Raw genomic sequence first — 275,887 nt, 5'->3', positions numbered from 1 at the left:
CGAATGTAAAATTTCACTGACTGTGTGATCGGTGACATTTGTACATGTGAGTAACATGTGACTGTCATGAATGGAGTCATTTTTAGTGCAGTGCAGTCTGAAGACCGACAAGGACAAATGTGCAAGTGGAAAAAAAAAAAATCATTAACACAAGTACTCTGACATGTTTTTTCTGGTATTTCGTGTTTTATATTCAAGTTGAGTATTTACAAATATTCCACTGTAACTATTTACAGAAGATGTTCACCACTCTGCTTATGTTACATCGGGACTGTTGCATTGACTGCTATTTAATAAAAATTACACATCCATAATTTTGTGGAATACAAATTTTTGGACTCTGTGATATATTTTTTCCCTTGTTCCCATCATTTTCAAGTGGGTCCACTGCCACAAGTTCTTGCAAGTCGTGTTGGTTTAGGGGGCAGAAGGATCACTGTGTGAGATGTTGCCACTGGATCCACTGTCCTGTCATTGGTTGCAGTTTCTAGAAAGTTTAGTGTCAGGAGGTGTCTGCCTAGTGTGAAAAGCTGAGCTGGGGTGCTGTTCCCTTCAGAGGAAATTGTATGATGGTTAAATGCAGCTTTGAACTCCTCTAATGTGCGAATTATCCTGAGGATGTAAACAAAACGAAGACAAAACAAATCAGAGTCATTGTCCACATCCAAGGTCTCCATTGACTCAAGCTCATAGAAAATAGGTGCAAAGACATCAAGACAGTTTTTGTTCAAGTCTTGATTGAATCGTTCAATTTGCTGATTATGGACCGAGCTTCCAGTCAACATAGAATTTTCACCTCTGCGAAGTCTCAAGTCTTCCCGTATCCGGACATTCTCCCTCCTTGATCGGGTCTGATGTGAAGCGGTCAACCAAATTCGTTGATGGCTGCATTGAAGAGGTCCTGAAGAGTTTCGGCTCGATTGTTGTTCGAACACTGCAGAAATGTCAACATTCTGCTGTATCCTTCCACTGCGGCATGTACAGCTAGTTTCCACCGAATGAGTTCATGGTTGCCGTCAATGTGCCATATACTGAATAATTTGGACAAGGCACAGTGTACACACGTCTTTCCACTGTTACTGTTCTTCTGGAATCAACGCCAGTGTTATCAACCCTTCTCACAGAGGCTCAAAGACGGTGTCTTTGCACCACAATGTTTCTTGCACACAAATGTCCATTTAGTATAATCTCTCCTACGTGAGGATGCTCTGCTTTTCTGTCCTTGATGGTTTCGCCCAATTCCTGATCAGAAATCTCATAAAATTTTGTATGTCTTATCCTGTATGCCCGCATCAGCTTGTGCAGAGTGGGTCTAGAGATCCTCAGGACCGACGACACTTCAGTATATGTTATTCCCAGCATCAGTAAATCTTCCATGTCCTCTTTGGAGATGAAGGTATCGTCACCCTGATTTAACATTTAGATATAGATTTATTTTTCATTTGCACACATTTTTAACAAATCTTTGTCAAATGAAAGAAAAATGAGCTAAATTTGAGAAAAGTGACCTAAATGTTCACAAAATGTCACCTATTACACTGTAAGTGAAATTTTACATTCGGCGCCCCATACATCAGTGCACCACGCCTCCCCACGTGACTCAACCCCGCCGCTTCTAATGTGAGGAAAAACACATTATGTTCCCTACATCCCTCAAATCCAAGTTATTCTAACATTCAATTGGCCAAAATCACAATTAAAGGTATAGTGGACGATTTTCTCAAAAGTCGAAGCCAAGCGTCTGCTACTCGCTTTATGAAAAATGAACCACCCTATCATGCTCTACTGCTCCTCCCGAGGAAACGCCCATCAATTGTCGCAAGCATTTCTCCAGCGTGACTGACATGTTGGAGGACCGATAGTTGAGATTCTCATCACGTAATTCATTGGCTAAAAACATCGTCCACTATACCTTTAAGACAGTTTCATCCATGCTGGTGAACTCCAGCAGGTGAGTCTAATAACCTGCAGTTCCCCCTGTGTCCTGTAGGTGTCAGTATGAAGCTGAGCGCTGTTTGCGATCCTCCAATAAATGAGAGAAGAAGCAGCTTTGACCGTTAATTGGAGTTGTGTGTTTTTGTATCTCAGAGGAAATATTTCATCTTCTGCAGCAACAATGACTTCAATTGAGGCTTTTAGAAAGTTTCTCAGTGACAGACTCTCTGCTGCCGCTGGAGAAATATTCACCGTGTTTGAACAAACCATCGTCCGGTACGAGGAGGAGATTCGTCGTCAGAACAAACTGCTGGAAATCATCTTGAAACCGGAACTCAAGTTACACAGAACAGGTATGGAGAAGTGTGAATGAACACATGAATGTGACTCGTGGATGATCTCCATCGTCTTGCCACCGTTCGACAGAAGCAGAATGTGTGTGTTGTATCAGTGTGTTTCTGTTGAAGCTGACCGTCAGGAATGTGGGAGAAGCTGCTGTGCTGTTCTTGTTCAAGGTTAACTAACATCTGATGTCAAGCCAGCAAGCAGTTTAGAAACGAAGTCAAGTGAGTCCTGATTGTTAATGACTGTCCACTGCTAACACATTTCAAAGGAAAAGCTCCGATCGTCACCATAGATCCTTAACAACTCTTTTGAAATGTGGGAAAAAAATGACTTATGAATGAGACTTATGTATCAAGCTTTATATTCCAAGATGCCACAAAGACCTCACCATTTCTAATAGAAGCACATTCTGATTTTGTTAATATAAGAATCAAAAGATAATTGAAAATCCAAGTTGTCACACAGTAAAACTATATCACAGTGACAGTGAACCATGTTATGATGCCACTCAGTATCAGAGCATTCTGATGTGGACTGCATTAATCTCATCACGCATTAACATAGATTAACCACATTAAGCTTTTTGAATTGCATGTTATCAATGTATAAACAACTGAACTGTTACTACTTTTCCTGAACATGGACTGACAAAGATGTGCGTGTTGGTGTTTTTTGAAGATTTCCTGAAAGGATTTAAAAGCAGGACGTCTTATTATCGCTCCAACACAGGTAGCATGGTCAGCAGTTACAGAATGTTGTGCAAATATTAGAGGTCAATCATCAAGTGGATATGAAGCAATACCTAACTTACATTATTTTTGAAATTGAGTGAAAGTTTCTATTTCACCACTAAAGCCCTAGTTTTTTTTCCTTTTCTTTTCTTTTGTTTATTCAAGCTGGAACTGTAGAAGTAAAGTAAGGAACCTTTTGCCTTGTTCTGTTTTGTCTCTCCAGAGCTCCCACAGCACCTTGGCTGCAGGGAGGATCAGCGCTTTGAGCAGGAAACAAACTACTGTCTAGATCTCGGAGGACGAGAGCCCTCACAGAACAAAGAGGAACAAGAAGGACCAGGTCTTCTAAAATTTAAAGAAGTGCCGGAGGAACCAGAACCTCCACAGATCAAAGTGGAAGAAGAAGAACCAGGACTCCTACCGTGTGAAGAGGAACAGGAGGAACCAGAACCTCCACAGATCGAGGAGCAGGAGGAATTTGGTAGCAGTCAGGATGGAGAGCAGCTGACCAAGAAGTTTAAAAGTGATTCCTTCAGGGAACCTTCTAATGAGGAGGATCAAAGTTACCTGAGTGAATCAGAAGAACTTCTGGACACTGAGCAGCTCTTCTCTCCTGGCTCTGAAGTCCAGGATGTGAATGAACATGTTGAATCAGAATCAGCTGCAAATGCAGAGCTGAAAACAGTCAGTATGTTTCATAGTGACCGTGTGGAAAACTTTACGGTTTCAGTGAAGCAGGCTGGACAAGAAGAGATGCTTTGTGAGGAAACGTGTGGCAAAACTGTCCGTAAAAGACGTAGATTGAGTCAGAAGTTAGGACCTGTCTCTGGTAATAAGATGAGTATTTGTGTAATCTGTGGCAAAAGTTACACTGCACAGAGTAATCTGTCGGTCCACATGAGAACTCACACAGGTGAGAAGCCCTATTCTTGTGAAACATGTGGGAAACGTTTCAGTCAGCAGGCCCATTTGCATCTCCACAAGAGAACTCACACAGGTGAGAAGCCCTATTCTTGTGAAACATGTGGAAAACGATTCTCTGTACGCATTGCTTTGACACGCCACATGAGAACTCACACAGGTGAGAAGCCCTATTCTTGTGAAACATGTGGGAAAAGGTTCTCTGTACGCACTGCTTTGACACGCCACATTAGAACTCACACAGGTGAGAAGCCCTATTCTTGTGAAACATGTGGAAAACGATTCTCTGTATGCACTGCTTTGACACGCCACATGAGAACTCACACAGGTGAGAAGCCCTATTCTTGTGAAACATGTGGGAAAAGGTTCTCTGTACGCACTGCTTTGACACGCCACATTAGAACTCACACAGGTGAGAAGCCCTATTCTTGTGAAACATGTGGGGAACGTTTCAGTCAGCAGGGCCATTTGCATCTCCACAAGAGAACTCACACAGGTGAAAAGCCACATTGTTGTATAACATGTTCCCGAAGTTTCAGTCGACAGGATAGTTTGTTGGTCCACATGAAAACTCACAAACGAGAAGCCGTATTCTCGTGAATCCTAGGGAAAGATTTAGTGCTCATATTTCATTGCTGCACCACATGAAAGCTCCCTGAGATGAAGTAGCACTAAGTTTCTGGGAGTTGTACACATGTTTTCTCTGCTTACCGTTATGGAACATGGACATTTTAATATTAGTGCAGGACTATATACGTTTTGTTCTAAAACAAACAGTATACACATTTTGGAATGTTTAAATGCAGGTGGGAGAAATGAAAAGTGTTGCTGTTCAGTTGATTTAAGAGTGTATTGGTAGTTCAAAGACTTAATTCATTCCTTTGGATTTTCACTCCTGAACATGACTGTATATGATGCTCTGAAAATAGAAATAAAAATAAAATTTTGTATGAGCAGATGTGCACTTTGAAAAAATAAAATGCAATGTTGGTTTGAATCCAAGGGGTTTTTTCATTCAGTGTTTGTTTTTATTTTTGTAACATGAGTGAGTCTGCAACACCTCCCTGCTGATATGCAAAGTCCAAACATTTTTCTGGAGTATAATATGTCTGGAGCATGTCTTGAAACATTACATTCATCAAAACATGTCATCCATTTCCAAAACAAAGGTTTATCTGAAAGAGTCAAGACATCCAAGCAGGATGTTTGTGTTCATCTGAACCCTTTGATCGGTTGTACTATTGAAACAGAAGATAGTTTCAATTAAGACACACCACAATGTCAATTAACATGGCTTCACATAACACCTTATGTTCCTTACATCCCTCAAATCCAAGTTATTCTGGTTTTTAATTGGTCAAAATCACCATCAACATAATTTCATCCATACTTGTGAACTCCAGCAGGTGAGTTGAATAACCTGCAGTTCCCCCTGTGTCCTGTAGGTGTCAGTAGAAAGCTGAGTGCTATTTGTGATCCTCCAATAAATGAGAGAAGAAGCAGTGTTGTTGGACGTAATGCAATGTAATGACGCGATTGTCGCTCAATCTCGAGCGGCGGGAGACAGACCGCGAGCGATGACGCGGCGGGCAGCCGGTGGCAAGCTTTTCAGCGAAAATCCGCGCGCCCATCGACTTGCACTGCCATTCACTCGCCACTTGTCGCTCGAGTTGAAATAATTGAACTTTTCAAACAAAGTCGCGCCAGGACAACCTATCAACGTGGAGGTCTTCACAGACATGCTGACGTAGGGCATGCAGTGCTCCAACCACGCAGAACAGTTGGCGTGGTGCCTGGGGAGGGATCGACACCATTCTGCATCCGTCCCGCTTCCCCAAGCAGCGGAGGCGGGCAAACCACTTTTGCAGCCTGCACATCTACAGAAGGCCCAACCTGGTTCAGTTGGCGGTCGGGGACCTGTGGCCGATCCCCGACGGGCCCGATGTGCTGCTGCAGGCAGGGGGCGCCCTCTGATCCCGCCCTCTCCTGGGCGGGAGACTCCTGGCTTGGAGGCTGAGAGGGTGGGATTAGTGGAACTAGATCTCTCTCCAGCGGTGGTTTCCACCATCCAGAGTGCCAGGACCCGCTCTACTGTCAAGGCCTACAGGTCTCGGTGGCATCTCTTCACAACGTGGTGCTCGGAGAGGGGTCTGGATATGGGCTCCTGCGCTATTGGTGGAGTTTTGGACTTTCTCCAGGCCCTGCTGGACACTCTAGCGGTGTTTGCATCGGCCATTACAGTGGGTCATGGCGACTTCGGCCGCTTCTCTGCATGCAGTCAGCCGCTGGTGAAGCGGTTTCTGCACGGGGCGTGTTGGCTGCGGCCGCACCCCAGGCATGTGGTTTCCCCGCGGGTCCTCCACACGGTGTTGGAGGGTCTGAAGGGACCCCCCTTCGAGCCTTTGGAGCAGGCGGAGGACCGGTTTCTCTCCTTTAAGGCTGCCCTTCTGTTGGTGCTGGCATCCGCCAAGAGAGTTGGGGATCTCTGCGCCTTGTCGGTTCATCCCTCCTGCATGGTGTTCAGTTAGAATGGGGGACTAGTGCACCTTTGGCCTACCTGGCCTTTCGTCCCAAGGTGATCACGTCGGACTTCCGGTCGCGAGTTATCCGGATCACGGTGCTTGGCTCCCTGCCTGGCTCGTCTGGGGACGACCCGCGGCTGCGGTTGCTTTGCCCGATGAGGGCTCTGCATTGCTATGTGAAGCGCACAGCTGGCTTTCGCACTACGGATCAGCTGTTTGTGAGGTTCGGGGCCAGGGGGCATGGAGCCCCGCTGTCCTCCCAGCGTCTCGCCCACTGGGTGGGGGCCGCTATTGCAGCTGCCTATGAGGCGCAGAATCTCCCGCCGCCGGTGGTGATTCGTGCTCATTCCACGCCGAGTATGGCTGCCTCTGTGGCCCTGTGCAGAGGTGTGACGGTGGGTGACATCTGCCAGGCTGCCTCCTGGGCTTCCACATCCACCTTTGTGCGTCCATATCTGATGGATATGTGCACAGACACTGTGACCGTGTCGGTTCTCAGCATGAACAGGAGTTCTGTCGCTTAACCGTGTTGGCCCTCGTCCGGCCCGGCGTCTGCCTCCCGTGTGGGGTTGCGGACCAGGGTTTTCTCCGCCTGCAGTTGTGGCTCTGCCCCGGCCGGCGCGTGTGTGTGTGTCGCTGTGGCGATGCTTGTGCATGTTGCGGGCGGCGCCTCGGTGCGAGGCTGCCTGCCCTAATGTTCTTGGAGGTTGTTGTGGCCGTGCTGGACATACAGCCTGTTTACTTCCGTTTTTTTCCACACCAATCCTGTCAGCACACCAGCTGGGAGTACATTTATCCCTACAGCAGGGGTCAGCAATTAGCGGACCGTGGGCCAAATGTGGCCCACCGAACCATCCAACCCGGCCCGCGAGAGGATTCCAACATGCGCACGCACAAACGCACGCATTACCCCGGGCCCTCAAGCGGACGCATACACCCCTGTTGGAGTGCGATATCTGTCATTGTGTTGCAATTGACAATCTTTGAAGGATGTGCTGTTTAGTTGTGGTTTCCGGTTTGTCACTAAAAAATAAAGAGGAGTGGCACCTCGTCTGGTGAACATAGAGCTCAAGTGAGTGCGCTGTACCGAGCTCACTGTGTGTATTTATTCTCCAGTAAGTTTACGGTGTGTTTCCACCGGATGCGATGCGAATTTTTCGGGCGACGAGATTACATACAAAGTCAATGTAATGACGTGACTGTCGCTAAATCTTGAGCGGTGGGAGGCGGATGGTGAGCGTTTCCAGGGAAAAATCCGCGCACCCGTCAACTTGCACTGCCACTCGCTACCGCCCGCCACCCGCCGCTCCATTGCTCATCGCTGGAGTTGAAATAATTGAACCTTTCAAGCGAATTTGCGCCAGGACAGCCTATCAGCATGGAGATCTTCACGGACGTGCTAATGTAGGGCAGCAGGGCTCCGACCACGCAGAACAGTTGGCATGATGGAAACCGGGCGTCAGCCTGAAGCAGCGCTGGAACCGGCCGTCCAGGCGCAGCTCCTGCAGAAGACGGTGGAACTCACCGAGCTCAGACCGCCTCCGTAGGGCAGCATGCAGCCAGAAGCGATGCCCCCCCCCCAATCTCCAGTCCGTGGATGGACGCGCGCGCGAGCCGGAGACCCCTTGGCCCGCAATTGAAGTGCCCTCAAAAAAAGTGGCCTGCCGCCAAATCTAATTGCCGACCCCTGCCCTACAGCCTCCACCTTGGTGAGTACCAATAGCGAAGCCCGTAGGTGGGCTAAGCATTACACAAAGTAGAATTAGTAGTTACTGAACGTCACTCCAGTTCTACGAGTGTATGCGTGCCCACCTACCTGCTGGTCCAGCTGTCTGCTTCCTTCTTGGCTGTTCAGAAGAAGGAAGAGCGACGCTCGAGCCGCTCAGGATATACCCTCGGGGAGGGGCGTGGCGATGTGCCAGCGCACGGCTAGGATTGGTTCGCAGGTTTCAATTTTTGTCTGGGTGATTGGCTGGCACCAAGAGGAGTCCCAGTAGTGAAGCCCGTCGGTGGGCACGCATACACTCGTAGAAGTGGAGTGACGTTCAGTAACTACTAAGTATCCCATATTAAATTAAACAGTTTCAGTACTATTTCAAGGGACTCATCTCCAGTGGTGGGCACAGCTAACCAAAAAGTTAGCTTTGTTAACCGTTCTTCTGCGAACTGAAAAGTTAGCTTTGATAACGCTAAACCGATAAACTGCTAAAAGATTTAGCTAAAGCTAACATTAACTGCTAACTGCCTCACCCACAGCCGCTGCAGGCTCTGCAACAGGCCTAATGGGGGGAACGCACTTGACGCGGAAGCACCGCGCACGGAGTTTCTGATTGCCTCCCATGTTAACCTATCCGACTGCCCGCACAACACGTAAGGGGAGCGCCGCGGCTCGCGCTCTGCAGCGCGCCCGCTCTGTTCTATTTTTCACGCGAGCCGCGAGTGCCGAGAGCACCATTTGTCAAGCTGGATCAAGCAGATCGGACCAGACAGGAAGTCGGAAACAGAAAAGGCAAGAAAATCCGGTCAATTTTCAAAATAAAATAAATGACGATTAATTACAGACGGTGTTGCTATAACTTGGGTCTAATCGCAAGAGAGATGGACACACACACAAACAGACATACGCACGTAGGCACCCAATCAAACAAACAAACACACACACACACACACACACACACACACACACACACACACACACACACACACACACACATACACTCAGCGACAGAGATTCACGTGATGCAGAAAAAAAGAGGACAGGAGGAGAAAACGGCGGAATCTTGAGTTCCGGGGCTTTCTAACAGTTTTTGAATCGTTTCAATTGGACAAACGGATCGGGAGTTATATGCATTACAAAATCCATGTTTTTTCGAAACAAATTTCAGCGTTTTTTTAACCTCAGAGAAGAGACTTTTTATTACTTTGCACAGTAATGGAAGCATGTACGAGAGGCGTTCAAGTACCCTCGGAAACTAGAGTCAGCCTACATTGGCTCCCAGAGCTACCACTACGCTAATGTGTAAATTTAGCGGAAGCTAATTAGTCCGCTAATGTTTTTCAAAGTTAGCTGAACAGCTAATCCCCTAATGAAAATTTTAGCATCGCTAATTAGCGGTTAGCTGATTAGCGGACTGCGCCCACCACTGCTCATTTCCCATCTTTGCCAACATTGAGTAACAAATGGCATCTTTGCCCGGTGTAGACTGCTTTGCGCCTGCAATTGCTCTTTTTAATTTGAATATGGTGAGAGGTAAATCTAGCTGGTCACCTAACAGCTTTCCTGTGGCAGATAGTCCTGCGTATTCCTCCAGTGTTCTGTCTAAACACTGTTTTGCAGTATCTGGACCTGTGTACTTTGCATATTTTCTAAACATTTAGATTTAACATTTAGATTTAGATTTAGATTTAACATTTAGATTTAACATTTATTTGTGACATTTAACATTTAGATATAGATTTATTTTTCATTTGTACACATTTTTAACAAGTCTCTGTGAAATGAAAGAAAAATTAGCTAAATGTGAGAAAAGTGACCTAAATGTGAGAAAAGTGTGACCTATTACACAGCAGTGAAATTTTACATTCGGCGCCCCATAGGGGAGATGCCTATTGTTATTTCCAACTGACTGGCTTTTCCATCTTGGGAGCCCCCGTCCTCCCGTCTGTTTTTTTCATCTCTTGCGTCAATGCCTGCAGACTGTCACTGAGTGAAAGGGTTTTCCCGCTCCGAGCCCCCCGAGAGTTGCCACCGGCCGACATTTTTACAGGCCGATGGGTTTTCAGGCGAGTGAAAGAAAGAAAAAAAAAAAAAAACTTCTGTGGAAACACTTCCTGATTTCTTTGTTAAAGGCACTGCAGTTTTCCAAGCAGGTGTTTGTCCAGAGAAATAGTAAAGTCATTTGTCATTTTTTCCACTCGGTGAAACGGCGAAGGGAACATGACGTCAACAGGATATGCGTTCACTTCCTTCAAACAAAGTGCTTCTTCCTGCCGTTTGACTCGAGGTCAGGCAATAACTCTGTGGGGCAGAAATGGGATGTAGCTCGACGGCCTGCGGGTGTGAGCCGAGGTCTGCACATCGCTGGGTGAAAAAGTGACACAGAGGAGTCAAAGAAGTGCGTTAAAATGTGGAACACTGAACGGAGAGCGCGACCGGCGGGGAGACTCACAATTACCTCAACTCTTTCAGCAGAGCCTCATGACTGCTGGGCTCAGAGAATAATATTTCCTCTTGTCTCCAACAATCAGTCCTACTGATGCCGACCCCTGGCCCCATGCTCAGCCAGCTCTTCAGTCGTGCAAACACACATGACCCAATTATACAGGCTCACAAGCTCTCCCCTCATTATGTGCACACAGACACACACACACAAGCTGTCTTTTCATGCTTTATAAGGATATTACATTGACTTAACCTCAACCACACCATAACCTTATTCTCACATCGAGACATGCCCTCACCCCAGAATTTACTGATTTGTGATGTGCTTTCCATATTTCAGGCATTCCCGTGTTGCAAATGTGTTTTACACACACACACACACACACACACACACACACACACACACACACACACACACACAAACATACTCTCTCTCTCTCTCTCTCTCTCTCTCTCTCTCTCTCTTGTATAACCGTCCTGAGAAGTGAGCTTGTAAACATCTCGCAGACTGTTGCTGGTATTGTGGAGCGGCAGCGGGGCTGACGTCAGTGCAGACTGATGACTGAATGTGTCCACCGCCGCCCGCCGCCCCGGGAGGTGATGGAGATGCAGGCAGACGGACGCAGAAAGGTGACACTGAAAAACAAACACGCTGCGTCCACATAAAGCAGAGGAAAGAGAGAGAGAGAGAGAGAGAGAGAGAGAGAGAGAGAGAGGCAGCTGCTGCACCGTAACCTGCAGGAAGCAGTTGCATTATGTGTGCATGTGCGGGTTAATGTTCATTGTTGTGTTAGAAATGCTGCAACACCAAAATACAACATTACATCACGTCTCAGCTGCAGCAGTTTACTCTCTTTAACACAACCGTATAAATATTTTGATAATAGTTTCGTCTCAACTGAGCTCCGAGTTCGTCAAAAACCAGTTTTCAAACAGACACATTGGCTTGTAGTATTTGTGACGATAGGATATCATAAGAGTTTCGAGCAAACACGTGGAAACAGTGATCAGCAGCGCTCGACCCTGCAGCCTGCAGACACACACCATCACACGGCAAACAGAACTCCCAGCAGCGTAACCCATCTGCTTTACCGTGTGCCAAAAAAAGCTCATAATCCTACTGGCTGGTAGGAAGAAGGAGCCACAAAAGCCCAGCTAAAAGCCACAAACTTAAAGGTCCCTCATGAAATACTGAGCTTTCCAATATCCACAATATTACACTTTGTTATTCAGGTAGTATACATATGACAGCAGGAAACAGTTAAAAAAAAATGTTTTTTTTTTTTTTTTGGCACACCCTAACACTTATAAAACCCACAACTGTAGCAGCAGTTATGCTATAAACACAGAAATGCGGTGCTTTGATCACTTGAACTGTCTTGGGCCCCAAATGCTTTTAAATAGAGGGTCTGGTTGTTACATTATGAGGAGAAGTAAAACTCAAATAAAATTGTTTGCTGCTGCTACAACTAGAACTATGTAAGTTCTGTTTTTTCAGTCCACATCAGTAACAGAGCTCACTCTGTTAGCAACCTAAAATGAGTGCAGAGAGGAAACAGATGCTAAGTTTTGGATAAATGAGTCATTTCAGTGATTCAACTGAGCAAAATAATATAAATAAATTAGAAATTGTGAGCCTTTTGTTAAAGAAGTAGAAGTAAATTGGTCCCTCACACCTCCTGCACGCTGTTTCCTGTGTTCCCCTGAGGCCGGAAATGGATGCAGGAGACGCCGACGTTGCGTCTCAAGGTCTCATCAATGCTGCAGCTGCAGCCGCTCCAGCCTGCACTGTCTTCACTGCAAACACAAAAGTACTAATTAAAAAAGAAAAGGAAGTCGAGGTGGTTCGGGTTTCTGATCAGGACGCCCACCGGTTGTCACCCGAAGGTGGTGAGACTCTGTTTTCATTAACTCCAGGTTTCCTGGGACGGGCAAAACAAAACAAAAAACATGCAGGACTGGAGAATTGGAACATCAAGATTTACTCCCTCTCCCGTCTGGTTTTCATCTCTTTTTTTTCTCTCAAGTCGTCTGCAGACTGAGTGACATGCGTTGACTGATCGGACCCATGAAACTAAACATGCACGAGGTGACATAGCAACAGAGCAACAGCCCTGCCTCCGCTGTTACCAGGCAGCGGTAACACGAGCCCGGAGCTCCGTGACGCACCCGCCCTCCGACTCGGAGTCAGTCCACCAAGTTTCCATGGAGGCACAACTTCTGACACTCCTGTGTCATGGTGCCGTCACGTGATGCAGCGAGGCGCCGCCACTCTGAGCGATCACTGCTCTTCTGTTCCTCCATCATTTCTCTGACGCATGCTAGCCGTCCCTGCAGAGACACATGAAAGGTTAAAGAGTGTGTTATGCAACGCAGCGAAGACATTTATGTCATTTGAAGAAAAAAAAGACACTTTTCTTCTTTTGAGTTAAAGAGTTGAAAGGAAGCTTTTTTACATGTATATTTGTTTTTTTTATATGTACAGGGCTTGACCTCTGACCTTTCACCAATGTGGATTATTTGAGTTTTGCTCCATCACTTGGAAGATACGCAGTACTAAATCTTCACAGACTCTTTACTCTCTTTATAAATCAGAAACTCCTCGTTACACGAGGAGTTTGACTCAGAAAACCCAGTTACTGCAACAAACCTTAAAGGAATACTCCGAAGATTTCGGACCCACGCCCTTTCTCTATCATTGACAAAGTTAGACAAGCTCATAAATACCTTTTTTTGTGTCTCTGCGTCCAGTGGCTGTATCCCAGCTGTTAGCATCATAGTTAGCTTAGCCCAATTGCTGGAAGTCATTAGGAATCAGTGTCGGACTGACGAAAGTGAACAAAATACTCCTTCCAGGGGTCCAGGGGATGGTGTATTTATATGTGAAGCAACTCCGAATGGTTATAAAACATTTTAAAAGTGCTTTTGCTTCAATCCGTTAAAATAACGTTTTGATAAACACAGACCTGCGCATGCGCAGTGCTCCGCGGAAGGATATACCAGCGCACAAAGTCTGTGGCGTAGAAGCCATAGACTCAGCCACTGTGCGCCAGTATATCCTCCGCGGAGCACTATGCTTGTGCAGATCTGTGTTTATCAAAACGTTATTTTAACGGATTGAAGAGAAAACACATCTTTTAAAGTGTTTTATAACCATTCGGATTTACTTCACGTGCTAATACGCCGTCCCCTGGACCCCTGGAAGGAGTATTTTGTTCACTTTTGTCAGTTCGGCTCTGATTCCTATTGACTTCCAGCAATTGAGCTAAGCTAACTACAATGCTAACAGCTGTGATCCAGCCACTGGACGCACAGACACAACAAAGGTATTTATGAGCTTGTCTAACTTTGTCAATGATAGAGAAAGGGCGTGGGTCCGAAATCTTCGGAGTATTCCTTAAGCATCAACATGTGACACTATTGTTGAGTTTTGTAAATTATGGTGGAAATAATCCGTCGTCTGTCTCTCTGGGATCACATCATGCTTTAACTTAGTTTACTCTCAAGGACGGGGGATTTTATTCCATTGTTCAGAGAGATGTCATCCTCATGCTCACAGGTGTGCAGGAAACTCTGAATGCTCGCATAAGTTAGCGGACTGGTACAATAGCTAAAACACAAAGGCCTGCCACAAGTCAGCTGGCAATCAGCCAGGGGAAAAACAGGTACGTGCACATCATTGCAGTTCTTGAATGCGCCTTAGGAGCAGATGTTGGATTTGTCCATTCGGTATTCTCTGTTTGACAGATTAGCTTGCTTGCCGTTGGATATTTCTGTGATGCTTTAACATGCCATCTCCTCACAGCCAATCGTTATTCAGAGAGCCGTTGTTGTCAGCATCCTGTGCCAGTTTTGAGCAACCTGTGTGACGGCATACCGAGCCACAGGATTACCATATATTGACAAAGAATGTCTGCACGCATTCAGTTGGCTTTTAGTTGGTAAAGTGGGTTGTCTTCCAATTCCAAAGTGCCCTTGGGCAAAACACTGCACCTGTGCTTGCATTCAATGCAATCATCCTGCATGTGACTGTACAAAGAAATATGTGGTATGAACTGACTGAGTGCGGAGCAGAGACAAGCTGGATGGATCTGCAGAAGCGTTTCACTGGATCCATACATATAAAACGGGTGTTTTGAGATTTGACCACATTATTTTTATTTACATTTATTCACTCTGAGGGAATAAATCTGAAAACACTTGCTCAGCATCTCCGTCTTGACCTGAGAAACTCTGAAACCCTGACGTCAAAGCCCCACCTCTGCCTTCACCTCCCTGCCTCATCCACCCTGTCGACCGACACAACAATGGATTTCAGGGCCGTGCTCTCGCTTTACAAGAGGAACTTGTTATGGCATTTGAAACAAAGCCACCACGAGCAGCACAAGGAAGCTGAGAGGAGAATGTGTCACGTGCTGCATGCCTCACGTCTTCCTCGCTGTTTTGAGTGGATTTCTGTGGCGGCGTGACAGAGACACTGGTGTGGACGAACATTTATTTACTTCTTTAGTTTAGGAGCTGAGTTACCGAGTGGAACGGTGGTGCAGCGGTTAGAGCTCTCACAACCCCTGTGCAGGATTAAGCAGTAAAGAAGATGGCTGGATCCATCATTTCTCAATCTGTCTCAACTACACATCCTCAAAAGAGGTCAGATTATTGTACATTTGGCCTGTTTTGAGATTTGATGTATTGTACAATTTTGATAGTCATTGTAAACCTGGTAACAGTCCTCAGAGCACAGTGGGAACGACTGCTGCTCACACAGGTCAGTAACTGGTCTACAGTTCTACGTACAGCGGTAATAACTGACGTTTACAGGGGAAAAAAAACGCTGAGCACTGTTTTTCCAAAGAAAAAGAAGAACCATGAGCAGACAATAATGTGAGAGGACAAGAGGAGCTGAGTGACACAGAATCTGAGTAAGTGTGTGTGTGTGTGTGTGTGTGTGTGTCTGTGTGTGCGTGCTGGTGAGTGTGAGAGCGACCCAGTCAGCACGCAGCTGCTGGCCGGACTCGGTACGAGACAGTAATGGAATGTAATGCCTGTAATGGAATGCTCACACAGACGCCAAAGCCTGCTGCACAATATTAAGAGAGGCCGATGTGCGTCATAGCTCTCACAGCTGACACAGCCTCCCAGTGTGTGTGTGTGTGTGTGTGTGTGTGTGTGTGTGTGTGTACGTGCTCCTGTGTTGTGCCTTTAATCTCTCTTTACTGTAGCACCACACCAGTCTTGCGGTGATGGATGATCCACCCAATCAAAGTCCTGGGAAGGCGTCGCCATAGTGACGAGAACAATGGCCGAGCGGCGCACTGGCGTTACGCGCCGCTCGGTGCACGATTAGAGCCGTGAATGGAGTGTGAGATTAAGAAGGCAATTAGTTAGATGATGTATTGGTTCCCCAGGCCTCATTTAAGACATAATAGCTTTTAGTTAATATTAAACTCGGTGATTATAGAGAGGATAACATTTAGTCATGGACGCCGAGTTAAATCTTTAGAAAGTGGTGCGCAACACACATGAGCTCATTTTGAAAACTGAAAATAACAAAAACTGTGGTCTGAGAGTAGTTTTAACATTGTAAAGTGAAACATGCTGTAAATTTACTGCTTTTGCCTTCATGGATATGGAATATTGGGCATGTGTTCCAGAGTTTATACTAATAGATGTACAACATGCAATGAGCATGCAACTCTTGTTTATGATTGCATCTGTTAGTGTGTTGAAATACATTTACTCAGCTGGGACTTTTGAATTCTAAGATATTTTCTGTGTCGTACCCTTCTGAGGTCTTGTGATCTTTTCTGAGTTTCCCCTGTCGCTCTTCTTTTCCCCACAGTTTTGACTTTGCCACAGATCTTTTATTTTAGTGGCTTTTTTTCAGCAACTGAATGAAAAGTAAGAGTAACAACTTGCACAACTCTTCTGAAGGCAAATTGAATCAGTCCAACTGGACTTTGTCTTGCAGGACATTTCACCCCTTGTCAAAGTGGTTTCATCAAACTGTGGAAATATTTACTGGACGAATGAGAATATGCAGTGACACACTTATGCAACAGTGTTTATAACGGTCCAGTGTTGTTACTGAAAACCACTTCATCATGTCAGAGGACTGGATTGAGATAAAATCTGTAGGAAAAAAAAAAGAGGAATAAATGAGAAAGCAGTTTCACACACAGACAATATACAAAATTATGGCTTAAAATTGTGGGAAGGGATAAATATCTCGGGGCGGTGCGGTTCATGTGACAGCTTCCCATGTGTTCTGCCATCCCCGTTTCTCCAGCATCGCGGTGTGATTCGCTGCAGCTGTTAGATGATTCCAAGTACGGGACGACGGAAAGGTCAGGCCCGACCTGCGCCTCCGCCGCACATCAGACTGCAGCGATTCAAGGAAACCAGAGCCGCTTCTCACTAATCTGCCATCATCGGTGAACTCAAGACATTGTTTTGCTGTGTTTCGTCACCAGAAGCTCATCGTCAAACAGCTGACAGAGTGGAAAATACAGATGGCTATCTCTGGAAAGTTCCCATAATCCAGCGGTTCACACAGTGTGCCTTTTCTCCTCACTGCGTGACGGACAGACAGTCTTTAAGTCTGCAGTTTCTGTGGTGTGTTCGACAACTTGTTCAGGCCGCTAACAAAAACAAACAGGAGGGTTCTTTCCTGGCTTTTGTTATTTGCTTCCTTACTGCAGTCCCATTAGTGGAACGAGTCATTTTTATTTGCACAGACTGAAATCACACTCTTGTCTCTGAGGGCTGCACAATGTAGAGAAAAAAAAAAAATCCAGCTATATTCCCTCTGAAATCTTATTCTAAGATGATGAAACACTTGCAGCTATTTGCAGTTGCTGTTCTTTCCAGAGAAAAGTGTAAACTATGTGCTGCAGAGTCCCAGTCTGCACGTTCGGCCCTTATTTATTTACTTTGCTCCCAGCCTCCGCGATTTCCAGGGATCCTCTGGCATTCATGTTCATCCTGCCAGAGAGCCGGAGTATTCGCAGTGACGCACGTGTACAGTTTCTCCCTCACGTACGCACAATTAGGAGGATGCTAATCTCACGGCGAGGGGAGGGGACCCAGAAGCCTCCGTGGAGGCTTCACAGGAAAATTCTGTGTGCTTTATCTGGTTTGCAACACACTGCGCTGCGCGCTCTTTGTTTACGAGTGCCTGTGCCACTGCTGGGTTTATTTTACGTAACGGTTCTCGTGGCCGGCGCCGTGTCACTGACCTGATGAATCACGGCTTCCTCTCTGTCATCAGATCTCAACTTCCTGTGTCGTCTGTAACTAATCACTTTGATCAGATTTATTCTCACATTACCACAGTTATGCTTTTGCTTCCTTCTGAAAAAAAGGAAAAAAAATTTTTTTGTCCCGATTCTTGGAAAACTTTTTCCTCGGTCGACTGGAATTCAGATAAGCGAGTTAGTGATTCAAAGCACACTGAATGTTTCATGATGAGCTGTCTGCGTGGAGGCTCGGATCTCTGTCATACTCAGGCTTGTGTTTCTGTGTACTGAGTGTCCCGAACCGAGTGATCCACACGCACACGCGCACACGCACACACACAGCTCGGTTTACATGCTCTCATACATGACAGGAGTTATAAACAGAATGTATAGTGAGCACTCCACGACGCTGACAGGATCAATTCGGAGGGCTTTAAGGGCTGAGTGGAAGCACGGAGGGGGGGGGGATTATGTTTACAGCCGTGAGTTCATACAGATTCCTTTCAGATGTGGCCAGTACGTGACGGATTAGTGTGTTTAGACGCAGCTCCAGCGCCGAACAGGCTTAATTACTGAGAAAAATGTCCCTCTGTTATTTGGTTTTTCTCTTGTTTACATTTGTTGGACAAAAAGTGTAAAACACACTCATTAAGTCCATCTCCCGGGATGAAACGGGCCCAGCGTTTAAACATTTACATTGAAGGTGTTTTAATGGATGAGAGGGAGCGTTGAGATCCTCCAGCGCTCCGCTTCAAGAATCCTAACTGTTTAAGACGTGAGTGTGATTGCGTCTGGGAGCGACGGCATGCCCCCCAGCGCAAAGAGCGCCTGTAAACACTCGGAGCTGTGTGTCATACATGAAACATGCCGCAGATGGTCACATAGTGTTCCTGGGAGCGTGATGCAAACGCAGGTCACGTCTGCAGCGGCGGACACGTTTGAGCCGTCCAGTCCGGAGCCCTTCCCGGAGCCCGGCCCCCCCCAAGAGGAAGCTGTCCCAGTGATCAGGTGTCAAACGTTGAGCCATATGTTCACACGTGTAAAATAGTGTGAGTGTGTGTGTGTGTGTGTGTAAACGTACTCGCTCCTGTCTAATGAGAGACAGTGAGAGAGCGGAGAGGCCGGTGGGGGAGGGGGGCAGAGCTCTCTTCTGGCTCGCCGACAGTTTGGCTTCGGGTTCTGCCGCCGCGTCACTCGACTACCACCACGGCCCTCCTGACAGACGTCACACACCTGTCTTCTCTTTCACTCGGCTGCTTCGGTTTATGAATAGCCCGCCAGCAGGAGCTCAGTGCATCATCACGGTCTTCACGGCGGCAGCATCGGGTGCCGATGCATCATCCGTTTGCTTCATCACCGCTCAGGGAGGAGGATAAATAAAAGCTGAATTTTATTCTGAATCATTCTTCTTAAAACTTTTTTGTTTTCTTTTGGGTTTTTTTCTTCCAGAGTTGGAACTTATACAGTACAAATGTATTCAAACGTTTAATATAGAGGTGATTTATGCTAAGTTATTATAAATAAAACAGACATACTGTATATCCATGTTCTGTGGAGCTGGTTCCCACTGACTCTGAGCAAAAGGCCGCCACATTTTGATTTTCAAAAAAAATAGACAAAAGACAACGCTAAGAATGTCTTTAAACAGCTGATCCATCGATTGAACGAGACAGCCCAGTGGGTGCAAGCGGTTTACTTATTCTGGGCTCCTACCATGTGGAACCACTTGTACTCTGTATTTGTACTCTGTACTTTCTGTTTATATAAGAAATGTAGCTGTCTGTCTTATTTCTTTCTCTTTCTGTTTATAATAATATAATAATATAATAATAATAATAGAAAGATTTTATGATTTTATCTAAAAATCTGGACATGAAAATGAGAATATATGCAGGCGAAGCAGGATGTTTGATCACCTTATTTACACTCGAGAGGGTCACCTGTTCCTTAATCACTACAGCCAATTAACGGGCCACCAGCAGACGTCACCTCGCCTCACCTCACCTCATGTAAACTTTCTAAACCTCAACGTCACCTGGCGGTGAGGACAAACGTCGACGGGGAAGATTTCACTTCAGTCCAGACAACTTTATTTATCCCCACCAGCGGCCATTCATTTGCAGCCACAGTGTTCATTCATGAACACAGTCAGTCAACAACATGCATGAATAATCTGTCACGGAAACACATTTAGGCATGATGGGACAGAGGGAGATGTCTGAATATTGTAATTCGTCTGTGTGTACAAGTCACAGAAAGAACAATATTGCTCTTGTTGAGGCAAATTCTACATGACTGACAACATGATAATGTAATAATATTAATTCCTTTAAACCATTTGGTATCATCCGCTAAAAAATAAATGTGATTAGACCATATGGTATGGCTCTGTCCTCTGAAGTGAACGTGGTGTAGTGGTTAGCACCACTCATGGTGACCCAGTTTGAGTCTGCGGCTTTAAGGTCACCGTCTCTGCATCACAAAGAAAACGCAAAGTAAAGAATCCAGAAGTGAAAGAACAAAGGCGATCCTCAGCGAAGACTCATACTTTGCGAGTTTGTTTTGACGCTCGACTCCAGTCGTCCGTCTCAACTTGGCCTATTTCCCATGTGGCTTTCAGAGAATCGTGGATAAGCACGAGCACAAGGCATGTTGTGGCCAGAAGCCCTTCAACACACAGCTTATCTTCAAATGAATCACTTTAGTTTAAATGCGTGTTTTTCCAAGAACAATGAAGACCTCAGGCTGATATCTGGGTCAGCGTTCCAGCTGACAACCTGTTTCGCTGACTGTGAAAGCTCGAGCGTTGAAATGTCTGTGACAGGTAGTCTTAGAAAATAGGTTTGTGTCACCAGCCCTCCATTTCTTTTTTTTTTTTTACAAATTCTTTCACGTGAGAAAAGTCGAAGATTGCCCAACCTTGAAAGAAACAAAAACAACTCAAGGAAATACAGCAAAATGATGAAAGTCCTCAGTTGTACGTGGCAGAACATTTTAGAACGTGGTGCAACGTTCATGTAGCTCTCATAGGAATGTAAACACGTTTCACAGCAGAGACGGACGGAGACATGAAATAAGCTTTGCACTCATACAGGCTTTGTCTTGTTTATTCTTTAAGTTTGGATAATGTCACCTCGTCTTCATGATCTGTGCCGTCTCTGCTTTAAAGGTGCTGTAGGCAGGATTTTGCTAGTCAATGCTAATTTTTCTGTGTTTTCTTTGGATTAAATGTCAGAGTATCCATTGATAATCCTTTAGGAGTGTAGCATAACTGCACTACCGCGAGGGCGCAGCGTTTCCATCTGTCTCTTTTCTGAGCTGAAAAGGAATCTCGACAGCTCCAGGTATCTTTGACCAATCAGAAGAGCCCCTGAGGCTCTAACCGTGATTGGTCGAGGGGCATTCGTCGCACGTTCTTGTGGGAGGGGCTTAACGTGCGTAAGGGCGTGATGTTAGAGAAAACAGGACAGGATTGGCTGTGCTGGGTTTCAAATCGCCATCTTAGATGGGTCAAATCGCCATCTTACTTAGGTAACCCTAAGCAAGATGGCGGGGATGTGGAATCCTGCCTACAGCACCTTTAATTGGACTCGCAGGTTTTGGTATTTGATCGTTCATTAGGTTGGAGTTACAGCTGTGCTTGGAGCTTGTAACAACGCTTCAGAATTTCTTATTCTTGCTTAATCTGACGTGTCTATATTTCTTCTTCTTTTATATTATTTGTACTCATGCTGTTTAATGCAGAACTCTCCGTCTGGTCCTCGATTTGTGGAAAGATTTATTTTAACCAAAGGGTCAAAGATTCGCAGTTAAATGGTGGAAACGTTTTGCACTACACTGACCACATCGTGTGAAGATGAAGGAGCCGCAGCACCCTCACGTGAAGCCCACAGACGACATGTTTTAATGATTTGTAGATTCGTCGTTGGCAGATATTCTGGTGAAAAGGGGGTTGAATGGATCAAACGTTTTTTTTCCAGGAAAAGAAAAGAAGAGCCCACCAGAGTGATCAAAAGTCACAGTTTCAAGGAAAAACTCCTTTTTAACAGGAAGAAACCACAAAGCGGATTCAGACCGGGGTGGGGAGAACATTTGTCTCAAAAAGACAAAAGAGCAGAGAGCAACAAACAAGTCAACAAAAGCTTACAGAATAATGAACGTGCTGCACAGGAAACACGGGTCAGGAGCATTTAGCTTCACATCCAGAGCGCTGCAGAGAGGAAAAAAGACGGCAGGAGAGAAAATTAACAGCGAGAATCTCAGTGGCTGAGAGTCACAGTGCAGCGTAACTTTGACCTCTGGTACTAAAATAAGATATTCAGGAGTTATCTTTGATCAATAAATGTCCTGTGACTCTAACATAAAGCAAGTTTTCCCTCTTTCACCTTCAGAATAAACCTACAGCAGCTTAAGAAAATGCTGCAGTGATCTGAGCAAGAACTCTGCCAGACACCTGACAGGTAGACGCTCTGTCAGAAGTTGGCTCCATAAAAGAAGCTGATAGCTTAACGCTCAGAAAGCACTGCTGCTCGACGAACCAGAACAAAATGTTCTGTTGGAATAATTAACAAGTCATTAGGACATGATGACGCATGGTTGTCACAAGCTTTGTATGTGGAGAGAGGGATTTTAATTTTTATTCTTAATGTGTACCATTCATCCACCAGTCCATGATTTATCCTGTTAAAGGCTGATCAGCAAGTGTTAACAATTACACCCAGTAAAATTCAATAAATCTCACACTGAATTCTAAAGCACTGAATACAACATCTCGCGTCACCTGAATGCTCGAATGTAATACAACGGAAAGCACAAGGACAGGAAAAACTGCCTTTTAACAGGAAGAAACGGCGATAGATCCAGAGGTGTTGGTTTCTCCATGTCGGCCTCACTGTGAGGACTATCAAACAGGAAAGTTTCAGGCCTCATTTTATGAGTAGAGACGGTGTCAGCCTCCACAGCTGAAACTGGGATCCGGCTCCACATGGCGCGTCTGATAACCAACAGCTCTGCCTTCCATTCTACTTTTAGAAACTCTGGGAAACTCCAGTAAGCAGCACTGAGAACAAAGTGTTCTGACGGGATAATGTGGGACTGACAGGCCTTGAAAGCAATATGAAGCCTTGTTATGAGATCTGTATGTTGATAATCCACATCGAGATTCACACAAAGTCACAACACTTGTTTTTAACATTGTCACACTGTGTAACTGTCCTTTTAAATATAATGAAACTGTGGTGTAATTATCCTGTCATATCAACAACAATATATTTTGGGACTACTATTCATTAATCTCAGTCAATAAATATGAAATGAATTTGAATTGTGTTCAGATGTTTCCCAGTATAGAGATCAGGAAAAACAACAGCACATACAACCACAGGTAGTTTAGGAAGTGAACTTTATTTAAATAAATAGCCACATAAATAAACAACCATTCTTGAGCTAACATTTTCTCTCCTTGCCTTTCTTCTTTTACTTCTCTCCACACACACACACACACACACACGCACACACACACACAGAAATGCTCATGCTCACAGTCAAGTAACAAATTAAAAAAACAAAACAAAACATGAAATACTTGTTGTCCAAAATTTATCAAAAGGGTCAACTGACAGGTTTGCATCAAGAGTTTTAGTGTTTCAATAGTTTTGTGACTTTTTTTTTTTTTATCATGAGAAACAAACGAACAAAACCAGTCAGCAACACAAACGGAAGTAAAGTGCAAATCTTGCCTCTGTTCTAACAGCAAGTCTCAAAGGTTGAAATAAAATATCAAAGGGGCGTCTGAGTGAACGGCCGGTAAGGGAGCCGTCCATCCACGTTTCTTCGAAGCGGCAATCAGACGAAGGAGACCTCTCTGATTGCCTGTTTGTTCAGCTCAAGGCACAAGTGTTGGTAATGAGTGCAATCAACCCAAAAAAGAAAAACAAAAAAAAGAAAAAATCCTCACCGGGCAGAAATATCAACACTGCGTGTTTCCGAAGCAGGGTTTGGAAAACCACTGCTCCCCTGCAAGACGTTTCACAGATATGAGACGACTAACAAACTGACAACAGCACACACCTCTTGCCGCTTTCTAGCGCTTCATCTTATTCGCCTGCTCACTGCAGGTCAGTCACGCATTCTAGCCAAACAAAAAACAAAGTTCCACTTCCTGCACAATATAGTATTGCTAAGTTCAGATTTTGTTTTTTTGTCTTGTTTTTTTTTTTTTCTCGTTCTTATTTTCTAGAAAAGTACAAAAATGAATACTACCATGGTCCTGATAGTAACACCTACAGATATCAACAATACGTGTAGCATTAGGGTTTGGTGGCAGCGGGAGTTTTTTTCTCATCTCGCAGCGAAAGCTAAGGAGATTGTGTGAAAATGGCAGCTAGCCACCATGCTACATCTTGAGACAGCATTCAGAGTGAGAAGTCAGTAGTGTGTCTTTGATAGATCGCCTGTCTCTTGTGCTGTTCACTCTTTGGTAAAACCCAAATGTTTACTTTCAGTAACTACAAGCATGCTGCGGGAAGACACAGCATTACCAAATGCCTTGAGTCGTTCCTCTAAAGAAAAAAAAAAAAAATCACTACAGTTTCATGTCATTGTGTTACATAACAAGTACCGTTTCTAGTCAGCTAGCTAGCACAGCAAGGTCAGAGTTAAAAAAGAAAAAAAAAAAAAAAGTAAAAACAAGCCAACTAAAAGGAAAAACCTCAGGCAAATGGATGTGTGATTTAGACCTCACGTCCACTGTGTTTGAAATATTGCACTGTTCCCACAATCTTTGTCCTGCATGAGAAAGCGTTTCGCCTCCGATATATTCTGTGGATTTTTTTGATGAGTTCTGATGACGTCTTTGAATCGTTGCCTGAGGAGGTAGTAAAAAGCATTTACAATGAAGATGCAAATCAGGTGAAATTATTCTGGATCCAGGTATCCGCGCGAGTAAGGTGCTAACCGAGCCGACTGATGAACCTGTTGTGCTTCACACAATCAGCGAGGGACGCTCATCTTCACCACCGCTGATGAGGACGCAGCGTCTCGTTGCAGCTTGAGGTAAAAGCAGCTTTTTGCGTAGCTAAAATGTTCTTCTACCGAGAGAAAGGATAAAAATAAATCACAGTTTCGATAACAAATCAACTCCTTCCGTGAATGTAGGTGAGCTTAGGGCACTATACTGCACGGTCATTGCACTGCTACAGAGAGAAGTCTCTTCAGAAAGGCGAACAAAGTGGGGTGAAAAAAAATTAAAATAAGGGAATAGAGTTTTGGTCTTCTGTCCAGGCAAGTGAAAAACACAAAGAGCAATAAGTGACTGTAAAAAGGAAGTAAAATAACAGAGTCTTTCTGTCAGAAAATCCAAACTTAAACAGCATCAGACGTGAGAGACGAGTAGGTTGATGTGAACTCTCATTTTTTGTTCTGGTGAGTCCGTCAGAGAGCCCGAGGGGAATTCTTCAGTCTATTATTGCTTCTCTGGCTGTTTGATACCGATCAACGCCTCATCCAGAGTTTGGTTATTGCTTAGTCTTTAGCTTATACGATATCAAACGCACACATAATACACACGTGTCTGGACACATTCTCACATGTGTACCTGCTGTAAATTTGCCGTTTGCATCTTCTTCTTTTTAAAATTGTTCCCCCTCATCTCTGACCTCTTTTTTTCTTCAGGGCTCAACATTTAAGTCTTTTTTTTTTTTGCTGTCAGCAGCCTCTGTGTTCTACTTCACCATGACGCAGCTGCTGAGCTGCTGCTGTCCAGCCAGACCCTGCATGTCGGGGTCGGCGCCGGAGGCCGAGCCCAGGCTCCACACGGCCGGCTTGGAGAGGACGGGGAAGGGGTGCGGCGTGGCGGCCTGCGGCTGCTGCTGGAGGCCGCCATAGGTGTGCGGGTGTGGCTGCTGGCTGATGTGCAGGCGAGCCTCCAGGAGGTAGGCAGCGGAGGCCACGGGGGACATGGAGGACGAGTAGCAGGACGAGGAGGATGAGGAGCAGCCGGAGGCGGGGGAGGAGGAGGAGGAGGAGGAGGAGGAGGAGGAGGAAGAGGGGACAGAGGTGGAGTCGAGAGTTTGTTGCCAGGGGCCCGACGCCTGCTGGGCGGGGGCGTCGAACAAGGGGGAGGAAGCAAACACGGATGAAGGCGGGGGAGAAGGCGACTGCTGCTGCGTCAGGTAGAGCAGAGGATTCTGGGTAGGTCCGGTCGGAGCGGGCTGGACCTGAGGCTGCTGCTGGTGCTGAATCTGAAGCATCCTGAAAACAGAAAAAAACCAAGATCAGACACCTGGTCTCGCGTCAGAGAAAACTCACTACAATTCCCATAATGCTTTGAGACAGTTTAAAGCTGCACCTTCAGCCTTTAAAGTTCTGCTAAATCAGGAAAATGTACAAATCTTTTTCAATTTTCCTTTACTCATTGAGTGACCAAACTTCTTGTCTGTATCTCCATATTGACTGGATCAGAACATGTGGTCCACATTCTGCCATGCGAGCTTTATCGACGGTTTGCTTCACCTCTGCTGGTGCAGCACCTCCTCCAGCATGCTGCGGTGCTCAGACAGGGCAGGACCCAGTGACCCTCGGCTGCCTCGGTTGCAGGAGGGCGGAGGAACGACCTGCCTCGTCAGACCCTTGATCTTATTTAATCCCAGAAGCCCTTTAGTGCGTGTGTTTTTCCGCAGCTGCTGGCGGAAAGCTTTGAGGCCTGCGGGAAAGCATGGGAAAGTGTTATACAATACTCTTTTGATCTTGCAATTGGACACAGTACGCTTTATAAATGTGGATGTCTGGTTAGATAAGTGACACGCTGGGAGGGATTTCGCTTTCAGGCTCCTGTACCTTGGGTGAGGGAGGTGTCAGATGCTCTTCGACCCTCCTGGAAGCTGGCAGCGGGCAGGCTACCCTGGGCCTGGGGCAGGAGGTGGGAGGAGAGAGCCAGCGGAGCTCCGGTAGGCTGCAGAGCTCCACCTTCTGCCCCCGAGGCCAGAAGTGCTGACATGTCACCCATGGCAGCTTGCAGAGAGGGGGCAGGACTGGATGAGGACTTGAGGCAGCTGTCAGATGAGGCACCATCCGAGGGGCTGACCACGATGCCTACGGAAGCAGAACAGGAATTAGATTCTGCGTCACCCGGCAGAATGAGGAACAATGGGTGTTTGTGTGTTGTCGCCCTTACAGGGAGGATTGCACTGGTGGAAGCGGGCGGAGACCTCAGCCAGAGTGTGTCTGCGGGAGGTGGTGGTCGGAGGGAGCAGGGGGCCAAGAGTTTGGGTTGCCTCTTCCTCTTCCAGGTCTCTTGGTCGCACTTCTTCGCTGATGCTCGTCTCCAGCAGGCTGTTGGGTGAAATGGAGCGGTTCCACAGCAATCTGTTGAGGCTGGCCTCAACTGGAAAGACCACACGCTGGAACAGATGGAGGCAGGCTGTTAACCGCTGACTGACAGCAGAGCACCGTCTCAGAGTTATGGTGCATTCACTGACGGCCGTAGCCATCGCATTCAGCTCAGTGGATTTACCTGGAACAGTCCGCCCTGGTCACACTCGACCTCCGAGTACACAGGAGGAGTGTTTTTGGCTGGAAGTGAAAACGTTGCAGTTCTGTAGCTGTCAGTGGACTCCATAATTACCTAAAGGCAAGCAGGGAGAACAGAGTTTTTTAGTCCTGAAACCGGCGGCTGGATTAGGACGATGTGTGTGTGTGTGTGTGTGTGTGTGTGTGTGTGTGTGTGTGTGTGTGTGTGTGTGTGTGTGTGTGTGTGTGCTCCAGGGTGGAGTGCTGACCTCTGGGCCGGTGGAGTCGGAGGTGCTCCGGGGCCTCTGGCTCCAGGTGCCACACTGGCGGCTCAGCTGCTGCGAACGATGTTCCCTGACTCTCTCCAGCAGCAGGTAGTAGATGGCAGAGAAGTGATTGTAGCTGCTGCTCTGCAACGACTGCAGAAACGGAGGCGAATTAGAGGTCTGCCTACTTAAAAACATTCTGATTCACAATGACAGTTTCTGTCTAGCTCTTCCTCTTTATAGCTTTTTTCACAGATCTTTCCTCTTAATACAAACAAATTAAACGTGGGTTTTTAAAAGACATCAGATAAGTCTCCTGATGGGATTTATTTCTTGAATCAACATGTACTTCGTGCCCTTCATGTCCTTTAAGTGTTTAATAAAACCTTCTTCCTTCCGCTCACCTCGATCGTCCTCTGGCGGTCGATGCCGAGCGTGTTCATGATTCCCAGCACAGGCTCGCTGTAGTCTCCCAGGTTGGAGTTGTACTCGGTGAGGGAGTGGCTGAGGGTCTGGTGGGCGGCCGTCGGGTCCGCCAGCATCCAGCGGTGCTGCTTGATCTGGGCCACAGTGATCCTCTTAGCTGGATCTACCACCAGCATCTTACGGATGAGGTTTTCACAGTCTGAAGCACGCAAATGAAAAGAATTAGCCTCTGACCCCGTGCGATTACGATTTCCAGGAGTCTGGGATTTATTCTGGCTGGTGGCGGGCTGACCTTGGGACATGAAGAAAGGAATTCGGAAGCGTCCCTCGGTGACTCTTTGCCGGAGTGCAGGAAGGCTGGGACCGTCGAAGGGAAGAGAGCCGCACACAAGAACATAAAGCACCACACCGAGGCTCTGTGAGGAGAGAGCATCGAGGATAATGGAACAACTGTTTTTCAGTCGGAATTCTTGATTACTGTTCAAGCCTGCTCGTTTGGAAATACTGTAAATAATCCCCTTACCCAGACGTCGAGCTGAGGCCCCTCGTACTCTTTTCCTTCAAACACCTCCGGGGCGGCGTAAGGCGGGCTGCCACACCACGTAGACAGAGGCTCCCCCGCGTTGTAGAAGTTTCCAAATCCAAAGTCTGCAAGACGGAGACAGAAAGTTGCACAACAAGTTTGTTATTGCATTTGTTTGTTTTACATTCCAGAGCCGCAGCTTCGGGCAAAGTAGATTCGTTATCATTCGAAGAGTCTTATGTAATTTGGCGCAGAGGGAGCAGAACTTATCAAAACTGATAATTTATCATTCAAAAGGCTCTGTGTTGGTTTCTGCCTTGGTCATTACACTTGAGATGTCTCCATTAAGTGGGTTTATCTGTCTGTGTTGCCGAGTCAATTTTTCAGTTCAGAAGAAGAAGGAAAAGCAGAACAATGTTTATTATTTATCTGGATGTAGAGTGAGTTCAGAAAAAAGTTTCCATGTACTAAGAGACGGTGTTAGATTTAAAGGAACTGACAGTTTCCCCACAGTGCATCATCTTCCCACCAGCAGAGCACAAACCATTCTGACAGTCGACGGAAAAAGGCAAACTCACCAGCCAGCTTGATGTTCATGTTGGCATCCAGCAGCAGGTTCTCGGTTTTTAGGTCACGGTGAACGATGTGGTGTCGGTGGCAGTAGTCCACCGCCGTCAGGATCTGCCAGAACTTCTTCCGCGCTTCATCTTCGCTCATGCGGCCGTTTGAGGTCAGGTGGTCTGGAGGGAGCGGGAGGTATTTTAGAACCGGTCCACATGAGCGACAGAAATGTTACAGAGTCTGTCGCCCTACTCACCGAACATCTCTCCGTTCTTTGCGTACTCCGTCACAATGTACAGCATATCTTTGGTCTCCATGACCTAAGAGAGAGAAAAGGGGAGAAGAATAAATTAAACAAAGGGTTCAAACCAATTGGGTCATGGGCAGCTGGAGAATGTATTCGAGGGTGAAATCCCTTCCCAGGCTTTGAGTGCAGCCTGCTTTAGGCATTTTAAAACATGAGACATTTTCTCACCACCAAAATCCCCTCATTTTACTTCTCCATTGACTTGTTCCACACATAAAACACCAACTGTCAGGCTTTCCATTATCTGACCTGTTACATAAAGCAGCCGTCACCAACTTCCTCCAGACATTTTTATCATGCCTTAAAGCCCATTAATAAGTGCCAACACAAACCCACAGAGGAACATTATCTCACAGGGTTCGTGAAACGGCTGGGAATATTCTCTGTACGGCTGACGCTCATTAGCAGCAGGAATGTCACGTTGACATGACGATTCATTTGTCTTCCTACTTCCAGGAATTTTGAAAAACTGGTTGCAAATGGGTCAGTCACATGGGCCGCATCGTGCGTCTGGAAAACCGTGAACGGAGTTTTCAGCGGCGAGCACAGAAAAATGCTAATTTCCGGTATTTTCCTGGAGCTCTCAGTAAAGCTCAGCATCTCAGGAGTGCCCTCAGGGAAAAGAGCCGGTGAGCTGAAAGGTTGCACGACAGAGCAATTCTTCTTTTTTTTTTTCTTAGCAGGTGACAAAAGCCCATGTATGGATAATATTGTTGGCCGACTCTGAATTGAATGTCACTGGACTCTGCTGAATGGCGGAGCTTAATTCTTTTCAGCCCTCGGCCCCTTTAGAAGACTGAGTGACAACGATACAATACACAGATGCCTCCGAGCGGGAAGTTGTCTTTATCGGAGAGATAGGGCAGCTCTCCGGAGCTCAGTCACCTTGAGGTGCGGCTGACGTCACCGCTGTGAAGCGCAGGCAACACAACACAGCACAGCAAGGGCCCTTCAAACCCGAGCAGGAGGAGGATTTAACCCTTTAAACGTCCAGATTTCACATTGCATTCGCCTCAAAAGGAGCTTTGAGGTTGCTGACACAAAAGGAGGGATTTAGACTTGAAATTAAAATCAATTTCCGTGTGTCTACACAAAAAAAAGAGGCTTCGCATAATGCCCAGTGAATAGAGCCAAGAGTCACACTGGCTCCTCTGTGAGGAGGTGGGAATTATGGCGATAACAAGGCGTTGGGTGATAAACACGAGGCCAAGGAGAGCTTTCAATAATCCCAGACTATGGAGAAAAAAAGGCATTTTATTCCCTTCATCCTCGACTGGATTCAGTGCCTTGATTACCAGGGGTCTCAGAGCAAATCCAGTCGAGATGCTCGAAAAGGACGTATCCCTCACATCACAAGACGGTCTGAGACCACATCCTCCCTTTGGAGGACAGGAAGGAGAGAAAGAGGCGACGCAGTGTGAAAGACGGCTGCATATTATTGTCAAGTACTCAACATATGACGAGTATGACCTTAGACAACCCAAGGGCAGAGAGAGGAAATCAAAAAAAGGAAGATGCATCACATACAGGATGCAGACAAGACAGAGGTCATCTTTTTTACACCACAGAGCAGCAGCATCATTTCTAGCTATGACGGAAATCGACTGATCACCATGTGACTCTAAGTCAACCCAGATGAAGTCAGAATTTGTAACGTCACCTTTCTTACACAGTTCTGGGGAATCAATCAAATCTGATCTTACATTTAATATTCCACTATCATTGTATGGTTTCCACATCTTGTCGATCTGGAGTTAACCTGTATTTGTTCAAAGTCACTGCTGATTAATTTGACTGCATGCTCATCACATGCAGTACGTCCTAAATTTTCCTGTTAAAAAAATGCAATTTCGGAAAATAGATTCCCAGTTGTCTGACAGAACTGCCTGCTCTTTTCTTACTTTTGTCACACTACTGTATTATATACACCAAATGTTTAAACTGAGCATCTTTTAAGAGCCTTGCACGACATGTAATAATAATTTTGTAGCTTAAATGCTCAGTAAAAATTGTACTAAGAGGTTTGTTTTGCTCAGTCGATTTGCAATTTGAATGAAGAAAAATCATAAATCAGAGCAAATGTTTGGTAGACCAGCAGCAGACAAAAGACAAAGACAAAAAAGGCTGCATCAGAGAATACTGGATTAAAAAAAAAATCAAGTGATTTACTGCTTGTCACAACAAAGGCAATGTGACTATACTGTCTCATGGTCATCTCAGATCTACTTTGTACTGATAGGCTTTTCCATAAATGATGTCATGTCCTTGTTTTTCAAGACATGCGAGCTGCTCGACATGAAGTAAAGTGAAACAGCACAAAACTGAACAAAGGACAGGATAAAAATCCATATTAAAAAAGACAAAGGGTATTGTTTGTTTGTTTGTTTGTGTGGATTTACCGCCAGACGCGTGCCGCAGAGCTTGTGAGGTCAGGTGAGAGGGAAAAAGCGGATTCTTTCGACTAAGTCTTCAATTTGATTAGGAGTAAAGCAGTGCTTTGTGTGGGGGCTTTCACGTGACGCACAGACACATTGCACTTGGTCGGAGCAGGTGTTAATTGGTCTTAACGTGCGGACCTGTGGACTGGTCCCTCTAACCAGCACTCTCCTGACGCCTCCAGCTCCCCACAAGCGTGCAATCAAATCCACCATTATATAACTGAAGACATGTAGGAAATGCATTGTTCCCAGCGCCGACTGGTACCCTTGATTATTCTCACACTACCGCTCTCTCACTTTCTCTAATACTCACTCACACAGGGAGGTCAAAAGGGATTGCACTAATGCTGCTGGGCTGTACTTATGATTCAGTGCACTCTGAGAACCAGCACCTCACCACAGGCTGGCACAGACCACTTAGATACAAACTGCCCTTTATTTTTGCATGAAACGACTGCACTGCTGCACCCACATCCCTGTAACAATGAGACACAATGCCCTCCTACTATGCAATTGCTTCCAACAACAAGCATCTGCAAAGGAATCGTTTAAAGATAATTTCCTCCCTGGAATGGTGCATGCATTTAGACAGGCTGTCTGCACATGGAGCCTTCACAATCCGGTTCAATGACAATGAGGATCTAATGCAGGCTGAATCACGAACCGCTCCACAAACAAAGCTCTGTGCACACATATTACCACACGCACATCAGCCGCCACACTGCAGAGACATCACATATAATGCACACCTGGTAAAGTTTGATGATATGGGGGTGGTTCAGCAGCTTCATTATCTGCACCTCTCTGTAGATCTTCTCCAGGTTGGAGGGATTCAGCCTGGTTTTATCAATTATTTTTATGGCCACCTGAAATAAACAGAAAAGCACAAAAATGTGTGAATAATAATAAGCACATTAGATCCCATAAGGTGTGTGTGTGTGTGTAGAAGAGCGACTAACCTGTGTTTTGGTGACTTTGTGTTTGGCCAGTTTCACCACTGCAAAGTTTCCTTTCCCCAGGGTGCGGATGATCTCGTAGAAGCCGACCTGCAGTGGCCTTCCCTGGGCTGGGCTCGGCTGAGCCCCCCGGCTGGTTTCCGTCATGACCACCATGGTGCACGAAGTGTGAGGACTTAGAACGTCTGGGTGTGTGAAGGCTGGCACCTGCGGAGCCGCGGAGAGAGCGTCCTGCTTAATTCACGGAAGATAGATAAACAATCCGCCGGGATGTCATTGTTCAGCTAATAATGAGCACTTTGTGTCATCAGGGGCGAGTCAAAAGAAATGTTGTGGGTGTGAAAACAAAGTCATGAATGGGGAGATTTTTTTAATAATTATTATTCTAGAGTTCAAGTATCGAACGTAAGAAACAGAAAGTAAATTCATCAGAAAGTGAAGAAAACTAAGCGAATTCGTTTAGGATATGGGGTGAATAAAAAAAAAATTCAATTTTTGAAATTATTTCGTATTGAGCGGCAAAAAGTGAGGGTTATTGAGAGAAATGTTACCTTAGAAAGACATGAACCACCTTCTCTCACAGCTCAGACGGATCTCAGAAGAAACGTGAACCATTCCACACGCGGAGCTCCGGGTTTAAAAAAAACCAAACAAGACAAAGTGGAAAAAAAAAAACTTTTTTTTTTTCCCTCCGGTCTTCACGTTATAGTTTATCAGTGTCTCGGCCCGGGACTGCGCTGTCTGCGGCCGGTGTGCTTGTGCCTGTGAGCTCCGGCGGAATGCAGCGCTGAAGGCTTCGGCACTCACACTGGGGGAACTCCTCCCCTCCTCCTCCTCCTGCTCCTCCCTTCCCCTCCGCCACCATAACAAATTGATACCACCTCACTAACGTCACACCGACGTCAGAGCGCCGAGCCGGGTGCACGGCAAGGCCGGACCCGAGCGCAAGGCGCAGGTTGCCGGGCAACCGCGCGGCTCGGGCGCGCGGTGACGCGAGTGCTGATGGAGGGGTTGCCTGGAGATGAGGGAGGTGACGTCAGTCGCGGAGATGTGTCACCACGTGATGTTTCTCGTTGCTCGCGGGCTGCCTCGCGACGCTCTCGCTCCACAGACCGGCTGCACGCGGCGACTTGAGCAGAAACAGAAAGCAACTGTTGAGCGTCACTGGAACGTTTGTCTATTTGTTTGCTTATGTGTTTTCCCCCCTTAAATTAAAATAAGCAAACAAATAAACTGCATAAAATTCCACTCAGATAAAAATTGTGGCATTTCATTAATTCTGAAAGTACAAAAATGATTTTTTTAAACTACAAAAAAGTTTATTTTAAGTATTTTTTTGACATAAGATTTAACAATTTTTGATATACTATATGTTAAAGTAATTTTAAATTAAATTGTGGAATCCTAAGAAGGTTTTATAAATAAGCACTATTTTTTAAATACATTGTTGGATCAAAATTGATCAGATATTTCTTTGTTTAGTTTAATATCTATGTTGTAACAGCAGAGCAGGGACAACATGAAAAAATAGAGAAAAAGGATATACACAATCTAAAATAGGAACAGTGTGTACACATTGTAAATAATATGGATTTACACATAGATACATAATCAAATGGTTTATGAGATAATATGTATCCAATTAAGCATTTTATGTGACTTTTCTCCATGTAGTTTATGTGAAGAGCCAATTACAATTAAATTCCTCACTTTTTTATTCAAAAAGAGTAAGCCAAGTTAAAATGATGATTTTGTTTAAGTGAAATTTAAAGACAGACTATGAAAAGAAACAGGGTAAAGGGTCAAAGGCAAAATCAGCTGCAGATGCGTTAAACATATATCAAAGATGTATCAAACATGCTCAGATTTTCCAATACTTTCAGGCAACTGCTGATCACACTTGTAGAAACAGATATTTTCTTATGTAACTTTCAAAATGTGCATATGGTAATGGGCTTTGTGACTCTTTCGTATCAAACATCGGACATGTAGACATATAGGTTTTTTAACAACGTCATATAGGAGGAAATGCTCTATGTGGGAATGGATTTTTCCATTTCACGGGCAATATCAGCCGACATTGATGATGTTCTTTCCTAGTTTTTCAACTCAATCATACGAGCTGAAAAACTCAACATATGCTGCATATATGTGATCCGCAGCAACACAAAGAGAACATTTACAGCTGATAGCTTACTCTGTTAACTCTCTCTAAGATATCAAGACAAGTTGAACAAATTCAAAGTTGTGAAAATTTTGTTGTGATCACTTTATAAATGCTGTTAATCCATCAAGAAATGCTATGATTTTCTCATTGCCTGTTATGAGTTCTTTATAATAGGAACCAGTCAACTTACAGGTGGGACACCATTGACAGTTATTGTTAATACAGTTTATTTAACTTTTTTGTGCATGAAATAGCCGTTACAGTTCATTTTCTTTTAAATGTGGTTTTGTTTTGTTTGTTTAATACAACTTTTCTTCATTAGACATTGTGTACTTTCAAATTAGAGGTTCTATGCTGATGATTTGATAATTAAAGGCCTTATAGTTTGATACTTACTGAGAGTTTTTTCTTTGCTATTGGACGGTCCAGCCCAGAAAAGACACTTCAGCAACACAAAAGACACAAAAGATCTAAAAAAAAGTGTTAATTAAAGCTGCTGTCTGTATTTCAAAACAAGTTACCTCGAACTGTCAAACAATTGAACTGAAAAGAAATAAATGGGAACGAGAAATTTACAAAAAGTCACAGTCAAAGATACAAGTGTGTGTTTCATCTGTGTGGATGAGGCCGCATGAGTGCAAAACTAAAGAAGACAACTTTCACATGTTGGTGGGCCTGATGTTGTACAGCAGGCCACAGAACAAAGTCAAAGTAAATACCAAACATCAAACTCAGGGGGAGAGGCGGACTCGGCCCTCTCACAGTCTGAAAGGTTAAAGGAATGCAGATCACATGCAAAATGTCTCAACTGAAAGGTCACACAATGTTTTGATGCACACTCACAACAAAAACCACACAACCCACTCTGCCTGTCTCACGGTTTTCCATAACCAAATGTCTGAACCTGCAGCCATTTGAAGAAGTGCCTCGGTGACACGCTGCAGTCGCCGTCCTTCCTGAGTGTGTTCAGCGCTGTCGCAGTTACATAAACTGTATACTGATCTGAGTCAGATTGTTAAAAGATATCAGTGACTTTTCTTTTCTTGGTGCTCTTAAACAGCAAAGTCAGGGGAGGTTTTGTGAGGCTTATGAGGCTCATTTTCAGGTTTAATTTTGCCACCAAAAAAAAAAAAAAAATAGAAGAATTAAATATTGAGTCACAATATTGAGTTAAGTATTAAGTTAGGGGGAAGCCTCCAGCTAATCAAATGTTCACAAAGCTATTAAGAACTCAGAGGAAGACATGAAATAACATAAGTGACAGCAAGTGATTGTGGTGAACATGTTTGCGTACAGGAAGAGAAAGGCTGTGTAGCTTTTCCTCGGGGTGTAGCGGTTAGCGCTTCCACCTCACAGAGAGAATATTCCCAGGCTGAGCTCAGGATGGGATGACTCTCCGCGCACAGCTTGCATGTTCTTGCAGTGTATGCAGGAGTCTCCTCCCACAAGCCAAAAACATGCATGTGAGGTTCACTGACAACGTGTAGGGTGTGTGTAGGGTGTGTGTGTGAACGTGAGTGTGTGTGTGTGTGTGTGTGTGTGTGTGTGGTTTGTTTGCTCTGTGATGGACTGCTGACGTGTCCAGGATGTATCGTGCCTTCACTCGTGCATGGCGCAGCGGTCTGCAGCCTGCAGCTCTGAAACCACGCGTGGTTCTTCAGTCTCTCTGCAGTGGCTGCCTCAAACTTTCACTAATGTAAATAAACATTTTAATCTCATTCTTTCATAATACCTGTGCTTATCAGGTGGTATTTATTCCAGAGCCGATGCTGAGCGGGGAGGTGAGTTTTCAACCTGCCACACCAGCTGTGGCTCCCTCCCCACTAAGCGAGGCAGCGTTAGAGCCGGTCTCTGCTGCAGGAGTCCACGATGCCCTGTGGGTCCTCGCTCTCTCTCACACTGCCTCAACCATACACCGCTTCCCCACGCTGAAAGCGGAGGGCCTCATGTAATTGGGCTGCGCCTGACCGGGACACCGAGGCTACCCGGTCAGCAGGCCATCGCTGGCAAACACCACCGGCGGGCTTTGCTCCAGGGACTGACCCCGGTGACCCTCATCCGGGCAGGGGAGGCGAGTTTTTGTAGGCGCTAATATTGTGCAGTTATAGTCGTATGATTACCTCTTTTTTACTCATTAAAACTAATGAACTTCCTGGTTTTCTTTTATCTTAATTCCTTCATGTTCAATTTTCTATTTTCTTCTTCAGTGATACAAAATAATCAGGCTCTGTAATTACAGTGAATAATAATTCCATACATTTGACACATTTGTCCTGGAAAACTTTTGTAATTCTAAAAGGATACATAAAATCTCTTGTGCTTCTGTCACAATGACATTGCTGAGGAAAATAAATGACATATTTTGAAAAGAGGAAACTATTTCCCAAAGATGACAGAAATAGAATTCACGTAAATATTCATGCGATCAGTCAGCAGTCGCCCCGAAATACCATTGCAACATATTACTGTAAATTGAAGCTTTCACTGTTTTTCTAACCACACATTGCAGAGTTAGATGACGAATCCACCGTTCAGATGAAGATTTTGGGAAAAGAGGAACCTCATTAAAAACAAAACAAAACAAGACAAGACCAGAGTGTGTCCAGCATCAGAGAAATGTGCTGAATATGAGCCAAACTGCTTTCAACACACATCAGTCTCACAGAGGCGACTGCTCATTGCTGGAAATGACACAAGAGCTGCTCTCTCTCGCTGTGTCAGTCTCACTTTGTGTCTTTCTCCTGCACACAAGCACACACGCACACACACACGCATACACACACACTTATGATACCGTCTATTTGTCAGCATCTCCTCACATGAACTTTAATCCGTGTGCGTTTTTCTGTCATTATCAGGATTAATGGCTGACATTGATGCAACAGAAGTCCAAGAACTCCGTGTTTTGTGTGCGGACAAAAGACTAGTATAATTCCTGCCGTCAGCTCTGCAGAACGACCGCAAGGAAACACACACATGAGCATGTGAGCCGTGACTGCTTGGTGTTCAGCGGTTATCAGTGTTTACTCAAAAAACAAGTGACTACCAGAGCCGTGAGGTTGTTTGAAAAGCGTCTCACGTGGGATTCCGATACCCCTTTTTTTTTTTTTTTTTTTTCCTCCCAAATGTGGTTGCTCAAAGGTCAAGTCATGAAGTATTTCAGCCTCTTTTAGCACCCACTTAAATCCTTCAGGGTGACAGTGAGCAGACGGTGCGTGACGGGATGTGAAGTGGACGCTCTCCCTGCTAGCTAGTTTAGTTCACATTTTCTCACTCTAGTTAAACTGTTGCCTAAAAAACCGACGGAACAGTTCGCTCCATAGAAAAGAACATCTGTGACGGTGAAGCACCCACCGCTATTCATCTTGTCTTGTGTAGTTATGTCCAGGCAGCAGATCTAATAAAACTCGAACATCCCCTGGCCGCTCTTTTCAAACAACACCTATCAGACAACATCTGGACTTCAAGGTCGGGATCACAAGACGGCAGAAAAATCCTTTGATGGTGAGATGTGCGTCTTCAAAACAAGATTAAACCAGACACTGTGAGAGAAAACAAATCCCATGCTTTCAAACGCTGAATTATTACATGAGCCAAACTTTATCTTCCCGGCTTGCCTGCTGGTGTTTTTCTAACCGCAGAGAAGGAACAGAGACACCAAACTGTGCAATGAAGCAACGAGTACGACTCCGACTGTCTGATCAGGAACAGCTGCTGCTTCAGAATCATAGATACGTATACTGGGGGTAAGGACGTACATTTATTGTACTTTTGTTCATCGCACTACATGCATTACTATTAGTTTAATCAGTAGTTTTTATTTTTATTTTCATTTGCATGAATTATTCTGGTCACAATTAGAAAGAGACATATAATCACACCTTCACATGCACCTAAGGGGATCGTGATTCATGGGGAGAATTTTTTTTTAAAAGACTTAGAAGCCCAGACTCGAATACTTTCTGAGGATAATGGTTGATAACCATATAACCAGAACTATGAGGGGATTTTGTGGCATATTGTGAGTTTTTAATACCATATTGGAGGAGTTGATGTCAGTCCAACATTTTAAATTTACTGATCTTCATTAGGTGTGGTAACTGAGAGAAAACCTGTAGGGAAGCAGAAGGAGAGCATCATGAGTTCAGAAATCGGACGTGGTGGTGCACGTTTCGTTTCTTCTGTCATTTTGATGTTCTCGTGCTGTGTCTCATTTCAGGCTGCTTGATTTCTAATACTAAACATATATCCTTTATTGTTGCTCCACTGATATTATTGGAAATGTGTTATTCTCTAGCACCTTCTTTTACGAACACACAAAACTTTTTAACAAGGTATCAGTATCGGTACTTTTGGCTTTTGTGAGTTTCCAATTAGAAAATAAGTCCATGTCAAAGCATGAATCTAATTAGACTGGCGACAGGCCCATTGTGTATCTCGTGTCATGCTTCCTGTGTTCAAAATTGTGCCAACATCTATTTAATAGCCCTAACTAAGCATGGAATACAGCTGAAACTGATGGGAGTGTAATTAGTTTTGCCAAGCGTCTGTTTAAAACCAAAGTGTCAAGGTCATGCTGGAATGAATTATCACGTCCAGCGGAAAACAAAAACATATTATTCAGATCTCACGGTCACCAGCCCAAAGGCAGTTTATCTGTTTACCTGTCTAACCTCTCTGAAGCTGATCTCATTAGACAATGGGCGACAGGCAGGGTGCAGGTACCGCACCTTCAGATTATTACAGCACTGCGAGTTTCCGGAGAGAAGAATTTGATCTAATATGTCAAAACAAAACAAAAAAAAATCTACAAAGAAATGATGAAAAGAAAGAACAACAAGTGTCCAGTGAAGAGGAATTCTGAAAGGAGGGAAATGAGGTCAGGGACGGGTGGGGCTGCGCTCCATCTATTGACCATCCCTCACACCGTGACGCACACGATCTGCTGTAATGAACTGTTATGATCCTCGCCACTCAGGATCCAGCAGCTCGGACCCCGGCGAGGAAATCTATCCTGTGCCCGCCGAGGCAGAGCAGAGCAGAGCAGATGATCCTCCTCGTCTCCGTCCTGTCAGGGGCTTCTGCGATCAACATGTGATCCTGCCATCTCCGCCTGATGAAGCACTGGTGGACAGAGTGACACTGGAATCCAATTGTCTACTCAGACAATCAGTCCAGGTCTCTAATTCACTTAAATAAAGACGGACTGATAACACTGGTGAGCAGAAAAGATGGACCTTTGCTGCTCTCTTAGGATACTGTGAGGACCACACGGTGCTGCACTGGCGGAGGAGGGCAGATGAACAACCTGACTTTTAATGCAGGTGTTGCATGACGGCGGATCTCACGTTGTTGTGGGGGATTACTGCGCGCACACTTTAAACAGCAGCATTTTACATGAGTGAAAACAAAAAATAAGCTTGAAAGTAAGTGAATTAAAGCGAATATTTATGCTACAATAAACAAAATGAAGATTTTTCTTTGAAAAAGTGAATAAAAAAAGCTGCACATTTCTGAGAAGTGTATAGCAAAACCAAACAACAGCAAAAAAAAAAAAAAAAGATTCAATTGTGAGTGTCTTATCTAAAGCAAATCTTTGTGAAATAGCTTCTTACTGAAATGAGTAACCTTCACTGCACTGCGACAGACCTGCACTTATCTATTGACATTATTAAGGACCAAACCATTTGACAAGAGTGAATTATCTTTTATCAATTAACTAAAGTTACAAAGGCATTGTTCAATCATCACAGAATTAACAGAAATTATTTCAAAATAGATAGTAATAGAAATTTGATATTAAATAGATGATTAAAGTTAATATAATCGGCCAGTTTCTGTTTTTCTCCACTGCTTTACAGCTACATAACTGTCTGGATCATCATACAAGTTACTGGAAAATGTGAGTGTAAATGTCCCCTCTGTCATTTGCAAAAACGAAACAAAACAAAATGATAATTAGTTGCATAACTGCGAATAGACCGTTCTGAATGGTAATCACACACCTCATGAATATTGTCCTAAAACCTGGAAACGGGCAGTTCCAGGGAGGTGACACCGCTCTGAATGTCGTTCTGCTGATTGTTTGCGATTTTCTCTCAGGTCAGTCCCCTTCTGTTCCCTCCAGTGGCTTTCAATAGCGGCCTCCTGCATCCGTATCACATCTCAAACGCACAATGAGCAGCGACTGTCTTTCATAACCACCACAGAAACCGAACCATGCAACGGCCAACTGTCGTCCCGAACGGAGCAGAGGCGCCACTTCGTGGTAACGACGCATTGCCCCCGTTATCTTTTAGTTCTTTTCCAGCTAGTTTCGTTAAATGTGGGAGGATTGCAGTCCACATTGGGTTTGTTCCTGCGTGTGTGAAATGTGGAGTATTTACAGTGTGACTGTACGTTTTCACACACACCACAGTCGATATTCTTTTCACTGGCCCCGACCTACTTATCCATTCTTTCCCGCCGTGTTTCAGTTTTTCACAGCCGGTGAAAAGACCCATTGTCTGGTCTTTTGATGTCTTTGTGTCTTGTGAGGCACGGCGCATTCTTCTCTGTTAATTGCCAGAGCTCCGTCTCCACTTGTTGACTTTGGCAGGGCCAGGTCGTTCTCGGGAATTTGTGCGTCGTCCATCATCATGTGTGCACATTCTCACAGGTTTGAGGGTTTCTGGGATGAATTCTCTTGTGGTCAGTGACAATAAGCCATTAACAGAAGTTTTTTATTTCAGGTTGGTACCTTTGGGATTGCAGTCAAGATACAAACGTAATCTCTATGTGTAAATAGGACCCAGTTTCTCATAACAGAAGGTGACATTTATGACAAGCTCAAGCAGGAGTGGTGAAAACTGAAAGAAGAATTAAAAAATGTGGTGCAAAAATCCAAAACTAGAAAGAGGGAGAAAGTGGGTTGATGTGGAAGATAGGACGAACAGGGACTTCGCTTTGGAGACCAGCCTCTCAGGTTTGTGTGAAACCAAAAGCAAACACGGACATTTTTGAAAGTCTGTGTTAAACAGAAAAGGTCTGTGTTCTTTCTCTTTCAAGGCACAGAGAGTCAAATGTCACACATTTTAAAAAAGAAAAGAAAAGCACTCATAAGAGTAAACCGAAAAGCTGATTTTAATTTTACACCATCATCTATTCGTGGTTTGAGTTGATGCTTTCCTGTCATATATTCTCGATTTGTGCTGGTGTATTTTCTCTGGATACTCTGGCTTACTCTCACAGTCCTGAAACTGTGTTTAAGACGTGACTCTGCAAAGGAGACCGAGTCAGATTGTGTGGTCGTCCGTCTCTCCTTGTCTTCCCTGTGAAGGACTGGTGACCTGATCAGGTTGAAGGTTCTTCTACTCTTGGCTCAAGTCAACTGTGACCTTGAACTGGTGAAGTGGCCGAGAGGATGGATGAACAGATGAATGGATGGATGGATGGATGGATGGATGGATGGATGCTGATCCAGTCATGAGTCTCCTCACATCACTACAAACTCAAGCTGAAAAAAGCAAAACACTCATGACTGAACTGACGTATCGCTGTTCCCCCATCCAAACTAAAACCATTGGGATGATATAGAGTATGTGGAAGAAAATAATTCTGTTTGAGGAAGAAATTACTCTTTTCAGTAACTTCAGTAACTCAGTCATTTCAGCTTTATTGTTGCCATGACCTTGAGTTAACTCGAGGTTTTGAGTCAGCTGTTTGTGAACCGTGTACCGGATGACCCACAGTTTAACTCTTTACGGTCGGTGCTTCACAAACTCCTCTTGTTTCACGCAGTTTCTCAGAAGTCAGTTACAAGAAGAGAAGTCATGTGGAAGTGTTGCAACATTCCGATGAGAAACCGTCTGTGCAGGATGATGCACGCTGGGACGACTTAGAAGAATTCAGGAAGAGAACTACCGACCATCAGCAAGCGTCAACGTTTGTAATAAATCCAGATAAAATGCAGAAGCAAGAATTACAGCAGTTTTTTTTTTTTTCCCACTTGCTTGAAGGTGTGAGGGTCAAACCAAGAAGTCATGGAAAACTAAACTAACATCCAAGCCTTTTCTTCACTCCTGATATCTGTACAGTTATCTGTGTCTATAATCACCTTTCATAAGGGTAACAAAAGCCCTTTCTGCTCAAGAATGCACCGTCTGTTATGCTAACTGCAGGGCTGCTGATACAGTAATCCTGTGGTGTCAGTTATCTCAAGATGTAAATACCTGACCACTGCCTGCATCCGCACAACACGCCACACTGAGCCTTTATGAATACTTGTGTGCGCAAAAGCCCCTCTGGAGACGGAGCCGTGTGCGTCATACCACAGATCAGCTTATTATCCCGAGCCGAGGGTGGCGAGGGAAGGGGATACGGGGTACCCGGAAAGGTGATAGCACACAAGACACGGAATACGGATGGAGCACAATGATGAGCGCGGTCAGCAAGTGGGTGAAATTCAACGAAAGAAAGGCGGGTAGAAAAGACGCATTCAGCAGAAGAAACGGAGGAGAGTGGGTCTGAAAACAGAGAGCTGTGGGGAAAGCGCTGGAAAGAGGTCGGCGCTCAGTGAGGCGGGACGGCGCACTCCTCGCCGTGATTCAGTGATGTAATGCCTTTTATTCGGCCGCTGCAAAAAAAAAAAAAAAAGTGGAGTGAAAGGACGAAAAATAAATAAATAATTTCTGGGTCACTCTCTCGTTCCCTCACCACTCCGCCCAGACACACATGTCACATTTAAGTGCAGCGCAGCCTCACACACACACACACACACACACTGAACTAACAGAGGATTTACTGAATTGTGCCGATCATGATTAAATGGATTTGAAATATGGGACGCTGGGAAATCAGTAGAGCGGCAGAACCTGATTACAATCATGTTCAAACCAAGTAAACCCATCAAAGCTCCACCAGACTGAAGGGCGGACGAGAGGATGAGGGAATGAAACGGCGAGTATTTGGGATTGAAATAACTTCACATGGGCAAATGAAATACATATTTAGCATGTCCTTGTGTTTTCTGCTTTATTGCACAGGTATTCACATTATGTCCTAAAGTTACTAAAGAGGAAGCTGCAGCGTCACACACTGCAGGAAGTGGTTGTTCTACAGTCATGTGGTAGATGTGGACGGTGCACACGTCAGGACAGTGCAGATCAATACTGAAACTGTTGCAAGGAGAGATATTTGAAGACATGATCGAAGACATGCGATTGCTTTCATTTGATATTGACGAAATCAGCCAGATGCTAGATGTGGCATGCCGCTTGCAGGAAAAAGCAACTGTGGTGGTCTCACAGTTAAAAAGGGGAGAGATGGATTGTTTTCTTTTCTAGGTGAAGACAGTATTTATCATCACTGATCCATCGCAGAGCTGAAACGGAGAGACATTTACGAACACACAACCACGCCCATTTCAGGAGAAGCATTGGATCCACTGAACTGGTGGTTGCAGCATCACTGCAGAGCAAATCATGTTCTAATCATGTGAACGAACACATTTCCAGTAACAATGTTCAAGAAGTGGCATGAAAAGAGACACTATGCTAATGCTAATGCTAAGAGAGTAAATTTTCTCCCAGAAGAAGAAAGAGATTGCTCACCTATTGGCAGCGTTTCGAGCTGGCATTGAGGAGCGATCATCAGGTAATAAGAGGCAGACCTTTGAGGTATTAAAGTTGGTATTAAAACCGATGGCAGACATTAAATCTGGCTCTCATTGACGAAAGTTAGGAGGCTTCTGATACAGAAAGTAGGCGGAGGCTCCTGTTCTTGAAAATGTTATTCTGTCTGTTAAACTTGAAGTTAATTGGATTGTTCCATCAGAAGTCATTTGCCGTTTGAGCAGCTCCATTACGCTGATCAGCTGCTAAATTTTACCTGAAAGCTGCACATCTAGAAACACGTGGAGAATGTTATAACGTTTTCAAAGCTATGGCGATAAAAAGATTAGACTTAAATGTATCAATTCAACACAATCCCATTAAAAAACACAGGCCTTATTAAAAGCATAAGCATAATCCAGTGTCACACTCAGCTTTTCAAGTCAGTTTACCTAAAGGGGAGAATTTACTGCGGATGACACCCTAAATGTCAGCTGCAGATGTGATTAAATAGACAATATCTTCCATGTGTTTTCTCCATTAGTTTGTGGACTGAAGAAGTAGGACTTGAAAGTGGATTCGCAGCAGTCCAGATGGGAGGAAAGTTGCAGGTTTTATCTCTCCAGGTGGTGCCGCATCTTGTGCGCCTGATCTTTTTGCTAAATGTCCATATGGCCTCTCAGCTGCTCCCTAAAGCCGGATAACGGCCCTTGATTAAGGAGAGAAAGGAGAGGAACACGCAGGCGGCGGGCTTTGAGGTAATGTCAGCACCAGATGACGCAATCGATCAGATCAATGAGAAGCAGAAAGGACGAATTGTCAGTCTCTCGCTGTGGCACAAATTCGTCAAGAATGCATCCCAACTTTATTTTCATGTCATTATCAGCCCACGCGTGCTGCATCATAATTGAGTCAACTCATTTTCTCATTTGTCTTTGCTTAATTTCCTCCACCTGACCTTCATCGTGTTCGCGTGCAGCTGCCGCCTCGCCGCCGACCGACGCAGTAAAATAAAAAAAAAAACCGTAGTGTGTTTCTGATTCAGCGGTGGGCAGTTTGAGCAAAGTCTGCCAGAGAAAAGAACAGCTAAAGGAGGATTAAGAGACGTAAGCTGGTTGAAGGAGGGTGTCTGAGAGGCAGAAATGACGCCGAGGACATCTGCGCGTTCGCCTGCTCCAGCCATGTGAGCGCCGGAGCCTTGAGCAGGGAGGGGCCATCTGCTTTTGTACCCAAGCCAAAACAGGACAGCCAGAGCCGGTGTCAAGAGGTTAGCCCTCGGAGTAGTTTGGAGGATGAGCTGGCTGCGCTGGTGATGAAAGAACAAATCCTTTTTAATGAAAGCGCTTTTTTTTTTTTTTTTGTTTTTTGTTTTTTTTTGCTCCCAAAAATCATTCTTGCATGTTAACATATGCAGAGTAGGATCAATGTTTTCATCCAGTCGGTGGATTCATTCACCTCATTCACAAGAAGCAAGCTCAACATGTGTGTCAAAGCAACGGCTTATTCTGGAAATGCAATATGTGAAAACTTCACAGAGAGAACGAAACATCTTCCTCTCCCTCTGTTTACTGCAAAGATCATCAACCCCGCCTCTTCTATATGAAAAACGAAAAGCACCTGAGAAGCATGTGCAACAAACATGCTGAGGCCGAAAACTGCAGAACGTCAAATATCCACAAGTACCAGATATTTAATTAAATTAAAAAAAAAAACTGAATTGGCTGATATGGTTATAAAGAATAGGATTTGTGCAATGTCCTCCGTTTCTCTGACCGCAACACAAATACTTTATATGATTTCAAAAATTGTTCCCAGCAATGTGAAACGTATTAAAAGAACCATGATTTAATTTAGTTTACATAGACTCCACTGACAAGTTTTAAATGGTTATTGACACGACGGGCAGCTCTGAGAAGCAGTTTCAGATTATGTCAGCTCTTGTGCTCTTTATTACAGTGGGAACATGCTGTGAGTTGTTCCTGACTACATTTAAAGTAATAATATTGTTAGTTTGTCCTTCATGAAGAGGAGTTCATGCTGAGAGAATCTACCGTTTCAGCAACATGGAAATGTTCAGGCCATCGTTACTGTATGTCATTTTTGAGTAACTTTTAGGAGCAGAAGTAATATCTAAAACAAGAACAAACTAAAAGTCATATAGGCAATAATGTCAAACCAAGAATTTTCTGGAAAAAAAAGCAAAATGAAACATTAAAAGCTTCTCTTGAGCGGTTTTTGAATTTCCTTCAAGATGTCCAGTGGTAGTGGAACCGTCTTTCTTTGTGAAACACAAAAACATGAGTCTTATTAAGAAATATTACTACAGGAATTTAAAAGATATGGAGATATTCTCATAGTGAGACGAGGGCACTTACAGCTAGATGAGTGTAGTGTTTCTAAAACATTCTGAAATGCTCCATTTACCGACTCCTTCCTCAGTCTGAGTGTGTCCTCCCCTCAGACGCCCGGCTCCCTCCTGGGAAGCATTTAGTTGAAGTCGACGTGAAGATTTGAGTTATTTACTAGAACTGCCTGAAATAACCCGAAGCAGCTACACAGGAAGTGATGCACTCGTTATCATGAACAAAGCCGTCCTCCTCACTCGAGCCTCCTTTTCATCTGCTGTCTCACACACACACACACACACACACACACACAGCAGAACATATTGTTTGTTTCTCTTCCCCCGTATGCCAGCGATCCTCATGTGCCAGAACAATAAATCCAGAAAATGTGTTCCAGCTTCCCGTGGAGTCGCAGGAATGCGGGAGCGCCGCGAATCTGACACACTTTTTGGGCTCGTTCTCCCCATAACTGTAGATGCTGTGCTCAGAGAGATTTACCTGACTTACAGTATCCAGTTACACATGGCGAGAACAAACGACTGGGAACACGGTGTACTAGAAACACGCGCCTGAGTGTATCGCTGCTTTAAGAGTTCCTCAATTATCACAGTCAGAGTGGAAAGTCCAGGCAGCGTCAAGAAGACGAATTTTTACTTTTAACGCTTCCTGTTAGGTTTGAGCCTGAGTCTGAGCTGTAAATGTTTTAGCACAGTTTGTTCGCATCCAGAAGCTTCAGTGAGGGAGCCCATAAAGATGCAAAGTGGAATGAGAAGGAGGAGAAAGTGGATAATTAGTTTTAGTAGCTCGCGAGCAGAATGAGTGAGATCAGCGCCCTGACTGTTTGGGTGAATATGTACAGACTGCTGCTCTTACTCCAATCACCACTGAAGTCACAGCAAGTCCCCAGTAAAAGTGCATGAATAGTGAGTCTGTGGAGAGACACAAATCTGTTTATACAGCAGAGACTCGCCTCCGTTTGTTCACCGTCAAGCTCGATACAAGTTCTGGATCAGCTAAGATGGATAAAACCGCTGAAAACTGCTGAAAGAAGGAAGTGGGATTAACATCGGTGTGTGGTCTCCTGACTCTGGATCAGTGTCTCGTTGTTCGTCTCTTTGTGTTTCCCCTGTGATGAACCAGCGCCCTGTCCAGTTTCCCACCGCTAGCTGCCATCGGGCGATGTACATTCATACCAAGGGCCAATTAAAGCTCGATCATGATGCTACCAATCATGTCTGTGGACGGACAGAGGAACCACGCTTCTACCTGTACTCCTACTAAAATGGAGTTTAGAGCGATGGTAACACATTTAATAATGGGTAGATTCAATTTTTTGAAACATTTCTTTCTGGTAACAACTTTTAGGACCAGGCTGATGGATAAATGAATAAATTAATCAAGAGTGTCTGAATCATCTCTTATAATATAGAGATAAATTAAAGGAATTAAGAATTAATTAATTCTATTTTTCTTTCTGTGGTCACGAGGAAGTAAGCATATGTTTTAGCTGAAGAAGTGACAATTTCCAGGAACCTAGTGAAGCGTTTTGGCTGTTTTTCTCTCTCAGCCGGTGAAGCAGGTCATCTTACAGGCCCAAAGAGGACGGTCTGCATGTCCGTGTGTCGAGGGATCGCTGGACAAAGTGTTCTTGAACGTACGTGAGCATCTTGCGCGACAGCACAGTCCCTGTCGGTGTCCGACCGGGTCAATATGAATCATCATGTGACGCACGTTGACACTGCTGGATTAGAGAGCGCTTCACGAGAAAAGTTTAACCAACCAGAGAACGGATGAATTATTTTAAGTTCATTCACCGTTGCCGTGACGATTAATGTTTGAAACATATGTTTGGGGTTAATTGGTCACTTTCAGCCGGCCTGTAGGTGTGATCATGAGTGTGTGGTTGTGTTTCTGGTGACCTGTCCAAGGTGTAGCGTAGCAGCGTAGCATCCTGATAGAGCGGTGGAGGAGACGGACTGATAGATAATGGATTGAGAGCGCAGCAGTGGCGGCTCAGAAGAAAGAGACGGATCACTGATTCCATCGAGTGAAGAAGAAAAATGCCTTCGAGGCTTTAACTTTGAAGGATTTTAAATTTCAGAGGCAGATTAACAAAAAAAAGAAAAAACTCCACGAGAACAGAAGAAGAATAACAATGTTAGTTCTGCTCAGGACATTTCAGTCTCCAGGAGACACTGCAGATCTCCCGGGAAGTCCTCATCCGCCCCTCCCACTGACGTGCCAGACGTTTTGTGGGAATTTGACAGAAACGACACGACGAAATAATCGTGAGTTCTGAAGTGATCGGCCTGTGGAAGCTGCAGGTGTGAAATGTGAGCGGTTCATATTTCTGGCAGACTTTCCGTGACACTGGTTGGGCCTGAGAGCCGTTCCCTATTTGGGTGTTTTGCATCGTGTTTGATTTTGTTGCCTCGGTTGCTGCGAGATAAAAGCAGACAGCAGATAGTTCATCGCAGTTCCCCCTCTGTTCCTTGTCCAGCTTGACCTGCTCTCTTCATCCGACACCCGACCACCCACGCCTCGCTTTCAGTGATTAACCTCAGATTAACTGCAGCACAAAGACCCCCCCCCCCCTTCTAGCTTTCGTTGCCTTTCGCCCTCCCACGGCCTCCTTCGCTTCCTCCGTTTATCTCCTTCTTCCACCGCTTGTGCAGCCAGTAAATGTCAGCCACTCGGCGCAGAAGAGCAAGGCGGCACCTGCCACGCTGCTCATCCTGCTCCAAGCAGTGCCGTCTGCAGTCGTTAAAGCGCCGTCTCCTCACTGCACTTTTATGGCAAAATAGTTCATAAAGAGGACCCTGAACTTGGGCTCCTGCTCGCCGTGCCTTCGGCGTCACCTCCAGCTCCCACGTGTGTGACGTCAGGCGGATAATATGCAGCGTCCGCAGCTTCCGTCCTTTTTTTCTTTCTTTTATTTAAATCATACCATCCCACATTATGAGTCAAATATTATTATCTCAGCGTGATAAGTCTTTGTATGTAATTAGTTCCAGGTGCAGGGTGACATTTCTGCAGCCTTATGCGCTGCAGGTATGAAGCAGGAGGCGGGGGGACGCAGTTTCTTGCTTATTGACAGTATAATTACCCCAGTTTCAGGGGTCAGGTGGGAGTCTGAATGTCACCGACTCCCCTTTTTTCATTTTCTTTTTTTAACTTGGAGCCAAATTATACCCCGTGTGGATGAACCGCCTCTGCTTCAGCATTTAATCTCCTTTTCCTTCAATTCAAGCCTTTTCTTTCATAGACTCACCATCGCCGCTCCCACCCCCCCCCTCCTGCTTTTCTTCTCCACCCCCCCTCCTCCACTCTCCACCCTCCGCCTCCATGGGAGTACGCGGTGAGCAGACTGCTTGGTCAAAAGAAGGTATAGCCACTGATGTCAGCAGCCTGCGTCAAAGTCTCAGCGGCACGTTTACAATCCCCTTAGCCGATCTGAGCCGTGCATCGAGATCGCCGCGCACCAATCAAATCTGCCCCGCAGGTGGGGCGTCTCTGCATCTGCACGTCAGATTCCCTCCTTCGATTCATGGAGATGCGCATGAGAGTCTGGCCTTTGTGCAAATCCGCAGCACCTTGAGCTGAATGGCTGCAGGTCCACACACCAGTAAACAAAGGCCAGATTCATACGCATGCACTCTCCCCGGAGGAAACATAACCCACAACCTTGAAACTGAGTTTTTTTTTTTTTTTCTTTTTCTTTTTCCACAAGATCACTGGAAGTGATTGAATCCTTTCTGACATGCACCGATCCGTCACGTTCTCCCTGTGGGCTGTGAGGTTGTTCTGGAGAATAAAACCCCCTCATATTTCTTCAGAACTGTAAAGATTCACACAAACAACGGCGTGCCAATGGGCGAGTTGGACTTCCAGTGAAATGACTCAGCCGAACCGTGGTTAGCATTAACTGTAGCCGTGTGAACGTCAACCTCAGTGCAACAGCTCAGGTTTACTTGGGGACACGGGCGAGGATAAATGTGTAAACAAAGCAGGTACACACTTCGGCTTGTTACACAGAATAGAAGGTGATGTGGCAGAGGAGCAAAGCCTGCAAATAATTTATGGGCGACACATATTTTTCACTATGCATGGGTCTGAGAGCACAGAAACGTGTGCCTTGAACTTATTCACATGCACAGTTTGATCTTTTCCTAATTATAACTGAGTGCTGACACATATGGAAGGAAAAATCAACATGCTCATATTCCCACAATAAGAATAAATAAGTGTGTTATCGTTTTCCATGATCACCAATTTAATCCCACAGATGCTTACATTTGTTTAATTCGCACAATCCAGTTAAAAAAAGCCAACATTTTTGACAAAAGAACATTGCTGATGGTTAAAAGACAAAATGTTGTGATATAACTGAGTTAGTGGTATTTTTTTTTAATGAATTTAATTTGGAACAAAATAAGAACTTCATCAGTAATTTCTGCCCGCGTTGTGACTGGTCCGGGATGATGCAGGCTGACTGTAAACATACGTCTCAGCCTCAGATGCACTTAGTCGCCTTAACTGCCACCAATTCGGACAGATGCCAGTTTGTTCCCGTTCCCTCCCCCACCCCGACCGTCAATGAGCTGCCGGCATCTGCTCGAGCCGAACGAAGCGGCTCTGCAGAAGTGAGCAGGAGCGAAGGGGAAGGGAGTGTGAGGTAACCCATTAGCCGGCTGGAGCTGTCAGAGGGGCCGTGACCACACAAACACAGCGTTTGTGCTGCATTTACGTCAGACGGCAGCTGTGGTTCGTCCCTCCCTCCTCCCTGCGACGCTCCGAGAGTCGGCCCAGACGGGGCTTTAGCGCCGGGAAAGAAAAACACCACAAGGAGCCGCGTGTTTGCTTTCGCAGACGTGGTGCGACGCTCCACAATGCGCGCGCACAACGCACAAACGCACGGGGTTAAAGTGGCGGCCCGCGGCATTTCCAAGGAGGTGACAGGGGAAAGATTCATACGAGCACGTACATAAAGCTTCCATAATCCACGACATGACATCTGCTATAATCCTCCTTGGCATTTAGTGCACACGGCTGAGCGATTACAACAGGTGTCATGTCGTGTTTAAAACAGGATTATGCTGCTTTTAGCCTGTTGTGTGCGTGCGTGCGTGTGTGTGTGTGGCCACCAGTAAATGTAATTGTGCACGAGGGTGTGAAATTATCTCGGCTGCACATTCGTTGGGCGTTTATTGTTTTAATTTTGGGAGGGCGCCCGAATGACGTCTCCAACTCTGGATCCTCGCTTCCCACTCGAAACTATGCGAGAGAAAAACATTTTCAAAAACAAAAATGTGCTGCAGCTTCACGCGGTCCGGGGTTTTTTTTTTTTTTTTTTCCTTGGGAAAGTCATCTGAATCAGCCGGGGTCAAAGTTTTTTCTCCTCGCTTCACTCTGCTGCTGAACTAGAACCACATCAGAGGGGAGAATATACGGCGAATCGTTCCATTTTATCAGAGTCATTGACGTGTGTTGGCATCTGCGTGCGTGTGTGTGTGTGTGTGTGTGTGTGTGTGTGTGTGTGTGTGTGTCCTCAACAGGCAAAGAGGTGACTGGTTACTAAACTAGGTCAAACTCTGGTGAATGCCTGGTGTCGCTGTAAAGACTGCCACGCTCAGCTGCAGAATGTTCAAAAAGCTGTTCTTCAGTTGGTTTCGTTGATAAAAGTGTCATGCATATGAACAGCCTCACTTGCACGGTTTTAACTTGCACGGTGGAAAATGCAACAGACATTACAAACTGCTTCAGCATATATGTGAATCATTCAGCCTCATAGTGTGTTTCCATCACAGCACCTGTCTGCTGTGTTTAAAGTCTCACAGTTGAGTTTATTCTAATATGGGCTGTCATTCCTCTGTCTTGATGCTCTCTGACATTTCGGACTGTTCACCCCTCCTGTCACCCACATTCACACACTTTTGCATCACTTCACCGGTCACATTTAGCAGCTTGCATTGTCTGAAATGTCCTATTATGTGATGCTTTCACAATTTAAGGCTCGGGTTTCTCTGTGCACTTTCAGTCATTTTTCTTCATCACTTGGTGTCAAAGCGGCGCTCTGAGGAGGGGACTGGAGATGTACTGTGTGCCATGCGTGATTCATTGTGCCGCTGCAGAGAGGAAGTGAAGCCGCACACACTGTTATACCATCTGCTGTTCTCAGTATTTGTCTGGCTGGAGCAAAGCCTATTACCTTACTTCTTTTGTTTGTTCTGCGGCGCTTCACCACTTCATCTCGGAGAGTCTGGGAGCACAGTGGCACCGGATTACAGTGCGTCAGCATCAGTAAGAAAGACCCGGGACGAGGAGGACACGCCCCTCAGGGGAGGCTGCTCGTCACTTCGGCGAGATGCGCTCCTCCAGAGAGGAGCGAGGCAGGTTTCAGAAGACGCTGAAGAAACCAGGGAGGGGAGGGCTGGAGAGAGGAGGCAGCTCTGGAGGCGACGTCGGCCGCCTGTGACGCCAGTTATTACACAGACTGATACGGATCAACACCCAACTGTCACACGCTTTCGTTTGAATTTTGCTGAAAAAGCAGAGATGCTGCTCCTGTAGGTGTTTTGCGTGCGGTTCAGTATGCCTCAGTATCATCAGCGATTCTCCACCGGAGGGTCGTGACCCAAGAGTGAGCCGCTGGCCCATTTTCAGCGGGCAGAAGGCCAAAAAAAACCCCAAAAAGCAAGTCAAAGTAAAAATCAATATTCAGTTCAATAGTTGCATTTCCTAATTATGGATCGACAGTAAGTTTGGTGATTAAATTTGTTCACATTTGCCAATTGATCATAGTGAAACAGGCCCAATGAGATATGGATTTTATCACATTGCGGACAGTAGACTAAATAGTGGGACTCCAAACAACACCAGTTAGTGAGGTGAAAAGTCACGTCAGCTGCTACTCAGGAGACAGTGAAGGAAAAACAGAGTCCGGATGCTGAGAAGGACAACAACTGTCAATGTGATGTTTAAAAATAACGAAGCACCCAAAGGAATGTCACTGTAATCTAAAGTTAATGACAGTAAAAATGTGCATATTACAATCTGTTGAGAGCTTTTAGCAGAGGAAACCACAGAATTTCATTTACCTCAGGGACTCCCAGGACCTCTTTGGGACGATCGATAAAATCACCAAGAAAATTCTCCTTCCTGACACACATGTAATAATAAGATAATAACAATAACACTGAAGACAGTTGAAGGTATTCTTGGAAAAATTAACAACAAATCAGTCGGTCTAGCAGCAAAAGAGTTAAAAAGCCTTTTGCTGTTAGCTCTTAATTTATAATCCCTTCTCCGTGAAAAACAACATCAAAAAAGCTGTTGGAAATGTTCCCTGGGAGTTTATTTGATGCTTTATGCATGATTTGCATTGATTTTACAACAAATTACATCAGTGGATTTAAATGTTTTTACCTTTAAGAACAGAGGAGTTTTGTGTTCGCTGTCACAGTTGTTCTTCTTTAGACAGTGATTGTAGAACCGTACGCTGTAGGGTGAAGCACATTTACAGCGCTAAAATCAGTCATTCCCCAAATCTCTGCACAGTTGTTTATACTACTGTCAATCAAGCGCAAAGAATTTATTTATTCTACGACCTGTTTCGTGTTTTTAAGTACATGGTACACACACACCTGCCCATTTCATGTCCTTTAATCGACTCTTGTGAGTTATTACTGCTCTTTATCACATTAAAGACACAAATGTCCACGTCATACTTGCGGACATAAACCACATTAACAATTACGCCCACGCAGAAATACTTTCAGTGTCGCATATTTCATCTGCGCTGTCAGAGATTGAAGATTATTGCAGTGAAAACCGGTCAGACTTGATGGAAATGTCGCTACGCTTCGTTATGTTGTGCTCATCATTTTTAACAAAAGGGAAAACACTCCTCCACCGCATGATTTTCATTTCACTAACACTGTGTATCGGGTCACACAGGGGCATTCTGGGTGGAGTTTTCATGTTCTCCATGTGTATGGATGATCATGCCTTCAAGTAGGTTTCCTCCGACATGTTTCTGAAGCTGATGAGTTACTATAGATTTAGTTACGATAGAAACTTCAGGGTAAAACCTGGACAGTCTCAGAGCGATGCAAACAGCGAACGATCTGAAACTGAACTGACGTCGACTGTTCATGGAGCCAACCTGAGTCTGAGTCATAGACTCATTTTTGTCCCATTCAGCATCACATGTCTCAACGCCCGGTTCTTCTTTCCCAGCATTCCTCATCTTCTCAGTGCAGGGTTCAGTAGAGGCACCAGACGCAAATGATCTGTCTGTATAGAGATGATGAACGCAAACGAAGCTGGTATGTTCCTTAAATTATACCATGAATAATAACACACACACACACACACACACACACACACGCGCGCGCTATGCTAGTCCAAGGACATGACAAGATTCACAGAGGGAGGAAGATCAAGTCTTTAGGGACGGATATTCACCTTTGACCTCCATAGAGAAATCCAGGAAGAGGGATTTACAGGAAGGGCGGAGGCTTTTTGCAGCACAGATTTACGTACATGTGGCTCAGTCTTATCACATGCTTTTCTTTCTTTTTTTTTTTTTGCGTTTCACGAAAATGATGGAAAAAGGCAGCTGTGAGATAAAAATGTTCCAAAACACGGCGACAAACACAGCGTACTGTAGTTTCTGACTAAGAGAGAGAGCCGTCCCTGTCAGCTCACCGTGTGGGATTTTAATCATGCTGCTACAGAGAAAGATACAGGAAACCACAAACTACCAGTTCCTATGCTGTTCACTTCAATCTACCTGTCTCAACTGAAACCCAGTCAGCCAGAAGTAAATAAAAATGAAAACAAAGGAGAGAAAATAAAGAATGTGCATGAACATAATCCAGAAGGTTATGGATAGCAGCGTTATCTTGATGACACACTTTACTCTGCAGGTTTTTTTAGCTTTGGCAAAGTTCAGCTGATGTTTCAAGGCCTGTGGCGATAGGATATCTCTGCCGTCAATGTTTGTATTGAACACCAGCTGTGCCCCACGCCGTTTCACCGTGTCAGCCCAGCGCACTGCGAACGCTGACTTTGGAAACATTCTGTTTGCCTTCGGGGAAAAGAGACGTTTCCAATTATTCTGGGCCGCATTCGCTTCGTCCGGCCTCCAGGGCGTGTTGTCCAACACACACACACACACACACACACACACACGTTCGTATTAATTTGTAATGGCCCAGTGTTGCTGGAGGCACGGCGGTAATGAAATTAGTTGAGGTTAAAAGTTAATGAAGAGCAGGAAGGTGGTGGAGTAACCGGTAACCAGAAGTAAAAACTCATTTTCTGATGTTTATGAGAAATTACAAAACAGAAAAAAATACAGTTATGATGAGAATACATTACGGCTCCGATCGGTGTTGCTCTTTTTCATTTGCAGGTTGGACATTTGTTTCACTCACCTTTTTGTCACTAACAGAGTAAAAACTCATGATGATGCCCAGTGTTTGAGGGTACAGTGCATCATGGTGAGATTAGGAAAGAGGAATAACAAGCCTCATGTATGTTTGACATCCATGATGAAGCGACCCCCCCCAGCCCCCCTGCTGTTTATCTAAGTGATACCCATCACCTTTGCGTCACTGCTCTGTCTCCAGCGTGAGGTTGACTCAGAGCTGTATCATCAGACGTCAGCGAGCGATCCTTTGTGCTCCTGCTGAAGAACGGAGAGAAGAGGAGGCCATGTCAGCCTGCATGACGGACGGGATGTTCGTTAACGGGGGGGGGAGGGCGGGGAGGAGGCGCTCGCTCGCTGCATTTCTCACAGGTTAATGTAGCTGGTGCAGAGCTGAGACTCAATGCAACAAACCTTTTTTTCCTAAAAGTCTCCAGAAGTGGTGTGAACAGAAGCATATGCTAAAGCATGGCAGGATGTCTGCACCACCCACTAAGTCAACAGGTGAGCAAAGTGATAGGACTGTGCATGAGAAGATCGAGTTTTGGGTCGCTCTGTGTGATCCGAGCAAACACAGAGCAGTCAGGTGGGGTATTGACCCAGGCTGATACGTTATCAGCAGACATTCCTGCGTGGATCTGTAGCCAAGGTCAGCGGCGGCGATCAAGACGCAGAAAAACTGACAGCAGGTCCATAAACTCACATCAGAGTGACGCATGAGGGAAGACAGATAACTCATACGAATTATTTAACTTTCAGCAAAAACTGGATGTGATTCATCCACACAGAGATTTAGAAACAACTGAATAATTCATCTCCGGCTTTAATCTGCAAACTACTTATCGCTTCTATTTTGACTTAACATCGCGTAAATGTGTCTGAATCTAACGTTACACAACTCGCACAAGTTAAAGATAAAATGATTTCTATGGAGCTTATCTAATCGAGAAGCTGCTCGGTATCAAAGCCAGCTGAATGAGCGCCAAGCAGAGCGAGATGAGGATCGCATCAGACAGGAAATACTAGAACATGTTGATACAAAGCTCACAATGAGGAGAGCAGGGTGTGAATCCATGGCTGGAAAACACAGAGGGGACAGAAAAACTTTTTTGAAGTGCCCAAAAAAAAAAAGTTTTTGAAAAGCAAATACTTTCAAATTTTACTCTCAGACCCTTTGATCACTTCAGTCATGTTCTGTTTAGCAGTGTAAGATTAACTGTGTGGGTTTTTTCAATGCATTTGTGTTTCACTGGCTGTTAATTGTAGCAGAAATAATGGTGAAACTTTTAAAAGACAGAAAAATAACAGAGGGTTATGTTTCTGACAAATAATTGTTTAAAAAAAAGAAGAAGATCTTGTTTTAATAAAAGAGCCAACAGTTTGCACTAGAAATGTAATGATGATGATTTAAATTGATGGTTTGAGAAGTACATGAGAGTCTGTTTATCCAAACTATCTCGCTTTGTTTCAGGTTTTTTAATTCCCTGCGGATACAACTGCAAAATTTCTGAGGAAGACTTTGTGTGATGGTCGGTGAAGAGCAAGAAAAAGATGGATTTTATTATTTTCACAATAAAACGTTTTCAGTTTAATGAGGATTAATTTGGCCCTGGGGATAGTAGATTTCTCCTATTGCATCCTGCAAATTGCACCCTAGAGGAAGTGATTGTAAAAGCGGTTTATTAAGCCATCTCTCAGTAAGACTCAAAGCCTGAGCCGTGTTACTCTTGAGTTTGCATGTTCTCCCCTCTGGCTCCTTCCCATAATTCACATCCATGCTTGTTGGGGTAATTAGCGATTGGGAATAGCCCGTGGAGAACAGTGAGAGCGATAACGTGCCTCTCTGCGTTAACTCTGTGATATACAGGTTTACTCTGCCTTCGGTGTGTTCTCTGCTGGAATACACTCCCGCCTTCGTGAGCCCAACACAGACAAAGCAGTAACAGAAAAAGACAGATGGCTGATAGAAATAGGCTTGTTAAAAATACAAAAAAATCTCCTGGAGTCTTTAAAGAGAGGCAATGAATTTTATGGATCATAAATCTGGAGGCAGAGCCGGGCCGAGCCCTCAAACGCACAATCATCTTTGTTCTTGATGGAGCTCAAGGGATTACAAGTAAACCTCGGTCTACTGAACTAAGCGGCCTGTCGGTGGCGCACAAACAGAGCAGCATGAGGATGTGCTGCATGTGTTTACAGCTTTACCTCTGGTAGGATCCTCCATTATGATATATATATGTTGATTTCAGTAAGCGTGTGTAATCTCTGGTCACAAGTATGATTAACGAAAGGTAAATCTGAGATCATAAAGATTAGAAATATTTCGGTGCTTATGGATCAAACTTTGTTTCATAAGACAATAGTCCTGTCAGCGGCAGCTGCAGTGAAGCATGCAGCCCAGATAAAATTAGGACTGGTTGCAATCCAGCAGCCAGCAGCTGAATCACTGTTTGAGACGTTACACAACGCTGGTTTGGTTTGGTTGTATTAAGTCATCATCCTGCCCTCCATCTATTCTCTCGGACGGAGCCACCATGGGTGGGAGAAAACCACGGCGTACAATGGGCATGAGGCACGCTGTCATTAGAGGTCTGGGCCTGGTGGAAAAGTTTCTGTGAAGAATGACGGGTCGACAGGACGCACACACACAACATTTTCTTAACACCTGCTGATACACTATCAGGGTTAAACAACATGCGGCAAGGATGTAGGTTATTAGACCCAGTTTGAGAAAAAAAAATCCCCTTGATCAAAAATATGACTGGTGTTGATCTGTTATATTGACAGTGCATCTTATACACATTGAATAGTAGTAGTAAGTCATTGCTTAATTTAAATATTCAATCGTTTATTTCCTCTTTGAAAAGCACCTGATTCTCTGTTATTCATGATTTCAGATGCTGCATCAAATAGATCAAAGCACAAGTGTTGAGCATGATTCTTCCTCTCTGACTGGATTATGACAGGAAGTCATCCCAGAGTAGCTCAGGACACCAACCTGTGGTGAAAGCTGGTATCTCAGGATAATACCAAATCAAGTCAAACTGGTTTTTTTTTTTTTTGCTTTTTTTTTTTTTTTAATGTCAGGAGCCACGGAAATCCCCTGGGCCGAACGCTTGAAATGAAAACTCGAAGTTTTCCTTAGTTTTTATGCCAACATGAACAAACATGTTCTCTCTATTTATGGTTTCTTCTCCCTTCCTTGCCTTGTCTTATCACTCCATCAATCTTCCTGTGACTGGCAGCGGTGGCCCAGACGTTAGGGAAGCCAGCCTGTGTGTGAAAGTTCAGCGGTTCATGTTACGCAGCCGTCGGAGGAGCGCTGTGGCTTCCCGAGACGTCACCGCTCCCCGCAGTCGCCCGTCGCTCCTGGTGTTGTGGAGTTAAAAGTCAACTGTGACGAGGACGGCATACGTTCACGGAGATGCTTTCCCCAAGAGGATCTATAAAGTATAGTTTTGAAGCGCTGGTTTAGCCCATCAGATCCACACGCTGTACGTTTAACACCACAAACTTTCATGGATGAATCCACACCCTGAACGTGTCCAGAACATCTTTCCTTTCTTGCATTCTGAGAGCTTTAAATAATAATGGAAAGGGTGCTTATTGTACATGTTAAAGAGAAATTCCATTAAAACACCCAGGATCAGCAGTGAGACTCCCGCTGCATGTACTTTATATGGAAACTCCTCAATGAGGCCTTCTCCGTCTCCTCGGAACGCTGCACTTGAGACAGCGTTGTCTGTGACTGCTGAAGACTCCCGGTTTGAAAATGAAACAAATCTGGAGGTGTGAGATGAGAAACAAGTGAGCGTGCAGACCTCTGCAGACCATTTCTCATCTCTGCTTGATTCGCCGTCGACAGGATTTCATCCTGGGACACGCCTCCGCTTGCTGTAGTTAACAGAGAAATTCCTTATTTTTCTAAAGCATTTACGTCTTTTGAGCATTAATAAGGCCTTACACAGACGTCAATTGGTATTTTAAAGTCTTGCAATATTAATGCTAATCGTTTGACGGAGCGTTCAGTGCAGCCCGTCTCATTAATACGAGATGGGAGGAGCGGCTCTTCGAAGTGGACATGACACACTCTGTTCTATATTTGGAAAATCAGTCAATTTTTTTCATCCATATTTATGAAGGTGTGTGTGTGTGTGTGTGTGTGTGTGTGTGTGTGTGTGTGTGTGTGTGTGTGTGTGTGTGTGTGTGTGTAATGCACATTTTCAAAGAAAATGGGAATGTGTAAAAAAAAAAAAAAAGTGTTGAACTTCCTCTGTAGCATTTCTTTTCAAACTGTGTCTGCTTGTTTTTGTGCTCCGTCCTGCTAATTAGTGTCCACGTCCATGAATGCTGACCGAGATGTCCCTCGCTCGCTGAAGGGGTTTGGAGGGGCGGGGGCGGCTCGGGAAATGTAGGTAATGAAGTGCTTCACAGAGGCTGCTGAATGGTTAAAGTACAGAATGGCATCATCACAGTGATAACAGGATGACGCACTTCGCCGAGGTTCATTAACATTCACCACATCCCAGAGCTTTATCTGGTGGCAGAGAGCCGCTCTGGAGCCGCAGCCAGCTTCAGCCCATTGATAAAGCTCATGCTGGTTAATCTTTCTGTATACAGCACCTTTCAATGCATGTCACAATGAAAAAAAAAAAAACACAATAAAAGGAAAACTGTTGCAAGCATGTATATGTGTGAGTAGAAGTCCACATGCACACACACACACATTCAAATCCCATGCAAATATCCAGAGTAATAAAATTAGGGCAGAGCATACTGACATATATTTCACACTATTGGTTAAAAGTGCAATCATTTCTACAACAGAATGCTTATATTCCCCTCTCCTTGAGTTGGAAATTCTTAACTGCAATATTTTAACAGCAGTATTTAGGCTCCTAAACCTTTAGTACATTTTAGAATACCATTAAAAGAGGTAATGCACAAACACATTTAAAGAAGATCCTCTCCTGGAGCAGTGATGCTGATGCTCCTGTGACTAAACACAAATCATAATGAACGTTAGAGAAAATATCTACCATTGCTAAATTACTTTTCACAATTTGGGAAATGAACAGCTACTCATCATGTTGCTTTATTTTTCTCTTTTTTTTTTCTAATCCTTCATCCAGATCGATGCATTTCTAGAATCGTTGAGCATTCGAGGAATTCAGAGGTTTACCTAATAAGCAGGAGAACAAACTGCGCGTGACCTGGCCTGACCCGTGATGTGGACCGGTCTCGAGACATGCGGGTCTGTACAGGGTTGAAGGGGGACATCTGCATGACGTCACCCTGTCGGAGCGTGGACAGCGGTCTGCGGCGCCCTCTGGCGTTCACAGTTAACACTGCATCTCACGAAGGTTCAGCGTGTACCCAGCAAGTACTACACATTACATATGCATAAAACACGCCGTGTGCAATAAGCTAACATCACATCTTCAACTCCACAGAGGGAAAGGAGATACCAGCCGATGAAGGGGGAGGATCAGACAGAGAAAGTGGTGTTTTATACTTGCCAGTGTCTTGAGGATGAGAACTGTGGTGGTGGTTTTCCGGCTCTTATTGCATACCTCCATCTTGTGGTAAATGGCATAAGAGGGAAGCAACAATGCATTGCTGCACTGCACTGAATATTAAATCAATTTTAAAACTAACCTTTAGCTCTTCTACATGTGGACAGATGAGACAAGGAACCCATTCACCCATTCAACATTCTTATTGAGAAAAGGAACAAAAGTACAAAGATGTAAGATGTGGCCACAGATTAATCCAATCTAAACAGAGCTGCAAAAAACCCCAAAGAATTTTTTTTAAAAAATTAAAAAATAACAAATAACACCACAAGCAGAGGCAAAATGGTCAAGAAAAGAAAGAAAACCATTGTAAAGACATGCAGAAATACTCTTTCAATTTTATTTCCACAGGCTCACAAAATGACCACAAAGAGGAAGACATGGGAAACAGATTAACACAGTGTCACAATAACCACACAAGCAAACATAAAACAGCCCCTTTGTAAAAAAAAAAACAACAGAGACACGCAACCATCAACTAGGAAGTGTAAATTGGCACAACGAAATAAAAAATGGCCACAAAAGGACAAAAAACAAAACAAAAAAAAATCTTTTGAAGAGACGTTACATGATCTCAAAAAGTGACACAAAATCCCCCCAAACAACATAAAATACTAGAAGAGAGATGGCATTAAACAGTGACTCAGACATTACCATGTCAGGTTCACTCAAAATAACACAAAAACTACAATTCAAATGGTTCCATTTAATTCGATTTTATTTAAATAGCACCAGTTACAACATCTCCATTTCACTGCAGTTTTACAGACTCACAGCCCTAGCTACTCGCCTAAAGAGAAATACAAGAGAAGCAGAAGCCAGGAGAACAAACACAACATTCTCCAACAACCCAGCAAAGGTCTACTCTCAATGGCAGGGCAGTAAGACCACAGCAGACCCACACAGGGCGGAGACTGAGGAAGACTGGAAGAAAGAGGTGCCACACAACACTAACGCAAAGTGGCTAGCAGACCTGCAAGCAGAACACTGCAACCTCCCAGAACAAGAACCAGCAGTCATCACAACAGCAGACATCCAGAAAAGAGTGGCAGACATGAAGAACTGGACAGCTCCAGGTCCTGACAGGATTCACACCTACCGCCTGAAGAAGCTAACTTCACACCTGGCAGCCCAAATGGCCCAGCTGCTAAGAGAAGGGAACCGCCCACAGTGGTTGACCCAAGGTCGAACAGTCCTCATCATGACGGACCCTCAGAAGGGACCAATATCATCCAACTACCAGCCTATAACCTGCCTCAGTGCTACATGGAAGCTCCTATCTGGCATCATTGTGGCTAAGATGAACAGGCACATGGAGCAATGCATGAGCAGAGCCCAGAAAGGAACTGGCATTAACAGCAGAGGAGCCAAGCACCAGCTACTGGTTGACAGGGCGATTGCACAAGACTGTAAGACACCAACCTGTGCACTGCCTCGATTGACTTCAAGAAAGCCCATGACTCAGTGCCGCACACATGGGTAACAAAATCCCTGAAACTGTACAACTTCAACAGGGAACTGAGAACCTTCCTGGGAAACTCAATGAGGCTATGGAAGACATCTCTGGAAGCTAACTGGAAGCCAGTGGCAGAGGTGAGCATCAAATGTGGCATATACCAAGCAGACGCTCTGTCCCCCCTGCTGTTCTGCAGAAGCCTGAACTCCCTCAACCAGATCATCACCAAGAGTGGATATGGGTACCGATTCTGCAGTGGAACAATCGTCAGTCACCTTCTCTTCATGGATGAAATCAAACTGTATGCCAAGAGTGAGGGGGACATCGACTCCCTGATTCACCTCACCAGGACATACAGCAGGGACATGGGGACGTCTCTGGGACGAGATCAGAGTGGACGGATGGTATCAAGGAGAGGGAAGATGATCACTACTGAAGGGGTTGAACTACCTGAAGGCAACATAAGAGATGTGGAAGACACCCACAAATACCTGGGGATACCACAGGCAAATGGCAACCACAACGAAGCAGCCCTGAGGTCAGCCACAGCCAAATACCTACAGAGGGTGAGACAGGTTCTGAACAGTCAGCTGAATGGCAAGAATAAAATCCAGGCCATCAACATGTGTGTCCTACCAGTAATCAGATACCCAGCTGGAAAGATACCAGCTTGGCATCCTGGAAGAGATAGAAGCTACCGATATCAAGACAAGGAAACTCCTCACAATGCACAGAGGGTTCCACCCGAAGTCCAGCATCCTGACTGTACACGCAACGCAGTGAGGGAGGCTGAGGACTGGTGAGCGTCAAAGACACCATCCAGAAGGAAACATCATCCCTCCGAAAGTACATCCAGAAAATGGCCCCTAATGACAACCTGCTCAGTGAACGCCTCAGACAAGTGAAACCCCCAGAGAAAGAGGAGCCAGAGGTGGAATCATGGAAAGACAAACCCCTATATGGCATGTACCACCGCCAAATTGAAGAAGTGGCTGACATAGAAAGAACATACCAGTGGCTGGAAAAAGCAGGACTGAAGGACAGCACAGAGGCTCTGATCATGGCTGCACAAGAACAGGCCCTTAACACAAGATCAATAGAGGCCGGGGTGGATCCCATTAGACAAGACCCCAGGTGCATACTGTGACAGGAAGCTCCTAGAACAGTACAGCAGATCACAGCAGGGTGTAAGATGCTGGCAGGAAAGGCAGACATGGAACGCCATAACCAGGTTGTGGGCATAGTGTACAGAAATATCTGTGCTGAGTACGGGCCGGAGAACCCAGAGTCTAGATGGAGAACACCCCCGAAAGTGGTGGAGAACAACCAAGCCAAGATCCTGTGGGATTTAGAGATTCAGACTGAAGGCAACCGGGTGTGAAGGCAACAGTGGTGCCAGCAGTGATGGGGGCACTAGGGGCAGGAACCGTCAAGCTGGACGCATGGCTCCAGGAAATACCGGGAGCAACATCTGAGATCTCTGTCTAGAGCGCAGTGCCAAGATCCTGCACAGAGCCCTCAAACTCCCTGGCCTCTGGTAGAGGACCCAAGCTTGAAGGACATACTGTGCAGGAAGTGCGAGAACATGGTTTGTTTATATGTATAAATAAGGATGTCAAATTGTTCAATAAAAGTGCCAGACTTTTTGTTTTGGTGAGACTTTTATGGTGAAAGTGACATTCATAAAAAGAAGCAGGATTTGGATAATTAATAATGTCATCTCCACAAGTCCATGAACTTCTTTGAACAAAAACATTTCCAAAATTGCTTCAGATGTGGTAAAAACATTTATTGAATGATTCTGATGTGATAGGGATCTTTATTTTGCAGGAAATCCATGGAAAAACCATTTCCTGTCACGTCTTCTGACTTGGGGTCAAAAGATTCATCCTGCTCTCGTGCGCTGATGGTTCAGGACACGCTGCTTTCAGAAAACACATAACCAGTGCATTCCAAAGAACATGCTGCTGTCAATCAAACACTGACATTTCATTTTCTTTGAAGTTGGTGTTACAGTTTTAAAAGTAACCCAACAAGTTCAACCATATTCAATACCTGAGGGCTTCTTGGCAGTCTTGTCTGTTCATTAACTCAACTGCACTGCTAGTCAGTAACAATGGAAGTCTTTGATAGCTTCCATCACCGGAGTGCAAAGTTCCCAAAAAGCATTTCTCTTTTTCTCTAGGTTAACAGGAAAAAAAAATCACCTTTCGTGCTTTTATGCACTTGACAATTGTAGCAAATAGTTCTACCCATGTGTGAGCAGAGCAACAATAAGACTGGAGGACTCCAGAGTGCTGTGTGTGCTGCTCACATTTTTTATTTCAACACACATGTGTTCCTTGTATCACACGAAAACAAAAGAAGTTTAATGAAAAAACACAGTTTAAATTCACTGAAATCAATATTTAGACACATTTACACATAAATGAAAGACTTAAAAAGACTGAGAAAAACTGATGAAGAATTGTGACTCAAAAGAGTTACTTTTTGTATCAAGATAAACCAAAGTCACCGAATGTCTTGGGACGGTCCTGGCTTACAGCATACTGTTCTGGGCATGCAAGCTGGCCTTTGTATTATAAATACAAACAGCACCAACTATGGCATTTCCAGTGTTCCCCTGAGAATGCTATAATTAAAGTTTTCAACATGGTGACATCCTAACCCTGCTATGAAAATCACAAAAACGTGTTTGTTTTCAGTCCGTCCATCTCCTATGCTGCAGGACCAACCTGTGGAGAGTCACACTGAGCAACACGTCGTCCAAAACACGTCTGTGAGGTGTTATCTCTGCACATCCAGAAGTCGTCCTCAGGGGAGCCAGAATGAATAACTTACAAGGAAGTTCTCGAGTGCTGTTATGGTTTACGCTAGAAAACAAAAACTCTTCTCCAGATTCTGCCTTGAAGATACCCAATCCCATCATATCTCAGAAGCTAGTGAGGTAGGGCCTGGTCACTATCTGGGTGAGAGATCACGGGGGAACACCAGGAAGCCTGGGTGATGCAGTGAGAGAGTTGGTTGGTGGTGGTCTGAGGGGCCAATGGCACAGATTACTAGCAGCCTCTAATGAATAAGGCAACTGTCAGCGGCTGGAACCGATCCCAGGAAGGGTACGCCTGTCCATTACAGAGAGATAGACAACCACATGAACAAAGATGGAAAACAATACAATGACATTTTGGTAGGGACAATCTCTCACAGCAGCTACTTAAAGGGCAACTCCGGTTTTTTGACACCTGGACCTTATTTATAGGTGTGTGCATGCTCATATACTCACTCAGACAAACATCGTGCAGCTCAGAGTCCTCCATGAGTTATTTAGATCCAACCAATTTAGCAGGGGCCACGGCAATGGAGCTTTAGCGCGGGACATAATCTCTGCAAAATCGCTCATTTCGGCTATATTTCTTCATCCATCGCCAGTGTTATCATAAAGTCAGCTCGTCTACCGTCTTCAGGTGGGTCAGCTGACAGTTTTCGCTAACTTAGCCACAATTAGCTCAGATGGGAACGTTGGAGCTCCTCTCCCCAGCAGAGAAGCACTTTGAGTCAGCCTGGCTGTCACGGCGCCCGGGCGTCTGACTCGCTGGGAGGCTGCATAAAGTCAGCTCACCTACTGTCTTCAGGTGGGTCAGCTGACCCACCTGAAGACGGTCAGACGGCCAGAGGCGGCCGGTGCGTCTGTCCGGTCGCCTGCCTGCGGAGCTGGGCCTGGAGGCTAGGCCGCTGGGTCGGGGGAACCATCCGAAACGGCGGCGGCGCTGGGCGCCGTGCCGGGCGGGGGGCCCCGTGGCGGCCCCGGGTTGCCTTTTGGTCCGGGGTTGGATGCTCAAAGCTCTGCTCTGATGGGATCTTCTCTGACACCGTGCTAACTTAGCCACAATTAGCTCGGATGCTGGAGCCTCTCCGGTCAGCCGCCCTGCGGCCCGCGCACAGCGCTCCTCGCCCAGCTTGGAGACCACCAGAGACTCTTGGTGAGGAGAGACTTCCAGGAGCGCCCCGGGGTTGGATGCTCAAAGCTCTGCTCTGCTCTGATGGTATTTGCTGCGCTTCGCTCTTCTCTGACACCGTGCTAACTTAGCCACAATTAGCTCGGATGGAAACGTCACGGAGATCCTCTCCACCTCCGTGGTTATGCGGCGGGTCCCCGCACGCTCCGCGGCCGGCACGGAGCGCGTCTCCGCCCAGGAGCAGAGATCCGGAGCTCTCCCGTCAGCCTCCGTGGAGCAGCTCCGGGCCGTTTACCCAATCAGCCCCAACTCGGCCCCTGGAAGCCGCGACCTGCTTCACGCGCCTCCGTGGAGCAAGCCGTGGTGCAGCAGCTCTGGATCTCCCGGGTCCCCACGCGCTCTGTGCCGGCCGCGGAGCGCGCGGGGACCCGCCGCATAACCACGGAGGCCCGTGAAGCAGGCCGCGGCTGCTGGAGCTCTCCTGTCGCCTCCGTGGAGCAGTCCGGGCCGTTTACCCAATCGGCCCCAACTTGGCCCCTGGAAGTCAGACACCCAGGTGCCGTGACAGCCGAGGCTGACTCAAAGTGCTTCTCTGCTGGGGAGAGGAGCTCCAACGTTCCCATCTGAGCTAATTGTGGCTAAGTTAGCGAAAACTGTCAGCTGACCCACCTGAAGACGGTAGACGAGCTGACTTTATGATAACACTGGCGATGGATAAAGAAATATAGCCGAAATAAGCGATTTTGCAGAGATTATGTCCCGCGCTAAAGCTCCATTGCCGTGGCCCCCTCTAAGTGCGGCTAAATCGGTTGGATCTAAATAACTTCTGAAGGACTCCGAACTGCACGATGTTTGTCTGAGTGAGTATATGAGCACGCACACACCTATAAATAAGGTGCAGGTGTCAAAAAACCGGAGTTGCCCTTTAAAAATCAATCAATCAATCAATAAATCAATCAATTACAGTAAAAATATATTAAGGTAAATTACTCACACTCACACTGATGGGCCATTTGCAGGTACACCTAAAAATGGAATGGCATGAAAATGTTCAATATTTTTGTCACTCTTTTCAGAAAGTAAAATATTATATTGATTCATTGTACACAGAATGAACATTTGAAGTCTTTAATTCTTGAAATTTGGATTGTGGCTCACAGATAATCAAACTCAAAAGTTAACTGTCTCAGAAAATTAGAATTCTACAGAAGATCAATTAAAAGATGATATTTTCAACAGATATGTCAGATTTCTGAAGAGTATGGTCATTCTTATGCTCTCAATACTAATTGAATTTTAGGTTTTCACCCATGTGTGCTCCAACCTGGGGCCTTTACCATGCCCAAGGCCCTGGAGTCTGATCCTGTGCCTCTGGAGGAGCCGCTCTGGAGGGAGAGATCCAGTCTGGGAGGAGAGATCCAGTCCAGTAGCTCAGATCCAGTCCAGGAGGGGAGATCCAGTCCAGTAACTGAGATCCAGTCCAGCAGCTCAGATCCAGTCCTGGCTTTGCCGCCCTCCCTGCTTCTCTCCGGTTTCCTCTCGGCGCGTGCTCCGCGCCGCCTGCTTTGTGTTGTCGGGCAGAAAGACGCACCATTCAGGGTGGCGTGTGTCCTCGAGCACGGGCACTCCGTCTGCGCGCACGAGCCAACAATAGCCCGCCATCTCGATCCGTCTCCACCGGTTGACGTTTTTCCATCATCTTTTTTTTTTTTAATTTCCCTTCCTTTATTTTTATTTCCTGTTTAACGTCGTCGCCGTCATGTCGGTGGTCGTGGAGTCTGGGTTTTCCAGCGAGGAGGTGCTGACCAGCCGCTTCCCTCTCCACCGGGCGTGCAGGGATGGAGACGTCGGCGCCCTGTGCGCGCTCCTCCAGCTCGCCTCGAACCCGGCTGACCTCGCGGTGGAGGACACCTTCTACGGCTGGACGCCCATACACTGGGCCGCTCACTTCGGAAAGGTAGACTCGGCCCCGGTCGTGAGGAGCGTGGTGGTGGTGGTGGTGGTGGTGGTGGTGGTGGTGGGCGGAAACCTCTCCTCCTCTCGGCCATTTCCTGATTTGTGATGAAGCTAAAGAGAAACAGTGAGCCGTCGTCAGCTGGAGGCAGACAATGGGCCATTAACGGCTGAATGACTGCTGTTTGCATAGCGGGGCGTCTTGTTTTATTGAAATTATTCAGCGGTACCGCTAAACAAATGTTGAGAAAGGTTTATGAAAATGATTTGGAATGTAACTTTAAACGTATCTTTGCTCTACTCTTTAACATTAACATTTAAAATCGGCTAAAAATGTGTAATATCTAATCGTTTATTTTAATCTGGAGTTTTCAAACCAACACAGTTCAGGTAGTATTCACTGTAAAAAGACAGGCCTGCCCAAAAGCCAGAAAGTGCGGGACTCCAGTCCTCCCCCGCGCTGGTCTGCGTGTACCTACTTGCCCCCTCCCCCCTGACTCTCTGTCTCCCCCCTGCAGCTGGAGTGCCTGGTGCGTCTGGTCCAGGTGGGCTGCGGGGTGAACGCGGTCACCTCCAGGTTCGCGCAGACGCCCACTCACATCGCAGCGTTCGGGGGCCACCCTGAGTGTTTGTTATGGCTGCTTCAAGCTGGTGCAGACATTAACAGACAGGTATGAACATCGGATGAGCGCTGTGCACACGCCTGCAGGCGCCACACTCACTGAATGATACAGTTGCCTGCTGGAGGATTTTTTTTTTCTCCCCTCCTGAGGAGATTGATAGTGACTACGGTTACCTGGTTCAACATTTAAGGTTAAATCACTTCAGGTCTTCAGAAATGTGAGTGAAAAAGCACAGCGAAGTAAGAGGTTGAGCTCAGATGATCCCATCAAGGCGGATCACTCTAAGTTGGGGTCATGACCCTTGCAGCATTACCTCTCAGTCCTCTCTATCTCTCATCAATTTCTTCCTGTGGAGTCACTGTCAGGCCATTCCACACCTCCCTCTCCTCCTCCATGCTTTTATTCCAAACGCACAGATTCATGCACTCGGGCTACATTTCACGCCCCACTGCACTGTTGAGGGAAATCAGATTAGTAGGTCGCAATTGCATAACACATTGTCGTCATCGTAAAAACACATTGCTTGCAATGTTCCCTGAATTTGCTCAGCATAAGCTGGAATAAACTGCTGCTCGTGGAGCCGTGTAACACACCAGCCTGGCCTGCGTTTCCATTTGCAGTCAGTTCGAGCTTCCGCAGTGTGTGTGTGTGTGTGTGCGCGCCTTTTTTTCATTAATGTATAACTGTAAATGTGTGTGGGTGGTGGTGAAGTCTGGGTGAAAAGTTCAGCCTCTTCCCTTTTTTTTTTTTTTATTATCATTCCTAAAATCTGGCCCTGAAGCAATGCAATGAGGAAGCATGTAGTAACGACACACCTTGTGGAGGAAGTCTTGTGCTTGTCCTGTGTCAGTCTGTCCCTCTCTAACTGCAGTTTTTTTTTGCTGTGGGACAGGACTATGTGGGCGAGACGCCCATCCACAAGGCTGCTCGAGCGGGCAGCCTGGAGTGCATCAACGCTCTCTTGATTCAGGGAGCGAAAGCTGAGTAAGTCCGGCGATCAGCGCCGTCTCCTCATCTCTTTTCCTCTGTACTATCCAACATCTCAGTTACACCTTTGCAAGAGATCACCACCAATCATCTCAAATCAGAGCAGCGGTGGGCGGCGCCAGTTCGCCAGGCGTGTTTGTTTCCGAATGAATTAAAGTCAAAATATACGGATGGAATGAAATAAGCTGGATTTTTTAAAAACTTCCTCCGATCCAGCCTGAAAGCAAACTGCTGTACAATGTAACTTTACACCAAATGTTTTTCCTCGCTGTGTTCCACAGTGAACAATCTGCATTTTGATAAAATGTCAACTTAAATTTAGAAACAGACCTTTTTTCTTTTACCCGCTCCTTGTTTGTTTAGTCTGATGGTAACATTTATACCAGACTCCTGTGTTAACATTTACACTTTCCACATTATATTAGGAGCTGCTGGAGGTACAGTTTGTCTGAGAACGGGTAGCAGCGTTTCTTTTTAATCTCACACCACCAAGGTGGGCGAGATCACAACAGCTGAAAGTATTTTTATTGTTTAATAAGTCCTGGATTTTAAAGTAAAGCCATCGTCGTGTAGGGTTTCCAGAATTGGTGGTGCTCTCTTGAAAACGTGACACATTTTGTTAATCCCTGAAATTGTTGTTTATCATTGCAACAATTGGCATTAAGTTGTCCTCTGTGTGTAAAATTATCGTCTGTAATACGACGGATCAACGGACGCTGGCTCTGCAGCACCGTCTTGTTTCCTATAGAGAAACACTTTGATATTGCCTTTTTGTAATTTGAGATGAAGCTTTATTGCACTGGTAAATAATTAACTCTGCACAAAGCCTTTTGAGTGAAACGCGCAGCCCTGTAAATCCAGCGCTGCTGTTAAACACACACACACACACACACACGCACACACACACACACACTGGAGGACAACTTAATGTAAAGGTTGATAAACTGTTTATTACCTAGTAGGCCATATTTGCATGATCTCTGTTAAAATTAGAGTGTGGTTTTCTTTGTTAACATTTGTTTTTGTTAGTGTCTTTCATACTTGACTGAACGACCAAATGCACATGGCCTCCTTTTCCCAAACCAGGCTCAAAAGGTTCGCTGTTGCATAGAATGAAAATGCGTAGATCACATGTGTGTTCCTGTTTAGGAGCTCTAGAGTTAGATTAATGCAGACACCTGCGATCCATCCCGTGTCGACTGTCCGGTACCGTTGCACTGAATCCTGGACTGATGGAAGTTTCATGATAAATTTAGCTCATGACAGAGGTTTAGGGTGTGTGTATGAACTGTAACATCTCTACCAGACACACCCAGTACAGTCAGCAGTCGCTTTCATTTGGATTTTTCCATTCGTACAAGTGTCGTTACTCTCGATTAACCAGTAGCTGCAACAAAGGGAATCAGACTTCCTGTTTCCTGAATGTAAATGTTGAAGTGCAAGTGATTCTAGATGCCCGACAGGATCTCAGTTCTTATTTTCCAGCGGTCACATACGCCTACTCCGTCTAATTAACCACTACCTCAACCTAAAAATATCCTTTTTAAATCAGGTCATGTATGATTTGAGTATAAATATTACAGATATTTTATTTTCTGTTTTCGCTTATCACTTTACTGGCATTTTCATTTTCTGCAACAGCCTCCATCCCTGACCTTGATCGGCCTCTCACAGACATCCAGAAGCCCAAAACAACCAGGGTGTTCACACACACACACACACACACACACACAGACAGTTTAAATGTAGCTTCTGCGCTCAGATAATGATGAGATCTCCACATACTGTCAGCAAAAGCCTTTGAATTATTAGTGACACATTGTAGGAATATTAGCCGTGATTTACGACCCGCACGAGACGGCGAGACGGTGCCAAATATATTCAGTGCCGGCTGTGTTGACTCAGAGCCTCCTCTCGTTTCAGTACGGAACGCCAGCAATGCTAACACGCTCCCTCTCTCCGAGGGTATGGAAATAAATGCGGGCTTTTCTTCCTCCTCACAAAGAGCGTCTCCAGTCGCGATCAGAAACAGTCCAGAGCGACGGCTCCAAATAACATGTGGACTCCCAACAGCCACGCTATTAATAACACGGTTATTATGTTGGGTGAAGACATCGGGACACTCTGCTGAAGCCCTGGTTGTGTTGGTCGTCTCACTACACTAAATTTATCCTGTTTTTTTTTTAACGTGTAAAAAAAAACCCAAAGCTTTGAAACAGTGTAATGTGCATTTGGTTCATCAGCTGATGAGTATTTTTTATGATTGAAATGATATGTGATGTTTTTTTCCCCTGCAGATGACAGATATTTAGTTTAGTTTATCAAGTTTGTTTTTATTTCTTTCTTTATTTTTTTAATTAAACGTAGTGGGGGCACAAGTGGGAGGGAGGCGAGAGGCTCATGACAAAATGACTCTAATTCCAGCTTTTAAACTCGAACCTAATCTGTTCCAGACTTGATTTTTTTTTAGCTTTTATAAACTGACAAAGCCAAAAATGTGAAGCTGCTCTACAACATTTAAAAAATGAGATATACTCAAGTATCTCTAAATGTTTGATTAGAAACGGTATAATTCAAACGTTAGCGTTCTGAATGGCTCTGTAGATTTATTTGTAACTAAGAGAGATCGTGATTGAGTCTAATTTAACGATAAAATATAAGATGTGAAATAAATTAACCATGTCCAACATAATCACCTTTCTTCATAAATATGTTTGTACTTCTTATAGTAATAATGTGAAGTCAGCTCTTCAGGTACCAGTTTAAACTATAAAGTGTTGTAATTCTCTTTAAAAAAAAAAAAAAAAACAACAAAAAACAAATTCACACAGTATTTTCAAAACTTCTGGAAATAATCTTCCATACTGCAGTCAGTTAAAAGCTTTAGGGTCTTTTTTATTTACTATTCCCATCATTTAATTGGGTAATATCCTAAGACTTTCATGTTTCAATTGTAGCTGTGAAAACATAGAATCCCAACTCTATAAATTCAGATTTCTTCTCTTTTAGTTTAAACCAGATTGAGGTTTTCAAAGTTTCATTTCTGAAGGTAAACTGAAGGTTTAGTCTCCACCCAGAGAGCAGTTTCATCTGACCTGCATGTGCAGCTTTCTTTCAGATCACATTTAAACTCACATAATAGTTTTTTCTTTCGTCCGTCGTCTTGCTCAGTTTATCAGTTTCCTCGTACAACTGAAAGAGCAGAATATCCTTGTCAAACCAGCCCTGACCGGACAGTTTTGATTATATTATATTAGATCTAATTATTATCCAGTTCTATATCAGAACCTGCAAAGCCATCTATCAATAATAACTTTAATAAACACTAAGTAGACCTTATTTCCTTAGGTTTTGGCTGAGATGTTAACATCTTTTCTATATTCTGCCACAATTAAAAACACTGGAAACACAGCAGATAAACTCCAAAGATAAAAATCGCTGGATTCGTCTTTAAGGAGCTGCTGGAGTTAGTTTTCTGTGAGGATTCTTGCTGGTCTTCGCCCTGCGTCGCCTCGTGGCTCCTCGTCTTGAACACACTTCACCCCCTGCGACCTGCCGCCTCGCCCGGCCTCCAGCAGGAGCTCCTGCATCTACTGCTCTTTCCAAACATTCAAGATGGAGCGTTTTATTGATGGAAGAAAAGAAGAGGAAGGGGGAAAAAGGAGCTTTAGCGGATCCTGTTAGATTGGTTAGGAGGATTTGGTGGCGGCTGCCATCACTGATTCATCTGATGAGAGCTGAGCGTAGCGTGGGACAGGCCACCAGCAGAGCAGACGATCGTAGCGGCTCAGTGGCCTCTGATAGATGTCTGCGGGTTTGGCCTGCTCAGCCCGTGGCTTCATGCATTACCGTAGTTGTGAACAAAAGCTTTTCGCACACCGCCGCTTTTATGGATTTCTATAAAGCCTTTGGATGATGGAGCCGGGAGTTTGTAACATGGACGGATACGACCCGAGATAATCCATTAGCACGCCGCACAGCTGCTATTTCCTTGATGCACACTTGCATCTTTTGCTCCCGGAACGCCGCCAATCTGAGAGAAGAGCGCCGACGCCGAGTGTCAGTAATGGCTTCTTTTTACCGATAGAGCTTCTCTGTCACGACAACGACATTTAAATGAGAGCCGTCTTAGAGCTCTTCTCTTTTCAGCTCTGAAGCCTGAATCGTGATCCGACTTCATAATAAAGACTTGATTCAACACAACAACAAAAAAAAAAGTCATTTAAGCTTAATCACAAAAATAAACGTCAATCATCGCCAACTCTCAAAACGCCTTTAAACTCCCTTTAAAATGCAGAGATGGTGAAAGCGTCCCCATTTTGTCGTGAGCCTCGGCGTGTCCAGGCGGTCCGGTAGCAGCTAGCAGCTAGCAGCAGCAGCAGGACAGAGCTGAGAGGCTGCCGGAGCACAGCACAGCACAGCAGACATGCCAGAGCAGTCAGTCAGATGGGGCAGGTGTACCTAGCATCATGTACTGAACTGTTTAATGCTAACCTCATCCTGTTGCAATGGTTATTCACTGTCATTTCACTGTACCAGATATTTTTTCCACTTTTTATTACACAGAAATGTTTTCTTTTGTATGTCACAGTATTAACCCTATACAGTCTCATAGTCTGTTCTGACATCTAATCTTTGTCACCTTTTCCTTTATGAAAGTGACAATAAGTTGACAAAAGAAAAGTTTTCTATACTGTTAACAGAACCAGAACCGTACGTCTTAATGTTTTGCAGCCATTGAATTGGAAATGACTTGGTTTTTTCAAGTAATCCTAGAAAGGGGGAGAATAGACACTGCTGAGTCTGCCCCGTTCCCTGGGATAGCCGCACTGTTGTGGCATTGAGTGTTCTCACTATCGCTTCCTATCTACACACTGGCAAACTGTTGAGGTATTTCTTGCGGTGATTGGTTTTAATGCTAGGTTTTTTTATGAATCAAAACTAAAGTTTATAGACCTGCATGCTTTGCTTATTATCCATGATTGTTCCTGTATTTTAGCCTTTTTTTGTTTATCTTTTTATTTGTATGATTTGTTTTTGATTTTTGTCAACTAACCATAGGAGTCCTTTATATGGACAGGTTTAATCACGTGAGTCCCATGTCAACATGTAGCATGATCATAGGCTGCCTCTGGAAGGTTAGACCATAGTTAGAGAAGATGCATATTGTGTGCTTAGGACCGAAAAGCAAAGCATACCAGGCATTTACAAGGAATTAACGCTTCCGTTTGAAATTCCTAATCTGCTTTGCGTAAGACGCAGTCGTGCACTTTCATGACTTTTTCTGAAGATGCCCGGTCTCACTAAAGGAATACTGCTGTAGATTTGGAGCATAGTACAAAGGAAAGGTTGATTTTTAAATCATGAACAAGTTGGTAAAAGAACAGATGGATGTTTGATTTGAAGCTGCAGAGTTAAATAAAAATATTTTCAGATGAAAGCATTTCAGGAAATGAACTAAGAGCAGGGATTTGTGTGCCACAGTGAGTTTATCTCAAAGCACAAAGTAATTTTTCTTCTTTGTAAATGGAAATGGAAATCGAATCATCAGGTTATTTCGAAAGTCTCGAACACAAATGAGCTCCTTAGCTGGGATTATCGAGCCCTTCGTGTTTTAATCCAGCATGCAAGACAAAGTTTCAAAACTTCAGTTTCGTAACAGCAGAGTACAAAACAACTTCTATCGTTGATGTCCAGTAAGACAGTCTCGTTACATTTGTGGAAACTGTTGTGAAGTTTTTCATTGGAAAAAAGGTTTTAAAGTGAAAGAGTTACTTTATAGTCTCTTTCCAGTTTCTTCTGAAATGTTAGAAAAAAGACAGAGAGCCTGATTTTGGTGATTTAATTTGACTTCAGCACACAGAAGGTACTAATTTAACAACCACGCTTTTTAAGTAACGTGCTTCTGTGCTTAAAATAAAATAAATGAATAAAATGAAACTCATGCAGTCATCAGGTGAAATTTCGAGACTTCTTCCAGTATTTTCCTTACAGAATCCTCAATACAGAAAGATTCTGCTCGAAGAAAGAGAGAGAAAATGTGAGTTTTCAGATGATGAGCTGTTGTAAAGGAGCCTCCAGTTCCCTCTAGTGAGACCAAACCATCGACCGCCTCACAACGTGGTTTTTGCTCCAAACAAAACCTTTTGGCCGAATCTTTTGGAAGCGTTAATTTTGAAGGGGACGGGTAATGTGCAACAAGTTATTGTGTGATTTATTATTCTTTTTACTCTTTTGTTGTTTTTAATCTTTAATTCTATATAAGAAAATGTTTTTCATGTGCACTAGTTCTTGAAATGTTTCTTTTTGCACAACTGTTTAGATTGAAAAGAGGAAAGAAAAAAAAAAAGCAGAGAATGAGCAAATTTCCAAACACCATGAATGAATGAACAAACAGTCACTGTGTGCTTTAAATTGAGCCTCGCTGTGTGGAAGTCAATTTCACCTGCATTTAACTAAACATCCAGTCATAAAATCCATCAAAATGAAGCCGTTTTGGATCCATAAGTTTAGAACTCATCCATCCGTTTGCTGTTTTCTTAAGCTTTTCTTAACCGATGTTTAAAATGAGGCTCTTCGTATTCTTTTCTATCGCGTTATAATAAAAGGTGCAGAGCTGGACGAGAGCCAGCAGCTCCACGTCTCTGACAAAGACTGGGCTGTTTGTCGCTCCGGCGGCTCATTTTGCTGCGTAACGACGTTCAGGCTCAGAACAGGCGCCGCATTGTTTTTGGGATTTGGCCAGCGGACCGGAGGAGAGATTCCCATCATTAAGCTCCAAGACGTGAACCCCGGCGGTCAGCGGGACGCTTTCCCGGCACTTGTTCGGAGTCCACCTGCAGTCAGGTGTCCGGCGCACTCGTCACGCTCACAGTAGAGCATTTTACCTGATATTTACAAAGTAACAGAGTTTAAATACGTAATTGTCTCTTATTGGTAGAATTGGTTTTCTGGATTTGCTTTCCAGTGAGATTGCTTCCAGCCATGAGAGCCATGTAATCTGGAAATTGAATTAAAATACGACACGGCACTGTTTGCTCATTCATTACTGCCCGAAAGACAAAAAAAAGAAGAAACACCTTGTTTCTGCTGCAACTGGATGTGATTAACACGACTTTACATAAAGCACCACGTCGCGTTGAGCTGCATGTCGGCGTGAACGCTCCCCACATGTCCGACTTGTGTCCGTCTTCCTTGAGACGTCCTGAAGACTTGACTTCCGCTTCGCCCTGTTGAAGAAAAAAAACATCTCCATCTCCTTTCCTGACGCCCGGAGCGACTTTGCTTCCTTCCCATTTGAAGTGTGCCGAGTTTCCTGTGAAGATCCGTCCCTGACGTCGTTGTCTCCTGTGGATGATGGAACGCCTTAATCTTTACTTCTTCCTGGAGATTTCCTTCTCTTCATTTGGAGTCTTGACGTCTGGAGTGCTGTTTTAAATTTTTTTTTGTTTATTTTTTGCCTTTTTCTTTACTCCTTCCTCACACAGACGACCTGGATTGTTCCTTGAAATGTGGATGACTCTTGATTCTTGGAAGAATGCTTGGAGCCAAACCATCGTTTTACGGGAGGACGCAGCTTTTCTCCGTTTGACTCTTGATGTTGTTCTTGTTCTCTTTTCTCATCGCCGTCTTAAACCCTCTCCTTTGGTCCTGGAGGGTCACTTCAAACGGACCCGGATCTTCTTTCCTCCCAGTCTCTTCCGGGCTCCTGTTAGACTGACGTGGTGTTTGTGTTCAGTCGTCTCACTCCCGTCCTCTTGCAGCAGACATGTTTCCCTCTTTACGTGGAAACTTGTCGAACGATTTCGGCCCAGTGGAAGATGAGAGTGATCCTCCAGGGATCAGTCGTCATCCCATGAAGATGACGAGGAGGATGCGAGAGTAGAGCAGCTCAGGCCTTGTCAAGACATCTGTATTTGTCTGTATGTATGTTGTATGTGTGTGTGCGTGTGTGTATGTCTGTCTGTGTCATTTGCTTAATGAGTCTGTGTGCCTGCTTGTGTGTGTGTGTGTGTGTGCGTGCTTGGGCTTGTCTGATCTTGTTGTTTTTTTGTTCTTCTCTGTGTGAGCCGCCCGTACGCCGAGCCTTTCTAACTGGGCCTCTTCCCGTTGTGCAGTATGAGGAATGCCAGCGGGCTGACGGCCGCCGACCTGGCCCACGCGCAGGGGTTCCAGGAGTGCGCTGAAATTCTCTCCAATGCCCAGAACTTCCAACAAAACATGGCTCAGTCCCATAACGGGGCGTTTCTGAACGGCACGAGCCGCAATGGGGGCCACGCTCACCCCGCCGTCCAGGGCCGCAGCTTCCTGAACGGCGTGCCCAACAGAAAGAGGTCGTTTGATGGCATGGAAGCGAATCCGGGGAAGAAAGCCAGACACAACGGTACGTCAGGTTTTTGAATATGTTAGAGAGTGAGTTTCGTACAGCCGTCTTCACACTGCTGCTCTTCCTCTGGGCCCCCAGGTGTGTGCGTGCCAGAGCTGCTGAACGGGAACGGGCCACTGGGTGGCGCCATCGAGGCACCGATGGAGAGCATGAACGTGGAGCTGGCTCCGACTGTCACCACAGGTGGGCCTGGGAACGTTGCTTTTGGGCTCAATGGGTTTGCGCCGCCACAAGGGCCGGGGCCCATGGATCAGAGGGAGGACAGGTCGGGCCCCGTGGCCAGGGAGCTGGAGGTCATCACGGTGGCGTCGATGCAGACCCCCTGTCGCTGCACCAACTCTTACGCCTACCTGTAGACGGCTCTGTTCACTCTGATGTTCTCCTTTATTATAATCCGGCTTGTTTGTTTGCAGAAATGCATTTGTTTTGATTTGATGGTGAGCTACGACTGACGTGTTCAGCAGTGTGTGTGTCTGTGTGCCGTATTTTCTACTATTACATGTTCCTGATTATACTTGGATGGACAGAAAAAAAGAATGCATCTATATATTCCATTTAAATATTCCGTTAAGCAGAATATAATCATCCGTCCATTTCTACCTGTATTTGGTACGTAATCCGCTCTGTGTAGGTTTAGATTTGAAAGGTTGGTTTTGTTTCGCACAGTGAAAGTGCAATATGGTTTTTATTGACCCGGTGGTTAAAAATAAGTCATGTTTTGAAAGCGTCTAAAATCCTCCATGTAAGTGACCTTCCTTACATGGTGGCTTGCTGCGTTGGTTCCCTCAGATTCACAGATTCTGTCAGTACGACATGGTTAAAGCTGTTACAGGAGAGTTACACAGTTCACTCTGTCTGGAAAGAAAACCTCAAACACTTTGTTCAATCCGAGATTCTTCATTTGTAAAGATGGCATTTATATAAAGCTGATGAGTAGGTGAGCACTCTTAAATTCACTGAGATGTCTTCTAATGTAACGCGCTTGCTAAAGCTGTTTTATATCCAACGATGACTTTATGCCAAAGCATATCCCAACATGAATGTAGCTTGTAAAGTATAAATGATCCCCCCTGCAGCTTCCCTGTAGTCTGTAGCTGTCCTGTTCTAAAACACGGTGGTCCATGGGATTGGGGATTCAATTATTCCTGTTATATTTTTTTATTTTATTTTTTTCTGTTTTTTTTGTTTACCTGGTCTGAAGTATGGTGAATGTTTACTGTGTGTATGTGTGCAGTAAAGTTTTTAGACTGATAGCAGGGCTTGCACATGTGTGTTAAAAACAGCGATTTTGAATCTGGTCATTGGCTCTTTTACAATCGGCAGTTCTGTGTGAAACGGACGGCTCGAGACGGTCTGCATGGATTTGTACACTTTGCAAAAAAAAAGCCTTATTTCTTGAGCTCCATTTAATATTCGAACAATAACTTTATTTACATTTTTTCAACTTTTCTAGATACTAAGGGAAACGATTCTGTGGATATTTTCTAGTGATGTACATTGTTGGTGGTGGTTCCTGTTGAAAATGGCAGAAGGTGTGTGTGTGTGTGTGTGTCGTCTGTCACTCTGGAGCGTTCGCGGGTTCGGCTTTGTACTCCACTGTGTAAAATCATTAAATGTGGTCAATTTGATAAATGTGACTGTGGTCGCCTGTTTTTCTTGATATGCTTCCATTCTTCAGTCACCCTTGATGACCCTGATCAGATTAATGCGAAGAAAGAGTTAACTCCTCCACACTTCTCCGATTTCCATCACCTCCCCTTAAGTTGGATTGTGGATTATGTCACGCCGCTTTAAAGACTTAAGATTTTCTTGACGAATGAACAGATCTAGGTCAGTGTGTCATACAGCGCCGACCGAGCGTCTGTGCGGCTGCAAATCAGGATGTGACCTATTTAAAGCAGGTTTCAGGTTTAAACTTGCGGAGTTGCACAAGGCCCGAGAATGCGTTTCACAATTTATTGATCTTGTTTCTCAGTAATCCACAGAAGGTCACAGAACTTTTACTTTCCGTGTTGAAATGTGAGCGCATGACCCTCGTAACTTCAGACTGCTTTTCATGGTTGTGCAGGGGGTAAAAAAAAAAAAAAAAAAACCGAGCCGCTGTTCGGAAGCAGGGATCTGGGTGTTCGTCCACTTTTGACCGTTTGTTTCCTCCACAGTGGCAGGTGAGAGACACTGTGAGGGTTTTCCCTCTAATGATCCCGCAGCAGAGATCCTCCTCGACCAGCGCGTCTGCAGTGGCTTGCCTGAGATCAGTAGCACGGCAGGCAGCCAGATGGAGCACCAGAGGTCGGTCAAGGCAGAGCAGTTGTATGACCATACCCTCTTCAGCACCATGCTTCTCTACCACGGGTCCTAAATCACGGAGGATCACGCTGGCAGGTCCATGTTTTTGCCTGATTCTCATTTAAGCCTAAAGCAAGCATTCATTCATTCGCCTTAAAGCCACAGAGTGGTCCATTTCTTTGTTTATTTTTGTGTAATTTTTTGATTGTTGTACGGCGGGCCCATTGTCTTGGATAAATTTGACATTTATAACCGAGGAAGCTGCGTTAAGTCAAGTTTTGTTTGTACTGTTAAAAAAATATGTTTTTTTTTTTTTTTAGCTTGATTATGCTGAGATGTGTTCTGAATTACACTACAGTTAACATTTGTGTTGAACCACTGCCAGTACTAAAGTTTTGTTTGTTGTAACTTGATGTTACTAAATCCAATGCAAACACATTCAATGTAACGCGTTAACAATTAAACATGTTTTGCACAAGCACAAGTTTTCTTAAGTTATTTTTTTATCATTTGAACTATATTTATGTGTAACTGAGCAGAAATATATTCCCAAAAATGTCTTGTTGGGTTGAAGAAGACATTCTGAATTAACCTTAAATGGGAAATGACAAAAACTACCATGAATTCATGCTAAATAACCATCAAAGCATACAACTGCTCTAGAGATAAATAATTGCACAAAGCTGCAAAATGACCACAGAATAAAACTGAAATACATAAATGAAGAATGGTTAAAGAGATGTGTTTTGAATATGGAAGAAGCATTAGGAAATGTCTTTTTTTTTCAAATGGATAATTCTTTGTGCACAAACAACATGCATATTTGGATTGAGTCGAATGATGTAGTCTCTATTCACTCCCACAACTTCTTGCTTAATCTGATAAACAATATAATTCTTTATGTCAATTTCTATATCCTACATAAATATAGTGACAGATATAACAAAAAAACATTGACATTGAGTATGAAAAACAATGACCATAAAAGGTTTTGGAGAATCCTTTTCTAGATCCTAAGCTTTTTATGCCTTCTTTCAGGGGCATGTTGCCCTAATGTGAAGCATGAAGCTGTTTGTCACATGAACAGTATCCTGACTGAGTGTTCTGAGATCAATTTCTTCTCTTTATAGTGCATTAAAACGTTGCATTAAGAACCGACAGTGTTATATGAAGGCTACATGTTCGTGAAAGTTGAATAGTTTTCCCACATGCTGTACATCAGGATCATCAGGACGTCTCTCTGCAGCCTCACGTGTATGGACACACCTGTCACCAGAGCCGACCTTCATCACAGCTGCGCTGCACAAACACGCGTCACTCTGGCCACGCCCCCATAACAGGACGGCCGACACCTTAAAAGGGGACAAGCAGCATACTTTTATATACAATGTCGCTATTATACAAACATATTCCAATATATAAACAAAATGTATAGTTTTCAATGATTAGTAATTATATTGTATGCATATGAAACGACAATTACAGAGCGTAAATCCATTTTTAAAGTGAAGCTGTAAGTCATCTACCCCTCTCCCCCCTGCAAAATGGTATCGTCCGATAAATCTAACAGCGCTAACCGGAGACTCGTCGGGTTACAGACAGAAAGTCGAGTGATCGTCGGCAGGCCACCAGCGAAGTTGTCAAATAACAGTTTAATACAGTGTTATATTTTATTAACCAAATAAGCTGAGACCAGCGTTTTATTATAGCCAGTAGGTATTTCACAAGGCACGCCATGTCAACCCCAGCTAGAAGAAGACTAATGCGGGATTTTAAACGGTGAGTTGACGGCGTTCTGATATCGGTTGTGAGCTATGATTTGTCAAAACAGCTAACGGTAGCCTAGCTCGGCTACACTGATATTTTCAGACGAGCTTATCGATTCACCCTCCGCACCGTGAAATACAGTAGTAACACGGCATGTGTAGTGTATAATGTACCACTCATAGTCTGGAATATTGATATTATGGAATGGTAAATGTGTAAAAATCACCCCGGCTGTACTGGGAAGCTAACAAACAGTGCTAGTTGATAGCATGCAATCGACTAGGGTTACAGTTTATAGCAGCGGGCTAACGACGCCGAAGTTAGCCTCCTGTTTGATAGGAAAAGAATCGCGTCACCAACGGATTAGTCGATTTTTTATCATTTATGTTGTAGAAGTCCTCTTATCAATGTCGGCATATTTTTTTGTCGCGGCCTGAAATTACAGCTCGGATTGGTGTCGTTCATGGTAGAGTATCGTAGAGACATTTCTTGTGTTTTTAAACTTGAGTCTTGTCTGGTCTTCTAACTAAATACTTTGAAGAATACTTGATTTAAATTTACGATGATCTGTACCAGTTTTACCACAGTTTTATAGCCACAGTTTTATAACACATTCGTAAACTTCACCCGGATACTCGCTGTACATGAGATTTCCTACCTGACTGTACCTTTAACTTCGTCTGTGGATTATTATAAACAGTTTCTCAGGATATGGGTTGTTCTGTTGGTTTAAAAATAACACAACTACATAAAATAAAATATTGAGCACAAGGTTTCGTTGAAATTGTTTCCCACCAGGACGTAGTTGACTGTCATCCAAGTATTCCTTTATAAACCGAACGGAAGCTTGCTTCAACATCGTTGCTGGCTAACTCTTTAAACTTAGGAGCATTTAAAAGTAGCTGTTCAGTGAAGTAATTGTGTGTTAAATAATAGTTGACACTTTTAAAATAGGCCGGCCGAAACCTTCCCATGTTCAGTCGCTGCGTTTTGATATCAGTGAGATCTTGACGCTGTTAAAAAAAACAAGTCAAATTTGAGCGATTACTACCAGACTCGATCTGAAGCTAAATCCAACGTCAAAAAAGGAACACAAGTGCTCAGAAATCTAGACAAATATTCGGTACAAAAAGGAGAAAAATAAACACTACAGCAAAGCGGAAGCACTGTACCAGCACGAGACAGACCGGTTCTCCCAGAATTCTCTGAACTACTTTCTTTTCCAGACTGAGTGGGATCACATCAAACCCGGTATGAATACTTTAAAGTCCCTCAGACGTGTTTTCATTTTGGTTTACTGGTCAGCCTTAGATCTGCTTGAAAGGGATCTTCAAGTCCTCTTTCAGGAATCCGGACAGGTCTTTCCAGGTATTGGGAGTGGCCTGGCTGTTGTTGACACTGCTGGTATGGAATTATGGAAAAAATGACACAGCAGGATGAGTATCGGCGAGCTTATGAAAGTTGAACGCAATAAAAGTTTATGTAACCTGATTATTTCATCCAGACTAGAGCAGGAATAGCAGCTATTTTTAAAGTAAATCATTCCTGATTTCATCAGGGTAGTTTTCTGGGTTTTCTGGTGAAAACAGAGTGAACATTGTCTGGTTTTGAAAGGGTCGTCTGGACACAAAAATCCTTTTAAGACGAATTAAAATTCTACAACCGTTTGATCAATCTGGCAATTACAAAGACCGATTACACAATAATAGAAACAAACCCAAGTCTGTGGTCCACATTAAATTGAGAAATTGTATGTAGCTCACTGCTCAGGTTTTAGTGAGAAAGGGATTCACAGTGTTATGTTCAGGATTTTGTATACTATTGAAACTAATAATTTTATGTTGGTGCTGTGATTTGATAAATGTCTGATTCACATGTTATGGAACTACTAACTTCAGACTTACCGTAATCGATTAGATTTAATGGCAGTGAACTCACCATCAGGTTTCCATCTAGTGTTGTTTCCTTTCACCAACTCTTCCCAAACTGTTGCATACACTGCTGGCCAGAAGAAAATAGTGTTAAGATTCTACCGTGACTTTCTTTTGCCTTTACAGGCTACAAGAGGATCCTCCAGCTGGTGTCAGCGGTGCTCCATCTGAAAATAACATCATGGTGTGGAACGCAGTCATTTTTGGGTGAGAAATGCTTCAATTGGTGTTAACTGAGTTCAGATCATATAAATTTGTGTTAATGTGAAACATATCGCCAATAATAATAATAATGAGAGGATTCCTGTCTCCACAGCCCTGAAGGCACTCCCTTTGAGGATGGTAAGCATCTCTCTGATCATTAGCTCCCGTTTATTTTCTGTCATAATTACTGTAATCCATAAAGATATTTCATATGTCAGATTTGTCTAAATGTTACTGCGATTAGCAGTGCAGTCAGCTCCTTCCATCAGCTTCTCTTGATCCCAAAGCTTTTATTTGCTTATTGATTTGTCTGGTGATGAAATCCTCTTGTTGGGACACGTCACTGCCCCAGAAGAGTTTCCTCAGACCGAATGACTCGCCCATTTCATAACCTTGCTTCTCGTATTTGTTACAGGTACATTTAAACTCATTGTAGAATTCACAGAAGAATACCCCAACAAACCCCCCACAGTCCGATTTGTGTCAAAGATGTTTCATCCAAACGGTAAGAACGCCGTCGTCGGTGATCTCCGCTGTGTGACTGATGCTCGCAGGGCCCTGTGTAACTGTGTGTGTGTGTGTGTGTCAGTCTATGCAGATGGAAGTATATGTCTAGACATCCTACAGAATCGTTGGAGTCCCACTTATGACGTGTCGTCTATTCTCACATCTATCCAGGTAAGAGGAGTCAGTGGAACCACACACATCACAGATTGTGTCACAAGCTGTTCTGTGATTTCAACTGACAACAAAAAGAATCTGTCCTCAGTAATCCAATCTGTTAAATGACAGACAGTCTTCAATGTTTCAGTGTGAAAAAATAATTCGGGTCATGTGACGTCTGCTAGAACTGGAGTTGCTGTTTCACAGTTGCCAGACAATAAACGACGCATGCATGCTTTATTTCAGTGTCCAAATATTTTTAAACCATTAAAAACTTGGTATCATTGTGGTACATTCACATTTAAAAAAATTTCCTAAAATGAAATATTCAATGAAAGGTAATGATTAATAATTACAGTGAGTAAGACTAATCTGAATGAACTCTTGATACATTTTGCCACACCAATTAGAGCTATTGTTTTTTAAAAGTGTTAATATGTGACACAGTAAGAATACAGCTACACTAACATTTGATTTTATACATCATAATACTTTTATAAATACTATTTGAAAGAAAAAAAACATTGTTCAGTATTGTCAGAAACCACAGCGATCCTGACAAAAAGAATAAGCCGGATCGTAAAACTGCAAATAATTCTGACAGAATTAGTTGTAGGTAGAGTTGGTTGAGAGGTTGAGCTCAATTTTAACTTTTTCAATAAGAACTCATTAAATTACAAACCCCAGAGTGTATTCTCAGGCTATTTCAGTACCCCCAAATCAGTGTGAGACTCTCTTGTGCTGTTTACATTCAAAACGAATATGTTAAAAATATTACCCGTAGTGTATATTTTAGTTTAAAAGTACTTTAAAGATCATTGAAAGCATTCACCATTTAATAGAAGGCATGATGTATATTTCTGGTCTGAAAACAACAAATTTAATGTTATCAATGTTCAGTCACGTTAAAGACAAAAAGTAGGAAATGGGATATAAAGTTTTTTCAAAATAAAGTGCTCTGGAAGATCACTATAAGAAGAAATAGCACAGATTTTGATCAGTTTCCTCCTGTCCTCCTCCCAACAGTCCCTGCTCGACGAGCCGAACCCCAACAGTCCTGCCAACAGCCAGGCGGCTCAGCTGTACCAGGAGAACAAGCGGGAGTACGAGAAGCGCGTGTCGGCCATCGTAGAACAAAGCTGGAGGGACAGCTGACCTGGCCGTCCCCACAGCCGCTCTCGCCATTCTTCAACTGTGTGCTGCAAAGTTTTAGTGGAGTTCCTCCTAATTTCTCCTCCATTTTCAAATTCAAGCTTTTATGCACTTTACCTTCGACTTTACCTTCATAGAAATTTTCTCTCTCTCTCTCTCTCTTCCTTTCCCACCGAGAAGAATTTATTATTTTTCTATTCTAGCCTCATTTTCCAGTTTATCAGGGGAAATCTGCTGAATCTTGCCTCCTGTGTTTCGTCACCATGGACTCGAGGGCCATTACTCAGTGATTCTGTTGTTCTCACTTGCTGTTAAGACCCCCCCCATCATGTCAAAGTGTCTCCGACGGCGCGTCTCGTGTGGCGCGCCTGGTCGCTTCTGTCGGTTTGTTTTCACGAGGCAGCGGGAGGAGGAGCCGCCGGGGGCGTGGCCCACTCAGACATCTCCACACCGAGTCTTTTACCGTGTTGTGTGAACTGTTACATGCATGACGGAGTGTTCACGATCCTCTTCAGTTCTTGTGTATATAAAGAAGCCTGCAACTGAAATTATGTACAGATTTTGCACTGGTTTGTCTCCCATGTCACTTTTTTCCAGTACTTGTAAATAAAAAGAAAAGGCAGTTCATCCTTTAATGATGGCGTTTTTGTGATTTGTTCAGTCCGTCAAACCCACTGCATCACTGTCAACATCTGAAGAGCGGATCGGGAAATGGACAATTTGTTGTTAAAGATAATGAATGTCTTCGTTTCAAAAGGTTTTATTCTGATAATCGAGCACATATATATAACCAAGTGGGGGAAGTCGCATGCATTATTTAAAAAAACAAATGTGTGTAACAGTTTTGTTACAAACGTGCACATTTCTGTTCTCTACCAACATCCTGATCAGGAGGAACAATCATCACTTTACTATACAGCAGTTACAAAAATAATTATTTACAAGACCCCTCTCAGTGAATTACAGTTTGATTTATTGGGATTATTGTAAATGGAAACCAACACGGATACATTATTTTACAGGAGTGTTCGTTTGGCGGCGTGGCGCGCAGCGAGCTACCTGTTGTAGGCTCGCTCCTTCTTGGCCCTCTCCAGAGCCTTGTCCATGGTCTTCTCGTTCTCCCCCCGGCACTTGGGGCAGTACCACTTGCCTTTGGGTTTGTGATGGAGGCCCACGCAGGAGAAGTGGAACCACTCGATGGGGCACTCGTCGTTATCGCAGCCGATCATCTCGCCGTAGGACACCTGCTCGCACAGGCAGTACGTGGGCTCGTCGGGGTCGATGGGCAGGTCGGGCGGCGACACCTCCCTCTCGGATTTGCCTTTTGACCTCTTCTTCTTCTTCGACGTTTTGGCCCTCTTCTCCCGGGACGCCCCCACTCCCACGTCCTCGGAGTGGTCCATGCCGCCGTAACTCTCGCGGTTCTCTCCGTTCTTCTGGCGCCTGGAGCGCTTCCCTCCGGCTTTGTCTGCGCCGCCCGAGCCCGGGGTGGCCTCGTCGCGCTTCTTGTCGTGGTGCCCGGGTTTCCCCGGCGTGACGGCAGCGGACGACGAGGACATCAGCGACGCCGTCGTGCTCGCCATGGACGCCGCCGTGGGGACGTGGCTCTCCGGGACGTCCTGGGAGGAGAGGAGACGCTCCGAGTGCCAGTCGATCTGTCTCGTTCGGTTCTCGACCAGCTCCACCTGGAAGGAGGAACATTCTTACATATGTGCTTTTCTTTGACATACAGGTAGAAAGTAAGGAAAAGTTTGAATGAGTCCACTTCCTGTTTGTCATTCTCTTTTTTTTCTGTACTGTCTAAAAAGAGAAATGCAGAGAAACAGTCCTCAAAGTATACAATAACAAACAAATAAAAATGATGAATTAAAAACACGTGCTGCAGAAGAAGTGCGGTCCGTTTCAACTTTGACATATTCAACATATGTCAGACTGAAGGTTAAATGTGGTGTTCTGTTTCTGGCGACTGTAGTGAGAACATACAATGAACCCGCTCACTGTTTACTCCCGGAGGTCAACCATTCAGCAAATAATTTGTTTTTCGTAACTGATGCTGTGACATGTGGCTATCAGGCGTCAAATAAAAATATAAAACGGCCCTGTAAAAGTTCGTTCACCTTTTTCATTCACCTGAAATCAGATTTGACTTAATTTTACGGAAAAAAAGCGAGGTTTTCTTCGTACTGTGTGTCGTGTTCGTACCATTTGACCAGCGATCTGGATCTTTTCATCTCCCAGCTCCTGACTGCGGATCAGAGCTCTCTGGATGGACAGCTGAAGCTTGCGCCTCTGGAGTGAGTCCGATTCACGGCGATAGCGCTCATAGGCATCGTCGAGCTCCTTCAGGACGTCTGGGGGAAGAAAAAAAAATCAAACACATAAAATAAAAGAGAAGGCAACAAATTCAACTCTGTTACTCTTAATGTGTCTTAGAGGGGTGTGTGTGTTCAAATTTTTATAGCCATTTTTAGTAGTGTTTCTAGCAATATGCGGTGTGTATGTTACACTCACTCAACAGTGCGCGCCTTTATTTAAAGCCAGCGCTGCTGCTGGCACAAAGAAGACACACGTTAAGGCTGCATGTCGACTGGAGGCACAATCAGTGAATGTATTTTTGTTTTGAAGGGATTTTAGAAATGAATACACTGGCCAAGGTAGGGCTAAAAAAAAACAATCCCCTCACCTGCTAAATACATGTTCATTCAAAGTAACTGTGAATCATTAAGTTTTAAATTACAATAAAAAACTTAGAACTCTCCCGTTTCATTACCTTGATACTTGGCATCAATCTCCTTCATGAGTGAGACGCTCCTCTGCAGGTCAAAGGGCAGGGACTCCACCAAATCCAAATACTCCTCCACATAATTCACAACTACGTGGCCCGGCTCCCCATTGGTTGGGTTCAACATGGTGGATGCGTCTTTTACCCAAGGACACTGCTACACCTCCACCTGTCCACAACAAATCACCATTAGCTGTTTTATTGCAGCTTAACTTAAAAATAAAAACATCCTAAAAGCGAACACTGCATCTCGCCACCTGATGGGATGTGAAGGCTGTATGGCTGGTGGCTTCAGGAAAAAACTTTTCAAATGAAAGGAATAGCAATTTGTTATAATCATTATAATTATGCAAAAGAAAGCCCCAGTGGTCACATCTTCTTTCTTTTATTCCATGGAAAAAAAAAATACAGAACCATGAAGTTTTGCTTAAAATTCTAAAAAATGGAAACTTACCCTCCTGTGCACATAAGAACATTGTTTACACTCACAATCTTCACCAAGATGAAAAGAAAAGACAAATCAGAAGAGTCGATCAATGTGACTGATCAGAAAACAGCTTTAACTCTGCTGTTACGAGTTTTCCAGATGAGCCTTGAATGCCCAGACCCGAGGATTCGAACACCATTTGGGTGGAGGGTTTATTGTGCTGGCGGAGGGATTGTTACACCGCCACACCGACCAAGACATGACTTTCTTTAGCTCGTACCTACCGTGGAGGTAAGGACAAAGCAAGGTGCATTTGTTTGCCACAAATCTGAGTGGAAAAAAAGAGAGACGACTCTGACAAAGAGGCAGTGAACACGGCGATCGTCCGCACAGCTAGGCGGAAATGCTGAGGGCTCGCTACGCGTACAGTGTAGCACGGAGTGAACTGTCCACTAGACAACGAGCCGTGGGTGATGGCATGTGTACAACACGGTATATTGCTGTGGAGTGTTCACGGTTACAAAACGAACATCTGTTCTCAAATCGAGTCGTTCACATTTCACTGTACAACAGCTGTACCCCCCCCCCCTCCCCCCAATGCTACCTACGGCTAATGTGCTCTGCGGGCGAGTTTACATGAAGTACCGTTCAGATGGCTTATCTTATCAAAGTGTCAAATGTGCCGTTATCCCAACACATACAAGACAGCATATTTTGATTCGTAGCGTTAACGCTTTTTACCAATAAAAGGTTCAGAACTCGACCGATTATTTAGCGCTATAAGGAAAAAAAACTTACCCATTAGCCAACGTTAAACCCACGACAAAATGTTATTTTAATTACCTACATAACGTTACTCAGACATACCGAAAAGCGATTTTTAGTGATTTTGGTACTTTAAACGGGTTTTAATGTCTGTGACGTCTGCTTCACTGTTAGCTGTATTAGCTGTTAGCTTTGAGTATTACAAAGGGAGCTGCAGCATAAACCAAAGCAAAACTGAACACAGTTTAGAAAAATGCACTTGTTTCGTAGGGAGGTGATCATCACCATAAACTCACCCGTGGGTAGTTTGTGATTTTTTTTTCCGCCACAGTCCGTGCAGGTGATGCTGCGACTCCTGATGCTAATGCTGCTAAGGCTAGTTTCTGTCCGAGTGCAGCGGCTCGGGTCCTTGGAGCTAACATACAGCTAACGTTAGCTGCCGGACGAAATGCCTGACTAAATTAGTTCTGCAATGCGCACGCGCAATACTGTAGCGCGCGTGGTTTTCAAAGACGCCTCAATAGTGTGTTTATTTTTTCAAACGAAGACTAGTTACTATTATTCAACATAACAAAGATATGTAGATATTAAACAAAGCAGCAGTCGAAAAGGGTTTTTTATTTTTATAAGTTGTTTTTCAACATTATTTGTGCTGTTGACCGTCAGGTATCAGTTTAATCTGCCCATAGACTGCAAACATTCATTTCTTGTCAATTAATCTACCACAACTTTAAATCATGATGCCTGAGAGTAAAAACCAGTGGAGTGGATTTCTGCAGGCATTTTCTCCTTCGTCACAGTTGTGTTTTTGAGCCACTGCCGAGGACTGCAGTTTCTTCTCACAGTGCAAGAATGCACGTTTGAGACTAATCTGAGCACTTAAACTTGCCTGCTGGTGTGAATTGGAGAGTGCTGCTGTCTCTCTGTATTCGCCTTGTGATGGACTGATAAAATATAAAGGGTGAAGCCAAGATGAGCACATTTGATGAAGTCCTCCGCTGTGAAATGACACGATTTTGTCTCAGTGCAGCTTCATTTCGATTCCTGCAGCAACCTCTGTACATCACCACACGACCACAGTCCACTTTCAAAAAACCTGTCACACAGAATCCTGTTTATTCTTTATTTGAAAGACAGGTTTGCTTCATTTTACACTCTGTCTCTTTGGTGAGCAGTGAAGAGTCTGGCTACCTGAATGCACCCCTAATACTACTTGAGAGGAATGCTGTGCTTGATTCAGTTATCACACTTCAATAAAAACATAAGAGTACATTTTACACCTGATTCTTAGTGCTTTTTTAGAAGGAACACCTTTGTCCACATTCAAACTTTACGTCAGAACAGCTCAATGAGAGCATTTTCTCCTAGGCAAACCAAAAAAAAAAAAAAAAAAAAAAAAAAACCCTATGTTAGGAATACAAATTTAGGCATATATAACTTTTTACAACAGTATTGATTGTTGACCGTTTTCAGCTTTCGAATAGCTTCTTGAAGGCTGAGCCGATCTCCTGGATCATGTCTGAGGTGGTGGTGGAGCGGCCGTGCTGCTGGAAAGCCTGACTGTTGCACTGTCTGGTCAGAGAGCAGGCGCCGAACGCTGCAACCACCGACGGGTTCACACTGGGAGATGAGAAAAAAACACACAGATATTACAACACAAAACACCCACACTCCTGAAGTCCTCCGGAAGAGGGCTGCTGACACACTCGATTCTTAAAATCAAGTCTTTCACAGTTGGAGGTGTTAATGCCCTCTAATCTGAATTCACAACCTCAATTTCGCACCATGGAAAAAAAAAAATCTACAAGGTTTGTTTACACCTGCTACTTCAGCATGCTGAAACACAATACAATGCCCCCTAAAGGGGCTCAGCTCAACAACGTTTTGACCAACTTGATCGCTGCATAAATGATTAAGAACCAGACCTGTGACAGTCTGCATGTTTTTTCTGGCTGTTAAGTTTCCCAGTGAGTCTAGCAAAGGCTCAGGTATCGTGGGTTTTTCTTTTCCTTCCCCTCTCAGAGCACTGTGTGTGTGTTTTGTACAGAGAGGCTCTTTTTATTGTTGTTAAAGAGCTGAATGCTGGGAATGAAATGTTACAAATGCAAAAATTGAAACCTCACTGTTTATTAAACTGTATTAATGAGAATATACCTAAATGACTTCAGTGTGTTAAACTGAAAGTCTGCATCACGATGCAAACACAGTCAGCGGTGTCCTCACCTCCTGACCGTCCCTGCTGTGGAGGCCGTGTGGGCCCAGTGAGCCAGCACTCCCATAGATCCAGAGAGGAGATCCCCCTGTCCACCACACCTCCTCCCGCTGCCCTCCACACTGCATGAAAACACTGGAGACGGCAGAAAACCCGCAAGCTTACACTCATCCCAGAACTAATACATGAAGAAAAAGAAGATGAATCATCGGCAGGAAACGCCTGAAAGCTGAGTGTGACACCAACCCCTGCTGCCATCTGTAATGAGATCCTGCTCTCCCTTCAGCACCAGAGTGAGGTTTCCCATGGCAGCGCTGACCTGCAGGACGCCGCGTTGGTGATCGCTGCTGTCCATGGGCTCATGGTGCTGAAACAGCGATAAACACGTAAGAAAACAAAACTAACAGAATCAGACGCCATCAGCCGTCTACCGGTATCCGGCCGAACTCACCAGAGCTTCGTAGAGGCGGGTGAACTCCATGAAGTTCGGTGTGAGGATGCCCTTCTGGTACCCTTGAATAACAGATGGCTGCTGTGTAACCAGCCATAATCCATCCTGTTGAAAACACGCGCACACGCACGCACGCACAGAGTCTGGATGACTTTTCAATTCAGAGTCCATCTGCTCAACAGCTGGAAGTCGATTTTATGAGGACTTACTGCATCAATGACGATGGGGATATCTCTTGCTTTAGACCTCTCGATCACCTCCTGAGGAAGAAACGTCAGCGTTACTCAAACGTAACGTGGAACTACAGCTAAACACAGAGTGTAAGGTCTCCCTCAGTTGGTTGTTTTATTACTCTAATTAAAGGAACACTACTTCTCTTGAACACTGATTTCTTAATGTTGATTTTCATTTTTTTTTTTTTTAGATTTCTTATTCTAAAAACTTTAAAAGTGTTTTTAGAGGAAAACAACAACCACCAGGCACAAAGATGAAGCTTACACTGAATCAGTAGTTTCTATGTAGGAAGTAAAAAAAAAGGAAGTAAAGAATTCCTCTTGTAAAGGTCAGAGTTGTGTGTAAGTAGCAGACTGCACAGTAAAATTGAAAAAAAAAAAAAAGAAAGAAAAGGAGAAGAAGAAGTGATATATTCCTCTTGCCTTGGCTGTTTTCAACAAAAAGTCATCTCTTCCCAGACCTGGTCCCACCACAAGGCCGTGCAGTCTTGGTAGCCATTTTTCTATTTCTTCCACTGCATTGGGACTGTCCCTTAACACACATACACACACGACACACACACACACACACACGCACACACGAGACACACATTTGAATGCATTACTCCTTGTGTGAGGCATTCATACCTAAAACAATGCAGCTGTATACATCAGTTATTCAATAAACTGAAATTACGCTGAAGTTATTATAGTCAAGTCCTGCTGGTGCTGATTTTCCTCACTTATGAGATTTTTTTCAACTTCTACTTTAGAGAAGATGTCGCTCCAATTTGATTTCCCCTTTAAATTTTACGTAATCACACTTCTATATGCATAGTAGAGTTTGTATGCAAGTATGCACTATGTTTGCCCTGGGATGGACAGCGGTGTTCATTATCACTGACTTCAGGATTTTGCTACCAAATCAAGCCAAAGCTGTGACCAATAATGATCTCATACATATCTGATCCTTGTCTATGCTAAAAACCCAGAGTGCCAAAATCTAGTTTTCCTATTAGGATAAAAATGAACCCATCAGGAAACTGTTCAGTAATTCATAACCTTAGGCAGCTATGAAGGGAAAGTAGTGAACTGCTGCCTCCTGCTGGACAACAGACGGATCAACAACACCATGAAAGTGTGATGTTTTGTTCTGAAGGAACTCTTTTACAGAGTAGAAAACTAACTTGGGAAATGACATGCTTTGTAAATAGCTAATGTACTGTATATGGAAATATATAACTTTTCTGATTTATAAAATTGTGCACAGTTATTTAAAAACTGTCACACAGCTGAAAAACCTCAAACATTATACAATGTCTATTGGATAATTCACAAACATTAATTTTATATTCTCCTAAATTTCAGGGGTTTAATTGATCATATGTTACTGAACAGAAGAACAAAGCATGAAAAGTTCACTGATATCATAGCTTTCTGTCAGAAAAATGTCAATAATATCCCAGACCGCCATGGTCATATTGATTTTCCGTGTAATCACTTAGTAAATTTGACACCGGCGCCTCAATCCTAAACCTGCAGTCAATGAGAGCCAGACGGAGCAGAAGCTTCCTTTTGACCTTCGTCCTGACTCAATTAAATACACAAAGTAAAAACGAGAACCATCCAGACAGCCAAACCAACATCTCCACACTGAAACTTCTAATACCAAACATTTGGGGCACAAACTACAATGAAATGTCCAGAGAACATGTGGTCACTGCTGGACCGATTGGACTTTCAGGACGGCCGGTTTTTTTATTCCCAAATCGCAAGTTTGACACTCCTGATCCAGTGGATTATAACTTCATGATTTCTACAGTGAAGCACTGGCTGCTGGGAGTGGACGTGTACTTACAGAACGGGGTGAACGATGAGTTCAGGGCTGTAGGATTTGATCACAGTCGCGGCGTCTTTGGTACAGAACACATGGGACAAGTCGGCTCCCTGCACACGAAACACGGACATCGCCGCTGAGACAGGCCGGACTCTCACCGGGAAGCGAGCCAAGGATCACAAGCAGGGCTTACCACTTTCAGTGCAGAGATGGCAGCAAAGTATGGAGCTCCCGTGTAGCTTTAGTAGACAGACATGAAATAAAGTTTGGTAAATTGCTCAATTAGAAAGGTATTGAATTTTTCTTTGCATTAAATAATAAAGACTGGGTCTTGATGGGACATACTCTTGGCATCCTCCGATGATCCCGATTCGGCCGTCTTGTCCTTTGTGCTTTTTGGAAGTCAGCGGAGGGATTATGGTCTTCACTAGTGAAAGGATGTCATCCTCCATGCCTTTATGAGATGTGGATCCCAAAGCGTAGTATCGTTCAAGCACTGCGGAAATAACCAGAGTGAGCGTCTTACGTTGTGCTGTGATGGACTGAATCAGTGACAAATCAGAGGGCGGTAAACCAAAACAACACGGATCACCGAGCCTTCGCATTACGGCCGATCCCTTCTGCCTCACACGGAGCAGAACCAATACCTAATGTCTGAGGATCTGTGCTCAACAGCTGTGTGTGTTGGCTCAAACAGTCTGTCTGTGGCGAACGGCGTTTGAGGTGGCCGGACAGGTCTCGCGTGTGAGACAGTGAGGCGGAGGAAATGACGGGAGCGCGGGCAGCGGTGGGTGGAGGAGGAGGAGGAGGCGCCGTCTTGCAGGGAGTGGCTGCAGAGCCGGGCCTGGAAGAAGAGATGCTGGCGAACATCTGGCCGAGCATCTGCAGCATGTGCAGCTCTCGGGCGTGCTCGGCCTCGCGGCGGCGGTCCTCGGCCTGTAAGCGCTGCTCCTCCATGCGGTAGAAGCCGTCCTCGGCCTGGGCGCTCTGCTCCAGGAACTGCTCCATCAGCTTCTCCATGGGGAAGTTGGCGCGCCGCTTGCGGGGGCGTTTAGGCGCTCTGGCAGAAGAGTGACTGGCTGAATGGCTGCTGGTGTGAGGTCTGACTGAAGCACCTGAGCAAAAAGAATGGGTGGACAGCATGAGATGCAGGTTTGTGAGGGCATATATTCAGAAATCATGCATCGTAACCAGCAGACTGTTTCAGTAATCAGCTTCATTATCCCTTACTCTGTCATTATATATGTAACATTTACAGTAGGATCTGTTTGTTAGCAACATAATTCCAAAAGTTCTAGATGGATTATGTTAAAATTATCAGGAAACGTCCGAAACGGGACTAGGAGCAAGTGATTAGATTTTGGGAGTGATCCGGATTAAGGGGGGGGGGGGGGGGGGACTGAGCTGTTTGGCAGAGATCTGAGCTCTCCCAGTGCTTTTCTAGTCTGTTACTATTTTGAGTTTGGTCTGATAGATTTGCTTAACTTGCAGATCAACCCAGATTTTATATGTTTACTTAGAGAACAATTATCTAATTTTTACATAACTTATAGACTGAAATGTAAGCAGCATGGAGAACGGACATGGCTTTACTGCAGATCTGATGAGCAGAAAATGATACACAACATTCAGAAATACACATTTATAAATAAAGTGTAAAAACAGTGGAGTAAAGTGTAAATGCACTGTGGATGAACTAAAGGTATGCATTCCATGTCAGATTTTGAAAGTTGTCTGATATAAAAAGTTATGTTTGCCCTTCCTGGGGATGCATGTGATGGAGGAAGAGGAGGATGAGGATGTACTCACTGCTGTTACCCACTGTCACTTTAACGGGGATGGGGATGGGGACAGTGGGGTATTCCAGCTTGACTTCGGTCTCCGCGGGGTAAGGACACTCTCCGGTGCTCTCGGAGTAAACGTCCTGGACGTCCTCTCCATCCTCCTCCAAGCCGTCCACGGCCTCCTCCCCAGCCGCCCCGCACTCCATCAACTCCCGGGGGTCGAGTCCGGCCGGGCCGGTCAGGATCCTCTCCATGATGTCGTAGAACTTGCAGATCTTGTGGTACTGTCCGTTGTTGCGCAGGTTGCCCTCCTTGGCCAGCAGGTACTGTCTCTTCAGGCTCTTTATCCGCACCCGGCATTGTTCCGGCGTCCTCTCGAAGCCCATCGCCCCCAGCCTCCGGGAAACATCGCGGTACACGAAGCTATTTCGGAAGTTTCCATCCAGCGCCGTCTGAATGTCCTGCTCCCCCCAGATGGTCAGCAGCGTCCGCGTCTCCACGTCCGACCACAGGAAGCCGCGCGTTGGGTTCGCTTGCATTATCCGAGCGGGGCCGGTTCGCAGTCTCACCTCCGCCCGCGGAGCGGAGCGGATTAGGACGTCTGGCGGTCTGGGTCCGGGGCTCCGAGCTACAGCGAGCTAGCCGCGGGGCGTCGCTGCCCCGAACAACGAGCGGCCATTTAGGCGAACCGAGGAGCGCTCATGGCGGTGCGGGGAGCGGCGTCGAGCCCGGAGGATGGCTCCAGCACGTACGGGTCAACTCCGCAGCATGCTAGCTCCCACCTAGCCGTCTGTGTTTATCCTGTGACGGCGTTCACAAAATGCGTAGTTTAGGGTGTTGTGGTGAACTGACGCGGGATCAGCTGTTCAGGATCCCGAGCGCTGGCTCCAGATCGGTTTGGGGGTTCCAAACTGACCTGGGATCAGTTCTCTGAGGGGCACCTCGGCCGCCCCTCCGCCCCGGACGGATGGACGGTGTCCGCGGGGTCCTAAAGCCCCCCGGCCTGTAAATAACCACATATACATGAAACTAATACATATGCATTCATAAAAACATTCAAAAAATATTATCCAGAAATTTCCATACAGCTACTAATTACGAATTCTTAAATTATGAAAATACAGAATAATTTGTAAAAAAAAAACAAAAAACAAAAAAAAAAAAAAAATCTAATTATTATAAAAGACAAAATTGAAAAGGAATATATAGGTTTTACTTCTACAGAATATTTTTGAACATGTCCTTCCTTTTATTAAAAAGGCATTCATATTTTGTAAAAAAAAAAAAAAAGTAACAGCTAAATACAAAAGAAAAAGAAAAAGAAAGAAAGAAAGAAAGAAAGAAAGAAAGAAAGATAAGCTGTTATCAGAGAATGTTTACTCTTACAATACTTTTACAGATTGGGAAAATGTTTCCACACATAACAATTTGTACTACCTCTTCAGGATAATAGAAAAGGAGTAAAAGGGTTTTGAATAAAAAGTTTTACTTGTAATTCCTTTCTGAACATTTCTTTTTGGTGTTTTTTTAATATAGCACTGTTCAAACTTGGGTTGAAAAAAAATCATCCATTTGCTTTGGTTTGATTGTTTAGGGCACAAGGTTTCAATGGTCTGATAATATGGCCACTGATGAAAAATATATTTTCTTTAATCAGCACTTAAATAATAATGACAATGTGTGTGTGTGGAAAAAACTATCATATAAATAAGAACAGGACATTAAACATATTGCCCCATTTTTATCTTTAATAGCAGCAGATACTTTAAACATGTTTTTGACAGTGTTAACGGAGGTTGGAGAAGTTTATGATGAATGTGAAAACAGCTGTTGAGGAATTTGACATCCAGTTAGACCCATAACAACAGAAATGTCATTGAAATATAAAAAGCTGACTTCTAAGGGAGGCTGAGTCTCAGAGAAGTAAAGACGTGCGTGAACTTCATGCCCAACACTGCATTATGAATATAACCATTCAGAAACTATTTCCTGGCCTTGGAAACAGTTCCAGTAATTATTGTGAACACAGTTTCCTCTGTAGCTCACAAATGAAAAATAAAGCTGTGTTAAGCAAAGAAGGAACCATCTGGGACTGAAATCTGAAAACACCACATTATTTTGAGCAAACATTCACTGTTTTATAGTGAAAATTCCCATTTCCAAAGCATCTGGACCATATGGAGTCAGTTTCCACACCTACATAGACATATAGTGTTAACAAACAAATAAAGAGCATGTAAAACAACACATGAGAAAAAAATCTCACATTGCATCCAACACAGCAGACAGGCTTCACAGATACTGTCTACCTTCAGTATGTGCTTTCACCAAGCGAAAACTTCAGGGCCATCGAAATAGAAAAATCTGCCAAAGAAAACTGAACTGCTGAGCAGTTAAGATTCTATCAATGTACAAACATAGACTGGGCTGTAAATTCAGAATCATGTGACCCTGTAGGCATTTTTGAGGAAAAGTGGGCAACCAGCATTTTTTGAAAGTTCAAGGTGTCCCAAACAAGAATCCACCAGTTGCCCTTCAAATAAGGCCCCTGATTTTCTATATTTCCTCCTCCAAGTTATCCCCCTTCCATGGTAATTTAGATGTTAGACACTGTTGCCTATCCTGGCTTAGGCTCATAGTTAGGGCACTTCCCAATGTTCAATAATGTTGTGTTTGGTGTTATTTTAAAGAGGACATTTTTAGCTTTCATTTAAATCCAATTATCAACCTTTCTGGCACACATGGTGGTCACTCGAGCTCCTCAAACCACAAAGAACATATTTGTTTTCACAAATTCCGCCTAAGTTATTTTCATTGTTTTAGCCCTGTGGTACCTAGGAATACCAGAGACACAAAAAACAGATACTGAAATACTGACTTGCCTATGGAGTTTCAGAAAATGTATAACATCACCATATTATTACAATCTGGGGGATTACTGTGAGCCTGGAACCCGACTAGGGAGTTACTGCAGACAAGAGGCCAACACGCATGCTGACAGCTTTCATTACTTTGTTGGTATCCATCTTAGGTAACTAACACTTGTTTTTTATTTGATGAATGTGTTTATGTAAATCAATGAAGTTATTTGAAATCAGTGAATTCTATTGATTAAAGATAGCTAGCGAGGTGAATCCACCTCCCATGCAAATTGGGAGCGACATTGTAGAGCCTGTCAAGAACTTTGTGTACCTGGGGTCCATGGTGACAGACAGCGGGGATCTACAACCAGAGACTGACCGCAGACGAGCCCTGGCAGCACCTGCTCTGCAGTCCCTCTGGAAACCACTCTGGCAGCACCAGATCATCTCACGCACGACGAAGCTCCGGATTTACAAATTAGCCGTCCTCTCCATCCTGCTGCCATCCTTTCTGAGCCATATGGCTCAGAAACGTGGCTCCTGAATGACAGTCTGGCCTAAGAATCGATGGCTTTGATAGCAGGACTCTTAGAACCATGGAGAACATCAGGTGGCCCCAGCGAGTTTCTGCTTAGAGCCCGCACAGGCCAGCCCCGAGCATCTTCCTTGGTTGCACAACACCGAACCCGCTGGCTCGGCCATGTCCTTCGTCTACTCCCAGAACATCAGACACGAGCCATTCTCCAGTTTGACCCAGAGGCCTCAGGCTGGAGATGACCACAAGGGAAACCTCGCACCCGATGGCTCGACGTCGTTGCGGGTGACCTCCAACAACACGGAGCTGCTGTGGAGGATGCAGAGCAGCTGGCACAAGATCGCCAGCAATGGAAAAACCTGGTTCATCTGGTCGACTCAATGCACTGAGACAGGATACCCTGACCCTCGCTGGAGTACTAAGAAGAAGAAGACATTAACAAGCTGGCTAAATAAGCACTTTAATTTCTGTTTCAGCGTGATCATGGAGCTGCTGGCACTCTGGAGACTGGCCACTCTCTAGCTCTAGAAGAATGTCTCATCTGTCAGGAGACAAAAACGAAAAGTTATCAAAAGGAGGACAGCAGGGGTTTGACACAATAAAAGGTGCTGCACAGGCACGAGACAAACTTTGTGATAGAGACAACCCTCCAGCAATTGATCGTATAAAGAAACTGTCTAAAACAGATGTGGAAAAACTCCAACCCCAATGCTGAGAAGTTCAACTCCAACTGTGAGAGAGACACCAACGTCTTGATTCTGCTGATCGCCTACTTCCACAGAATGCCATGCCAACAAATCTGGATGAAAGCAGGGACAGCAAAGGACAGAAAGTACATCCCCATCCGTGCAGTTGTGGAAAAGCTGCAGATGGATGAAGAGGTTCTTGAGCCACTTCCAGGTTTCCATGCAGTCACTGGGAGTGACTCGACATCATACATTTCAGGACACACGAAGAAGACCTGCTGGAATGTATTTAGACAGCATAGCCATCTACTCAAGGGGCTTGGTGAAGGTCCTGAGCTTAGTGACTCCACCATCATGGATGCAGAAATGTTTTTCTGTAAATTATACGGTGCAAACAACACAAACAACATCAGTGAAGTCCATTTGGGCCTGTTTGTTAAAGGCATGACCACAGAGAGACCCACCCACCAGAGACGCTCTGAAATTTCACATCCATCATGTTCACCTCCAGACTTTGGCTTGGCGGCAGGCCCACCTGCAGTACCCGGTGCTGCCACCCCCTGAAAATATGGGATGGAAGATGGAGAACAACGTGCTTGTTCCTGAACTCATGTCGTTGCCTGCAGTTCCAGATGCCTGTGAGGAGCTAGTGACCTGTGGCTGCACAACTGGATGGAAGACGGCCCGGTGCGGCTGTAAGCCAAACCCATGCACTGCATCCTGTCAGTGCCGAAAGTCAAGTGACACTTGCATGAATATGTAATGCACTGAAGGAAAAAAAAATATGATCACAAAGAACCTGTAATGTCATTTTGATTTAATCATTGCTATTTATATTTGTAATTTGTTGCCATCTTCAGTGAATTTTACTGATTACAAGGATGGAAAATGTCTACCTGGCCTTTGATTGTCATTGCATTAATATTACTAATAGTATCATTACATCTAAACAATTGGTGTGGGTTTTTTTGTTTACATAATGCTGGTGCAAAGAATGAATGGAGGTGAATGGGCCTGAACTGGTTACTGCTATTTTAAGGCTCACAATAGCCTCTCACAAAGAAATATCATACATTTCCTGTATTTAGTATTGAGATTGTTGGCTTTTGGGTCCTTGATATCCCTTGATCCCACAGGGATAAAATAAACTATGTAGTTTATGCGAAAATTGTGGGAAAATGTGTGTAATTTATAGTTTAAAGAGGTCATGTGACCTCTGTGTTTGTCAAAAAAATGCAAATATGGGCTTAAATTAAAGGCTAGAAGGTCCCCTTTACAATGATACCAAGCAATCATATGTATGATATTAACAAATAGGAAATTAATAGCAATTTCTAACTTTGGGCGATTAATATATTAATTATGCTAATGAATCAATTATGACTAAACGGTAACTTTTACAGCTGGGCAACCGGCAGAAATGGATTCAGCACTAAAAAATCATATAGAAACAATGCTTAAAATGTTTTTCCTCAAAAATGCCTACCATGTTGTTTTCTAAGGGGCTTTTTCAATTTTCGGTCCTGACTAACATCTTTCAGGTCTCTTCACCTCCCAGCCTGTTGCTAGAGAACAGGAAAGACAAGACAATGGTACCAACGTTTTAGAGATATCTTATTGCGATCACAGCAATATAATGTTATAATTCCATTGAAAAATCAAAATGTGTCACTTTCAACAGCTTATGTGTTGTCTTTGTTTTATTGTTAATTAAAAATTGATATTTTTTAACATTTATGACATGGGTGCAATATACTTACTATATATGTGCAGAAATACGTTGTGTATAAATGACTATGTATGAAGCTTTTGTGCACCAGGTATATGTGTATCTGCATTAAATGTGTTATTGCATTCATGTCACCGTGCATGTCCATTTGCACTGAAGTCTGTGTTCATATCATCTCTGCTGTGTTCTCTGTTTCCCGCTGGGTCCTAAAGCCCGTCTCTTCCAACCAGCTGTCAACCGCTCGAACAACAAACACCTAACCACAAACCCAGCCCGGTATTTCAGCACCATAAGGAAACTCACGGCAGTTCCTGCACTTTACCTGTTTGGCCCACCATCGCAGTCAAAACCGACAGCGCCGCCGTGACCGAGCAAAAAGCGAGAGTGCGAATGAGTGGAGGCATGTAGTCAGAACCTCCCCTGCAGCCGCGGGCAGCGAGACCCTCTTTCACTAACCTGGTACGGAGCTGCGCTTCAACGCTGACAAGAGAGCAGCAGTGATCCGGATCATGAGGCTCCCTGACCCCGGGCTGTAGTACAGGAAGAGACCAGACCGGCGTGTGCTGCATTCACAGTCCGCTCGGAAACTATCTATCTGGAGGAGGGAGCGTTGAGCCCTCGTCCATCAGAGCTGCTATTCCCTCTGTGGCCGCCAGAGGCGCCTGGAAACATGTCAGAGTTGCAATAACCACTGTGGCCGCTAGAGGCGCCAGGAAACGATGGTTTACAGTTACTGCAGCTTCAGCCGGTCAAAATGTGTTAGAAGGGACACTTGAGAATTAAACAAAAATTTCAGTAATAAATTAACAACAACAACAACAAAAAAAACTATCCGGAAAGCCTTTTGAGAAACTGTCTGGCATATATAAAAAGGATAGAACAGGAGAAATATTAAGTTCACAACTTTTACTTTCTGAAAATAGTTTCCAGACTTGATCACTTTCAGACATTTTCTTCTGTTTGGAAGACAAACTAACCATTAACTATATTAAAGGTGTTTAGAGTAAAATAATTCAAACAAAAACATTTAAAGTTTTGTTATCTGTAAAAAACAAACAAAAAAAAAAAAAACAAAAAAAAAAAACAACAACAAAAAACTTGCAAATTGTGTTAAAGCATTGAGTTTAGAAAGAAATAAATTTCTACTAAACTGTATGTTTTAACAAAATAAATATCTAACAGAACCCAGGAGGTCACTGTTGGGAATATTTAAATTACACTGAAATCAAGCAACATATTCTCGAACTACATTTTATGTAAAGACAACAGGAGAATAAAAATACCAATATTGCATGAACAACTCACAAACAATTTATAGAAGAACTGTTAAATTTTAAAATGCAGCTTGATTCTAAAAAAAAAAAAAAAGAAGTATTTTGCAAAAAAAATAAGTTAAAACTTCAGTTTTGTCATTGTCACACTGGTTTATTGGTTGCAACATCGACATATTTTAAATTAGGTTCAACATTTTTACATTATTTTCAAAAGCAAAATATTTATTATTTTTTCAGTTCAATGCCAATTGTCTCCCTGTTACTTGCTACACATGACCTTATCTGGGAGATTTATCTGGTTTGAAATAATGGCTTTAAATGTTATCATCACACTTCTATAGAATTTGCTACATTTGACAAACCCCGACAATACAAATGTAGAACATACTTTTCATTGTTTCGACAAAACAAATGGGAAATAGGTCATGCAGAATATTTTCCCAGCACGTGTTGTTGTCTTCAACACAGTAATCTTTGTACGCCATAGTCAGAATCCAGTTTGAAAGCTACGCACCGCCCACCGGAGCGATCCAGTCTGACTAATCAGGCACACAGTCCGGCTGTAGTTGCCCAGAGTTCAGTCTTACAGGCAAGCTCAGAGAAATACCAGCAGTAACGTCAATATATTAATGTTTCTTTTTAAACAATGTTTTAGTGGCATTTTATGGTAATAAATGTGCTACGAGTTATCTCTTGCTCAAAAAGAAGAAGAAGAAGAAAAAAATACTCATTTTCTTCCACCAGTCTTTTATTATTATTTTTTTAAATGCATCTCTGGCGTGTCGTTTTATTCAACTAACACAATTTCCTTGACTAAAGTATTCTTGAAGTTCTGCGGAATCAGAAATCTTTCACCAGAGTTTGGTTTTTCAGAGTAATCAGGCTGGTCTCGCGGCTGGGCTGCCTGACAGACTCTACTCAGGGTAAAATCGGAGCCCACGCTGCTCACCTACTTCCCGTTTCACCTCGTCACTTTTAGAAGTTCAGACTCAGATTGGAGCGAAGTCACTTCGGACTGGCACAGATGAGCGTCCCTTCGTCAAACTCGCTTTGCGGGAAGAATTCACCGAAGAAACCAAATGCTCTCCGACACTTAGTCCCGCGTCGCTTCTTCTGCTGTAAAGACCTTTAAAGAACAGCTCCGGGACTCATCCTCATCATCCTCACCATGCCCGACGTGTCCAAGATGAAGAAGCCGGACGTGAAGGTGGTCCTGCTCGGGGACATGAACGTGGGGAAGACGTCTCTGCTCCACAGGTACATGGACAGGAAGTTCAAAGAGACCATCAGCACCATCGGAGGAGCGTTTTTCCTCAAACAGTGGGGACCGTACAACATCTCAATATGGGACACAGCCGGTAATTCCTCCTTTTATTTCCCCCCTTTAAGCCTCCTTCTCTCTGTTGTGTTTGCTGTGTTTACCTGATCAAGACGCGTGATCTGACCACCTGAGGCCGGGGCAGAGGCACGTGACCGCTCCAACACACTCACCTTAAACACACTCTTCTGCAGACACACCAGTCTGGTAAACAAGAGCAGTGTGATGGACAAAACACTCACACACCTTTGTTTCTGAATGATCTCCTCGTTCTTAATGCTGCTGATAAAGGCCACATGGTGTAAAGAAGAGATGACTGACCCAAACAGAGCTGTCAAAAACATTTTAGTACTAAAATAGTGTCATACTAAGCTTTAATTTTAAATTTTAAAGTTGTTTTATTGTTGTGACATAGAGTATACATGATGAAAATGCTGATTTGTTTAACAAAACCAAACAATTGCTACAAAAAAATGGGTACAGTCTCAACATGAAACCAATTTTACTGGAACCTCCTCGTTCAAACTGCAGAGTAATGATAAAGAACTTCTCCTGTAGCTGCTGCATTGTTCATGTTTTTGTGCATTCACTGATATCTCAGCTACTCATGGTGAATTTGCCAAAAGAATTAATGCATTCTTTTAAATTTTTACATTTTGCTGGGTGGCGTGGAGGGCCGATCGGCGCTTATTGTGGACCGGTTGTGGCCTACGGACCTTATGTTTGACACCCTTGGTCTAAATTTTCATGATACATCCTCATGATGACCTATGATGAGGGCATTCCACCTTAAAATTTAACAAATATATTTGATTATCTTTGAAACATTTTGCGGTGTCTGCACTGGGTTTGCTTTAAAACCATGATGCAACAGTGTGCTGATCATGTGCGATTGTAAAACCAGAATCATTGTGACAAGATTTTATCAGTTTTTTCCAAGAACCTATTGAAATGTACCACATTTTGAACTCTAAGTTGTTCAATAATGTGTTCAATAATAGTTCGATTGACTTTAAGTTGATTGTTATTCCTGAGGAAACATCTGAAGCTGTGAGAACAGAGAGACAGCTGTACGTCATGACGGGAAAACTGATTCAATCTCCTACTTCTCATATGAATATCTTCGAAACAGGCTGTTTTTCCTGGAGCTTCTACCTTACAGCATTAAGAATGTGATCGGCTAAATAAATCGGTCAGTCAGTTTTCATTTAAAAAAAAAAAAAAAGATCTCTTCCTCTTCTATGTTGCTCAATTTGGGAGTAATGTGACCGAGTTTTACACACACACACACACACACACACACACACACACACACACACACACGCTCAGTCTTGTATTTCTATCCTTGTGGGGACCGTCCATTGACTCCCATTCATGTCTAGCCCCTAACCCTGACCCTTACCCTAACCCTAACCCACACCACAACAAAGCCTAACCCTAAAGAAATGTTTTTGCACTTTTACTTTTTTCAGTAACAACAACATGGTCAAGAAAACACTGTTTCTCCTACTTAGGACCGGAAAAAGGTCCCCACAAGGCACGTCGTTCCACGTTTTGCTATCCTTGTGGGGACATCTGGCCCCGACAAGGATAGAAATACAAGAACACACACACACACACACACACACACACACACACACACACACACACACACACACACACACACACACAGGGTTTTTCAGATATGGGTATTAAAACAAAGTGAAAAAAATCTCTATTGTCTTACAGTACAGCTACAGTCTGTTCTAGATTCAAGCTTGTTAGATGTGGAGGTGTGTGTGTGTGTTTCAGTGTGTAGAGTCTGTGAGCTTCCAATCCTAAGGTTGGTGGTTTGATTCTCCAAATCAACCCCGAGTTGCTCCTCAGTTGGTCACGTTGGGACTGAGTGTCAGAAGGTGATGGATCGTGTAAAGGTCTGTTTATGTTTTACCCTTCTAAATGAACCAAAACTCTCTTCGGGAGTTGTTTGACCTTTGACCTCAGAAGGGTTGTGGGAACCGGGATCTATTCCCTTGTTACTTGAAAAAAAAAAAACTTGTCTCACCCCAAAATATCTCTTGATAAAACGCTAGTCTCTTGGGATGATATGAAATTAGGAACTTAAAGCTGCAACACACAGAAATGTCTTATTATACACCAACTTATAGTAAAACGAATAACATGAACACAACAAAATGAGGACAGTCATCTTGATGTGGATCTATAATCTTATCACTGAGCAACATGGGCATAACTGGAACAAAGTGTTGTTGCAACACAGTGGACCGATATTGTTACAGCTGCACACATTAGAGTTTCTGCCCAACTTCTGATACACTATTTATTTATTTTGTTGTTTTTTCATAAAATGGTGAAGAACAGTCAGATCTTCAGTCTGATACTTTTTTTTTTTTTTTGTAAGTGGAACATGTGATCTTTTATGGTCTTTGGTACACTGTCTTCAAAGTAAATTCATTTGTTTCGCATGTAGAGGTGAGAATCTGCAAACTTCCACCTTCCTGTGAGTTTGCATGTTCTGTCCATGTTTTCTCGGGTAACACTTTTCTCCAACATCCTAAAAACGTGCATTTGACATTATCTGGCCGCTCTCAGATGGCTGTATCTGCAGACGGGAGTGTGTCTGTTGTGTGACGGAGCGGTGGCCTGGGTTGTACTCTGCCTCCACCCACCGTCAGCTGGGACCGGCTCCAAGCCGATCCTGTGACCCTGAATTGGACAAAGTCGTGTCGAAGATAATTGGATGAATAAACTCATTCGTTTGGTTCCTGGCAGACACAAACAATCATTAATCCAGCTGTCGCTTATGAATTAGATCACGACTTCTTTACTCTCCGGTGTTGTGCAAACATGAGTAGATATTCTCACACATTCATCAAAAAAAAAAAAAAAAAGGCCTGAGCACGGCGGTGTCAGCAGCGTTCCTCTTCCCGTCTGTGCTCCATGACCTCTGTGACGGATCCCTGCAGAGTTCATTCAGTTGAGTCACTGTGATGGAGGAATGCCAGAGCATAAAACTGCAGATAAGGGTTACAAGCAGCTTTTTTTTTTTTTTTTTTGTAGTCCTTCAGGTTTTGGATCTGCCCGCAGCAAACGGTCAGGCTGCCACATGTTTCCCACTGATAATTCTTCTTTTTTCAGTTACGCTCGGTTTTTTACCGTCCCCTTCATTCGTTCACACTTCCCCTTGTTCCCTCTGATAGTCACATGCTGAGGTTATGACAGGAAGACTCCACGCTGTTACTTCAACCCATCTTTTCCAGTTCTGCACCGACTTGTGTTTTCCGACGCAGTGCCTTCAGGGCGTTTTCTAAAAATAGCCATCCATACAAACAACATTTTAATGTGAGTTATTGACCCTCTGAGACGTGTTTTTACAGAAGTGTAACTTTGAACGTCGCAGCCAAGATGCGAAGACTGCGAAGAATAAGAGCGAACCAATCAAGTTCAATTATTCAAGAAGTATATGGCTTTTCATTGTGGCTTTTAGTTTCAAAATGATAATGACCCTTGTTCCAAATGTCTGAGGGGAGCTCGTTTCACGTCACAGACATCGGCAGCATGTGAGAAGAGGCACAGAGGAGTCTGGGACTTAGCTTTTTTTTTTTTTGTCACTTATGACAGGAAACTGAGTGTTTAGTGGAAATGAACAGATGAAGTAACTAATGAATGATTCTCACCGTGATGCACGGACGCCACAGTTACCAGGTTAAAAAAAAAAAGGAAATTGAAGCTAAAAGGCAACGGTTATGGAGGCTGTAATGCTCGTGGAGGATTTATTTGGCTTTATTATCGGCTTGGAGGGGAAGTTTGAGATGATGTTGGAGTGTGTTTTTGGCGTCTGTCACCAGCTTGACTGGAGTGAACGCCTCTCCATAATGAATAGAAAAAGCTGAACCTTACAGCTCATGTGAAAACAGGATGTATCGTGGGTTATATGAGGCCGTGTTAGTGTTGGTTCTGTCTAATTAACGGAGAGTTTGACCTGCAGTGGCCATGTCCACACACACACACACACACACACACACACACACACACACACACACACACACACACACACACACACACACACAATGTTCCCTTTCAGTCCTTCTGCATATTTCAACAACAAAGCTTGCTTGTGTTTTGAAACTGCTGACTGTCTCGCACAAAAATCTCTCTGCCGTGTCTTCCCGCTGCCAGATGGCCATTTCAGGTGTGTGTGTGTGTGTGTATGTGTGTGTCCTCAGGCCGGGAGCAGTTCCACGGGTTGGGCTCCATGTACTGCCGAGGCGCCGCCGCCGTCATCCTGACGTACGACGTGACCAACTGGCAGAGCCTGGCGGAGCTGGAGGAGCGCTTCCTGTCCCTGACGGACACCGCCCTGCAGGACTGCATCTACGCCCTGGTGGGCAACAAGGCGGACCTGACGGACCAGCAGGCCCAGCTCGCGCAGGACCCGGACGGACAGCCCCAGGACCAGACCGAGAGCCGGGACAGAACGGACACGCTGCTGTCCGCCTGCCCGACGCCGCCCGACTCGCCGGCCTCCCTCTCCGGGGTCCACAAGCAGGTGACTCGCGAGGACGCGGTGGCTCTGTACGGCAGGATACTGCATTACAAAGGCCTGGATGAGAAGAGCAGCCTGCCTGCCGACAAGATGTGCTTCGAGACCAGCGCCAAAACCGGGTTCAACGTGGACGCCATGTTCGAGACGCTGTTCGATCTGGTGCTGCCGTCCATCCTGAGGAAGAGGAACGAGAACCAGAGGTCCCCCACCGTGGACCTGGAGGAGTACAGGGAAGTCGGCAGCAAGCGCTCCAGGTCTGGCTGCTGCTGAGAGAGAGAAGCAGCGGCGCCACAACAAGCAGGACGATCAACGGACAGAACGACAAGTTGGCCGGAGCGCCACGACACTGTGACGGTACTTTGTTTTGGCCTTGAGTGAAACCAGCGCTGACCGCCTCCCACATTCCGCCATGATGCTGTGACGATGGTTCGGAAACTCAAATGCATTTCATGATTTCCAGTTGAATTTTTATTGTTTTGTGTGTGTGTGTGTGTGTGTGTGCATGCATGCATGTGTGTGTGTGAGGAATGGAAATCAAGTCTTCAAATCCTTCCTCTGTTATGACTGAAACTGCACTTCTATCCCAAAGATGTCTTTGAGCAAATCACACAGACTAAAGTCAATCACTGCTCTGGATAAATGTTTTACTTTAGGAATTCCACAGATTTAACTGCACTAATTAATAAATGGGCCGCACGTTGCACCGTTTCTTTTTGTATTGCAGTTGAGTCCTAAGGTTTTCGTTAATCTCGCCACTCACTTCAGTTCCTCGTAGTTTGTGTTGATTACTGATCTTTTTCTTTTGCACTTTGGATGTTTTCGGTGAGTGTAAACCGTCTGCGCTGAACTTTTTATGCATTCTCTCATAATAAAGATTTTTTATTTTGCAGTTTGTCTGCTCTGTGAGACCACAAACTTAAGATGACACAAAAAGTAAAAGAAACACGGTTTAATCTTCACAATCATGTGGTGAAAACGGATGAAATTCTGACTTGATTGAAGCTGTGACTCAGTATTGACACGGTCTGATCGATCCTGTCGACGAAGCAGAATATCTGACCTACTTCCTGAACTGTGTAAACTTTAATCAGGATTGACTGCAGTCAGACTCTGATCCTGAGTGTTTACGTTCTGTCCTGTTGGCAGCTCTGATGCACTCAATGATTAATGGAGTTTTGAAGGCAAAAGAGTTCAAGAAAACTTTACAACTTCGTTTTAAAAATTTAAAAAAAAATCTGTAATGAAGACAAAATGAGAAGTTAGGAGCATAACAAATGTTACGCATGCACCAGTTGGAGAAAGTTATTGCTCAGATGTTAGAATCTAACTTGAAAATACTGTGTGTGTGTGTGTGTGTGTGTGTGTGTGTGTGTGTGTGTGTGTGTGTGTGTGTGTGTGTGTGTGTGTGTCTATATATCTTTAAACAAAATGTACTACTAGAGAGGTGATCCATGTGCAGTGTGAGTTCAGAGATAATTGTGCTCATTCAACGATCAGCTGCTGAAATAGCTCCGATCAAACCGTTGATCAGCTTTGATGAAAGGGTGAGTAAATATAATCTGGAATCTATTCCCACCAATCTCAGAAAATAGCACCTGGAGGCTGGCAGAAGACAAAAAGAACATTTAAAAAAAAAAAAGGCAAATAGAAGTCAAGTTCATTCAGATTGTGTAGACATAATCAGTGCATAGTGTGAACACATAGTATAATAGATTCTGCATTTGTTGATAAATTCCTAAAACAAGTTAGTGGTTTGATGGAGTTTTATATAACAAAATAGGCTTTGGGGAGCAACAGAGTTAAAGCATGATAATACTGTCAATAGCATCAACCTACACCGTTGTTTCAGACTTGTACTGACATCTTCTGCAACTTTAATAAGGTGAGAAGAAGAAAAGTTAGTGGCTTTCTGCTGGCTGGAGACCCGAAACAATTCAAAAAAACAAACAAAGGTGATTAAACTGAAGCCGTGCGTACATATGTGCATCTTTGGTTCAGCTGTAGTGTACGTTCTCTGATAGTTGACAATGTGTAGCTGAGGTAATAAGTTAAAAGTAAGCACCAAACCACATTTAATATACAATTATTGCTTCCCCCATAATGCTGCTGTTTTCAGTATAGGGATTTCTTTTTGTTTTTATCTACAATGTCGCTGGAGGCATCACGCAGTCACCGCATGTCCGAGCTCTGCGGCTCGCAGAGCAAGTTTCCCATTGACCCTGATCCGAGCGATTCGGACCCCTCTCCGTCAGGACGGCAGAGGGACGACACCGCGCCGCCGTCAAGTGGAGAAACCCCCGTCGGTCCGTGAGTCTCCTCACAAGTTCTTCATGCAGACCTGGCAGCGGCTGATGCGCGACAGGAGCTGGCCCGCCTTGAGCGTCTCTGCGGCCGGCTCGGTGTGGAACGACTGGTCGACCGAGGTCAGCCAGAAGCTGTGCTTGTTGGCGAAGTAGTGGCACGTCCCTTTGGCCCCGTTACACTCGATGAACGGCGTCGTGCGGAAGTCCTCCAGGCAGGAGCCGGGCGACGACAAGGACTGGCCGCCGCCTTCGTTTCCTGCGGCTGTATGCTGGGAAGACAAAGGCGAGAAGGTGGGAGGTCAATGCCGAGTCACTCCAGCACCAGTTTGGCCCAGGTTCAACAGTAACAAAGGTAACAGTCAAGAACTTTAGTCTTCAATCTGTATTTTCACGATAGAAATCTATTCAAATGGATTGATTGCAATTTGCAACATAGTTAATACCACCAAGACGCTATAAAATCAGGCTTTCGGTGCAGCTCTTAGCCTCCCGTTTGATAAATTCTCCAAAGTTTCTAATCAAACTGGGCTTCACCATGAGGAAGGAGTAGCCGATCCAGAGGCTGCGCCAGCCGGCGGGACACTGTGGGATCGTGATGTCCTGGCTGTGAATCGCTATGGCGACGGACGGAGCTTCGCACACCGAGCAGCGGCTGATGTACGGTTTGATCTCTGCCTCCTCCACGGGCATCATGGGAAGCGGCGCGGTGGTGGAGAGCCAGTAGGACTTATCATTTCTGCTGGCATAGTAACAAAGGTCTCCGGGATTGCAGTAGAGGAAGGGCATGGTGCTGAACCGTGGGAGGCAGGAGCCGGCCAATCCTGGAAACAACAAGCCACCGAATAATTAGATTGAGGCCATGATTCCTTTCAGCACGCCATTGTCAACCAGTGAACTCCAGACACACAGAAATGTTTGTGAAGCGAATGCAAGACCTTTAAAGTGTAGCTATGAGACACATTTTGTTGTCAGATCTTTTGTGAATAATTTCTGACGAAAACGCCCAACACTTTTTTTGTACGGTGAATAACGTCTTTATGCTCTTACAATGTCTGCAAATATGTCCTTTTTATTACAAAGTCGAGATCCTCAGGATTATGCAGTACAATTTTTAACTGGTGTCGAAGGCAAGACTCAGATTTAAAAGTCGGGAAGAGGGTGGTTTTAGTTTATTTCACATCTAAATAGATTTTATTTCCTTTCCCTTTTCCAAAGACCCGATTAAAAGACAAAATCAGATTACTTGCCGAGAAGGGAATGTTTAAAAACAGGCCTGGACTGCAATTCTTAATCGAATCAGGATGGGAAAAAAACAAGGACTGCAAAACACTACATAAAGCATCCAGGCAGGGCCGCAGAACATCCTTCATGTGAGCGAATATTCAATCAATTATTTGTTAACAGAAGCATGTGAAAATCTCCAGTAATTTCAGTGAGATCGGTTCACTTCAGTCCAGGGTTAAACTGTTGATGCATTTCTAGTGCCCTTATTTCCCCATTGCTTGGTTTCCCCAATTAATAGAGTCAAAATTTTACCATCACAGATTCTGCTTGATTATTTTCCCCCCAGTATTTTTAGTCATTTTAAAGCGACACTAAGGAACTTTCAGTTTTCGTTGATTTTGGCGGCGCCAGTGGACAAAAGCGGTAGTGTTTTGCCTGAAGGAATACTACAGTTCCCCTGAGGACTAGCGCGTGGCGTCGTAAAATGCTGCTCCCGGTGGCTGTCGGACTGAACTCGCCTACATTTGTTTCCAGTGGCTGTGTGAATGACGGATAGCGACGAGGTAATGAATCTAATGGTGGCTAAACAATGTTATATCATGATGTGACGCATGCCGTAAAGCAGTCCGCACATTTGGAGTGTTTCAGTGTGCAGGGTTCCTACCACCCTCCTCACAGCTGCTCAGTCCAAGTGAAAGCAATACTGACGCCCTCAGGCCGTGACAGAGGGGTCATTCAACTAGTTGTAAGTCGATGTATCATCACTAAAGATATTAAAATGTTTTATTAAGGTTGAAAAGTTATCAAGTGTCGCTTTAAGATGCCGTTCTGAAACCAGGAAGTTGGTTCAGTCTTGTTTTTGAGAACCAGGAAGTGAGTTATTCTGGCGGTTATTCTTTCTTTCAAATCAAGAATGTCGGTTATTCTGCATGCGAGAACAAAGAAGCTGCTTGTTTGTTTTACACAACCCGATAAGTTTATTATTCTGCTTTTCCACATCCTAAACAGCCACTCTGTATCCCTCTAATGTTTATTGGTGAATTCATTTCTCTCATACAGTGCTTTTTTGATTGAGACATGACTCTGGACTCTTACCAAGGTCCTGGTTGTGGGCCTTCTCCTGGCCCTCCAGGTACAGCAGACTGTAGCCGTCCCACAGTTTGGACATGCCCACCGGACACATGGGGGTCTGCTCCGCCTGGCTGTGTTTCACCAGCAGGTAGCCCACGCTCACACTGCGCCCGGGCATACCGGGCAAACCCGAGACGCCCGGGCTGCCGCGGCGACCTGTTGAGGGATAAAGAGTCGGTCCAGCTGTCTGGTGGATTCATTATCCTCCACATCGCTGACAAACTGAACTACCCATGAGTGACTGACCTAAAAAAATATTTCCACTTCATAAGTTTCATTAAGAAAGAAACAATTAAAAGCACTTTGTAACTGTTACCCCCTTAAATCTCCTCCTACACTAAATCTTTTAATCCAGGCTTACTTTCCTAATCCCAAACAGTGAAACAGCGTAAGACTCACCTTCCATGCCTTGCAGCCCACTGTGGCCCATTTGACCGAGTTCTCCGCGGAATCCAGGCGTTCCCGGCGTGCCACTGATCCCAGGCATGCCTTTCTGCCCAATCGGTCCCATGAACCCTGACACACACCGGGAAACAGGCTTCTTATTGACCCGGACAGCTTTATGTCATTTTTAAAGTACACTCACTGACAAGAACTAACCTGCATCTCCAGGAGGGCCGTGTGGTCCTGGTTCCCCACTGGCCCCACGTGGTCCCAAGATGCCCTGCGGTCCAGGAAGACCCCTCTCTCCTGGGATTTTGATGGGTAGTGGAATAGGGCCTGGCGTACCTGGCTGCCCACGGAATCCTGGAGCATGCATCAAACATTTGAATAAAACACTCCTCAAAGTGCTTGTTGACCAATTTTATCATCTGGTTCCAGTTTTCATATTTTCAAACAGGAAAACATTTTAAACCGAGAGCTGATTTCTCCGAGATGATTGGTTTTCCTCATGTTTTGAAATAAGATCATTCAACGCTGTTTCTCTCCAGAAAGTTGAAGTTGTGGTGTTCCTCAGGGAACAACCTTAGCACCTCTGCATTTTTGATAAACCTGCTAAAATGAGATAATGTATATAATATATAAACACAAAGCTAATTTTCACTTTTGTTTTTTTTGCAGATGATATTTTATTTTATATTTCTCTCCATTTTCAAACTTTTTTCCAACTGCATGCAAATGAATATGAAAATATATAGAGAGTACAAATCAATTTAAATGGGTCATCACTACTCTTTATATGATCTTAAATTTATATTCCAGCTTATCCATTTTAAAAATTTCCAGAAGCCCAACTGTTAAAGGATGGTACTGAAACAGTGCTTCACTGCAGTGGCTACTAACTATACAATAATATTAAAGGTGCTTTAAGGAGTTTTTCAACTTTAAAAATACTTATTTTCCACCATAAATTTGTTCCAAATATTCAATTGTGTGTACAATGTGCCCTGATATATTCATTGTGAGTACCGCTATCAGCGTTAAATTGTCACTTAATTGTCACTGTAAAATATCTATTAAGTTTGTGTTAATGCTCTCATAAACCAGATGCACTGCAGACGGACAACAACTCTTTGCTACCAAAACTGTGACAGAACATTCTGGCCTCATAAATGTTAAAACATATTTTTTATGTTTTTGGAAATTAACTTTTGTCAGTTGCTTTCAATAGTTTTGATTTTATTTGTTTTTCTTTTAATTTTGCTGTGAATTTTAACTTTTTTGAAAAACTAAACTGTATAGTAAACGTACATAATAAGATAATATAATTTTATAGTAAATGAATACAAACAGACAAAAAGACACAATATAGAAAACAGATGCATTACATGCACGACTAACCCGTCAGTCCAGGATTTCCTTTAGGACCAGCTGGTCCTCGTTCTCCCTTCACACCAGTTACTCCAGGATATCCCATCAACCCTTGTTCTCCTTTCACACCTGTGATAGAAAAAATAATGAGGAGACAGAAAATTACTTTTTCAGGTTGGAAGATTTAACAGTTCACAGCAAAATCTGAGTAAACTGGAGTGGCTGAAATAAGTCAAATTAAAACTACTCTGAATAGAAGACTTTCCAGCTGTTATATTAGGGTTAGGGTTGGGGTTAGGGTTAGGGGTTATATTCCAAGCACAAGCTGTTGTTAAACTTCAAAAAGTAATCCATACCTTTTTTCCCGAACACGCCATCCAGCCCCCTGTATCCCCCTGGACCATAATCGCCTTTGAATCCTTTTAGACCAGGTAACCCAGGAAACCCGTTTAATCCCGGCTGACCCTTTTCTCCAGACAGACCCGTCACACCAGCGTTCCCCCTGGATCCCGGGAAACCTGAGAAACAAGTTATTTAATCTACTAAATTCAGATGGCCTCAAAATATATGAAACAAATTGGAAAGGAGGTTTAGTCAAAGTTTTTCTGTCCCACCTTGTAATCCGGGCGATCCTTTAGCGCCCGGCTCTCCACTCAGTCCGGGTCGTCCTGGTTTCCCATCCGGTCCTACGGGGCCCGGAAATCCTGCCGCTCCGGGTTGACCGTAGTCGCCTTTATAATTAAAACATTGTACCGTTTCAGACTTCTTTACAGTGAAGCGACACCTGGAGGTCGACGGTCTTTCAGTACACCAGAGCGAGGACGCACCTTGAGGCCCCTGGAAGCCTTTCAAACCCACCGTCCCTCGAACCCCCGGCTGGCTGTTGGGATCACCAAAATCTCCTTTCTGTCCTTTAAGTCCCGGCACTCCAGTTGATCCGATGTTGTCTACACCTAATGTGAAAACAATCAGAAACCATGTCTGTATGTTCCAGACTCTTTCTTAGAAAGTGAAGATGGAGGAAATACATTGTAGGGATCGTTTAAGGTGTAATCTACACCAATCAGGCTTCACTAAATTTATTCAAATATTGGGCAGGTAACCACCTGGATGCTAATGAACCTTTGAAGGTACAACATTGAGCCAAGCAGCAAGAATTCTGGCAGAAGACCTTTTATTTACCCAAAAAGAATGAGAGTAGACTTTGAAAAGTAAAAGCTCATCTTCAGCTGCCATATTCTTCAGACTTAAAGGTATAGTGGATGATGTTTTAGCCAATGAATGGCGTGATGCGAATCTCAACTATTGGTCCTCCAACATGTCAATGACGCTGGAGAAATGCTTGCGACAGTTGATAGGCGTTTCCTCGGGAAGAGCAGTGGAGCATGATAGGATGGTGCCTTTTTCAAAAAGCGAGTAACAGACGTTTGGCTTCGACTTTTGAGAAAATCGTCCACGATACCTTTAATCTGAGACTTATTTTGGAAGGAAGAAAGGTTCAAACAACAAGAATAGTCAACAAAAACTCCACATTCAGATTGTGATTACCTACTATACCGCATTGGAGTGTCTGACTTCCTCACACTCACCGGGTCAACTTCAGGAACAAACTATTCTTGTGAAGTCCTCAACATGGAAAGTCCTGTACTCGAGGTTTGAGTTAAACAAGTAGACCAAAAGTTGGGTTTACCTGGTGCGCCGCTGAAGCCCTTCTGTCCTTTCAATCCGTCCAATCCATACAGACCCTTAATTCCAGGGTAACCTGCAAACAGGAACATGAGAAGCAAGAAATAGTGTGACTAGAAGAGAAAGAAGAAAAGAAAATAATAGTTTGTTCTGGTTCCAGATCATCTCGTCACCTTTGCCTCCAGGGAAACCAGGAGAACCTGGACGTCCGTCTTTTCCGGGGATTCCCGGAAAGCCTTTTTGACCCTGGTTACCAGGAACACCGCTCTGCCCGTCTGAGCCTGCAAAACACACATTTTCACGTTGATGCAGGACGATGTCTCCATCATGTCCTCTTAGAGAATATTTCTGTCTGTTTTCTTGTACCCGGGTATCCGGCTCCTCCGGGATCGCCCCGCTCTCCTTTCCTTCCGTCTATTCCACCAAAACCCGGAGTCCCTCGATCACCAGTCGTTCCCAGCAGCCCCGGGTCGCCTGTTCGAGTCGTCGAGTTGAAGGTCACGTTAAACCAGAGCCAGAAGAGAACAAACGATGCCATCTAAAACAATGTCTGTACCGATCTGCCCTGTGAATCCCAGCTCTCCTCTCAGTCCTGGGAATCCTGGGAGGTCGATGCGAAGACCTTTTTCACCTGGAATTAAAAAAAAACAAAAAAAAAAAAAACAACAGCTTGATATATTTTAACCAGCGTCCCTGGACAGAGCTGAGCTGTGTTCAGATCCACCTGCATGTGGATTAAATCGCAGGCGGTACCTTTAAAACCCTTCTGTCCTTTGTATCCCGATGCACCGTAGGCGCCGGGGCTCCCTTTACCTCCCTGAAACGAGATTAAACTGCTTTACCGCGGCGTCTCATCGCGAGACAACGTGACCTTGAAGAGAGCAAAGTGTGTGTTACTCGGATCTGTTTGGTTTGCTCACCGTGTTGCCAGGCATCCCATCAAATCCCATAATTCCTCGGTTTCCCGTCAGCCCCGGCATTCCCTTGATGCCCTGCAGCCCCTCCGCGCCCGGATCTCCATGGTAACCTTTCACACTGCTGGGGTCTCCGGGAAGACCGTGGGATCCCTCGAGGCCGGGCACTCCGGGGAAGCCCTTGAATCCTGTTAGAAACAGGAAGTCGTCAGCGAGCCGGCAGGCGGCCACAGAAACGAGAACTGAAGAGAAAATCACATTAGACAGAAGCTGCTCACCTCTGGGTCCAGGGAAACCTTGACCTCCCCCAGGTCCCGTGTCACCCTTGACTCCCTTCATGGTGTTAATAATCTGTTTATTGATTATGGGTTTGTCTCCCGGCAGCCCCGGCTGACCTCGGTCGCCTACAGCAGAGGGTGAATAGAGTCAGTCCAGTGTCTACGAGCAGGACTGACTGTTAACACTACCAAGAACCGCCTCACCTTTCTCTCCAATCTGTCCCATGAGTCCTTTCGGGCCCGCTTGGCCTGGATCCCCGACCTGTCCTTTCAGCCCTGAGACGCCCTGAAGGCCTTGGGTTCCTTTGACACCTTCAAACCCGCCCATCCCTGGAGAGCCTTTCTTCCCTAAAAGGAAAGAAATCCAGAGAAACAAGCGTCTTACCAATGAAGCCTGAAGTATGTTGAAAAACTCCATGATGGCCACAGAGTCAGGATGCTCACTTTACGCAGGAACAAATTATCCAGAGGATCTAGGTTTGGAATGAGGCCCCATCCACACGAAGACCAATCCAGGCCAAAACTCAAAAATATTTGATCAATTCACCCTGTCATCCACACGAATTCAGCATTCCGTGGATCTGAAACCGAACATTTTTGAAACCGGGTCCCAGGGTGAACAGATCCGAAAACTGTTCCATGGATCCGTAATGACTCCCGTTTTGGAGCGTTTCCTGATACGCTTGCGTCATCGCGCTACGTCGTAACAAATACGCAGAACACTGTAAACAACAATAACAATGGCGCTGTGCAGTGTGGCAGACGTCCTGCTGAAGACTGCGAGCCTTTGCACTCCTTCAGTACCACCAGATACAACAAATCGACATGGAGAACGCCATGCTTCATGTAATTTTTATTTTTTTAATTGTAAATATACACCTACATGGCAAATATTATGCTACAATAAGCTAACAGTTTCTTTCAAACACTTTAAATTTCTCACAGATACTGATAGTTTTTACAGCCTTTTTGTTTTCAGAGTCTTTTAACATTTTTATACAAGAGAGTACAACATTTTTGTGGTGGGTAAATGATGACTTCTGCCTGCTATATTTGCATTTATGAATAAAGAATTTGATTTTAGGATTAGTAAATTGATGATAAAAAATCCGTCCTTTTCCTGTTTTCTGAAGAAACAAACAAAAAAAACCCCCCACATTTTCACACCTCAAAGTAAAGTCCTTGTCTACATTATTAATTACAAAGCGACAGAATTCCTTCCAAAAGATCTTGGAGTCGTCACGTTCATTAGAGGTGTCGAGTTGTTTCAGGGTGATTTCCGCAGAAAGAACAGTTCACATCAACGTCCCTTTATATTCTGTCATGAAGTGGTCAGCAGGATGCTGCTAGGCGGAGTTGCTATGATATTGCCATGTATTTCCGGCGGTTGTCAATGAAGCGCCACCTAGCGGCCTGGCGTGTTACTGCAACGTTTCGGCCATTTTGAAAACAGTCCTGTGGACGGTCAGAAATATTGAATCAACTCCGTCTTTATGGGCAAACGGTTTTGGAACTGTGAGCGTTTTGGCTTCGTGTGGACGGGGCCTGAGACCGATCGAGGGACCAACCTTTCATTCCCGGAGGTCCCGGACGTCCACTGGCTCCGAACCATCCCGGATCTCCAGACGGTCCCAGGTCTCCAGTGGCGCCGATGCTGCCGTACTCTCCGGGAGTCCCCTTCAGTCCGACTGGACCCGGCGCTCCGGGGTCTCCTTCAGCCCCCCTGCTTCCAGTCAGACCTGGTCCCAGAGGCCCCCGGGTGTCAGCGAGAACATTTCTGTGTGTGTGTGTGTGTGTGTGTGTGTGTGGGTGTGGGTGTGTTCTCCTGACCTGGCTGTCCGACTGCACCGCGGGGTCCGGGTTGACCTGCGAAGCCCGGATCTCCGGGGAAGCCGTACCTCCCAGCCGGACCTGGTCGTCCTTCCTCTCCCTGCAGGCCGGACGGTCCGCTGGTCCCCTTGAAGCCGATCATACCGGGCATGCCGACCATTCCTGGACCGGAAGACGATAAATGAACAAACCTTTCCTTTTTTCTGTTAACGGTGAAACCATCGCCCACCCTCGTATCCGGGGTTTCCTGGTTCTCCGTTCAGCCCTCTGTCCCCCTGCAGTCCAGGCGGTCCTCGGTCCCCCGGCGGTCCAGGTGAAGCTCCCAGGACCTCTCCGTGGAAACCCTTCTCTCCTCTGTCCCCGTACCGGCCGGGCACGCCGTTCAGCCCGGGGATCCCGACGGACCCCTTGGTTCCAGGGACGCCGAAGTCTCCGCGGGGGCCGGCGAAGCCTGGCGAAGGACACGCATGTGAGAAACCAGAGCTGTGACGTCAGGGCGTGTCCATGTCCCACATCCTGACCTCGTGGTCCTGGAGCACCGCCTCTGCCTCGTTCACCCAGCAGCCCTTTATCTCCGTACGCTCCAGGAAGACCAGGGGATCCTTTTGGCCCAGAAACACCTGAAGGGACAAAATTACAACATTTGTTCCATCTGTTCGGCTCAAAACCGTCGTCCTGACAACTTGCTGGGCCTCATGTTACCTGAGACCCCTGGTAATCCACTCGGTCCTGGAGGCCCAGGCAGTCCAGGGGGTCCGGGGTAAGTATCGCAAGGGCCTGAGAAGAAATCAGAGGATTTCAGTCTCCGAGACTATGAGTAAAAAAACCCCACAAAAACACAAAAACACAACGACTACTAACTACTGTGATGCAGGTGAGAGTGACGGCTGCCCAGCGTGGAATCTGTTCAGAGCTTTATCTTTACTTTACCTGACATTCATCACCATCACACAGACCGGAGAACAACCCCACAGGCCTCATGCACACGCTCACAATAATCCACAAGCCAAGCAACGACACGGCTGCTACAGAGACACGAAAACGTTTTTATACCAGCTACCTGTCACATCCACCTGTCCTCCGTCTCCTGCGGGACTACAGCCGCCTTGCAGTTGCAGAGTGAGAGAGAATGGAAGAGAGAGGCATTCGGAACAAGAGTTATTCAAAAGCACAAGCATGATTTCAAACAAGCTTCAGCTGCAGCTGGTTTGAAGGATGCAGCCCCGTGCATCAGGGAGACATCAGGAGGCGGAGAAGGAAGAGTCAATAAAAATGGCAGATATTATCCTGTCATGCTGACTTTTGTTTTACGTCCACATTTGTTTCATGACAAGCTGATTAATCTTCATTCGCTTCTTATTCCGCTGCAGTAAATTACAAAAGAGAGCTTTTTAATAGAGGCAAAGCCAAATGAGATTCTTAGTAGAGTGAAAACGAGATGATCCCATTTGAAGGCTTGAAGGAGGAATATGAAACAAGGAAAATGCAACTGAAATCCAACGAGGACGGATTCTGTCTGCTGCCTCTCACCTGGGGCGCCAGGTGTCCCTTGAACTCCGGGGTACCCCGGGATGCCGTCGTCACCGGGTAAACCGGGCTGACCTTTGAAGCCCACAAGGTCGGCGCCGGGCTCCCCCCTCAGGCCGTCCGCGCCGGGCCGACCAGGGTTACCCGGGTAGCCTTTGTCTCCTTTTTTCCCGCTGACCCCCTCGCCCTGTCGAGTCGGCACAATTAGAACACCGAACCAGAGACGCCACTCAGAGGGCGGACACAGCAGCGATTAGTTTAGTGGCACATGTGACCACGGCGGTCTGAAAGCACTGTGCACAGTCAGCCACACACACACTCGACCGCTCCAGGTATCTTTGACCAATCAGAAGAGCCCCTGAGGCTCTAACCGTGATTGGTCGAGGGGCGTTCGTCCCACGTTCTTGTGGGAGGGGCTTAACTTGCGTAAGGGCGTGATGTCAGAGAAAACAGGACAGGATTGGCTGTGCTGGGTTTCAAATCGCGATCTTAGATGGGTCAAATCACCATCAAGATGGCGGAGATGCCGAATCCTGCCTACAGCACCTTAAATTTGAAGTTTACCTTTAGCTTTAATTTTGTTTACCTGTTTCATTGATTTATTGATTTGTTTTTAATCAATATTATGCTCTATCTATTCCTGCTCTCTATTTTTAGACTTTGGTGTGTCTATTTACTTTTAGTCAATCATTTCATCCGCCGCCCTGTCTTGTCTCCTCATGTCCTGCATGACTTTTTCCACGTTTGCCTTATTTTTAAATGCTGTGAAGCACTTTGTGAAGACTGTTCTTAAAGGTGCTGTATAAACAAAAAGGTGTTGTTCGCAGTGGTTCGCAGTAAAATCATGTTTTTTTTTTAAAATGCAGACTCGATTTTTGTATTTTTTGGTGACAAAAGTGCCTCTTAAAGGACAGAGCAGCTCGTAGTTTGTCTTCTCAAAGCTTCTTCGTGTTCCTCTATGTCGCCTGACGAGTGCTGATGAGGACAGAGAGATAACCTCAATTTAATCCAAGTGAAGAACGGCTTCAGAGGAAAGTGGAGTTTCATTCAATCTGGACTCATTTATTCAGTACTGCTAATGACGCTGGTTCACCAGTGTGTTTTAAATAAGGAGAGCAAGGAGAAAACAAAACATTTGAAAGGGCTTATCAGCTAAAACAGCAAAAATTATAGCCTAACTGGCTAAAACTGGTTATATAATTGTTGAAATATGCTAAAAAATGCCAAAAACAGGTACATTTTATAAGAGTTGGTTATTCAGTGTTACAAAAGCAACAGATTTTCAGTTAAAGGATATTTAATTAATTTTATTTGCTGTAAAATGGCTCTTTTGAGCTAAAGGTTGCAGATCTCTGAGCTGGATGCTCTCACACCGTTGAGGTAACAGTGGATCAGTGTGTCGTGGATCAAAGGGATCGAACACCATACGACCGGAGGTGATCCGGTCTCCAGCTGAGCCACGGCAGCAGCACAGTGCAGGTGAACTGAAAATCATCGCGTTGGAAATAATTAGTGATGAGCGGAGAAAGGCGGTGAACTCACCGGAAGGCCTCGGCTGCCAGGAAACCCAGGAAGGCCGTTTAGGCCGACGGCACCCGGAGTGCCCGGCTCGCCATCTGTCCCTGAATCCCCCCGGTCACCGGCGTGTCCTGCGGGGCGACAGCAACACATTCACAGACACAGACACAGCGATGGCAGCCCACTCATGTCTCTGCTGGCGGGGAGAGACGAGCTGAAACGAATCCTGCACCTTTCTGCGTGACGGCAAGAGTATCCCCTTTTTTGCCTTTCGGTCCCGGCTCTCCACTGAGTCCCGCAGGTCCCTGTGAAGGAGTTAACGACGGTTTGGAATTCAGAACGAAGGAGGAACGTCTGAGAGCGTCTTCTCTCTTACTGGGTAACCGTCCTGCCCGTCGCGGCCCTGGTCTCCCTGGTCGCCCTGACGACCAAATTCCCCCGTCATCCCGGGGTCACCCCGAGCTCCGGCGGGACCAGGTGATCCCGGGATGGCGTTGCTGCACAGACAGTCTCCGTGGTCTCCTGAACACGCACAACCGCAGCAACAGGTCAGATCGCAGCCCTACTGGTTTCTGGAGTTTTTGCCTGAAACGGATGCAAAAACAAAACTCTGTTCTGGATCTCGCTCATCGTATGCCACCTTTGAGTCCCTTGGATCCCGCGTTTCCGGGCCTCCCTCTTCCTCCCGGCGCTCCTTTGAAGAGATTCGCCACTGCAGACAGAGAGCGCAATAGAAGAACCTTCAATAGAGAGGGAGAAAGGCGGCGGCGAGGCAGCTCCGACCACTCCGTGCTTCACTCACAGCTTCCCGGAGGCCCCGGAGGGCCCTGGTCTCCGGGGCGCCCGTCCACCCCGGGACGCCCAGGGATGGTGGCAGGAAGACCTTTCTCCCCCTGCTGGCCCTTTTCTCCTCTTTCTCCTTTGAAACCGAACGGCCCAAAGTAATCCCACGCTGAAAGACAACAGAGGAAGTTCAGGCTCTGATGAAGAAATGAAATCTTTGGCTTGTTCAGTAAAGTCATCCAACTCCAGCGCCGGACGGAGCTCTGCCGCCATCCTCTGGTCACTTCTGGCTCTCAGGAGGTACAAGAACATTTTCCAGCTGAAATGAAGCAACCTCTCGTGGACAAATCAGGAATAGCAGCCTCTCAGATCAACTCATGTCAACCAAGACAGAATTTCCATCTTCACTTATGCTCCAGGTTTCCTTTATCCAGAGGTGTCAAAAGTATTTGCATTCACTACTCAAGTAGAAGTGTAGAAGAAAACGTTCAAAAAGACTTTTGTAGAAGTTGAAGTATCAACTCCAGCTTTTTACTCAAGTAAAAGTATAAAAGTAAAGGTAACGTGAGGGGAAAAAATGGCTACAGTGCAACAGTAAAATACATTTTCTAAAAGGTTATAACGACTAATATCCCAAAATTTGGAATGCACTAGAATAGGCTATCTGTTTCCACCTCATATGTCCATTGAAAAGGAATGCATTTCAGTAAATATATTACAGAACCGTGTGTGTACTACTGACAATTAACATGTGTTTCATGGAGCAGCAGATATGATGACTAGTTGTTGTGATGGTGCAAATAGTAAAACATCAGATGCATATTATCAATTCACCTTTTTTATTAGCAGGTAAAATGAACGAAACCTGTAGTCTGCTGTTGAACAGTGATCCAAGACATACGACCAATGAGACAACAAGGAGAATGTTCTGGAGTGGCTGAGTCAGAGCCCAGACCTCAATCAGGCTAATTTAAGGAGAAGATGTAACAGGCACTTCTAACATAAAGACTGACATCAGTCAAGAAAAGGACTCATCCAACCCACAATTAAATTAATTCTATTCGGAGGGCGGAATTTATCTGGTAAGCGGGAATAAAAACAAGTTGCAATGAAGTAACGAGGCAGTTTTTAAAATGTAAGGAGTAGAAAGTACAGATAATTACATGAAAATGTAAGGAGTAGAAGTAAAAAGTTGTCCAAAAAATAATTACTCCAGTAAAGTATAAATAATCAAAATATCTACTTAAGTAAGGTAAGTATTTGTACTTCGTTACTTGACAGCTCTGCCTTTATCTCTACAGTTTTGTGTCTGTTGTTATTTTAATTTTAGTTCTTGTGAGTCTCTTTGAAACACAGTTTTTGATATAAAAAAAATACTTTCACTCTAAAACCTTCAAAACGTGTATGACAACAGCCTTGAAGATTTTGCTGTAACACATCTAATGATTCTTTAAAATTTCAATGACTGAAGATTGCTGCTGAAATTCATGTTCCTGGGTTGCCATTTCATAATATCTGGCTGTATTTTCTGTTTTCTGAAATCGATTTTTACATCTTGTGAAGAATGGAGCTTTTTACCAACTTGTTTCTATACAAAATAGAAATTTTTCAATTGATGACTGTATTTACATACAGCAACAATATTTCAGTCCAGTTATGCAATAAATTTGATTCCACATGTCTGAACTGTCCTGGAATCTGTCCGTCAACTCTTCAGCTCCTCAACACTTTATTGAGATGAGACTGGAGTCCACAGACCGGGACCGGCGTCAATAACAGCGTTTCCCCGGCAACGGGCCCAGTTCATCAAGACACCTGCTGCTGATTTCCTGCATTCCTCCAACATTCATTTTTAACACAATCTAATGAAAAATGAAAGTGAAAGTTTGGATTCCTGGAGAAAACAACAACTAAACGAAAAGTTTGACCTGACATTTAGTTTAGTTTATCCTTTATTTGAAAGAGACAGTGTACAGAGACATTAAGCTAAAAAAAAAAAAAAAAACAAAAAAACAAAAAACAGACATGTTCTGCACCAGATTACAGCTGCATAGCTAGTTTCCATCTGCAGTCCCTATGTTACATAAATTAATTACAGTGAAAACTACCAACAATAAGAATAGTTCATCCAAATACACTGACCCACTCACACTTTGCATGTATGGACATATGCACACACACACACGCACACACACACTGTACACACACTGATGCTGTAAAGCACATACATAGTGATACTCTAATACATACATCCTGACCTACACAAAAAGCAAGTACAGTTGCACACATTACAACAATAATAACCATAAGTATTTACAAAATGCAACACTCATATTATGTGCCTCCCCTTATCTGTCTGTTTATTTAATTCATTAGGTCCATATGTTACTTGATTTTGAAAGAAAGGGCAGCTCTTTCACATTTATAATGATAATAACAACAACAACAACAACAATGATAATAATAATAATTATAATTATTATTATTATTACTTATTTTGTTATTTTATTACATTTTGTTATCGCTGATATATTTGTATTAGTAATAATTTTATTATATTTTTACTAACTATTGTTATGATTATAATTATTATTCACTTCATCAGTTTAATTTTCCTTGTTCATATATCAATATTTGTCTTATAACAATACAAAAATGTCTATTTTTATTAATTATTATCAATATTGTTGTTAGTATTGTTACTATTATTGTTCTTGTTGGTGTTATAATTAAAGACAACGTTAAAAACTTGTTCTAATAACAGTGGAATGTTGGGAAGATTTCAAAGCTGCACTGAATTTCAATACATTCCTAAAACATTACATGATATTTCTGATAATGTGTCCTGTAGGACATTCATTATTTATCATTGTTTTTAGGACATTAGGGCAGTTAGTTCTTTAATTTCTGATTAATCACAGAATTACAGTGATGGTTTGATTAGAAAACTGTATTTGACCTAGACATTGAATGAATTAAGTCTACATGACACTTCATGTTGATAGAAAAGTCAGCTCTTTATTAATTTGATCACTTTTTATAATCATTGTTACTTTATTTTCAATAATTTTTTTTACACATTTTTGTTAATGTTATTTACTTATTTACTTTTTGTCACTATTATCAATAGATTTTTAATAATATTTTTGTTTTTTGACAGTGTGAACACCTGACCAAAAACAATTAACTTTTTCTTATCATTGTTGCTATATTTTCAATGCTTTTTTTTTTCAAATTTATGTTAATGTAATTTACTTATTTACTTTTTGTTACTATTATCAAAAGATTTTTAATAATATTTTTGTTTTCATTACTACTATTATTTTTAATATATCCTTAATACTAATATAATGTTTACTAATGACTATTTTTGATATTTTTAAATTCTAATATTTGTGCTTTTTGACAGCGTGAACGCCTACCCAAAAATAATTAACTTTTTCTTATCATTGTTACTATATTTTAAATGCTTTTTTCTTTTTTTTTTCTTTTTTTTTTTCAAATTTTTGTCAGTGTTATCTACTTATTTACTTTTTGTCACTATTATCAATAGATTTTTATTAATATTTTTGTTTTTATTACTATTTTTATTTTTAATATATCCTTAATACTAATGTTTACTAATACTGATGTTTACGAAAGACTATTTTTGATATTTTTAAATACCAATATTTTTGTTTTTGACAGCGTGAACACCTGACCAAAAATAATTAACTTTTTCTTATCATTGTTACTATATTTTAAATGCTTTTTTCTTTTTTTTTTCTTTTTTTTTTTCAAATTTTTGTCAATGTTATCTACTTATTTACTTTTTGTCACTATTATCAATAGATTTTTATTAATATTTTTGTTTTTATTACTATTTTTATTTTAATATATCCTTAATACTAATGTTTACTAATACTGATGTTTACGAAAGACTATTTTTGATATTTTTAAATACCAATATTTTTGTTTTTGACAGCAACCAACCAACCAATCACCCAACCAACCAATTAACCCTCATTCCCCCCCCCCCCCCCCCCCCCCCCCCCCCCCCCCCCACACACACACACACACACACACACACCACCACATCCCCCCAGCCCACTCCACTGGCTCCCGGTCAAGCAGAAACCTGTACATCTTTCAGTCTACCCAGTGGCTCCATAACTCTCTGACCTCCTGCACATTCTAACTCCTGACTTCTCCCTCAGATTCGCCTCCTTCCACCTTACAGCGCCCCCTGCCCACCACACCACCATGGAACTCACTACCAGCTGATCTCTGTAACTCTGACACTCTCCCTTCTTCACATCAAGTCTCTGCTGCCTTATTACTCAATTTTCTCTATTTCTCTCAGTTTCTTTTTTTTTTTTTTACTCGATCTCAGACTCCTGGAGGTTCATATATCCTGACCTGACCACTACGGCTTCTTTCTTCTTATTCGTCAAAAAATACCAAAACTGCTTTACTCGCTTCCATATTCCCTTACATCCTTCTTTAACTTTCTCTTTTAGTCTCTGCACTGGACGTTCATCCATACAGAACAGTCCCCAAATCAGTACATATAGGCCCTTTATCATCAGAAAATACATTAAAAGACAAAACGGACCTGCTACAACAAACGGAACACTTACCAACACTATAAACGCCATTATTGCAAAAGAAAACGCCAGCATCACATTTTGTTTAAACTCTGAATGGTCCTCAGAGTCAGAGGGAATTGGGTAGACTGGAATCTCCATGTTTTCTGCTGTTCTGTCTCTCTCGGGAGAACTGAATGAACTGAACTGAACTGAGTCTGCTGTGATGACATCACATGCTCAACCTGAGAGCTCTGTGATGTCATCACCACCAGAGGCTTGTTGCCATGGCAGCAGGAGCCGTTCTGTTGTGTAGATGGACTCAGGCTAAGCCAGACTGATTCGCCTGCTCGTTCCATCTTATAAACTGAAATTCTGCTCCCCAGACATCTCTTACACACAAACCCTTGACATGACCGGCGAAAAATGTTATAAAATGGAAAAATTAACCCCATCTGCTCTCTAGCGCCACCTAGAAACACTAAAATGTTCACTACGGCCCGCGGGAATGTCATAGAGAGATGACACCAACACTCACGCATTCGTCTCATCGAGATCTAAAATTCACACACTGACATGTCTGGCCTAAATCCAACAGAAAGTCCGTGATTTCCCTTTCAAAGTAAAATTTTACTGAAAATCACTCCTCACGAAAGGATTACTTCCTCCGAGACCGTTTGTCGCACAGACATCAGAGTAACGTGACATGATAGAGGACAAGTTTCTCTACAAAACTTGTTTAAAACTTTGTCAAAAGTCTCACGGTGTGGATTTTATTAGCCCTCAAAGTTGGGTGTCTGAAATCCTGCCTTGCTCCTGCCCTCATCCGCTACAATGGGAAAACACGTAACAAAGAAAAAAGTTGCCGTTTTCCAGCACCTCAAACAAGTGACGACTGTGGCAAAACCGTGAATCCTACCAACAAACCGAGCACACGTGAAGCATCACAAGGTCCTTCCGAACAAGATAATGTAACATATGTGGGGAAGATTTCATGATATATGGCAGTTTTCACAAGAGAGAAAAGGTGTGCGCTCTACTCCTCTCTGAATTTTTTTGCTCTCAGTTATAATGGAGCCGAATGGGGGAAAATCTTGCGCTTCTCACAAACTGAGGTTTCTACGGTCTGCTCGGCTCTGAAAGCCTCACCAACTGAAAGACAACTAATTTTCCTATCAAATGAGATAATTTTTGTTCAGTTTTGCCCAAAGGGAATGGATTGGTGAGTTGTTTCCCAAAGAGAAACTGTGTTTTTCTGCTCTCTCCCACTCTAGCATGACCATATATGGTCGTTGTGGGATGCAGCATCCTCCTAAAAAATGTCCGGCATATGGTAAAACATGCAACAACTGTAACAGAAATAACCATGATGTTCGGTGCTGCAGAAATAATGCCCCAACACAAAGCGGTCCTCGGCTGGGAGGACTCCGCCACCGCCGAGGAGCGCTTTGTGTTGGAGGAAAGGAAGGATTCTCCACGACGACGACAGAGGAAAAGAGGCCGACAACAAACGGATGAGTAGCAGCAGTGTGTTAACCAACAGATAAAGTGAGAATGGCAGCATTGGTGGGAAATATAGGACCGTCGACCGTAAAACATTCAATCTGTTATGCAGTCTAGTGCAACCAGAAAAGCCAGGTGACAAAGCCTACGTCCAGGTAGTGGAAATATTGAAGAACCACTGTGCACCAAAGCCACTGATCATTGCTGAAAGGTTTAGATTCCGTAAAAGAAACCACAAAGATGGAGAATCTGTTTCACAGTTTGTGGCTGTACTGAAACAGTTATCTGAACACTGTGATTTTGGACGTCCGCTCAGTGACACATTACGTGAACGTCTTGTGTGAGGTCTACGCAGTGAGGCTATTCAAAAGCGCTTGCCGACCGAGGCCAACTTGACCCTGGACAAGGCCGTTGAAATCAGCACATCCACGGAGATGGCAGCAAAAGAAGCTCAGCGGCTGAGAGCTTCAACTCACGTGCACAAACCGACCATGTAGCCCAGGAAGGAGTCAACATCTGGTCCAATGTGATACAGATGTGGAAAAACCGGGCACCAGGCAAAAGAATGCTGGTGTAAGGACTTGGACTGTAGAAGTCGTGGTAAGAGAGGCCATGTAGCTACACCGGTCCAAAGCAATGGCGACGCTCCATACTGATGTCTTTTGCAAGTTTATTCAGCCTCTCCTCCTCCATAGACACCGTGAAAACTATTTTTTAATGTTTATTTAACCTCATAATGATTCAGTGTCTGTTGCACATTGTGTTTGTGTAATACTACAACTACCAATACTACCACTACTACTAATAATAATAATGGTAATAATGATGACAATGATAGATGTGTAGTGTTTAACAGTGTACTGCTGAATGTACCATTCAAACAGGAGGGTGACTCTCACTGTGTAGCTTCACTGAACAAACCTTGCTGCTGTGTATCGGAGGCAGGGCGTCCTGGTGGTCCGGGGATGCCCTGGTCTCCTATAGCACCTCTCTCTCCCTGTGGACCCTGTTCACCCAGAGGACCAGCTTGACCACCTGTTCAATACAAAAGAATTCATTGAGATCGATTGACGAGAACAGTCACTCTTACACTCTCACTCAGCTTCATAAATGTCACCGATTTACATACTGACTTCCACTCCAAAAACCTCGGCTCTGAAATGACTCAGTAATGTATTTTTAACTTAAAGTCATCGACATGGGTGGCTCTGGGGGTCTTTGGGGGGGTCTTTCTTCATGGAGGACCCCTCATTTCCTCCCACAGTTCGAAAACATGCAATAAACGTGACTTAGTGACTCCTAAATTGCCTCTAAGTGTGAACGTGGGTGTGTGTGACTGTTTCTATTTCCTCTGTGACCGGCCGATAGTCTGTCCTGCCTTGGCTCGCAGCAGCTGGAATGAGGTGGAGGAAAATAATCAACCTACCGACGGAGGACCACGGCCACGAAGGCCCCGATGAAATCAGCTCTCCTGCTTCACCTCTTTCTCCCTGAAACACAAGCTCACCGTCAGACATGCAGCGGTCAGCTCTTTGAGTTTCTGTTTTCTGTCTGTTCTTCTTCTTTCTGGTTTATTCAACAGGACAGTTTTCTCACTTTAAACCATACAGGGACATATAAGCAGTAATTTCCATTATTCTGGCAGCCATATTTCTGATAAATTGTTATTGCCGATGTGCTGAGTCAGAATTTGGTGCTGTGGCAGAGATGATGACGTCTCTGAGGTAGACTCTTTCATTTCAGGGAGGATTTCCCATCGATCCCTCACAGGCTGGTGAAGGACAGCTGGAAGTAAAGCTTGACCTTTACTATTTTATCAGAAAAAGACAAAATAATCACTTATGATTACGTGTTGCACTGAGAAATACTGGCTGAGATGCTTAGCAGATATAAATGTATTCGTAACTGTGGTGATCGTATAGGGTGTCATTGATAAAAAGTTGTACCTTCCGACCAATAAAGCCTTTTGGTCCCGTTTCACCAGAATCGCCCTGAAAACAGGTGAAAACATTGAAATACAAACTCTCAATGACAAACAGCATTTACATGTTATGTTTACAATTCTTTGTATCTATCTATCTATCTATCTATCTATCTATCTATCTATCTATCTATCTATCTATCTATCCATCACTCACCCTCGGTCCAGCTCTTCCCACTCCGCCCGACGGACCCTGCAGCAGAATAAGACCCAGTTACTGATATCTATTTTAGGCTGAGAAGACAGTTCAGAGGTCGATCTCTGTATTGACGAGCTGGTTCTGACCCGTAAGCCCGGGAACCCCATCACTCCAGTCTCTCCTGTGTTGTCAACCTGACATAAACGAAAAGAAACAAACATTAAGGAACACAGTTCGGACTTGTGTTTATACACAGTTCAGTGTGATGATGCACTAACCAGGTCTCCTTTTTCTCCCTTGAGACCTTTTTCTCCAGGAGGCCCCTAAAATGAACAGGAGAGCATTTAATATACTGACACGCGTTCATAAGGCAAGGCAGGTTCATTTGTTTTATTTCAGGTACCTCTACAAATAACCGACTCACTGGAGGCATCCGACACAGAAACACAGGAGTGGAATTAGTCTGCGATTAAGTTCAAGGAGCAAATCTAAAGTAATGAGGATTTCATGAAACTTAAAGCGTGAACTCGGCCACCTGTTGATGATCAGTGGGCGGGCCGATATGTGGACGGGTGGCGTTTCCCGGGGGTCCTGGGAGGCCGATCTCCCCCTGGAGCAGGAAGCAACGAGAGTCAACAGCAGTTAACAGAACCAGCCTCAAACTGGAAACAGCTCAAAATTTCAAACTCAATTAGTTGGTTGATTAGTTTGATTTTTTTTTTTTCTATGCAAATACACTTACTTTAGGAAAGACGAGCTTCAGCCATGCTGCACCACATCATACATGCACAAATAAGTAGTCATTTTTGACTGAATGCTTCCTGATGAATGGGATGTGCTACAAAATTCATTGGCTTGATGCTTTCAATTTGAAATATCTTTACCTGTTTTACACTGATGCTAACTTTAGAATCTTATTTTTGAGAAAATAATTAATACGGACCCCCATCCAGTTATTAATACATTTCATTTCCTTAATATTCACCCACCTGATCTCCTTTGACTCCTTTAAACACTTTGGTCATCGTACCCTGCACACAGAAATAAGACAAACGCATATAACTCCATTCATTTTCCCTGTAAATGGTGTAAAATATATATATATAAATGCAATATAACAGTCAATCAAATGGTGGAATTAGTTACTGTTATCGTCATACCTTTGGACCTGGGGGGCCTGGAGGCCCTGGGGGGCCCTGGCAGAAGAAAGCACAGAAAAGTTTTCAATACACGCTTTGCATGGCAGATATTGATCTAAAGCCACAGCAGTGGAGCAGAGCAGACGCTCACCTTCGGTCCCGGAAACCCTCTGTTACCTTCCCAACCTGGAAGTCCTGGAGGACCCTGAGAAGAGGAGGAAAAAAAACGAACCATCGTTGGATTAACGTGAGATCTGGTTAAATAAGCGGCCTGGATAGAGTGTCTTACATTTATCCCGTCGAATCCTGGCGCTCCCGGGTCTCCCTGAGGACAGATGTTCGGTTATAGAGTGAAACACTGCGGTCTGAAACAGTCCTCAGTCTGCCTGGTGTGAATTGATCCTCCTCACCCTGAAACGCTGCATGTACACACTCATCTCCAGAGTGTCTCCTTTTTCTCCTTTCCTCCCCGCTAGTCCCTGAAAGCAAAGAAAAGAACGATACACAGTGAAGAATCAGCTCAGAGCGTCTGGGTTCAGCAGCCTGGACGGGTTTGAGACACTCACAGGAAACCCAGGCGCACCGTCGAAGCCAGATTCCCCCGGCAGCCCCGACTCCCCGTGGGTGCCGTTGCAGCCGTCCGCTCCGGGCTTCCCTCGGGGTCCGGCTTGCCCCGGGTGGCCCTGCAGAAAGAAACACACCGTCACAGCCGACACTCCGCAGGCAAACGGCCTCCTCACCCTGCAGAATGCTGGACCAACTTACAGGAATACCGTCGTTTCCGGAGAAGCCGGGCACGCCGGTCATTCCCTGGCAGGAGATAAAAATCAATTATTAAACAAAATCCTCACCGTAATGTTCACCGCTGCTTTAATAATACAGAGAAATAAGAAAAAGATGCTTTACCACGTTTCCTTTTTGGCCTACATGACCGCCGCGGCCTTGGTCACCTTTGTGGCCCTTTGGCCCTTCGATACCTGCTTCTCCTGGTCTACCTGGAGGCCCCTGAGGCCCTTGAGGACCAAGAGGCCCTGGATCACCCTGATGTTTGTAGAAGAAGAAGAAGAAGAGACTGTTTGAATCAACTTCAGGGCGAACATCAAACTCAACCAATAAAGTGAAAATTTGCACAGATATGGAGCAGAGATATGACTGTGCTACAAACATTTAAGATACACCAGAATATATGAGTACAAGCTTCAGAAGTGTTTAGCATTAAGTACAGATTGTGTTCAAAGGAATGTGAGCAGGAGGAAGCGCTGATATTTATGTTTGAGTGAAGAGACTGAATTTTAAAAATGAATAAATACTGAAAAAAATGCACTAAGTACAGGAACAATGTACAGATACTGTATATATGAAACATTTTCTCTTTGAACCACTAGAGGGAGACATTTACTTCTATGTATTTTTCTCTGCTCTCTGCTGCCATCTGGTGGTAAAAGTTTGCACTACAAACAGCAGGACATCGAGTGTGTGTGGGAACACATGGCAGTATATTTTAAGTGATATCAAAACCTGAATTCATCTTTTAAGTAAAAGATTGAGCAAAACAGAGGGAATTTGCCAGAACGAAAATTTTTCAAGCCTGAATATCTCTTCTCACCCTGTTTAAATAGTCTCTTATGTTAGAAACCGTTTCACACAGTCTGATATTTCACAGAGAGGAGATTATCTTGAGGTAAATAAATCCAGATTCTGCTGTCGAATGTCTACTGGATGGGAAAAAATGCAGTTCAAGTGGCTGTTGAGTCTTATTCAGACTATTTAAAATCTCAGACAGGCCTCTAATCTCTAATGGAAGTTAAATATAACAACTCGATTATGATACTGAGAGTGATGAAGGAGAGAAGGCAGGCATGTAGATATGAGGGGAGAAATATGAGCCCTGCAGTGGCAGGATTTTTAACCTCCTGCCTGGGAGTTTCTGGTCTTTTCCAGAAACATGGCAGCAGAGAGACGCAGTCCAGCTCAGGACACAGAGAGCGGCCGTTACTTTGGAGGCTTTGTTTAGAGTTGGTGGGGGCAGCTTAAAGGTCAGGTGCAGTCCCTGGAGGAACGGAAAACAGGTGCTTCGCACACTCAGAAACAACGTGACCCTCAGGACGGGCTCCAAGCACAACCAGAGTTATGGAAACTGACAAATACAAGAACTTTTCACGAGAAACATGCCTGCGCCGAGACACCATGGGAATGGAGTGTGTTTGTATAGACTGGGGGTTCATAGGGCGAGCTCTCAGCGGTCTGGGGGTCTGACAGCGCTCCAGCGAGAACCAACATAAACAGCCACGTTGTTTGTCCCCAGACAGAAACGCTCCGGGGTGTTTTATGATTCCAGAGAATTACTGAAACCGCGGGGAGCAAAAAACCAAGTCAGACAAGAACGAGCTCGCAGACAAACACGATGCAGAAGAGTGTGAGAGGAGCTTTTATCTGAAATCCCAGTGTGCATGTGAACAACCAAGCACGTATGAGCTGATCTATTCTTATTGACGATTGCATGGATAATTTGTCCTGCAGTGTTTTCACACTAACCAATGAATCTTGGGTCTGCTTGAGCATGCAGTGACAGACAGGGAAACTTTATGTTTCTCTTTAATCTTGATACTTTAAGCTTAGAGAAACACAAATATCGTCCCGGCCAAACACAACCACACACTGGTGATAAGCGTCACGCATGCAGTCTCAGTCCAGACGGCAGAAATAACTCCCAGCCATGCGGTTAACGTTAAGGCCAGAAAAAAGGCATGAAAATATCTCAGACGGAAAGAAACCACGTCACTTTAATGCAGGGCCTATAAACACAACCTATTCTTTCAGCTGTTTGATTGATAAACGTGTGCTGTAGGATTTAATCTTGGAATAACAACAGCAAAGAGGCTGAACTCTCATTTGTTCAGGAACTGTGGAGAATTCAGGTTTGGAAGCCAGTCGGCGCAGGGACTGCATTCAGTATTAAATAGCACAAATGAGAGCATAATAATGTCACAATACGTTGACAACACTCAAATAACATATTTGATCCATTTTCCTAATATTTTGCGAATAGTGTCATAATTCATTTTATGAATGAATGAACATTAAAAAATCTCTTTCAAAATGTAACAACTGTAGCCAATAATCTAATAATGCTGAAAATGATCAATTTATATCATTTTTCCTCTCATTACAGCTCCCAGAGTGCCAGTCTCATTCACTCATCTATGAGCAGCTGCCTTGCAGTACCCAGTCCCTCCACTGGGAGCAGTGTGAGGGTTCAGGACACTGTCAGCTGGAGCAAACCTGCAGCCTTCTGATGGAGAAAAAACCTGCTTCAACAACTGAGCCACAGCAGACCCCAAATGATGGAAACATATATATTTTTTTGTTTTTTGTGCAATGTCCTCATGAAAAATACATACAGTGGATGGAAAAGTTGTAATACTCATTCACTGAAGTCACGTTATGCTGTTTGGCTCTGAACTGACTCCAGAATGTAAACTCTGGAACTCTCTCTCAGTGATGGCTGAAGAAGATGTTTCACAATTTAACTGCATTATTGGCATTTTGGTTTGGTTGTCATTTGGTTGTTTGAAGGATCCGTCACATTCACACCATCAGTCGCAGATCTCCACCTTCTCATGAGACCGAGTGATTCAGGCGGATGATATCTGCCTGAATTAAGCTGGTTCACAAATTGGAATCTGGGAAATGAAGGAAAACTTTGTGACTTTATGAGATTCGCTTGTGAGATGTGAACGTCTGGCAGGTCGGGTCGAGGGTCGCGCCTCCTCTCGTGGTGAATATTCCACTCCCGCTTCCCACAGTGACCGACATATTTCTTTGTCTCTAAAATATTTGTCTTGGATTCTTGACTTCTTTTAACACTCTTGGGACCAATTTGAGGTTCAATGTCTTGCTCAGGGTCACGGCTTGTGTTGACTGTGTGACGTGCTTCATCAGCGGTCCTCCTCCTCCTCCTCCTCCTCCTCCTCCTCCGGTTGATTAGCCATCCTGCGAAGCCCCTCATCCTCCATTCATACCTACTCCCCACTCTTATCTACACACACGACTTCCAACCAGCATTTCCTCCCCTCTTCTCCAAACTCTCAAGTGCTCTCACATCCGTTTATTAACCTCTTGAGTCCCTTCCTGTCTCCGCTGAGTGGAGCCAACCTGCAAATGAACCACAAACTGACCAGTTCTTTCGAAAATAATCTCTAAAAGCTTGAATCTGCTTGAAATTACCCCGAAATTATAATTTTTTTTTCTTCTGAATGACTGAAGGACACCGACCACATGTGTGCACGGGTTTGAATTCTGGTGTTTTTGCAGGCCGCTCTATGACTTTAACAGATCCTGAAGCTCAGGAGACGTGTAAAGAGGCCGTGCTGCAGCCGCCTGCGCTCCCTGATTTTTGTTTTTTTGCCACAGATGGCTCACGTCAGTCCTCTGGCTGCTCGTCTCAACACCTTCATGTTGCAATAGCATCACAACTGTTTTCCAGAATGTTTGACTTGACGCAAGAGCTGCTGACTGTAAAGTATTTTTACAAGAATTTATTGGAATCTGACGATTGTTTCTATCAATATACAGGTTTTATTAATATAACTTAGAGTCTAGGCTATTTATATCTGAGATCAGCTATTTATATAATAGAAATGTGAATCTGGAGGAGGCAGATTGAAAGGGGAAAGCAGCAATAACACCAACACGGCCTTCATTGGTGTCTGTTTCCCATCAGCACACTTCCCACCTCATTTAAGGGGCATAACACCACACACACACACACACACACACACACACACACACACACACACACACAAAGGTGTCTGATGACATGATGCTGATTGAATAAACTCTGAAATTCCCTTTTTTTTCTTCTAAAAAAATGGCAAAAACGTGGGCTGGCGAGACAGACAGCTGCAGCAGGATGTGTGAGGATGATCTTGAGCAGTCCCAATAAGAGGGCCGAGCTCGGTGCACGGTGCACGGTGCTCGGTGCACGGCACAGACTCGTGACTGATATGGAAGGAACGCCCGGACTCCGAGACGCTGAGTGATGTGGTGCTGCTGAGGAGGAGAAGATGACTGTAGTTTCCCTTTTCTTTTACTATGCCCGAGTGCAGGTGTAGGGCAGGTCTCCGACGTTCACGTCTTGCAGACTTTTTATCACAGATGTGCATGTTAGCGTTTAAAATAAGCTTTTAATATAAAGGTGAAAGCTGTATCAGTCGTGTTGAACCATATTTGGGAAGTTGAGCTTCCCTTTATGTATTTTCCTGAGAGAACAATGTTATCTGGAGGAAATATCAAAACAGAGGGAAAACAGTTGTCCTAATTACTGAAATATGAGTTATTTTTGTCGTGTTTTCGGTGTTAACGTAAACACTACAGAGAGGAAAAGTCTGGAAGCATTACTTGCATTCATAATGCTAAAACGTGCACACACCCAGCACGTCACATCCTGGAGGGTTTCTGCTGCTCGGGCCGTTCTGGGACTTCGAACTGGTTATACTCTCAGGAAGCGTCCTCACTTCGGTACTCCACTTCTCAAAACTCCTCTAAGTGTCCTCGTGATATATGAGCCGTATGAAAACAGCGCTGAGAAAATCCCTCTTTTTCACACACGCTGCATAAAACGCAGCGACTGGATTCTCTCCCCGTGCCCCGCCGCCTCCCCTCCTGTGTGCGTGGGTGTGTTTGCTTTTTCTCATTCCTGAATCAGAAGATCTATTAAAAGTTCTCCCGCCTGACACCATAAATTTCATCTGGGTCCAGACTGTCCCCCGGGGTGGGGGGTGGGGGGGCGTTTGGGGAACGAAGCGCTCAGAGACAGGATGGGAACGCACAGCCCAGTGTGCAGACCTCTGACCTCTAGTGGAATAAAAGAAATCAATAAACAACCGGCCGGAACCGCGCTGTTATTCCATCTGTCTGTTAGCATCCGACCGCAAAACCTGGAAACCGACGCAGGGGTGAGGTGGGCAGAAAAAACATCCCCGGTTTAGTCTGTGCAGTTTGCACGGTCGCCCTGTGTGTGATGGGATGAGCAGAGTTTAACCGGTGACTCTGAGTCATCCTGGAGTGTGTGTGTGTGTGTGTGGTTGATTGTTAAACAGACTGGTGACCTGCACAGGGTGTTCTCGGCCCCGGCACACTGAGACCCTTGTTTGGAAAAAGCTTTAAGGAATTCATTAAAAATAAAAGAGTCTATAAAGGTAGAAACTGCAGCAAATCAAAGGAAAAGTGTTACCAGGTTTGGCAGGCAAACAGAAGAATCACCATATTCATTATAAACACTTCAATTTAGCATTTCCATTTTGTGAACGTTTCGTCATGTTAGATCTTCAAAATGTAGTAAGGAAGCTTCTGCTATCTCCAGGATGCACATGCACACACACATCTCGTTTCTAATGTTTTGGGAGTCACACCTGCTTCCAGGCCTGGTTTTCATCTGCGCCGGCTATTTATTCAGCTCTGCCTTTTACACATATGAGAATGATGTGAGTAACTCGTGTGTGTGTGTCGGCCTGCCCTCCTGCTGGGTGTTTACACTGGGTGTCCTCAGAAATAACAATGTAATCCAAACAGAGAGCCGCACGGGCAGCGCGGGCCCTCGACGCCCGCCGTCAGCGGCGACGGACGGGAAGCCGACGGCCTCGAACCCCCTGAGACTGAATCCGCATGTCAGCTCCTCTGGGAGGCTCACGGTCGAAGCCGGTCAACGCTGAAGCACAGCTGAGGACTGATTGGGTGCTGAGGACGGACCGAGGCTCGTTTACCACTGAAATCAGTTCATTTGTACAGAAAATCACCCAAACATCCTGAAGCCAAGCATCTCCAGCTGCTTCTAGAACACTCAGTCAAGAGCTGGTTTTGCATCCATTTTACTGGTTCTTCACCACACGTTTGTATTGTGTCTGTGCTGAATGTTTTTCATCCAAATTCAACTGAATGTTTAATGTTTATCTCCATTAATCGTCTGCCGAGTTCTGTTTCCAGTCGTTTTTGTTATACTTCACATCGATAAAACTGTCCTCTGAAATCAATCAGTGTTGTGCATGTTTATGCAGGAACTGTGACAAATGACGCAGCGTTTGAGAGAACGAGCTTCACGCGGTTTTAGAAAGTCCTCACGTGCCGGCTGTCGCTCAGGTGTGAGGAGGAGCGGCTTCAGCATCGTGACGGTCAAACCTGCGGCCGCGATCTGAGCCGAGCTTCAAGACGAGGCCGAGAGGAAAGCAAACGAAGTGAAGGAACTGAAGGAAAGGAACAGAGGAAGGAAAAGGGCGAGGAAACCCGAGGTGAGGGGAAATGTTAGATTTAAGAAAAGAGGAAAACAGGAAGAAGGATCAAGAACGCATCGGTGCGACTAAGGAAAGAAGAATAAGGTAAGAGAAGAGAACAAAAATAAAGACATGAGGAAAAAGAGCGTCTCCTCTTTCTCTCTGACTCCCACCATCGCTGCAGTGGATTCGGTCCCACTGCTATGTGACCCGGCTCTTCTGTTTTTCTTGGACACATTTTTCCTAGACTCATTTCCTGAAGATTCGCATCCCTCTCTACGTGTGATGCCCAGGAGGGAGAAGGGGGCTCAGCCCCCCCCCCCCCGAGGGGGTGTCTGTGGGATGCGGGGTGAGGGGACAGGCTGGAGGGGCTCCGCTCCGCTGCAGGCCCCGAGGAGGACTCCGGCAGAGTAAATAAACATGTGTAGATGATGTTTAGATATCTATTAAAGTGTGTTTAGATCTCCTGGCTGCAGTCAGGAAGGTCAGCGCTCTGAAACCCCCGCTGGAGGAGCATGTCCTACTTCTGGAAATCCACATGTACTCGAAAAAAAAAAAAAAAAAAGAAGAAAAGACACATGGAGAGCTAAGAAAAGGAAACATGGCCAACGAGGGCCACAAGTCGAGCTCATAATAGTGTCTCATGCAGGGAGAGCTGTGAGAAAGTTTCAGCTTTTGTTGCTAAGAAGACAAATGATCTAAAACAACTTTTTTTTGTGACTCTCATGAGAAACCACAAAAAAAAAAAAAGAGATTCAAACAGAAGAAGTCCTGCGGAGCATCAGTCAGAGCTGCCGCTCGCTCCGGTCCTCACGCAGGGCTGCTGCTCTCTGTTCAGTCCTCCACGGCTGAGTTTACATTAGAATTAATATGTTTAGACTTTCGGCTAATTTCTGCGAAGTGCACGTGTCAGTTTCGCCGATCACGTGCACACGCATGTGCCAGACATCTGACAGCATCCAGAGCTTAAAGAGCAGTAATGACCACTGCTTAGATGTGTGTGTGAGAGAGTGTGGGTGTTGGGAGATCAGGACTCGGGGGGGGGGGGGGGGGCGGGGGGGGATCCCAGGCTGAGAACCGAGCCGTCTGGACCTCCATGCATCCCAGGGGTCCTCGGGATTCTGACACCTGAACTATTGCCTCACGCCGGAGGAATGACACGACTCGGGCCTGCAGTCCAAGCACATGTGAGCAGGACGCAGCTGCAGCCTGTGTGGATGCACATGTGTGCCTGTGTGTGTGTGAGTGTGTGTGTGTGAAATGGCGGGATATGAAACGAGGTGTTGCCCTCACCTCAGAGATCAGCCACCTGTGAGTCTGCGTGGACGTCTGCGTGCGGCGGGGCCCGCCGTGGGTGTGGCTCCTCCACATTCCCACGGCTGCACTTATCGCCGTGATTAAAACGCCATTAAAAGCCGCCAGACCCACGGATCACGGTGACATATTGTTGTTTTAGAAGTCCACAAAGGAAAAATTGAGACCCTCAGAGAAGCTGCTCATCACAACCAGACACACAGGAACATGATATAGAATTACACTGAGGCGAAGCAGAACTCACTGTGAAGCGTGGGAAAGCCATACATCCATCTGGACTGAGTTCCATTGAGAAAAAACGATTTTACTTTAAAAACGCCATTATAATGAAAACACCTTATCGCTCAATCAGTTCCTACATCCACCTGTGAAGGTTAAGGATCTGCCTCTTTGATACAATCCATTAATATCTGTTGGTTACAAACATCTGTTTGTACAAAAGGGAAATTTAGTTTTGTAATGTTGAGACTCGGGAAGAGAGCTAAATAAATTCTCCTCTGTTATTTGGCACTGCACTTCAAAGTTACTGGATCTTTTCCAAAAAGAAAAATCCATCCATCCTCTACACAGCTTTATCCTGCCTAGACCATCAGCCATTAATCTGTGGGAGAGAAAGCTACACACACAGGGAGAACATGCAGACTCCGCACAGAAAGGCCCGGTCGGTATTTAAACCCAAAGCCGTCCTGCTGTGAGGTGACGACACTGACCGCTGCTCCACCGTGCGGCCTCACAGCAATCAGTCCGGCAGCTGTCAGGTTTGTTTTAATTAGAAAAAAACAATGTCGACGTCTGAAATCCCCGAGGGGGCCTCGAATGTTTGGTCTGTCTTGACCACAGTTTAACAGGAAAAAAGTAAGAGTGTGTTACGATAATATCCGCCGACACCGTCCTGAAACGAAGCCAAGAGGCAACTAGAAACAACCTGACAGAGATCGTATAGGCACTGAACTGTACATGATGTAACTGGTTATATTTGGGTGTATTTTGCTGGTTTCTTCTCACCACATGATTGCAATCATATCTAAAATATGATTAATTGTGATGCTCTGAGACAGGTGCTGCTGCAGTATTTTCTCACAGCATAAATTGAAACGCTTAACTTGAAAATATGATGAACTTTGAAAACCCAGGCGTTGTCCAAAGCATTGTCCAGATGAAACTAGTTTTAAACGTGCCAAATGCTGTCAGGTCATCATATTCAGGCTTCTTAAAAAATACATTATATTGTGAATGAGCACTATGTAAAAGTAAATAACAACATAATGCACAGTTATAAAATATAAACTACTGCATCAAATATATCTAGTAATGATGACTAACAATGCAAACGATCTGGTTTCAGTGGTGTTTAATAGCATGTGGCCAATCTGTAATGCTTTTGAACATATTATATTATAACTAAATGTTAAATGAAAGGTTTTGGACTCACTTTAAAGCACTGAAATATCACCGGTTAACCCTTTGGGTTGTTGTTTTTCAACGGATTCCCCATGAAGGGTTAAACCAACAGAAAATTACTTGACAAATGGTTTGAAAAGAAAAAATGGCTCGAGTCCTGAAAAAGAGATTTATACTCATACGTCCAGCTGTGAGCTGACAGTGGGCCGGTACCATTTGTGTCGGGGATACCCGTTCAGCCCGCAGGGTCTCATTCGGCACCATGCTACCCATGAAGCTTGCCAAACCCACAATTCACTCTGGCAGCCAGGAGTTTGTCTTGTTCCCACGTAGGGATTCGGCACCCAGGGCTCCTCCAGCTGCAATGCACATTTCACAACAGAGTGCAGAGGAGCAGCTCAGGCCAGAGCCTCATACTTAATAAAAAACACACGAAGTGATCACCTTGCTCTGTTATGTAAATTGCATTAGTTGGTATCTGTAATCGGACAGAGTTCCAGCTCCAGCTTGAGGGAATCACATGTTTACAAAACCGTGGAGCACACGTTGCATCACGGCCATGTGAGAGCAAATCGCTCAGTTCTCAAGTCTACACTGGAAACATTTCTTGCTGGAGGAGTAAATATGAAAAGACTTAAAGGAGATAATTGTTTCCTCTGCAGCCGGCCCCCGTTGAAGGTTTCACAACAGGGTCTGATGGGGAACACATGCCGGTGCTGTTTTGACCCAAAGCTCTGGTCACGTTTTTTTTTTTTCCTATAGACGTGAGAACGCTCCCCGTCAACGAAACGCCATAACATTTCCAAACTGCAGAGTGCATACATCTGAGAGTTATTTACCAGGTATTTACAACAGTGCTGAACGATTGATGCAAAAAACAGGACAGTACAGGAGATGATGTTACTAGAGAGGAAGATATCACCGGTTACTTAATAATCCTCCGTAAAGCATCTCCAATAAACACAAGATTACACACAGAGATCAAAACGTTTCAACTTTGATCCCTTTTCTCCTACTGTAAGAGGAGACAAGGTCAGCATTAAGGTGGTCAAAGGATATATAAGGACAAAACCAGCACTGTAAAAGAGCATTTTTCCACCCACGTGCAGCTGTTCCAACAATCCCCAAACCTCCTCTGGCCGTTATTGTTGCTGCGACTGCCAAGCTCTCTGCACGGACGCAGCTCACAGTGAGGCTGCTCACAGATTTACGACTTAAAACTTTTGACTCTTATTAAAACAATGAATTTGGTGATTCTGACATGAATTTTAAGAAAGTACAGGATTTCTGCTGTTTTTTTTTCCTCTCACCAGCAGACTTCCAGCTGACCCACTTTATCAGTGAATTACATCCAGTGTGCTGCTACTGCCACACACAGCATATTGTGATTAAATTCTATTAAACAAAAGCTGTGCCTCGAAGCCAAAAACAACCCAGCTTGAACCTAATGAAACAAGCTGGATAAATTATATCAAACAGGATTTTTTTTTTAAAGTGTTTTGAACTCTTCAAAAATGATGGAATTACTTGTAAAGTCACATAAGGATTAAAAGCAAATAGTTACTTGAGAAAGCAACTCTTTAACATTTCCCTCTTAATTAGACCATAATCAATGAGAACATCGCTGTTTTACTGTAACATGAGCTGAGCTATGTTCTCCGTATGGGATTGAGTTTGGAGGAAGAGGCTCTGTAATCTGGATGTTGTTGCATTTTGTTTTAAAGTATTGATGCAGAAACAGGAATAAAACTATGCTACTACAGCTCTGTGTCAATCCATTACAGTAACAGAGGATAATGCTCGCACTGAAGACAAAGCTCAGCGAGAGGCAGCAGCTCTGGAGCTTTTCAACCGTTTCAACATTTTGTGTTCCTGGAAATCATGCTTCATACCAAAGAAACTCTGTTGTTGAGATTTACTGCCATCTGATTGTTGTTGTACTGCAGGCTTCATCACGCAACGTGAGTGTGGGACCGTTTTAAAGGATCTTAAAAGACAGACCGGAGCTGGCGAGGGCCAAGAGGTCAAACTGTCTTCACAGTAAGAGAAAAAAACAGATCTACAACTGAAAAATTCACAGATGTATTTCAAGAGAATCGATGTTTACTATTAAAGGGAACATGTGTTTGAAACCTGCTCAGTAACACAGACTTCCTGTTCCTGTTTTGTTTTTTTAACTTTGCAACAGGATTATTTTCATCTGGTTATCTTCTTCTTAATGCGGCTCAGACTGATCTTAACATTTCACTCTTAATCTTCAGGAAGAGAAGGAATGACGCACATTTAATTTTCATCGTGGTCACACGTTTCATTTGATTTTTGCATCGACTGTTTCAAACAACTGTCATTGAACCTGAACAGAGAGAACATGCCTGAAATGCTAATTTTCTCTCTTTCTTTCTCACAGTTGGCCAGATCACCTCACCATCAGCATCCTGACACCTCTTCAGTTTCAGTGGATTTTTAAATGATCCGTCACACATTAATGGAGACGGATGCCACATCGACAGCCGCGACTGAAATATTTCTTTATCTCTACGACCCTCAACTCAATAGCTACCGACTGTATTTCCTAAACTCCTCTTCCTGGCACACTGTGGTGTGTGTGTGTTCACACACACTCCAGCAGCTGGTTACTGTCTGTTGTTCTGAGCATCCTCCCAATTATCCCCTCACACAAGACGCCTCCTCTTCCCAGAAAAGAAAAACCTGCCCTCCGTGGGTTTCGGTGATAGCGGCAGGTTTTCTCTCCTCTCATGCACACACACACACCTTTTTTTTTTTTTTTCTATCATCACTCTGCAGTTGGTAGCTCCTCGCTCAAACGCCCAGCTGAGGTCGAGGTCATGGGGGAAAAGAAGGGCAGCGGCGGATGGTTGCTCTGATTACAGGTTTGGAAGCTGGATTTACGGCTCAAATCTGACAAAACACATCACGTCTTCTTTGCTGATATGAGAGGGTACATGAAGTTTCCACTGGAGTCTTGAAAGATCCCAGTTTTGGGGAATCAGCTGAAAAAACTGAACTCTCCTTTAATGTCAGGCAATTATCCTCCATCATCAGAAATCCATCATGTTCGGATCAAAGTTTCTGAGCACGAGCTTTAATCAAAGAGACTTGGACATGACGGAGGAGCAGGAGGTTGAGTTCAAAGCTGCACGCTTTCAGCTACTGTCAGGTGAAGAAAAGTAGCCGGGGAGTAAGAAAGGCCTCCTTGCATTTTTTTTTTTTTTTTTTTTTTGAGTTTTATGATACTGAAGGGTTGTAAAATACTTCACCGCCCAAAGGTCAAATATCAAAATCTCTTCAGGGCCTCCAGCTTCAGATGAAAATATAATCAAAGGGTTTTTTTCCTTTATCCTCTTTGAATCTGGCACATTCCTCAGTGAGTCTGTTTTAAGGGCAGACAGTAAAGTCCATGATGGCATCCATGGACTCAGACGGTAGGTATGGACTTGTTTTCATGGAACAAGGAAGTCTTTGCCGTTTTTAGCCCAAGCCAAACACACAGACGATCTTGTTCCCACAAAAACAGAGAGCGTCTATAATAAAAAAAAAAGAAAAAAAAAAAGATCAGTGGACTGTCATTGTGCTCGGCTTCCTGAGACGTGTGTCATTTCCTGTCCCACATCAGCTGTGGCAGCTTTTCCCAGGGTGGAAAGGACAACATCCCTCCCATCTGCATCGTGTCTACAATGGCTGCTCCATCATGCTTCTCTGCTTTCGGCCGGTTTTGATGTATATCTCCGCTCCCCTGTCACCATATGGGACGAGGAGGGGCAGTGAGCTCATGCAGATGAACTTCTTCAAACTCAGAGTTTTCCTTTTTTTTTTTTCCTCAGCAGAACCCGGAGCCACTCCCTGTTTCTGAAAGCCTCCCCTGCACAAAAGACATCATTGATGCAGATAAATATGCTCTCAGGAGAGGACGCGAAGGACCTCGTGTTCAGTTTCTCATCTTGTCCTGGTCTGTTTTATAGAAATATATCACTTACAGAGCTGCAGACTTCTACACATTTATCTAAGTAGACTGTGGCTGTGTTTTTAGGCTCTGGAAAAGGATGGTTTCCTCTGTCCAGGTCCAGGGTTAGAGCTTCACCTGGGGGAGGAGGGTCTTATTCAGGCGAGATCGGGACACTAGAACCACAGCCAGATGATCACTGTATCAGGGTATTATTGGGAAGAGAGAACGGACCTATAAAGCAACGCTTTTTCTTTACCGTTCCTCAAACTGTTCATGTCAGACTGAGGAGAACAAACTTTCTTCACTCTAAACATCTGTTTACTTTATTCCAAGTCTGAAGACAAATGCATTACAGAAACTGAACTTTCTAATGTTTACTTATTTAAAGAAATTTAATTTACGCTTTCGCTTTTTGCCAAATCCCTCATTTTACACCAGCGAAGAATATGAGCGCTTCTGCCAGCTCTGCTTTTAAGCACAATCCCTTCACGATGGAGATCAACAAGGATTTGGTAAAAATGCTGGAAGTTGTAAAGTGGATGTTGAATGGTGTGAACTTGAGTGTTAACGGGGTTAGAATCCATTTGGCGAAGTCTCTGTAATCCCTTTCGAATTCAAAAATGCATGAAATTAACATATTAAGTTCCCATCAGACAATCTGAGTCATTCTCTGGGTCTCGGTCTGAGTTCAGACATTTAATCCATCTTCACACTGAAGATCTCACTTTCTCTGTAATGCTGGCTGTTTCACTAAACCAGGCGTGGAAATTCTAGCTTTCATTCATGAACTGTCTCATGTGATCCCTTTTCCACGAAAACATAATCCATTTCCCGTTCCCTCCCGCATCACTCAGACTTAAAGGAATCTAACCATGTTTCTAAGTTTGATACAGTCGCTACTGCAAATCTGAATGAATTCCTGGAGATATATTCAGCCTTTGACATTCTAAATCTGCCACAATGTTCACGAACTTCAAGCAATTCAAATCAGTTTCTAATTTCTATTGAGTCACAATATAAACAAGCAATTTAAAAAAAGAAGCATTGGACGACTGGTTGAGATTCTGTTTCATTGACAGAAAACAACGGACACCCAGGGGAGTCCTGGCTGAGCCCCGGACGGCCATCACCGCGCCGCAGCTGTGTGACGTCTCGGCCAACTCAAGCAGCTGCGCAGGATCAGGTCGACCCTTCCAGAGAACAGCACCGTCCTGACTCCCCTCAGGAGGAGAGGTTTGGACGCAGACAGGCCCAAAACAAGGGTGAGGGAGGAATAAACACATCTTTAGGGATCAGTCTGTGTTTCCATGTATTCATATCAACATGAATTTTAAGAAAAGGAAGCTTGGAGATGGATTATGCGACGTAAAAAGACTCCTGAACCTGGCATGAGATCTAATAAGTCATAAGAGACAAGTGACAGATGAAAACAAAGGAAATGGATCACGTCTGCCCTTTTGGAAAGTGATATCTTATCTCTGAGAGACAAATGGCTTCAGGAACAAATCTGTCTGAGAGCAAAATGTTTGTATAATTCGTCTCACACAGAGCCAGGGAGGACGTCGGACCTGCGATTGTTTTCTTGTGTTCTTAGACGAAGCCGAACCGGTGACAAATGTTTGAGGAGTTGTCTCCCTCCTGGCACTGCCAGCAACTCTGAGCCACTGAGATATGTCTTCCTCCACGTCTGGAGCGGAGACACACGGGGAGACAAAGTGAGGAAGGTGGACCGTCGACCCCGTCGTCTGATTTTTGCATCCCTCTCGTGTGGAATGCGGAACTTCCTCGCTCCGTCTCTTTATGCCTGCTGATGGGGTTTCCTGTATCCGCAGCGTGCGAGACCGTCAAGGGTCGAACCCACTGCGAAGCCGGGCCGGAGAAACCCCAACGCACGCCAAAGTACAGTTCCTCAACATTCCTGTCCTCACCTTTGTGTTTCTAAAGCATCCCTCCCTCTGGAGCAGTTCGTTCTGGAATGGCAGCAGTTTTGTGGGAATCGGTTTCAGCCGCTGCCTTTACCCCGTTATAGAACCAAACTGAGACGTTAACAGTTCCTATGAGCTCCACTTTACGAGATAAGACAGAACTAAAGAGAGCGGCGAAGAGTATGAAAGTTACCACAACTTAACACTGTCGTAAAAGTATAGTATTCTCCGAGTGGACGAACTTACAGAACTCTCTTTTTGAAGAGTTTTTTTGAAGTTAACACACCATCTGAATTAAGCCTCTGGATTAAAAGTCACACCCTTACTATCTGTCAAAAAAAGGCATCATGAAGAAGGAAAACAAACATATATATGAGTGAGATTTAATTTTTCAAGCTGAGACGTAGTTGCTCTGCCAATAAACCTGGACCAGAAGATGTGGTTGTCTTGTTTTTGGAGTACGACTGGCCTTCTTTGTTTCCTTTGTCACAGTGACAGTTTATCAAACACTTTAAACTCTCCTGCTGTTCTATTACATCTGACTACTGTATATATTTTGAAGTTTTTGTATAATTGATGGTGTCACTTTCTTAAATACACTAAGAAGCGGCATCCTTAATACAGATTAATAAATATGTATTCAATTCCTGAACATATTTAGGCTGTGAGAAGCAGACGGCGGCCGTGTGAGAGGCCTATCTGAGGATCAGCGCGGCACGCGTCTGCAGCAGACCTCAGCCTTTAGTCATGCATAAAAGTTGTCAGTCACTCTGAGCTTGTTATCTGAATATGTTTAGTCTACGTCTGCCTCTCTGATTTCAAACCCTCTCTCCCTCTCTCGCTCCTCTGTCTCTCATTCCCCTCTAATGGGTCTCCCACACTCCGGGCACTCCGTTCAGGCTGACCTTCTCCTTCACATGGGTTAACCGTGTAAATTTCAGCACTTCAAACTGTAAAGAAAGTGTGATAAGTGTTTCAAACTAATGGCTAACAGCAATGCAGGCTGCCATACGGCCGGAGGCCGTCGTCGGACTCAGATACTGAGATCACAGTGGAGTTCAGGGCTGCAGACTCAGAGGTGACACTGCTTCAACCGCGCTTCACTCACTGTAAGACTCTTTAACTCAAACACTTCGTTTGTCATCCTATAGAGAAAAAAATCAAACCTTAAAGCCTTTTCTCATCTGTTCACAATGTCTTCATTTTGTTTTTTAAAGGTTTTCATAGCTCAAGTTTACTTTACCATGTTGATACAAGCAAAGGTCATTTATATATCAATGATCCAGTATACAGCTGAGTTCTACAGCTTCTATATGTGTACGTTTTACAACAGCACATTTAAGTGCTCCTCTGGTGGTCCCGCCCCTTTACGTTCCGTTCCATAGATTTTACTGCTCATATTGTTCCCTTAACAATGAAATCTGGAACACAGTGAGGATATTACTGCACATGTTGTGCTTACGATTTATACTGCAGGTAGGGTGAAGGCAAACGAGGCCAGAGGAACTTTACCTCCGTTACAGACGTCTTGGGAGGTTTGTGTGTCTTTGTGTGTGTGTGTGTTTTGTCTTTTATCATATGAGTCCACGCCAGTGATGTAAACCCTTTTAAGTTTTTCTAGCTCTGTTTGAAGCGATGTTTACAGCCGCTACAGCTGACTAAGTGTTTTCTCCCGGTTCCTCTCGTCTCAGCTGTCGTTTCGCAGGAACCCTTTTGTGGTTTCAGTACAGACAACAACAAAAAACATGAGAAAACGGAGCCCTGTCGTGCCAGGTGTGTAGTTCCCCTTTGGAAAAGTCCCCTCCAGAGCCCAGACAGCACCACTCATCCAGAGTTTCAAACAGGAATATTCACCCGGAGCAGCCGGAGCTTGTGTTTGTCCTCTCATGAACCACCTACACATGGGAAACGTCTGCTCTCACTCATGAGCTATGCGATGCTGCTAAAGCCTTAATGGCCGATTTGAGAACTTCCAGTTCAAGATCACAGATGCTGTGAGATGTGCCGCTGAAAGGGAGCATGGCGGCGGATCTAAATCCTGTCCTCTCGCACCCTTTTGTTCCTGCAGAGCTTAGAAAACGGCTTTACAGATACAAAGCGTTGGAAACAGTGATTCTGTGTTTAGACCCTCGACGCCGGGCTGAACTGTGTGTGTTCAGGGCCTTTTTTTTCATTTTTCCAGAGCACATCATCACAAAAGTTAAAAAAGGAAAATAAAGAGTGGTTAAGAAAGGTTTAGTGAGAGAGTTGCAGACCTACCCTGGCCCCCTTCTCTGGGAAGCACTGGCATCCTCCACTGCAGTCTCTTCCTCCACACGGGCCGCTGTGCTTCTTCCCGCCCTGTCGGACAGAAAGCAGAGTTAGAGCGGAGCTGGGTACAGACAGCACCGACACGTGCGGCTCTTCGGCATATTTTCACAGACACAGCAGCAACACAACGAGCCTCTGAGAGGAGAGAACCTCCGCGTGTCGTAGGTGTGAGCGGCTGTGTTTGTCTGCACCGTGGTTTGAGAACACAGCGGTTTACGCCGGCTCCGCTGCATTAACGGGGATGATTGTTGCAGCTCTGTCTGCACGGCTGTGTACATTGGTCTGGGGCGGCGAGGGATGCTTTGGATGGGGTTGGAGTGAGTCACCACGAGCATTCAGACATAATAGATAGCCATGTGTTGATTAGAAGACGCTGGGTCCGGCAGTTTGTCTTCAGATGTCTGCATACCAACCGAGCCACCCACCATCAGAGGCCGCTCTGTGCTCGGCTCGACACGAGCGCTCGCACACCCCGCCTGCGGGGTCAGCGTGGACACGGAGCCATCAAAAGGCAGCAGTCACACAAACGGGGGCTTCCCAACCCACGAGTCAAAGGTGTCGAGACCCTAAGCTCACTGAGATAGCTGGAGACGTTAATGAAGACGGAGCGGGGTCCTGGGGACCGCCGCTTCGCGTCATTCCCGATGCTTCCCAGCGTGCACTGCTTCAGAAGCTGAAACACAGCAACTCGAAACCTCAACAAGGCTGTAAACACAACGGCATGCTGAGAGCCGCACCTCAACAGTCGGTGCTGCAAAACAGATGCAGATCAAGGCTTCCGCTCCAATTCTACTGGAATTAATGAATCAGCGATGCCAATGCTTGTTTATTAGATTCACAGGCCCTAAACACTGTTTCCATTCTAAGGCCAGACTGGAAACAAAGCTTTTTCATAAAATGTTCCCTTTAAGATTTCCCCATTACGCCTTAAAGTATCAGGTACCACAAGTTTCCAGTCAGAAGCGGCCATTAAGTAGATTTTACAGGCATTTGTACTTTACTTAAATATTTAATTGCTGACCATTTTTAGCCTCTCCTCCCTACAATTGAACTTTTTAGTCTTCACATGATCAAACCTGGCTTGTTACTTCAGATGGTGATTCACAGTGAAAAGCTCAAACCATGTCGACAAATCTAAGAGAAATCGAGTACGAATGTGAGTCAACTCTGCTCAAAGTTTACAGAAATGTAAGAGTTTCAGGGCCTTTCCAGCCACACTGAAGAAAGACGCTCTATAGCTGGTCCATCCTCTGACGTCTCTGCCTACATCCTCCACCCACACACCCATACCATAGCCTGCTTAGGCAGCAAATGCCACCATATCCCCCCCCCCCCATGCCCGCTAGTAAAAAATCTACAAAAAAATGACCACTTTATGCTCACAATGGCAACAAAGTGGCAGATAAAGAATCAGAATAATTCTCACTCCCTCCTCGGTTTGACAGCCGATCCCAGCAGCCTCGTTTCACAAAGGCCACATTGAGACTGTCGTCACACACAAAGGCCTCCTTTTACTGTGGAGACGCTGTCCTTTAATGATCCCCTATTTCCAACAAAAAGACCCTCTTCCTCGCTCTTACGGAATGCACAGGGCTGCATTTCTCTGTTCGCTATCGGTGGCTCTGAGGGGTTCCTTTTCAAACTGCTGTTTGATACAGTTAAGACGTGCTGCGGTTGGTGGCTTCAATTTATCCAGCACGCTACGGGGACGGATTTCCTTCGTCCACAAGCAACATTCTTCAGTGCCGTTCCAAATATGAGCAGGTTATGTGTCAGACAGCACGAGCAGATCGAGCGTCCTTTACGGTATTTCAAAGAAGAGGTTGTTTTATGACAGTGGGGATGCCGCAGAAGCACGACGCGACCTTTTCTCCAGTCTGAGGTGGACGTCCAAAACACGGACAATGGCCTGCGTCACGTCCGCACGGGCTCACAAAGGAATCACTCCCATAAAGGCAATTACAAATCACGGAGCGATTCAACTTTAAAGTTTACGGGCTGGAAATAGCTGGTGGCTCCTTCTGCAGAGGACAATAGGATTGTGCGGAGATATCCTGTTTTCTCCACCCACAGCCACAATAACCTGCTGTTTGTCAAAACCACCTCTTCCTTGACTTCAGCACACCTTGGAAAATTATTCATAAACTTGACAACGCTGTAAAGTGTGCAGTAAGTCAGTGTGAAATACTTGTGAGTGGTGCTTCTATCAGTGGAGCTTCTGTCATCATTCAGTAACATCTAATGGTCCCATTCTCACAGAGAAATGGGTTTTTAATATCGGAAAGCCAGATGACTCCGAAAAATGTGACTTCTCTGGAGAACAGTGTTTCACTGTTGGTTTAAATCACATTTTATCTGCTGTGACATTTTTCTCTTTTACTTTGATTCGAAGCACTTTGTAGCTTTGAGTCAAGACCAAAAAATATAAAAAGACAGATCCCTTTTCATTCTGGAGCTTTGGAGTTCAAAGGTCATGCGGACTCTGACATGAATCGTTAGAATAAGAGTAAAAACAATCCAAGTTAAATGACATATGAAGTCATGGGGACTGAGCAGTAATGAAATAATTGGATAATGGCGTTATTCTGAAAAAATGGACCTGCTCTCAGACCCACATGATAAAAACAACAAAGCACTGAATATGTAGCTTATTTATCCAGTCTGATACGGCTGGAAATAGGAATCGCAGCTGGCTCTTTGTCATTACCGTGAATGCACAGAGCTCACAGGAGTTGATCTGCCTCCTGATATTTGTGTGGGACTGGGCCACCATTCTGAGCTGTTTTCTAGTTTCCATCCATTACTCCCTCCATCATTCATACCCAATTTATCCCTGCTAGGTTTATGAGGGCTGGAGCGTATCTCGGCCAACACAGTGTAAAAAGCAGGACACACCCTGGACAGAGAACCAGAGACACACACACACACATATCTACACACTCACCATGCCCGTGAGAAATCAAATGTCATCAATTAAACCCATGACAGTTTGGCACAGTGGAGTAGTGGTACGCACTGGTGCCTCACAGAGAGAAGACCTGGGTGGAATTCTACATATTTCTCCAGGTCTTTGTTATGAGAGCTTCCAGACAACACTGTACATGGCAGGAAAACATCCCGGTCAGTCTGATCGTTCACGTGTGGTTCCTCGTTCTGAATCATCTTTAATGCCCTGTGTGAACTGCCTTTGGTGGTCTGCACCACTTCAGCGCCGCAATCACGTGCGCAGACGTAAACATCCAACCATAGAAAAAAAAAAAAAAAGAGAGCAACTGCTTTTCACATACAAGTGGAGCGGTGTATTTGTGTAGACCATTTGGGCCACACACGTAGATGAGAAATATATTTTAAAAAATGGCTCAGCTCGTCCAACAGTCTGTTTTCCACTTGAGAGTCAAGTCAACAAGTTGAATTCCTCCGTGCGTTCTGAAGCAAGACAATTAATCTATTTATCGTCACACAAAGGGCAAAGGGGGTGTTGACGTGTGGGAGACGTTTTGTTTGGAGCAAATGGAATATTTCTCCTCACAGCTTTTGGGAATATAAATGTTGAAGATGCATTATGAAACGTTTCTGTGTAATCTAATTTAGCATCACCAGCAGAAATCAGAAGAATCACACACAACAATAAGACATAAAGTAAAATCAAAAGCGCTGCAGTGGAAGCTTACACCACATTATGGTATATATGCTACATGTCCTCCCAACAGGACTGATGGGCGACGCTGGAATGAAAACCTTTGCATGATATCTTCACAGGAATGTGTGAATACGCTGGATCAGTCTGTGAAAACACAGCCAAATGAAGCTATATTTACATGGCCGATGTCTGTCACTGATATATGGCCCTGATTCTTCATGCACTTCCATGAATTACATCTGTTCTTTCCATCTCATGACCTTTGATCAGCCGAGTGCTGTGTACTGATAACCTACATTTTCAGGTTTTTAGTGTCTAAGTGCATGAGGAGCACACGCCACGGCGGTCAGATTAAAGTCCACCTCGGTGAGGAATAGTGTTTTTGTTGCCTCCCTTACATTTTATTAGGGCAGCGGCGTCTCGGGCTGAATGGGACGCGACTCCTTCACTGTGCTGATGAAACAAACCCAGCTGGGTCAACACCGCTCGTTCTCACGCTCACGCCATCCCTCAGGTGGACACATATCCTGACTACATTATTGCCATTAATGCTATCAGGAGCACGTTACATAATATTTATGTGGCTTTGTGAAGGCTTTGGAGCCTCGTTAGGTTTCTTTAGTGGAAACAGGTGTCTCGGTGTGAAACGCTGAAGGTGAAACGAGACACATTCTGAAGTATACTTAAACTTTCACAAGTCCGTGTAACCAAATTAAACCACAGGCGTGTGATGTGATAAAAATCAAAGTACTAAAGTAATGCCACGGTATTTTCGTTGTAAGAAAGATGTGACAGATTTCTGTATTAATGCCACGTATTGATCGAAGCAACTAATTGCTTACAGTTTTATGAGAGTTAATAGCTGATTGGAGTCAGACTGTGCTGTTCTGGTTGACACTTTAACCTTACGCTGAAGTCAGGACATGCTTCATGTTCTCACGTCATTTCTCGCTTCAAACACATGATATTTAAATAAATCAAACATAGGCGTTTTATTCCTCAGTTAACCTTGTGATAAACTGTTAAGGGTGTAGTTCTAGCTCCAAATAAACATAACTTTCCTAAAAGCATATCGTATAAGAGCTGAATTAATAAATAGGTAATGGCTAAAATGAATGAAAAAATAACGAATTCCAATATTTCTCTAATATATTTGACAGTGGAAGCAATAAACATGTCCAACATTATCCTCCCCGTTACGCCATAAACCGTTTGTGTTGATAATCTTAAGTGACTTCGTCATTCTGAGTTTCCTGAGTTTCGTTCTGTGTCACCGTCACACAGCGAGTGGAGACGCGCTGAAGGCTGGTTTGTGTGGATTTGTCTGTGGTCGGCGTGACTCACCACGGCCGTGGGTTTTCCACGGACTGTATACATTAGGGCTCACCACAGACATAACCACTTCCTCGCCATCTCCATCAGAGCCAAAGTTCACAAACGTATTTCAGGAAGGCTGAAGACAAAAACTGCAGAATGAAACGAGTAACAAACAATCCCAAAGAGGAATAATGTCTGAATAAGACATTGAGTGGGAAGCAAAGAGTCTTTTTATGCCTAAAATGTGAGAGTCATGGGAGTTCTCGTGATATCAACAAGGGATATTGGAGCACTGAGGTCAATATTCGGCAAATAAAAAAAACAAGATCAGCGTCGTGCATCTATCTACGCACTACTGTTTGCAAGTTGCTAATGAATCTATCAGCTATACTTTATTCGTGATTAGCATGTAGCATCACTGATGTGTGAGGCCCTAAACCCTTTAGCATGTAGCATGTAGCATAGCAACTTAACTTTAAAATCAAATGTGAAACTTAAGCTAGCTGGATTTTCGGTCAGTGTTTCAACATGATCATCCACATTCACTCATTCATACAAACGCAGGAGGACCTTGGGATTGGATGTATTTCCCGAAGACACTTCAACACAGGGGAAGTTGGTGTTCGGTATGGAACAGCCAACTTTGGGAATAGAGGAAGATCTGCTCCAGTGACCGAGCAGCAGTTAGCGTGGAAACAGACATATGACGAGGGCAAACAAGTCATAAAACAGTTGGATACATGGAGAGAGGAGGACAGATGTGAGTCCATCCCGTCGGCACACAGCTGCACATTCCACATCTCGACCCGGGAAATTATTCAGTGAAACGTCTGCAACATGAAACTATCATCAACAAGCAAACAAGAAGAAACTGAAGGAGCTTCCAGACGTCATGGAAGTAAATGTTCATTTTCTGCCAATCACTGCCCGCACACACATTTTTTTGTATCACTCTACTGCGTTCTCTTTCACAGACTGTGGGATTTCAGCTGCCAGAGGTGAGAAACTGCCCCCCCAAACTCTCGTTTCTTGGTTTTCACACATGAAGCGACACAGTGAGGCGTTCGTGTGTCAGCCCCCCCCCCCCCCCCCCCCCCCCGCCAACAAGGTATCGAATGAACAGAGATCACAGAAGAAGCTGCAGGTCAGCGCGGCCGTTTGATCACCAGACGGGTGGTGACACCATGGCACAGAACGACAACCCCGGGACAAGGAGGGGCGAGATGTAAAATACAGCTGCTGGGATAATGATAAGGAAGACTCCCAGGGCCAACAGAAACTAAATCCCACTACAAGGACCTTAACTGGCTGACCTGTGGGCTCTTGGGCAGAAGCTGCTACTTATCCCAAATGAAGACTTTGACCTGTGACTTCTCCACTTTGGCCTTGGAAAAGAGGAATGTCTGATCTCACTGTTCAGTTTTGTGGATCTTATCTCCTCTCTGCAGCAGCCTGGCTGCTATGGTGGATCTTCAGAGGGTTGTTCAGAAACTTCCTGTTCTGTGGTCTGGATCTCTGGACAAAATTTGCCACCATATGCAGCATGCTTGACGCAACATAATATAATTGCAACAAATTCTAAACATCATAACACAGAAAAGGCCTGAGCCACTCAACCCCGAACACAACTTATCATTCAGTGCATTTACCGTCAAGAATTTGCAACGTCCTACAATCGTTTGGAGCAAGCACAGCAGCAACACACATGCAAAACCATTATATACCTGACAAAATGCAAACCAAAAGCACAATTTTGTGTGTGTGAGCATGCAATGTAGTGTTAGTTGGCATTTAGTAAATCAGGGCCAAAATGCAGTCAATAACCTAAGTTGTGCTTTGAACAAAATTCATACAGTAACATTTTGAAAACGAAGCAACTGATTTTTTTTTTTTTTTTTTGAAAGATTCTTCACCATTAGAAGTAGCTTTTGGTGGCTAACCTGACTGGTTTTACCCATGCTCACCATTTTTCCCCCCAAATTTCTGTTGGGAAAATTTGAGAAAACTTATAAAATCACACAGAGGTAGGAAACAATCGCAAACTCTGCTGCTAATTTGCACGGATTATGGGTTAGTCATATTACAATTTTAAGACATTGTGGTTTGTACACTTACTCTATGATGTACCATTCTTGGTGCCAATTTTAAAGAATTGTATAATTATGAACATAACAAACTAGCCTCAAACTTTAAACAACAGCTAAACTGACAAAGGAAAAGAACAATTTGCTTTAAATAAAGTAATCCTTTGATTTCACTTGCAAAACACGAGAAAGTATGTTTGAAATCTGTATTGTTTATATGTATGTTATAATTAGAAAATGTTTTTTTCTTCCTTCTCTACCTTTTTTCCAACTTGTTTTGTTGCTGATTCATGAAAAATGCAGGAAAATAAAAGTGAAATATCTTAATACTCAAAGTCTGACAGATTTTGATAAACTGAGAAAAAGTTTTATACAGTTTGAACCATAAAAACCAATTTGAGATGTACATGTAGATCCATGAGGTTTGTGTGTGTGTGTGTGTGTGTGTGTGTGTGTGTGTGTGTGTGTGTGTGTGTGTGTGTCTGTGTGTGTGTGTGTGTGTATGTCTGCTCTCATTTGCAGACTGTCCATCAGCACATCTGTCACCGTGCTGATTTGCCAAGGCCGCAGCTGCTAACGATGTAGACGTCCACCACATAGCGCAAACCCGCTGAATCTGAACCACCTGGAGACCAGGAGCTCTGAGAAAACGTCTCACACACATCCATGATGGGAACATGCTGCGTGACACGACTCGGAGTGTATCTGCTCTAAATCTCCATGCTGGGCGGACAATACTCCCGCTACCAGCTGAGAATCATCTCCACATGTCAGGAATTTCGTTGCGAGTGAGAGTTCAGTTCACTGGTGTTTAGCGCCCCAACTTTATGTTTAACCAATGGATAATATTATTTTCTTTCATGTTATGTTATTGAGTGAGATACTGTACACATTTCATGGCTCTGAGGTACAGGGAGAACATGAAAACCCCACCATGTGGCCCCGGGATTATTCCAGTCCGTTCAACATGTAGACTGCTGTTGCCTCAGGACGGGTCAATACAGCTGGAAACAGCTCCTCTGAAGTTTAAGTTCATTCTGAGTTCATAAATTAGTATTTATAGTGTTCGATGTCATGAGCACATCAAAAGGTAAACATAATGTTCATACAGTATTGATACAAATAGGCATTCTCTTCATCTGGTGTGGTGGCGGATATATCCTGAAAGCATCAAACTGCACCCTGGTTCACCCCGAGACCACGTTTGAAACTCATCCCAGTTAAATTAATGTGAAATCCGCCTCAGTAGTCTGAAGCCAAATTAGAATTTATGGAAAAAATGTTGAGCGGGCCCCTTGTAGTCTCAGTAAGTTCAGGCCCCTGTGAAGAGCAGCTTCGCCGTGGATGTTCCTGATGCACTGGATATGACGGCGGAAGGAAACTCGTCCAAAACCCCCCCTGTGACTGCGAGGATAAACATTAGACTGAACGTCTGTGAGATAGAGAAAACACAGACTGGACAGGAGTGATGAGCCAGTGACCAAATCATGCAAGTCATTGTTGTTGTCTGGCTCCACAAGACCAGCAGGAAATGTTCTCATCACAAAACAAGCGAGCGAAATATAAAGTGTCACGTAGCCGCAACGGCTACCTAAAAAATGATTTCTGTACACCGTAACCAGTTTAGTGAGCAGCTCCATTTGTAATCTATTTGTATCTGCGTTGTAGATTTTTGTGACCTTTCTGGGCCACCGTATAAAATACTGCTTTTTTCAATAAAAGCGCCCAAATCGAAAATAGCCCCAAAAGTAGGGCAGCATGTCAAAACAGAGTTTATACTTTCTGTGCAGCCTCGCCTTCCGGCAATAGTTCAACATCGAGCTGAATCAAATAATCAGGAGTAGAACAAACATACAGGCTGTACGTACAGAAGCCGGAAAAGACAAACATCAAACATAAGCCGGGTTTGTGTTGGCTTGAATATAACTGAGGCATGTCTAAACGTCCCGAAGGCCTCTATTACAGTGATAAAGGGAAAGTCTGTGGGCTCCATAATGGCTTTTCACAGTTTTAACTTCTCACCCTCATATCTTCTCTGCATTGAATTCTGCTTTCCGCTCCGTGGTGAAGGGGGAATTTCAGGGTGTGTTCACGCTTATCAGGCGGCAACAATTAAAACAAGCTCTGTTGTGGCTGCAATTGAAGTTTGATTCATGTCTGATCAACGTCAGTGTGCACAAGTGAGAGAGTTCTTGTACATTAGATTAACATCACACTTCATACATAAAAATGCCACTGGGAAAGATAATTCATCACAGTTCAGTCAGTGTGTTGTGATATAGATTTTCTAACAGACTGCTCGTATTGTGGTATTACAGTGACTTTATCCTAACCATGGCAGCAGTGGAGGGGCAGTGCCGGGCCAGAGGCAGCAGGACGTGACTTTGAAGGAGACCATGACCTGAAGGAAGCAGGGCAGAGTGGAAACTCCTCGGGCGCTGCTGTGGCTCCAGTATAAACACAGCTCTGTTTTCTGCCCTCGACCTGACACACTCCGACCTCCTCCGCTCCTTAACGGGCCTCAGGTCAAGCAGACATTCAACTACCATCTCCCACTGGGACACACAATCAGGGCCTCCTGCTGCAAACCCAGCTCCATCAGCCTGGGACTAAAACCATTTGTGTCCTGGACCTCGCTACAAACAGGCAATCTGTCAGTCCTTGTTACGCTGACTTCCCCGCTGCTCGGCCCTCTAATCATATGATCAATGGCATCCAGATGGGAGGATTCATTCAGTAAAGTGGGCATGTGAACAGCAGCGCTCGTTGTTCCAGTTCGGCTCGTCAGAAGACAAGAAAAATCCAACATGCATGAGATAAATGACAACTGTCCAATGAGGACAAACAGCCTGGACGGTTAGATCATCTGTTTGTGGAGAGAAGGCTGGTAAAATCTGTCTGTCTTCAAAAAGTTGCTTTCTTTCAGGTGGTTTTTCAGGCTAAACTCGGGAACAGATTCAGAGGCGACTGACGGGACATGCGAGAGCGAGCCGGAGGGCGAGGGAAGGGAGACTGGACATGGTGGAGTTATCGCAGAGTGCAGGTTTAACTCTGTTAACATTCTTCACATGGCAGAGCGAGTAATTCAGACTAATCAATTATAAACAGCAAGGATTGAAATTAATGGCCCCTGAATTCCTTCCAGCAGGGAAAAAAAAAAAAAAAAGTCCAAAGCGGAACGGTGAGATCAGTTTGATGATGGATAATGATTGAGAGTTTCTGGAGAGCTTCACGTCACCTGTGAGAGCGGACATGTTGAATCCTCCAGCGAATCCCCCACAGACCCCAGAAATCTAATTATCAGGAATGACTTCAGAAACCGAATCTCTGAGTGGGCACCTGCTGAGGCCGAATCCGCAGTCTGAGATAATTTTGTGAGAAAGTTATAGGCATGCTCTTCCTGTAAACACAGCTGAAACAATCCTTCCGACTGAGCTCACTGAGGAGAGACAGACGACCAGAGACGCACGTGCGGGGCGGGGGGGGGGGGGGGGGGGGGGGGGGGGGGGGGGGAAACGGCGGGGGGGAGGGGGGAGGCCGAAACGCAGCGAAACGCGAAGAAGACGAGCTGAGCGGGAGGAACAGGGAGGACAGACTGTCTGCCAAGTGTCCCTCTCAGAGAGAGATGGAGCGAGAGCGAAGGGACAGAAGACAAGGGAGAAATAAACCAGGGGCAGAGTCGGGCTATAAAAGGAAGTGAGGGACAGAGCTGAGAGACTGAAGCCTGGGAGGACAAAGAGTTTGGAATTTTTTCAGCGCAGCCTGATGGGACCCCTGTGTCCCTCCATTAATCACTGCAAGATGGAGAAAGGGCAAAGGACAGGGGCAGATATATATATAAATATGTATATACAGTATGTAGGGATTTTCCAGAGAGAGCATCCACAATAAAGCCACTTCCGAAAGTCAAATCAAGTGTAGTCATGCAAATAATTTGCACTTATTGAGAAAAAATGGAAGTTAGTAATAACTGTGCAAAACTAGTAAGTACTGTCAGATATGTGGATATGTACCTTTTGTCTGCCACATAGGTGTGAACACATGCTGAACCCGCAGGTTGGGATGAGGCTGGGGGTAAAGGATGTGCAATCTGAGCCCAGGTCCAGCTTCAGCCTGTGCTTCTCTTCCATACTTGAACAGGAAATATGCTACTTTCTAACTCAAATCAAAATCATACACCTTCCTCCCTTTACCACGTGTTCCTGGTGCAGCACGCTTCCAAGATTACAGACAAGAGAGCATCTGAAATGGGAATAAGCTGTTAGGTAGAGGGAGCGGGAGAGTTTGTGCGTGCGAGTCTGTACCGGAGTACATGTGTGTCTGCAGGCGATCACACATGACCGGGAATGAAAATGCAGCATGAACGGTGATTATCCACCAAATCACAACACTTGCCCTCCTATACCACAGCTGCCTCCAACGCTTCCGTCACTGCAGTGCTTGAAAATTGAAACAATAATGTAATTAAAAGACTGTTATGCCAACAAAATTACCGGTAATAATGGACTCAAGCAGGTGGCCATATGAAACAGTGAGCTGTGTGCAGTTTAATATTCGTCCTATGGAGAGATGTGTGGTGTGTTTTCCTTGATGCTTTTATCAGCCATCTTGCCCACTGACATGCATTTGCAGTCAAACTAGCAGCAAAGCATCTGATGGGAGCTGTTAGCAAGCCGGAATTTTATCTTGCAAAAATAAATGAGTGTGACTTCAAGATAAGCAGAATTTAAAATATGTTTAGCAACCTGTCACACCTGTTCATGGATCGATACAGTTTGCACTGTTTTTGACAGTGGGAAGGTTTTCGAGCGTGCCGAACATCACAGCTTTTGTGTTTACACACGTTTGGTCCAGATAGTTTGGCTCCAGCTCAGAATCCACTGACATGTTTATATGGTTCATATGTGACTGTAAAATAGCCCATGGGTGTGTGAGAGTGTGTGTGATTGTCTGTTTTTCTTTAATAAAGTAGGGATGAACTTGCAGCCATAGCAGACGACTTTCTGTGCACAGGTTCTCCTCAGTGTGTGTGTGCGTGTGTGTGTTTCCCAAGATACTCGGGTTTCCCTTGACAGTCCAAAAACAAGTTAATAGGCGACTCCAAGTTTCTGTGGCCTATATATAGGCGCAGCCTGCATTTGTGTCTAGTCAGCTCTGATGGGCCTGAAGTGGAAAATGTGGCACTGAAGATAAATGAAAGAATTTAAAAAATCTTCAGCACTACATACAAATGTCTCCAGGAAAGAAACAGATGGCTGCCATGCTCCTATGTGTCACATTTACATTCCTTTCCCTTTCAGTGGCTGGTTCATGCGGAGTGTGAACAACATGGGGTTTAAGTTGTGAGTATAAATCTCTCTAAACTGTGGAGCAGTGGAGCTATGTGGGGTCCAGTAAGACTGTAGAAGACTCTTGACACATTTAGCTCCACCCGGCTTCCTTTTCCTGTTTAGAGAGCTTCTCGGGATGAGCTGTTTTCTCTTCGCACAGCTCTGCATCCAGGATGTTTCCCATAAAGTGGACGACACCAGGCCTGAAGATAAACACAATCCACACGCTTTGCACGTGCGAGAATAAAAAAACTAGTCAATACAAGACATCTTTGAGAAACTGCTGAGATAGCTTACACCGATTCCCTCCACTATACGTTCACTAAAGTTCAGAGTTGCGGTGGCACGCTCGTTTAGGAAACGTGTCGAGCAGCGGGGAAAGCAGCCAAGCACAGCACCGGGTCCTTCCTCAGGCTCACAATGAAAAGCTGCAGTGGCCGATCAAAAAGTCACGTTCCATTAAACAAAATAACTACTGCTGAGGAAACAATAGTCAAGCAAACAAAAGACACACGTACTCTGCAGCCATTCCCATGTGAGCGCACATGCACGTGCACACACACACGCACACATGCACATGCCAGTTTATTGATACAGATGCTGTACGCATATAGAAAGGTCATAGGGTCCGTCTCTGAGGTAAGGCCAGGAACTGAGTGGAAACTGTGGCATCTATGTTTCAGTCGCTCTTTGCATACAGCTCTCTCACACACACGCGCACACACACACACACACACACACACACACACACACACACACACACAGCAGTGACAGGGAACCCCCACACATGGGCTTCTCATCTGAGGCTGTGGCTTCCTGCATACCAGCACAATGGGCTCTTCCCTTGATTGTTGCAGCCCTGCAGCTCTCCGTGTCGAAGTCACTATTTTGGCAGTGGACGCACTTGACATTTTTTCTGACCTTATCATACGCAGACGTCTTCCCCTCGGCCCGGACGCACACCTTCCTCCGCCATAAAACAATCCCGTTTGAGAGGTCGGTCACGTGTGTGTTCCCATTCGGTGACCCCATCACGAAGCACTCAATCACTCTGAGAGGCAAACTTATGATTTAAACATTCGTATTTCCATCCTCTGCATTTACTTTCCTATGGATATTCAAAACAGACACATTATACGACGGGTCGACGTGCCAAAAAAGCACATACAGAAACAACATTCATCACAATCATGCAGTTAGGTGAATGGAGGTTAATGGTTAAAGCAGGCGCTGCTGCAGGCCTTCAGCAACCTGTGGCCAAGAATGTCTTGTCCGTGGTCAGAGATCAAAATCCCCCACGTCACACATCCCCTCCAGCATCGCTCCCTAATTCCACCGTGCTCGAACACATCTTGAAATATATTTGAGAATCAAAGCCTCTCCGAGGGTCCTATATGAAACATCCTGTTAACATTACTGCTTCAAGAGCCTTCCTTCCTCCGCCAGCAGACGCTGATAAACGATATTTTTCTGTGCGCGGTTTGTGTGCACGAGTGAGGCAGGGGCGGGGGCAGCGGTGCTTAAATGCATCCACCTCATGCATTTGTTGACTTCAGGCCTGAGGGCTTAGTTTCTGTCCAGAAAACGTCGGCTCCACGTGGGATCAGCATTGTCCGAACAGACTCAAGGTCCTTCACCGAGGAGCAGTTCAGCCTCATCAGGATCAGAAGCTGGTTTTAAGTGTTCAGCGTCCTTTGACCTATTAAGACCTGAAGCCCCGTTTACGTCTGTCCCTGAATGCTCTTTTGTGGGGTTTGAGTGCTTTTCCCCGCGGAGTGTTTATCCACAAGTATTTCTTAAGATGGCAATGAATTCCGCCGGTTATGGGTCACGGCATCTTATGAATTTGTTCCGGTCGGATCTATAAGGAGGACTGCATGTGTTTGGCTCCACATATTAAACACCCAGAGGAGCAATGAAGCAGTGTTGAACCAACAGTTGAATGGAAAAAACAAGAATGAAGTGATTAAAACTCTTGAAGACCCAGATTTGAAGACCAAGCTCTGTGAAGGGGGGGGAGGGTTCACTCTTTAGAAAGTCAAAGTTTCTCACTGAGGTCTTAACTCCCTTTATAAAGGCTCAGAATAAGTAATCTGTGGAGGACGGATCTGGTCAAAGAAAGAATGACAGCAGAGAAATAAGATAAAAGGAAAATATTACGCAGAGAGAATGTCTGACTAAATTTAAACCAAACATGGCAGCAGTAAGTGTGAGAAGAGGGAAATGAAGCTGGTCTGAAGTGCTTTAAAGACGCTCTTCACTACGTATCAGATGAAACATATTGGCGCCTTCGGGACACGCAGACTGCATTAAATGATCAGACTGTTCAGAAACCTTTTCACCAAACACTTCGCAATATTGCAGTTGGAGGAGCGACTTCAAACACATTTCTGCAGCTTTTCAAAGGAGACAATCCAACTTTCACAGTCAGTAAAAGCAGTGAGTGTCTGGCTGCGTTCAGGTGGGACAGAAGTCAGCGTCTCTGGGCTCGTAGGCTTTCCCATCGCTTTGTTTTGGGGCGACAGACGAAGTAAGACCGTAAATTACATTCATGAGAGCCTGAAATTGTTAAATTTTCGTGACCTCAGCGTCTCAGCTGTCCGTGCTCAGTACGTGACCCGATGGAAACCTGCTTGTTTTCGAGCTGCGTAATGTTGAATTATTGGAATTACAATTTAACTGTCACATAAAAACACAAAAAAGCAGGACTTTAGCAGCCAGGGGAACTCCACATGTATAACGTCACGAGCGGAATGATGGTGGGAAACAGTTGTAGAACGGTTCGGTTCAAAGGAATGAAGCAGCCCCGGGGGTCGGCTCCGGATTTGATACTAAACAGAAACATATTTCCCGAGTTGTAGTCGAGATTGAGAAACCCTGCATCAGATGGGGAATAAAGGCACGACGCGCTCTTGGTTACTGTTCTCTGTTCTGCTTTTAAATGAAACGTCATCGACCACCTCATTACCTGCGGCTCAAAGCTACTGGAGTGAACTCAGAGTGCTGTCGACAGTCTCTGCATAGTAGATGGGAATATTTGACCTTGAAGTCAAATCCTGGCCGTTCGTCCCACGCAGAAACTCAAGCTTTTCATGTTTTTTTTTTTTTTTTTTTCTCAAGCTGTTTGCATATTCAATGCAAGTTTTTCCTCCATTTGTCAGTTTGTTATAACCCATGTGCTCTTCATATTCAAGGAAACTAAAATTAGCCAGAAGCTTCCCGGCTATTGCTGCCTTGGAGAAGGAGCCACACAATACACAGAGACGTTGGGCTGTGTCACACGCTTTGAATCAGGACCAGACCAAATCTGATAAAGGCAGGAGACAACGCTTCCTTTTCATGGCACAGGAGAAAATAACTTTTCATCCCAAAGCCTTGAGTATGATATTAAACGCTTCAGAAAGCCTCCAAACATCCTGCACAAGCTGAAAAACAGAAAAGTAAAATACTTCCACGAGCTGCACGTTGGCAAACAGAAATGTCAGAAAAGTCTAATCCTTGATTTTCCTTCTGAATTGTTGCATTTTTATTTGCATCTCTGCACAGACAGACCCCCCCGGAACAGTACTGTAATGCTACAGCAATAGCAATAAGTTCACGGTGCAACGTCATGACGCACAAACTCAAACCACATAATGCAGTCTTCAGTTTAGTCTTTGAACACATGTGCAGTCTATGCAGCATCTTATATCTGAGGTTTTGTACGTACATTAGCACCTGACCACCGAGCACATGGGCGGCTGATGAATTTAGAAAGTAACTGAAACCAAAGGGCTTGAAGAGTCAAATAAGTAGTGCGGTTTCTCTGAATATGTGTGAAAAACTACAAGTCAGAGGATAAAAAATCAAAACATCTCCCCTGACAGGATTCACACATATAGGAAAATACATTATAAAAGGCAAAGTAATAAAATTTACACCTAAATGTTACCTTATAGAGAAGGACGGAAAAATCAGGTGGAAGATTATTACAGAAATTACTTTAGTTTTTAAGATGACACTGCTGAGGTTTGTATCCCAAAATGCTGAAATGAAATCTTTGTGGATTTTGAACCTCTCAGAGGTAAAATACAGCTAGAAGAAGCTCCATCAGGGTGAACACGTGTTGAGAATAAACCAGACAGACTGTTGTAATGAAACACAAGTAAACAGTTTATTATTGGCGTCAAGTCCAAATGATGGGAACTTAACAGTTCTGTCTTGTTTGTTTAAGTGCTCGAGAGATTGCTTTTCCTTTTTGTCTGTGTCTGTTTGGACTGTGGGGGAAAACCAGAGTAATCTCAGAAAACTCAAGGACGCACAGGAAGAACATGCAAAACGCACACAGATAAACTTAAAGCAGGGATATTCTCATTGGGGCAGAGCGTTAACCGCTGCCTGACCATATCCGTCCATTCATCTTCTACGAGTCAGGATCGTAGGAGTGCTGAGTGTGGGAGGAAACCGGAGAAATCCCATGCACGCACTGGGGATCTTCCTACCATGAGCCAATGAGAGCAACCACTGCACCACCCTGCAGCCTGTCGTCGTGATATCTTCAATATTTCATTTAACCGACTAGTTACTGCCATAAAATATGGATATTTGCAATCAATCTTTGGTAAAAGCTACTCAGCAAAGCGTGACAAATGTATACCCATGAAGCCGCCGGCAGAGGTCAGGACCTCACCCCCCCCAACCCCAGGTCAAGGGGTCAAGTAAAACACAGCATATCCCCACAGAGGATCCTGTTTCTGTTTGTTCTGGGCTTCACATGTCCCCATTTTACCCTGTAAAACTGGCGAGATGAGTCATTTCACAGAGAACTGTTTCCAGTTTTGTGTCTGTTTACCAGCATGCAGAGCCAGAGACCCTCCTCCAGGAGAAACACCCTGACCCAGACACTCCCACTCACATGCAGCCCCAACCAAGACAGTCCCAAGACTATCACGCAATCTGGGTGATCTTTTTCAGCTTTAATAGTCGAAAAACTGCAGTTTTAAACTCAAACTTCAAAGCTGTAAAAGTGAAACGAGATGAAACTTACTGCGTGCACTCCCGAGGCGAGGATGGCGACGGAGAGGCACAGAAGCAGCAGCCTGCTGGAGAAGGGGCGCAGAGTGAAAATGAGTGCGGTGGATCTCGCGCTCAGGTGTGAGATCTGCTCGCGCCGGGCTCACCTCAGACCGCTCTGTCCTCTGCTGTGTTGCCCCGGCATGGTCCCACTCCTGCGGACCTCTCAGTGAAGTCCCACGCTGCAGATGTAATTGCAGAGACGCTCCTACAGCATGACTGCCAGACCTGAGACACACCGAGACCCCTCGTGTTGGAGATTACTCTCAAATCATACATCCACGCGTTTGGTCCACGATTATGTCTGCAAAGACGCAACCTACTCCTTCGCAATTTTCCGTTTTCCCTCCAACTAGAATATGTTTCTACACATAAAGTTGTGACGCTAAATACATTTTCCCGGCTATTTCATTCATTTACAATTGATTTAAAACTCGTGCGTAAACTCACAGTCTCTCCCGTCCCGCGCGTAATGGTGAGGTGGAGGAAATCGGTGGCCCCCGGTCCCGGTCTGAAAGGGATCAAAACGGACACCTGTGGCGCGCGAAGCCTCCTCGAATTATCTTGCAAAAAGCACGAAAACACAGCAACCGAGTAGTCCCTCTTCCTTACCGAGGAAAGAAGAAGTGTTTGCTAAACAGCTAGGCTGACTCCGTTTGCATGGGCGAGGGTGGTGTTTTGGGGAGGGGGTGTGGTGCAGCCACAACTACTCCGACTGGCGCTGAGCGCAGCTTCACATCGCGTCGGACAAAAGATGCAGCCGAACGTGGCGCCGTCGCTCCGCCGATAGAGTCCCGCGAACCGCCTGGAAGAGACGGGACGCGCGCACCGCTCCGCTTCGACGCACGGTTTCCCAGCGCGCACCGCCGCGATGCTCGCGCCGTCCGCCGCCCCGCTGCTGCTGCTGGCGGCTCTGTGCGCGGCCAGCGTGGACCTGACAGGAGCCGAGGTGAGTGGGGGCGAGTTTTAGAACTTTCGGCTCGTGTTAGAATGTTTAAACCAAGACTTAAAACTTTCCTCACGTGTGAGAAAGTCCCTGAGTTTGTGCAACAGGCTCAGCTGTGTGTGACAGTAACTATTGACACGGTCCTTCTAATGTGTTTAAAAGTTTTATTTCAGCATTGTTGAGATGAAGACTTTTTGAAAAAGATGTTTTGCGCGGGGTTTTTGAGAGTTTGGTGAATTTATGCGCACTTTTCCCTGTCGGGCTTCTTGTCATGCTGCTCTGAGCGGTGTAGCCTGGGTCTGATCCCAGCCCTGCCTCCTCCACTGCTGCTGGGGGGGGAGCAGAGAGGAGGGGGAGGGTGGGGCCGCAGAGGTGCCCACAGTAGCTGCAGCCTCTCTCTCTCGCTCTCTCTCTCTCTCTCTCTCTCTCTCTCTCTCTCTCTCTCTCTGAGCAGTGAAACAAAGCAGCAGTGTATAAGCTTTTTTTCAGTAGGTTTAAATGATCAAACATCAATGCACCTTCAAAAGCATCTTATTGTCTGAGTATTGCCCGTTGAAAGTTACAATCAGAGCTGGACAATATTTGTTCAACGTTCTTAATAATTATTTTTATCAACTCAATAATTTAGGTGACACACACTAAGCGACAGTCCAAATTCAAATCTCTGTGAGAATGAAGATGTGTTCTGAGCTCTCCAGCACTGAACAAGCCGGTCGCTTGTTCAGTCTCCGCTGACCTTCTGCAGCCCCATAAAACAACTGCTGTGAATAAATGAAGTTAATACAACAGACTGATGCGTACACTGTCAGAGACACTGATGATGTTGGTTCAGTTCTGGGCTTGAAGGCCTCTTTTTGAGTGATGCTCACATGTTCTCCCTGTGCACGTGTGTGATGGTCTGTCTCTGCATGTTGGCTCCGTGATCCCAGCCCTCTCTCGTTCTGATCCTGACATCCTACACGGTCAGATTGATGGAATTTCTTCTATATCAGTGGTTTCCCAAACTGAATATAAGTCGGTGGCACAGGACTGGAATAATGTTGTCACAGCATCAAAATGGCACAAAGAATAACTTATAAAGACTGTATTTCAAGCCAGCCGACACCACCCCGATGTGGCTCTCTGATCCAGCGGATTTCCCACCCGTACTGACAGGCTCTGTTTATTATAGACGGTACGGATTTAAAAAAGGAGTAAATGTTTGACAAACATAAATTTCTCAGCTTGACAAGGAGGTCCACTCCAAGATAAAGGCTTTGGAAACATTCAAAAGCAGATTGGAAAACATAAATGGAGGAGGGAAAACTTGTTTGTGTCTCACGCTTTTTCTGGGAATTTCTTCTTTTCATGATGGTGTGTGTGTGTTCGGATTAAATCCCAGGGTGGGGACCTGTCAAACTTTACCTCCAAATGTGAGCTGCACTTGGCTTCACATCCCCAACATCTGGAGCAGGAGGATGTGAGATCTGGACGAGGCGGTGTTTGGGCTTGTTTGGGTTTTTGATGACGGGTACCGCAGTGGTCCTGCGCCTCATTTCAGAGGATGAATTGACTTTCAGTCAAAAACCCCGAAGAGGAAGCAGTTGTGCAAAGATGAGGGGAGGAGGAACAAGCGGTTAAGCGGCTTATTGAGCCCACAGTTGGGTATGTGTGTGAAGTTTCAAAGCAAATTGCTTCCTCACTGGGGGGGCCTGGATTCATCCTGCTGCCATTCAGGGCTTTTGTAGTTGGAATTCAGCTGCGCGCCTTGTTTATAAGGACTCAATGAAAACCTGACTTTACCAGAGTAATGCTGCACGCCGGTCCCAAAATTCCGTTGTTTCCACCATGTCTACTAGCCTGGAGACATGTATCTTTGATGTTTCCTTGCCCTGATATTGTAATCATCAAAAACAATCCTCAACCACCTTATTATTCACTGTAATCTGCAATTCTCCTCTCAGATGGAGCTTTGATTCAGGAAGCTGCGTAGGACAGAAGTGTATGTTGTTGTGAGCCAACAGATGAAGTTATACAAAACAGCTGAAGCCACTTTGATCCGCAGTCAGTCTGGATTTGTAACGGGAAAAAAAAAAAAACAGGGGACAGGCACAGAACATCTGGACCCGGATGACGACTGAGGAGGTGTCGATCTGGCTGAACATCTTGTCACAGAACAGATTGCTTCAATGAAATTGGAGTAACTCTTGGAGTCCTGGCGGGGCCTGTGGTGTAAAAAAACATTCCCTCTACAGTTACACACACTGGTGAGCGACCGACCCGTTAATATCTGGACCTGATTTATGCAAATCAGTCTTGTGGGCAGCTGGATGGTATCCAAGTTAACACAACAGTCACTCATTTCCATAACTGAAGAGGCATGCTGTGGTTTGTCGGCGCAGGGCATCCGGAGAAAACCCACACATCTGCAGGACGGACACACGAACGCCGGCGTGAGAGAGCCTCCTGGTTAACCGGGTTTGAACCTGGGACCGTCTTGCTGTGAGATTAAAGCTGTAACCACTGCACTCATTCCGCTTCAGGGGTGTTTTTAAATGCCATGCTTTGTGGTGTCCGGATCTTTTATCTCTTCTCCATCTCCAGATGTGATGCCGAGTTTGTTTGGGTTCCTTCACAGTCACTGCGTCCATCTGGTTCATCTGAAGATGTATCTTATAAACACATCGCGGTCCGCATGCGGTAGCCCTGCTGTCTGCAGCGGGTCAGGCTGACTTTAGAAAAGCTCTAATAAGATGATAAGATGCTAAACTGGCCTGTCTTCATCGCCCCTCCAGTTGAGGGTCAGCGGTATTGAGCTCCGGGGCGTTTTGTTTTATTGCACGGTTTGATTCTCAGAACATTTCTCAGCTGTGTCTTAAATTTCAGCAGAATGGAGTTTCTCTCCCTGGACGGTCGTTATGAGTCATTGGTAGCTCTTAGGAGCATTAGGAGGAGGAGGACGGAGACGAAGGGCAGATTAGCAGATTCCTGCAGTGAGAGTGTGTGTGTGGGACGGAGGGCTTCTCAGATGGCAGTAGCTGGTGGGAAAGACGCGCTCCTCGGTCCGGCTCCCAGCTTGGCCGTAAAGATCCGGGACGGGGCGCATCCCAGGGAGGATCAGGCCGACTCCCCGAGGAGGAGGAGGACAGGGCATGAGGAGATGTTAATGCTCCGGCGGCCAGAGGAATGTTTTGTTTGTTGAAAGCCGAGAATCCCGGCCGAGGCTGGGTGTGTAGGTGCTTCTGTGTCGGGGTTGTGTCTGTTCCTGAGCCTCCAGCACACAGACCTCCCCCACGGAGCCACAGCTGACCTTGTCACTGCCGCTGACCACCAACCAAGCATCGCACCCCGGGAAGGCTCAACCTGTCTGACCCCGCTGCTTGTAAAAATGCCTACATTTGGAATAGTTGTGATCGTGTTGGAGTCCGTTATTTTGACAGGCGTCTTTAGGTAGCAGAGATAATTCCCCCCTGGCCATTGTTACTCAAGTACTGTGGCAGATATGCCCTGTTTTCTGCTGGTGTGTGTGTGTGTGTGTGAGTTTCTCCGTGTGTGTTCCCCGTCTGAGCCAAGTGAGGAGGCGATTAAATAAGTGGGCTGAGCGTGTTAAAGCCGTTTTCAGTGGCATTGTTGAAAAGGCTCTCCGTTCTGCTGCAATTTACTTTTCGCACATTAAACACTTCTTTTGTCCAGGGCTAATAATTTCTCCACTTTTCCTTCTTCAGGCTGACCTGGGATAGTTAATACGGGCCGCTTCCCAGAGGAAGTATATTTCTTAGCTGGAAGGTACTATTTAGTCATTTCACTGCGAAAGCGATGAGCCATAAATGTCGTTTGCGGTCAGGATGGAGATGGTGTAATGGATACGTCCGTCTGTCGAGGAGGTGGGAGGTGGAGAGTGATGTAGGAGAAGCCTGTTAGGAGAAGAAGAAGAGAAGGAGGAGGAGGAGGTGGCAAGTTATGAGCCCCACAAGTGCAGGAATGTGTGTCGGAGCCAGAGATGATGCCCCGTAGCCAATCTCTCGGTCACACTACCTGGTCCCCGACCTGCGCCTCCATCGTCTGCTGCCACACAGTCCAGCCAGTGATCGCAGCTTTAGATTTATCTCCTCGAGTTCTTCTTTGTCATTCTTTCTTTTCTCAGCCTGAAAAGGTTTTGGCGGTTTCTTCCTTCAGCTGTCCTGTCGTGTTTCTCACGTCTCGCTTTAGATGTAAAGGACAGATGTGAAGCTGAAGGACAGTGTTTAGCTGAGGTTTCATCACACAGCAAATGTTTGATTGCTCTGTTATAATCCCTCCAGGCAACATTTTGACCAGAGTACTCTTTAAACATGTGGCACGCCAACAGAACGGTGCAGTTGTGAGAGGGAGTTTAGCTCAAATCTGAAAAAGTAAGGAAGATTCCACATCAGATGATTGGTCCCAAACTAAATGGTCTTCACCTGTCAAAGAACCAAATGACCTCCGAACCTTTAGAAGTGCTTCATCCCAACATTCAAGATAACCTTTAATGGAAATCAGCAAGACACCAGAGATACAGGCAGACTGACATTCAGCCTGTTCTCATAAAAAGTCCATCCAAATCAAATAAAGATTAAATCGGACCTGAGTGACATGAAGAGTTTGTGTTGTCTCTTCACTGCAGAACTGAACGTTCCTGAAACTGTATCACTTTCAGTTAAGAAAAAAAAAATCAGAGTGGTTGTATTTTGTTAATCTACTAAAGGTCACTTCACCAAAACCTGTTATGATAAAAGAAAACAAATTACTGCTTCCTTTTCAAGTTTTTAAGACAAAAAAAGTTGAACTTTGATGACCAATTTGTTGAAATAATATTTCAGTTTTTTTTACTCTAAGTATGGATTTTGTTCATTAAACATCACAAACTGATCTAATTAAACTATCATGAGGAAAGAGTTTGTTACAGAGCAAGTTTGACGTCATGCACATAGTGATAAATGTTAAAAAAATATATAAATATGAATAATAAACATATCTGAAATGGGAAAAAACAAATTTTTATTAAAAACTGTTCACTTTAGTCTCATGACACTTCACCACCCCTCTGTGACTGGATGCTGCTGCGGCTTCTTTCATCATTGAAACTTGAGTCTGGAGGATTTACACACACGTTAGTCTATCTTTATGGCCAAAACCAGAACCAACATCAGTGAGACGAAACAAACCAGTACTGCTAGTAACTCACTAACGACTGTAATCAATGGCTGATTATATATAACTTGTGCTGCACTGGTTAAGTTAAAATATGTTCTTCTTCTTAATTGCTCAGTGAAAGTGATCCGTGCACGGAACAGCAGAAAACATGTGGCAGTGTGAGGAAATCTGAGAGAAATGAGCTGAGATATATCACAGCTGGTCAGGTTCACGCTGCAGACGTGGGTCATTTCCCTTCTGACAACCTGGACTTTCCCTCCCCAGAGACACATACAGTATTTCACACTTTTCCTAAATATTGTATGTCTGGGTGCAGGAAAAAAAATCTGTTTTCTGAATACTTTTATAACATTTTGAAACTAAAGTAGACTTTTCAGTGATGGAGACTGTCCAGATTCTTATCTGCCGTCTCATGTTGATGTCTTCATGTATATGTCGGGTGACGGATCCGGTGAAGTTTTAATTTGGTAAAAGACACAAACAAAAGATGCAGTAAAATCTGTATTTTTTTCAGTGCATTAAAAAGAAAAATCCAGATATATTCAGCAGTGACGGGCGAAGGAAAAGGCTCGTCTGTGTTCTGGGTAGATTGAGTTAAGGCCTCGGTGCGACCCAGCAGGGCACATGCTTCATGTTTGTCTCGTGATTAATTAACTGATTATTGGTCGTATACTCGAACGCGGCTCACGTTTTGTGCGGAACCAATCTGAGCTTGTCAGCGGACACGTGTCTTCTCCGAGGCATGTCTGACCAGGATGAATTACCTGGGTCTCTGTGACCTACTTGTCTCGATGCGTGATCTCCTCGCTGGAGCAGAGCTGAGGCTACTCCGATTTTACCAGACACAATAGAACTGGGCTGTAATGGCACGGGACGCGCAGAGGAGAGGAGGACTGATAGAAACAGCAGACTGTGAGTCGGGCTCAGCTGTAATGCAGAAGAACCGGGAGTTCTCCTGTGTCCATGCGAGCCTTGAAGCTCTTTCCTGAAGGAACAGATGCGTTATTCATCTCCTGTGTAGCCCTTTCATGTCCCTGCTGCTGGTTGTGCTCTGTCAACAAAACCCAGAGAGATGTTTTTTAGCCGCCTTCCTGCTGAATTCTTACAAATTGATACTTAATGCGGTCCTCTGGAGGAGGAGGGAGGTTAAGTGGATAACACGGTGTAACATCAGCGCGGAGCTGAGTGGAGGATTACACTTTTAATTGATTTGTCAGGGTTCAACATCCCTGAGGCCTCCGGGTGGTGAAATCTGTGAGCTACAATCTCCTCCAGTGGAGACACTGCAGTGAGGTAATGGCAACGCCGATGATAGAGCCTGCTAGGGAACAGGCGGACGACAGAGGAGATGACTATCTTCTGAAGGCCGTGGCATGAAAATGGGCCTGAAAAGCTCAATTACACATCAGTTAATCGCAGTTCTAAAAATGCTGCAACAAACACCGTCTTTCTCTCGTCCTCGGACATCCGTCTTCCTCACTCTCGAGTCGTGCCGCTTTTTTTCTGTATCGTCTAAAAGCCTTTGTGTTTGCTGAGGATAATGATGAGGAATTTAAAGAGGGTCATTTCCTCTTTGAGAACCAACATGTGTGCCACATGCACGAGTGGAAATGGCCAAATCCTACGAACTGGAGCGTGCACGCACACATATCCTGCACATGCAAACTCCCTGTTGGATGCATTGTATCGGCCTGTCGAGCCCAGTGTCGAATTAGTAACTCACAAACCAGATGCTCCCGTTTTATTTGTGCTTTGGGTTTCTATTTAAATGCAAGTTTTGTTGTGATAATTTTTTTTTTTAACTTGGTGCTAATGCTGGCCTGCATGTTGGTCCAGAAGTATAAAATAAGTCAACACCTCATGGATTGATTGCACAAACATCCACGTCCTCCAGGGGACGAGTACACATGGCTTTGGTTTTTCCTCTGACTTCTGATGAATTTTCCACTATGAAGTGCTTCAATAGTTTCTTTATGGATTAGCAAACGTCTTTGCTACACACACTGAGAGTTCCCACACAATGGTTCACATGACTTTACAGATGGTTCTTTAGTTTTGTTCACGTTTTGCTTCAGTAAACTGCCATAAAGCTTCAGTCTCTACATTTATGTTTGAAATGGTTATGGCCCATTATGGATATCACAAACCGCTCAGGCTCCTCATTTTAAACACGAAAGTGATTCTAGACGTGCGTTTGTGTGAGAACGTCTCAGTCGGACAGAATTTGGCGGCTGCCGAAGTCACGGAGGTCGCCGCTTGTCCTCACGTGCTGACGTTATTCCCAGATACCAGAGCACTCTTGAGACAGACGCGGGGCCGACCCAGCCCCTTCTTGTCTTTGTGAGCATAAAAGGCAAGGAAGAGGCCTTCCTCCTCGGAGAAAGAATGGCTTCCGAAGCCCTGCATCCTGTGCCACGCCGCTGCACATTCACTGAGGAGCCACAGGCAGAGCTGAAGTGCTCATGGACTCAACTGGCCCTTTCTCAAAGAAAACAAACATCTTAACAGAGTCATTGTTGCCCCCAGTTTTCCATCGCCACCCCCAGACCATTTTCTCCCACTCGCTGCCTCCAGGGCGGATCTGTTAGCGAAGCGAACGTGCAGGAATCATTCTTCATTATTTCGATGTATTTGATTTCCAGACCTCAAAATGATTTACCTTTCAAATAAGTTGTGCAAAGGTGGAGAGTCTTTGAATCGATGTTTGGGTGGATTTGACCAGTGTGGATCCCGGGGGACTTGCAGAGGAATGTTTTTCAGCTTTTCTTGTCGTGTTTTTTTGTTTTTTTTTTTCTTTCAATGCTTGTGTGGAACAATAATGGCCCAGACCAGCGATGTGTGGGCACGTGAACAGAGCGCTGCTTAGAAACCAAAAAGTCCATCTCTCCCACTGGCAGAAACAACTCGACCCAAACAAAACCTCTCAGTGCGCACGCCAGGCTTCTGACGCCTCAGACTTCAGGTTTCTGTGAGAGGGCTGCAGCACCGTCGACATTCGAGTGCGAAAAAGTTTCTCTGAACAAAGAGACGGCTTGAGGGCAGGGGTGGAGCGCTCACACCGTGCATGTGTGTGTGTGTGCAGTGGTTAGAGCAGGAAAAGTCCCCTGTCATGCCTCTAGATTAGCAAGGAGCCCGCTCTAATTGCTTAACAAGGTAGCGATTCATCCACGTTCTCATCCGTGCACACAGACGCTGAAGAAGAGCTGCGTTATCTGGATGACCTTTATATTCACCGCTCCGTTTGAGCGTCCCAATCCCCTCTAATGGTCAGAGCAGAGGTCAGAGGTCAACAGGATGATCCCCAGAGTGCCATGTGACTGGTCAAGAGGGTCCCTGACAGACGGGCTGATTAGGAGAGGTCAGCCACCAGCGTTATTCAGCTGCAGCACCGCCAAAAGTTGTGGTTTTGGTGCTGGTAACGACATAAAACTACAAAAAAAAAAAAATGTCAGAATGAACTAATTGATGCTGGAATTTCCCTGTATTCCTCTGTGTGGAGTGCACGTGTTGTACATCTACACATACACACACACACGATACACACACTGGGACAAGCAGCACAGCCTGAGAAGTCATGTACAGCAATTTTCCCATTTACTGAGCTAAATATGCGACCGGCGCTGTGCTGCTGTACGCTGCTTCATGTCAGCAGGCAAGAGACACATGTTCAGTCCTTCCCTCGGTCCCAGAGGGCGAGCGGTGCTGTGCTGCTCTCTCCACCCCGGATCGCTCCAGTGGGCTTCAGATTTTCTCACTTATATGAAACATTTTCACTCAAAGTGGTTTACAGTTCTGGTTGCATTCAGCACACAACAGCCACAGCGGCGGTGGAACATTCTCAGCCTTCAGCTAGGGCGATCCAGGTTCAGTGTTTGAAGACGATCCACTTTACCCACTGATCTGAGATGCATTTTCACTTGCATTCAGGGAATACCATGTAATACATAATGTATAATGATATTGATTTTGTTTTCCACAGTAATTCTTTTAAGGGGAAAGTCGACATTCGCCTGTCGCTTCTCAGTTGGTACAGTTTCTGCAGCCTGGCATTTTTTCACAAAGTCTCTCTCACAGTCTGGATCTGACGCCGTGTGTATTTTATAGTGAGAGCTAAGAGCTTGCTTTGACTTTAGCATCTTGTTGCAGTCATCTTTTCATCCTCCAGTGCATCCTCCAGTGGACAGATTGTGAATAGCAGTTAGTTCTGTTAAAAAAAAAAACTGCTCTTGACTCCTTTATAGTGAGGCAAATTGGATTTAAATTTAAGGGTTACGACTGTGAATTTTGCTCATTTCTTAACTCTGAGGCCCCATAATTCCTTGCAGTTGGATTTCTTTGGTCCACATTTTGACGACAGGCAGTATTGACCTGGTCAGGTTTGGTCATGCATGAACACACTGGTGACCGACTGGTGAGGTTTGAGAGTTTTCTTCTGTGTGTGTGTGTGTGTGTTCCTGTGTGTTTTTAGACACAGAGACTTGTGCTTTAGTCATTCCGCGTGTTTTCTTAAAATGTTCCACTTTCCCAGGGAAACATAAGGATTTGACAAACTTGCCAAGTGTTTTTATTTCAGACTTTTGCGAAGTCTGGTCTTCATTTTATTTACATCCATGGCATGTGTGCAAATGTAACTCCTGAGTTTTCAGTGCAGGGCCTCTGTGTGTGTGTGTGTGTGTGTGGGAACAGCCCTGTTCGAATGCATCTGCTTTTGGTTACAGAAGCCCTGAATTATTTGTGTGGTGCAGATGAATACCTGCTGCCTTCAGCCTGAACAGGACATGTTTTACATCAGGCTGGACTCAGAGAATAAGTGCAGGTCTCTTAAATGTAGGAAACAGAAAACACGGCTTTACTTTATTGCAGCATGTGAGTATAATATGTCTCCAGGCATATGACTCTCATCTCGGCCTTATATTTCTCTCCTGCACTGAAGTGGAACTACTGTGTGTCATTTGAACATGTTCCTGAAGACTGGAGGTTGAAGGACTCTGGAGCGAGTTTTGAATTAAAAGTTGCGGATTTTTCCCAGCATTCAGCAGGTGTGGCTGTTTCCCCTGTCACAGCTTGGTAAATATTTATTTCTATATAATAAAAAGATTTGGGAATAACATTAATCTTGTTAATTAATTCAATATGTTCATACATGGATAAATGAATGTTACCATAACAGTCGTTTGTAGAGATTACAAAAGTTTTGTTAAACACTTTTAAAATGAGCCCACAAACCTTATTTGTCACTGACCCGTGAAAAATGCGGCTTCACACCTTTTGTGCACGTGCAGCGCGCTCTGACACAGACACACACTCACGCCTGTTTACAGAGCGAGTTGCACCAGGAGCCTCGTCTTCCAAGTATGGCAGTCGGACAGAGAGGCTCCCCTCCTCCTCCTCCTCCTCCTCCTCCTCCTCCTCCTTCGCTCCTGTTCTCTGGTCTGAGGACCAGACAAGGCCAGGAATGCTCCACCCTGCACAGGCTGGGAAAACGTATCCATCCTCCTCCACTCATCTTTTTATTATTTCAGTCCATCTCTCCGTCTTTCTGTCTTTCTCCAGCTGTTACAGTGTGTGACGCTGTGTGAGAACGACAGTCGCACCTGGGACCTTTTTTTTAAAACACAAACACACAGAAATCACAGAGGAGCTGAAACAACAATCTAATTTTAATGGTGTTTAAAACAGCGGAGTGGCATTTGTTTCCTTGTTGTTTCATTATGCTGTTACTCCCTTCGTTAAAAGGTACCACGCTGTCTGAATTGGCTCCGTAATCGTCGGGTTTAGTGCCGCTCAATGAGCCTCGCTGCCAACTGAGATCAGTTCAACGTTTATGGAGTAAAGCTACCGCAATCATCCCCATATGTAGGCTTCTACCGGGGGATTTAATGCCAAAACTAGGTCTTTTAAAAGTTATGAATTCTGCTGTGTCGCCCAGCAAAGGGTTAAAACCACACAAACACCCTGAGGGAGAAAATGCCCTTTGAAAATGTTCCTGTTATTTCAGTCAGTTCACAAAAGGACCCAGATGTTTGTGTGAGAGTCCGCCGGCTTTTAGGAGCATTTACAACGCTGCAAAATATTTACTGTCGGGACGCTCGGCCAGAATCTCATCGGATGTCATTAAGGGCAATTAGGTGAGCCAAGCCGAAGACTCCCAAAACACAGCCGAGTGTAAACCCATGTGAATCCACGTGACGCAACGTCATGACCCACCAGGATGGTTGAGCTGGTGTTTTTCTACAAACGCTTGAGAAATTATGTGGCAATTTGAATTTCCGCTTCTACACCAAAGCAAAACCACAGAATTAGAAAGATTCTGTGTGTAAACTTCACCGTAAGTTTTCTTTCCCTGGAATCAGTGAGCTTAAAGAAAGAGTACTGACATTCTGCACTCAAGTGAAAGAAGCTTTATGTTTAAAAGATTTGTTATCTCTGCTGTGTGAGATCTGAGTTTGTGTCTTGTGTGAAGGGAATTCATTTAATATAGTATTTAACAGGATGATGAGGACAACCTGCAGCCGCTCTGTCTGTCTTCCTGCTGTGAGTGGATTTATTACATCTGGTGGTTTGATCCCCGTCTGTGATCCGTGTGTTGAATTGTCTTTGGACGAGACGCTGAACCCTGAGCTTTGTTACCCATGCAGGTTTATCGCACAGCAGTTTTTGCTATTGATCTGTGATTTGGAGGCCAACTGTAAAGTACCTCAGCATTTCTAATATGAGGAAAACACAATATATATATTTGAAGTCCATTCACCATTCAGCCATGTTTAGGATGGATGGAGGAAGAAGAGGGATCACGGAATGACGAACCCTCCTCAAGAGGTTTGTCAGATGGTCCAGCGGTGCTGGGAGGTTTAGGTTATGGCAGGAATGCGATGTCGTTTGAGAAGTTGTACACGACTCTGAGCAGATGTTGCTGCGATCTTCAGCTTTAGACTCCAGGAAGCTTCCAGCTGCTGTAAATGTTCCAGGCTGAAGTGAAGCTCACGTGTCTGCTCTCGCAACAACGAGTCCACCTGTCATACCGCCGGACTCATCCCTGAAAGCAATCTGTAATGACAAACGTGTCTTTGTGAAATTATCCTATCAAAACATCAAAATAGCAGTCCGTCCACGGTTCCCATTCTGCAAAAATATTTATTTAATTAAAAAAAAGGGAGAGGTCAGGAGTGCAGTTTCCCCCCTCTTGGTTAGGAAAGAGCATCTTGATTAGTTGTGGCGAGGTTTGGATCACGGTGGAGTCATTGTGTACATAAAGCGGAAAAAAAAAGACACACAAGAGGCCACAAACTAAGCAAAATCAACAGTTACAGTGGAGGTGAGAGATCACGTCTTAAACATGAAGCTTCAGACTGTTTTGCCCAGCGTATAAATATCTGCTTCCCTGAACCTGTGATAAGATCAGAACTCCAAAATGGATCTCCTCATTTGCTGTTTCCATGGTTTCACCGGCAAAATATTTCTGTTAACATGAACAAAAAAGGCTTTGAAGATATTAGAGTTAGTTTCATGACATTTTTTTTTTTTTTAAACCCGCCTCGTGACGCTCGTTCAGCCACAGATTCACTGCTATAACTCTGTTTCCTAATGGCATTATGTAACAGCTCTTTACGCTCAGCCCTGGTTTACATTGAGAGTGTTTATGTATAAGTCGGGCTGTCTGGATGAGCGTCGCTTGCTGGATGAGACTCTTCTTCTCTAAGCAAACATGACTCATCACTTCCTCTCCCCGGGGCTCATCTCCTCTCTGGATGCTCACGTCTGATGACGCAGACTTATTGAGCAAGAGTCTGTTGAGACATCGAGTCTTTTAGGAAATAATCCCACGCACCTGGAATGCAACGAGTCCCAGAATTCATCAGTGCACATGATGCGGGCCTCGGCGCCGGCAGACGTCGTCTCGATTCTCTACGGTTTGGAGACGAAGGCGTCTGCCCTCCAGCCTGCCATCAGAGTGGCGTAAACACTCCTCCGGGACACGTAATCCCGACAGAGGGTTCCAGGATCTGATAGGCTTCACCCAAAGCCCGGTGACTCACTTCTGTTAAACAATCAATTTACTCCATGAGACGAGGCTGTTGTGGCAGAGCAGCATCCTCCTCATTTCTTCGTTTTACGAGTCCCGACTGTTGCACACACGAATATTGTCGAGCTTTTTCTCAGCATCTCATGCAACATTTATCAATTTACTGCACACAGAAAGCAGATGTGAGGGTTGTAAACAGCCGTTGATAAATATGATCAGAATGAGAAGATGGGAAGAAAATTTAACACAAGAGGACTGATTATGAAATAATGTCTTTCCTGGTAAAAGATCAGGTCAAAGTCAGGCGACCAAGTCATCTCATTTAGTAGGAGAGCTGCTTTTGTCCTCTATCAAGCCTTTGAAAAGAGAATATCATGTGGAATCTATACTGTTTTTACAAGAGAAGTCAAAGCCACAGTTCATGTTTCATAGATACAAATTAAATTGCATTATTTCCATCTTCACATGGTGTGTTCAGATTTAGTTTGTCATGAAAGGTGACAGGAAGGTGAGTTGATTTATCTTAACGGATGGATTATTAAAGCTTTTATTACAATGTCACATTCATCATCGATGATTGTAAGATAAGAAACTTTCCAAAGGTCCATTTCTTGTGCTTGAATTTTAATAAGCAGCATTTTAATCTGTTGCAATGATTAAAGACAAATTGACTGCTGTAAGAGAAGTGATAGAACTGATATTGAAATAGAAGCAGCAGCAGGATCAAGCAGACAAAGAACCATATAGTATCTGTTAAAATGTATTTCAAGACAATTTCTGTCTTTGTTCCTTTTCGGGTTCAATCTGCATTTCATCTCTGATGTGTGAGCAGAGTATTCATGTTAGGAATCACGCCGTCTTGTGCGAGCAGGCTCATCACGGCTCACGCTGTCCTGCGTGTTCATGAGGTCTGATGCCGATAAGATCCTCCTGCCATCTGATAGGCGGCGGGACATTCAGCCCCTCCGAGGCTGTGAGAGTCATCACGGAGACACTGTCTTTGTGCGGCTGTCAGCCGGGGCGTTGTGCCTCTTCTCCTCTCTGCTGTTTGGGTTTATGACGAGGCGTGTCGGATGAAGAAGGAAAACAAACAGGAGGACTGGGAGAAAAGCCGCTGTGATCTACCTGCAGATTACCAGCAGCAGACGGTTCAGCTCTCGCTGTGCCGTCCGTCTTGGAATTTCCCGTCTCGTTTGTACAGTGTGTTTGAGTTTTGTGTTCAAAGCAAATTGCAAAAAACTCCAGACGAAGAGCAACAGGTGGATGAGGAAGACAGCTGTGATCTTCTTCAGCGCTGTATTAGGATGCTTTAACTCCCCTTGTAGAGTCGCCAGAAACCCTGTCAACCCCGCGCCAGGAGCCCTGATCACTACAAGCCAGCAGTTCAGTCATAATAAAACACACATGTTCATCATTCTCAGAGGCAGTCCTGCCTTCCTCTGTTTGTCTTTTGACACTAATCTGATCTAAAGCAGGTGTGCCTTAAGCTTCCTGTGGCACGGCGAGAAAGAAAAAACAATTAAGCAGCATAAGTGGTGAAGTGAGAAGGAGTGAGTGAGAAATGTTTTACAGGGTAGAAATAAGAAATAAGTTTGCTTGCAGCCGGCCACACATGAACACCACAGCGGAGAACAAGTGCACAGGGACCGGGCGTCAGAGCTGGAGCTGGAAGTCCTGAGAACAGAGGCTGCTCGCTGGGTTTCCCATGCTTTCAGGGTCACACATTGATTCAGTTATTAGGTATGTTGGAATGGAAGTGGCCAGACAAACAGTAAAGCTATGCATTAAATTACAGAAAATGTAAAATTAAGAATGACTTATGGACGGTATTAAATGTCAGGTTTCGTGGGCTGAATAATATCACAGCCATGTAGTTGTGTGTGTGTGTGTGTAGTGTGTGTGTGTGTGTGTGTGTGTGTGTGAGAGAGAGAACGTGAGACAGACAGAAATATGTGTGGGCAGTGGAGCTGTGTACTCTCCCCTCAGTCGTTGCAGTCAGTCCAACGCACTGACAGGCTTTTGGCCGGACGCCTCACACGTGAGTCCGGCAACAGCTGGACGATGGAGAGAAGAAGGACGAGCGGAGCGAAGGAGAGAGAGAGACAGAGCCAAAGGCAGTGCGGGCCAGTTCCCAGGCTTTGGCCTCCAGAGACCCCGGAGGAGAGGAAGCGGGGTGGGGGTCGGAGGAGGAGGGGGGGTGTGATGGCTGGAACCAGCTGCAGTGATGTTCCCCCGGCCGGCAAACAGTTCTGCAGAACTCATCGCCGATCGCTGGATGAGGCTGAAAAGAAACCTCGATTCTTCTGGTTCCTGATTCGATCAGAGCCGAAAATGAAGGAGCAGCAGATAATAAAGCGACGCAGTGTTGTGAGGAGTCACAGCTGCGTTCAGCTCTGCACGACCTTTGAATGAGCCTGTTTACGTGACGTTATGGAGGTCGCAGCCTCTACAAAGCTTTATTCAGTGGAGTCGCTCTCAGCTGAATGTGGATGAACGCAGGTCACCTGTCGGAGAAAACACAGCCCTGGATTCAAACCTCTGATCTCTCATAACCACTACTCCACTGTGTCACCCAAGCAGTAAACAGATAACTGCAAGAATCAGATCTGACCTGACTGCATGCTCTTCAGAGATGTCAGACTGAATAAATTCTGGTTTATACTCTATTGTTGGATTTTTCTGAAAACATTCACATGTATCTATGTAGATGGGCTTAAAGTTGTCATAAAAATCAACAGGAAATAAGTCTCTTCTTCTCTCCAGAAGTTTGCCTTCCACTGCTGCTCGTCATGTTTGTTGTCTTCTGGCTGTGTATGTGTCATGGTTTTGTTCAGATCATGTCAGACAAAGCTGTTTACATGTTCTCCTAAATAAAAAATCAAATTGGATAATGATCAGGCTGATGAGGATGAACAGACTCGCTGCTCTTGTCAGGAGATGTGAGTCACTGGGTGTTCAGTTCAATCACATGTGGACTATGGAAGGACTCAAGAATACATGGATTAAAAAAAACATCTTTGCACAGGGAGAACATGCAAACTCCACAGAGAAACCCCCACTAACTGGACATGGCCTCTGTCGTCCTCAGACCTCTCAGACCCCTCTGCACAGTGAGAGGCTACAGATTGATTTGCTGCCCCCATGAGGGCAAAAACAAAGTTTCACATTCAACTGAGTCCAGTTGCACAAACACAGGCTTCTTCCGAGAGTTGTTTCTTCCACGCGATGCTCCATTTACCTTTATGTCTGTCTCCATCCTCAGGGCTGCGGTACCTCATGTGGAAAATGTGACTGCAGTGGCGTAAAAGGAGCAAAGGTGAGATTTTCTTTGCTGAAGGATTCCCCTCAATATCCTCCACTGGTGTCCCATAAGAACAGGAGTTTGAACTCGACAGAGTGCAGGGTCTGCAGGTCAGCAGCGAGATGTGAGGAGTGACATGTCCTTACCGAGGGGGTCGGCGGGAGCTGGAGCCGGGCCCGGGTGGAAACGCGGGACTTGCAGCTCAGTCACGGAGCCGAGACCCGGACGGGAACACGGATCAGGCTGAATCAGAGCGTGTCAGGACACACAGCTGGCCTGGAGCTCTTTTTCCCATCACCACAGGGGGGAAGCTCTCAGAGTTATCGCTGCACAGGTTGTTCAGACTTTAGCCTTGAGGAAACGAGCTGTTCTTACTCAAACATTATTGTTAATCTCATTCAAATCCTTTATTTGCTGATTGGGAAATCAGTTGGATGTGAAAGCATCTTTCCTTGTCTACAGACAGCTGCTTGGACCCAGAAAAATCTGTGTTATTATCTCTGATGAGAAAATCTGAAAACAAAATCTTCTTTTACGACTATAAAACCACTATAAAAGACCCAAACTGTAAAAGTACCCTGAGTTAAATTCTATCACTTAAATGTACAAAACTCATAAAGTTTGATTGGACATTTTGCCATCCAAGATAAGCATCTTTCTCTCACATTTCAGACTTTTTAGATTCATTGTAAAGACCAGTGACAGTAACTATGTCATTGTTTTGTGTGTTAAAGAATTTGGGAACCGACTCTTGAAGTTATTACATCTCTGTGGATTTACGTATGTCTCATGCCATCTGTCTACTCTTTGCCCCGGTTCGGCCTTCTGAGGCTCATTTTCACAGCAGCAGTCACCAAATTCACTCCACAGCAGCAGATGCACGGACCGTGTTTGGTGGAGTTTGGCCGATCACTGCGGTTTCAAAGCACCTCAGTGTTTTCCAAGCTGCTGACCGAACCCAAAGCCTCATCTGAGCCTCGTTTCCAGTGAAACGCTTTCCTCGTATTGCCCAACAGAACTTGTCACAGTGACCTTGCGTCAGGTGTTTTGTTCTGGGAACGGACAGCAGCCCTGTCAGTGTGGCTGTTGTTGTTTTGCTGTTGCCACGTTTTTTTCATGACTGTCTGTCGATGAGAAGATTACCAGGAGACAAACTGTCCCTCTTGGAGCAGTGCTGCCATCTAGCGGCTGACAGTGGAACATATGTGGGTCAGTTTAAGGACACTGAAGGAGGCTGTGTTGGGGTTGATGTTGAGACGCTGTATAAAATCATTATTCATATTGTTAGATGCATTTTCAAGTTAATCATTGTGCATTTTTGCCGAGTTGGATCCAAGAATCAACATTTCCAATAATATCTTAAGTTTGCTTATACATGACTGGTGGACTAATTCAAATAGTTTTTGTAAATTGTTGTTCCATAAACCCATTTTCATGAAGCTCCTGCTCTGTGACAGGGTGAGCGAGGGTTTCCTGGTCTTCAAGGCAACATGGGCTTCCCGGGGATGCAGGGCCATGAGGGGCCAGCTGGGCCCATGGGCCCCAAGGTGAGTGAACCTCTGAGGCACATCAGAGACACAGCGACCGGTTCAAGTCAGTTACTTTTAATTTTATGTGATGATTTGTCTTTTTTTTTCCCCTAAGCATACTGCAAAAATGCCAAGTATGTTCTGTTTAGTATTATGTGAGGCAAAAACATAAAACAATGTTAACTTCAATACATTTTTCTTTAATTAATTAATATTCAGCTCTTATTGTAGATTTGTTTGTCCATGTCTTTCATATTTCTGCCTGTAACTTACAATAAACCCAAAACTCTCATCACCAGCGGTCATATTCAGTTTTTAGCCAGTGCTCTGTTTCCTCTCATTCCGTTCACCATGATGTTCTCTTCGTTTCAGGGGAGCACAGGCGAGCCCGGAGCTCCCGGGATAAAAGGAGTGCGAGTAAGTGGCTTTAATTCAGTCAGACCTGACGCTGCAGAGCGGCGGTCCGCTCTCAGAGAGTTGAGCTGATGTAACCTGGTGTTTGTGTGATTTCCCAGGGTCCTCCTGGTCTGCCAGGTTTCCCGGGAAACCCAGGATTACCAGTAAGTACCTGTGGTCTGACTTTGTCACTGTGTGACCAGTGATCCTCATGAATGTGTTTTTTGTGCTCACACTCGTCCTCATAGGGCATCAATGGAAACGACGGCCCGCCCGGTATGCCCGGGATCCCCGGATGCAACGGCACTAAGGTACAGCCTCCAGCCTCAGTGAGCTCTCAGTCTTTTAATAACCGAAGCCTCACACTCCTGTTTTTACCTTCTGACTGTGTGTTTCAGGGAGATAGAGGAAGAGATGGCTCTCCCGGTTTTCCTGGTCTGCAGGGCCCCCCTGTAAGGAATCACTCAGCACACACATAAAGAAAACCCTTTTAAAGAAACAGAAACTGTCTTCATATTGCGCCCATTAGATGCTCTTTGTTCATCAACCAAAATGATTTTCTCTTTTCAGGGTGTCCCCGGAATTCCTGGAATGAAGGTCAGTGTGAAATGATGAATTTCTCTCATATTATACAGTAACAACTTGCATCCAGATTTCATTGGTGTGTCTGCATGTTCTTCCTCCTGCAGGGTGACCCTGGCGGTGTGATCGGGATAGCTCCTCTGAAAGGAGAAAGAGGATTCCCTGGTACACCTGGACAGGCTGTACGTAGTGTGTGTGTGTGTGTATGTGTGTGTGTGTGTGTGTGTGTGCGCTGCTGCTGTAGTTAATGCTGGTGTTTCACGTTTTGCCCGTGCTGCCTCTCTCTCAGGGGACGCCTGGTCAGCCTGGTCCTGTTGGACCTCCCGGACTTCGCGGCTACCCAGGACTTAAAGTGAGTCCCGCCTACAAGTTCATTCAGTAAAAGAAATACTAACATAAAAAAAAGAAAACGAACATTTTTCCAGCACTAAATGTCAATGTATATTATTATTAAGAAACAATTCCATTAATGCATTGAAACACCTGTTTTATTTGAGCCCATGTCACACCGTCTGTGGATCCTCTAATAAAAAGCTGTCCAGCATTTTTAATTCATCACACACTGAATGTCAGATGTAGAAAAACCAGTCAAACTACATTTCTGTCTTCCTCACATCACGTTTGGTGTCAGGGTTCAACAGAACTTCCTTTTTTGAATCGTACATGAAGGGACTATACTGACTGGTCAATAAAATGATCATTTATCAGCTTTTCTGAATAACTGAATGACTTTTTGACAGGGTGATGCTGGTCCCCCCGGACCTCCTGGAGAGAAGGTAACATTTAATCCTCAGTACAATAAGTCTATCATGATTTGTAATCATTTCCTGATATCCTGATTTTACTGAGATTTGATGGTTGGAACTCCTCACAGGGTGACAGGCTGTCGTTTGTCAGTGAGAAAGGAGATAAGGTAGGTCATTTATTCATTTATTCATTTATTTATTATTAATTCACAACCCAATGATTAAAACGTATTTATTGTCAGAAATTAAAATCCAAAAACCGCTAAAAGGAAGATCTTTTGTAAATGACCCATGATTCATTAACACTCAGTTTTTTTCTCCTAATCACTGAATCTTCTGTGTCTGTTCAGGGTGACCGAGGATTCCAGGGCCCCCCCGGCCCCCCGGGGCCCCCGTCACTGGAGGGACATGAGGGAGGACCCATCACGGTGCACGTCCCCGGACCGCCGGCAAGTTTGACTCAATCACAGGAGCTAAAATGTGTTTTTTTTTCTCCTTTAAAAATGAAATATTAATCATCTTTTTTTTTTCTTCCTGCAGGGGTTCAGAGGAGATAAAGGAGAGAAAGGAGACAGAGTTAGTGTTTTTGTCTTGTACATTTGAATGTGAGATTTTCGAGCTGTTTGTAATTCGTCACGATGTTGAGAAACTCTGTTTCTTTCTCAGGGTCTCTGCTTTAACGACGGAGTGAAAGGAGAACCCGGCCCACCGGGTCCAAGAGTGAGAAACACCACTAAAAGCTCAATAAAACTTCCATGCAGCTACTAATAGATAACTTTTGTGTTGCTTTATTACTATCAATCTAACCAAGAGTGTCTGATCTGTAATTTTAGGGAAAGCCTGGAAAAGATGGAGAGGAGGGAGGAAAGGTAGTAGTTATTTCATTATGTATTTACATGAACTAAAACCTACTATTTTTAAGTGTATTTAAAGTCAGTGCTGCTGAATGACAACATGTTTTCCTTCAGGGTGAAAAAGGCTTCTCTGGTGCTCCTGGATATCCCGGGTCTCAGGTAATTCATACACCAACAGGTGTGATGCTGCAAACAAGGACGTAACGTTTCACGTTTTTCATTTTAAATCCGTGTTGAAGTCTGTTTCCTTCATGTCAGATGTCAAACACACACCCAGTACTGCTGCTTAACACACATTTTCTTCCACTAAAACCAGGATAAATATTAAAATTGAGGTGTTTATAAGTGCGGTAATGATTGATGACTATTTGTTTTCAGTTTCATGCTTTTCAGAAGATTTTATCGGAGAAATGACGAGCATTTAAGATTGTTCATTGACAATAACTTCGAAGTGTTGGAGGCTAAAACCGTCCTTTAATCACAACTGAAACATTCAGATACTGAAAGCTCGAGACACTGCACATGTTAAAGACGGTCATGATCAGACGGAGTGTATTATTTATCTTTTTTCCAGGGTGAGAAAGGTGATCGGGGACCTCCTGGTTATGTAAGTGATCCCCTCTCTTCTTCATTTCTACAGATGATTTTCTCCCTCTCCCTCTCATTTTGTACTAAAAGCGCAACTACAGGAACCTACCAGCAGGTGTCAGTAGAGTTCATTGCGCCGTTGGGCTGGGTCTCCAGTTCAGACATCAACAGATAACCTCAGTGGGAGCTGAAGCACATGTACAGCCTCCAGTGTCTGCAATTAATATTCATCTCATTTTAATTAAACCCATGCTCACTTCGCAGTCATTTGGTAATTATTTAGATGTTATATGACTGAGACATTATTTAAATGTAATCATACAACCTCCTGTTTTATTAATATCCTGTTAATATAATGTTACACCAGTGTTCCAGATGACTGCAGCTGCGGTCAGTGTTTTGATTTTTACTGCAGATGTTGTTCCTTGTTTCTGCTGCCAGTTTTTTAGAACATAAAGGTGAAATGTATCTGCATTATTCTGTATCAGCTCAGCGAGCTGCAGACGTTTAAAGCTTCGACTGATTTACGCAGCGGTCAGTCTTGGTGGATGTGTCGACAGATCGCCCAAACAGAGCGAAGCAATCGCTGCGACGGCAATCTGTTCATGTCTGTGATTAAAACAACATTAAAATACAGCAGAGCAGAGAATACTAGTGATTAAAGAAATGAATAATTGTGCGGTCGTCACCATCTTAATGAGGTTTAATGGATTCCCAGCCGTGGCTCAGGTGATGGATGGGTTAATGGAGCCCGCTCATTCTTTTATTGCTCTTTTTTGTTGCTGCAGTGGGGTTAGCAGAATAGATGATCAATAATTATAGTTTAGGTCAGTTTCACTGTGATGAGAACTTTGTATCTTTACCTTTGGTCATGATTTGTTTTCAGGGCACCGGGGCCCCGGGCCCTCCTGGCCCTCGAGGTCTTCCAGGGTTACAAGGAGAAAAAGGTAAAACAGCGTCAATAAACGCAGAGATACACACACTCTCATGAATACACACATTCTGTGGATCGATTCAGTTTCTGTGTTTTTTTTTTGTTTTTTTGTTGTTCCTCAGGCTACCCTGGTCCTCAGGGAGAGGCCGGTCCACCAGGTAAAACAACACAACCCGTTCGTCAGTCAGACGATAAAACACACACTCTCACACACTCTTTACCTTTATTTTTGGACTTCAGGACGACCTGTTGAAGGGCCGAGAGGAGAACGGGGTCAGAAGGGAGATCTGGGAGAGAAGGGGGAGCGAGGCGTGGACGGAGACTCTCTGTTCGGACCCCCCGGACAGCCCGGTGTCCCCGGACCCCCTGGACCACCCGGCCCAGCAGGTAATGCCTGGTCGAAGCAGTGAACGACAGAAAACGACGCCTCCGTCGGGTGTGTGTGTTCTCAGATGTTGAGATGAGTGTGTTTGTCCGCTCAGCCGATTCCACCGACTGTGACGTGGAGAAGGGGGCGCCCGGCCCCCCGGGACCTCCTGGGTTACAGGGAGAAGTGGGACAAAAAGGTAAACATTCAGTTTGAACGCGCTGACTTCCTCTTATGATGCATGCTGGGAATAACGTGTGTGTTTGACTTATTTCAGGTGATAAAGGAGACACCTGCCGCCTGTGTGACGGCAGCGGTGCAACTGGATTACCTGGACCCGAGGGTCCTAAAGGCGAGCGAGGTGGGTGGTCTTTCGTTACATGCTAGCTGCTAGCCGCTAGCTGCTAGCATGTTGTCCAGCTGAGCTGAGGCGGTCTGGTTTCCCTCCGCAGGACCTCCTGGTCCAGTCGGTGGAAAAGGAGAAAAAGGAAATCCTGGACTTTCTGGACAGCCTGGACGGCCGGTGAGTAGATCAGGATCTGAGACCCTGAAGATCTGGAACTATCAGGATCCACCAGGTTCCTCCTGCAGGGGTCTGAGGGATCTCCTGGACTGATGGGGGCGCCCGGGCCGGTCGGAGAACCCGGAGATATCTTCCTGGCTCCCGGTCTGAAAGGGGACAAAGGTCTTCCTGGAGTTCCTGGGACTCGAGGTCAGCAGGGTCTGGACGGGATCCCCGGGAGAGACGGACCTCCAGGTCAGCCCGGACTCAAGGGGGAACCGGTGAGTCCCTGAGTGGCGTTTAGAACTTCAATAAGTCCGAATGAAATCAGTGATCCGGTTTTTTAGAGAACAATGAAAGTCTAACTTTTGTTTTTTCTGACTTTGCTTTCAGGCCAAAGAGGGCGTCAAGGGTGAACGTGGGCCGCCTGGAGACCCTGGTCTTACTGGGACTCCCGGAGTGAGGGGACCACCTGGTGTGCCGGGCTTTGGCCGTGCAGGAGAGCCTGGAGAGAAGGGCAGTCAGGGGAGGCCGGGTCTGAACGGAGCTCCGGGATCACCGGGTATGAGAGAAACGCTCTTCTTGTCATCTTGACCTAAAGCGACTCTTCCTTTCCTGCAGCATCACTTTGGTCCCCGGAGGACTCACTCCTTCACAGATCACACACTCCGTTCGGCGGTGAACTTGTCCCTTGTCCCTCAGGTTTTAAAGGAGAGCCGGGTAAAGGTGTGAGCACTCCTGGACCTCAGGGGGTCCCTGGACCCAGAGGGGAGAACGGTCTGCCTGGAATTCAAGGTGAGCGAAGCAGCAGTCGACCTGATGAGTCACCTGGATCTTAACAGCATCTTAAAGCTGTAATTTATAAAGATCTTCTGTTAACACTTCACTTAAAGAACCTGTTAAAACACATTATAAGTAGTTATAAAGGGTTCGGTCCTGATGTCATACAGCAGTGTGACCCTTTATGAGTGTTTATAACGAGTTATACAGAGCTATAATGTACTTATAACGTGTCACACAGGGGGGCTTCAAGTACAGTGTTGCCGATCTTCTTCACCACCGTTGTCAGAGATTTGGAAACCTAAATGTCAGTTTTTTCAGCGTCTGGACCGATGATGAAACTCTGTCCTCACATGTCATTTGAAGGTGAAAAAGGTCTGCCTGGAGACCAGGGCTTCCCAGGTCTCCCTGGACCGAAGGGGGACCACGGCCCTCCTGGGATCGGGTTTCCAGGCCCCACCGGCCCCAAAGGTGCCGTGTTCTCTGACTGTCAGGATTCTCGGGTATCAGGAAGGAGAGGCGGGTCCTGAACCCTCCTGAACCCTCCTGAACCCTCCTGAACCCTCCTGAACTGATCTGTTCGTCTAGGAATCAGCGGAATCCCAGGAGCTCCGGGACTGCCAGGAGAGCCGGGTCGACCGGGACAGGACGGCCTCACCGGAAACCCCGGAACACCGGGACAGAAGGTGTGCAGCGTCTCAGCGAATGATCACTATTGATTGATCATCACGATCATAGAACCAGCAGGAGGCGTTTATTTGTGTCTGACTGAATCTGTGCCTCGCAGGGGGAACCTGGACGGGGTCTCCCGGGTCCAAAGGGCTCGCAGGGTCCGTCGGGAGTGAAGGGTTTCTCTGGAGAGAAGGGTAACATCGGGTTACCTGGTATTCCCGGGAGAGAGGGACAGACCGGACTGCCTGGACCGCAAGGAGTCAAAGGTCCGGCAGGAGGACCCTCAGCGGGTCTCCAGAGTCTCGCTTTGGTTCGATTTCAAATCGTTAAAAAACATTCTTGTTTTTTTCTTCGGACCAGGTGACATCGGGCCCCCGGGACCTCCGGGACTGGTCGGTGCACCAGGTCCTGCAGGGAAAGGCTCACCTGGAGCCCCTGGCCCAGAGGGTCCACCTGGAGAGCCCGGACCATACGGTGAGCACTGAGCTTTGACCGCCCGCCGGGAGGCTTGGGTTTTATCAGGAATTAAATGGAAGTGGTGTGTGTGTGTGTGTGTGTGTGTGTGTGTGTGTGTGTGTGTGTGTGTGTGTGTGTGTGTCTCGCGCAGGTCGGGAAGGTGTGAAGGGAGAGAAGGGCTACCCGGGTCCTCCTGGTCTAGACATGCCCGGCTCTAAAGGAGAGAAGGGAGCGCCGGGGTTTCCCGGGGTTCCGGGGACTAAAGGCCTGCCTGGTGCGCCGGGCCTGCCGGGCCGAGACGGGCTGATCGGGAACCAGGGTGAGAACCAGGACCAGCCGGAGCCGAGAGGACCCAGGCTGCCTGTCCAGAGATCCTGGAGGATCACATCAATCCGCATATGTGTGTGCGTATGTGTGTGTGTGTGTGCAGGTGTGAAAGGTGAAATGGGGGTCATGGGAACTCCAGGCGTCCCAGGATTTTCTGGACCGCCAGGCCTGCCCGGATCCCCCGGTCAGAGAGGTAACGGACCCCCTTCGTGTCGCTGTTCTGGTGGTGTGACGGAGCTGCAGGCGTTCCGGTTCCGTCTCACTTCGGTCTTCGTCCCTCGTCAGGTGATCCCGGTGTGACCGGATCCAGAGGCAGCCAAGGAGGGCCCGGTCCTAAAGGTGAGACGGGGGAGCGAGGCATTCCGGGGCCGCCCGGGAACATGACCGACGTGGAGATGGAGCACATGAAGGGGGAGAAGGGAGACACCGGAGACAGAGGTGAGAGAGACGTCCAGGGTCCGGGTCCGGGTGAACCCGGGTCAGAGACTCCGGTGGACTCATCTGGACTGTTCCTTCAGGGCGGGACGGATTCTCCGGGGAGAAAGGCCACCGGGGACAGCAGGGAGACCCCGGGATGCCGGGCAAAGACGGAGAGCCCGGATTACCCGGACAGCCAGGTCACTTCCTGAACGCCGCTGAAATAACGAACACGTTCGCACAAAACCTGAAAACAACCCGAGTCGCTCCTCTGATCCACGTCTGCGCTCGCTTTCAGGCGCCAAAGGAGACGCCGGTTTCCCCGGAGAGCCCGGCGGCATGGGGCCGCCGGGCCAGAAGGGCAGCGTCGGAGAGATGGGTATTCCAGGTGAGAGGTGGAACACACACCGAGGATTTGAACCTGCAACCAGGTGACGGAGGTTATAGAGGCTTGACTTGTGTGTGTGTGTGTGTGTGTGTGTGTGTGTGTGTGTGTGTGTGTGTGTGTGTGTGTGTGTGTGTGTGTGTGTGTGTGTGTGTGTGTGTGTGTGTGTGTGTGTGTGTGCAGGTCCAGTTGGGCCAAAGGGCACTAAAGGAGACACCGGCACGCCGGGTCATCCTGGAATCAGAGGAACTGGTGGACAAAAAGGAGACGCTGGAATACCTGGTGAGCCAGGCATCGGGATCCCAGGACCTCCAGGAGAAAAGGTCAGTATTTTACATACCTAACAGGGGTCGATTAATCCTGTCTTTATCCATTAATCCTGTCTTTATCCATTAATCCTGTCTTTATCGATTAATCCTCTTTATCGATTAATCCTTTCTTTATCGATTATTCCTGTCTTTATCGATTAATCATGTCTTTATCGATTAATTCTGTCTTTATCGATTAATCCTGTCTTTATCGATTATTCCTGTCTTTATCCATTAATCCTGTCTTTATCGATTAATCCTGTCTTTATCGATTAATCCTGTCTTTATCGATTATTCCTGTCTTTATCCATTAATCCTGTCTTTATCCATTAATCCTGTCTTTATCGATTAATCCTGTCTTTATCGATAATCCTTTCTTTATCGATTAATCCTGTCTTTATCGATTATTCCTGTCTTTATCGATTAATCCTCTTTATCGATTAATCCTTTCTTTATCGATTATTCCTGTCTTTATCGATTATTCCTGTCTTTATCGATTATTTCTGACTTTATTGATTAATCCTGTCTTTATCGATTAATCCTGTCTTTATCGATTAATCCTGTCTTTATGGACATTTTTAACCATGATTTGTTCCTGAAGGACGTTTTATAACAGATCATGAACAAACTGCCAGATGTTAAATATTCAGTCAGAGCGGTTCAGAAGCTGAACCCGGTCCTCCTCTGTCGGTCGGCAGGGTCTGATCGGCCAGCCCGGATTCCCAGGCTCACCTGGAGAAAAAGGCCAGAAGGGTTACCCGGGTATGCCTGGACAGCCTGGACAGCAAGGAGTGAAGGGAGAGCAGGGGGGCGTGGGGTATCCCGGTGGGTTTGATCGCCTCCCCTCAGTCTGCAGAGTTCTCGTTTTAAACGGTCTCTCACTCGCCTCTGCTGGCGGCCGATGTCTGTGTGGTGAACAGGTCAGGCGGGCCGGCCGGGGGAGAAGGGGACCGCGGGACTGCCGGGATCTCCAGGAGAGCCAGGTCTCGAGGGGCGTCCTGGTGAGTCGGACCCTGAAAACAGTCGCATGAATCCGTTCCTCTCAGAGACTGGCGTGAAGATGGTTTCACACAGATGTTTACAGCTGGATTAACTCGGTTTCCTTTCAGGCGAAGGAGGCCTGCAGGGACCTCTCGGACCACGAGGAGACAAGGGAGAGCCTGGAGTGGATGGTATCCCTGGCTCCACAGGAGAGAGAGGAGACCCAGGTTAGTGCCACATGGAGGAGGAAGAAGGAAGGAAATGTCTCGACATCACTGTGAGGTTGAAGAAAAGCCATCAGCTGAAGGCGAGCAGCTGCTCAGTGAGGAGAAAGAATCGTTACCACACACTTCTTACAGCAAAAAACAAGAAAGTCAGTTTAAAGAAGTTAATAAGTCAGCAGGTCCCACATGGTTTTTTTTTGTTTTTTTTTTCATTATTTTATTTGTAATTTTTTCCATATGACAGACAACAGAAATACAAACATAAGTGCAAAGATACAGAGATAACACACAACCCCCGCCCAAAACTTAAAAAACAAACAAACAAAAACAAACTGCTCTTAAAAAGTTCGAGATAATAATAATAATAGTACCAGCCACAGAATGAATGACTATGACGTTGTCTTACTGATTGAACATGGCAAGTGTACAATACATATACAGTGTGTGTACAGGTATACATTCCAACAGTTATGAGTATAAATATCCAGGTCAGAGTTGCCAGATATAAGAGGAAAGGTTGCCACATTTTGTCAAAGGAAGCAGAGGTTAAAGAAATACTGTGTCGGATCCTCTCCAGATGCAATTAACTGGTCACTTCCGCCAACCAGATCTTAAAAGAAGGTACATCTTCATTTTCCCAAAGGGTTAGAATGTTCCTTTTTGCAATAACCATGCAGTCTTGTATTGTCTTTTGTTGGGGGTGGGTTGAGAGGCGTTCAGACCGTCCAGTATGGCCGTGTATGGATCTGGTGAGATATCGCAGTTATGTACTTTAGAAAGGCACTTAAAGATATCTGTCCAAAATCTCTGTAGTTTGGGGCAAGACCAGAAAAGATGCCCCAAAGTGCCTTCTGCTGACTTGGTCCTACATGTTTCAAAACCAAGAATCATGAAGATTCTGTCAAACGATCCTTTTTCAAACAGGCCTCTGCGTCCTTTATCAAAATTAGTTCTAATCTGGGATGATTGCTTTTTTTTAATTCCATGCATTTCATTTCCATAGCTTCACATCCTGATTAAAACCGTTTCACTGATCTATTATCAGAAGATCCCATTTATTCGAGCGGCATTTGAATCGAGCGGTTTGCATGAGTGCGAACGTAACGGCAGGCCGTTTATTATCGATCCGTCGTGTTTCCAGATGAGTTGTTTCAGTGAAGTCTGTCTTGACTGTCCTGGTTCTGTCGTGTCTGCAGGTGTTCCCGGCGTCGGCACGCCTGGGGTTCCTGGACCCACCGGTCACAAAGGTCAGAGGTCATCTTTTTGGGGTTGTATTTCCGTTTAGTTCCTGGAGTCGGTCGGGGCTTCATGGGCCGAGTTTCTCTTTTCCTCCTGCAGGCGACAAAGGCGGCCCCGGCTACCCCGGCATGCCAGGCGAGCCGGGTTTACCTGGTATCAAAGGAGACAAAGGATTTCCGGGCTTGCAGGGACCCGCGGGCGATCCTGGAGCGCCGGGTGCTCCGGGTCTTTCTCTAGAAGGCCCCAAGGGTGACCGGGGATCCCCCGGACCGCTCGGAGAAGCAGGTGCTGTAAATGGTGGCGCTGGATGGCGTGTTGTCGGAAAACAGTCTGATGGATAACTTTGTCTTTCTGCCGTCATCAAACAGGGCAGCCGGGAGTACCGGGACTCTCCGGCGTTCCGGGCCGCGACGGACCCCAGGGGGAGAAGGGAGATCAGGGTCTGCCTGGCTTCCAGGGGGAGACGGGACACAAGGGAGATCCCGGCATTCCCGGATTCCCTGTATGTGGCGACGCCGGCTCCCGTCTCGGCTTCCTGCCTGGTGTCTTCGTGTTGCTCAGACGTGGCGTCCTGTTTCTTTGTTTTGGCTGCAGGGGCCTCCTGGACTCCCAGGGATCAATGGAGAGAAGGGAGAGAGAGGACTGCAGGGCGTTCCTGGATTCCCGGGTGAGGAGGAGCTTCATGTGTCTGTACGAAAGTATTTGTGAGTGAAAAACTAAGACACGGAGTAAACCATGAACTCTTCCACCGCCTCCAGGGCCAAAGGGACTCGGCGGGGACGTCGGATTCAAAGGAGAACTTGGACACCGAGGCTTTCCTGGAGAAAAAGGTATTTGCGGAGTTGCTCACATACATGTTAAAAATAAAAAGTAAAATCCGATACGAGTCACTCAGATCGTCTCTCCTCATGCCGCTGCGCTGTGTGCTTCAGGTAACGAAGGCCCTCCGGGTCCGCCGGGCCCCCAGATCTTCGTTAAAGGAGACGTCGGCTTCCCGGGAAATCCAGGCTTACCGGGACCTCAAGGACCAGCCGGGCTTCCTGGACATAAAGGACAACAAGGTGATGTTTCTTTCAGAACTGTGAGCCAATTATTTCTTTAGATTAAGCAGATTACACCCTGATCGTGCGGTGGGACGGACTCCAGCGCTGCTCCGTGTACGAACGCGTCAGAAAAAGTTATCGGCTCCATCCTTCTTTACGGCCTGACCTCGTTTCAAGGCGTCCATGGGTAAAACGCCACATCCCCAGCCGCCACTAATGGCGTGCGAGCTCCCCGCGTAGCATCCGTCACCATTAGCGTGTGATCGTGTGAGTAAATGGGTGAATGATGACGGATCATGTACGGCGTGTACGGATTGCTCAAGGGTAAAATGTGGTCTAGAAGCAAAATCCCATTTCCCATCAACCACACATTAAAACGTCCCCGGTGGTATAAATTAGTAATGTGCAGATTAAAGCCAGCCTCCTTTAACATAAGGAGGTCGCTGAATGTTTGGAAATTCAGCTGATTGAATCACAGTACATGTATTTCTTAATGTCCAACTCTAAATCCATTTATTTTCACTTTATTTAACCTGTAATTGTGATTAAAATTGCATTCCAATCAGCTGATGCTCGGGGGCCGCAGGTCGCCCCTGTCTGCTCTGAATCAACAGTTTTTCATCCGTCGTGGTAACAGTTCCATTATTTCTATCCTCTCTCAGGTGTGACGGGTCTTCAGGGGCCTAAAGGTGAGGAAGGTTTCCCCGGTTATCATGGTCAGCCGGGAGCCAAAGGAGAGCCCGGTCTGCCAGGGCCACAAGGTGAGAGGTTCAAACAGAAAACAAACAAAACAAAACAAAACCCACCAGTCAGCAGTGTGTTTCTCCATCGCTTACTGAACTGGGTGGGATGTCTCCGTGTCTGCAGGGCCCAGAGGTCACCCCGGCCCTCCAGGTCCTGATGGCGTTCCAGGTCAGGTGGGCCCCCCCGGACCCTCCTCTATGGATCACGGGTTCCTGGTGACGCGTCACAGCCAGACGGTGGAGGTTCCGTACTGTCCTCAAGGAACCTCGCTCATCTACGACGGCTACTCTCTGCTCTACGTACAAGGCAACGAGCGCTCCCACGGACAAGACTTAGGTGAGGAAATTCATACGAGAGAAAAAGAAAAGAAGAAACTGTTAAAAATGCATTTTTCGTTAGTTTTAATGGTTGGATTGTGTTTGTAGGTACGGCAGGCAGCTGTCTAAAGAAGTTCAGCCCCATGCCTTTCCTCTTCTGTAACATCAACAACGTTTGCAACTTTGCGTCCCGGAACGACTACTCGTACTGGCTGACCTCGCCGGAGCCCATGCCCATGAGCATGGCGCCCATCACCGGAGACAGCATCAAACCCTTCATCAGCAGGTGCGTCCACGTCTCCCCCGGTCGCGTCGCGCCAGAACAGAAAGACTCGGCGTCACACCTCCGCGCTCTCCTCTGCTGTGTGTGAGCAGATGCGCCGTATGCGAAGCCCCAGCGATGGTGATCGCCGTGCACAGCCAGACCATCATGATCCCGCCGTGCCCTCAGGGCTGGGACTCGCTGTGGATCGGATACTCCTTCGTCATGGTACGACGCGCTGCCGGTTTTTAGAAGTCAACGCGAACAGCAGATCGTCTCCCTCACCGGTGTGTGTTGCGTCTGCTTTTCCAGCACACCAGCGCCGGAGCTGAGGGCTCGGGCCAGGCTCTGGCCTCTCCGGGTTCCTGCCTGGAGGAGTTCCGCAGCGCTCCGTTCATCGAGTGTCACGGCAGAGGAACCTGCAACTACTACGCCAACTCCTACAGCTTCTGGCTGGCAACCATCGAAGACAATGAGATGTTTACGTAAGACAGGGCGCTCACACCCAGACTTTGTCACGTCTTTCTTTATTATTATTCAAGATTCAAGAAAAGTTATTTATTCTGTCAATTCTTTCTCCTTCCAGGAAACCGGTCCCGACCACTCTAAAAGCGGGAAATCTTCGAACACACATAAGCCGCTGTCAGGTGTGCATGAAGAGGACATAAACCCCGTCGCCCCGGACTTCCAGTGAGGCAACGAGTGCGTCGATGTCGTGGACTCGGCTTTACTTCCTGTTTTCAAAGGATGGTGCTATTTCCCTGCGTGGCGTGTATGTGAGGAGAGAGATGAAGGACGCTGAACTCTTCCAGAACCAAACCGCAGAGACCAAGTGGCCTTTTTGGAAACACACAATCACAACATGTTGCTAAAGACCGGCACCCAGTTTACCACTGCACTGACTCCATGCCCCCCCGCCCCCGAACTGGTGAACTGGTGCCGACTCTGGAAGGGCTGTTTGTGTTCGGTGCTATTGAATCTCACTTGTCTGCCTCTTTTCTCTCCCTCTTGTTCCTATTCTCTTTCCCTACCAAGTGCCACGTGAGTCAAAGCTATAGCTACACGTTATTATAGTTTTTCACACCCTATAACTTGTTTAAACCTACTAATGTAAAGAATGGGACTTACCACTGGTTACAGATGCTTGTCGTTTGCTTAAAAAGAAAAACACGTAAAAGTCGCCGACACGGATATATAGCAATCACTTCGTTGTAAATATGATGCATTCCTTTTTAACATAGGTCAACATACTTTCCTCAGGTTATTACTGAATTACTTTGTGTGTCATTAAGCCCATTTTATTTATGAGATTACAAGAATATGTTGGACTTCAGTTTGTCTGCGATAAAGAACCAAAACAACATTTCAATGCGTGATATCCAGCGCTTCATTAACACACAAAACAGCACTGAAGCAGGTGTGTGTGTGTGTGTTCGTGTTTGTGTGTGTGTGGGTGTGCAAGTGTACATATATGCAAGCATTTGAATAGGTGGAAAGTGTGCGTGTGTTCCTGCAATGTCCACATTTATATATTGTTGCACAGCCTTCTCCTTGACATTATCTGAAACAAATGCACAAAATAGACGTAGACAAATAAAGAAATTCATATTTTCTCTACATTTATACTCATTGCACATAATTGCATGTATGAGGATTTACTCTCAGTGACCCAAACAAATTTCTCATCTTTGTTCCCAAAGAAATGCACATGTATATACACTCACACATAACATGTACTTGCAGGTTCGCTTTGTATTTTTGAGTGCTGCCATTTGTTAATTACTTGTGTAAGTGTTAAGGGGAGATCACGGCCACGGTTGACCATTTAAATCAAAGTTTCTATGCAGACCGAGACGCTTCCAAAGGTCTTAACATATGTTTGTGTGGTTTTGTTTTGTTCTTTGTTTTTTTTTTAAATTTCCCATTATCACAGCATTTAAAGCTAATTTCAGTCATGTCATGTCAACGTCAAAAGATTTCTGGCCCCTCACATTGTTTCTATGTCTCGTTCAATGAAAATTAAAGTTGCTACTGGTAAAGTTACAGCAATCAGTCCATGGTGACTGCAACCTGTTTGTATGTTGAATCTGTGCAAGATAAAAGGCGTTGTCGACCATTTGAGCAGACTTCTCCTGCAGTTGGTGTGATCTGAATCCAGGAGCAGCAGAACTTGATTCCTTGATAGACAATTATTCAAATCTCATCCTGTGTAATTCCTGTGTAAATGTGAGTGTGGCAGAGCAGCACACTGTGACCAGATAATCAGTCTACCGCTGTTCTAACAGAGAAAAACATGCGTTTTTGTGTGATTTTGGTTCACACTCAGCTCTACCTGTATGTTTTTGGATTGTAAAATCCTGAGAAAAAGACCCTGAGCACAAAAGCGGACTTCCCTCCTGCAGTAATTCGTAATGGCCACATGAGGGCAGCACCCTCCCACTCAGAACGATTGTAGCTGACCATTATGTTGAAGCTTCTCTGCTTGGTGTCTCATATGGTTATATTTTCAACAACTGACTTTCATTTTCATTTTTTTCCCCCACAAAGTGCGATAAAACAAGGAGGCAGGAGCTTCCCGCAGACCGACATGGAGCAATAATCCATGCGCAGCCTCTGCAACAACACTTGGGAGTGTGATGCAGCCACTGCCTCAGCACTTCTGCCGGGACTGAGGCCAACAAACCCGTTCACCCCAGGAAAACACAAACGGATCAATACGCTCCGCAGAGAACCAGATAACCTCTCCTTTCATCTCCGCTCTCGTCTTTCATTTATTACCGGAATCCTATCCCTTGTTTCCTCTCTTGTCACCGGACAGACAAACAGAGCCCTTGACCCTCATGCTGGCTTCATAAACATATCCGACAAGGCCTTGACCTCTGATCGCTAATTGCAAAGTCAGTCAGGTGGGTGTTGAACCCTTTGACCATTCTGCGCCGAGAGGCCAAATGGTTAAACGACACGCTTTAGGGCTTCGGCGGCCGTGGGTCTGTGTCCCAAGGTTAAAATACCTGCAGTTTGGACGAAAGCTTCACTGAAGAGGGAAAAACTTTTCTGCTTACTACTAACAAACTGTTAAAAAAAGATGTATCATAAACAAATTACTTCATTGTTTCTGAATATATATAGTTAGTAAATTACTATTCCCCTTTAGATTGCAGTTTTTAGGTTTTTGCTTTGCAGCCAAATCAGAAATTTGAAGTAAGATTATTTTCATTGTGCTTTGCATTGCTTGAATTTTGATATAGATTGTTTGAAGAGATAGAGACTGCCCCCTACATAAGTCAAAAAAAAAAGGCTGGGGGGGGTCTAGTTAACCTAGATATGGCAAACTGTGGACCCGGGGGCCACATCCAGGCTGCTGAGTGTGATAACGAGAGTCACTGAGTGATCCTCACTGAGATCCAGTTGTCCGTCTCTGGCCTGTCTGAAAAGCTGCACTTGAGCTCTTCCATTACTACCTGATGTCTCCATTCTCCTGGATTTCCTGCACTAATTAAATTAGATAATTGGAAACTTGACATTTAGTCACTCAAAGTGAAATTCGATCTCTGAGTATGACGATTAAACAATTAACCAGAAAAGGCAAATTTTCCAATTACACAGAATTAATAATTCACAGCAAAGGTTAGCGGTTATGAAAAAAGCGCTAGTCTTGCATTACCAAGGCCGGTTCCTCATTAAAGGACTCGGTTAGCCAATTCTACCTTGAAGTGAATCTGACAATAAGACGAGCTGGATTTTTTTAATGTGCGGTAATCTAATTCACAAATGTGCTTTAGCGCTTTTTTAATTGCTTTAGCTTTCTCAGATGAGCTTCACGTCTATCTGCCTTACATATCGCTTTATGGCCGAACTGCAGCCGACTTTGTTTGTACTGTGCTGAAACTGGAGAGCGTGGAGAAACCTACACACACAAACAGATTTAAACCGGGGTTAATCCTGCGTGAGGCGAGAGCAGGAAGACAATGGAGTCTCTTACTTTTCATGTCATTCATCTGTTCAGGCACACACACACGCAAACACACACACACCTACAGTGACGGCTGGTCGATAAGGGGGATCAAACAGTCAGCCTGGGACTGGAAGACCACCCACTCAACCCACTGATCCACAGCCGTTCCCAGTCTATTGTGAAATAATTCATAAATTCATGCAGCGTGTATCTTTGCATCGCTCTCACAGGGAAGCATATGGCCCGGACGCCGCTGCCATGTGGTCGAGGTCAAGGCTCAACCTCACTCGGAGTTAAACGTTCAACTCCTTAAGCCTCTTAGTCCTCTTGCTTGTTTGCTAATATTGCTAAGTTGAGACCCACCTTAGGGTTAATGCTTTCCTTCAGAGACCCACTAGTCCAGTAATCTGCTCTCGACTGGTTCATCTTCAGATGCCAAACTGTTTGGCTGACACCCGGCATCAAGTCTCCAGTCCAGTTTGGGAGTGTGTCAGGTGGTTCGCTTGACCCTCACCTGTCTTGTGAATGGATCAAGTCTTAAAGCCTTCATCTTTGACACACCCAGTTGACCTTTGTCAATACAGATTATCTTGTAACGGAAGCCAGGCCGGGCAGGATGTGGACCGACCAGCAGACACACTTACACAACACCTCCATGTTGCTCATTCGTTAGATCTCATTCAGAAATCATGAATGGTTTCTCACTTCGATTCGCAGTTCACATTATTTCACTTTAAAAACTCAAAGCAATAAACAAAAATTCTGCTGTGAAAACAATGGAAGTGATGTGTTTAAGTGGGGCTTATCCAACTTTCCTGCATTAATTCAGTTCCTTTCCAGCCTAACATCCATCTACCATACACTGTGTTTAGTTGTAACTCATACAGTCTTTACAGTCTTACATTTTTCTGGTTCTTAGCCAGTCACGTGACCCCCGTAACCTCAAAGTCTCAATAAGAGAGAGACTGTATACTTTTGATGTGCAACAAAGTCAACACACCCACACACACACACACGCTTTTCTGAAGGCAGAATCACACTCTGCCTCTCTCTGTAATATTGTTTGCTACAGAAAAAAAGAAAAAGAAAAAAACAATTTGGGCTGAAAAAAAAATCTCAGTGGAAATGAGTGAAGCTTGAATGGCTAGCAGGCAAACAGCAGCACTGCACAGGTATAGATATTACTCAGATTATTGCTTTGGCCTTCTATCACCGCAGTTGATCAGTTTCTGCCAGCTTGTATTAATTCTGCTGTGGGGGATGTGAACAGCATTCAATACCAATCAGCATATCTTTAAAGAGAAGCCGAGTCCTGCCACTAGACCGGGTTCTGCTGCCTTTAAGACCAAAAACAGGTTTTCGTTGTAGGACGGACAGGTGTAATTTACTGTAGAAACCAGACCTGTCTTGTCCTGTTTCTTCACTCTGAGGTCAAAGTGCACTGAAGCAAGAAAATCTTGATATCACTGAGTCTTTTTGCATCAAAATGAAAAAACATAGAATGTGATGTGCAGCAGAAAACTGCTAGCTATATGATGGAGGGCAGAAACAGCAAATTTTATTTTAAGTTGATGGAAATGATCACTTTTAAATCTGGACTGCTAAATAATGTCTTCAGTAGATGTATTTGTTCCTTTATTATGCTCTCTCTTTTTAGGATGAGGGTGTATTTGACTTCTTTTTTTCCCACCGTCAATTTTATAATCAAGTTACTCACTTGGTTATTTTCTTCAAGATCTACTTTTTCGGTGCCGTTGAGCTATTCAACGGAATCCTGAGCAGCTCAAGTGGTGGAAAACCATTTACCACATGGAGAGTTGTCACATGGTCCATCCATCCATCTTCTGCTGGAGCCAAACACACACTCACGTCTATGGACTATTGAGAGTCACCACTTATTCTCAATTGCATGTTTTTTGGACTGCAGAGGGAGACCGTGCTTTAAAAAAAAAAAAAAAAAAACTCTCGTGAAAAATATACAGAAATATCCTATAAGTGAAAAACAGGGCATATTAATATATTATTTGGAAAAGTGACCATAATTTCTTTCTGTTTTGCCCAAATTAGAAATAATGACGACTGTTGAATAATTTCTGTGAAACATTCAAGACTGTTGAATTCTGGGAATTCCTCATATGTTGACATAAACATGTTTTGCCTGGAAAAACACCTCCTACTACAAGATCTCCTGAGTTAGGTTGTTTTTTTTTTGCAATCTGCTGAAACATGGATATTTGTTACACCATATTTAATCTCATTTCCCATAAAAAGAAAGAATAAACATACTGGGACTGTGTTTGTTGCTGACATTACATGGTAGGACTGAATGACATTTGTCAGAGATTATTTTACGTCTTACAGAGGAGCAGTAAGCCGAGATTGCATTTACAATTGTTTCTGTTGACATAAACCATCTCTAAAGACGTTTCGGAGAATTTGGCAGTGCATCCAACCGGCCTCACAACCGCAGAGCACGCCGAACCGCACCAGCTCAGAACCTCCTGATCCGGCGTCTGCAGCGTCTCCACCTCCACAGCGATCTGCGAGCATCCACCCAGACGGCGGCTGCAACAATCGGTTTGCATAACCAAAGAATTTCTGCGCGGACTGCGTGCTGGTCATCCTCGCCGGGGGCCTCGACCTGACTGCAGTCAGTCGCCGTAACAGCCTTGAGTGGGCAAGTGCTCGCGCTGGACAGCGTCTGGCACTCTGCAGAGGTGATGAAGCCGGGTTTTTCACGGTGCGGGGCAGATGGCGGCCGGCGTGCACGCCGCCGCGTGGGCGGGCAGCGTGGCTGATATCAACGCCGCGAACGGAGTGGTCCGTGGTGGCGGTGGGGTTACGGCATGTGCGGGCGCTTGTTGCGAACACAGGTGCATTTTAACGACGGATACGGTGAGCAGATACCGAGGCCCACTGCTGTGGCGTTCAGGAACACCTGTCCAACAATCCTGCTGTCTGATCGCCACCGGATCTGCCAACTCCACGCCATGATTACATTTGCAAAGCATATTTTTCAGGATGTAGAGACACTAAGACATTATTTACAGTCATTTGATACCTGATTATAGTTCGTCAGCACAGAAGCCTGACTGTTTTCCACTCAGACCAAACCTACAAATGGATGTCTGGCTGTAAAACATCCTCCACGAACACCACCTGATGTCTCCACAACACACACACCCCGGACTCGACAGCGCAGACACAAATACTACAACTCCACGGGGTTCTGAACCTGAGAGTTCGGCTGTGTTTGAGCTGAGGTGTAAGTGATAGCACCAAACCATATGCAACCTGCAGCCTCTGTGAAAGCCGTGAATGAATCTGAATGTGTGGAGTCATTACTGGAATTATTTCACTCTCAGGAAATGGCGATAATGTGATCTCAAGAGGCGCCTGCGCTGCAGTTGCTGTTCCACTAATTAGGATTACATATGCATTTAATAAAGAAGATTTATACATTCATGTGATGTCCATATCGGATATTCCTTTATTGCTCCACAGCGGCGGAGAAAACTTCAATTATATTGATTCATTTTGATTAACCAACTTACAAACATTCCCACTCCCGCAGATTTATCTGTCTCTTTCCCACGCTGTCCAAATTGATATTTCTGCTCACGTTCTTCAACGGCCAAAAACCATCAACTCTATGAATCAATCAGTCCTCTGTATCGCTTCATCCAGTCTGGGGTCGTGGCGGACTGGGGCTGAGGCTGATCCCAGCCGTCTGAGATCGAAGGCAGGATACACCCTGAAGAGATCACGACACCATTCCAGGGCAAACACAGAGAGACACACACTCACATTCAAACCTGCAGGCAATTTAGAGTCATTCACTTAACCTTCAATGCGTGTTTTTGGACTGAGAGAAGGGAATATGAACATGGGAGAGCATGCAGACTCTGCAGAGACCCCCAACCGGTCTTTAATTTGTAATCTCAGAGTGGGCTGAGAGTGCCGACCGTTACACTGCCGCATGACCCATCTCTGTTCCCTGCCCCGAACATTTCATTAAAAATGGGACATTCTTCTTCTCAGAAGCTGCGAGGCTCCTCTGGCCCATCATCACCTCATCCCTCAGCCTGGTCAGGGCTAATATTCCCATTAGTTATCCACCTTTCTGCTCCATTGCTACCAGGCTATAGACTCTGCTCCATTCTGGCCTCCCTTCACTCAGCTTATTGCCTCCTGATTTCTAGACACTTTCATTTGAAGTGCACAAAAACCAGAGGAACCAAAGTAGAAAGAAGGAGAAACCCAACTGATGGGCGGAATAGCTAAACCGGTCTGAACCGACCAAAAACCAAGGTCAGGTCTACGATGCAGCTCAGGAAAGGTAACTACAGACTAAACACTAGATGGATCAGCAAGACGACAAGAACAGAGCGAGAACGAAACACACACGTCTATCTATCTATGACTCGGTCAGACTTGGAGATTTAAACGTAATATTATGCTTTGGCTTTGACATATGAACACGTGAGATAACAGATCACTGATAAATACTGACAAAGCACTGACACAGGGTAACAAATGGGGAATAGACAGTTAAAACACTCTGAGCAGACACGGCAGACTGGAAACAGAGAAACAACACAAGGACTAAGGAATACTAGAAAACTGAAAGAAATGTATTTTTGTGGTTTAATATGTCAGTTACATGTTTGCAATTTGTGCTGTAGAAGAAATGGCGGCAGGTTTCTGGATGCTAAAGATGCAAATGATTAACAATTCAATGTGAAAATCTAAAACACGGGAAAACAGTTCAGCGGGAGTTCTCACAATGCTGCAGTAGAAGCCCGCATTCACAGAGCTCAAAACATCACAGTGGAAATCTGGAAACATCCATATTTTTCTCTAAAACTCTCTGATAAGCTTAGAACTTTAAGAAGACTGCACTATGGAAATCAGATTTAAAGACAAAAATAACACATTGAAATCAACTATAGAGACACAGAAAAAGACAAATCCAGATATTTAAGCTGCATTGGTCTTTACTATCTGTACACCTTTTGTTTTGTTTTTTTTACTTTCAGCTTCAGATCTAGCTGGGATATCTATCTGTCAGAGGAAATGTGGCTCGGAGGGAAGGAGGAAGAGAGGACAGGCCCAGACATTGTTCAGACTGTAACCGCATGTATAAAAAGGTTACATGCTTTTCATCATGTGCGCAGTAATAAATGGGTGAATTGCATAAAAGAGGAACACGATGCTCCAACTGAAGATTATAATCGTAGTAAATTGAGCAGCGCCGAGTACATGTCCTGCCCTGACAAAACACAAGTGGATATAAAGTTCATTGTGTTGTATCTTTTGTGTACATAGAGATCAGCCTCGCAGCTCTGTGACGACTGCCTGTTTACGGACATCCTGCATGGAAGCAGCGAGATCAGCGAAGTCGTATGTAGGGCAGCGTTCACACATGTCGCGGCAGTTCCATCTGCGGAGCCTGGCTCTCGCGTGAGGCCCGACCGCGACGGCGGCGCCACCAGAGATCCAGCGCGCACGGATGGAGCCAAACATGGCGCTTCCTCTTCCTCTTCCTCCGCCTCCTCTTCCTCCGCAGACGCTCGGGCACGGCGGAACGCCGTCCACTCAGGAACGTGGAAATAGCATGGCACTGCATGAATGAGAGGAGAGCAGAACGCCTCCGCGGCCGAGCGGAGGAGTAAAAAAGAAGAGTGGACGTCACAGTAACAGAGAGTGCGTGGGCACGAGAGGAAGAGTGGGAGTGAATCTGTTGGAGGCATTCCAGTGTGACTCTCAATCTGTCTTTTATGGTTATTCATCTCAGTAAAATCACTCTTACTCTCTTGAATAAATCCACTACAATCGTCTGTATTTGCCATATCCGTGTCTTGCAATGCAATTCTGTTCTCCTTATACAACAACAGATTAACATCCGTTACACAAGTCAGTGTTTCCTGACACACAGATGCCTGGTTTGCCAAATCTGTTTCGTTTGATGATAAAAATTCAGCATGAAAGGAAACTTCGTAAGGGTTTATCCATAGAAGATGAAACGATCTCTGAAGTTAAAGATGACGCTGACGGCAAACGCTTGCTCTTAATCACTTGAGCTGTCGTTCTTAAAACAACATCCTGACAGCCCTCTTCATTTCTTGGAGAGAATTACATAGTTGACCTACTTTAGCCTGGCATTAGAACGGGAAATATCTAGAAAGATCTACATATTTATATCTGAGGAAACTCGTCAAATAAGTTGTCTTTCTGTGTTTGTCTCAATTATGGTGATTTTCCTTCGAGTTATGAAATCTCTTTAAAAACAGCAGGAAAATGCAGAATTAGCTTTACAGTTTTCAAGGTCTCCTCACACTCGTCTGTCCAGATGTACAGAGCACTTTAGGTTAATAAAAGCAGGTCTTAATAAAGATTGATGTAACAGGAAGTTCACTCCTACCTTATCCGCTGTGTGTTTCTCCCACCTGGTAAAAAAACTGGAGATTATTTTGTCTCCTGTTTGGCCCACTTGCACTTAGTGATGTTCAGAGTCAGTCCAGCATCTGAGATCTTTCTAAGAACCTTTCTCTGTTCCTCCCTGGTGTTCTTTAAGATTACCACATCGCCCATTTAGGATGCTCTGCACAGTCCCCGGTCGGAAAGGTCCAATTTCCTTGTTTACAGCACTCACGTGACAAAAATGAACAAATGCAGGCAAAGAAAGCAATTGCCTCCAAGCTGCAAAGAGGGCTGACATGAGAGTATATCAGTAACAATACGAATTAACTCCTTCATTTACACAATTGTGATTGATTGTTTAGAAACAGCATGTATTTGCATTTTTGTTCCAGAAAGATTTCATGTTTAGACAGCCACATTTTGAAAAAACACACAAAATCTGCACAAACCCTGAAAATGCAATCGTTTGCACGTCAGATCATTTACTGGTGCTGCTTTTTTGAATGAATGCACACAGAAAACGGTGCAACGTAAACATTCAAGCTCCATTAATCTGAAATCTCAAATCCACCGTTGCTATTGTTGTTGATGTACTTGTACATGAGCAGATAGAATATTTATGAAAACTGTAGTTTGTATGTACAGTGCTTGCATTATTGAGAACAGCTGCATTGTACCTGTTCAGATGGAGACGGAAGGTGGTGCGTCTGGAAAACGACTTCTAATGGAAAATGACTTCTAATGCCTTTATCATGTAATCAAACAGCCGAAATGCAACAAAAGTTTACCATTTCTACTTGAAAAAACTTGAATTTTTTTTTAAGGTATCTTCAGTTTACTTATTTTCATAAACAACTCATTGCATTGTGGTGCGTAGGCAAACATCGAAGGGAGATCTGTGTGATTTTGATCAATATTAGGAGAATGTGCAAGAATGTACATTTGTCGTGACAGTGAATCTTTTATACTGACTTTAAAGCCTTGAAATGTAAAAATAGCCCTCAACATCTCAGGGTTAAAATGTTGAATTTGATGGCGATATGCGATGGCAGTGGTGGTATATTGAAGTGAACTGAACTGAACTCGGTGAGTTCAGCTGTCCGAGTTAGCTCCAGACAGCCCGTTGTGTTTTGGCGACAGATTCAGTTTGAGTTCGGAAGGTCCTGCGACTATAACAGAAAGCTTTGTAACATTTGGGGCCTGCTCTGGGTGTAAGAAAGACTGGCAGTCAGCGCAGGATGGTCTGTCTGGGCCTTCTGGACCATCAGTACGATCAGATGGTTGGCATTCATGGGCCGTCCACGTCTAGTGCTGCTAACAGAAGACGGGACACAGTGTAGGTGGATGTCAGACGAAAAGGGATCTACAGAAATGGAGAAGAGCCGCATTACCAGCACGAATCGCCGTCTGATTATATCACATACCATTACCATCTGGTTTTGACGTGCTGCCTGTCGCAGTTGCACGTGGGGATGATCTGGGAACGGTTTGATTGATAGGCGGAGAACGAGGAGGACAAATGTTCTGCGCAGAGCATCTTTTTTGGCGACCGGACCTTTTCAACAGAGAGAGCGGCACATGTGTTCAGATGTATGTTTCCCTCACATTCTGTTATCAGCGCAGCTCAGTGTTAAAACAAGAAGGAGAAAGGTACGCTCTGTATGTTCCCGTCTTCACACCAACGAGGAATAGTGATTAGGTACTGTCCTTTCTATGTGTGAGAGAGGGATTGTGGGTGTTGTGTGAACATTAGCAGCTAAGGGTGTGAAGACTCATAGTTAGAATTACATTTTTGGGAGAACACAACTTTTGTTTTTTGTAACTGTAAACTGTAAAAAAATAAATTAAAAAAACCTGAAACACACACTCAGTCTCATCCACGACTGCACTTTATTTCAGTCACGGTGCACAAAACTGACGGCTTCTTTAGCTTTTGTGATCCGTCACTTAATAGCAGACTAATGATTATTAAACTTTATGTTGGGGAGAAATGCACGGGTGATTATGCATGACGCTACAGCATCTGTCTTATTGTCACTTTCCAGTGTAAAAGGTATGGGGGGGGGCGGATGGGGGGGAGCTGCTGGCTCGCTGCACAGTACAACACACCTCATACTCCAATCCATCAAACAGACAAATCTACAATTGGACATGATACTTAGTAAATAACCTTTTACTGCGTTTCATGCTAAATTACCTCAGTTAATAATACAAGCTGGATGCTGGGATTTCTCATTGACTTCTCTGCTTCATTTACATGCTGAGTGAAGTCTTCATTTACCTTAAGCGTCATTAATAAATGTACGCCCGCTAAAAAGAAGCCTCATTACAACACATTCAAGACTCTAATTGCCAATCTGTAAATTTATTTTTCTGCACGAAATCGAACGCGGCGCTGAACTTTAAGACAGAGCCGTGCACGGGGCGCACCGTCTGCTGTGTCCCCTATGTGTTGCGCCCCTGGCTATCTGGTGACATTGTCTGCTGCGGTGTTTGCTGTTTCAGAAAGCCGGGTTGTTGATTTTCTCGGCAGCTGCTGAATTATTGAACAAAGCTATCATTACACCAGCAGACCAAGTATTTACAGTACTATTAGGATTGTCGTGCTGTTAATGGGGCCCTTCCATTAGCCTTTGTGAACGCCAGAGCGACACCTGCATCAACAAAAACACAAGCGCACGTACACACAAACGCGCAAGCAGACACAAATACTGTCACACAGTTGCTGTCGGGGGACCCTCATGGGAGTTAGTTGTTTTTTCAATAGTGGTCCGAGTACGTCAGAAAATGTGCTTACACCATGGCGACACATGCTGGCTCAACACTATTACGGCGCGCGGCTGTCCTTCAGCATCTCCAGAGACTGCAGATTAAACACACAATCACATACAGGAGCCCTGTGGCGACCGCGCCTGCAAAAATAAAAAAAAATACCAAGACGGAACATAAGAGTGTTTGCTGCTGTTGATCGCCTCCTGGGCGTGCATGCACGTGTTTCTTACCTTTTTTTTCTTTTCATCATGTGTGTCATGAGTCTTTTCCATAATGGCAGGAGGACCGAGCTCTGCGATCCCCTCCAGAGAGACAAGAGGAAACTTCAGGGTTTACGGCCTCAGCCGGCTCCTCTGCTCCTGCAGCAGCTGACAAACTGTTGCGTAAAGCGACACAGTGGCAACAACATGGCTTCCCAGTTCATGATTTACTGGCTGACCTGGTCAACCATTTCACACACTCACACACCCACACGCCTCATTGAAACACACATATTATGGAAAAAATGGCTTTTTGAGAGATTACAGGCATATAATGGCTTTTGACTTGTCTTCTTGCTCTTAAACTTTGAGAATAAATAATAAAGCCAATGTTTTGAAATCCATGTGTTTTTTGTGCACTGTTCAGATACGACCCTGCTGTTGTGTAACAGTTGGGACAATTTACACTACTCTGAGTGTCTCCACCCACAGGCCAGAAAGAAAGAGTGAAAGAGAGAAAGAATGATGTCTGCACTCATTTTATTTATGATGGGAGTGTTCTGGTAAATAAAGGGAAAAAAAACCTTTATATTTGTGGCCAACATTCAGCTTAAGATGATTTTACTGTGACTATTTTAATGCTGTGTATTCATTTATTGAATATAAAGAAGAAGAAGAAAAAAAGGATTTATGGCTCTTTATATAAAAACAGGAAAGGGATGAAGAACACTCAGGAGGAGCAACAGGCAAAGCCATGAACTGACAACAGTCATACTCTCATTTTGTGTGTGTGTGTGTGTGTGTGTGTATACATACACACTGGGAGTGGGGAGACGACAACACACAGCTGACAACAATCAAGGACAAAAAGGAGAGGAGTATTGTAAGTTTAAGAGTGACAACATGAAACACAAGGACACCAGGGAACGTGAGGAAACACAAACAGAGACAAGAGAACGCAGCAAAATACTGGGAGCATAACTAAGAGTGGAGAATATATGAGTGATATGTGTGAATCTCTAAATTTAATTAAATGAAAAAGCTGTATTAGGATGTATTTAGATCATTAACCTTATTTATTTGTTTACTATTAAAAGCCTTTTTGTAGAACAGAAGTCACTCTATATATTTCTAATTAGTAGACATAACTGATAACTATTACCCTACAAAAAGCTACCACGACCTTCAGCATATGTGTTTCTTTGTCTTTTACAGACAAAGTGTGCCATCGAACCCCGTCTGGCCTCCACCACCGTCTGAGATCAGGCTGGCCGTTGTAATCACAGCTTAATTTCTGTTTCAAGTGAAGGTGTGGGAGAGGCCTTCTGCCCTTTAATCTTAATTAGTGGATCAATTCATTTGATGAACCAATCCTTCAGAGTGTAGTTACCAGCACATGTGAAGCCCGATGATTAACTGCGAGTCGTTCCAAACTGAAACCTTGCAAATTATCTGAATTGCCGCTGACAGACCCATGCTGTGTCTAGTCTGTATTTATTAAGCGGTGACAGTGTGTAACTGAAGAAAAAGAAAGCCAGTGTTGTTGATGAAGATAAGTGAAACCATGGAAGGCTGGTGGCAAATCCTCTCATTTGATTACTGTCACACATGAAGGCTCAGATCATCATCCACTCAATTTCTTGCATATCAAAGCGGCTACCCCATGCTATCAATGCCGGGACTCATCTTGTGAGGTTGCAACCTGTAAGGCCACCATTCCTCAGATCCCGCGGGCTCCCGGATGCAAATGCATATCTAATGACCTTCCCTTAAATCCCGCCGGTGTTTAATTTATTCTGTACACAAGAGCAGCCATGCATCAAGCAAAATGTCTCTTCTGTGTGCCATTCATTCCCTCTGCTGCTGGTCTTCTGATTCCCCTCTGTTCAGATTTAATGTCATGTAAACTAAGTCCAGCCAGCTCATTCTTTGCAGATTTATGCAGAATGACCCCGCTTGAATATTTTTTTGTTGGTATCTGGCCCATTCGCACCACACTGTACGTGCAAATATACATTTCATCAGTCCCATAGAGCTGTTAAGCCGTGCTGTCATACCTGGTAGGGCAATGTTTGCACCTAAAATGTATTCATTAACTAGTCCTCATTCCTACCGGCTTTTTGAAACGCCATTAAACAGAGAATGAAACCAGTGAAATGTTGGTATGTAAATATATGCAAATGAAGACTTCTGCCGCAGTCACGCTGAAGGGTGACAGACATTTTCAGTGTTGTGGTGGCTATATAAAGAAAAGCTGGGCTCGAGGGGCTCGGGCTCCCTGCCCCCTTATGTAACACCCCCCAGACCGACGGCCATTATACTGAGCATTTCGCTCCTCGTTGTCTTGCAAAATAATTATATCAGAAGTCAGAAATTGTGCTTAATGTATGCACAATTAGCCCTCATCTCATCTCAATCAGTTACGGTCATCTAAGCGGAGCCATTGTTGAGTGAATGATCATGATGATGATGTTTCGTTTTAACCATTTTCCAGACAGTGGGATACCGAATGTCTGAAAAAAGAAAAAAAAAAAAACTTACATCGGCAATTATTCCACAAATGTTAGTGTGAATAAGAAGATATTGCAGGGAACTGTGTTGAAGAGTCTTTTCAAAGCATAGTGTCACCGCTGTTTTATGTTTTGGTGATTTTTTGTAATTTTACTGTCATGACCTGAACCAACAATGCTCTTTAAGAACAAATCACAAAAAAACAGTGATATTTCTGTCAATAGCTATTAGCTAATTCCTTTAATCCTTTATCAACCAAGTGACTACAGTGCATTAAGTTCTTATTTCTTTACATTTCTTTAAAACTAACAAAAATAAATTCATGGTCAATACATTAATCAGAAATAAATAAATCAAAAGCTAAAAATTTGGTGAAGTCCTAATATGAGGCGCTCTGGATTGTGCTGCGCAAAATAACTCATCAACCATTTAGTGCATTAGCCTTCATGAAAGGCGTGTTTCCCACAATGCAGGACATGGGGGAGGACTGTATGCTGATTGGTGTATGTGCAATGCATCATATATTTTATTGTGTCTGAAAATGCTGGAGTGGTGGGGCCAACCAGCTGCTGGACTCGATATGGGAGGCATTTCCTCAGCTGGCTCACCACAGCTTTTATTTGAAGACTCTATTAGAGCTTATTTTTCTATGTTGACTGATTATCTTCCATTCAAATTCAGATTTATCTGCTATAAAATTCTAGTTTTTCTAGATAACTTCTCCACTAACATGTCTCACTCCATGTGGTGCTTGAGGGGGCTTTTGGTTGTTCCATCAATAAATAACACCACTTCCAGCTGATCTTGATCTTTGAACTGTTTGTGCATGAAGACACTCATTGTGAAAGTCTTAGTCAATCAGCCACAAGGAACATGAAAGTACAATCTGTTCACGAGAGCCTCCAGATTAGCCTGCTTCACGCAGGATCTCAGCGCAGCAGGTCAGAGATGTGATAGGTGTACGTGGACAAATGTTACAATAAATCATTGTCTCACTCTGGTGTAATAAAATAAAACAAGTTGCAACATTTTGAACAAAGGGTTTTTTTTGGCTCAGCGTCTTGTTACATTATTATATTTCAGGTTATGTAAAAAAAAAAAATTGGATGGTTGTTATATTTGAGGTCATTCTCTCTGAGCCGAACACGCAGGCATTAGTTGACATTTTATTTTACTGCTCATAGACATATTTAGTGGCATCTTTTTACCTGGTGAACTCTTCATTACAACTTTTGGTGATGATCTGCTGTGAAACCTCGTGTCCTGTCATTCATGTGGATTCACTTCAGGTTATCTTATAGGCTACAAATAAACTGCTAAAAAAATAAAGGGAACACTTGAACCACACAATGTAACTCCAACCCAGCCAAACGTCTGTGAAATTAAACTGTCTAGTCCGTTTCGTTTATTTTATGGAGGGCATTGTTTGTTTTTAGCTCTGTTTCTGCTGTTGAAAGATAATTTCCTTCACATTTTTTGGAGTCAAACTGAAGAAAGCAAGTACAGAAATGCCTGACTGATTGTTTTGTCTTTGTAACAGAGTGACTTTTGCCAAATACACAATGAATTGCAGGATTGTTGTGTCAATCGATTATAGTAGAATCTCTACGAGGAGTACAGATTGATAGATATGTAATACTTTATTCAGTTTGGGATTTTCTGACAGAAAATATTCTCTATCAATACAATGTTGTCGTTTTAATAGTGGGAATTTTTTCTTCTCGCACTCATATCTTTGTTTCTACCTTTCAAAAACAGCCTGGAGTCATGAAATATCTCAAACTGCAGGGTTAATTGTTGGTGCAGCTGCTGATCACTTGGTGTGAATGATTTTTTTGGCTTTTTTTTTTTTTTTTTTTAAACGATATTGGTGTCTGAAGACGTTTCCTGTGTTCTTTGGCAGTCAGTCCTCCTCCTCACATCGTCCACCCCCTCGGTAGCCCTAACCATTCCATTACTCCTCCAGTCACTTCCCACACAGACATCCTCTGAGTGACGATGAAGCAGGCAGACAGAAGGTTTGTACCCTGCTGCACTGCTCATGTGCATTTCTGTGATCTCCAGCAGCCACATGCTGAGAGAAATATGCCTCTCCATGTTCTGGACTGTATGAAGATATAACGTGTGAAAACCAGCTCCTCTGCATGGGAAATATAGGTCCGAGCGGGCCGACTGAACACACTGAGAAAAGGAAGATGGACCGTTATCATTCTGAAATCTTAAATATTTAAGAGCTTTAGGCCTCAGAGCAGTAGAGGGGAGTGAAGAGGGGGCATGGGGGGAGGAGAAGGAATGAAGAGTGAGAAAAATGAAGGAGTGAATGATATAAAACTCCATTCTTCTAATTTGAGGATCGACTTCATTACATATTCATGTGATGCTGCAGTCATTATACGGCATGCATGTGTGTGCCATGTGGCCAGTGATCATCCCGATTATCAATCACTTTCACTTTAATTGTCCGCAGCCATGAGAGAGGAGGCTCATATCAATAATTCTAATGCTGCATAAAAGCAAATATTCTCGTTTTTCAAATGATTTGCTTGAACGCTTCCTCTGGAGTGCTGGATGAATGTATTGTGTGTGTTTGTCCGGGCTGTGTTATTATGACTGATTCTTTCATTAATGCAGCTTTTGTGCATGCATGGCCTTTCGCCGTGTATGTGTGTGTGTTTGTCTGTGCGGTTGTCGCATTGTGTGTGTGACTGTATGTTCGTGTGTGTTCATGTGCGTCCCTCTGTCTCCATATAGATTTTCATTACAACCCCTATCAACATCCAATTTACGGGACATCGCGCTCGATTCATAGCATGTTGCACTTCAAACAAATGCGATTACGGTGCTGCCGTGCACGTGTGTACGGGAAGGGCATTCAGCAAATTATTTATGTTATTTGAAGTTTATGTACCCTGACTAATAACATTTTTATACCATTACAAAACAAGGATAATTCATTTTAGGGCAAAAATAACTGTGTTTCCAGCCAGTAGGCTTCCACACTCATTTGAGATTTTGCCGTCACCTAAACACAACTAGGGCAGAAGGTATAGGGTGTGTTTTGTGTTGAAAGGTGGTATATGTCGTGTTCTTTTAGGTGCAAAGTGTTGAGCCAGTCCTGAACTAAAAACTAGCTTTGTAAATGCAAACTGTGTCGTGGACCAATGCAAAATGTATAATGAGCCAAGCTGCTTCAGGCTCAGTCAGGTTTCATGTTTTTTAAAGTCAAAAACAGTCTTCTTTCAGGTCACTCGGGACTTTGCACTTCCCCACATTGCCATAACATCTCTAAACTGGTTCCCGTATTACTGAGCTGGTTTGGTTGGCCAACTTGCCGAACCTGTTGTCGGTTGAGTCGGCCAACAGGATGCGGCTGCTGTCTGCAGGAGGATGAGTCACAGTACGGATGAGCTGAAATGCTGCAGTCAAACAGTGGAACGTGTCAATTTGGTCTGCTTCACACTTTCCAAAAGCTTTTCATTATATCCAATTTCCATTTCGTTATTCTTTTGATTCGTGATGGTCTAGAATGGGGAAGTGGACTTGGGATTGAGAGTTTGCAGGTTTGAATCCCATTGCTGACATGTCATCGCTGTGGATCCCTGAGCAAGTGGTGTTTCACTGATAGAATTTTAATTTCCATCATTACATTATTCTAATGTTTGCTGCAATTCTATCCAGTTGTCTTCTATACCTGCTTTTACATTTCTGCTGTCGGGTGCTGGTGCAGTCAGTCCCAGCTGACTATGGTCAAAGACAGGCTAATTACCCATAAACCACCTCTCTAGACACTTATGAACAACGATCATCTTCCTGTTCTCACATCAGTCACTATCAGGTGTTCTTGGAATCATAACTATAGCTGGAGGGCTCACTCTTCCATCCATCCATCCATCCATCCATCCATCCATCCATCCAGTATTACTGTGAGTCAAGATTGCAAGCCACCACTTTGCAGCCCTACTGGCAATTCCATTCAAAGCCATTTATATTTTGCATTAACAAGAACAACGTATTCCCCATCCGTCAGTTACGGTGAGGTTAAATTGATGCAACCTAAATGGAAATGTTGAAGTATGTGTTTACAACTGCTGGAAGTATCCGACACAATCACATTACCGGATGAGATGAGGATGCAGTCAAAGCCATATGGCAGATAAGCTAATAACCAACTAATTGAATCATTAAAAAACAGATAAATACCAAGGTAATTTTTGGACACACACACACAACCAGTTGTCTTTTTTTCACGTGTGTGTGGGAACGCCCGAGAGCGATTTCCTTTTTGTTAGGGAAAGCCTTCTGTGACCTGGGGGAGTGCCATCTTCTCATTTGTAGCAGCCAGTCATCAACATCTAATTTAAACACTTGATTGGCTAATTACAGTACATGCATAATTTAACTTTCTGACCTCTGCTGCTTTGTTTTGTGTCTGCAATAAAAAAAAAATTATCACGACATGATTTCTTGCAGAGGTTGGCTGCTCTGTGACGCCGTACCTGCACATAAAAGCATTAACTGACGATCAAACACATAAATTACAATCATCACTGTTTACGGATCCATACCTCCATGTCTTTGACCGTTTAGCTCATACATTAACTGAAATTTGCATGCAGTCGTGTGAATGTATGTGCATGAGTAATGTGTTTATGCATGCGTACAATAGGCTAAAGAACGATTAGTAGGGCATAAATAAAATGATGTAGATGTTTATTTGGCTGCTTCCTCGTGCGCAGGTGTCCTCAGAGAATCAATGCAACTTTCACTTGACTAGTTTTTAAAGTGGATGTCTCTCCTGCTGTAAATGCGATTAAAACATGACGTAATGCTCCAGAAGCATGACACAAGCCTGCAGTGAAATTCAGGCATGGTTCTTATTTATAACTGAAAACATACAAGCGATACTGTGTGTTTTGCAGATGTGACGTCAGAACTAATTGTACTTTTATGTGTGGAAATATAGATTTAAAAAAAGATACGCTTCCAACCTCCAGTCAGAGACTGAAACTCTTCCTCATGTGTTTTCTCCACATGTATATCACTGTACTGCACTTCAGTATGGTCCAACCATTCTTGGTACTAGATGTGAGGGTCAGAATCCAGTAACACTGGACTGCTGGGTGGAGTTATTGTCAGAGGGAAGGCGGATTGGAAATGTGGAAGGAGGAACAGAAGGCCGGAACCGCTGGCACAAGAAACACAGAGGAGCCGGCGACGCAGAGCAGAATTTAATCCCAGTGTACACCGCGATATGACGACAATCAAACACTCAGGTGAGGCATCAGGGAGCAGCAATTAGGCATGAGGGGAAGTCAACATCAACACATTCACTCTGTTCCCTTCAAACCACACTCTCAGAACCGTGTAGAGTTCGAGGGTTTGAACCCTGCACCCTCACTTTGATCTAAGCTTTTAATCTACTATGAAATGTTTCTAATTGTCTTGTTTTCATCAATTTGTTTAACTGCAGCTACATGCAACACTTCAGGCTCTATATGTGAAGCGCATTGCTAATAAAATGTATTGTTATTATTCAGAGTTTTCCCTGTGTTACAGCCTCCACTGTAGAATGAATCCCCCAATGAAACAGATCATGCTTCTGCTACAGAAATGCCCAGTCAGCCTCTCACAGATATGCTTTAATAGTCGTATATATTACACTTATAAAGGAGGACAAGGGTGCGAAGGAGCAGGAACCCACTTGTCATGTTTATAGTTTTCACAACACATGATAAGAGCTGAAGCGCTAATGGGCTGATGACACTGGAATCAGGTGAAAACCAGTGAATAAGTCTTGAGACGTGGTCTTACAGCAAGAAACACTAAACTCTGCGAGGCGTTCACACCACTGCGACCCCCGAATGCATTCATTAATGTCCTCATTATTTGTTCTACTCATCAGTTATTCAGACTTTGTCAGGGTGTAGCGGCAGGGTCGAGAGGAAATCTGGTAGGAGCACATTAGGACAAGGAAGCTGTGTTCCAATCTGAACTGCCACACTGGAAGGCAGAATGTAAAAACCCCAGAAAGAGAACCGTAGTATTCCCTTTATTTATCCGCTTAGCGAAGCAGCTGTTATGTATCCTTGAGTTTGACATACTTTGGGAGAAGGAGGCGCACAGATAGCGGCTCGTCTGACGTCAAAAAGCTGCGGCTGAGGGGTTATCCAAGAGTTACGCATGGCTCGAGAAGCTGCCCTGAGGGAGTAAACCGGCCCGTTAAGCCTTCTGCTGTCATTCAGAAGCATCTGGAAGTGAGATTATAACCCCTGACCTTTAACATTACATGAGCCCGGCAGCTGAGCTCATCTCCACTCAGTGTTGAGTTTATCTTACCGGACTGCCATTATGTCTTTTTTAAGCAAGGGCCTTCGCGGGGTCAGAAATGTGCTAGTTGTGTATTTTAAAACCCTCCTGCGGCCGTGACAAACACAAACACACAATCTCCTTCAGTCTGTACTTAACTTGTGGTTGCCACACAACAAAGCTGTCACCCATATGCGACAGTGCAATGATTCTGTGGTGTTTTTCATTTCAGTGTTTTTGTTTCTGCATGATTTATAAAATTTGGAGCATGGCTTAGAAGTAGCGGGGGAGGGAATCCACAGATATGTAGTTTATTCTATTTCCTGCTCAGGCAGATTTCTTTCAGCCCTTACTCTGGACCTACGAACTGGTTTTTGCTGCAATTCTTTTTCAGCACAATCATGTTTTTTCCTGATGCAAGATGGCAAAATGGGAGTTTTAACAAAATAAAAAAAAAAAATCACAATTCATCATTAAAGATTACAAGAGAAAAAGTCAGTGTGGTAAATATCATATGCCTCAGGTTTTGTCAGCACATATTTAACCGCTTTCAACAAGTCATGAGAACTTGTAAAGTAAACTTTGTTAGTTTTTAACCTGCATATTCCTGAAGTTTGAAACAAACACACATAAAATCAAGACTGAACTCAATGCAGTTGAATTGATCTCAATAGAAGGAACTTGTTTCAACTAAATTCTGTGTATTCATGTATTACATCTTCCAATGCAAACATATTTATACTTATATTTCACTGTCTAGATAAATGTAATTTTCGTAGTATAGAAAAGTTTAGTTATTCAGGTGTCACTAAAATGAAGGAAATGTGTTTTATATTCCAGAACTCATTGGTTTGTTATTATTTATAAGTTATACTTTTGCTTTTGGTTGTTGTGGTTTGTAATCAAGTAAACATGTGTGAATATATAAATAGTGGTGTGTATGTATGAATATTTTACATCTAGGATGTGAGTGTGTGCATGCATGCGTGTGTGTGTGTGTGTGTGTGTGTGTGTGTGTGTGTGTGTGTGTGTGTGTGTGTGTGTGTGTTTGTATGGAAAACAGCAAACAGAAGAGGCCTCCGTGCATAGTAGAGGAGAAGGGAATGAATATTAGATTAGCAGGTCAGTTGAGGCTACGAAGCCTCAACAATCAATTTACACACACACACACACACACACACACACACAAACACACACACACGCAGGCACAGGAACAGAAATGAGTAGCTTCCTACACACTCCCACACACAGTTCCTTTTTTTAAAATACGGTACAGTTCCTTCTCAAATCTCGTACACCTCCTTCCTTTCATTCCTTCCCTTGATAACGTTGGTGCAGACTCTGATGGTCTCCTGCAGTTTGTCATTATGCTGCAATGGACAAGAATACAAATATTGCCACTTAGAGGCAAACACTGCTGATAGCCAATAATCAATAAGCTGCCTCGCAGTTTAAAGCTCAGGTCTTGGCTTGGATGCCACAAAACAAACGGGTGTTGCAGGTCGACTTCATTTTTCTGCTTGAACTGGAACACACTTGATCTTCATATTTAATTCACTCCTTCTGCCACAGTCGTTGGCTTTCCCTGGTTCTGACTGAGGCAGAGAAGGGGCTCATGGATCATTGTCATTCCTATCAAACCATGTGACGCCCGCTAATGCATAATTATGACAAATGACTGATGACGGCATTATGGAGCCTGAATATTGTATGTATGCATATCTTTTTAATCAAAGTTACATGGGGGCTAAGAGTAATTTGTTGGTGGAGGACTCGCTCATGAATAAATATGTTGTCTGTTTCCCAGATAAACACATTGTCGCTGCTTTCTCGTCCGGTCACATGGGCGTGATGTGGCTCCATCAGCCTGATGTGTCTCCTGTCCGCTCTCATCAACACAACAGCTAAACATCTCTCTCAGTGACCTGTGAAATGAGAATTTCCGAGTATATGCACCTCAAATACCTACGAGGAGGCGATAACATAATGATTATGCAAGATACGGCGAGGATCGTAGCTTTGCATTAGTATTGAACATGATGCGGCGATCTATAACGGAGTTTCAAACAGCATTCTGCACATCTATACATCCACTGCCACCAGCGTGGAGATGAATGAAGAATGGAAGCAGTCCATACCAAGGAACCGGTTAACTGAAGTAATCAAACCCGTAATCACCTCTGCCGCGGCTCAGAACAAAGATCCAGTAACGCAAAGATCTCAATCAGCATGAGCGGCCCTTCCTCTCAGACTGTGATCAGTCGGCGCAGAAATCACCCTGAAGAGGAATTTCAGTTTTGCATTGCCGTACTGATTTGGAAGAATCGAGTAAATTACTGGTGACAACGTGAGACTGAAGGAACCGATCCATAGTGTGTACAGTCCAGAGCACAGAGAACACCTTCCCCCATCATTACCTGGTTATCACAGCGGGGTGAAGGAATGACCCCAGCAGTGACATTGCTGTCTGGGAGATTCCTCTTTTCCTCCTGTTTTCCTCACGCTGAGATATTTGGCATTTGCTGTATGAGTTTCTTTTTTTCTTTTTTCTTTTTTGCATTTTTCCCCTCTTTTTTCTTTGCATAATTATTTTCCTTGTGACCTCATTAAAATACATTATGTAGAAAAGTATTGACCCTGTCCTTTGTCTCACAGGAGGTTGCACGTTTGATGAAGGTCGAAATATGGAAATGACTATAAAGCGTTGCCATTACCTCATTGCCAGAAATAATTTATATCTCAGACCTTAATGTGGAGATGCATAAACAGCTGTTTATTCGTTGCATTTTGTTTAAAATGTTTCCAGCATACGGAAAACGAAGAGGTCGCACACGCCCTGTTTACAAAGGAAAGCGGTTAACTCACATCAAGGGTCACAAACAGAAAAAATAACTACATTAACTAGAAAACATGGCTGTAATCTGCGTATTCTTGCTTTCTTGTGTTCCCAGCTGCAATATCCAGAAGCTAGTAGTTAAAATTGTGCTTCGTGTTCAGATTCAAAAGTACGACCGGGTCAAGCAAGGCGTTTATGTGTGAGACATATTTTGATATATTTTTTTAAATTTGCATGGGTCAATTGAAGATGAAGTACAGCTGCAGGTTCGCCACAGGACTACAATTACACATGTATGATTTAACCAACTCAGACCAAAAAGTAATGATATTAACTGAACCATTAAAAGTGGAAATAAAGTTTAAATCTATTTAGAAGCCTAAATATTAAGAGAAAAAACAGTGCAGCTTATGTTTTCATTCCTTTTTCTGTATTGAATTGTGTTTTCGCAAGTTTGAAAATATCCATCAATCTTCCTGACAGCTAAAGACTCAGAAATCTTTGTCATGCTGTGTCAACAGAATGTTTTTGACTCACTTGTTGCTAAATAGAAAAGCAACCAGGGCCCCAGACAGAACTTTAAAGTCAGCTAACTCAATCATGAGCGAAGATTAGTGTGTTTGTTCACCCCTTCACACACAACCCGGAGCGTGACCGAAAAAAACAACCATAAGAAAAATCTCGCTGTGGACAATAAATAACATGAGGATTATATTCAGGGCGAAAACATGAAAACACCACCCTCACAACAATATGAATCAGACACTCCAGGCTTTGGCTGTAATCTGTTTTGCCTTTGACTAATGAGATGAGGCAGACGCCGGGTGGGGAGTGTATGTGTGTATGTGTGTGTGTGTGTGTGTGTGTGTGTGTGTGTGTGTGAGCTGTTTGGACTCTAACAATACATGTTTATGCTGTTCATTTGCCGGGGTCTTCAGAGGCTTCAGTGATCAGAGTGTGACTGATCTTAATCTCTGCCCCCTACTGCTTGTCTCTAATCTCATCACATCAGTTCAGCTATTCTAATCTACTTTATGAAAGCTTATGAAACTAATCGTTGCACATAGTGACAATGCAAAGGCTGACGGGGCCATAATGTGCTTGTGACTCAGCAAATGGGGCAAGTGAAGCTTTTCTGTATTTGAAGGCTCGTCTAAGGAGCCCAAATGAGATTACAGTCGTCAAATCTACAAGCTGCTAAGTGAATTTAGATAATCTATTAGACCCTGTATGCTGATTTGTGTTAAACCACTGTTTACTTAAACAGTTGTGACTGTTTTACAGGGATTTGAGATTGCATAAATGTAAATTCCACTGCGAAATGAACCCAGAGCAGAGGAGGGAGAGTCTGTTTTGAGAGGATGCGCCCTTAAAGTCACAGCCCTGTTCTTCTCTAAATAAATAAACCTATAAAGACCTAATGGGCTCATTGCTGGAGACGATGAGAGGGCCCGTTTAAAGCCTTGTAAATCAGGTTTGGCTGGCCGTTTAATTAACTTGTAAATTAATGCACCATGCTGTGTAAATTGAAGGGCGATAAATATTCATGTAGTTACCTAAGAAAAGGGCAAGGACGTACCACAGACACAGCCACGCTCGGTTTACAAGCAGCACAGCCAGTAAAAATAACACCTTATTGGTATTTTATAGACAGCAGATTTGCATTTCTTATGCTTCATGGGTTACGCAAAAAGAAGGAGTCACTTTCTCTGCCCCTGCTTTCGCGTCACACCTCCCCCACTCTGTTTCTGCCCCTGTCGGGTCACGGTATTATACAAGGAAAGCTGTCATGCACTTGAAATACTTCTGACTGAGACAGTCTAATCATAATGTAACAGAAATGCATGCAAATGTTGGCCGGAGCAACAGCCTCGGTCAAAGAAATTACTGTTATTAGAGAGTGTGAGGGTTCAAATCCAAATGTCTGTCATGTTGGAAACCTAATAGCAGATGACAGGGAACCCTCTGTATCCTACAGGGAGACATCTGAGCCCCGGGATGGCGAGGCACTCGAATTTGCTACGTCTATTTATATCAGCATGCCTTCATGGCGCTTCAGACGGGGTCGAGGTAAACACCTTTACAGAAATAATGGGCGAAATTGCACAGGAAATACAGTCGTCAGTGCAAGTGGGCTTCACGCAGGGCCGACGCATTAAAGGTAAATTGAGGGACAGATCACAAGACACTGCAGCCTATTTTGGGTCTGGTTTTTTTGAGTGTGATGGTGGCGACTGCAGTCAAATCATTGCTCCTGATGGCATAATTGACCCGCACAGGGCACAGTAATTGACCTTGCTATTGAGGACAGGATGGGTCGGTGCTGAGACAGCAGAGTGGGATCCGGAGGAAAATGGGGATATAAGGTGGGGGTAGCTTCCAATTGATCTGTCATCATTGTGGGATGGTGGGCTATTAGAAAACAGCACTTTATTGAGCTGATAGTGACTGATGATTTCAAAGTTTTATCACGTGTGGGGATTGATGTACAATACTTTTACTATAGGCAAAATTCATTAAGCTCAATGAAAGTAGTTGTGCAAAAGAACCCTGTAGACACCAGGGGTGGACAGAAGATTTTACAAGAAAGTAGTAATTCTATTCTATTCTATTCTATTCTATTCTATTCTATTCTATTCTATTCTATTCTGAGATTGAATTAAATTGTAATTGAATGCAAATATGCAGCTGATCCAAGTGTATTTATGGGCCAAGTGAGGCAGTGATTAACTCTGCTCAAGAATATCCTCAGTTTAAGTTCAGTCAGGGGTCTTTCTGTGCAGCATTTGAACCAACAACCCCGGAATATCTTGGTTTTCTCCAGGTTAATTGATCACTGTGAATTGTCCATGGGTGACTGTCCTTCTCTGTCTGCGTGCCCTGTGATGGAATGGCGACCTGTCCAGGCCCATAGTGAGCTAGAATCGGCTCCAGCTGCAACTTTAAACGAGCTGAAGCTGTATAACTAAATTCAGAAGTCATTTATTTCTCAGATCAGTGATGAAGTCTGTAAAAGCTGCTCGGTGGCAATTTGACGAAAGAAGCAAACAAAACTGGTAACTACAAAAATGCAGATAAAAAGTTTTTTTATACTCATTCAAATTGATCATGGTTTAAAAGTGAAGTGGACTGTACAGTGCAGTAATTAGAAATGCCCTCAGTCACTGGTGTGAGCGTTTACCTTCCACCCCTGCAAGACACACTGCACTGTTTTTTTTTGTTTTTTCATCGTCAGAGAAAATATGATATCTCTCTTTTTTAGTTGCCTCAGGAAGACTAAAGCAGACTACTTGCTAGGGCAACACACAAACACACACCCATCACGATCACACCGCAGTCCCCAGCTGGCTCTCGGCATTTCATCATTACGCACACAAGCAGCCACTGACGCATCAAGATCAAGAGAAATTTTTTTTTGCGTCATCGTGATCACTGTTTTATATAACCATATATGGGTGCTATCTGTTTATTTTCCTCTGCAGTGAGATTAAGCCTGATCCTTCCCTCCGTCCTCAACTGTTTGATCATATGTCCCAGTCCTGGACGGTGTGTTTTTGCCGGGGTGTTCGTGAGCGGGAGGGGGGGGTGACAGAGGAACTCCGCCGTCCCGTGAGCCTAATGTAAACATGAATAAAACAGCGGGCGCGCGCGTTACGCAATCAGGCGCTCTCTACTATATCCGCTCTTCCTCATTTGGCTGTTTACTGCAGAGTATTCGCTGGAAACGGAAGAGGGTGTAGGATGTCCCCGTTTTACTCCGTAAATGTATTCTGACCAGACGGCGCGCTGGGAATATTACATTCAGAGCCGGACTCTCGACTGGTGATGCTTGTTTACCAGCTTCAGACCGGAGTGACTCCCTCTACAGTCACCTAAAAATATGGCCAAGAGGCTGTGAGTGACTCAAACAACCGCAATATATCCAATATACGATTATTAAATACACTGTGTTGAACTACTTCGGTATTTCGCCCTTACTATCTATCCTGTTATGTTTTATAATCCTCCACAAATGACGCAAATGAAAGGTTTATAGGTCAGGAACACTTCATTCATAGGCTATGAGACTAGATCCTGATTTAAAATAAAAAAAAATAAAAAAAAAATCCACCCAGAAGCCAAAAGATAGATCATAGGACCTCAGATGCTATAAATAAAACCCCTGACTGACTACACTCAAATGAGTCGGAAGAGGGCAGAGTGATAGTAGGAGGGCTTTTTCCTTCTCTCTCTCTCTCTCGCTCCCTCTCTCTCTCCTTTCAACGGGCCGATCTCACTACAGCATTCATCCCGTTTCCACCAATAAGCCCAATGAGCCGAGTGCGCACCGCCCACTGTCGGCGTGTGTATTTTTTTTCGCCTCCTTTCCTTTTTTCCCCCTAAAGCGGAGCTGGATGAGTAGACCGTCACATGTTGTTTCCCCTCTTCAGTCCGGACATCAGCATGTGTTATTTATTGCTCGGCTGCGAGAGAAGACGAACCGACGCGCGACCGGCTTCGGAGCGAGAGGATTAAAGGAGCGGAGCGCGTCGTTTCTCCCAGGAGCCGGGAGGAGCGGAGAGGAGAGGAAACACCGCGTCTGATCCGGGAGAAGGACGGCGAGAATGGCGAGTCCGCCGAACACGGGCGATCAGTCGTTATTGGCGAGTAACGCGAACAACAATATTAAAAAGTGCGGCTATCTGAAGAAGCAGAAACACGGGCACAAGCGCTTCTTCGTGCTGAAGGAGCAGAGCGACGGCGCGCCCGCCCGGCTGGAGTACTACGAGAGCGAGAAGAAATGGAAAAACAAATCGGCCGCGAAGAGAGTTATTCCTCTGGACTGCTGCCTCAATATAAACAAGCGCGCGGACGCCAAGCACAAATATCTCATCGCTCTCTACACCAAGGACGAGTATTTCGCCGTGGCGGCGGAGAACGAGCAGGAGCAGGAGAGCTGGTACCGGCTGCTCACGGATCTCATGGCCGAGGGGAAAGTCTGTGACGGCTCGGCGTCGAACTCCGCGTCCTCGCTGGTCGGCTTCGACGAGGCGAGCTACGGCGTGATCACGCCGGTGACCGCCGCCTACAAGGAGGTCTGGCAGGTCAACCTGAAGTCCAAAGGCTTGGGGCAGAGCCGGAATCTCACCGGGGTGTACAGGCTGTGCCTCTCCAGCCGGACTATCAGCTTCGTGAAGCTCAACTCGGAGGTCGCCTCGGTCATCCTGCAGCTGATGAACATCCGGAGGTGCGGCCACTCCGACAGCTTCTTCTTCATCGAGGTGGGCCGGTCCGCGGCCACCGGCCCCGGGGAGCTGTGGATGCAGGCGGACGACTCCGTGGTGGCTCAGAACATCCACGAGACCATCCTGGAGGCGATGAAAGCCATGAAGGAGCTCTCGGAATTCCGTCCGCGCAGCAAGAGCCAGTCGTCGGGCACGAACCCCATCTCCGTGCCCACGCGGAGGCACCTGAACAACCTCCCCCCGAGCCAGACCGGGCTCCCCCGCCGCTCGCGCACCGACAGCATGGCTGCCACCTCCCCCGTGAGTAAATGTTCTTCCTGTCGAATACGCACGGCCAGCGAGGGGGACGGCACCATGACGCGGCCCATGTCGGTCAACGGGAGCCCCCTCAGCCCGGGGGTCCACCGGACCCTGCTGAGCAGATCCCACACCATCACAGCGCGCCCCTCTCTGACATTTGAATCATCCACCCTGCAGCACAGTAAGTCCATGTCCATGCCCCTGTCTCACTCGCCGCCGCTGACCACCGCCGGCCCCGGGGGCGCGTCGTCCTGCCTGGACAGCAGCGCCCCCCGCCCCTCCAGCTGCAGCGCGTCCTTCTCTGGCTCCCCCAGCGACGCCGGTTTCATATCGTGTGAGGAGTACGGGTCGAGCCCCGCTGACGCGCGAGACCTCAGGCTGCCTCTCACGCTCCGCAGCAACACGCCCGAGTCTCTCAAAGCCGACACCCCCCCCTCCCGGGACGGCATCGAGCTGGACGGCTACATGGTGATGGAGCGCCAGAATCAGACTACTTACCGGCGGTTACAGGACCTGGAGAAGGTGTACAGGAAGCGCACGTACTCCCTCACCACCCCCCGGCAGCAACGAGGACCCCCACAGGTGTCCTCAGCCTCCCTGGATGAGTACACTCTGATGAGGGCCACCTACACCAGCGGCAGCCTGTCTCGGCGCTGTCACACGGCCTCGCCTAAAGGGAGTCTGGAGGATTACAGGGACATTCAGAGCAGCTCCAACAGCCTTCAAGATGAGAGCGGCTACATGCCCATGATGCCCGGTGTGGCACCTCCAACGCCGGGGTCCAAAGAGGACCCCTACATGCCAATGAGCCCCATGTGTGTTTCTGCTCCAAAACAAATCATCAACCCGCGTTCGCACACCTCCACGGTCGGGCTGGCCCCACGCACAGACTCCCCCGGGAGTGTTTCTCTGGAGGACAGCGGCTATATGCGCATGTGGTGTGGAACCAAGATGTCGCTGGAGAGTACGGACGGGAAGCTCACCAATGGAGAGTACCTGAACATGTCTCCGGTTGACAAGCTGGTGTCATTTACACCCCCAGACTACATTCTCAGCTCTCCAGGAGATCCCCATTTTCAGCAAAGTCACAGACAGCCTTATTCTTACACGTCCCTGCCGCGATCGCAGAAAGGACTGCTGCAGCGCAGTGGGTCTGCCGACACAGACCAGTATGTGGTGATGAGTTTACAGAGGCAGCGGATAGAGGAGGAGTCCAACTATTGTCCTCTGTCTCCGGGAGACTCTGCTGTCAGCAGCTCTCCGGGAACTCCCAGCACTCCGTCCTCAGCTCCATCCCCGATCAGACTGGCCAGGACAGATGGAGGTCCGGTACATCGGAGCAGGACGTGTCGGCCCACCCGCTTGGCTCTGGAATCCCTGAGAACACTTCCGTGTATGAGTGAACACCCTCTTCCCTCAGAGCCACGTAGTCCTGGAGAGTACATTAACATAGACTTCAGCAGTGCTACCCACAATCCACTTTCATCCACAGAGCCGGAAGCCTGCAAGTCCTCTGTGAGTTTAGCGCGTGCAGAAAACGGATCGCTCTCAGACTATGCTAATATTGACATCAACTCCTCAGCTCACCCAGGATTATTCCAAGCTGGGGGATCCCCCTCAGCTGGGTGTCTGAACAGCACGCCGGGTGCAGTGAAGACCCAGCCGGACGCACACGACATCGATGAGGTAGATGAGGATAAAAACATGGACAGACCGGTGAAAGAGAATGGGACTGAAGAGGGATTTCCTCTACAAAAGCAAGGAAATCTGGGTTGTAAGTCAATTTCAGTCAAAGATGACTACACTGAAATGACTTTCAGTCCTACGACTCCTTTACCTGCGATCTGCACCACTGACACCGCTCCCCTCCCCACCAGCCCCGCCGCTTGTGTTCAGAGACTCAGCCTTGAGAGCAGCATGGTGGATGTCGTGCCCCCTGTGCCTGTGGACTCTTTTCTTCTGGGGGGTCCCTCCTTATCTATACCAATTGTGGATCCACACAGGGGTGCTAAAGTTATCCGGGCTGACCCCCAGGGGCGCCGACGCCACAGCTCCGAGACCTTCTCATCCACCACCACCGTCACCCCTGTGTGCCCGTCTTTTGCCCACGACAACAAACGGCACAGCTCTGCCTCTGTGGAGAATGTATCCCGCACCGTTCGCAGCTCCGAGGGAAGCGACGAGGACTACGGCAGTCCTATGTGCAGAGAAACGTCGGCTGGCTACCAGAACGGACTTAACTATATTGCCTTAAACCTGATGGAGGGGAACCTGGGTGGGTGCAGTTTAGGGGGCTGCGACGGACTCCTGAGATTCAAGACGGCCTGTGGCTGCAAAGGTGGACTAAACGGCTTCAACACCGGTCCTTATGCCAGCCTGGGATTCAAGGAAACCACTGCTGCTGCTGTAAAAGGTGAGTGGCACGACACACACACTCTCTCTCTCTCTCACACACACACACTCATTCAGTAGGTTTTAGGGGAGTGGCATCAGAGCTGGAGGAGCATACAGCCTGAGGGCGGCTGTGTACTCTGCAGTGATAGGTTCCCTCACTGTATCGTTTTACACAACGTACTTTGTTTGATTTGTTCTACAGGTAATAGAAATTATCTTTCACTGCTTGATTCCTAATCGGCTTTATTTGATTGATCCCACTGGCTACAGGCAGACATAGCGCGCTTGTTATTTTCCCTGACAGCTCCTTTATCACCCAGTAATTGTGACTGCAGCATCTCGGGGAGTGAGACACATTGTTATGTTATCCACTGTGGTAAACACACTCATCAGCTTGTCTGCTTTACATTGACAGTTGATATGTAAACACAGGCTGTGGGAGTTGGGGGACGTAAACTAGTTATGAACATCGCTGCTGGAAGCAGGCCGCGATGTTTACATAGGATTAGTCACCTACTTGTCACACCCATGCCACTCACAAATTTCAAGGCTGTGTGTGATGCAGGGGGAGCCTTTAATCACTCTAAATCTGCAGAGCAGCAGCGCAGGAATACACAAGTGTTCCCTTTCAAAATAAGGGCTCAGAATGACAGAGTTGAGGGAAAGCTGTCAGTTGTAAAATGGAACAAAGGTCTTTTTTAATTCATTCTGCTGCGTTTTGAATGAACAACTGTGAACATCCAGCCTGTTCAGATCAGGATTTATCAAACTCGCATCGATTTTTTCTTTGAAGCTGTTTTACTCTGAAAATCCTGGCCGAGCTGGATCGATCCCAGCACGCCTCGCTTGATGCTGCTGCTGCTGCTGCTGCTGTGTGTTTGTGTGAATGGTCTGCTCTGGTCGCCCCTCAGTGACGCACTTTTGTACAACGTCAGGATTTCAAAACATCTAATCAGATTCAGTGACGCATGCAGCACTGCACACACGCTTCGACGGACGATTCTGCAAATAGCTGCGAAAGAAGAAGAAGAAAAAAGCACTTTCTCATTGTGAAATCTATACGGTTGCATAATGCAGCTTTCAGAGAGATGACGTGTATTTATGATTGAACTGTGGGACCTATGTGACCAGTGTTGCTATGAAAACATTACCTTTCACCTCATTTTCTTCCCCGTTGCATCAGTGGCTTTCCTTCCATGTGTAAATGGCGGGGATTGTTTACCGAGATATGAGACGCAGCAGGGGCATGTCAGAAGTTGCTGTTGTTTGAGGAGAAGTGTCGGGATTATCCCGAGTGGAGAGTCGGTGTTCCTGATGGTGAAATACAAGCGTTTAATTGCTGTTTGTGGTTTCACGGCCAAGTTGTCTCTCCGTCTCCGTCTCCGCTGGCTCTCATGCTGAGAGCGCAGCCAGCGTGAGGCTTGGTGCAAGTCATCGGGTTCCCCAGAAAAACAAGTGAGTCAGTTGTTTATCAATTGTCAGGTACTGGGTTTCAGGACAGGAATGTGGGCAGTGTGCAAAGGTTGCTGGGAGAGGTGAATACTCACTTGTTTTTCTAACCTGGAGGGATGGACTTTGAGGGGGGATGGGAGGATTCTTTTTTCTTTTTTTTTTTTTTTTTTACTGAGAGAAACTTCACAAACACGACGCCGGTGAGACGTTTTAGCACACAAGCAGGCAACTGCAAATGTATGACTTTAATTTGGAATAAACCTCAGCATGCAGCCTTAGTCCAGCGTAGTAACTCCTTTATGCCTCATTACTTTGTGGATACTTTCAGATTTCAGGAGTTTATCCAAAGAGGGAGGTGAAAGAATGCTGCTGATGGATGAATGACTTGTTTAGTTTTCCATGTACAATAAAGTAAATGATTGGGTAACTGGCTGAAGATAGGGAGACAGAGAGAAGGAGGTTAGTATGTAAAGAAATAGACTTTAAAAGTACAGGTAAACATGTTAGCTTCACTTTAATTAAAGGCTTTAAAGCAGGGGTGTAAAAGTACATTTTAGTTCAGGGGCCGCATGCAACTCAATTTAATCTAGAATGGGCCAAACCAGTGAAGTAATTCCATAATACCCTTTGTTCTTTATTTGATTTAACACAGAGTATATGATGAAAATGTCTGCATTTTCACAAAGTAAATCACCGAAAGAGAATCTGCTCCTGCGTGTCCACAGAGAAGTCACTCCGACTGGAACGGGACAAAATGTTCAGCATGTGCTCGAGCTCCCTGCTAAACCCTGACCCAGAAGTGTAGGAGCAGGTAACAGTAAACAGGAGCTTGTGTCGACTTCCCCAAGCTCAAACATGAGAAGGCTGACTAACCGTAAACACGGCAGCGGACGAATGAGCAACGCTGCCGACTGTAGTGCCGACTTGAACACATGGATTTCACTCCTGTGCACGTATACCGGGACAGAGACGGGAGTCCAGCTGAAATATGCCGCGCACGTAGATGCGTGTGAATGCCTTATCTTGAGTATGTTGTTTAAACAAGTCTAACAGATCTAACTGTTCGTGGTGCTTCTGTGCGGGGCTGTGCAGCATGTGACCTGCGCTGCATGTTATTCTATGGTGTCATCAAATCTCAGAACACTTCTGTGTCTTGTCAGTGTGAGAGGAAGCGAGGGCACGCCTGTTTACTACAAGATGACTGGCTTTACTACATTCTCTTCAAGTCGCTGAGTGAAAAATAGCTTACATTCCTGCCAGTAAATGAGTTTGTCACAGGTAAATTGGGAAGTCACCTGTTGTCGGTTGTCAAACAGACGTTACTGCGGAGAGAAACAAGGCGAAGTCCAGATCTGTGAGCGTGTCGGCCTATCTGTAGGTGGAGGTTTACACGTGGCTGTGTGCGGAGTGGTGGAGTGTGTTTGGGTTTTGTCATGGCGGTGCGGGCGGAGGGGGTTTGTTTAGCTTTCAGTGCACACTCTCTGCTCATGTGGACAATGTGAGTTTTCTGACCTTTGGCTTCGTCTGTGTGAGAGAGAGAGAGAGAGAGAGAGAGAGAGAGGAGGAGAGAGATGTTGTCATCAGGGCAAAGCAAAAGAGAGGCTTCTGTGCGGCTTTCACAACTTTTTCCTTCACTCCTTCTTTGGCTTTTCCTCGTTCGCTCTGTCCTTTTACAGTATCTGCTCCACCACTTCTTCTTTCCCTCTCTTTGTCGTCCTCCTGTCATCTCTTCCCCACCTCTGTCCCTTCTTTATCTGTGTTTCTCTAAGTGAAAACAGTCTGGCATGGGTGCAGACGAGGAAGAAAATGGACTTCGTGCACTGCGTTTGTGAACTAAACCCCCCCCCCCCCACCACCACCACCACCACCTCCACCACATACACACACACACACACACACACACACACACACACACACACACACACACACACACAGAGACAACAAAGGCAGACAAACACAATTTGACTTTGTGTTTCTCTCAAACGTGCGCACATATACACAGCCGTCAGCAGATGGATGATGGAGGGCGAGGGGGTGGGGGTGGGGGGGGGGGGGGGGGGGTGGGGGGGGGCGGGGAGCAGGGGTTCACGGAGTTTTGCACCTGCCCCGCCAAGCAGTGCTCACTGGTTATCTGGCCCTTCAGAGGAGAGTGACAATACGCTAATGACTGGCCACCATCTGCCACGACAACAACGGGGGAGTGGGTGGGGGTGTGGGGTGTGGGGGGTGGGGGGTGGCAAAGCAGTCTCAAGAAGCCGTCCACCAATCCCAACAACCCCCCCACCCACACACACACACACACCACCACCACCACCACTCCCCTCCTTCTTTCCATCCCCGTACCTCATTTCTCCCCTTCTCCTCTCCAGGCACTGGTCTCTGTTTTTCAGAAATCATGTGATTCACCCCTCCCCTTTCTTTAAAAGAAACACACACACACACACACACACACACACACACACACACCTTCTTTCTCCACATCAGTGTGTTTTTCCTGTTGTTGTCTGACCTCAGTGGACTGTCTCTGATGGGCTTTTCACACCACAGTTCAGAGGATTGCTCAGCGATGCATTAAAAGAAAAGTAGCTAATCAGCTCAGAGTACAGCCACTAACAAGTCTCTCACCACTCTTGCTGCTCAGGAGTTGTTGATTTATTTCAATTAACATATTTGCTATTGTTTGAATCGTTTTATTGAGTTTTAAAACCACAGGGTCACACAATTTGGAGGCAGGCGAGGAACGGAAGGGGGAATTGAAGAATTGTCTTTTCAGGCCTGCCGGTTGTTTTTTTGTTGTCGAGCAGGCAGAAACAATGCCTCCTTTTTGCAGCGAGCGCTCTGAGGAACATACAGTCTCTGCCCTCACCTGCGCTGCCTGTACACCCCTCCCCTGCAGACGCACATAAGTAGCGCTCCTGGTTGTCTGATACATAACTCTTTGAGCGAAGTAGGGCGGGATGTTCCAGCGCGAGATAAAAACAAAGTTAACCCTGCGTATCCTCAATTTAGCTTGGAGGTAAGAAGGATTACGTTCACCTTGGGATTAAGACATTGTTCAGCAGCTTGCTTTTTCTTTGTGGACAAAAAGCAACAGTGCTGCCGCAGTGTGACGTGAACACATAATTTTAACCAGGTGAATTCAGTTTTATAATCCAGCAATTTATAATCATCAATCTGGCCTCACTGTTGCGAAAGAATGTGTGTGAAGTTTCATTCGGCCAGCAGACCGACTTATGGAATGAGTGTGCGGAAAAGCAGGTTACAGTGGTAGCTGTTTTTGTTTTGCTGGTCAGACCGAGGTGTGGGAGGTCAGAGGTGAGGAGTCAGTCTGTGTTTGTTTGGCGGAGCACTGTTGTACATCAGGGAGGAGTCAGCAGGGCAGGAATGTAAACACAGCAGATCTGAGCCTGCTGATCTCTTCGTGTCTGCAGGTCACTTTCCAGCCATAATAAGAAGAAAGAAAGTCGGGGAATCTCCTTCTTCCCCCCCGGTTTGGAAATTACAGTCGTTCCCCTGAGAGGCCACTTTCATTTTGCTCGGTTAGAACATAAAACCACTCCAGTAGGTGATGCATCTGCAGACGGACGGACTTGTTTACACCGTCTCCTGAGCACTGCTAATACATGTCTTAGTGTGTGTGTGTGTGTGTGTGTGTGTCAGGCCTGAATGGAGCAAGTCTAAAATTAGCCTGTGAGAACTAAATAAATAATGAACAGAGCCTGTGTGTGTGTGTGTGTGTGGATTGGGACAGGGGACACAAACATGAACTGTTGGGAAGCATGGAGGTGTGCGTGTGTGCGTGTGTGTGTATACGTGCGTTCTCCGAAAAAGGGGAGGGGGGTGGGAGCCAGCGGGTTCATTCCCCCACTAGACCTCTGTTCCCTTCTCTCAATAACAACCCCCCTCCTCAAATCTCCCTGCCCACCCACAATTCTCTCTGGTCAGCCTGTGCCTGAATAGCGGTGTGTGTGGCGAGGACGGCGCGTTACGTCACTCTCCTCATCAGTAATAATAATAATGACGACGACTGTGTTTGTGCCGGGCTTCGTGGCTACACCTGGTTGCCACTCTGAGTTGTAAGTGATTCAACGCTTCTTCCCGGCAGATCGCAGTCATTCTCACCCAAGTGCCTGTCTTTACAGGCCGCTGCCTGGCCCAGCCCCTCCAGAAACACACACATTCGGATTGTTATGGTCCGCCAGTCCCATGACCTCACTGCATTCCCGTTCCTCTCTGTCAGGTTGATTCTGTTACTGTGGTTTTTCCACCACTTCCCTCCCCACTGTTTCTATTTTCCCCCCGTCTCTGACATCAATGGCAATAAAGAGTTCGAGCGCGGCCAGCCCAGGTGGCTACAGGAGTGAAATCAATTATTCTGTTATTCAAATGAATCCTGTGGCTCCATATTTTTGCATCTCAGATGTATGCGAGCAGCTGCGGACTGGCTTCGGCCTCTTAAATGGTTTCTTGCTCTCTCTGATGTCGATCAAGCTTCACGTTTCGACGGGAGATCCAGGGATATATGTAACGCAGAGGCTGAGAACAGACACGTGTATGTGTTTATTGTGGGAATGGTTGATGAACGGGGTGTGAGTGGGGCGGGGGTGGGGGGGCCGAGGAGTCTGAATGAAAGGTTTGTTTTAGAGAACGACGGCCGCATCCAGCTTTGTGAAAACGCCTCTTGTTCGCGGCTGGGGAAGAGGGAGAGAGGAGACAGCAAGTGAGGGAAGAAATGCCGTGTGTGTGTGTGTGTGTGTGTGCGTGTGTGTGAGCCGGCCAAGACTTCCGCTCCCATTTGATAGCTCTGCATGCAAATGAAACTCCACAAACATGTACACAGGGGCAAGGGTCAGCGCAGCTTTCCACTGCGAGAGAGGCGGCACTGCGAGGACTCTGGCTGCACGGTATCGGAAAAACAACAAACCTGAGTGTGTTTGTGGGTGTGTGTGTTGAAACAATCAAAAGTACCTGTGTGTTGATGAGTGTGTGGGAGAGATTGTTGTTGCAGTCACTTTTGTTGTCATTGGAGACTGACGGCCCTGTTTCAGCTGCACGCTGCTAAATGCCACTCTGTTTTTCCCCTGCCATGAAAACACCTGCCGCTTTACACTTCACTGTCTGCCACGCACACACACACACACACGCTCCTGAAGGGAGCAGTTATTCCTTACTTGGTAGCAGCGGGTGGTTTCCAGTTGACCTTCAGATCCCCTCTGTTACGCCGTCCTGTGTAATAAATCTCATGCGCTGTATTTACACACTAATATTCGGTTTCTGAGGGAATATTGACCCGACTGGAATCTGATTTGTCTAAATGTGATTCATATCTGTAAATCGCATGGCAGGAGTCTCACTCATTTCTTTTGTGTTTTCTTTGCAGAGTAAAGGTTGACGGGCCTTCCCATCGCCTCCTCCTCCTCCTCCTCCTCCTCCTCCTCCTCTTCCTGTGAATGTCGGACTTCACTGCAGCCAGATGACGAGGTCGCCACACTGACAGCTGGACTCTGCGCTGCAGCCGATGTCCTCTGACCTTTTCGCCGCCTCTGGGGGTCATGGGGATGGCCATCGCCATGGAGACAAAAACACTTGACCCTTACCCCAAATCTTTCCTCCTTTCCCGTGGCACCGAAACATTCAGGCGCCACTGCTGCTGTAGTGCTAGAGAAAAAAAAAAAAAATCAAGATCTTAAACAGACTATTAACTCTAACAATGAGTAGTTAACAATGTATCTCTGTTCCTAGGCCTGCAATTCTTTTTTTTTTTTTTTTTTTTTTTGCAGTATACGATGTTATTTACTGTTATTTGTCGTTATGATTACCGATTGTACTCTTTCATCTGGTTTTCCTGTGGCTCCAGCCGATAGCTGCCAGACACTCTCAGCTGAAAACCTGTGAACCAAACCCCAAGTGCACGCGTGCACGCATACGCAAAAACCTTTCTTGCATACAGATGACGTATTTATTTATTTATCGCGTAATGTATGCATTACATGAAATGTGTGTGAGGATTTGTAGATTGTAGAGATTCTACTGCAAAAAGAGACGGCATTTATTAACATATTTAAGAATCGAAGCTCTACCTCAGCACCACGTCACACAGAAATATATATAAAATATTTATTTTCAGAGGTGAGTGTTTTTTTTTTTTTTTTTTTAATCACCGATCCAAAGCCTTACTATATCCATCAGCCCCCTTCTGATGGGCTTTCTTCTTTCTTTATAATTTTTTTTTTTTTTTTTTAGTTTGGACCTATTAAATCGCAGTATATCAAAGATTAAACGGATTATTTAGAGACTGAATGTTCATCAGAGCTGAATGAGAAACAGCCTCTCCGAGATTACGTTTCTTTTCTCATAATCTATAGCAAGATTATGTTTTAGAAATTGAGAGTAATATATTAATTATTATGCCTGAGATGGAGGATCCATACACACGATCATAATGCCTAGAGGACCTTGGAGGAAAACTCGGCTTGGCGTTGCGCTGCACGTGCGCGCAACGCGGCCGACACAAATCTACAAAACACCGCAGCGTGGGTGGAGGGGTCCGGAGTGGACCCGAGCGCCCGATCCGTGGCCTGTCTGAGCCCGAGTCTCAGCACCTTTTATACACACCGACGTCTCCGCTGTTCACCTGTGATTTTCTGCACACCCCCATGCGTCCTGCAGGAAGTTATGACCTGTCAGGACCAGGGACAGAAGCGTGAATGTTCCGAGTTATTTATACAGAGTGACTGGGCAGCCCAGTATCTTACGTTGTCTCACCCGATGCCTCGCGGCGGAGCTCTGCCGCGCCGCGCCGCGCCGCACTGAGCAGTGTGGAGCATGCCGGACTGCAGGACTCAGTCTGACCGATAGCTTGAATCCCAGACCTCCACCGCATGGTCTTGCATTTACAAACTGTCTAGATTGTAACACAAGACAAGTTGAATGTAGTACATGCTGTGTTCTGAGCTTTGGGAACGTACGACCCAACAAACACAACAACAACAACAACAACAACAACAACAAATGCAACAACAACAACAATGAAACACACAAAAGGTACGAAATGGAAACTGAAATACACACAAGCCGATTAAAAGAAACAAACCAGGGGAAGTATCTTATTATTTATCTGAACTGACAGGTACTTAACCTTTGCCTATATACTGTAAATAGTACAATGTTACAGAGAATTGCATCCGAGCAGATGCCAAGAAACTTTGAGAAATGTTAAGTTAAATAACTTATGTTGTTTGTACTGTACATAGTATGTGTCTGAGTGAACTTTCTGATACAACAAAAGCACTAATTAAGTTATATGCTAACCGGTATGGTTTGGCTTTGATTTTTTTAAACTGTCATGGGATAGTCTTGTAAAATGAATGCCACTATGAGGACATTTTCTAATGCTGTAATTCTGACGAAACGATTTTAAAGAGAAATCATTAATACTTGACATCAGTAATTCTTGATACTTAGGTACAAACGCAAATGGCATATATGCAATATTTACACTTTTGAGAATTAGTTTACAATACACGTACCAAATGTATAAATATTGTTAATAATGTTTGTTAAACCTTAAAATCAAATTTTTTGCTGTTTGTACGTTATGTTTTTTTTTTTTTTTCCTTCGATTTTGACATGAAAACTTTTTTCTGCTTGTTTTTGCTAATCGAGCCTCTTGGTGTTTTGAGCAGTGTTTTGCATTTGGAATAGTGTTTCAAGTTTTTATTCTGCATCTAAAGGTTACTTTACGGGCGCCGGCTTATCCTGCTGTGTCCCTTCATTGTAAATATTTCATATCAAGCATATTGTGACGCTACTAAGAAATGATAATTTAAGCTTAGTTCTTGCTTTGTATTGTATTGGTTCTTTTTAGACACATGCAATAAATGAGAATATTGAAGAAAGCTATTAGCCTCTGTTTCTGTTCCTTCTTCATTCAAAACAACATCTTTTTCATCATTGATACGAATACTTCAATTAACTTCACTTTCCTTTTCCCTGCAAAAAGCCTCTTTAAGCACGAGGAGATTCATCTTCCCCCCCCCCCCTTTTGATTTGTCTGCACCACCTTGTTTTACTCTCATTTACTAAGAGTTGCTCCATAATGAGAGAAAGAGTAAAAAAAAAAAAGGGAATGGTTGGAGGCCTAACCTCATGTTGCCTCTAGCATTTGTTTTGTTATTGCTTTCCTGGGCTCCCCACCCCCAGCAATGGTAATTAGACCAGCATGTTGAAACAGCCCCCGTGTCTGGGAGGGAATAAATAACGCGGTGATGGGATAATGATTTTTTAGTCTTAGCCATATGCTGTCAAATTATTCATTCTCACAGATTTGCTAATTAAAAAGGTAATTAATGCAGGGAAATAAGTCTAATCGCCTTCCATGGCTATAGTGTTTTTATCGAATGGCTGGAACGTTTGTCTGCAGTCTGCATCTGTATGAGTGGCTTAACATGGTTGTAATAATATGATTTGTTAAAACAGTATCAGTTTCAACACACTAATGAGGATTATGTGTTGCGAAAAAGTGTGTTTGTGTGTGTTTGTTAATGGTTACCAGATAAAAGCAAAATTATTATTTTCATGCTGCTTTAAAAGCAAAAAATAATATTAATGATATATGCAAATGTGACAAAAAAATTGGAATTGATAATTTTATTATTAAGAAGAAGAATATAAATTAAAATACAGCACCATCCAAATGTAAACCTACACTTTTTAAATAATTTAAGACAAGTTCCATGTGAAAGCCTCATTTAGTCTTGGGTCTGTGCCTGCAGCAGGCTGCGGAGCCCCACATCATTATGTCAGGACGTGCACAGGCTCATGTGATCAGCGGTTGAAATTGTACGGTGGCGCTAAACCCCAGCGAGCTTTGAAAGTGGAGTAAACTCTGAATCTATTCCGAAGTCCTCAGAGCCCCGGCTGATGGGAGGCTGGAGTTGTAGTTTCATGATGCTGAACCCAGTGTGTACAGATGATAAATCGGACTAGCTGAAGGAAAACATCAAATTAAAACAAACAGAAAACAAAGTGTGGGCGGATTGTCGTAGGTACAAGCAGAATGGTGGTTCAGGAATAAAGCGGATAGGCCAGGTTTGTCCCAGAAGCATATGTCGAGGCTAGAAAGGCTAATGAGGGAGTTAAATCCTAGACAGAACAAGTGTGACATATTCTCTGTGCACCAAATCTCATCCATCATTTCTCCAGCTCATGTTCTCTGTTTTGCTCCTAACATGTAATTAAAGACACTGCTTTATCTCATTAAATTGTAAAGTAGGGATAAGGAGTAAGCTGCTGGCTGTTTGGTGTCCCTGTCTGTCTCCGCTCCTGTCCTCTTACTGTCACGTGAAAAGAGGAAACTCACAGTTCTGCCATATTTCTCAATGAGCTGGCTTATCGCTGACTGTCATCTATATGTGTGTCTGTGCGTAAATTCGCCGGTGCACGTGAGTCGGACGTGCCAGAACCGGTACGTGTGCATGAGCAGCGCGAGCAGCCAGCTGCCCCGGGGAGCCATCAGGCTTATGGACAGGGACCTGCAGCGGCTCCACAGGAAATGGCATGCTTCCGGAAAGCTGTCTGGGACACCGCCGCTGCCATTAGCGGCTGTGTGCGCACGTGTGTGCGCGTGATTTGAGAAGCCAGAACACTTTGTGGCAATTTGTGGAAACCCCTCACGACGACCGCCTTCACGTTGTTTTGTGTCGCTGTCCTGGTGCAATAATGTGCAGCAGCTCTTCAGTATGGTGGTGCTCCCAAAGCAGGAGAGAGACAAAGGTCACCTTGAAGACAGTGGAGCCAGTGGGCCAGGGAGCCAGGGGGCCAGGGAGCCAGGGAGCCTCCCTTCCTGAAATGAGCAGGGGTGTCAAACACACTGATGTAGCTTTCATATCTCATCCTTGTCGGTAAACCTTCATGTTGTAAAGATAATCCACACCCGCTCAGGGAGAAGATGCAACATGAACAAAAGCTGGAGATCTGAGAGGACTATCAGCTACAACGCGTCGGATAACACTTAACAATACTTCCCCCGTCGAGAAAATGATTTGTTCTTCTTGCTGTGCTGCAGTGATCACTGGGTGGGTAGAATATCCCTCATCTGACCTGCAGATGTGTCTCAAGCTGCAAGTAATCATCAAAGTTTCGGCTCCCAAACATCTTCTGCAGAACTCCAAAAAAGAAAAAAAAAAGGAATAGCTCTGCATGTCTGTATACAGGAATAGTTTAACCATATTTGTAGCTATCTGTAGTGCATGAGAGATAATTGATGAGAGTTTCTGAGAGGATGCATGCTGTTGGCTCAGCATGCCTCTGTACTCTCATGTATAACGTTCTGTCTGCATAGTAAGAGGTTTGTGTTTCTGTCACTTCTATCTTTTTCCCTCACACGTATGCACAAATGTACACTTGGGGAACAGGAACACATTAACATGCTTGTGCCAGTTTTTTTTTTTTGTGTTTTTTTTTTTCCAGTGTTGCATAATCCGAGAGCAAAACTACTGTAAACAAAGGCTAAGTTCCTCTTCCCTTCGAAATCTGAGAATGCCGAAAAAGTTACTTCCCACCCATGTTTTAACGTGTTTGACGAGACCAACGAAAACACAAACATGTTGTGACAAAACGTGGCGAGGATCCAAACAAACATACATGGGTAAGAGGGAAAGGTCGAGCAGAATGCTGGCCGTAGGAAGAGCTCACTCCTCCGTTCATCAACAGGTTCTCAAGAGCAGCTTTCAGATTCTTGAGACGTGAGTCAGGATGGAAGTCCCAGTTGGGTCTGACCCAGCATGTATTTTACAGGAATGTGTGTGAGAGAATGTGCGTTTGCTCGCTTGCATGTATGAGTGTGTGTTTGTGGGCGTGTGCATGTGTGCCTGGTCAGCTTGTTCAGCCGACATTCCCAGCTGTTTTCCAGGTAGTGTTCTCACGCTTCTTGTGCATCTCCTGTTTCTCACGCTGACTGCTTTGACTGTAATCCCTGCCAATGCGCGCGCACACACACACACACACACACACACACACACACACACACACACACACACACTGCTCTGCCCAGCAGGTGAATTAAGATCTGCCTCACTCTCCCAGTCTCACTCACTCACTCACACACACACACACACACACACACACACACACACACACACACACACACACACACACACACACACACACCTTCCCGATGATAGAGAAGCAGCCTCAACAAAGATGGGACTGTGGAAAACGAGCTCGCTCACAAACGCACATGGAAATGGAGAGGGGTAAATAAGAGGCAGGGCGGGGGGAACACGAAGAGGCAGGTGAGGCGAAGACACAGCGAGGGGAGACGGTGCAGGAACCAACAGGATGAGCTCACGTTCCCTCCGGGCCCGGCCCACCGTGTGTGACTCACGCTCGGCAGGTGTGTCTGCATGTGTGTTTACAGCTGCGGGTCAGCTCAGGGTGTGTCCTCATTACCTTACCGGGGAACATGTTTTTGCATGCAGTGGTGTGTTACCACACTGCTTCCATTATCAAAGTGGCAATAAATGAATAATAATTAAAAAAATTAATAAAAAATAAAGCATGCTAAACAGAGCAGAAGGAAAAGCTCTTAGAAAGCCAGTTTGGTGGGCTGCGAATCTGGAATACAGGAGCTCTTCAGAGCCCGTGACGTAAGGATTTCAAATTTGGAAACCCTTGAGCATGCAGTCCCTTGAAAGTAACCGCATCCTCCCTGTACTCACAGTCCCAGAGTGATTTTTTTAGGAGTGGGCCCCTGCTACAAGTCCTCTCCTCCCCTCCCTGCGCTCGCCTCAGTGTGATGGATGTGGTTAATGGAGACAGCACACAACCTGCAGACAGCCACTCGCTCCTTAGAAGGAAGCACCATCTGCTTCTCTTACTGCTGAGGGTCACTGAGCTGCTCATTTCTAGTTTTGATTCATTGCATGTGTGTTTAAAGAGGTGAGAAAATGAAAAGTAACGACATATTAACCCAGAGAACCAGATTTTAGATCGAGCTGTCGCTGCTCGGAAAAAACATTACCAGAAGGAAAAAAGAATCCTTTGCATTAAGACTGAATTGAAACTAATATCTGAGCATTAACACATTTAATTAATCTATTTAGCTTCTTCGTGTCGCGGCATCCATCCATCCATCCATCCATCCACTCCTGGTCTCTGACAGTATAAAGGTGTTGAGGTCGACCATCTGATTATTGAAGCTGCACCTTCAAAAATGCGTCGGCTGACCACAGTACTCTGTCTCCAGAGCACCACGATCACTTACCATCTGAATTGTTGCTTCATGGGCTCACACCAGCATGCAGTTTGTGGGGGCGGGGGTCGGGGGTATTGCCCCTCAGGTCTAAAATAAAGCAGAGCTGCCAGCTCTCAGCCATTGAACATGAAGCTCAGTTAATATTGTCGATTCTCAGCCCACACATGTTGGTAAAAGCTTTGGGGATCCGTTGACAGCCAGACTGCTGTCCTGAACACTGACGGTATCTGCAGGAAGTAAATAATCAAAGCAAAAGATAGATGGAGGAGGATATGGCCATAGCTTCGGGAGCATTTTTCTTTCGTTTAATTGTGTTGGTGCAGAAGTGACTGGCGTCACTACGATCACGTTAAGGCTCCAGTTCTATTGGTTGTTAGTATCTGTGGCTCATGACCGCTGGTGCACCGCGCGGTGCCATAAAGTGGTGGTTGGGATATTTCTAATGCTTTCTGAAGATTGTCTCAGGTTGTTTTTGGTTGAAAGACTGTTCCAACACATGTCTGCATGTCTCTCACTGTAGGACAAAGGACCACAGAATTTACAGCAAAATCAAAGAAATTGCCCAAACATCATGTCCTTGGTCTTTGAAAGCCCAAACTGTTCAGTTTATAGTTGCCTTTTATCATAATTTCCCCTCAGATTAAAAAAAACAAAACTTTTTGTACTACATTATAAAACAGTTCAGTATTTTTTGTCTCTTTGACCCAAATAGAGGAGAATTTCAAAGAGAGAGAGAAAAAAATCCCAAATATAGACTCTGACATTATTTTTTGTGACGTTCATTTGTGCTCTCCCCTGAATCTTCAGCTTTCTCTGCCTGACCTTTAAATAGAATACTTTAATTGTGAACCATTGTCCACACATTTTCCAAGCATCTCTGCGTCTCTGACTGCATTTTTCTTTATCTCTGACAATTTTCTGAATTCTCAGGGTCATGCTTTTATCTCAGCTGCTCTCCGTATGACGCACACAGCCTGGCAAGGTCACGCAGTATCTATGCAACACTGTGGCAAAGTCCCTGAATAGACAATCTCAGAATAACTTCATCCTTTTCTTGAACGTTTCTATATTTGAGGCCAGGGGATTAAAAAAAGAAGAAGAAGAAAAAAAAAAGATTTTATACAATGAGTGAGCAGTAAAGACAGCAGAAATATACATTTTTATTTTCCGTATATACAGTCGCTGGTTATGTTCAGTCAGTAATGACCCCTACGCGAGGTCGCCACGTGAGACGGGGGTCTTCAGAGAAAATCTAGAGCACCACCAGGAACGGTGGAGGGATTCCGAGGGCAGAGCTGGTGGAGAGCTGAATGGGATATGAGGGGGGATGGGAGGGCTCATTTGGGAAATACCACATCATTGTATGAATGATGGGGGGCTGGCAGTGGTAAAGGAAAGATAAATAAGTAATTAGCGAACGACACGACTGAGCAAAGCAAGGCTTCCTGATTTAACTGCGAAAAAAAAGGAAAAAGTAAGAAGAGGAGAAACATTCATTAAAAAAACAGGCTCTTGTTGCTCGACTGTTTAGTTCAATGACAACAATGACAAACCGGGACCGGAGATACAAAAGATTTGCTTGTTTGTCGTCTCCTGTATCAGCGTAATGAAAGCTGCTCTCCATCACTGGAATGGCACAGCGGGCTCGCCGAGCGCTCCGCAGACACTGACACTGTCTGGAAGTGGGCCATCAGTTTCCTTCAATCAGCCCAATGCGTAAGGCCGTGAAGCTGACAGCCGTCCACAGCAGAATGATCCCCCCTCCCCCTGAGCGCTAATAAACAAACACGCAGCCTCCCCGGAGTCCCCCAGGTGGTCTCAGTCAACACTCTGAATGGAGCATCACTCAATGACGGATCAAAAGAAAGACCATCTCCCCATCCCTCATCTTATCCCCCGCGTGCCCCGTCCTCCCGGCCGTCCTCCCGTGCGCTCCGGGTCTTTCCCACTGTTCCCAGCTATTTTCATTTAACCCGTCTGTCATCCATCTTGGGCGATCCTGCCCTTCTCGGAGCTGCAGACGTGCAGGGGGGCTCCAGACGACATCCCTCACCTGGCTCTATCCCTGCCGGGACAAATAGGTCCCTGAGCGCCGCCGGTGAAGGATGACCCTGTAACACATGCAATCCTTTCTTTCCTCCTTTTTGACTAAATTCATTGTTTTGTGCATGAACTCTCACCCGAACACACCGCACATGAAAATAATGTCCTATATCCAGACGAATGGCTGGAGTTCAGGCTGGCCGGGACATTTCCTGGAGTGTGCATGGATTTATGTTTTTTTCTTTGGGGTCCTCCTGTTTCCTCCCACAATCCAATTTGTTTTGAGGTTAACAGGTTGCTCCGTGTTGTTTGTAGGTGTAAATGTGAGTGTGTGTGACTGTCACTCCGTGTTTGTCCTGTGACGGACCGGCGACCTGCTTCAGCCTGAACTCAGCTCCCGGCTGTACGTTGGGAGGATTGGTACTGAGGAAGGATAAGATTCCATGCATGACCTCCATCCTGGAGCACGACCATACCTGGTAAATTTGGGCAAAAGAATCCATCTCACCCACAAAAAGTCCCTCATGAATAAAACAGATCCACCACATTGATAGTGTGTTCCCAGATATATGATTATAGAAAATAAAATAAAATCTGTATATGTCACAAATATACGTTGAATAAAATTCACATCAGATATTTTTTTTTAAATGACATTCGCTTTATTTTTCTTACATTTTTTTGCAACAGGCCCTCTGAAGGTTGCAGGAAAACTGCGTCAGAAAAATAACCAGCTTGATTTATCTTGGACGCAGCATGCTGGACAGTTGAGGAACGAATCACTTTATCGTCTCGTCCTCTATGTTGCAGGCAGGATGCTGATGGAAAAAGATACCTTCACATCTGTCTCAGAAAGGAAACATATTTCTTACTGCCTCATGCTGATGACTCTCGATGGCACCACCAAGGACGTTAAGAGTGAGAGAAAATCCAACAAATAGTTTTTGAAGTTCTGACACCATTATGCTTCTATAAACTGTCCTGTCAGTTAAAAAACAGAGGAATTTGAATGTCCTGAACAGCATTTTGTAAGAGCATCATGTACAACCATGCATTAAAACCAAGAAAAACTGTCAGGAGCAAGATTTGGACCAGCAGTCCAATAACAAGCACACTGTTATGCAAGTGTTGGCATGGTTGGAGAGCAGAGCATCATAACAGCTATAATGAAAACCAGAGAGAGAGGCAGTGAGAGAGAGCGAGAGGGAGAGAGAGAGCCAATGAAAAGCAGTAAACTGTCATCCCAGAACCACGCTGAGAGGATTTCACTACCCCCTGGTTTGCCCCCCGAATGTAATGGACTGTTTTCCTCCAAGTACTTATCCCCTGTGCTTCTCTTTAAGTCCCAGCTTCACTTTGTTTTTCCCTGCATGTCTCTGTTTCTCTTGCTCTCTTCTTTTTTCTTGAGCATGCTAGCATGATAGGTTTTTCTCCCTTTGAGCGCTAGCAGAGCAACAACACATTCCTGTCCGCATTCCAGCCTCAGGAAAAACAGTGTCCGGAACATAATAAAAGGCCAGGCACGTCATTTGTTTTTAAACCCACTTGCTCTCTGGAACAAAGCTGCGCTGAGGGCAGGATTGGGCAAATGTGTTTGTGTAAAAAAAAAAAAAAAAAAAGACAGTGAAAGGGACGTGCTTGTGAGGATGTGCGTTTTCTGTTTTTCTTTGGTAATGAGGTAGTGATGAGGCTAGCTCTTTACCAACCAGAAACCACACAGCCACATCCAACGAATCTAAAGTCACCGCGGCGAGACTCTGATCAGCCGCGAAGCCCGTCAGCGCTTAACATGCTTTTCATTTGTACCATTCCTGTTGATACTGGCATTTCGTCTGACTTGTCTCATCTCTCATCTGCCCTCCGGATCGTACGTGAATCTCTTGGTACGCCGTGACCTTGCTTGGACTGCCTGAACTTTCTCGTATCTGCTGTACAAACAAACACTCCTGGCTGGACACGAACACACATCCATCCATCTCTTATACGGCTTTATCCAGCTTAAAGCCGCGGGGGACAGAGTTCACCCCGGACGGGTCGCCGGTCCTTCACAGGACAAACCATCGCTCTCACTAATATTGACACTTCAAGGCCGTTTATTACAGCCGTCAGTGACTATTTTTTCCGCACAAACTTGAACCGGGGATCTGCGGGCTGTGAGGTGAGTGTGCCAACAGCTACACCGCCCACATACAAAGACACACACATTTGGCTGCACACAGCATTACACCCTCCCGGGCAGCTGATAGCAGGAGTGCCCGACATTTTGGCGCTGTCTAAATCTGCCCTTTTTGGTGTTCGGTCTCTAATAAGCACACGTGGACTCTGGCTAAAACCTTGATAATTAGCAATGCAAACAGCGGCCTGCGACAGTAACGGCGGGCTGAAGGTCAGGACGGCTTCAATGTTTTAGCGCTCCGGCCGTAATGTATCCTTGTTAGAGAGCCTCTTGACCTCCACATCCCGCCTGAAACAATATCACTTTCACTTCATCCTGTAAGTCGGTCACTGCTCTCCGGGCTCGTCTGCGACCGACCGGCTTTTGTTTAAAAGCTACAACGTTCATTATCTACTTCCATAGTTTATTATTTTTGACCAGCAGACAGTCAGGATCGTGTGTGTTTAGAGGTTGAAGGCTAAAACGATGCGAGTGTCTGACTGGAAACTCTGTCCCCTCCTCCACCCCCACCGCCGGTCCCACCAGCTCTTCAGGAAGCTAATAATCTCCTTCCTGTCTGACACGGGACGCGGCCGAGGGCAGCCGGGCTCATGTGTGAAGCGCGTACACGTGTCCGAGTGTACGTGTACGTGCACGCTCAGGCACAATGATTATTCAGCCATAACGGAAGTCATAAAGACTTCCTCTGATCACTATCAGCGCAGACAGAGGCAGTGGAGGGATAACAGAGCCACGGGGTATATAGGCAAAACTGCCGCGGCACTGCAGGCCCACTGACACCAAAACAAAGCTGCAGCCTGGGAGGCCGGCCGGCCGGCGGGCTCCACCTACCACTCACATTAGTTCTAAATGCCACTAAATGTCAGGTGGTGTCATTAAAAAAAAAAAAAAAAGGCGCTCATGCAATGCTGGTATAAATACATGACTTCGAGTGGAAGGTGACCGTATGACTGGGTTACTGTGACACAGTGAGGATGGAAGTGGAGATCTGTCTGGCAGACCAATCATTTTGTACATTTACCGGCGATGGAATTCGACACGCTACCTGAGCTCAACTCTTTTATTTCTCCATTCTCGTCTGCAGCGGCACTCAATACAAGGCTGAATAAATTGTCTCGTGTTACGCAACACTGTCTGGATTTCAAATAAATCTTGGGTGCGTGCACGGCGTTAAGCACGAACAGCATGGTACGCCGTGATAGGCACACCTGCAATAAATAAAGCCGGGCTCTGGCTGAAGATCAGATCAGAATATGGGGAAGGAGAGGACATGCGAGGGGGGTTGAGGTGAGGTGAAACGGCGTGAGGGGAAGTGAGGTGAGAGGATATGTCTGCTAAATCTCAATGGATTAAGATTTTTTTTTTTTCGTGCTTTTTGCATTTATTGCAGTTACACAAGCTGCAGACAGCAGAGGTGAGGAACAGGAACAGGGAGACGACGCGTGGCTAGGTTCCTGCTTGCCAGGAGTGAAATTAGCTTGGAGCCCAGCTGCTGAGGGTAATTTTCGGCCATGTGCGACGTTGCTCCACTTGGACATCGGGTCGCTTCTGGACTCTCTCGCTTATTTTGAACTCGCCTCAAATACCGTTTCCTATTTATTCAACCTACAAACCGATTTACCCACCTTAAGGGGAGATGATGACACAGACTAACACAGTCTCTCCCTTTAAGGTTAGTCTTAACCTCTCTTTTTAATAGTGAGATAGTGAAGCTGCTATAGGTTTGGGCTGATGGGAGCACTTTACTGCACCTAGCTTCTTTTCTTTCTCACTCTCCACACAGTACTGTCTCACTACTATATACCACTAACATTCTGTCTCTTTCCTGTAGTCTGTCCTCTCTCTCAGTCCTTGAATGCAGGATCTCTGACTGTGAAACTGAAAGCCCTCATCAAGCCTGCAGTGAGTGGATTAGCTTCCGTCTGCATGTTTCAGTCTGTCGTTTTCTTCTAATTTGTCTCCCTTTCTATCCCCTGACCCCAGGAATGCATCCACCTCTGAGCCTGGTTCTGCAGGATTCTTCCTGTTATAAAGGAGTTTTTCCTTTCCAGCGTCGCTTGCTCAAGTGGAATCGTTGGTTTTTCCACTTCAAAAGTATTTCATTGTGTTGTTTGGCACTTGTCAATAAAGTTGAACTGAATTGAAAAATGACACAAAGGGAGACCATGCAAACCTCACAAAAGAACCCTGACAGCTCATGCTGCTTCCACATCACACCTGTTTGTGCGCTGGTTCCCTGCAGTGGAATGATGGGTCATCTGCATGTTGCTGCACATGTTTTGCAGTTAAACTGAATTTTCCTGCTGTTTTTTTGTTCGGTCTCCAGATGTTGTCTTGACCTCCGGAGCTCCTTTTGACAGTCATTCGTTATTGACAGTGCGGCAGGGAGCCAGTTCCTTCTGCGCTCTTTAATCACCTGAGTGTTACAACAAAGTTTGAAAAGTTGAAGAATTAGCAAACCGCGAGTGGAAAAATCTTAACGACAGTTCACGACCGACCTTAATTAGTCAATTAACGGCCAGCGTGATTTTTTCATGCATTCAGCAGAATCTGTGAGTCGCTGAAACTTTTTTTTTTTTTTTTTTTCTCGCGGCTGCAGAGTCAGCAGCTTTCCAAAAGTGTGCTCTGATGCGGTGGCAATAATAAAAGCAGGGTCACTGTCCCTCTTCACTTGTAAACCAGCTCGGAGAGATGTCACGCACAGGAAACATCAAAAGGCCAAAGTTTAACAACGGACCAATAAACGGGCCGTTCTTACAGCCTTCCTTTATACGACCCAATATCACACTATCACTCTAGTTAGGACTGAGGGACCAATGACTCATGTCATTAATGACCGCTGCTAATCCGGCCTTTTGACCTGGACAGCGCTCATAAAAGTAGAAGGAAAAACATTGGTCATACCCGTTTATTCCCGTCTTTCCTATTAAGCACTTTCTTTTCCTTTCTGTATCACATTCTTCCAGTAAGTAAAACATTTCTGTGTACTACCGCTGTTACTGCGCTTGAAGAGTACTAAGAGAGTTTTTGTCAAAAAACATTAAAACTAAAAACAGCTGCATTATCAATAATTCCGTGAACGTTTCTCAAAAGAAACAATGAAGTGAACGAAAATCTGAAGAAGGTCTGCAAACTATAAAGCATTATGTTTGTCTGTTAAAGTAATAATACTATTGGCTACAAATGGCAGTGCAAAAAGTTTGAGTACAATGTGGAACTGACTCAGAAGCAGAGGCACAAAATAAAGCACGAGTTCTCCATAGTTACTTAGACGGATTTTAAATGGTAGCTACATGAAATTAATTTATTCTTGAACTTTCAGTCCAATATGATGACTAATAATTGCGCTTTGTACTCCTTATATTCCTCAAACTAGTTTGTTCACTTGTATAAACACTAAAGCAGCAAAAATTAATGAATTAATGTGGTAAATTCAAAATTTTATTAATCAAGTGATCAATAAAAACTAAATGCCAAAACTTCCTGTATCCATTTAAAAAAATGTAAACAGAATAATTAGTGTTTTACAAAAGTGCTATCTTTGTTACAGCCTTTTTTACATTTAAAAAAAACCTCAAAAATATGATGCGTGAATTAAAATAGATACTTTAGAAAAAAGTAAAATTATTTGAACATTATCGTAAGTTACACCAATGTGAATATTTGCAATGTGTTGCCTCCATCTGTGATTTTTTAATGAGTTTACATTGAAAGAAAATGACTTCATCTTCCTCTCTTTTCTTTTCAAATCATTAATTCCTCGTTCCAGGGTCAAGAGTGACTGAGATTTATCAGCAGTCTTAAAAAATCTGAAGCGACAGAAATTCTTTCCACTGTTTTCTGTCTCCCCCTGACTCTGCTGCCTCCCGTCTGTCTCGCCCTGCTCCTTGTTTTGCCTGCCGCGGTCTTGATGTTGTAATCCACACCTGGACGGGCGCCAAGCATGTCTGCAGGCACCTGCGTCAGACCCAGAAAAACAAGAGTAAAAAGACCAGGCCCCGCCCCTTCCTGCTCCGTGTGTGTGTCTCCCCCCCTCTCTGTTTGTCCGCTCACTCTCCCCCAGCCTCTCTCTCTCTCTCTCTCTCTCGGTCGAGTTTCAGTGTGTCATGTGACTTCCTTCCTGTTGTTTTGACCCCGGGGTCACGCCGCCCCAGGGTCAGTGGACCTCCCCTGCATCCACTTCAACACTATCCCATTTTGCTTATTAAACACAATCTGAAAATCTCCGTCTTTTTCATGCCTTCTCAAACACACACACACACACACACACACACAGAGGAGAGATGTAAGCGTAAGCTGAATCTGATTGAACTTCAGAGGAACTCGGTGACCACGTCCTCCTCCTTTATGGCGCTCTCAGGCTGACCTTTATGTCTGTGGAGTGGGACAGGCGCTGGGGGGTTGGGGTCCCGCCTCTCATAACGGCTTGTAAAAAAAAAAAAAAAAAAAAAGTAAAGAAAAGAGAAGAAATGAAAAGAAGACACCTTGTTTTGGGGTCAAGACTTTGACTTCTGGATCGGAATGGCCGCCTCTTTTGTGCAGACAGAATGACATCATGAAAAGTCTTCCTGCTCATTTCAGAACTTTTATCACTTTTATCGCTGATAATCGTTATTTTTTTTAAGGTTTTGAGGTCAACTTGACGGCGGCAGCCCAAGGTCACGTGAACGTTAAAAGAACCCAAGAAATCCCCCGTGGAGGCCTGCATGTGCAGTTGCAATCTGAATTATCAAAGGCTTGGCTATCGCCCGGTTTTCCCACAGCAGCTCCTATCTAAACACTATTTGCGACCCTTTGCAGTGGCAGAACAGGCGTCAGAGGGCCTGCAGTGGATCCAGCGTGTTGTCATGGTTACAGATAAGGCTGTGCGTTATCACTCCCTTCAGTTATGGGAAACACATGACCGTGGATGGTATCACAAGTGGTTTATGTGTGTATTTGCACATGTGATTATTGGTGCTGTGTGTGTGTGTGTGCATAGCATACTGCAGCCACATATAAGAACTGCAACTGCATAATTCTTCAAGTGGGAAGAGAATGACATTTATTCACATTTTTTTTCAAGCCAGGGATACATCAAGTGACCTTATCGCTGATATAACACCTGCATATGTCCGCCAGCAGGGCTCAAACGCAGCACGTGCAAGAGAGCGGCGGCGGAATGAATAAAGCAGAAAGGTCATTGTGCGTAATACTGTTACATGACAGTGACTTTGTGGAGCTGTGGCAACGTATCAGAGAGTCCCTGCCGAGTGGAAGTGTCAGTACAAGGCCAAAAATCTGCCGTTTGTAAAGTTTAAACCTTTATTTTATTATGCTGAACATTTTTCAGAAATGACAATCAGTTACAGAGTGACATTCCTGGTCAGGAGTGGCATAACAGACATAAAACACGGGACTGCTGGGAAGAGAAGAGCCATAAACTGAACTCAATTCCTATCAGCAATAATAAAGTAACTCCTGATATAAAGCAGTAGCCAACACGTTTGGATAAACAGCTGATAAGAGTAAATCAGTATTTCACCATATATTGGGGTTTACTAGTCGGCCTCTTTCATCAGATTAATGGATTATTACTGGAAAATGACAACGTGGAAAACTGAGAGATTGTTTCTTTTCATTGAGTCAGCCTCTCCAGTGCCGCTGAAACTTGTGTTTAAGGTTAAATCCTTTTCATGTGACTTTGAAAGGACCATACTTCCTTTTATTCCAGCCAGACCGGACCGCTGAAACGCTCTTCACGCTGCTCCATCTCTGAACTGGAAAACCAAAGTGAGAGCTGAGAGCGTCCCGCTGGCCTCCCCTCATTACCTGCCTCTGTGCTTTAGGATTCATTTTAGACTTTTATTTCTTTTTTTTTAAATATCTTTTTGGAATGGCTCCAATTGATCAGCTGCAAACCTCACCTCCCCTCAAGATCTGTTACATCTGTAAACTGACATCTTCTAGTTTACAGACATGTTTGTGCTCATTGACTTTTACTAGATTTGAACTGATGTCAGTTTTTGCTTTATTTGATTCTCTCTTTCAGAAAAGCTGCTCTTTTTCAATGAATTTCATAAACATTAGATTATATTGAGATTCCAGTCTCAGTTCTGTTGTGTTGTTCATGGCGATAGGGTCCATTCAGTTGGCTGGAGGTTGGATTTTCACCCGGGTTGACCCAGTGATGGTAAAGAAATTGCTTTCCGTTTGCTGTAACCTGACACCCGGCTTGGTAACCGAGCTTCAGTAATGCGACCTTATCTGACACGTGCTTAACTACCTGAGTTTTGTTTGACGCCGGATGGCACAGAGAGAGCGGATCGCTGCGTACCGAAGCTGTCTCATTCTCAACGCCAGCGCAGCCTGAAGGTCCGCGAGCGCCCGAATGAATGGACGAGCATCTGAGCGACCAACGCACGCCGCTGGCCACGCAGCAGACTCTTTCAATTCCAATCTCTTTAGCATGAAGGTCGGACCGCGCATTTAGCACTGACACAGTCTTGTTTCGCCCCCAAGACGGCGTTCAGCTCCCATTCAACTCGCTGAAGTAATCGGTTTGAGCAGAAAATCTCTCTCCACTTATCAAAGCTGCCGCTCCTTCGTCAGAGGAACACTCGGTGTTTCTGGAAAACGCTGCAGAGCGAAGAGGGATGTTCTCCAGCGTGGCTGAACACAGGGTGCTAAGCAGGCCAAATTAAACCCGCCTCCAGCTGCATAACGTTCTGTTCTGGGTACGACGAGCCCCCCCGCCCCCCCGGGCACAGAGTCAGACGCAAGTTTGAGAGCTTCTCAACACCTTAGCCAAGCAGAGCAAGGTGACCCACTAGTGTCATGTCAGCCATTAGTTCGACAAGAGGAGTTGAGAGTACTTTCTCTCCCAGCATGCTGAGGGTGTGTGTTACCACTCAATGAAGGCAAACACACACGGAGATAAGCTCTTTTCAGGAATCGGCAACACCATACAGTCAGCCTGTGAGGTATGAACCAGGTAGACTGTTTGTTTTTCCTCCTCTCCGCCTCACACCACGTTCAATAAAAGATCTGCAGGATTTGAAGGAGATTTTCTTCATATTGGAGGAACTGTGTGTTCTGTTTCTACTCTGTTTGTTCCCCCTCCAGTCTGTCCTCATTCTTCTACTTTGTTATTGTTATCTCGAAAACGTGTGTGTCTGTGTGTGTGTGTGTGTGTTCTTATACCTGGCACTTTTAGTAACCTGTTGTCAATCACGCCAACTGCTTGGAAATGTTTTCTGCTGCAGTTTTTTTTTTTTTTTTTTAAATTAGAATCACTTATGTTATATTTTCAATCTTTGGTTTTTAGTTGTGTGCAAACATCAAATTGAAAGTGAGCCAACAGTGTTTATGAGCTGATAAAAATGAGACACTTCTATTGTCGGTTTTTCAGAATTCAAATGGTCGATTTGCTTGAAGGATGATTCTAAACATTCCTTTAGGTTTTACATGTTCTCCCTGCACAGGGATGGTTTTAAGAAAGGAAACTGGTTCCCCTAAATATTAAATGGAGTAGGGTTTGGGTTAGAAGGGTTAAATTGTACCTTATTCCAGTTTTGCAGGTGTAACTGAAACTCTAATACTTTGCATGTTTTTCTGGGAAGCAGCAGAACATTGTTGACTGATTTTGAACAAAACTGTGCCACCTTTACCTTGTGGCTTTGTTTGCTTGAGCGGAATCGCGGCTGGTGAAGTAGTTTTTGTTGGAGCAGAAGTTGTCAGAGTCTGGCGTCGTCGGCGAACGGAGACAGTCATGCTAATTGTCACTGCGAGTGAGCATGCACTACCAACTGTGAGGCTTGACAATTATTTCAATGATTTTACTGTCAGTCTGAGCTCTTTCACACATTACAGACATCCTCCTAGCAGCACATAATAAATGAGGAACCGAGCATGGAAAAAAAAAAATTGTGCAAAAGTTGCTAATTAATGATACATTTGAATTCTGTTTTTCACATTTTGTTTCTCCCAGACTGGTTGTAACCTGTGTGTGTGTGTGTAAAAGTGAGCGCTGTGATGTGCAACAGCTAAGCTTAAGCACACTCATTAATTCTCAGCAGCAGCGAATCGCTCTGTTTGAATTGTCTTTGATGATTGTATGTAAATAATACGTCAAATCCGACAAAAGTGCATAATCCCCGTGCCTTTTTCCATACCGCCTCCCAAAAGAGCAGACATCACAGCGCGCCGCGTGTCGGCTAATAGAGGATACGTGCGCGTTCGGGTGAGTGTGACTCTGCGCACGTCACCCGCCTGTTAATAAGAGCGAGGCCTTGTGCTACACCTGCTGTATACCAACATCCAGAGCTCATTAAGGAGCGCCGCGCTCCGACAGGATGTGGAGACGAGGACCTTCAGCTGGAACGCTGCCTGTGCCCACACACACGGAAAACGCAGTGAATGGATTCAAAAAGAATGAATGGCTTGAAGGGAAAAGAACAGGGTTTTTTTTTTTTTTTTGCTGCATGACAACTGCAATGCAGTGCAAAGCAGGAGGGAGTTTTGAATGATGTGTGGGATGGCTTTGAAATGTGGCTCATCAGACTCCCTGTGTGTGTGTGTGTGTGTGTGTGTGTGTGTCCACAGGTCACTAGTTCATCACCAAACCACCAATAATGGCCAATAACTCAATGCCTGGGAATATAATGTAATCATTTGATCCTTTTGGATCAGGCACATGGCAATTTATGACCGAAACAACATTTTGCTGTTAATGTAAGCTACTTTCATGTAAGTTTACGGATGTGTAGAACATGTGTCACATTCTGCTGCTGGTGAATAAAGCACAGAGTGCCTGTCAGCAGGGGGGTCGGGGTGTGAAGCCATTACTCTGTGGTTTTACTTTTACCTTGGAAATATCTGCTCAACTGAATATGGGTGAACGTGACTATGGCTGTGTTACGACTGACAAACTAACTTACTAACAGACTAACACTGACGTGAACGACCAGATGTTCAGTGTTTTATTGTTGTGTTCAATGTTTTTGCTGATTTTAATGGTTTTTCTTTCTTTTCTTAGTTTAGCTTGATTGGACACATCGTGGCCACTGATTGTCTTTTGCCTTCCTGGTTGATCGGCCTGGATCAGGATTGTTGTTTGGCATGAAGGTATTTGCAGCTGTCACTGTCCCATGGTATGCTGATTTGTTTAAATTGTGCATCCATGACCGAGTACTGCTTGGTGTTTTTGTGACAGTGGATCAGTTGGAAATGGTCGTTGAAACATAGGTAACTTAGAACATATAAAATAAAAAAATGACGATGCACTTGGAGGAACTGATCTTATTGATGTTTATGGAAAACATTGATATTGGAGTGTGAGACAAATGAAAAGTGGTTTTACTTTGGCTTTACTGTCTCTGATAGTGAGTTAGATTATTGTTAAAATTCAAATTTATTTTGTGTCTGGTTTTGTTTAAATTGAAATTTAACAACAGGAGGGATTGATGTGGAATAATGCTTTGTTTTCAAAGTTCTCAGGAACACAGTGTGAAGGCCGCTCTGTTTTGTCTGAAGTCACTTGGAAACAGCGTCTGCTAGTCTCGTGAGATCTAACTATATGACCTGGCGTGGCCGGAAGTCCTGCCAGAGTCGGGTTGGATTCTCCCCGGAGCAACAGCCTTGCTCTCAATCAGCTGATTTGTGTGTGCTTCCTCTGCAATCCTCAGAAAATCCTCCTTGTGCAGCGTCAACACCTTGACTCGTCATCTTTGGCTCTGATTCACCAAAAATTCCACAATTATATGATAGAATTTGATTAAAAATCAATTAAAAAAAATCTAGAACTGCAGTCAATAATGTAATAATACAATAACAAAGCTGCATCCTTTTAAAAATAAAAGCCTTTTTTTTAGGCAGTTTGTTTATGAAATATAGGAATTGTAGGTATGGTACTCAAGATATTCATTCATTGAGGAAAAACACTGCAACACTCTTAATTATGCTTGAACAAAAATCTTTGACTTTTTTATGACATTACTGGCAAATTCTAAAATGATGACGTTATTGGCAGTTGTTACTTTATTACCCAGGATTACATTGTTGTCGTTGTTACAGACAAACTGATGCTTTTGGACGCTGGCAGGACACTGGAGGATCTGGAGAAAAATCGAATTAGAAGAGAAAAGCTGAACTGAAGTCAGATGTGACAGGTTTAACAAAACTAAAATTACCTTTGGAGATTATATGACTCATTTCCCACATCCAGTCATTCATTATTGGTGTAACGGGATGTGTTTGGCTTCACTGAACTGTTCCTCTAAACAGCTGCTTTTCCTTGTTTCCTTGAGACATCTATCAAAACACTGATAGTTAGGAGTCCGCTCTATAATCTCCCAGCAAGTTGTTTAACCTTGACAACATTATACATGTTTACATGACGCTTATTGAGGCTAAGAATTAAGAGCACATACGTATGATATACCTCCGTGTTAAACGCAGTGCCGATGTAATTTGTGTCGCTGTGTAAATGTGTGCCTTTGTGTGCTTGTCAGGTCCTGATCCTTAATTTTCTTGACAGACTCTAAATGCTGATGGCCTGTGGGTGACTCTAAAGTAAATTAGGATGGACCAGGCCGGGCGCTCCGTCGCCACGCCATTCAGCAGCTCTTCTCGCGCACAATGAAGACGAGCCAGCCACGCTAATTAAATTACTCATACCTCTTAAGTAGGGCAATTATAAGATTTAATTAGTTGCCAAATGGTTGATTAGATAGTTAGCTAATGCTTCATTTAAAAGTGTCACTGCATTATGAGGCGCCGATTGTCATTTACACTCGGGGGAGGGGCGGGGAAGAGGGACGCTTCAGGTAAACAAATACGGGATCAGAGGGGGGATTGCTGGGTGGGTTCCTCTCCGCATTTATCATCATTCCTGCCTTCAGATGCTGAGGGCTTTGGGGTTTTCTCAAATCTTTCATTTCACTGTTGACAGCGGAGACAAATGAAGGAAGAAAGCTTGTCCACCGCACAAAGGCGCGGCCCATGGGACGCAGCGCAGGAGCGTCTGACATTTCCCGTCTTAACAAGACCATATTGACTTGTTGAGCGTTTCGCATATTCCTGAGATTTCCTTTCCTCTGCTGAATTGGAGGAATCTCAGCCTTAAATGTGTATGACTGAGTATTTTCCTAGCCCGCTCCCTCCTGGATAAACATGCACGTGCACACGTGCACACAGACTGGTGATAGAGTAGCATGTGTTTGCATCGAGAGGCGGTGTGGGCCGTTAATGTAAATATGACACGCAGCAAAGAGAGCCAAATAAGAGGTCCTTGGAGAAATGACCCAAGGGAGGAAAAAGCAGTACAATGGATACGCCGCACTGGCTGGGCCTCCAGTTACCATGGAAACGATACAGAGGTTACCCACATAATATCAGAGTTCCCTCAAATCCCATGTTTGTATTATTTTAATAATGCCTATGTGCCATCAAAAACATCTGCTGGAATCTGAACCCACTTTTTTTTCAAAAATCATAAAGCATGAAATGTCAGATGTCTCTGAGCAGAAGAATTTCTGTCTTTAATCTTTATACAGTCTGTCTTCATGATATTAAGCACAGAGACTGCTTTTTCCATGCAAATTTGAACATGAATAACACGATACTAGTTCACACAACAAAAAGAATTTCTATTGAAAAGAACAAAACACACACAGACACAGACACACACATTTTCAGAACTGGGTACTCAACCATTCATCAAGCAAATGACCAGGTTTCGCGATTTGTTCTTCTGAAGTTTTCTTCCCAACTAAAAATGGTCAAATGAAGGAAAAAAAGCCTTATTAATGAGATTTATTCAACTTTTTGTTGTCAAAGTGAATGACAGCGTATTGTTGGACCAACGCTGTGATTAATGTAAATTTTGAATTAAGTTAATGCTGATTTAGTTTATTTCTGAATTAGAAAATGTGAAATTTAGTGTGTAATGTGTAATTTTGTTCATTTTTGCAAAAGATTCAAATTAATTTATTATTGTTATTATTATTATTATTATTAGTAGTAGTAGTAGTATTATTATTATTGTTATTATTATTGTTATTATTCATTTTGTTGTGAGGGTATTTAAATTCTATTTTTTTTATTTTTTTGTATTGATTTGTAATTTCTTATTATACAAACAAAACACAACAGTAGAAATACCATTTCGATTTCTTCTGTAAGCGTATGGAAAACGCCCATGAAGGAGGCTGCAAACTAAACTCTCGCCTAAGGCGCCACATATAGAGCCAGCTCTGTGCTACGGTCTGATTATTCAAAGACTTCCTATGCATTTCAAACAAACGCAACTCAACAAATGCAATCCACTGGACATGCAACTAAAATCATATATATTTTTTATGAGCAGCACATTATAAAAGCTGATTTTTAAATATTTAGACTTGCCATGAGAGAAAACACGGTTCACCCATGAAAATGTGAACCGAAATTTAAGCGCAGGAGTTGTGGAATTGGCATTCTGAACAGTGTGTTTTTCAGAGTACAGTACATTAATCTTCCTGAGTTTTGTCTGCAGGTGAAGCAGCATTGACCAGTATGAAGGGGGAATAGACTGCCTGCCCTCTGGCACTAAAAATAATTCTGCAGAAGAAAGCTAAACGGACCAGAGGGGGAGTGAATACCTTCCATTCTCATCCCCCCCCCCTGTCAGTATTACCCTAACTGCAGCGCTCTACACGCCGGCTGTGATTTTTGCTGGGGGGTATGAATCCGGCCGACGCATCTTCTGAGTTATTTTTCATGGCTCGGGGATTGAAATCTATCCGAGTCTCTCATTGATCAAAGCTCCTCCACCAGCAGACCTGACAAAATGCATCTGGAAGCAGAAGATTTTATTTTAACAGTGGAGTCAAGGTGGGTTCAGTTTTCAAAAACTGTTCTGCAACTGTTGTACATCATGGATTATTTCTTTATCAATGTATTTTGCCTCTTTAAACACTCCCCTGTGTCTTTCCTATGGCCCATGAGCATTACCCAATACCTTCCTGAGCAGTTATCTATGTGCAAACGTGCATTTCCTTGTTCCTGTATGACCAAAACCACATGCCTGAGTCTGCATCCTGCCGTCAGCAGTGATGGGCTTTGTTAATTGCCTTGTTACTTGAGTTTTTTCAGAGACGGTCCTCGGTCTCTGCTGACTGACAAGAAAAATAGAAAGAAGACGATTCCAGCTGCGGAGCTTCGGAGTCGGGCGCGGCAGATAGGATTCATCTTGTGGCACTGATGCATTGCTGGTGATTTATTACCCTGTTTTTCCTTTCTGAAGCGTGATATGATTTTGTTTTTGCACTGGAGAGTTAAATGGATGTTCATCAAGTTCAGAAGGGAATGAAAATTTCCATGTTGGGAGAGTGTTTGTTGCTCTACCGACACAATACACACCTCAACATGGGGGCCGATGGAAGCTGTTCCTGGAGAGGAAACGTACTCTTTTACAAGAAATCCTCAAGCATCTAACGGGATTACTTTTATTTTGCTAACTGTTTCTTCTGTTCCACGCTGAAAGAGCTCATGCAGATTTGGTCTCTAATATGAAATGCCGGTTAGTTTCTGTGGAAGTGGTCTTCAGGGTGAGCCGTGTGAATGCAGTCGTCACCTACTTGTGTCTAATGTAATGTCTCCGAGGCTGATGTGACGTGACGGATGTGTCTGAGGAGACGGACCTTAAAGGCGTTAATTGAAAATTGAGGCAGTGCTGAGATGATGATATTGATTTTCGCACTCTGGGAGAGCGCTACATGGGAGTCTGCACCTCTGCGAGGCGCGGGTGAAGAGGTGAGGCAGGAACAACAGCGGGGTCAGCGTGGGATATTCAGAACAGGGCGTGGGCGGAGGGACGAGCGGAGAGGGCGACAGGAGGTGAGAGGGGGGATCGTGAGGGTGGGCAGTAAAGTGGGCTTGAAAATGGACATTATGAGCTCTTTATTGCTCGGAAAAGGAGCGACCATCCCTCATCTAGTACATTACGAGCGTAACCCTAAAACCACCGGCTATCGTAAAGCCGGTGACGGCTCGCAGCTGTGGGAGGAACGCTTCCAACCTGGCTCTTTTCTTCACTGCATCGATCAGACCGGAGCAAACCAGTCCCTGGGCTGTTTCTAAGTCAACTGAAACCTAGCATGCCTCCGACCAGTGCTCAAGTAATCAATAGAGGTGGGAATCCTGTTTACTCCTCGGTTTCATGGCCTTTGAAAGGCCTCTGATGGAAGGACTCTTGCAGCTTTTGTCTGCTTCCTCTGGCTTGTTTGCTTTCTTTGTGAAGCATAAACCTACTGACTCATAAACAAACAGGACAGTAACTGTCTCGGGTGCTGGTTCCAACACCAAAACAAGCGTCTAGGATCAATACGTTGCCTTTTCCTTGACAATGTACACACACCACAAACAATGGTTCCCTCTTTCCCGGCAGTGGCGGCACACCCTCCCTCCGCTGAGCGATAACAGACTGCTTCATCTAGCGTGAGATGATTCAAGCATTTTATGCAAATAGTGACGGAAGCGTCATTTATTTGTTCACATGGCAGGAGTCCAGACTCCTGTGAATAGGAGGCCTGTGCTCGGCGTTTCAGGGGAATCCATACTCATAAAATACAGTTTGTTTATTCCGTTTTGTTTGAGGTGCAGCTGAGTTCACTCTGGATTCGATTTGGCCTCCTGCGAGTGAACAACAAGACCCAGCTGCCGCTTAAATGTTCGATAAGTCCCAATTAATTATCCCTTTGTTTCTGCTTTTCCATTGAGAATTGTAATCGGGGATTGATAGAGAGAGAGAGAGAAAAAAAGGATTCCTCTGTCTTCAGAGACCGGATATGATATGAGGGAGGAAAATACTAATTAAAGTGACTTTATTACCTGCTCTGCTTTCCAGTAGCAATTGCTTATCATTCCAATAAAGCAAAAGAGGGATCTAGCTGATGATAAAAAGCGATTTTCTTCCATTTCTTTCATCGCCATGCTGCGATATGAAGTCAACACCAGTCGACTGCGGGTGAGGGAAGAGGAACGTTGGACCGGTCAGCAGTCCGAAACACGCAAAACCCTCAAACGAAGACTTCCCCCGGCGCAGAGAGAGACATATTCACTGGGAAGTGAAATCATCAGCTCCGGCTGGAGGTTACGGTGAGGCTGTTCATGATCCACAGTTTGCTGTAACTGGACAATGTTTCCAGTGAGAACAAGACATTACAGCTCCTCGCTGTTCTCTAATGTTGTTACACCGCAGAGCGTCTGCTCCTCATCCTCACAATCATCTCCTTCATGTGCTTCAGCAACTTTTTATTTTTTTTCTGTCTTTATTTCTTTCAGTCCTGACCCCCCACCAACCTTAAAACACACACACACACCGCTGACAGACGCAGCGTGCACCTGCTGCAGGCCGCTCTCCGAAGCGTCCCCGGGGGAGTTATGGAGGCCAAAGAGAATCAGCAGAAACAGGATATATGACAAAGGTGAACACATTTAGCGGCCTAAATGGCAGACTGAGAGGGATTCAGGGCTTACTGCTGGAGCATCAGGGGGCAGTTTGGCCCATATTACCTCTTGGCCTCCCTCCTTCTGTGTAATAGCGGAGCCTTTCAACCCCGGACGGATGACAGAAAGGCTCTGCCGGCACTTGTGTTGTTAGGTATAAATTACAGAGAAATCCCCCTACCCTGTACCCTGGTGGTTTAAATTTAGATTAATGGTTCAATTGTGTTACTCATACAATTGTACTGCAGTAAGAACGTGATATACTAGAACACGTTCTCCAATAATGATCATTTACTTAAAAAAAAAAAAAAAAAAACTTCTTCTTATTTAATGTTAATTTTGGTAGTGATAAAAAAAAGAGACCCTGACAGTCAAACTCTCATATTCACTCATAAAAGCAATTTGCAGTTGGAATTCTTGCATATCCTGTTCAATATTGACCAGGTAAGGCCATATTCATGGGGGTTTTCTTTCAAGCCGGTAAACAACATTGTGTGGAGCGATGCATTGGAGTGGTTCTCCCTCTGGGAGTGTGAAGTAGCTGTCCTCCACACCTTCATTCAAAGAACAGTCACATTTAGAAACACAAACATTTCTAAATGGCGTGTTTGGGCCGTGGAGGAACACCAGAGTAGTTGACAAAACAAACAGACCGAGCAGCAAACTCAACAACCCGGGTTCCTCCGGCCTCTGAAGCAACTGACGACGCCTCCAAACAAGCAGGGAACAGCCACTGTTCATGTTATGAAATAATCTGGTGCAAGTTTACAGATGTCAGAAATGATTAATAAGGCATCATACAACATATGCAAACCACTGCCCCTCCATGCCGCCTCGATGCTGACATTTACTACTGAGTGTTGTAACTCCGCTTTCAATAAAGTTTCACAGATAACAGAATGGGTGAAATGATCTCCGGAGAGAAGTGAGCATTGATCAGCTGGACCTGTCTCACCGTGGTAACAATACAAGAACTGCTCCAATAGGGCCAAGAAGACAGGAACGTTTTGTTTGGTTTTCTCTTTATTGAGGTAAAAGAGTCATAAATCATCACATGAGCAACATACACTGACGTCGCCGGGTACGTCTGCTGAAATGCCAGCAAATAAGCAATCAGCCGATCGCAGGACCAAACTTCGTGTCGTTATGCATATATGGTGAAGAAGAACTCCTGAAGATCACTCCAACCATGGAACTGGAAAAAAAAGATGATTTATGGGTGTTTGAATGTGGTCGTTGGCACCAGATTGGCTGTTCTGAGCAATCGACAAGTCAGTTCCATCTGAAGCTCTACCAGGATCCACCAGCTTTACGGTTTACAGAAAAAAGATTCTCAATGGAAAAAAAAAGTGTAGTGAACAGCAATTGTCCGTGTCAAGAGGCCTTGTTGACCCCAGAGGTCGGAATGAACTTGGCGTGAGATGAAAACAATGACTTGAGATGACAGGAAAGCAACAGCGGCGCAAATAGCTGCGACCCTGAAGGCGGTGGTGGACGGCAGCAGCAGATCTCAGCTGGTGGCTCTTTTATCAGCTGAGGACAGAAACCTGAGGCTGCAGGTCCTACAGACGCATCGGAGCTGGAATGTCTGGGTTTCTCTCCCGCGTTCAGACGGAAGGATCACAGTTTGCTGTAAACAGCATGAAGGATGGTTGTATTGATAACTTTAAGAGGGAATTTTGCAGCTTGGGTTTGGGATTACTGGAAAGAAGCTGGAGGTGACGCACAGGGAAGTACTTTGGTAATTCTGCCTGCTGCAGCTCAGATTCCAGACCTCTGGGTGATCAGTCATTTATTGCACAATTTTATTTTACTTATTTTTGTTGCTTTACACAAGCTTCGGACATCATGGATGTTCAGTCGACAAGAGGGAGGTTTTCAGCAACTTGTTGAATCTCTAATAGCAAAGACGGACTTATGCCTGGTGTGTGTGTGTGTGTGTGTGTGTGTGTGTGTGTGTGTGTGGTCATACTTCTGAACTGATTTGAACCTTGTCCATTTTCACACATGTATACCTCTGCCCTCTGCTCCCGCCGTATTTCCCATTAACATCTCACTGTAAATGCGAATGCAAAATGTTTTGACAGCCTTCAGTAATTAATCTCTGCCGTCGTTCTCAGGATGAAGCTTGGCAGCCAGACCAGGACAGAAGCAGCTAATAAATCAGCTTCCATTTCAAAATTCTAACGTTATTTATTCCCATAAAAATCAGTCATGACATGACTACTTTAAGTCAACACTAGAAAATGTGCAGAAGTTCTGTAACTCAGAAGCTGTTTACTACGAGATACACTGATAAAACCTCAAAGGGGAGCTCCCACACTGAATCCCTCCAGTGAGTCCTGCTCTGGGGGGAACATTCCTTTGAATTGCAATCACAATCTGTTTTTGTTGGACGACGTAAAGACGACTGACGTGCGCTTCTTGTTTTGACCTGATCAGGAGGAGAAGCCGCCTCTTCTCAGGAAATAGCTGTAAGGACCGCTTCTGCTCCAGGGAAATGTCACTTCGCACCGTTCATGCACCTGGTAAATATGAAGTGTGACTAACTGTTTTCGTGTTTGCTTTACCTTGGTGACATTTGCTGCTCCGCACGAACAGAAAGAACTCACACAGTTTATCCACCGCGGGCCAGTTTAGACCTGCGAGCCCCCGACTCTCTGTGGCAACAGCTGGAGATGCAGAAATCTGGTAAAGAGCAGCGATGTTGCAAGAATTTAGCAGAAAAAAAAAAAAAAACTCCAGAGGAAATCAGGTCAGAATTGACTAAATATTCATTCACACAGCATTCTAAAAATAAAGGTGAATTTTGGAGGCGTATGACTTTGCTGCAGCAGATGTCGCGTCTAGAAATGGAGTTCATGGAAGAAGTGCTGGATGAAGAACACTCCGGAAGGTTGATTCGTCATTTCTTTCACTTTTTTAATTCAACATTCAACATAATTCAAAAGGGTAAGAGTTGAAAAGTTTCCACAAAGAATTGTGAGAACTTCCAGCTATTCATTCAGCTTTCAATTGTCAGTGAAGTGAAGTCAGTGAATCGTGCGCTGAAACTGTGAATTCCTGCAATACTTTTTTTCAGATATTTTTGTTAAACTATGACGTCTGTAATTTGTTGCAGTCCTTGGAGAAAGGGCTTTGGCCCTGTCTCACCTGACCGTTGCAGAGTTCAGACGTTTACATCCACAGCTAGATGATACGATTGCCACACAGTTGCACTCAATAACGCGAATCGCTCCGCCTCATTCTAAAGGTGTTCCATTAACGATTTGAGGTCAAAGAAAATGACCCTCACTCAACTGAGTGAAAAAAATGAAATAAATAGCCTCAATTCATAAAACAAAGTAAGATGGATTAAAGCTTCCGCTAAATTCTAAAAAACAAAAACGTCGCCGTGAAAGCTGAGTTCCAGACTAATTCAATGCTTTTCTATTTGTCTGACATCTAAAACACTGTGGATCTCAGATTATTTGCTCCCAGTTTGAATGTGTTGAACTGGTGATTGCTTGGTTTCCTGCTTGCCTCTGCAGTAACAGCGAGAGGCTGCTGGAGTTCCCGTCTCCCAGTCTGGCCGTTCTCTCCCCAGAGAGCTGGAATCAACATCAACATGGCATCCTGACCCTTCCCCGCTGCTCCCTGGTTATTTTGTCTTTCGACACTGTTTTCTGTAAACTTCACGTGTATGTGTGTGTGTGTGTGTGTGTGTGTGTGTGTGTGTGTGTGTGTGGTTGTGAAAGACTCAGATCAGACTGTCTGGAAAAGGCAGCAGTGTCGTCTCGTCCACTCTGACTCAGGTCTGGATCTTCTGAACCGTTAGTGATCCAGATGCTGTGTGTGTGTTCCAGCTGCTCGTATGATCTCATGTCGTCTCTCGTCCGTATCCGCCTGGTCTCATCATGCTTTTGTGTTCATTTTTGACTGCTTCTTGGCACCAGACTCTTCATTTCTATTTGATTCCATCTTGATTTGAAGTCATCGTCTTGGAATGGTTTCAAATCTTCCGGAGTTCTGTCTGCATATTGCCAAGTTTTTCACATCATCCCCCTCTCATCAAAGAAACCTCATTTAATATCTCTTTGTGATCATGTCCCCGTTTGAACCCCGTCTGGAATCAAGTGTACCAAATCTCCGCTGCAGTGTGTTGAATGAAACACTGTGGCTTCACGGCGTTCTCAAGTCTTGAATTTGGACACAGTTTGTCTGGTTTTATGCCCCAGCCTCTTTCATAAAATCCCATAAATCTTCTCTTCACAGCATTCTGGGTAATAATTTTAGCTGATTTTGGTCACAGCCAACAACGATCTCATTGTTACGAGATTTCCGTCTTGTACACCACTCTGTCTGTCTCGAGGTCACAAGAGGCACAAAATAACATTTCATTTTACTAAAAAATAAAATTAAAATTACTTAATTTTATTTCATGCATTCATATGATTCAAACCCTGTCCGAGTTTTTTTTAACCGTGATCCGGTTCACTCCTCAAAGACACAGGTCGAAAGTGACAAAAGAGGACACACCCATACCCACACCCACACCCACACACACACACACACACACACACACACACACACAACCCCAGCAGTCTGTATTGAGCAAGTCATCAGTCATCCGTGAGTCAATACCCCAGTAAATCTATCAAAAAGACAGCATTTCCAATTTTCCTTAGTCAGTAAGAGCAGTAATCCAGATCGGATTAGGGACTGAAGGTTATCATGGTAACAGTTTTTGTTCAGTTACATGAGAAATCCTTTGTATCGGCATGTTCCAGTAACAAAAAGACGGCTTGGAGTTGAGGTTTGAAATGAACCCAGCAGCTTGTCATTGTATTTTCTTACATACTAACAAGGGAAAAAGGAAGAACATTGGTCCAGGATTTGAAGTGGGTTTTATTTCTGTAGATCAGGTTATGAAAGCATCCGTGTTTCTTTGCTTTTAAAAATCATCTGCTATTGTCAGCAGCTACACACTGTTCTTAAATATATGCCATTGAAAGAGACAGTCTGTTTCTCCACATATAACTATTAGGCCATAGCGTACTTTCTTTTTGTTGCAAATCACACATATTTTTTTGACAGTTGTGCTCAATAATGTAGAGGCAATCTTAAAGGTCGGGCCAGAGGGTAATGAGACCATTTATTTGAACTAGAAATACTGAATTCTGTGTGATATTTGATGGGTTCCACACCACTCTGGCCACTGGAAATGATTTGATTGGATAATAGCCGCATAACCTTTACACTCTAAAGCTTTCATTTATGGTAATATCATCCAAGTTCCCTTTGAATGGTTAAATAATATATTACATTCAGTGTATTTACAGTTTTACTGACACACACACACACACACACACACACACACACACACACACACACACACACACACACACACACTGAATTTGACACAATTGTGCTTTATTGCTGTACAGGTACAGTACTTATAAAACATTGGGAACGTAACAATTCAAATATCACAATTTTGCTTCTTTTCACAAACACATCTGTATGCAGAATAAAATATACTGTATGTCATGTACAAAAGAAAGATTACAATTAAAAAAAAAAAACCAACAGTATGAAAGGCAGTGAGATATCTCTTTACAGGTGCTGACAATTTGTGTCTCTGTGGACAACTATAGATGGACTGGGACAAAAGAAGTGGCCGATGTTGAGCTGATATCCGAGCGGAGGATTTACAGATCGCTGACTAACAGAGATGACCGGCAGTAAAGCCACTGCCACATTTTCATACGCTCACCGCAGACTGACGTGATTCAGCGCTGCCTGCATGACGGAGCCGACGCGTTCCAGTCAAATGCGGACGATGAGAGTTGAGACAGCGGAGTGATTCACAGTGCATCGAGAAGCAGCTCTTCACGTTAGACCGCTTTGATATTTTCAGCAGGATGAGGACGACGATGATGATGATGATAATGCAGAAAGCAAGGCCAAACAAGTGGTCTGACGATGAGTTCAAATTCAAGGGAAAGAAAACAAAAACAATAATAATAATAATAATAAAAAAAAAACAAACAATCCTCGTTTCATGACGTATGTAAACATTGGTCAACACAAAACCACATGAGCAACCAGAACTCAGATCACACTGAAGGATCAATACAGAGGCTAGAAAACTGTCTTTCACTGGCTTGAAAAGCTTGGTCTTGGCTTCTGTACTCTGATCAGAGATGAGTATAAATTTTAGTGTGAAAATATTTGATATAGTACTCCATGTCCTCTTTTTTCAATTTTTTTTTTGTACATATTACCCATGCAGCCCCAGTCACAGCACATAAAGTGTGAAATATGGAGCAAATCAATACCTACATAGGTTGCTTGAAAAAGTAACTGCATACATAACTTCGAAAGACAATAATCACATTAAGCAGGTAGGTATATTTTAGATACAGGTGCATGTTCCAGATACAGGGGGATTCGAATGTGTGCACAGGTAAACTCTTTTTTTTTTTTTCTTTTTTTTTTGTTTTCACATTCAGCCAGTCAGTGGAAAATGCGGCTCGGCTCGCTCGCTGCCTCCGTTTCTATCAGTGGCCTCATCAGATTCCTCTCGAATATTTGTGCACCTTCCCGCGTCGACAGCGGCCGAGATCGATTCCGTGATGGTGCCGCTAATTTGCGAGGCCGGATCGATCCGATACATTGCAGGTGATCAGTAGGAATGAGAAATCAATTAGAGCTATTGATACTCTGCGGCTCCTAACAATCCGGGGCGATCCGCGACGATCAAAACGGCTTGTCGAGGCACACCCAGCCCATTACAGGAGTCAACACGACACCGCGCAAACAATGTGCAATGGAAACATCCATATACGTTTAAAAAGAATCTGCCTTGCATCAGAGGAACAGAACGACAGGATCTAGAGGAGAA

General features: G+C 44.8%; 9 protein-coding genes and 1 long non-coding RNA gene across 16 annotated transcripts; 6 read left to right on the top strand and 4 right to left on the bottom strand.

The window, feature by feature from the left end:
* Positions 1 to 23,448: 23,448 nt before the first annotated feature.
* sik1 (salt-inducible kinase 1) lies at positions 23,449 to 33,629 on the bottom strand. Its single transcript, XM_030111879.1, has 14 exons — positions 33,387 to 33,629; positions 32,839 to 33,042; positions 32,629 to 32,745; positions 29,391 to 29,454; positions 29,152 to 29,313; positions 28,574 to 28,698; positions 28,343 to 28,466; positions 28,029 to 28,249; positions 27,628 to 27,777; positions 27,363 to 27,473; positions 27,024 to 27,249; positions 26,687 to 26,941; positions 26,363 to 26,552; positions 23,449 to 26,101 (listed from the first exon to the last, which is right to left on the bottom strand). The coding sequence occupies exons 2-14, from the start codon at positions 32,989 to 32,991 to the stop codon at positions 25,573 to 25,575; spliced, it is 2,427 nt and encodes an 808-aa protein (XP_029967739.1). The 5' UTR covers positions 32,992 to 33,042; positions 33,387 to 33,629; the 3' UTR covers positions 23,449 to 25,572.
* Positions 33,630 to 68,993: 35,364 nt separating this feature from the next.
* ankrd10b (ankyrin repeat domain 10b) lies at positions 68,994 to 82,071 on the top strand. 2 transcript variants are annotated; one of them, XM_030111607.1, is made up of 6 exons: positions 68,994 to 69,315; positions 69,830 to 69,982; positions 70,827 to 70,918; positions 79,039 to 79,304; positions 79,386 to 79,490; positions 81,467 to 82,071. In XM_030111607.1, exons 1-6 carry the CDS (start codon positions 69,118 to 69,120, stop codon positions 81,664 to 81,666), a joined length of 1,014 nt encoding a protein of 337 aa, XP_029967467.1. In that variant the 5' UTR covers positions 68,994 to 69,117; the 3' UTR covers positions 81,667 to 82,071. The 2 variants fall into 2 exon arrangements, with proteins under 2 accessions (XP_029967467.1, XP_029967468.1); XM_030111608.1 differs by lacking the exon at positions 81,467 to 82,071 and having other exon boundaries at positions 79,386 to 80,825.
* Positions 82,072 to 83,187: 1,116 nt separating this feature from the next.
* Positions 83,188 to 87,945, top strand: ube2al (ubiquitin conjugating enzyme E2 A, like). The gene is made up of 6 exons (XM_030112588.1): positions 83,188 to 83,372; positions 85,418 to 85,498; positions 85,608 to 85,633; positions 85,911 to 86,000; positions 86,085 to 86,173; positions 87,185 to 87,945. The coding sequence occupies exons 1-6, from the start codon at positions 83,329 to 83,331 to the stop codon at positions 87,311 to 87,313; spliced, it is 459 nt and encodes a 152-aa protein (XP_029968448.1). The 5' UTR covers positions 83,188 to 83,328; the 3' UTR covers positions 87,314 to 87,945.
* ing1 (inhibitor of growth family, member 1) lies at positions 87,470 to 91,714 on the bottom strand. The gene is made up of 4 exons (XM_030112586.1): positions 91,581 to 91,714; positions 90,081 to 90,261; positions 89,513 to 89,661; positions 87,470 to 88,995 (listed from the first exon to the last, which is right to left on the bottom strand). The coding sequence occupies exons 2-4, from the start codon at positions 90,217 to 90,219 to the stop codon at positions 88,366 to 88,368; spliced, it is 918 nt and encodes a 305-aa protein (XP_029968446.1). The 5' UTR covers positions 90,220 to 90,261; positions 91,581 to 91,714; the 3' UTR covers positions 87,470 to 88,365.
* Positions 91,715 to 92,373: 659 nt separating this feature from the next.
* On the bottom strand, positions 92,374 to 104,218 carry naxd (NAD(P)HX dehydratase). Of its 2 annotated transcripts, XM_030112584.1 has the most exons (11): positions 97,806 to 98,724; positions 96,644 to 97,111; positions 96,342 to 96,492; positions 96,190 to 96,235; positions 96,018 to 96,106; positions 94,604 to 94,712; positions 94,157 to 94,207; positions 93,948 to 94,052; positions 93,743 to 93,863; positions 93,508 to 93,631; positions 92,374 to 92,904 (listed from the first exon to the last, which is right to left on the bottom strand). In XM_030112584.1, exons 1-11 carry the CDS (start codon positions 98,317 to 98,319, stop codon positions 92,754 to 92,756), a joined length of 1,929 nt encoding a protein of 642 aa, XP_029968444.1. In that variant the 5' UTR covers positions 98,320 to 98,724; the 3' UTR covers positions 92,374 to 92,753. The 2 variants fall into 2 exon arrangements, with proteins under 2 accessions (XP_029968444.1, XP_029968445.1); XM_030112585.1 differs by lacking the exons at positions 96,644 to 97,111; positions 97,806 to 98,724 and adding an exon at positions 104,048 to 104,218.
* Positions 104,219 to 105,819: 1,601 nt separating this feature from the next.
* Positions 105,820 to 111,618, top strand: rab20 (RAB20, member RAS oncogene family). Its single transcript, XM_030112587.1, has 2 exons — positions 105,820 to 106,223; positions 110,410 to 111,618. The coding sequence occupies exons 1-2, from the start codon at positions 106,034 to 106,036 to the stop codon at positions 110,997 to 110,999; spliced, it is 780 nt and encodes a 259-aa protein (XP_029968447.1). The 5' UTR covers positions 105,820 to 106,033; the 3' UTR covers positions 111,000 to 111,618.
* A 720-nt stretch (positions 111,619 to 112,338) lies between these two features.
* col4a2 (collagen, type IV, alpha 2) lies at positions 112,339 to 171,261 on the bottom strand. 4 transcript variants are annotated; one of them, XM_030112578.1, is made up of 48 exons: positions 171,058 to 171,261; positions 170,715 to 170,835; positions 170,582 to 170,636; positions 153,134 to 153,214; positions 135,909 to 136,043; positions 135,768 to 135,812; positions 135,569 to 135,685; positions 135,413 to 135,481; positions 135,292 to 135,327; positions 135,154 to 135,207; positions 135,024 to 135,059; positions 134,853 to 134,894; positions 134,399 to 134,473; positions 134,142 to 134,186; positions 134,010 to 134,057; positions 133,882 to 133,917; positions 133,690 to 133,734; positions 133,170 to 133,233; positions 132,665 to 132,778; positions 125,695 to 125,844; positions 125,533 to 125,604; positions 125,269 to 125,414; positions 125,125 to 125,197; positions 124,917 to 125,023; positions 123,378 to 123,561; positions 122,905 to 122,952; positions 122,550 to 122,624; positions 122,369 to 122,467; positions 122,077 to 122,298; positions 121,848 to 122,009; positions 121,586 to 121,756; positions 120,222 to 120,365; positions 120,018 to 120,143; positions 119,746 to 119,927; positions 119,579 to 119,642; positions 119,382 to 119,456; positions 119,192 to 119,299; positions 118,999 to 119,106; positions 118,830 to 118,901; positions 117,967 to 118,092; positions 117,754 to 117,870; positions 117,496 to 117,657; positions 117,170 to 117,268; positions 115,988 to 116,134; positions 115,787 to 115,903; positions 115,352 to 115,543; positions 113,567 to 113,853; positions 112,339 to 113,301 (listed from the first exon to the last, which is right to left on the bottom strand). In XM_030112578.1, the coding sequence occupies exons 2-48, from the start codon at positions 170,750 to 170,752 to the stop codon at positions 113,047 to 113,049; spliced, it is 5,025 nt and encodes a 1,674-aa protein (XP_029968438.1). In that variant the 5' UTR covers positions 170,753 to 170,835; positions 171,058 to 171,261; the 3' UTR covers positions 112,339 to 113,046. The 4 variants fall into 4 exon arrangements, with proteins under 4 accessions (XP_029968438.1, XP_029968441.1, XP_029968440.1 ...); XM_030112581.1 differs by having other exon boundaries at positions 170,582 to 170,633; XM_030112580.1 differs by having other exon boundaries at positions 122,908 to 122,952; positions 171,058 to 171,260.
* A 75-nt stretch (positions 171,262 to 171,336) lies between these two features.
* col4a1 (collagen, type IV, alpha 1) lies at positions 171,337 to 204,053 on the top strand. Its single transcript, XM_030112583.1, has 52 exons — positions 171,337 to 171,556; positions 187,993 to 188,046; positions 189,489 to 189,578; positions 189,933 to 189,977; positions 190,076 to 190,120; positions 190,205 to 190,267; positions 190,355 to 190,408; positions 190,527 to 190,553; positions 190,646 to 190,720; positions 190,828 to 190,890; positions 191,279 to 191,314; positions 191,413 to 191,451; positions 191,635 to 191,733; positions 191,825 to 191,860; positions 191,951 to 192,004; positions 192,118 to 192,153; positions 192,253 to 192,297; positions 192,713 to 192,745; positions 193,613 to 193,673; positions 193,783 to 193,818; positions 193,901 to 194,047; positions 194,143 to 194,226; positions 194,305 to 194,388; positions 194,480 to 194,550; positions 194,619 to 194,810; positions 194,923 to 195,091; positions 195,232 to 195,324; positions 195,676 to 195,780; positions 195,898 to 195,995; positions 196,097 to 196,247; positions 196,342 to 196,455; positions 196,589 to 196,756; positions 196,868 to 196,957; positions 197,050 to 197,202; positions 197,283 to 197,381; positions 197,480 to 197,569; positions 197,750 to 197,889; positions 198,573 to 198,699; positions 198,795 to 198,875; positions 198,984 to 199,082; positions 200,276 to 200,326; positions 200,418 to 200,603; positions 200,687 to 200,820; positions 200,913 to 200,985; positions 201,077 to 201,148; positions 201,251 to 201,379; positions 202,024 to 202,122; positions 202,229 to 202,441; positions 202,531 to 202,708; positions 202,798 to 202,912; positions 202,997 to 203,169; positions 203,271 to 204,053. The coding sequence occupies exons 1-52, from the start codon at positions 171,479 to 171,481 to the stop codon at positions 203,350 to 203,352; spliced, it is 4,929 nt and encodes a 1,642-aa protein (XP_029968443.1). The 5' UTR covers positions 171,337 to 171,478; the 3' UTR covers positions 203,353 to 204,053.
* Positions 204,054 to 232,054: 28,001 nt separating this feature from the next.
* irs2b (insulin receptor substrate 2b) lies at positions 232,055 to 242,787 on the top strand. Its single transcript, XM_030111447.1, has 2 exons — positions 232,055 to 235,625; positions 242,439 to 242,787. Exons 1-2 carry the CDS (start codon positions 232,292 to 232,294, stop codon positions 242,441 to 242,443), a joined length of 3,339 nt encoding a protein of 1,112 aa, XP_029967307.1. The 5' UTR covers positions 232,055 to 232,291; the 3' UTR covers positions 242,444 to 242,787.
* Positions 242,788 to 252,963: 10,176 nt separating this feature from the next.
* On the top strand, positions 252,964 to 256,119 carry LOC115403237 (uncharacterized). 2 transcript variants are annotated; one of them, XR_003933191.1, is made up of 3 exons: positions 252,964 to 253,515; positions 254,924 to 255,435; positions 255,517 to 256,119. It is a non-coding gene; the product is annotated as an uncharacterized LOC115403237 (long non-coding RNA). The 2 variants fall into 2 exon arrangements; XR_003933190.1 differs by lacking the exon at positions 252,964 to 253,515 and adding an exon at positions 254,259 to 254,820.
* Positions 256,120 to 275,887: the final 19,768 nt, after the last annotated feature.

Source organism: Salarias fasciatus, chromosome 16 (assembly GCF_902148845.1).
Source record: "Salarias fasciatus chromosome 16, fSalaFa1.1, whole genome shotgun sequence".
In the NCBI taxonomy this organism is placed as follows: domain Eukaryota; kingdom Metazoa; phylum Chordata; class Actinopteri; order Blenniiformes; family Blenniidae; genus Salarias; species Salarias fasciatus.
The sequence above is the reverse complement of the archived record's forward strand: the minus strand, read 5'-3'. Positions and strand labels throughout refer to the sequence as shown.

What these genes read in the sequence shown, in the direction of transcription:
- col4a2 (XM_030112578.1), bottom strand. Translation starts at nt 170,752, where the DNA reads ATGCCGGGGCAACACAGCAGAGGACAGAGCGGTCTGAG. An exon ending in AGAGGACAGAGCGGTCTGAG is followed by an intron (nt 170,637 to 170,714) that starts GTGAGCCCGGCG and finishes CCCCTTCTCCAG; the next exon opens with CAGGCTGCTGCTTCTGTGCC. An exon ending in GGGATCCAAGGGACTCAAAG is followed by an intron (nt 125,415 to 125,532) that starts GTGGCATACGAT and finishes GTGCGTGTTCAG; the next exon opens with GAGACCACGGAGACTGTCTG.
- naxd (XM_030112584.1), bottom strand. Translation starts at nt 98,319, where the DNA reads ATGCAAGCGAACCCAACGCGCGGCTTCCTGTGGTCGGACGTGGAGACG. An exon ending in AGTGACAGTGGGTAACAGCA is followed by an intron (nt 97,112 to 97,805) that starts GTGAGTACATCC and finishes CTTTTTGCTCAG; the next exon opens with GTGCTTCAGTCAGACCTCAC. An exon ending in CATTACAGATGGCAGCAGGG is followed by an intron (nt 93,632 to 93,742) that starts GTTGGTGTCACA and finishes TGCCGTCTCCAG; the next exon opens with TGTTTTCATGCAGTGTGGAG.
- sik1 (XM_030111879.1), bottom strand. Translation starts at nt 32,991, where the DNA reads ATGGTGGTCATGACGGAAACCAGCCGGGGGGCTCAGCCGAGCCCAGCC. An exon ending in ATATCATCAAACTTTACCAG is followed by an intron (nt 29,455 to 32,628) that starts GTGTGCATTATA and finishes TCTCTCTCTTAG; the next exon opens with GTCATGGAGACCAAAGATAT. An exon ending in CCGACTCCACCGGCCCAGAG is followed by an intron (nt 27,474 to 27,627) that starts GTCAGCACTCCA and finishes GCTTGCCTTTAG; the next exon opens with GTAATTATGGAGTCCACTGA.
- col4a1 (XM_030112583.1), top strand. Translation starts at nt 171,479, where the DNA reads ATGCTCGCGCCGTCCGCCGCCCCGCTGCTGCTGCTGGCGGCTCTGTGC. An exon ending in GGGTCCTAAAGGCGAGCGAG is followed by an intron (nt 194,389 to 194,479) that starts GTGGGTGGTCTT and finishes TTCCCTCCGCAG; the next exon opens with GACCTCCTGGTCCAGTCGGT. An exon ending in GGGGGGCGTGGGGTATCCCG is followed by an intron (nt 198,700 to 198,794) that starts GTGGGTTTGATC and finishes TGTGGTGAACAG; the next exon opens with GTCAGGCGGGCCGGCCGGGG.
- ube2al (XM_030112588.1), top strand. Translation starts at nt 83,329, where the DNA reads ATGTCAACCCCAGCTAGAAGAAGACTAATGCGGGATTTTAAACG. An exon ending in CTAATGCGGGATTTTAAACG is followed by an intron (nt 83,373 to 85,417) that starts GTGAGTTGACGG and finishes TTGCCTTTACAG; the next exon opens with GCTACAAGAGGATCCTCCAG. An exon ending in AGGCACTCCCTTTGAGGATG is followed by an intron (nt 85,634 to 85,910) that starts GTAAGCATCTCT and finishes TATTTGTTACAG; the next exon opens with GTACATTTAAACTCATTGTA.
- irs2b (XM_030111447.1), top strand. Translation starts at nt 232,292, where the DNA reads ATGGCGAGTCCGCCGAACACGGGCGATCAGTCGTTATTGGCGAGTAAC.
- rab20 (XM_030112587.1), top strand. Translation starts at nt 106,034, where the DNA reads ATGCCCGACGTGTCCAAGATGAAGAAGCCGGACGTGAAGGTGGTCCTG. An exon ending in CTCAATATGGGACACAGCCG is followed by an intron (nt 106,224 to 110,409) that starts GTAATTCCTCCT and finishes GTGTGTCCTCAG; the next exon opens with GCCGGGAGCAGTTCCACGGG.
- ing1 (XM_030112586.1), bottom strand. Translation starts at nt 90,219, where the DNA reads ATGTTGAACCCAACCAATGGGGAGCCGGGCCACGTAGTTGTGAATTAT. An exon ending in GATTGATGCCAAGTATCAAG is followed by an intron (nt 89,662 to 90,080) that starts GTAATGAAACGG and finishes TTCTTCCCCCAG; the next exon opens with ACGTCCTGAAGGAGCTCGAC. An exon ending in TCCAGATCGCTGGTCAAATG is followed by an intron (nt 88,996 to 89,512) that starts GTACGAACACGA and finishes TCCTCCTTCCAG; the next exon opens with GTGGAGCTGGTCGAGAACCG.
- ankrd10b (XM_030111607.1), top strand. Translation starts at nt 69,118, where the DNA reads ATGTCGGTGGTCGTGGAGTCTGGGTTTTCCAGCGAGGAGGTGCTGACC. An exon ending in GTGCAGACATTAACAGACAG is followed by an intron (nt 69,983 to 70,826) that starts GTATGAACATCG and finishes GCTGTGGGACAG; the next exon opens with GACTATGTGGGCGAGACGCC. An exon ending in GGCTCCGACTGTCACCACAG is followed by an intron (nt 79,491 to 81,466) that starts GTGGGCCTGGGA and finishes TTTCCTCCACAG; the next exon opens with TGGCAGGTGAGAGACACTGT.